We start from the raw sequence: 286,720 nt of genomic DNA, 5'->3' as shown, positions 1-286,720 counted from the left end.
GCTAAGTCTTGAGTCATATTTCTGACAACTCAACACATAATCAAGAAAAAATATGAACTGCATTTCGAAAAACGGGTGGAGCTGGGTACTAGATGACATTTTAATGTTCCACCATTCCCAGTCTTCAGAACGTAAATTCCCTAATGTTTTCACCTGAATTTCTACAATTTCACATTCCATCATGAAACATTTTAAACAGCAAAATTTGTAGTTGAAGAATTTGAAATACACTTTTCAACTCACCAGAGATATTCAGCTTTATAACAAACGTTTCTGCCTTTTCTGGTGTAGAATCAAGCAAGGCTTTCGTTTTAAACGTCTTCTGTGTGTCGCCATCCGCAAACGTTACATTTCCACTCACTGGAGACAAATCTGCTGATGCAGAACCATTGAGCACTTCCCAATACACAGCCACAGTTCCGTACGAGTCAACGCTTCGAACAATCTCAAACTCTGCCTCAGTGACAGGTCCTGTGCCGGGCTCCGAGATCGTTTTACTCAAGGAGGATGGCGCAAGATTAAACACACCATAAGCATCGTCATTAGCACGAATTACAACATCAAGTGTGGAAGGAGCTCCAATGGCTGTACCTTGAGAGTTTCGAGCTAAGCCAATTTGAAGAGTTTCATCACCTTCAGATAAACTGTCGTCTATTGCGTATATTGTGATGTCTTGTTTGCTTACTCCATCTGGAAACACCAGGGTTACTTCAGGACCAGTCCAACCTGTTATGTTGAAATCATCCCGCGTAGCAGAGTCTGGCACTACGAAATAGTTGACTTGAACTTGACCAAATGTTCCTTTATCACGTAACACGGAAAGGCTGTAGGGATTTGGGGACTCTGTGAGATACACCCTATTTAAAAAATAATAATTAGCATGTTCGAATTAACCTTAGAGAAAAGGAATCTTCCACATTAAATTGAGTAACTCAATAAATTAGTCCTGGGTAATACGTCCTTTGAAAATGCAGAATATCTCTTGGTGGCTCACATGAGCACATGAGCATTGCAATGTTGTCAAGGTCTTTCAAATGAAACCTGGCTATGAAACCAGGCAAAATTCAAAAGCACCTACACTTTCTTTTAGATGAATCATCTGCAAGGGGAAAACGTGAAACTTATTTTCCAAGATAAAAATTCCACATGAACAGTAACACACCCAGTCAGCTCGTGGGCGGAAGAAGCTACATTTATGTCACGGATGCCATACCAAAATGTAAAGTTTCAAGTTCAAAAATGTTCCATAATGTTTCGGTGTTCATGGTTGTCTATCTGAGTAAACTGTGGATAAAGGTTGCCTTCACTGCTCCTTTAAACAAAATGACTATACCGTGCTATACTCTGCTATACCGTGCTATAAGTCATTGTTCCTGAAAAGTCCCATTGGGCAGGTAAAAATAAAGTGTGCATGTATGTATAAAATACTCAAGATCGCATTAACGCGCACTTCTGTTCACAGTCTAGATCTAATTTTTTTAAGATTCTATAACTGATTTCCATCAATTTCTTTGCATTTCAAATGATGATGAATTTGGTGATATATCACCACATAATCTCCTAGTTGATGGTTGCCTCACTTGTCTGCTTGATGATCTATTGATGGGAATCGGACAGCTTATCCCTTTGTATTACCTTTCCTGTTGAAACCTGAACACTCCATTAGGATCATCATTGGGCAACAGCGTGATCTGAGAAACACGGTGTGTTCCCAAGCTGGGCGGAATGGTGTTACCCAGTTGTGAGGTATTCACCAACTCCACTCCTGTAATGTTCACTAAGAACACTTCACCGAGCTCTGGAGTGTCATCGTCTACGACCCAAACAGGAATGGAGCCAACATCTTCATTGTTGCCAATCACAATGCTTCTCTTGCCAGCGACAAAGTCAACTCCGGGCAAGGCCAATCCCTGGTCGGATTGTAGCGCTGTAATGTTGCCACGCACGGCTTCAAAATAAACTCTTATGGCACCTGACGGGTAAAATAACATCAACATAAGTTGAATTGGTATCATCAACAAACTGAGACCAGTTCCAAACCTTGGTTACAAACCCTTGTTAGGGTATCTGAATGAATCTCAATGTGAATAAAGGTTACTTAGCGAAAGTGTCACATAAGCATGGCAGTTTACACTGACATATCTGTTGAGCTTGATATAAATGAACTACATGTATTGTTATAGTACATTCAAAATGAGGCGTAATCGTTATCCTTGAACTCTGGATTGAAATAGAAGGGTTTGAGCCTGTGGCTGACGTGCGGCAAGACCACTCTTCCAGTAAGTCTATCTACCCAGGAATACAACTGGCTACCAGCAATTTTTGATGCAATTCCTGGGGGGGGGGGGGGGGGGGGGGAGCTGTAATGGACTAGCTTCTCAACCAGGGGGATCCCAAGTTATACTCCAAGAAGGACGCTTGATACAACTTAAACCAACAATTTCTGGTGTTAATTAGGAAGTCACTTTGGCACACGCATACACACATGGCATTACGTCATCTTGCCGTCATACTAAGAAGCCACGTCAATGAAGACTCTCTATGAAAGCCTATGCTTGGGTCAATTTTTGGAGGTAGGGATATAGCTGTAAACTGAAAACTGCTTGTTCTGCGGAATGTAAAAATTGTAGGCCGCAAAGTTACCACCTACCAATGTTTCCAAACAGCCTGGACACCGTCAGAGTAAAGTTCTTCTCATCTGCACGAGACACCAACCGTGATCCAGCTTCAAGTTCAACAACACCATGGGGTCTGTCATTAGCACTGATACTAATCGTTGCAGTTGTTTTTCCTGGAATGAAGCTGGCTTGGCCAGTCGACGCAATGTCGAAGGTTTGAATGTTGCTCAGCTGGACCACAAACACTTCATGAGTTTCTGGGGTGGAGTCATTCCGGATTGTTAGGTCTATGGCTTTATATGTTTCACCCTGGAAAAAATATAGCTGAGAATTACCCTGACTGTCTTCGCGGAATAACATCGCTCACGTCTAGAGCTGCAATAATAAGTGGAAGTTCACCCCCAATTCACTTCAATCTTTTGTAATGATACCAAAGAGAGACCTCCAATTTACTGAAAATAAGGATCAATATTCACGTGGACCAGCTCAAAATTAACGCCACGTAAAAGCTCCTTTCTTGAACGTCGAGAAAACAATAAAAATAAATTAACTTTGCAGTTCCAAAAATTTTCTCTGCATTTTTATTCATATACAAAGCATGAATATACCTACCTCATTCAAAGTAACAGTACCACTAATGACATCAAAATCTGATGAAGCATTTGCCCCGGACACATGCCAGTCAACTGAGACACGTCCGACTGACTGGGTTCTGTTAACAGTCAAGGAAACCTGGCTGCCTTCCTTGACAACAAGGGACCTGGACTGTTCATCAAATCCAACTTGTCCAGCGACACCGTCGTTTGCTTGGATGATGACAGTCACGTTGTTTCCCAGACCTGGTGCTACCGTTGCACCACCAGTTGGATTAACCAGCTTGATGACAATCTCCTCGTCGGCCTCTGGGATGTCATCACTTTTTATGCTTATGAAATAGCTCTTGCTACTGTTGTCTTTGTCGTTAAATGTAAATGTCGACCCACTCGCTATGAAGTCACTGTTGATAGTGGCACCATTTTGTTGTACCTCTACATCAACCGTCACACGACCAATGGTACCTACGTATTCACAAAATACACGACAATGTCTCAAAACTGCAATTAGAGTGAAGAATGAGGCTCAACGTGATTAACAGGCTTTTTACTAAGTAAACATCTTTGCACGAACCACTGTTTTGTTAATCTTTCCGATAGTTTTATACATGTAACAAAAGAAGCAAAATTAGGTCACAATATAACTTAAAAATGAAAATCACCTCCGCATACAAGACACCATTTTCGATGCGCATGTATCAAACTCCTTGTACCAAGTCTTTTGCGAAATGTGCGCATGTCCCAGCAAGAGAATTATTTTGTCAATGCAGTGACATGAAGCTTGAAAAAACTTAATCTTCTAGATCCACATCTTAATTCGACCACTAGAATGCTGTTCTAACTTTTAAGGGAGCTGTCACGATTTGCGCATATTGAAAAGTTAAGCCTAAATTTTGTTCGTTTGTAATCCGTTTTAACCTTTTCTATCTTTAACCATCCTTGTTTCTTTATGTTCTATTACTATCTCTTTGTGTTTTTCTATCTCAGGAAACTTTTATTTTCAGGTTTCCTTCCATTTAAAGGTAATTTTGTACGTGGCATGAAATCCTAGAGTGTGAACATTCGAACTATTGCATAGAACAGTTAATTTGAGTGGTGATGCTTGCTTGTCAGTATGTTTGAAAATGAAATTTGGAATTTTTTTAATTTTCAAATTGAATGTGAAAGCATTTTTCAAAAACAAGTTTGAAATCAATTATCCTTTGGAGAAATTCGTCATTACCTTTGAGTCTTTCAATAGCAAAGTGAACCAACAAGTTTTCAGTTTCATTTACTGTTTTGCGACTGCCATGACTCCCAGGATCTGGATCAACAGCTTTGATGACAATCAAACCATGTGCATCGTCACTGGTCACTATTGTCACTGCAGCCCTCTGGTTTCCACCAAGCTGAGGTGGAAGGGTAGGCGATGACTGTCCCACCAATTCCACATGTTCCAAAATCACATCAAATACTTCTCCCAGTTCAGGGTTGAGGTCATCAGGGATTGAAATAGTGATGTTTGCTGAGTCGTGTTCACTGGGGATCATTATAGAGCTGTTTGTTGTGGCATTGTAGTCTACGTTTGGCGCTGCTTGATTCCCTCCAACATGCTCCACAGTGCTGTGAAAGCCGCAAGCAACAAATTACTACAGTGCTACATGTACAACAAAAACGAATTTCTCCACAACTGTTTCAACGATTTTCAAGTAGCATACAATACGATCAAATGGCACGTGTATGTGTTCATCAACACAATTAAGTGTGGCTTTGTAGCCAAGAATATGAGCAAAAATAGAGATCACAGACTCCACAATGCGTTGCTTTTCAGACTGAAATTAATTATTGAGAAAACATCGGTCAAAAATTTGCAGGAAAATTTACATAACTTACAGATCACATCTCGTGTCTGAAAATTAAAAACAATATGTAAGCATGGCATTCTAGAATCATTTCAATCTGGGCCACTGTGTTCAATAATCGATCAAAGAGAACACTTTTTTTTTTGGCTCCTGAAAATCGTACTCAAGCAAAATGAGCGTCCACTTTCCGCGGCAGAGTGTAAGGAAGTATTACAATAAGCACAAACCTGTAGAATACTCTGATATCGCCTGCTGTACCAAACTGTCGTAAGACCAACAGGTACGTTGTACTTCCCTCAGAGGCATTGTAACTGGATTGTGCAAACTCCACCACCCCATGGGGAGCATCATTAGCTTCAATTCGCACGTTGGCAACTCGAGTTGCCTGATCTAGTGATGGGGTCCCCTCTGACAAAGATGTCACTGAGGTCAGGTTGAACTTGATTATCTAGAGTAAGAGGAAACATATTATGCCAAAGTCAAAACGGAGGTCATGTAAAGTAGTTCTGTAAAGTAGTCCATGAAAGCAGTTCTGACTTTTGAGTTTGTAAGTTCAATTCATGTAGTATCACCTATTTGTTAGTTATAATCTCTAAGTGAAAAATCTACGCAATTCTATCAAAGCTCTACCCGTACTTTGGCAGTGTTTAGGAGACAAAGGTTTAAAGAAGTAATTGCCACATCATGACATTTTGAGTTAAAAGGTGGAAAATCATAACTCTGAGTTTATCAATAATCTTATAATGGTTAATTATTAAAGGAGTGGCTACTTTCAATGTTAGTCACAATTATAATCTGTCTTCCGTGTCATCACTACTTGATACCAAAAGTTGATGCTATCAGTATCTGTGAAACTAGGTACATATTAATTTTCATGTTTATAAAAATTGTGTTATACACAACGCAAAAAATATGCAATGGTTTAGATATGTTTATTTTACTGCCCTAAGATATTCCTTATGGGTTGTGTTGACAGTTTAAATCATATAGTTCATATAAATGAAAATTATTCTTTTAGCATTTCCTCTTCTAGATGGTCCCAAAAATACAGTTTTATTCCTCGTTTAATTTTAGTTATTAGTTATTTTAGTTATTAGTTATTTAGTTTTATTAAAATATCAAAGTAATAGATTTTCTTTAAAGTTATTCTTCAAAGCTATTTATGTTTATCTCAGCATGCTTACGGTTACAGAACTGTTGTCCAAGGGCTGTTGAAGGTGATCAAAACAAAATAAAATAAAACAAAATAAACAAATGAAAACTAATAAAATAGTCAAAGTAGACTAAAATAAACAATGACGATCATTCATCAGCAAAAAACAAAATCTTTACCGGCCAGATCCTAGTTAATAGTAGGGAACTTTTATGGAGTCCAACAAAAAAAAAAAAAAAAACTCTAAAAGCCCGATCGTAGTTACAAGAGAGGAATGGTCATGGAGCCCAACAAAGTTCTTTGTGATATGATTTTGTACATTTATTTCGGCTTTGACTGCACTCATAACACAATAGCTTTTTAGCTGTTCGCTCCTCAAATTGTCTGAACATCTTGATCCACCATCATCCACCTTTCTTGGGTGAAAATGTTGCAACAGTTTGAACATCCGGTTGAGACATCTTGGAACACAAGTTTCATTCATGTTTAAACACCTTCCATTTCACTCGACGAAGCCATGTGGAACAAGCCACGTGCTAACCATTTTACATTCCTTTGGTTGGTCGAAAAAGAAACACAAAGAAGGCCCAACAATGATGGAAGATGTTGGATCAATATGCTGGGACCATTCAACCAGGGTTGAACAACCCGCTTCAAGTCAAATGATCACACTCCTCTTCATCTGAAAACTTATCCTAAGAGAAGACAAGTTAAGAACATATTATATTTTTAAATGATCACTTACTTCTAGAATCTCAGGTGTAGCATCTGGTTTAACATTAAAATTTATTGTCTTCGCGTCTTCTCCCTGAGCAAATACAAGATCGCCCTCGACTGGTTCAATATCGTCATTAGCTAACACCCCCTCCAACCGCGCCTCCCAGTGAATTCGGGATCCACCTCGAAGACCAAATCGCCGTTTTACTGTCAGCGTCTCTGGGCTGAGTGTGCTTCTCTCGACGACTGATTTCGACAATGAAGCATTGTCAAAGCCTAAAGCAAGAAAATCATGAGTGGAAGTTTGTCTGTTCACTCTGTTCACAACAACCAACGATACGCACACAAAATCTCTTTGTGCTTAGGTACAGGTAGCACATAGGACCATAAAAAAATATGATACAGTGGTGTAGTTAAAAATATGTACAGTGTCTCCATAAGCTAAGCATGGCACCTTAAACAGAAATTTGACTTGATTTTTCAAACGGATGCATTGCTTTCTCCTTTTCAGAGTTGAAAGAAAGTCCTGTCTGCTAACCATGGACTAAATAATTTTCCTCTCAGGTTGGCGGTATGTGTCCAGTCATTAGTTCAGATCTAGATTTTATACCAATGTAACCGTCTTACGTGAAATGAAATAACACTTCCCTTAAGAATCAGTAAAGTACTAATATGAAAGCCACCTGATCAAAATTAATGTTAGCATTAAGCAAAAGCTCAAAACACTCTGTTCATAAATCACATTCAAGTAGTAAAAAGACAGATAACTTTTCATCAGCAATGTTTGCTGTTACATCAAACCTCATTATCCGCGTTACTAAATATAGTTGTATGGTGGGATATTTTCTACCCCTTATGATGCCGTGGATCGGTGAAAGCCTAGAACATTCACTTGACTCTCACAGAAGTTGAAGACCTCACTCCAACGAACACTAGAGTAAAAATACTCAATGCAGGTGAACACTAACCTATTAAGCCATAAGGATAGTCATTTTCCAGTATAGTAACTGTACACTGCCGTTGAGAACCAAGCTCTGCACCACCAGCTACACTGGTCAATTTAATTTGAAAGATCTCGTCAAACTCTGGTGTCAAGTCGTGAACAATGTCTACAGGAACTCCGGCCTCTCGTTGTTTTTCAACTAAGGTGATGTTTGTTGACTGGATTCTGTAATCTGAGCCATTGGCGGACAATGCAACAACTTCAAATGATACATAAATCTGAAAAGAGAAAAACAATATATGGCGCATCACGGATGGAACCTATTACTACAAGAATCTGTACAACAAGCAAAGAGGACTTAGCCAAAAAAAAACAACAACAACAACACTAAACTAAACTAAACTTTAGTGGTGTTAGGACTGACAGGAAGATCTCCTATTTTAATTTGGGAAAGTCAACTTAATCTGTCTTTCATTAACTATACTGGTCAAAAAATTATGTTACCCTTTCCAACAAAAAAAAACATATATCTAGTGACTATATCAAAGCACAAATAGAACTTCGCTCTTAAGGTAATTCCTCTGAAATAAAAGTGACAATAGATTTTTGTTCAAACTTTGTCCACTGAATATTTGTCATATGATAACTTCAATTTTGAAATAAAAAAGGGGGGTGCCCATGCTCATTAAGGAGCAGTGAGGCATTGAAAATGCCCCATTTTGGCATTATTTAATGCTTATTATAAGAACGCATTCCCAGTAATTGTAACATCTTTGTAAGCCCGGACTCATAAGAACACGCATTAAACTACAGTCAATACATTGTGTCGGACACAAATAAACGTTTAAGTTTGATTCAGACAGAAAGCTAAATCCTTGATTAAAAATTTAAACCAAATTTCTTGACGTGGTTACCGACTGCAAAATAGAAAAGACCACAGTGTATCTGCTATTTTTCTTATTTATTCAATTTTCAGCAATAGAAATTAGATCAGTCTTTTCTCACAACAACAACAACTTTTATTATTATTATTATTATTATGACTCGCATATTTACAATTTTTACAGAAATAGATATACAGATTAAGTCAAAAAATGCTTGATAATAGCAACAGCGCGAACCCGCAGGTAGCCTGGGCTAATCTAGGCGGGCCACATCTATATTTATATTAAAAAATAAATAAATAAATAAATAAGATTGTTATGCAGCTACTTATAGAAGGATTTACAAAACCGTTTAATACAAGTACATTTACACATTTTGATTGACACTAGGAGCTATGATTTACTAGAGATAAACTCAACTATGGGTTAAAATTAATCAGGAACTAAATTTAACAACTTGAGTCAGGGTGTCGACTTCAACATAGTCATCTCACGCAAAGCTTATGATTAGTTGATTACAACGACTGGGAAAAAAATTGGGGTGCCCATGCTCGTTGGTGAGCTAGAGCTATTTTTCAACTGACAGAGCTCAATATCAAGGCAAATCCGTCATGTTTTCAATATGCGTGTGCACAAGCGCGCGCTAATGACGCCATAAATTATGCGCAGTAAGGATGCGCAATGCAAATGTGAGGAATGATCTTAAAGCACGAACAACGTTTTGTGTAACATCAGTAATTGAAATAGCAGTAATTTCTAAGCTGTATGATAGTAGTATGAAAAGGGTTCAGAATGACTTTAATGAACATCAAAAATCGCAAAATTTGGCATGTCCCATTAAATTACACCTTATTCCAAACTCATGTTCACTTACAGTGCCAAAATCCCCAGCTGTTCTTGTGACATTCACAACCGACCCAGTGTGTGGTTCATGGACGCTGACTGCACTTGCCGACAGCTGAACGATTCCATTAGCATTGTCGTTCTTGTTTATCACAACCTCTACCACACTTGATGCACCTATTCGAGGGGAATTGTCTGGTGCTGGTTTGTATGAAAGAAAAGAAAGCAATGAAGATTAATGTAAGAACACAAAAGTACAAAGTTCGTGTCAATAATCAGTCAGATCAAGTGACAAAGCGTACAAAAACTTGAAAGAAACAAAAAAAAATTACAAAATAGTTTCTTTTAGTGTCTCATGTACATGCATGTAGCGATTAGGTATCACAAATTTATCAACTGTTTTCCATTGTTTTACACGTGCAAGTAAATTACTGTGCTTTAATCCAAGTCCCATACCAAATATTTTCCGGATACTGAAATATTTAGAAACTGGCAATGACTTGAGCAATTTTTTTCAAGGAGTTTCTTCGCTTTTGTTGTATGAACCATCTAAAAACGATCCAAATAAGAAACATAACCTACCAGGAAACACTGGATGGCCTCCAACCAGCTGTACATTCGTTAAATTCACCATTATGGACTCTGCAGCTTCAGGTTTATCGTCATCCAGCACCATCAAACTAACAGTAGCATTTGTCTGTCCGTCGTTAAACACAACAGCTCCCATGAGGGGTACATAGTCCTCATTTGGCGAAGCATTTCCTCCTGTGCTACTGTAGTTCACTCTGACAACACCTTGACTCCCTGACATGCGTTTTATCGTCAAGTTCACAGTCATGTTGTTTTCAGTGACTGTGTGTTGAGAAGGAGAAAATACAAATACGCCATACGGATCATCACTAGCTAGAATGGTGATGTTGGACTGTGTTCCTTCATCTGCTAGGCGGCCTGCAGACACGTTCATCAGGTGAACCAGAAAACTCTCTGCAAGCTCGGGATCCTGGAAAACAGTTAAAAGTTCTCAACAGTGTTATTTATAATTTGACATGAAAGTACTGAGTCGTGATTTTAATGATACATTCTTTCAAAAAACAGTGTTTTTACGTGATATGAGGATCCTAGACGTTTTCTTGAACACCGGCGTATTCCTTCACCAATAAATAAAGTAAGTGAGGGAGGGAGGTAAGGTGAAACGGAAAGACAGATAGACGGACAGATCGACAGAGGAACAGGAAGCAGATGTACAGAGAGAAACATGGAGAGACGGGCGGCTACACAGACAGATGAACAGACAGACTGACAGCCACACAGACAGATTGACGGACGGAGGGAGGTATGGAGAAAGGGATAGTAAACAATTATCTAAAATAACATACAGCATCTTGTTTGATCCTGATAGCAATCTGCGTGGTGTTGCTGAATTCACTCAGCAAAACAAAGCCATCTGTGTTCTCCACATCGTGGGCACCTGGTCCTGACACTTGCCAGTAGACATTTGAAGGACCTAACAAACCACGTGTTCTTCGGACTGTCAATTGCACAGTACTGCCACTCCCTTCACTAACAACACGACTGAGAGAGTCTGGGGCAAAGCTGATGATACCAAAGGCATCATCACTTGGAAGAATTGTTACGTTCGCTGTCTTTGCGGCGGGATTTAATTCGGCTATAAAATAAAATTACCAATGCAATATTTAATATCAACTTTCATGTAGATCATTTGAATGCATGGGGCGAGACTACACGTACTTCTTAGCACCAGACAAAAAATACAATCGAGCTATAAAGTACCGCTCAAAAGTAATTTACCACTACTCGTCTCGTTTCTCTCGAGACGAAAATTTCATCTCGAGACACCAGATTCTTGTCTCTCGACACGAGATTCTCGACTCTTGACAAGAGAGTCTCGTTTCGCGAGAACCAGTGAAGCATGCATTTTGGAATAAATTACAAGCAGTTAACTTGCAAGGAAACGATTAATTTGGGTGCTCTCACTCTATTTTGAATCAGATCACACGACTTATTTCTTCTATACACAGCTAGGCTATTAAGGTTTTATAATGAAGCAGTATGTTATGGACTCCCACTAGTCTCAAGGCCAGCCCATACTTGATACACTGTATATCTGGCAAGGTGACATCAAAGTATAATGAATTGACTTAGAAAGCATACCTCCACCCTCAGCATTAAAAAGGTCCACTCTGAATGTCTTCTCACGCTCTGAGATGTTGTCATCAATGATTTTGATGTTAATTGTGCTATTGCGAGAACCAGATGCAAACTCTACAGCGCCTGTACTATCAATAAAATCCTCTGGTGACTTGGCTGTGCCTGCAACAGTCTTCCACTGGCACTTCACACTCCCTGAAAAAAAAAATGAAAATAAAGTTTTATGTAAGCAATTTCACTGCTAGAAATTCATGAGGCTACATACTGTTTGCTAAGGCCATCTGGTTGAGAACTGTGTCAGGAAGGACTGCTTTTAGAGACTACATGACATAGACAGTGGAGGCAATATACAAAAACTCTTGTGATGCCTGTTAGAGCTCGATAAAGCACAGAGGAAATTTTGGAACACAAGAAAAAATATAGAAAAATGAACTGCAGGCAAGTGCTTCTTACATCTCTAAAGAGTGTTTAAATAATGAAAATGTTTTACAGTTCAATCGAAGTATAATTATAATTACATAGCATAGCTTCGGCAACTTTACGTGACTTGAGAAATAAATTTAAGGTGCACAGAACAACAGAACAATACCTTTCTATGTTAACTCAATATCGTCAGTCAAAAAATCGCAAAACTGACCGCATCGTATTCTTTAATTAATATCTCAACAATTGTTTATAACATCATAGTCTACTGTCTCATTTGAAAGGGTACAAAAATACATTCTAGGAAAAAAAAAAACATTTGTCCAGATGGAAACTAGGAGTATTTTTTTTAAAAAATTTAAATGAAAAAAAAAAACCTCTGTTCTCTGCATGTACATACCTTTGACCTAGGGCAAAACAATTTTTCTCTGAACTCTGAAAATTAGTGGTTCCTACTAACCGAGGTGAGCCAGTGATGCATGTACTTCTTAAGTTACATTAAGGTGTTGCTATACATGTACGTGTGCATGGCATCTCACCTAGTGTTCCTTGTGCCCTGATCACATGGAGTGTGAGTGTCTGCGCACTTTCCCTGGTGTCAATTTTAAACTGGGAGGATGATGGTGAGATTGTTTCATTTGCAGCTGGTACATTTGACATGAACTGCAGCAATCCATTGGGATAGTCACTCTCTTCAATAGTGATGTTCACTTCTGTAAAGCCAGGTTTCAGGCTGGCAGCACTTGTGGCAGTACTACCATCCATTGGTGAAACTGATGTTAGATTTAGAGTAAAGTATTCAGCTACTTCAGGCAATGAGTCATCCTTCACTGGAATTGTTACAACCTAGAAAGGAAACACAGTCAGCAACTCAAAAGAAGTTTACTACATCAAATTTTTTATTGAGATTACTACATTTTGGTATATTTTGAATGATCTGGTTTGATCTCTAGAATGTTTCATTTCAAGGACTACAGGTATTCAAGGACTTTTCAAGGACAAATCACCAATCTTCAAGGACCTGTTTTCTTCTAGGTGGGGTGGGAGGGGACGGACGCACAAAATACAGAGTACTCTTGAAAACCCCACTGAAATCCAGAATAACTGTTAGACTTTTCACATAGTTGTGTCTTACCAAAATGACAACCTTGACACTAAAACTATTTTCTTCACTTACACTTTGTATATCTTTGTCCAGACAATATTTCTTTCAGAAAACATGTCTCTCTCTCTCTGCCTACCTTCTCATTTTCATTTTCTGCAAAGTCCACACTACCACTGGCCATTATGAAATCATCTGAAGCCAGTACAGAGGTCGAGACCTTAAACACGCTCCAGGAGACAGTCGCTGATCCAAACAGACCCTTTGATCGTTCAATAGTCACAGTGACATTGTTGGACTCCTTCTCTACTATTGGACTAACTGACTTCAAGCCAAACAGTCCATTGGCATTGTCACTCTTCAGGACTAAAAGATAACAAAAAATATATTTTGTTAAGTTGTTGTCATTGGTGTTATTTTTGCTTTTCTAATCAGGAGAAAAGATAGTCTTTTTCCCCTTACAGCACAAACGCTCAATGATGAGCCTTTTTCCTCTTTTTCCCTTTCCCCTTTTTTTCTCACTTTCACAGATTGAAGTAACCCAACACAACCAGGACTCAAATCAATGGTCAAAATATTTTTTTTGTTCCACATCTTTCCTTACTTTTCACAGAAGTAGTCAATCACCATCATGGCTCCAAATAACTTTCAAGACATTGTGACTTCATTGTACAAATCACGGTTTGTGCATCTTGAAAAGTTTAGCCTAAATTTTTCAAGTTCTTTGTTTGTAATCCGTAACAATCTTCTCCATTCTTGACCAATCTTGTTCCTTTATGGTTTATAATTATCTCTTTGGTGTTTTTCTATCTTAGTAAGTTATTATTTTCAGCTTTCCTTCTATTTAAAGGTAATTCTGAGCGTGGCCAAAGTAACTCAAAAAAGCTACCACATCTTCCACATTGTCTTAATATACTTATTTAAAAAGAAATAAGAATAAAGATGATAGCATTGTTATCAAGATACCTTCAAGTATCATTTTAAACTCAGCCGAGGTAGTGTCCAATCTAGCACCTCCCATGGGACTGTACAGCACTAAAGTATATGGTGTGTCATCCTCTGGGGTGTCATCATCAACTGCGCTTATCTCTATCTTTCTTTGTGTGACCTCAGGTTCAAATGTTAAATAGCCATTGATTGGTGTGAGCTCCTTGTTAGGCTTGGCCATTTCCTTGACTGAACTAAAAAGAAGATTCAACAGATAGTCACAGAGTGTAGCATGAGATTTATTATAGTTGGTTTCTTTTAAAGAATGATATCACCCCCTTAGCCTGTACTATCTAGATATGTTTACATGCATATGCCTTGGGCACAACATTTATACACATGTAAAGGTATATCTAATTAATCAAGCTCCAGGATATTGGCCCAAGATCTTGATAGTCGTCTGTGCTTAATTTGTACAAAAAAAGCGAGGGCCAGTAGTCTTGTAGAATTTTCCTGAGCAAGCTTGGTTAATAAGACATTTTCTTTACACAACTGAAATGTTCAGAAAAATGTCTACAATCACGGACTGGAAAAACATTGCAAACTTCAAGCATCCATTCTGATTGGAACGCAACTAGGCAAATCCTCACGTGTGATGTTAAACCAAAACAGAAGGGAAAGAGAGTGTGAAGAAAAAGAAAAGAAACATTTAAAGTGAAAGCAATATCTTTCAGAACCATGAGCCATAAAACTATCAGAAAATCTTCAAGAGTGATCATGCAATATCAAATTGGGGCAGTACCCAGTCCAATACTTATAGAATATTGGCCCAGCAATGGAGCAATTTGATTGGTCAATGTTAGTTAAATTGGCCCTCTGAACTAACTTGGTCAAGTAATAAGATGAGGAAGTACTCCACATCAAGAAAGTCAGTAGTCTCCTTTAGGTTGCAGCCTATCTGCCTTTAAGTCTTTGTTTTCTATTTTTTCTAGTGAAAATTCAGCTGGTGTTGAGCTCTCTTTCGGTTGGTGAACTTAGCTGGCAGCCATCGCTTAGCTACACCCCTGTCAGTCTGAAAGTGGACACAACTCTAAAGTAGGGTGCTGCGTTGGTACAATAGGCATACATGTAGAGTATGGAGACAATACAACTATTAAACCTGTGCATGTGTGAAGAATGTAAACACAGCGACAACTTACTCTGCAACCAATACTTCAGGATATACTGTAATGTCCTGAATGCATCCTGTAAACTGTGCCTCTGACATCTGTCCTTTTCCTACATGGTACACTCCACTAGGGCTAAATGATCCTGAGGGGATGGGCCTAAACACAGAGTATTCATTTAAAATATTGTGACAGTCTTGATACTTGTGAATTTATATACTTCCCTGTACTTGTCTTATGATCACAAATTTGATCACAGATCTGTCTGACAGGCAGCCAGTATGTTTTGGACTTTTTAGTTGTAAGCCAGTTGAAATATTGGAGGGTAGGTGCCTCAAAGGTAGCAGATCAGAAGAGGAGGGCAGTATCTCCTCTGCAGCAAGGTTACCATGGCAGCCCTGACACAGCCCACCTCGAGGCACCTGCCAACACAGCACTGTGAAAAGACTGTGTGTGTATAAGACAATTATACTGTACTTGCCCACATGTAGATAGGTTAGAGGGAGTGAAAAAACAAAAAAGCCGCCAGGTGCAAAAAGCATCAAAATTAGAATGTTCCTTACATCTTTTGATAGCAGTTTAAAGTCTTCAGAAAACACCTGGCTGTTGCAATGATGTTTAATAGCTTTGTAACATACTTTTGTACAGAGAGGTTTTCAATTGAGTGTTGATTGTAATCAAGCAATTATGTTGATTTTGGTTTTGGTTTTGGTTTGGTTTTGCTACCATTTAAGATTGGCTGAGTAGTAAAATTGGTAAGTAATTAGCTTGGATTTGGTTTTGGTTTTATGACACTCTGTTGAAAACCACTCTATACCCACTTGTACAAGTACTTTAAATCTACATGTACATGCATTCGAAAAGGAACATCCATGCATCCATGACTCACCATGCATACACATATAATAAGTCCCATGAATGCAGAGAGAAATCATGCAGAATTGTTTAATTTCAAACCCTTACCATGGATTGCCAGCTGGATCTCCATCCAAGTAAAACTGAACTTCATTGTTACCTGTAGGATCGACAGTAAAAACCACAAAATGCCAGCTGTTGTCAGCTATGTCCTTGCCAAAATTTACCTCAGTCTGAAAAAAGGGAGAAGTGCTTTTAGTCAATCATCTAAAAGGTCCACACATGACAATCATAAATACAGTAACCACACCATTTTGTTCTTTCCATGTTCCTTTGACGTTTTGGTCGAAATTTTGTGTATATTTTCAACAAATTGAAAAAAAAATGTTCAGAAACAGCAAAGTAGCTGCCATGCGCAACTGTTGTTAGTTAGACTTAGTGCCTCAGATTTGCACAAAAAGATGACATTAAGGCAAAAATGTACATACATATGATAAGTAAGAGCTGAAAAACACTGACTCATTTAAAAATCTTAAAATCCGTTATTCTGATAGCCACACTTGGCCTTTGATATTGAATGTGTTGCTAATTAATCACATTTCTACTCCCTAGGTCATCTGTGATTAATCAATAGACTATTTTCGATAATATTAAAATTCAGCTTGGCAGTGAGGCGTAGAGGACACAAACAAAGGAAATTGAATGACATGTTTATTAATTTCTCTTGTTTTTGTTCTCTAGGCCTCGCTATCAAGCTGAATTTTAATATATTGAAAGTGGCCTATTAATCAACAGAGCAGCTGTTTAAACACGGACTTCTCTACCCCCTTGGTAAGTATCTGGAATCTGGCATGGCATTGCTTTAGGCAGACGTATTAGTTATTCACTCACCTTGTTTGATGAGTAAAAGAAGTGTGCCATTGTGGAAGACCCAGATGTGTTAAGTGCCAAAGCAAAGTTCACTACATTCCCAGCCACGTTGGCTATCAGATAACCATACTTCCCTTTGGTAGCATTCACCCATAGTCTGAAAAGCATCAGTTATAAGAAAATTAGTTACACCTGTAAGAGCTACACATGATAGACATATGTGTACTCAGTACTCAGGACATTTTTCTGAAAATTAAATTGTGTAAACCAAGGAGATCTCAGGTTGTTGTACATGTAGATCTCTATTATGAGTGTCAGACTATCAAAATATTTCAGAAACAACAGTCCATTGGTACCAAAAAAGGAAAAAAGGAAATTGGATTTAAAAAAGCGAAAACTATGCAGAATGACTTGACATCCAAAGCCAAGCTATAAAATCAAGGTGCCCACCCCTGCACAAATCCCCCAGCCACCCTGTACACCACCCTGAGGGAGACTGCTGCCATCAATAATATTATTGTTTTGCATTTAATTAAGCCTAAATTGCATTTAGCCACATTCTAATATCATTACTAGTCTGAGTATGGTACTAACAGGACACAAGCCACAATGGAACTATAAAGACCTAACCCAGGTCAGGGCTTCATTGAATGTTACAATTACGGAAAATGTTTAGGTCAAATAGAGGAAAGGTATCTGGTATGTTTGTGTAAGGGAAAAAGGGGTTAAGCACATTCCCATATTAGAATGATGACTGAATAACTTCATTCTTACGTACAGTAATAAAGAAAACAATGCACTGCTTACCTCACACTAAATTTGGATTCCAGACCTGTTAAACCAGCAACCTCAACAAATGATTCTGTGAAAAATTAAGGCAGCACTTGAGTTACCAGTAACATCAGTGAAGACACATTTATGGCATGCAAATTGCTAATACACCTGCTATCAATCTATGTGGAACTGTCAATTAATTTTCATTTGCTATATGATAAATAAACCAGAATTATTTTTCAAGGGATGATTTCTCATGCTCTAAAAATTTTTACGGTGATTTCTTTTCACATAAATTACAAATTTCTATGTACAAAAATTTGTTTGGTCATTCATTCTGTGGGCATTCATTCATGTCATTAACTTCTTTGTACCATCGACTTCCAACTACATGTAACAAAATATCACATAAAGAATTTTCAAAGATGAAATTTTGTGTGATAAATTTTGGGATTGATTTTCATGTGCTGAATTTGTAAGAGTTGAACAAACATTGCATTTTCAAGCTTAATGCTAAACCTGGGGGGTACTCCCTTAACAAACTAAAGGGTATAGAGGTATGTGCAGCACTACAGGGTACAGATTTTAACCATTTCAATCAGGAAGTTTGAATCCCTTCTCAAACATTACTCATATAGAATCTATACCTGGTTAGCCAAAGTCATGTAATAGTGATATGCACTTATTTTAGATGTCTGAAGTGGGGTAACCCATAAGTGAACATATTTTGGTCTGAAAAGGGTAAGGGTCTCAAGATACATGTATGCAGGGGCCTGCACATTCCCTCTGGCAGTTTTGGGGAGTATTTCCTGTCCCCCTTGGAAGTTAACCAGCACATCTAGTCCACTGGCATCCAGTATGCATCTAGATCAGCTCACCATTATTAGTTCCATCAAAACAAAACACATAAGTCTCAGTGTTTGGCCTCCGCTGAGCAGGCACACTCTTAACTCCTGACATCACTGAGCCAAGAAGGAACAAATCATAAGCATTATCTGATCTGGCTAATGATGCTGCAGCTGTCTGAACTTCCCAAGCAACCTGCAAACAAAAATACAGCATGTGTTTAGAATAGATAATTAAGGTACCTTCAAACCAGTAATCACATCAGGCTTTTAGCAAAGATCTAACAAAAGAGGGACCAAAGTTTTAATGTTCCATCCTCTTATAGGGATGCGTGCCCAATACAACAGTTTACGTGTAAGATGTTGCAGAAAACAACTCTAAATGTCCACGATAGCATTAATAGCAGCATAGCAATATATATTTAAAAACCAGTGTACACAGCCCCTGCACAAGGCACTGCTCATCTGCCAGAACTGCAGTCATATCTACAAATTACAATTTGCACTGTGGCTACACAGTGCAAATTGTGATTTACAGATATGACCACAGTCCATAGACCAGGGGTTTCATTAGAAGCCGGCAACCAGCGAAAATTGCCACCTATTTTGTCAGAATTTACCTCTTACCACTGCCTACTTTGTCTGTATTTTCACTCAAATTATTAAAAAAAATTCATCAGTTTGCCGCCTACTTTAGTTAGCTCAGACGACTATTTCAAAACTTATTGAAAACCCTGATAGACCTTAACCCTTTACCCCCTAAGGCGAACGGCAGTTTTCCCAAATCGGCAAATAAAGACACTCTGCCTGTGTACAATATGCCATTTGAAAGCCACTAATCAGCTTATTTAAGAATTGACATCAGCAGCTATGAAAGAGGAAGACATTTTGAGAGAAATTGCTTTAAAATGGGAAAATGAACGACTTCAAAAATGTATCAGTCTTCTACTATATTAGGTATACCCCTAAACTATAGCTTATTTAGCAGCTCTTAGTGCATAGCTTGATATGAAACAAGTCTTGCATTCCATTTGCATCCCGAAAAAGGAACTAAAAACTTCTGGGGGTGGTCAACCATGTCTTGGATGGGAGGGGGTTAAAATTTTATGACTTCAATGAGCAGATCTTCACAAGACAATTTTCATGGCAAAAATTCATAGAAATCAATCAAATATTCACAAAGTTATGACCTTGTGTGCCAATTTGAACTCTTAGGGGGTAACAGGTTAAGTGGTCCATGGACCTTAAGTCCAAAGGATGCCTACATGTACACAGCTTTGTCACAAAAGAAATCATCTAGGTAAATTCATGCACATGTGTAGACACAACAAAATTGTATGTAAATTAAATTGCAACTTATAAACTGCGTTTGACTTACCCTGATAGTACCCCACGAGCCTTGATCCCTTAACACTGTCAAATTTTTGGTAGTAGTAGCTTCCATCCCAGGTTTGAAGTCTTCTGGAATGTCAACTGACCTTTCGGCAAACTTCAACAGTCCATTTGGATCATCATTGGCAGTAATTGTTAGAAAAGCTCTTGATGGGCTGCTAATGATCCCATCCAGACCCGTTTGGATTCCTGGTAATCATGAAGTTAAAATTTTTATGAACGTAAAAGGTCTCAGTGTATATTCTGTGGTTTATAAACATTTAAAGAGTGGTCTGACTACCTACAGTAATTAGTTATTTATTCCAACAGATAGATATACGTTCTATTACTGGGAACTGCACAAATAGTTTTTACCTGTTGCATTTATGAGATGAAGTTCAAATGATTCATCTAGCTCAGCAATACCATCTTGGACTGGTGTCAGTGTTATAGACTCAGATGATAAGCCATTGGTGAATGTAACAAAGTCAGCAACATTTGTAAACTCTTGGCCTGGTGACAGTTGTGTAACACTACCATTGGGAAATTTACGCACAACTTGCCAGTAAACCCTGACCTCGCCAAACTGGGCAAATTTTCTTTCAACACTATGAGAAAAATTAACATTAGCAGAAAATTCAAAATTATACATGAATAAAATTGTCACCTAACTATATAATAACACTAATCATATATTATTACCAAACTGAATGGCACATCCACTCTAACAGCACAAATTTTATCACATTATGCTGCCAAGTGCACCATTACTGCCTAACATGGGCAACTACATGTACATGAACTCCACTACAGGTAAATCACACAGGTGTTTCAATTTGTGTTTTTCAATTTGTGTGTACATTGTACACCTGTAAAAGAGATCAGGATGGCCACTTATCATTCAACTAGCATTGGGATCAAACCCTGGATATAAGAGAGAGTCAAATACAGTATTTATTCACCATCATCTTCCAAAATAATTTATCAAAAATACCCATGATGCTCACAGCCATTCAGCCATGGATACATGTAGTTTTCTCAATATCATTATCTCTTTCAGTAATCTTTTAAAATTTACATGTATCTTAGCCAATGCAGTTAGGGTACATAGGGTACATATAATGAAAACCTAACAATGCTTTTTCTACACCCAGAATTGACAATAAATCATAAAGTACATGTATCATAAAGTAAATGTATCTTACGTAAATTCTACAGTGGCACCCTCCTCTGTTGTCTTGTTTAGTGAATTGGAAGCAAACTGGAATTCCCCTGTTCCTTTGTCACTAGCCAAAATGGACACAGTAGCAGTAGTTTCATTATAGAGCACGGTGTCTCCAGTTGAATTTGTGAGAATGACTTTAAATGTTTCCACTCCCTCTGGGGAGCTATCATTGAACACCAACACAGAAATGCTCTTTTGGAACTCTCCGACATTAAAGGTCACTTTTCCTGACTTGGCCTGGTAGTCACCAGAGGAGGATTTTGCAGTACCATCCTCTGTTTTATAGAAAACATCAACAACATTGCTACCGTCGCCTCCACGTTGGATGGTGAAATTGGCATAATGCCCCTCTTTCACTTGTATTGACACAGGTAGAGCAAAATACACTGGGTCGTCATTCTTGGTTATGATAAGGGTAGCTTCACGCAACTGCTGAACAGCTAACTTTGCGATGCTTGAGATGTTGTTCAGGTGGACTGTGAATGATTTGTTTCCTTCAGGAATCTGTAAAAATATAAAGATCAATTTAAAAAAACCCTCACCCAAAATCCAAGATAAAGAAACTTGTCATTTAGAATTTATCTTTACCTTGAACTTGGCAAAAAAGTACCTCTATTCAAATAAAACTGACAAAAACTGAATTTAACAGTATACTGATTGTTCAGTAGCTATTTGACAGCTGTGTTGGTAAGTCGCAAGGATATAATAATATTAAAAAAAAACAATATAATAAACTAATACAAAAACAATAAACCATTTAGAGAGCTGGAGAGACATTCAGAAACCTTGCAAATCAATCACCTTCACCTCATGATTTACCACCTCTTCTAGTGTTCTTCCAATATTCATATATATGGTTCATTGGACCAATAGATAAAAAGTTCCATCTATACAGTATTGTAAACCAAACTTACATTAAATAATGTGGTACCTGCATTAAGCAGACAATGGGAGATGAAGGAAGTCAATTTGATAATAAGGGTTGCTGGCACTCTCCAACAATTAGCATTTTATTTAGTATAGTGGGCTGGCAATTGTCAGTTATTGTTGCAGCATTGCAAACAGATATCGCAGCTTATTGCACACTTACTATACATACAATTAAAAGCCTTCAAGTCTGGACAAGAGAAAGGGGTCAAACAGCAGATTGCCAATTTTTTTTTTTTTTACAATAAAATCTCACTTGTCATCATTTAAACGTCACAAGCACATCATATACCTAGACAGAATTGAATACTCACAGTATCTTGCAGAGAGCGAATGATTATGAACTTAGAGCTATCCCCAGCTGAGAGGGTAACCATGCCAGATACTGGAGAGACATCTAGAGATGGATCTGCACCATTATCAGCAGTGATATTCCAGAAAACAGACACAGTACCAAAGGTTCCTTTGTCACGGAAAACCTCAAAGCTGGCACTTTCTGTGTTGAGCTTGGATTCATCTGGATTGCCAAATACAGATGGTGGTATTTAACTCAAATCACAGAATAAAAAGTAACATACTGATAACATAATGCAGTGAAATGCAAATCCACTACGTAAGTTAACAACAAAAAACGGTATCCTTGCTGTCTAGTGGTCAGCAGTGTAAGCAGTTAAGCATGCTCCAAGGAGACCCTGTGCCTACATTTGTGCAGAGCTTCAGCTGTAGCATTTTGTTCATGCATATTGAGTTCTAGTTCTCTGATTTGCGCTTTTTGTTCATCATCTTATCCCCCTCTTTTTTCCACTGTCTGTTCAGTGTGATGGGTGCCACAAGGACTTGCACTGGAGCTACACTGTACATGTGTATGGCTGAGTTGTGGGGGTTGCCAGCCATGGGAGTCAGGTGCTTTATCATTAGGGACCACTGATTGAGCTCCTAGTGGAGGCACCTGGATTCCACCGATCACCCAATTCCCATGTAGCCATGCAGTTGTTAAAGGTAACTTGTCCAGGTAGATTGGTAGGTAGGGAGAAGGAAGGGAACGACATTTGGTTCACTCTTACATATATGTACATGGTAGTACTCATATAAATTTACCAATTGTTTTGATGATATTCGGAGACTTAAATCCAACCACTCCATATGGATCATCATTTTCAACAATAGTAACATTGACTGATATCTGGTCTCCAAGAACTCCCTTCTGTCCCGTAGGCCCTTCACTGTAAAGCTTCAATGTGAATGTCTCATCAATCTACGAAGAAAGAACAAATACACTGTACTAGCTGTCTAAATGATGAAAACTAGAAGGAATCTCCAAATAAATTCTGCTGATATTTAATTTGCTAAGACCTAATAACATTACTGGTTGTGGCCAAAATAGACAAAAATGACCAGATTTTTGTCTAAAACAGCATTTTCCAGATCCAGATTAAAGATAACAAGACTCCACACAAGCATTTGTATTGTACATGCATAGGGTGAAAATATTGTGGTGAATAACATATAAAAACCAAACAGCTCTTTGTCGACCAGCTCTGTTATACACATAAAATAAATAGATGTACTACCCAAAGTATGTTGAACAATTTAAAAAGATCTGTATTCACTAACTGCATTTACATCGCATGCACCATACCATTTTCCAACCCTGTTTGAAGAGAGTACAGCATTTTCAAGAGTTGTTAAGCTTGAAGCAATCTTGATTATAAAACTCAAAGCCAGCAAATAATAAATAAAATGTTTAACTGATAACAAAAAATTTAAAGACCGGTATATCTTTATTCCTGAGAACAAAATCCCATTGATACAGATTAGTTTTGCTTCCAATGTATACATACCTCTGGAACATCATCATTTATGGCAATCACTAAAACCGTCCTTTGTCGTTCACCAGGAAGGAATTTTTCAGAACTCACACTGCCATAAAATTCATTGACTCCTGAAATTAAGTGAGAATGTTTCAATCATGATATGTGAATTACAACAAATTTCAATCAGAATATTACAATATTTCAAGAGATGTTGTAAATAATCTGCAAATCTATCACTTTCATAGTTAATTCAATTTGTCTTAATGTACTTGTATCTTTCATCAATCCAGTCAGTACCAATAACAAACTCCAAAATTATAAGAACAGGTACATCCAAAATTTCTACTGTGCAGTTTATAACTAGAAAGAAACAAATGTTAGTAGGACACCTATCCATTTCATTGAGAAAAACCGTTTCAGCCTTGCTAGTGAAATAGTATTGTGAGCAAAGAATAACCCTTACCAGATGGAGTCATTCTAAAGGCTACCCAGCGGGTGTCCAATGCACTACCCAGTCGCTCGATAACAACATTAAAGGACTGGCCCTCCTACATAAAGAAGAAACGAATACATGATCTCATAAACTGTGTTTGACCATTTTATTACTTGAGCCTACATGTTAAGTCTATTAATGTGACTTCGTTTCTGTTAAACTGTGGAAAAAGAAATCACCCTTTGGTAAGTACATGTACTTAAGCTTCTCAGTAGTATGTTATTGTTGTGCAAAAAGTCATTACTTGCGATTTTTGATTTCAATTTTGGACTTTGGCCACTCCTGGGTCAAGTACAGTATTTCAATACATGTATATCCAAGTCATAGAATAACTTGTGTAAGTGGCACACACAAAACTTTATATACTGTACAACATCTTATAATAAGAAAACTACTAAAAAAACACAGTGCAAAAAAAAAATCCTGTTTACAATGAAAAATTGATAACAAAGATGATATCGCTATTCCTAGAAGTTTCTAGGGCTGTCCAGACTCTTGATTGATGAAGACATTGTTAATGAACTGCATTATCATGGCTGCCACAGCCATCAGGTTTCAAATTTCCCTTGCTTTTCAGACTTTTATGTAATAAATATGTAATTTCCCTGACCAGCTAAAAACATGTACAAAATGTCAGATTTAGCAGTGGCCTTTAGCCTCCCCTGATAACGATCCTTTCTGCACATTTCTGTAAGACTAATAAGTTTTCAAAAAATTCACCTTCTGTAGTTTGTTCTGTTATTAAGGAAAAACATTGTGAGATCAGAGTGACCTGAGATGTTTTTTCCAGCCTTCAACGGTATTAAATCAGTGGTATTATGAGTTCAAATTTCCCTGACATCTCTAACCCTAACTTTCCCTGACCTACTCAAACTCATTAATAATTCATCAAGTTTAAACCACAGAAATCATGACCATAACAGTGTTTGGATATCTGATCTTAATTAGCACAGATTTTTGCGATTTTATTTCCCCATTTTCTGCTTAGTTTAGGTTTTGATTAAGAACATGTATCAAACAATCAAGACAGTGTTTGACCAAATTTCCAAACACCTCGAAGTTCATCAAAAATACTCCACTGTACATCATATTTTCAGCTCTCTTCTCTGTGTTTGGAAATATGATCAAACATGATCTTTCTTGTTTGATATATTACTTGAGGAACATATGCTTTTTATTCCTTGATCATTTCCTGACCGTTGGCAACTCTGATTAAGCATTCTTGAGAACCCAAGGCCAAATTTACATTTCTTAAAACTCACCTGTATAGAAATTGCTGTGTCACTTTTGAATTGAAATGTTCCTCCAGGATTATCACTCTCTTCAATAGTCACCTGTGCACTGCTCTATGAACAAAAAAGCAATAATTGATGTGTGATGTAATCAGTAATGAAGACAGTATACATCAGTCTGTTTAGTTTGTTTATACACAATCCAGTTGATACAAATAACTTAATGGCTGCAATCAAAAAATGATTCGCTTTCCAGGCTTGTAAAAATAGATGTGGTTAGTACATTTATACACATTTATATGTACCTACATGTACAGTCACTACATCAGCAACAAGAAATTTATGAAGAAAATCGGGTTAATAAGAAAGTGAGACTGGGGGACATTAGACCTTGGAGGGGCCCTCAGAGGGGAATACTCATCAAGTGATACAATGGGTAGCTAAAGCAACTTGGAATGAAATTTTCACCAGTACTTTACAGTTGTCTGAGTTCAGTGAGAGGAAGGCTTCTTTTGTTCTATGAAGAGGCAGAGGGCCGACTTCAGAGACAACTTAAACTGAGATTCAATTAGTCCTGACCAGCAAATTTATTTGACTTTCCATAGGAGGAAGGCAAATTCCTAAAGATAAACATAAGACGAATTAATACAAATTACCAACCGAAGACGGCAGAAAACTAAGAGGAAAATACAAAACAGACTATAAACTAAACCGCTTACCAAAATGTGACCGTGAACGGGAAAACGTACCTTAACGCTTATCTGTTAGACGGGCAAAAGCGTTAAGCATCCGTTAGTCATCCGTTAGAACGTTTCTTAAAAACGTTAGAGGCGTTAGCCCAACCGTTAGACGTTAGCATCAGGCCGTTTGCACGGAGAGTGCAACCGTTAGCAAGAGACATGTATCCGTTAGCCGTTAGCATCAGACCGTTAGACGGGCCAGCATAACCGTTAGCAAAAACTCTGTATCCGTTAGCACGGCTAGAGAAGCCGTTAGGATCCGTTAGAATAAACTAGCATCCATTAAACGGGTAACGATTCCGTTAGAATGGCATGACATGCATTGAAGTAGAATGTGGTAGCCTAACATAGTGTGAAACGAGAGCAGCTCTTGGCTTCCATTTAGTTCAAAACAATCAGGAGAGATAACTATCTTTCGACGAGAAGTTTGGCGATTATTATTTTTTGATGCCCTGATTGATAAATACAACTCGAATGAAATTCAATAAAGCCTTCATGCTATAATTGTTATACACGATCCAAAACAAAACACGTTTGCCGCTTCCACAAACAGCCGGACGACATGTAAAATCCTAACTACGATCATCATTATATGAACTGTTTTATTTATTCGGCAAAGTCTGGTTGTTTCAAGAGCTTGTAATTTGTTACTGTAATTTGTGAACAAACGAAAGTTAAAAATACTTAACAAATGCCATAAACGGACGAAACAAACACGGAGAAAACTCGACCAAAATGGCCATGCGATGGATAAAGATGTTCTACGAAGTAAACACTGATCACGTGTCAATTCACAAAGTGCGCGGGTTCAAAAATTTGCATAAAGTTGTTTACATATTCTAAGATGTGAGAAACGGCTACGCTATTCGCTCGTTAGAAGTCCTTAGATGTAAACCGTTAGACAACCGTTAAACATCCTAAGATGTAAACCGTTAGACAACCATTAAACCTCTTTAGATGGAGACCATTAGACAACCGTTAAACGGCTCCAGTCATCCATTAGAACAAATTGCGCAACCGTTAGAACGGTTTCTTCATCCGTTAGGCATACTTAGTTAGCCGTTGGAACGTTAGGAGAGAGCGTTAGAACGCTTTGATCATCCGTTAGGCACACTTAGATAACCGTTAGACCGTTAGGACAAAACGTTAGAATGCTGTGAAGACCGTTAACTATCCGTTAGCTATCCGTCCATTAGCGCCCGTTTAACGGATAAGCGTTAAGGTACGTTTTCCCGTTCACGGTCACAAATGCTGGTAGCGGGGTTCTGAGAACCAAGAAGTTAGAAGTGTACCGGACGATAAACTAGCACTAAATGAACATGAAGGGATAACCCAAATATATACGCAACGAGATTTGCGTATGACGCGAGAAAAAAAGCATGCAGAATGGGAAAAAATACATTAACATACGGAACAAAAAAGGACACAAAGAAAACACGAAATATGGAAAACACAAAATAGCCGCAACATTTTATATTTTAATAATATTTGTTCATCACACATACTCCTGTGTGCATGTGGTCTGCTTTCCAATTTGAATATTGGGTCTCTAGAATTTGTCATTAGAATCTGACAGATTCTTAAGGCCACAGGTTTAGGGTTACGACTTAAAGCAAGAATCAGCTTATAGTAAAATAAATATGGTAATACAAGCCAGAATATAGATAGACTTACAGCTCCAATTTGAAGTCTGTCTAGGTCCGACACATTGACAAGGTTGACAGTGAAGACTTCAGCAACTTCAGGAGTATTATCTGGTTTTATTTCAATGGTAATGTTTACCTCATCATGACCTTCAAGATAAAATAAATTCATTAACATAGCACATACATGTACATGTATAACACATGAATCATGTTTACTGTGGGTAGTGTCAGCCCACACTATCAACTGACATATTGACTGACACTCTGTCAATACGTCAGCTGAGTATCAGTGAACACTCGGTCAATACACAGCCGATGTATTAGCTGAAAGTACAGCTGTAGGTCAAGTGTCAGTTGAGTATCAATCAACTGTCGGCCATATATTAGCCATGTATTGGCCAATTGTTGACCGATACACTGCCAATGTTCAGCTGACCTATCGATCAAGTGTTGGTTGATATGTTGGTTGACAGGGTCGGCCGACACCACTTACAGTGAACATGATCCAAACACATTACAGATGGACCTAAATTGCCAGTCAATAATGAAATTATAATAATTATTGTTTTTAAAGCAGCCAATTCAAGTGTTGGTAAACCTTTAAGCCTAACAGTATGGTAGGGGGTTCTAACTCAGGAGAAAAGGGGCAGGAAGGCTTGGTTTGGAAATACCAACTTGGCTTTCAATAACTGCCAGCATAAATACCTTCTTCAAACACAACTTCCCCTCTCTGTGGACCAGTGTCATTGGCATAAAATGTGGCGCTATCACTTGTGATGTTCCAGTGTACAACGACCCTGTCTGCAGTTCCTGTCCGTCTCACCGGCAGCTGCATAAACAAAGAAGAAGGACCAACTGGCTCCTGAACAGAAACAGACTGGTGTGCTGTGGAAAATCCAATTTCCCCATTGGCATCCTGGGCTGTTACGTTTAGGAATGCAATAGATCTATTTCCAATCTTTGGTGATGAGGGTGTCACTGAGTTTACTAAACCAGATGCTATTGAAAAAAATTGTATTGTTACCATCAATAAAATTTGTGATACCTGGTAAATGTAGATCATAATATTCTACCAACTGTATTGTAACTTCAAGACTAAACCCCAAGCAAAATTCAAAAAGTGTGAGGGCTTACACTGTATGTACTGTACAAGCATGTATTGCATGTTTTCCAGATCCCTCCTCTCTTTAAATAGATATACAATGTACACATGTATGTGTATTGATGCAAAGAATGCCAGAAATCTGATTTAGAGAAAATGTTTTCAAATCTGATTCCTTTAGAGACATTTTAGAAGTCAGTATGTACATTAGTGTCTTATTTAAAAATTTGATTATGAGCTCAAGATTTCTGGCATGAAGGCCATATCAACTATGTAGAAATCAAATGCAAAAAACCTATAAATATTATCTCTAAGTTAGTAGAATTCAAGCTAAAATTTACTTCAAATAATGGTGAGAATTTGTGGGTTGACATCAGGGGTTAAAATGATGAAGGCTTGCAAGTAAAAGCACACTATAGAGTCATGTACCTCCTCCCTGTAAACTGACAGCAGTCAGTTCAGCCTTAAAAGAAGCCCCAAGTTTGATGAATCCATCATCTGCAACCTCCACTGCCATAGAAATGCTACTTGAGCCAGCAGCTATTGAGACTGCGGGTGGATAAGTAAGACCAACTTCATTTGAAGGGCTATGGGTGCCAGGCAGGATGTAGACAACAGTAAGGTTAACTGTAACATCACCAACCAATCCACCCATCCTTGTGATGTTCAGGTGTAGTTTACGGGGAGCACTATCCTGTTTAGTGTAAGGAAAGAGAGGATTGAGCTTGAGCATAAACTGTACACTGCATAACAATCACTCAAAACCAATCTTACATGTATATCACTAGTTTAAGGGAAGGGGAAGGGTAAATAGAAGATGTGTTTTTCTTCTGTTTAATTCACTATTTAGTGATGCCAATTAGAAATTTCTATTCACTAATAAACTATTAATTTTTCTCGCACAAGCATGTACCTTCATCTACATTGTACACAGTATATTAATTGTTGAAAGACCATGATTGTTCAGTTACAAATTAAACACTATCCTAAGACAAAGCTTCACCTTGCATTTGTCTCCTTTCCCCCCAAATCAGTGTTTTTACTTTGATAAGTAACATGTGTATTGCCAATCAAATTTTGTTGCTCATTATATTAAGCATTAAACAACTGAACATTTAAAAGTCATTATTAATACTTCAAACCTTGACCAAATCAATAAAGCTGTACAGTCAAACCTACTGTAAGCAAACACCCTTGGAACTACAACTAGTGAGACAATCTCAGATAGTGCAGAGCACAATTGATAGTTCTGGCACGGTAGTCCCATAAGTACTCACCCCTGCTCAGTTCACTTCAGGTTTGTGTCTACCTTGGTAGTCTGCTAGGGCTTTTCCCCTTAGCAGTGTGTATGTTTCAAGGTTGTATTTTCATTCAAGGTCCAAAAACTACATACAAATTACTACTGGTGTTTTATGTTGATTTTCGTTCATTTTAAATTCAATAATATGTTGAAGCAGCAAACATGACAATTTAACTCTTCATGCCAACTCTGTAACTTGATACTTTTTGTTTTCCTCGCACAGGCATGTAACCTGAAACCCTTGTTTTCTCCAAAACACACGGAAGATGTGCTTGTTTTTCGGAGATAAATGAAACAAAAGTTAAATATCTGATGTAGTGATGAAGAAACGGAACAGAAACGATGTTCTACTAAAAATGCAAATTTTCCTATCACCAATGAACAAGAAATAATTTAATTATCAGATAGTCACAAAATACCACTTTCTTTTTCTGTTGCCACCTTTGTTGTTAATAAAACAATTCAAAATTAACACACAACAATATTGATGGCTGAGAAGTGTTTCAACGAAAAGTATTAAAGATAAACAGCGCTACTTGGCCGATATGAACAAGTCTCCTTAAAGACTGATTAAATTAATTTGCCCTTTCATTAGGTGCCACAGAGTCTGCATCAATATTTGAGCACTTTCCTGGTTTCCTTTGTCACAAATTTACAATTTGCGGAGTATTAAAGCCACTAACTTGGGAACTTTCTGGTCTGTCTTACAGACACAATTAAGGTAAGAAATAAACAAGTTGCTAAGGAGAAGCAACACATTTGAACCCTGACAAACACACTATTGTAGATTGAAAACAGCAGATGACATTTGTTGACCCGACCTGTGTGTAATTCTAAAAGTTACGCAGCCACAGTAACGTTTCTCTTTTGCAATAAAAAGGGACAATTGGCGCTACCTGAAAAATAACTGCCGGCCTTGGTCACATGACATGACATATAAAATACCACGTGGAAAGAAGTGAATAACACTAACGATGCTAGAACGCATGTGTCTTACATGTTGAGTTCTACCATAAGGAAAACCACTCAACATTTGTATGTGATTTCGTATGCAAAGTATTCTCCATCTACTATAGAAGCCACGAACGCTAACTAATCTACGCATGTGTTTAGAGCAAATTAGTTTTGTTCTAAAGAGAATGGTACCACAAGGAGAGCAAGGGGTTACCTGAAACAAATATATAGCTTTGCGATGTTCCTATCCAAGTGACGGCAATAGAACATGTTTTACGTAGAGTACACATGTACCTTTCCCACCCCACCCACACCACTTCCTTGCCTCTAGAATAATTTATTAATTGAAGTTAATTAATTAAACAAACATTAAAGTTTACACCTTAGCACCATAATGCCTTAGCACCATCGTGCCTTAGTGCTATAGTGCCATAGCCCTATAGCACCTTAGCGCCGTCACGCCTTAGTGCCTTAGCAGCAGGCTGCCCCCAAAACCATCCCAATAGTACACTCTGCACTAAAAAGTGATAACTTGGGAAAGGAGTCTGGAACAGCATTTGGGCATAGCTGGGTCCATGAATAAGCATCCACTCAAAAGAAATGTCCACCTACATGTACATGTAGGTACATGTACAATGTAGTCTCTAAGCAGACTTGAAACTCTAGTACCTTTACACATACTTACCATGTTTATTCTCTGCTCACTGTCTGCTGCAAATTCAAAGACTCCATAAACATTGTCACTATCACGAACAAAGAAATTAGCCCTTTGCGCTGACAGAGTGTTATCAAGCCTTGCACCTCCTGTAACATTATAAAGCTGTATAGTATACTCTTTACTCTCTTCTGGGATAGAGTCTGGGCGGACAGTGACTTGGAATGACAAAAGATTGTCTCCAGGGGAGAACCTTAACTCTCCAGATGTTGTCTCAAAAACAGAGCTTGCATCACTGCTGAGGATTTTCCAAGAAACTGCAACATCACCGAAAGTACCAGCACTGCGATTCACATTAAATGTACCAGTCCTTACACCAGTATCTTCATCTAAAATGCCCGGATATTGACCAAATGCGATGATTCCATGCTGATCATCATTTGGCGAGAGAACCACAGTAGCCATACCAGGTGGCTTAATGTAAGCATTTTGACTTGCATTTACCAAATGAACTGTAAAATTCTCCGCTTGTTCTGGTACTTTGTCATTAATCAATCGAACAGTGATCATCTTTTTTGTTTCACCAGCTTGAAAAGTTAATGTGCCCTTATCATCATGATAATCCTCTCCTGCAATGGCAGAACCTGCAGCAAGAAACCAGTCTACAGTTGTGATCTCATTGACAGGCCCAATTTCAGTGACACCATCAGTGCCAAGTCCCCTGGAAACTTCAACCTCAACAGAGGTTTGATTCTCAGGAACTGTAAGGTCATCAAGTGGAAACTCTAGCGGAGCATCATTGGCAGGTATTTTGACAATAATTTGCTTTGCACTTGGCTCCACTGTAGCTCCTCCACTTGCAGATTCCAGAGTCAAAGTGAATGATTCTTCATTTTCTGCTACCTACATGCACAAACACAAAGGTGCAGCGTGAATTGAAGTTACTGACATCAAAATCTAATTAATCATTCAAATCATTCTTTAGACACTTCACTGCAGAGCTTTAAACATAAAAATTTAGAAAACATCAAAATGAAGCATTATAATATTATTTATTATGTTTGTACAATTTATTGTACACTGAATGAAGTGGTAAAGTAATACAATTTGTATGAATACACTGCAATCTTACTTCTGAAATCTGTGACCTGCAAGGTCTGTGTACCTGCAAGGAAGTCTACAGTAACAGCATTTTTGGAACACTTTTGGGCGTGGATAGTAGGTGCATTTATGGTGATGGTCATGATATAACCTGTGATATCAACTGTGATTGGGTTTATTCACCCAGTATTTGGACTCTCATTATGAGTCTCATTATGTCTGTATGTGACTTTGAGTTACAGTTATGTAATGTATTGGTTACATGCAGATCAAGTTTGGCTGTGAAGCTGTAAGGAGTTTGCATGTACTGTACAATATGTGTACAACACCTCTTCTGCACACAGTGAGGGTTCAAAACTTTTGCTTATTTCTATTTAAATACTTCATCAGAAGGTGTTATATTTTAATTAATTAGTAAGTTCACTTCTCAGCAGACATAGTACATGACCTGTTAAATAGCTCTGCCATGTTTACACTGCCTTATTACCAGTGTGTAAGGGAAAAATGGAAATTAGCCACCAAAAACTAGGGGGTGTCAGGAGAGATGTCTTCATTCCCTTTATGCTCTTGCCCCCAAAAAAATCTATGGGCAGAGGCAGGTAACTACATGTACATGTCCATTTGGTTGTATGTGTTTCAGTCAACATAAAAAGTATCAAACTCTACTTACATTATCTGGCTTCACCTCAATGGCAAGATTTGCCATGTTCTGTCCATCTGAGAAGGCAACCACCCCACTGTTACTGATGAAGTCATCTAATCCATTGTTTGGTCCACTTGCAACCTATCAAACCATGATTATTGTCTGATTAGATACAGACATTTTATTTTCTGTTTTGAATTCACATAAAATCTGTACCTGTTATATGTTATTAATATTAAACAATCCTGTAAATTATACAGTACATTCATTTTGGTACCAAAAATAAAATCATACACTGTACTGTAAATTACTTATAAAATAACTGAGCTACTACGTGCACTCTCATTGGTCGATAGGTGTGCTAGGATGAGAGTATGTACACAATGTTGTGACGTCTTAGATTCGCGTGTATTCTCCCAACCCTCCTCACATTTAGATGAGGCTATCTAAACACGGAAAAAGTGCTCTATTGCATAAATTTACCAAATTAGATTACGAGCTCGAGATTTCTATCGTGTGATGATGAGGGTGCAGCCTCAGTCAACTATCACATATAGAAATCAAGAGCAAAATTAATAATCCAATGGTCTTAGTTAGCATAAATCTACCAGAACTTCTATTAAGTCCTCTTCACAGATACTTTGAAAACACAAAGAAGTGTCCGCCAGTTTGTAAGCATATCTAAAGTCGGATAACACTATTATCAAGGAAAATCGTTAAGTAAAATATGTATGTAGATAAGAATTGACAATATCTGTTTTCTTAATAATTCACTATGGTATCACTGTTAACTTCTGTAAACCAAACTTTATTCATTCTTCTGTAACTAAATCAATGAAAAAAAAATTGTAATCTTTGTTATTGTGGAAATAAATAAATAAAGGCAAAAAAACAAACAAAAAACAACAACAACAAAAAAGTTTGTAAGCAAGTGTACACTGCAAGGATCTACTAGGCTACTCACTATCTACAACAGAAGAGATATTGAGTAACGTAGCCAATAATAAAAGGGCATTCGTAATAGAATGCTAGTAGATTTATACAAATGTACTATAAATTATAGAAAACTTTGAAAAATGTACCAGTGCAGGATCATAAAAAATGTACTTACCTTCCAAGATACTTGCACCATACCAATCAGGCCAGCCTTACGAGTAAGCTTGATGTTTCTTGCATTAGCTTGACCTGTAAGTTCATCCACCACAAGTGGTCCAGTCTACAACGAAGGGAGATGAAATGGCTTTACAATCGTCTTTTATCGTAGACTTTGTATGTAAACATATTGATATAAATACATTGCATGTACACGTAATAGTGCTAATGTATTTTTATTTATGGAAAATAAGAATCAAAAACCGTTTGAAACTTTGAGAAACTAAATGATTTGTATGTTAGATGCCAAAGCTTAAGATTCGACATCATTTTTTCCACAAACTTTTCCAAAGCATTGAACCTGCTGTCACAATTTACATTGAAACATCAATGGTAGGTATATTTGGACTCCAATATACAAGATGTTACATGTACATGTGTATGACAAGCTTCTGCAACTTAGAACCTATTCACAGTTTTCAACATACCTCGTTAAAACCAATGATACCAAATGCGTCATCATTGGCTAGTATTGTTAGATATGCCACTGAGGGTGATACCACAATTCCAGATCCTGTCACAATCAGTTCTATAGCAAATGTTTCATTGGCTTCCGGGATTTCGTCATCTGTTATGGTAAATTTACACTCCCCAGAGGTGTCATTTGCTTGGAATTGTATGTTTTGTGAAGTGCCAATCACATCTGCATCTTGAGCAGAGGCATTCATCTAAAACAGCAAAACCAGATTCAATAAAATGATCAACCAGGGCTGTCATTAAGTTTTGATTCATCTGTAGCCCGTTATAAACTTCTTACTTTATGAGTAAATAAATGTTGTATGAGCAACTACAGACAAGTTAACTTGTAACATCAATGGCTGAACAAGAATACTCAGCCATAACAGGTGTTATGGGCTATAGCCCTTAATGACAGCCCTGATCAACCACGCAAAATAACTTCTAAAACACTTGAGACAGTATCAGGATTTAAACATTTACAAGGAAGTTACACCAAGGCCTAAATGACATTCAAGTTTATGACAAATTTCTGTGCATGATTAAGCAGCCACCTTTTATAACTAACCACCTCTCATTATGTACGTGTCTTAAGTGACAGCATGTAAAAATTACAGTGCATCTTCAAGTACTACAAAAAATTTAAGTCTGCCCCAAGCCATACAACTGCACAGTATATGTCTCACATGGCAAGACATTACATGTATCCTGATTTTGGCAGCAGGAAGTGACTACAGGAGCATTTCTACATGTATACTTGCCCTCTGGTCTGGATGGGATGCTAGTCCATCACAGTCCAACCCAGTGACTCAGACCAGGGCTCAAACTACATGTAGGTAGGTAAAGTTTGCATACAAGCCAAGTGGCCCGCCAGGCCAGAGCTCAACCCGGTTTCTGTAAAAAGACATGGCCAGGAGTATAAATTTCTACTCCCCCCGGTACCCGGTACCCATTTATACACCTGGGTGGAGAGAGGCACTGTGAGAGTAAGGTGTCTTGCCAAGAACATGATACAGTGTCCCTGGCCAGGGTTCAAACCCGGACCGCTCGATCCGAAGACAAGTGCACTAACCATGGCACCACTGCGCCTCCCTCTCAAAGTAGCACCACCTAATGTGAGGTCTAGTGAGCTGATTATTAGGCCACTGCATCTCCCACACATAACCTTATAGTACATGTACCAGCTGTACTATAAGTTGACCACCAAAGTGACCACCTTCTCGCAAGGTAGTCGCTATCTCAAGGTGTTTATTATTTCACTAAGATGTCCACGCCCCATTACACTCAAGACTCATCTCCTTTCTCTTGAGTGCAATGGAAGTACATTTTAATGAATATTTTAATGATACAACAAGGGAAATCCTCTTATGATTGACTGCTTTTGCCGTTGAGTAAATTAATGGGTGACACCAACCTTGCAAGTAACATCCACAGTGCCTGTTGTTGCCCCTGTCCGGGAAATGCCAAAAACTGCTTGGGTAAATGGTGCTTCTTCTACTTGAATATGCGTGTTTGTAAACCTAAAATTCCCATCACCAGCAGCGCTTGCCAGCAGCACTAACAGTGCTAAGGGATAGTACATTTCTGGAAAAAAATATAAAACACTACTTTGGATATCTACTTCAATTATTGCAGTACTTTGTAGTTAGCAATGATACAGATTCAACCCAATATATGGTACAAATAAAATGTAATTTTATGTTAGTTTGAAATAGAGCGATTTTCACTTGCACATCAAAAAGTATTGGGTACATTACATGCATTTAGACTACAAATGGTCCCTCTTTCGCTCAGTCCGTCATGCATGACGTGAAAGAAAACCGTGAGAAAAAAATGGCCATGCAAAATCATGGAGGCGAGGAGCGCGCGAAAGGAGGGACTACTGCCTAAGCCAAAGAGTTTGACCTTTCATGGCCGAGTGATTTTTCGGTGTAGGATTTCTCATCTTGACGTCCTCTTATTATCGCCTGTTGTCAATAACCTTGGGAGATCTGAATAAAATTGCTCTACTCTACTCTTCAAGTAGCAAGGCAAAACTTCTGCCATGAGAAGTATATCTTTGTTCAGTGTTCGTTCAGCAAAACTGCCAAAGAAGTTTTAAAAAGAAGATGGCAAATGAGGCATCTTGTAACGATTTTCACTGCGCCTGTAGGTGTAAATCTACAAGTTATTGCAAAAATTTCAAATGCAGAGTTTCAACAGGGAATTTACATTATGTATTTGACATGGGAGATCCTGCCGTGAAATGTTTGCCGATATCAGCGGAAAGTTTCAGGTGAATGTCCAGTTTCAAGTGAAAGTCCAGTTCAATCTTTCAAATGGACGGTAGAAAGGCCAAGCTCGGTGAATTCACATTCGCTGACTTGGACAATGCTGTTGAGTGGCAAAATCACTAACACGCTTGCAGTCAGGTTGGAGGGGGAAAGCTTTGCCAAACAAAACACTGGATAAATTTAAGTCTTTCCAAAGGCTATTGGCAGATCTGCAAGAACATCCCGGCTTGCAAAGCGTGATTCCAACGCTTCGATTTGCTCTGGTTCCAAAACATTCCCGCAAGACGTCACACGTATCTTGAATGTTGACAACACATTGTCAACGCTCCTAGCATAAGCCAATCATATTTTTGCGTTGCAAGAGCAACACATAACTCAAACTCCCTGGCTTAGGTGGTAGTCCCCCCTTTGGCACGCTCCTCACTCCCAGGATTTCGCGTGACCATTTTTTTCTCGCAGTTTTCTTTTTCATCATGCACGACAGACTAAGCCAAAGGGGGACTACTGATAGATTATGCATTACTACACCACACGATTGGGTTAAAAAAACTTGCCCAATATTTCCATCAATCATTAGGGACACATTTTCCCATGCTTCACGTCAGCTACATGTATTTACTTTAGGTTTTTATTGGATAGTCTGTGTCCTTCGTCATTGGCTAGAGTGATAACACATACAATGGTTTTGGTTTTACAACACTCATTTGAAATCTACTACTTGTATACTATATTAATTAATTTGTACATTAGAGTGGATACACATGACTGTAGTTAAAACTTAGTAATGTTTAGTATTGTAGATATAGAGGTATCACAATTTCTCAAACCCTCATTTTTTCAAACCTCCTGATACATGTAACTTGAACCAAAAGTAGTTTCCCTCTCCTCCGTCGAACACTGTAATTTTACCTCTGATTTCTCAAACTATCCGATATTTCAAACCAATTTTTGTCCCCCTGGGAATTGAAAAACTCGGGATTCTACTGTACATGTATACCTGTTAAGTATAACTCAGACAATAATTATTAGAAAATTGTTTTTCGTCACATTTTTCCCATAATTCATGCTTCTCCAATGAAAATTTTCCTGCACATATGTGTACAAGTTGTAAAAACTATGACAACTTCTCTCACACTTCTTTAAAGTTGATTACCTTAGTTTATTATGTGAATATAAGCTACACCACATTGCTCAGTTAGAAAATTCTTGGAGAGTGACATCACACTTGTATGAATTTAATAATTCAAACCAGCCAATTGGACACAACTGTCATTCTAACCTTCTAACCTCCTTCCTTAGTTACAATTATTCTAAAACCACAACAAGATTGCAACAAATTGAAAAATACGCATTTCGTACATGTACGATCAAATTAAACTGGAGCGTAAACCTAAAAAGTTGATTTCTTAAACCTAATGAGGTGGCAACAACGGAGAAGTTTTCATAACGAAAACACAGTACATAACACTTTTTCCCCACAAACTCAGCTAGTGTAGCTTGAACATTGCAAACACACACAAACATTGTTTTCGATGTTATTGTTCAACGAAGTGGTATATAAATGCACAGAGAAACTGTTCAAGCAACCTGAATTTGCAAAATCAAAACATAAAACAAGGACGGTTTATAAATATTAATCGATTCACAAGTGACAACCGAATATTATCGTCTCTAAAATTTCTCGATCTTGCATGTAAGCTTAATCAATATCATGGAATTGTTGAATCGCCTCAAAATTCAAGACATAAAAAGCAAAACTACACTATGCACATTTTCACTAAACCGGCTTTTTATAAGCTTCGTAACTCTTCAAACTGCCGAGACTCGAAGCTGGAGGTATAAATTTTGAAAAGTTTATCATGGCGTCCGTAGCTATGGACGCCATTAAAGAATTCGCTCGCAGTTAAAGCGCGCGGTTTGGAATGCATTGAAAGAAATGTTCTTGCATTTGAGACTTCACAATATTAGATATCCAACAAACAATAACTGGTGAAAACTACTTTAGAGATAGGGAATAAAGCATTATAGCAGAAAACGAAAATTAAACTCTAATAGACGTTTAAATTTGAAGACAGCTGCGACACATGCGGGTTACTATCGAGCTGTTAAATCGCGCGCAAGCAATTATCTTCCTTCGCTGCAAAATTCAACAGCAGCGACATGTACGACTGTTAGAATACACATATACTACGGAATTCTGTAAACAGTACAATTCTTATCTAAAGGTTAACGGAACAAAAGAGAGCTCTTGAAGTGTGTACGTTAAGACTGCCATGCATGATATTCATCGCTTCAAACAAACCTCTTATGTTTTCCAAGTTAAACCTTCACCGGCATAACACACTGAAAGAATGATAAATTTTACCTGTTGTATGTGCCAAAATATCGTCCAAACAGCCTGGATAAGTTTGTTTACAGCGATTTATTGCACCATTATTTCGCTGACTTCTGAGGAACGATGCGGTCGGCACGACTGAGCTATGCCAGCGTGAACCATGACGTCATGGCACGTTCTCTCACGGTGACTGGTTCCTCTCTGTTCAAGGCCTTAGAAGAAGTCGGTTGGGTTATAAACATAGATTTGAGGTTTTTCACAATCTAATTATAGCATTGAAGGCTTGCAGTAGAAGGCTTCCCTAACTTTGAATATATTTTTATTTGATTTTGTTTTGGTAAGTACAGAGTCACCTCTGCCTTCGACTTTACGGTAAAAGGTGACATCCACTGCTAGACTGCTGCTCCTGGCTGCGACACTCAAGAATGCAAAAGTACACTGTACTTAAGAATCAAAATCTCTAAAAACAAGATTTAAAATGGATTTTTTTTTTCTAAGTAGCAAAAACTTAAGTCAGTATCACTATGTTGAGAAAAGCAAAATCCATTCTTTTGCTCCTGGACGATGATCGGATTCGGGCCTACTGTGGAAATTAAACATGACAACCGACGCTGTGATCTACTGAAGGACGATTGTAACTGTATGGTCCACGAAACTTACTTTCGTATCCGTGATTTCTACTTTAATTTGGAAGATGAAAGTGTTCTCTGACAAATGTAAAAGATGGAAATGAGAGCGGCAACAATTTCGTTTAGTAAAAACCAAGCTTAATTCATTTAATGATATATTTAGCGATTGGAAGAATTGGACCGCTAAATTTGCGATAACTTTAATTTTCCGAATACTGACCATGACATGTACGTGAACGAATACGAAAGTTGTAAAGCAGAGTTAAAAAACAGATCGAAATGTATAGGTGAATTGAGATTGGGGAACGAAAATCTGACGAAATTACTCTTCAGGACTAGAGGAAAAAGACCATCACGGAACTAGCAATGGAAGACGATTCAATAACAAATGAAAAACTGATAATGAATGGAATAACGGATGAAATTTCAGTCTTAAACTGAGAAATTTGTAACGCGAAATCTTGATATGTGGAGAGAGAGGGATCTTACACTGTTTGGGAAAGTTATCATCAGATAAAATGTCTAGGTTTGTCACAACTAAAATACTCAGCCTCAATTCTTTTATACATTAAAATATCCCAGAAGAATAAGAGAGATAAAATCGAAAGAGTCGAGCTGTATATCAAGACCTTGAAAGGCGGAACACGTATGATTGATATCGAAATCATGATCATAGCTCTTAAGGATCCAGCTAGCCTAGGTTTCTAGACGCCTGTCTTCAGATCTAGAAAAAATTGGAAAACAGTTCCAGATTATATCCAGAAGACATGTCATGAAAGAACAACCTGCAGCGGAGAATTTTTGACAAACTTTGATCACAACTTCCTCAAATAAGGAGAAAACTGGGAAATAAATCATCGCATAAAAATCAAATTTTGTAAGAGCGTAGTAGCTGCGTGCTATATTATTTTCTCAAAAAATAGTAATGCGATTTCCCCTAACTTCCTGGTTCCATGATTCTGCTCATGCAGAGCTGCACAAACATAAGGCGTCTAGTTTCAGTCTTTCTTCCGTCAACAAATCAGGCCGATCTCTCTGAACTTTCATGGCAGGAGAACTATTATAATCAAAGAAAAGCGTTGAGAAGTTTTTGCCAGAACACTACCGATCACGAGAAGAACAACACACTGATTACGTCTTTTATATATCAGGCACACTCGACCGAATGAGAATAACTTCAAAACGACAAAAACTGTTAAATTGATCCTGTTAAATTGTGGAGAGCTTTAACTATCTAGGAGTTATACTGTCCTCTAATTTTACTTGGTCTGAACATGTTGGACATGTAATATCTAAGGTGAACCAAAGATTAGGTCTTCTACGCATTTACTACCATTTAGTACACGCCTTCTTTACATTCTCGTCCCCGGTGCTACTCGTCTTAAAATGTCGTTTCTCCGACCACGTGACCGAAAGAAACGGAGGCTCTGGAGACGAGAATGCCTTCTTTACTACGTACTAAAGCCTCGTCCTTCCTATCTTAGAGTCCTTAGACTACGCTGATATGGTACGGAGCGACAAGGATAGTGCTGCTCTAATGAACAACCTACAGTTGCTACAAAATAAGGCTGCTAAACCTACTTTACATAGACCCTTGTATTCTTCCAGTTCTTCGCAACGGGGGCACTTAGTCAACTCGGTTGGTTAAGTTTAGAACAACGGAGGCTCTTTTATCGTTGCGCATTTTGCCTCTTTGTTTATAAATGCATTAATGGAATAACTTCCCCACAGTTTAGAACTGCTAAGAAACAGCGGTGTACATAGTTACAGTACACACAACAAAGACGATCTTAGACTTCCATCTGTAAAACGAAATTGAGGATAGCAAAGAACTTCTTACCATGTCTTCAAAGATTGGAGCAATTTAGATAGAAATTTACTTTTGTGGGAAATTGTAATTGTTATGATTAATTGGTAACAGGACATCGTGTCGTCCAATTCAGTCTGTAATCATACTCGTAATTAACAAATCGGACTCCCGCTTCGCGGTCGTCCGATTTTGTCAATCACTCCTATGATTACAGACCGAATTGGACTCCACTCAGTCCTATTACCATTATTAATCATACTCGTGATAAACAAATCGGACTCCCGCTGCGCGGTCGTCTGATTTTGTTATCACTCGTATGATTACAGACCGGGTTGGACTCCACTCAGTCCTATAACCATTACTTACTGCGAGTTCCCGTCTGAAGACATGATTGATCATCGCAAACTTTATTTTTTATGCACACAACTTAAGCATACATGATCTCTCATATATTCACTTGTATCTTCATCATCTACCAGTATATTACGAACTCACAATGTGACCTGGGGCCCGCTTCTCAAAGGTCCCGAAAAGTTTTCGCACCCGGAAAGCCGTTGCAAAATCTCAAACCTCATGGTTACAGAGCTGTTTTATTCACATATTCTTAATATGAACAGAGGTTTCATTCCGTAGAAAAAGTTTCAGGCGTACACACCTCTCTGTCTTTAAATACCGATTAACTAAAAATGGCTTTACGGGCCCGAAAAGTTTCCGGGGCTTTCGAGAAACAGGCCCCAGCTCCCAGTTGGCATGATAGCTGAGTTTATTTTGGTAGAGTACAGGACCAGTATTGCAAAGTTTATGGGTTCGAATCTCGTTCAAGCCTGAAGATTTTTTAGGCTTTAATTTCACAGCTGCGATGATCAGTCATGCCTTCATATCTTTCTCCGCAATTAAACATTTTAATCGTAATTTTTAGCAAAGTTAAATTTAAATACACTACCCCACAAGCTTTTAGCTTTAATTATTATCGTGTTTAAATAAAGTTTATCTATCTATCTATCTATCTATCTATCTATCTATCTATCTTTCATATATTCACTTGTATGCGTCTCCGTATGTTGCTTATGTTCATGCACTTGTGAAGACCATCTACAAAGATAATATACAACATCGGAATAAAATATATTCTTTATATTATAATATATGATAATAATAATATCCTTTAAATTATGATATATTCTTTAAATTAGTGTCCGCCGAAACATTATGATTTCCTGCTTACAAGACTCTGCGGCGACAATATTTAAGGCTTAATGATTTGCCTTGAGGGATGTTTTACTAAGGAGCTTTTTAACGGAAAATTTAAATAAGGATTTCAAATTTGTTAATTTGACAAGCCCTCCCTGACCCCCCCATCCCCCTTTCCCCCAATCCGTCTTCCACAAGAGTCAAACACTGAAGTTAAACGATGGGTTACAAACTCTGTCGGTGATGTTTGAAACTATTGAATACCAGCATGTAATTAGTCTCCTCCGCAGCCGTTTCCCAAAAAACGACTGCGGAGGAGACTAGTATGTAATTAGCTTGGTGTATTCTCAGAAAAGGATTATTAAGCCCCCCGGGGGGACTTCTATATAAAAAGGACGGAGCTGCTCGTCGTCCCTTTTAGGGATTAAAAGAGCGGTTTTGGTGCTTCTTAGAATGTTCAGCCTCCAAGGTCCTCAGCGGGAGCTTTTGCAGTACTTTTGAGGGAATTGAGTGGAAAAAAATAAAAATATATACTGGTAGTAATCAAAGATTATGAGAGTGCGTTCGACGCGCGCTTTCGACGCCGTTACTTTAATATATATTCCTTAAATGATTTCACTAGCTGACTTTCTAGCTCTGCCTATTCCTAAAATCAGCAATTTTCATCAACAATCGAAGTTTTAGAGACAGATAATATTCTCACATTAACTGGTAATGTTTAAGCGTAAAAGCTAATTTGTAAAAGTATATATTTTACGTACATTATTCTCAACCTCGTTCCCAGGGTCTCTCATCTTACCGCCTCCAGGGAGCGGTAAGATGAGAGACCCTGGGAACGAGGTTGCACTATTCTAAGCTGGAAGTACAAATATATGCAAACAATTGTGCAATCGCGTGCTCGTTTATCGTAAACAAACTCCGTGCGACTGACCAGATTATTTCCCCTGATGAATAAACCAAAGCATACAGTATTTACATAATTTGCTGTTCCTTGGTTCAGGCTCACTCTTATGAATCGTGCCTTCAGAGACTTTAGAGTACTTTTCCACCGATTCCAAATACGACCGGATGAGCTATCTGTCGCGACTGGAACTAATCAACAAATGCAATCAAAATAAAGCTGTTGCCACGGTTAACATCCTTAAATTAAGGGAGTAAAACCAAGGCGATTCAAAGTCATGTTCGTTAACATATAAAATAAACAAGGACAATTCCCTCAGATTTCGATAAATGCTACCGTCGAAGCGTTTAAATTCACCAAAATCCTGAAAATCCAACGCTGAGAGCACAAAGTAGTATAGCCCACGGCGATCGCGACTGAATGGAAAGAAGTCAGTGAAATGTCCAGCGCAAAGACGAGCTCACATGCATGGCCTACTCACATGTTCGGCACATGTCTTATCACATGTCTTATCACATGTCTTAGTAGCGGTACCAGCTTACTGGCCGTGACATGCCCCTGCAACAATCAAGCGGGATGGCCATTTTGGTGTCCTTACAGCTAGAGGGTTCTTTTCAAAATTTCCGACGAGCACCCCCGTGTGTTTTATGTGAGAGTCTCCTCCCCCGGGGGGGATTAGTCTTGAAAGACTCATTTATCTATTGATCGGATCTCTCTTTCGTTAACTAGACTACAAATGACATTGTCTCAGTTTCGCCTAATTACCGGTTTCACGGTCTGTCGGAGAAAAAACTGAAAAGCACTGTAGAGTGCGGCTTTATATACGGAGGTTAAACTTTACAATTTGCAGAGCATACTGACGGCCAAAGTCAACGCTTTGACAAGCGTTCTGACTGTTAGCTGGCGCAGCGGGAACCGATCGACTTCAATCCACAGGCAAAAGGTATCCAGGTAGGTACAGAGTAAAACACCTTTATGCTAACTTGAAACATTACATTTAGTCAGATTATTTTCAAAGTTTACAAAGAACGTGGTCGGATTGATTTGTGATGCTATGAAACTGTCTTTTGCCTCTTTCTGCAGTTCAGTTGAGGAAGTTTTGAAAAGTTCAAAGTTTGATTATTTTTATGGTTCTTTGCTTGTAATTGTTAGAGAATTGCTCAAGCATTAACATGCCTGTTATATTTTAGCTTTATTACAGTAATCTAAACAAACTGACGATCATTCCGGCAAAATATGTTGAAGACTTTGAAAAATCATCGAATGGTTTTAGAAGACTTCCACGTAGCTTAGTGTTGCGACAGCGTTTTTTATCACTTGATTTGTTAATTTCCGGATCGAGCAGCTATTATATATAATATATATATCCTATAGCAGCATCTCTGTTCGCTATTGACATTAATGAAATTGTGTTGTTAATTTGTTCATCGAAAAAAACATAATTCCAGCTCAATCAACTTTAGAGTAATAACGCCAGAGAACTGAAATAAAGTCGGAGCGAGTTCAACTGAAGGTATGGACGGCTTTCTTTCGAATTCCCTGTTTCCGACGGAGGTCTGTTCTCGTGGCTTTCAGCGAATTTCCAACGTGAAAAAAAACAGTTATATTTCACTGAAGGGTGCCAGATCCAAGCAATGAAAACCATTAAACGTTTTCTCACATTACTCACATTTACGAGATAGGAATTTTAACCATCAGTTCAAGTGGCGATGCATCATTAGCGAAGGCCACGACATCAAGTCTATTGACCGGCCGGGAGACACAGTCTGTAAAGCAATTATTGACTGCCTCGAGGGGAATATGGCTAATTATCTTAAAAGAGTTTTTAGTTTGTTTTGCGTGTGGTGTTAATATTCTGCTATAACTATAAATTCTCCTCAGGGTTCCTGTACATTTTTTGTAATGTCAGTTCGGAGAATTTAGTTGCCAATCAAACCAATGTACTTACCTACGGGAGGATGTTATTAGATGTTGATCACATTAAAACAATTAAAGGGTTATTGCTGATTTTTTCGGTATTAAATAAGACATAATGACTGTGTCACAACTACGTAATGGGCGAGTGTTACCAGTTCATGTTTTGCGCGAATTGGCTCATGCAGGAGAGTTTATGAATTCATAGAAACCAGGATTGAGTTGTTCGAAAGCTCGTTAACGCTAACCCAGGATAAAAAGTTAATCTTCATTGCTTATGTTTTGGGTAGTCTGAGATTGTTCCCCGGATTGTTCAAACTCAAAACAGAAGGCAAAACAATAAAAACTAAAAACCGTACTGCAAAGTTACAAAACTCAAATCAAAAATAAATTTTCGCTAATCCTGGGCTAACTTAAACGGGCCTTGAACAACTCATCCCAGGTCAATGACTGTCCAACAAAGATGGGGTATCTTTCTAATTTTGGCATATCTGAGGCTTATATGCTGTATATAAACATGTGCATGAATCTGTTTCATTTGTCTAGAATAAGGTATTGATTTTTAAATGTCCGGAAGTTGTCAGTTTTAGTCTGGTGGAGAAAATAACTAGTTAACATATTGAAATTATGTTCAGTACCTGGTGTGAAGATTTTCGGCTAACAATAAGCACATTAAGTTCAAATCAACAAAACCATCAGTTTTTTAACGGAGTCTTTAAGCAATCAAGTCCCTTAAACGACGACAAATTAAGGCTCGTAGTTTATGGCAGGGCAACATTTCACTAAGTCGTCCATTAAGTCGCCCTATCTTTAAAATATTAAAATGCTAAACGCTCGTATTCTTAATACGAAGAGAAGTTCCCTTCATACAAGAAGTTTCAGGCGTATACACTTCTCCGTTTTTAGATACAGATGGACTAAAAATGGCTTTACGGACCCAAAAAGTTTCCGGGGCTTTCGAGAAACGGGCACCAGAGCCGGTTTAGTGGCACAGCCCAGTCGCTTTTCCAAAGATTTCACCCACCTCCCCCCACCGCCCCAACCCAAGGTGCAGTGGAACCCCGTTAATTATAATACGACCACATTCGGGCCATGGAAAATTGGTCGTAATAACGGGGTGGTCATGTTAAAGGGGTTCTTTAAATAGGAAAATGACTGACTGAGCTTTTTTTCGGGCCAGAATATATAAAGTGCCGTAATAACGAGGTCGTCGTAAGGCCGGGTTTCACTGTAGTGTGTCTCTGTCCTGTTACTGATGAGGAAATATCAGAATATCATTTTATCGGTTGAACAAGGTTTGTTCGCCACATTAGACTCCTTGCAGCCGTCATTTCAACACTATGTATTAGATAAGTTAAAGGACTACTTCAAATCTGATCCAACATGCAATATAGCTGTTTACAGGTCTTCATCAGGTTCCAGAATTTACTGCGAGTTGCAGAATGCAGGATTTAAAAACAGGGACCGGACTAAAATTTCATCACGTTTCTCAGGTTCCACAGTTCGAGCTTTAAGTTGCCTGTGATTTCCTGGCTTTTCCCACGTGAAGAGTGGACTTATTTCTAATGGAATTAAAGTAATAGTGGGGTTTGTGAACTGAAGTTACTCCCTGGCTACTGACTGAACCCTTAGTACGCACAATGTAGCATTTTCAAGGTCTCTTGTGTTCATGTAGAAAACTCAGAGGTGCGTGTAGGATGTTGCCATTGAAAAACTGTACTAAGGAAAAAGGAAGAAGATCTGAAATTTTAAGATATCTAATACCGACCTCGGGTAATTTGGGCTTACATAGCCGGACCAAGGGAGAGCGAGTTATAATTGATATAATGAAGATTAACAAGATTCCAAACAGCATGAGCAGTGTCATAACCCTAAGTCTTATAACATAGTAATCTGATTTCCCCGTGAGGGGTAACGACAAATTTTATAAGTTCTTTACCCAGAAGCAAGTTAAGTTTAAGTTTACTGTAACTCAAATCATCTATACTCACACTGTCGAGCACTCTTCCTGATTTATTGAGCTTCACATCATTAAAGTGTGTATTACTATAAAAATGTACAGAAAACAAAAGTTTTTGATCGAAAAAGGCCACTAGCGTTTTCTCGTTTGTCAGTCAAGGTTCAAGATTTACTTAACTGCCTAATAAGTGCTTTCCTGTGGAAAAAAAAATAGACAAGAAAAAGCCGGAAAGGGATTAAATTAACCAGGTTTTCGATTTTTAAATTCAACCTCTTGTGATCATGATATTAACTGCAAATCAGTCGTGCGTGCATGAGCTTTGGTTGCCGTGTTGAGCATTAAAGAGAGTCACCAGCACTGACACTTAAAGACAGAAACCATTGCTTGGGCTATGACTTGTGATCAGGTCTTCTCTGTTTCCCACAAAAAGCTTACAGGATATGTAGGATTCTGAGGCTCTCACAACCTCTGTGCTTTCTCCACTGATCTATGGGTTCTACAAATTTTGCGTGTTCTAGAGGAGGCTGTTTGCTTTCTACAGGGTATATATGCTGTGTAGGGTCTGCTGGGATTTGAAATATCTGGACTGACATTCTCCCAATTTAGCGGCGATTCAGTTTAGCGCCAGATTTCATCTATTGTCAGAATGATTTTGGAGATCTCAGCTGAAACTTCTCAGTTAGTATCTTAATGCAAGTGAACAAAGAAAAGGGTGCACAAACCACAGTTTCGCTAGTTATGATATCTTTACACTAGAATAGTTTGAATTTGTCACTACATGTCTCTTCACGAAAGTTAAAATTGTGATGCTGCTCTTCAAATTTTCCAAACTGAGTTGTTTTTAATAATAAAGTGTATTATCGTTTGTCTCACGATGTAGTCACTTGAGATGTAGATCACGACGTTTCGACTGCTTACTGCTAGTCTTCTTCAGGCGATAAGGTCGACTGATTGCACGGTATCATTTATATCACAAAGGTCGGCTGTGATTGGTGCATTTCGATCCTCCTATTGTTCCATTGTTCCGGCGAGTAGCTGTTCCCTCAGTGGTCCGCTGTTGTATCGTTGTTGTGTTGTTGTGTTTCTTGATCGTGGGTATCCATGCTTCAGGAATTTCAATTCCACTATCCCAGTTGATGTTGTTAGGGTGAAGTCTTATGTGAATAGCTTCCTTGACCCTACGTGGTACCAGTGTCTTACTTGCGCGGTTACTTGAGCGAACAAAAACCACAACTAGACGAAAACCAATCAGAGTACGGATCTCTGTAGCATGTCGTCATCAGCAGCAATTTTTCTGCTCGAACTGTCTCTTGGGGGGGGGGGGGGGGGTTGAATGAGCGTAGGGTTTTCTTTTTTTCTTTTTCTTTGCCTTTTTGTCGAGTGAACATCAAACATTTTACAATTTTATTTGTTACTCTGAAATGTCTTTATCTAGTTCTTGTCAAGGGTGTGTATGCAACAGGCCACCATGGTGTTTAAGATAAGCCCATGAGGGTACGGATGAAATTTAATAAGCAGATTCATTATGGCTATGTTTAACACAGAAGTCGTATTAGCAGCTCAAGGCTACATGTTATCAGCAGCTAGGGTGTGTTAAGCCTCTATGATACGCAAAACGCCTGCTATTCTAAATATAATATCAAATGCCTTGGCTGTAAAAACAACATTAATCGCCCGAGGCAACAATTTTTTTTGGTTAACTTATCTGAAGACACTGGTTATTTGAAGACTGTCATGGACTGTTGTTCGATGTTCTTACCAGTCGAGTGAAATCACAAAGCTGGCGACAAATTTCTTCATTAGATATGCTGAATTGACTCATTGTCTACATAACACAAAAGATACATAGTCACACAAATGAACGTTTAATAAAATAATATTCCATTAAACGGATGTTGCTAATCACGAAATCTAAACTAGAGGCTTATCAAGCAGTCATAGGCTTTTGTGTTCACTATTAGGTTGTCTAGCGTGTTTTTTCATTCACTCAACGCTTCACTGAATTGGCGACTAATATGTCGCTTTGTTAAAATACAAGTCGCAGTTTGTCCCTTGGTCACTACGCTTCAAGACTTACCCACATGCAGGTCTGAGGTAGGTGACTCTTTGCTCTCTAAAACAACTTTTTTCTAAAACGTTTCATTTAAGACCGACAGTTTTTTCTAGTTGCTCAGAAATCTTAACCTGTCTGTGCAGTGCTCTCGGGTCATCAGGCACAGTTGTTAGGCTTTTTGTAAACTCTTAATAGCTTTTATCGCCTTGCTAGCGCACACGAACACGCATATTTTTCTGCTATAATGAGTATTGCCTACCGTCACGTCCAAACCATTCAACACAATAAAGATGAAAGCTTAAAGGCAAACAATTTTCTTTTAACAGGAAAAGAAGTAAAATTGTATTGGCCTAATTCTCGACTCGCCCCAGTTTTCTTCGAACTTCTGTTCGACCTACCCAGAAAGCAACGCGAGCTGATAAATTTCTCGAGAGAATGACGTTGGCTCATTTTGTGATGAGCAAAGCTTTGAGCATATACTAGTGTACGTGCTTCTGATTTCGCTAATGTATTTAAGTATTGTTTAACTTCCTTGACAGCACATATTTGATCAAGGCTATCTTATCGTGAACAAACTCAGACAAAGACATCACATCAGTGCAGCATATTTGATATATAACTTCATTGCAACTTCACTCGAAGTCCTGTTTTGTCTAAGCTTGTCTACAAAACAGCAGGGTGTTTCATACTGTTGATACTGACTCATTGCACCTGAATTAAAGACGAGTGTATTTATATCCAAAAAGTACTTAGCTTAGTCAGGATCCTGAACTGTACAAGTAAACTGAGCCAGCCAGTATCTTGAATAGAGATCATGATTAAGATATAACCAGCACTTAGGAAATCCATACTGAACAAATTACAGCGTATATCGATTTCTCTTGGGAAAGAACATGCAAAATGGAGCGAGCTGACGTATATCGAAACGATAACAACATAGTGGGCACTTTGGAAAAAAATACAAGAAAAAGCAAGAAAAATTGATGCAGTCTTTTAACCTTAGCTTTGTAGGAGGGTGCACAAGCCTCGCAAGGTTTCGGTGCATGTTAACATTCCTATAGTGGTATTTCGAAAATGAGCAAAAGCCAAACTCGACAAACCGTAAATTAAATAACATTTTTGGCTGCTATTTGTTTAGGAAACCTCTCAATATTGGTTTGATTTGATAGTGAACAGTACTCGACTAGTAACAGGAAGCGAAAAAGGAGAATCGGCATTTAAAAAAACTCAGAAAAAATTAAATAAATGCTGATCAAGTTCCTAAGCTTGGGTCAAAATTATGCAAACATTTTTATTGTAATATAAAGAGCTTTCTTTTTATAGATAGTCAGTGGCTGACAAAAGAGAACGGTGATTCTGGCATTCTTAGGGGTGGAGACCTCGGAAGCTAAGGGAATACAATCCATGAGTTGTGGACAAACTCATGATAAATTCGGAAAAAATTCAATTAAAGGTCAGACGGGGTGCAGGTCTCGGGCAGTGAGGTGCCTTATGTCTTGAAAAGAAGCTCTTTTCGTATGTTTTCACGCAACTCTTTCGGAAGTGGTATATTGTTCGTTAAAAATAACCCAATCAACACCTCTCACTTCGCATTTTGTTTTTTTGCTTTAATGCTGTATTAGTCTTATCATGTTGGTAAGCTTTCCCTGGTAGCAGCACTGACATCCTCAGTTTTCACAGTAAGGCTCCAAATGTGTTAACGTGTGAGTGAAGATTTCATAGCACATCTTTTATTCATTGGTATAGTGCAATTAGCCCATCGTCTCAAACTAAGTCTGTCGACCGATGAAAATTAAAGTGTAAACAATTTTGTGGCTAAAAGGCCAAAGTCACAGGAAGTTACTTAAACTCCTTAAATCAGTGCATGCAATCATATTGGACTAATTATATGCATTCGTGAGTAAGAAGGTCTTAGAAGGACGCTTTAGAATCGCGTGATGTTGGACCCGCTGTACATGAAGAGGTGAAAAATACGCACGCGTTTATGAGTGATAAGTTTGTAGTCATTTTCGCTCACGACCAAGATGACAGAAAGTTGCGTTAATCCGGCCTTAAAGTTCATCTTTGTTTGAAGTTTTAATCCATCTAAGTTTAAACTGTTTAATCGTGTTAACAATGACGAAGCAAATGACACGCCTTAGCGATTGCTTACAAGATTGGCTTGCAGGCCAGAATTTTTCAATGGCGATTCGCGTGGAGATTGCTACATGTTGCAAAGGTAGATCATTGCAATAAAAGAACTATCTAGTGTAGCGTTGAAGTTCTTAGAATGTTTGACTTCCGAATTTCTAACAAAAAAATGCGTTAGCAATATGAAAAAAAGTCCTTTTGACCATGACACTGTAAATCGGATGTAGGTAAGTAATGCTTGGAATGTTCTGTTCCTTTTACTTGAAAACAAATAAATAAACAACTGTATTCTTTAAGTTCAATCAACAGCCTGTCTGTCTCTTTGCTTCTTCGTTAAGAAAACTGACGCCTAATCCAAACAAGTGAAGGAAAAAACTCTTGAAAAAGTAAAAATTAATTGAAACTACGATGTTTGACGTCAACATTCTTCGAAAATAGAATGCAAGGACTTACAATGGTCGGTTTGTTTGCAAAAACATTACATTGAAAAAATGTCTCAAACTCAGCTCTCCTTTGAAGGAAAGGACGCGATGGCAGATTTATAGGGTGTTTAGTTTCCCATATTTCAAGATTTGAAACTGGATACCACTCGCACAGCAAGACTCAAATTCTGGCTAATCAATATTTAGCTACAGTTGTCAATGAGTTTTGACTTGGCATCCTTCAGACTTTCAATGCGCAAACCATGCCGCCTTGCTTGCGTTAGCGCGTTACAAGTGGTTATGTCGAGATCAAAGGTACACACAGCACTCGCGTCTCACTATCTGAAGGTCGAATCTGTGGAGCGTGGAGATTTTTTTGCTATATTTTGATAATGTGCTTAAGTGAAAGATAAGTGTCGGGAACAACAACACAAGGCCAGCCGAGGCGTCCGGACAAGTAAGTAGAGATTGGGCCAGTCGTCTACGTGAAGCCACTTTCAAGCCTAAACCGCAATCCTTTTAATTCGCAACCTCTAATTGACAGTTGGGATGCAAATAATGGCATAGTTTTGAGGAAGGGTAAAGGAGACTCTACTACAGTTTTCACTTCCGAGAGGCGCAGAGCGCCGTGATGTAAAGAAACTTACCGAACCCGTTTTATCTCTTCCCAGATAGCCGCGTATGGCAGCCATGTTTTCAATCTGTACATTTGGAGTCTTCGCGGTTCTTGTCCAACTAGCCGGCACTCTAACCGTCGGAGACAAGCACCCAGGTGAATGAAATATAAGCAATCGTTTAACTCAAAGACTCAGATGAATGTTTTGAGACGCGCGCTTACTGTTGACGGCATTACTGTATAATTTATCATTTCGCGGCTAGCAGATTTTTAAGTAGTCTGTCTTCGACCGTCTCCTAATTGATTTTTCACTCGCTTCTTTTTTTCAGAGCGTTTTGCGAGAAACCACAAAGAATACCGGATAACCATTCCTTCAGTGCTCGACAGCAATGGTAACTTTGTATCGCACGTGGTTCGTAAATCACCTCACAACTCGCGCCTAGAACAGCAAGGTGACAGTGCGAAACGAAATACAAGCGACGGCGAAATTTTACACCTCGAAATACCGACATTTGAGGGGCAAAAACTGCAGCTTCGTCTGTCCAAAAACACAAAGTTCACAGCACCAGGGCTGGTGATCGAAGAAGGCGATGATGTTAGGCAACACAACCTCGACTGTCATTACACAGGACACATAACGGATCAGCCGAATTCTGCGGTATCGCTCAGCTTTTGTCAAGGTTTGGTACGTTAAGCATCTTCCCTTAGTCTTGCTTTCCGTGATAAAATAGTTCACCACCCCGCTAACCTGGACTTAATGTTACAGTAAACCAATGACCATCGACAAATGTGGTTTTATTGGTGATCCCCGCTTTATTTATTTCTAAATCTTTTTATTGTCTACACGTCACGCAGAGTTAAGTCGTATTACTTTGCGAACCACCACGATGTTTCTTTCCCTATAATTCACTCGGATTTTAGTTTCTAGGTCAGTCAGTTTACATTACATGGAAACCAATACAAACTGCGCAAACGGTCTTGCAGGATAGCAAAATGCCAGACAAAAAACCTCGCGCGGATTTGCATCTTTCATTCAGTGCCGCGCTCATAATCCTCACGATGGCAAAGAAAAATCGGAAATTCTGTAACTCATTAAAATTTCCCCCGCGTTTTGAACTTTTTTGTGGCTATACAAACCGCCCTCAACTGCACTTTCTATGCGGCTGCCTCAGCACATCTTTTTTTTATCCGGATGTTAGCTAAAAATACGTGACACAAAAGGAAATTTAAGACCAACATAAGCGGCTTCTTTTGGTGCTACAAGCACAAACACCTCATGTGGTGGGAAGGAGTTTATTTGGGTGAAATACAAGAAAGTTTGTTGCAATTCAACGAGAAGTATTGATTTCCGTGTGTATTGATGACGGATCTCTCTTCAACAACAAACGGCACGTTGTTTTGTTTCCCACGGTAAAACCTCGGTTTGTGCTTTTTTGTTGTCAGCGCAATCGTAAATCCTTCCTTTTCCGTTTATAGATGTACATGTAACGATTTTCTGTCTGTTTGCCAGTTTTGGCTTTTGTTTCAAAATCACAAGCGGGAAAATTGGAGAAAAAGTGGTCCACGCTCAAATCATGATATTTTTGAGTTCGGCTTCAGGAACAATTGGAGTTTTAGCAAACCACGCCGAAGACGCCAACGAGGACGTCACTAAACAAAAGGTTTAATGAGCAGAACAATGGCTCTGCACGTGCGTTTTGAATCTTGGTACATTTCTTTGCCGTCCTCTGCAAAACAGCAACGTGAAATTTTAAAGTCGTACGTATTTTGGAGAACGTGAGCCGTAATGGCAAATTTATCCCTTCTTCTTTTGGAATTAAACGGTGTCAATACATACTTAGCCTGAGCAAGTTTTAACACCGATAGGCCAAGTGAACGGATCTACACAGTTGCGGAATTTGAGGACAAAATATAATTACTTTTTAATTTTTACAAGGCGTCATCGTCGTCATCGCTAAAACTCCCTAAATTATACCAAATGAGTTACTGCAAGGTCTTACAGTGATCTAGGAAGAAATTTTTGCCAGGACTGAGTTTTGAAATATTTAATGTTGGTTGGCTAAAACTTAGAGAGTAAAGAAAAAAAACACAAAAGAGCTTGTGATTTTTCTAAGGTGCGTGATGGAGTGGAACTTAGCAAATAGATAATTTTTTTTTTCGCGCAGTCATAAAACTCAGTTAATCCCTTTCAAATGCTACGATGCAGACAAGTCCCTTTTGAGCTTTTGAAATTTCCTGTAGTCAAATTGAGGCAAGATTCTTGAACATCCAAGCGATTTGTCTCGGTTAGGTTTATGTTACCACGGAATGCGAACTCACAAGACGTTTTCTGGGCCAGATCATTCATGCTAGCCTGCAATGACGGAACCAGTTATTTCGGAACTGATTCGCTCGCGGTATTTCCTTTTTGCACATTTACCCTTACACAGGGTCAAAGATGCTTTCTCATCTATCAAAAAACTGTCATCTAGAGAAAGTGAATTTAGTCGCAAAATAACTGGCGAAAACAACACGAGCTGGCTTGTCAGCATCAAGCATAATGGAAGGATTTATGAAGCAACAAAATTTCGTGTTCTGATGGAAGTAACAGTTGTTCACATGTTTCGTCTTTTGCGCCATTCTTACAGAGTATTGTTTTTACTGTCTGGTGCGGTTTGAATTTCTTATCCAAAACACTCAGACATTTCAAGATATACTGATGGTTAAAGCGCATGTAAGCTCCAGCGAGGTTCTTCTTAAAACACCTCAAAACTAGTTTACAAGAAACAAATGTCCCTCTTTTGGAATGGCTTTTTCAGTTGTGTTTTCACGAAGTCCGTGCGAATTATCCAAACTTTCGCCACCATAAAACTTAATCAACATGCCCATAGATGAAATCTGATATTATGGAGCGTTAAAATAGCATTTTAATCGTTCGACAGTTCTTGAAGCAAAGAAACAACTGTTTGTCTAAAAGATAGCGCATTTCAAACACTGTTTACTCAATGCCAGACTCCTTCTTTGATCTAGTTGAAGAACACTATCACAAATGACAATTTTCCATATCTAACAAAAACAAATCGTTGGTCCCTCTTTGTAAACAGAATTACGTCGGAAGTACAGAATGGTATGAAAGCAGCATTCTCAATCTGTCATTAGAATCTAAAATCTTGATGTCAAATCTTTGAAAGCCGACGAATTTTTCGACAAAAAATCCCTGCGCGCGCACGGTTTCTCGCTACCGTGCCAACAACCAATTATTTAAATACCCCGCACGTGATTAACTGCAAACACTAATTGATTTGCCAAAATATGATAACTATTGATAATCAGATAATTTAATTAACTCGCGTCTTTATCATTTCATTAATCTATGATAAATGTTTTTCAAAGCCTTGCAAACACGCAGTCAAAACTATAGTGTAAAATGGATTGCAGCCGGTTCTTAGTTTGTTTAACCTTTTAATCCGTCTAGCGACACATTCAAAACTTTACAGCATGTTCAATTTGGAAGGTTACGAGAAAGACGTTTTTATCATAATCGCAGGAAAGAGAGCCTGATTTCAACTAAAATTCTCTCAAGTATAGCAACAGAAACTTTACCAAAAATAGTAAGGAGAATATGACACCGACCTTGACATTATTACAGAAAGGGTTGCATGGTCTGGAAAGTGAAAGCATTTTCTCGACAGTACGGGTCGCGGGAGTTCAATATTTTTTTTAACATAATCTCGGGGAGGTCAAGTTTATCCGCAACATGTGTATAGGTGTTGAAGATACAATTTCTTGTTACATGAGAAGTGAATGTCGACGAGCAAACATCGCGAATTCGTTTGTTTTTTCGTTTGCGTGCGATTCATTCCTTGCCGTCTAAAAAGAAACGAGAAAAAAAAAAATCCGAGACGACTGAATAAAAACAAAAATACCACAGTGAAGAGAACTATCTTTTGTTTATGAGCTGAAGTAATACAGTCCTCCCCATTTTCCTCAAAATACTTTTCATTTTTCTCCGACTAGTTATCGTTTTCATTCCATACATGATATATATACGTTTTGCCCTTTAGTCAGTCATCCAAGGACCCACTCGTAAATGACTTTAGTAACTAGAAAAGGCATAGTTGTTCTAATAAACTGAGGTAAGAGATTATTTTTCAAGAAACCAAAAACCATCCCGCGAGAATTAATATTCCCATTACGAGGGTATCCGTGTCGAAAAACCTGACCAATATACAGAAAAAAATCTGAAAAAAACATGCGTTCCTGTACTGAGTCAACAGGTCAAGAACTGCGCCCTGTTCTAAGCATTTTGTATGTTATTTAAGGTCTATTGGATTCAGTGTTGAAATACAGACATACTTAATTTGTCTCCCATTTTACTGACCGTCAACCGCATTTTGCCACTCTTCGTGTTGGCCAGAAGACAGCAGAATGTAAAACATTTCAAACTTTTTATCATCAAGTACTAACATCTGCAACAGGTTTACGTCCCAAGCGAAGGTCATTTCTTGAGAAACTAGCTTTCTAGTTCGGTTTGAAGAACTTCCTACATGAAAGTGCTGGCAGTGATTTAACGAAAATTGATAATTGACAGTGCTGTTGAATCAAGTTATCGCCACAAAAAATAACGTTTTGTTTCTCGTTGATGATCTTTCAATCGGTTGAAAATCACTTTGAAATAGGAAATGTTTCTCTTACTATATTTGTTTCGATATTCCGCCCTCAACAGCATCAACAGCATCAACAGCAACAGAAACATAAACAACAACAACATTCACTAAATTTAGGAACTAACCGTATCGATCTTTCAGTGAAGAAATTCATGCATCGGCATATGCAGTGCATGTGAATATTTTCAGTGATAAACATAAAACACCTGCAGTTGTTGTCATGTTGGTTATACATGCTTGTCTCCTTTCCATCGCATATTGTTGTCATATATTCTAAGACAAATTCTCACGTGAACCATAACTGGCACGTGCGATATACCTGAATCAGTGACAATCAAAACGTCAGTTGTTAAACGTACCTTAAGTCGCCATTGGCTCTACTATGTCGTTTATAACAACCAAGTCTGTTAAGTTACACATAATACGTTCTCGTTGTTTTCAATAAACCTCAGGAAGCAAGTTTTATAGAGATTGTTTACTTTCTGCTTTGGTAGGTCCGGGATCAAACACTAGCAAGTGTGCTTTCTGTAATGTTCTTGGGAGTAGATAAGGTCAAGCTGAGAATGTGAAATGTTAGGAAAACCTTATAAGATACAGGCGGGAGATGGGGGAACCTGTGATGAATTAGCGTTCTATCAGAGGGGAATAAAGATACTTTCTAGAGGCTTCATGGTACCAAAAATGAAATCTAGTGGCGACAGTTTTGCTCATCCGATCTGCAGTCTTGGAAAGGACTTAACACTGAAGTCCAAAAAAATCTCTCTTCAATTTTCTAGAAAGGACTTATCCAAACTGAAGATGGAACCCACTACCTAATTGAGCCTGTACGGGAGCAAAATTCTTCAAACGTGGACGATGAACATTCTCATGCTGTGTACAGGAGATCGTTTGATGATTCCTTGTTACCATGGAAACAACAAGGCACGGAGTTATGCTCTGACCAAGGTACAGATGTGTTCTCTGATGAAGTCGTCGCTTCTAATGTAAACCCTTATATTTCTATCGATCCTTTGATATCTTTGTGTTCACTTAGTATAACATAGCTCTTTCAAGCAAGCCTAAAACGTAAACTGAGAGAAGAAATGCCTTGTGGTTTTAGTTCAAAGTCATTTTGGCGTCACGATCATTTTCACTATCATGGAAAAATTGCCATGGTTATTTTACTCTCTCAGTTGTGAAAATTTACACTACCTTATGAGAATTGAGACATCTGGCTATTTAATAAATGAACCAAAATCTAGGTACATGTCACCCAAATTAATATTCTGGTTATATAATGTGGTAATAGTGAAGTGTAATTCTAAGTGATGCATCTACCCAATTTGCACCAACTGACCAGTGTCTTACGCGGGGACCAGACCTGTCTTAGGCATTTTCTCGACGCTTGTAAGGTTAAATTTAGAGAAAAAATTATTTTGATCTTTGTTCTCTTAGAACCGATTACTTTGAAACGTAGGCTTCGCTCGCCATACCTCGAGTTGAGAAATCGACAGAAAGGCCGTGAAAGACGTTCAGTTAGCATGGAGAAAAACGTGGAGATGCTGATGGTCGCTGACAAGACAATGTACGAGTTTTACAAGGGCGGATTAGAAGAATATCTCCTCACTATAGCCAATATGGTATGTTTTTACTGTTTTTGAGATGAACTTTCTTGCCAAACTTACTTATTTTGCATATTTTTTGTTAGCATTGCGAGAGATATGTACTAGAGTACTTTTGGGAGAAAATTTTTCGTTTGACTTCATCAGTGATTGTAAAATGGCAAATTCCCACAAACTCGTGTTAGAAGGAGAAGGTAAAAAAATGAATTTGTTCCAACACTTATATATAAACATTTGAAACAGCGTTTAAAGATTTCATTCAAACTTTTTGCACTTTTTTTCGTCAGGTGAGCAACATATTTCGGAACCCAAGTATCGGCACAGCGATCAACATTGTGCTGGTGCGAGTGATGATTCTAAAGGAAAATCCGGTAAGAAATCACAAGAGATCAGTCAAAAACACATCACCATTTCGTCGATAATTAACTGGGTTCGTTTGTTATGAGTGAAGTTATTGGCCAAATCCAAGAGAGGATGCCAAGGCTCATTTCGAAGCATACCTGAAACATTGACGACATTAGCGATTCTTATTGTCTAATCAGAGAGAACCTGAAGCCTGAAGCTTTCCTTGTGACGGGAGCTCGTCGTCACGTTCCTCTCGCTAAAACGGTGGGCTAATTCAAAGTCTGCTTGACAAGGTTTCGATCATGCACACTTCCCTGAATTATAATTGGATGCTTGAATCTAGCGACTATACACACATTAGTTCAAACGTGTACTTGTACGCAAATTTCTAAAGATTTTTACACTGTTTCTAATGCTTTTGTCTATCCTCAGAGTGCCCTAAAAGTCACACATCATGCCGGCCACACTCTTAAACACTTCTGTCGCTGGGCGACTCTCATTAATCCTAAATCAGAGGACCATCCTAATCATCATGACATCGCAGTCTTAATAACCAGGTTTGTCAGTTGATAACGTTGTATATTTTTTCAGGACGTTTTGCTATCAGGCTAAGTTCTCAAAGCGCATGGAACAAACCACACACACGAGTTAATGCACGGGATGAAACGCGAGATCACCCGCGGGATAACAGCGTCGAAACCGTCGTCACACTCTAGTTTCCAATATTTCTCTTCCCACCCGAGGACCTGAAAACAGAGTTGGAGGTCCAACGGGTGTCTCTGCATGTTTTATTTCTCATTTTGAGCCCTATTCGCATTTTGAGAGCCCCAGAATAGGTTACCTCCTGGTTCTTTCGTTCCTCTAAATTATATATGCAATACAAGTTGTCTAATCCAACTAAAACTTAGAAAGCTCCGCCAAGAAGATTACGGATTGACTCTTTGCCAAAATTCCGGAACTACCGGATTCCCTGTTAAACCCCTCCATTTCCCTGCGAGAAAAAAAAAATCGTCAATATGCTCTTGTACATTAGTTTTAAGGGATTGATGAATAAAATATTTTCCCGGCTAACAAGAACTAAGATCCACTTTCCGTTCATTTTATTTTTTGATAGGCATGACATATGCAGGGGAATCAACGAGCCCTGTGAGACATTAGGTTTGTAAAGATGGCCGTAACACGACTTCTCAAACACCATCATTAAGCTTAAACAAAAGAAATCATGACCGTGACGGTGTTTGATATCTGACCTTAAATAGCATAGATTTTTACAATTTTAATTCTCCATTTTCCCTAGTTTTAGTTTCGATTGAGAAGATATATCAAACACTCAAGACAGTGTAGAACCACATTTCCAAACACCTTGATATTCGTCGAAAACCGTCCTCGGTGTTTGGAAATGTGGTCAAACACGGTCTTTCGTGTTTGATATATTACTTATAATATCCTCGTAAAGCACTCACGGTAGAGATTTTTCGCTTGTTAAAAATGGCGGCGATAGTAACATAACGTAATCACCCTATGTCCAGTTTTTTTAAACCGGCTAAGATCTAATGCAGTTCCTTGTTGACTGTCATAGACCAAAGTTATCACTCTGGCCAGGCACCGTCAGAAAAACACAAAACACCAATAAACCAATCGAAACTCCGAGTAAAATCATGCAACTGGCATGGTGGCAAACGTGGGAAATTGAGCGAAAGCCAAGTCGTGAGCGGTTTGGATCTTTCTCTTGACTGAGTGAAATCCCCCACTGTCGTTCTGATTTGTTCGACTTCGTTACTTTGGCTAGACTTAGCACTGATTCATTGATTTCTTTATGTTTACCTGTTATACAGCATGTACCTATAACCATACAAGAAATACAGCTACATATCCAATCTGCTAACGATTACGACCTAAACCCGTAACGTCGTTGATTTTATTTTCAGGTCTTTCACAGGTGAACGGTCTTTGTACCAAAGACAAGAGTTGTAACGTGAATGAAGATAATGGCTTGAACCTGGCTTACACTATTGCCCACGAGATTGGACACAAGTAAGGAAACCTTCTACAGATTATTTCGCTCTCAGCTTTTCATGTAACGCCTTGTTATAGTCGCATTAAGTTTGCACCACCCGGGGGTCAAAGCATAAAGTAAAGTGAGTGGAGTCTGTGTTCTGTACTCCACACTTGGACATTTTGCAGATCTTTCGCTCGCTCTAAACGTATCAACATTGGAGGACTTTCGAGAATTTGAATCCTCCCTCTTTCCCTGTGACGTAATATTTATCTGACACCCTCACACCACCCTGGAACAGGAGACCAAACAAGTCGGCTCTCCATGACCCAAAATATTCTACTGATATTTACACGATAATGACCCTGAATATTTTATAGTTTTTATCTGTTTAGACACGCGCATTTTTTCAGGAGTTTTTAAGAACGAATAAAATGCAAATCTTGTTTATTTACAATTTAACTTTTGCTAACGAAGACCGACGTGTTTACAAAGAAAATATTGCTAAATTTTTTACGCGTAACCCTGTCTAATGAAGATTATAGGGCGGTGAAAATTCCAAATTTTCTTTTTCCGGTAGAATGTTTGTGTAGTTGAAAAAATGTGCATGATCACCTTAAAAAGGCTTAATGCATGAGTGATCGATTTGGGAAATATTTTTTCTTTAAATCTCTTTTGTTACGCACAAAAGTAAACATACCGTATCATTCAGCAATACTACCAGTCAGTTTGACTCGTGAATTCTGTCCGGTGTTTATCTTAACAGCAATTAATTTCCATCATTGCCTGGATAGATTTCTCGCGCCTTTTCGACGCCAGGTTCAAGAGAACACGCGCTATTATCAAGGTCTATATCTTAATTAATTAAGGACGAGACCGTTTTAATTTTTTGGCGGTAGATCGCAGATACCCAAAATATCTCATTAATCCAGAAAAGTTTTATCTTTGTATCTGTTCCTTGAGATATAAGAGCAGTCATTTTGGAGGCAATTCAAATATTAACGCATTGATCTGATTGCTTCGAGAACTGTTAATCTTTCAAATTCCAAATTTTATCGCTATCGGATTTTATCCATGCCATATTAATACGATGTTGAGCGACAGTTGACGAGAATAAAGAAAACCATTAACTATAGGATAAAGATTTGACGTACCTCCAGTCTCTTATCACTTAAAAAGATGATGTCAATGATTAGAGAGAATTTCTATTTCGAACTGGGAACAAAGCGTATTGCATATTTCAGTTTATGATGAAGGTCACATACAGTGATATACACAGACTTTGCGTCTGTGTCAAAAAATAACTGCTCAAAAAAAAAAACTGATGACACTAATTGATTAAATTTATCTTCATGGATTACAGGACATGTGTTATCACAGCAAAGATAAAATACCAGATTCACAAAGACCAGACAGTCGATATTTGGATTGTTTATCTTCTACTGCAGCGTTTTCAATGATTGTTACCAGTGTATCACTTATTTTGTCGGCGTTCCTTCAATCTAGATCCTGCTGGATACCGCAAGTTATCCAGATAACCTTTGTCACACGATAAGTTAATTCCTTGGCTTACAACACTGGTCAATCGAAGCCATCTTTTACGGCGAGTTACTCTGCAGGAAATTTGTTACTCTTAGGGCCTTTGAAATATTCAGGACGGAATTTTTTCTGCCTTATCATACAACAGAGGATGTAACTGTGAAGTAAACTAAACAGTTAAGTTACGAAAATAAAACATTGCCACAACATAAAGTTAGCCAAACATTTCTAACCGTATTAATAATTCTAGAAGAGAACCCTTGCGTGAAAGATTTATACTTCGTAGTCCAGTTGCTATACGTCTAGCAACTTTTGTTCCGCTATAACACAAATTATATAGTGTACTTAATGTCCATCCAAACTTTCGCCTTGGTTCTTCACATTGTTGTTTTTTTTTTTTCATCTTGAGGCTTTGGTGGAAATTGAACCGTGACTTTATGCACACATAAAAGTAGAAATAGATAATCATCAGTGAAAAAACTGTTAAGGTCTTTCAAACGCTTAACAATTTTTCACTGCCATAAGCACCTATCTACCTTAATCCGGTAAAAGCCAACTTCCGAACTCGTATTACAGGATAAGTTATTGTCACAAGATTAAAATGTAAAGGGCGCGGTGTTAGGCCTGAACTAATGTCTCACTTCTGGTGCCAAGAAATTGGAGGTGAGATAAAGTCCTCAACTTCCTCGACTTCCTCGCGGTTTTTGTTTGTGATAGATTGGAAAATTGGTCAAAAAACCACATCGGTAAATAATGTCAAAAAAGCTTTATTTTCTCTTACGAAGGATTTGGCGTCTCTCTCCGTGTGCGCACGTCCGGTTTATTGGTTTCGGTTCTAGAAATTATTTGCGAGCATAGGTCAGGTGTCAGTTGTTTTAAGGTTGGTCAATGCTATCTACCAGATATATCTCTAGCCAGCGGATAGGTGTCAGCAAAACCATCTACGCTTCCCACGTGGTAATGTTCCATCTGCTGGAATGCGTTACACATCCTTTAAAAAAGGGCATAAGTTTCAAAAAGAACTCAGTTGTTTTGCTTACCTACGAGAAGCAAACTGAGCAAATTCCTATTGTATTACGACTTAAGTTGTAACTCAGTTTCAAGTATTACCTGTATATTGCGTTTGTCGGGTGAACAAATTGACCAGCCTCGGAGGATACACAAAGTGTACTGCATCTCCCGAAAGACGGATAATTAACAGTTATTGGATTAAGTTGTGAACGATACTGAGAATTATCAAGACTGCGGTTTATATTATAAACCAAAGCGGTGGGTTGATACTGATTACTGAGCAAGATCGAACGTCCTAGAAAAGTAGAACTCTCCGAGCCATCATTTTGTCATAGACGCGAAGTACAAATCAAACCTGGGTGTTTGCTATACGACTGGAGCGTTTTGTGAATTCTAATTATACTCAAAAACACTATTTGTTTTTAGTGGGTTAACGGACCAGTGAGCCGTTTTGATCGTTACGTTTTTGCTGTTACTTGTATTATTTCGATTCACTAAACAGTTCCGTCGCGGGTGCCGGGGTGGAGCAAGAAATAATTTCCTCTCCGCAGATCTAAAACGCTATGGCTTCGTTTATAACCCCTTTGAATCAAAATTTCAGGTTACAGTTCTTTGTTATGGTAGAAATCGAGTCAGTTAGATAGATTGCGTTTTAGTAAAAGTTATAAAAATGTATATATAAGGGATTTTGAATTGATCTATCAGGAACAGTTTCCACTCGATACAAAGACTGTGTCATAAATTTCCTCTCTTCTCCACCATTAGTTTTGGAATGTTACACGATGGAAATGAAAATGACTGCAAGTGGAGTCAAGATAAACCATATCTGATGTCTCCTCAACTAGAAGCTTCAGGCCGACAACAACTGTGGTCTTCTTGCAGCAGAAATTATGTCAGGCGCTTCTTAAAGTGAGTCGTAGTCTACTGCTGAAGACCGCTCTTTCATTTACTCTGAAAAGAAATTCTGTGTTTCATTGGGTTCTGGGTTGGAGCTGGTGACAAACTCGGACAACACAATCTCACCAATCAGAATGAAAGAGCTGTCCGCTAAGCCAATCAGATTTGGCATGCACACATCCCGCGCTTTCCAGGCCTAACATGGTTTGCTTCGATCCCTCAGTGGATTACTCGTTTTATCCTGAAAACTCGGGTCGCATGTTTTCTCCGTTCTGATTGGTACATGACGCTATTTGCTACATCATTGTGTAGGTGGAGTCTGATGTCTGTTTTTCTTTTCAGTAAAGGCTGGGGCCGCTGTCTTGATGATGAGCCTGCAAAGCATGACTTCAAGTTTCCCACAATGTTACCAGGGATGATATACGACGCCGACCACCAATGCCGCTTGCAGTACGGCCTTGAGTCTTCTCACTGCACTGGTATGATGGTAAGTTGGAGCTGTTTTCAGAAAACCAGAACACCAATCCTTGCAAATGATGTAAATGTGCACAGTAAAGGTTGCATGCGTCGGGTATTTAATTTAGGCATCGTGTTTGCATTTGGACTTGTTAGTAGTTGGCATTGAGTCGCATGGTTGATGTTTTGAATGTTAGCTATTTGACATAGACAGTGGGTGAACACTTGAAAAGTCGGTTGTCTAAATTAACAACAGCGGTTGATTTACTTTATTGGCTTAATAAACAAACTGGAAAATGTCTACATATCGAATTCGCTTGTGTTTGATTTTATTTGTTGCTTTGTTTTGTAGGACATCTGTAACAGTTTGTGGTGTCGAGTTGGAAGATCATGTCACTCCAAAATGGAACCAGCAGCTGATGGAACAAAATGCGGTGACAACAAGGTGAAAACGAAAAGAGTTCGTCTCAACAGACGAATGATTGACATTCCTAGGCCCTAACCATTAACTAAGACACGAAATGCACCTACTTACGCTACTTTAGACTGACTGATCGCGAAAAATACCACCGACATTTTGAATCGGGCGCAGCCTGGCTTAGAACTTGCCACTGAACGAAACTTACTTACGTAAGGCCAGTCATACGCAAACTGGTACAGATGCGCGCCGTTTGACCCAAAGTTACAAATTCATAATAAACCTCTCAAATTCGATCTCTTAGTCTGTTCGCTCTTTCTGTAGTGGTGTTACAAAGGAAGCTGCATCGAGAGAGGAGAGATTCCAGAGAGCGTCGATGGCGGTTGGGGTCCCTGGAGAAACTACAGCCAGTGTTCACGAACCTGTGGCTCAGGAGTTTCATTCACGGAAAGACAGTGTGATAATCCCCGGTATGTCTATAAGATACTGATATACTATAGTGTAGAAGTGATATATACTCTTGAAGAAAATGTTTCTAAGTGTCTATAATGAACTGTTTTTCAGCTCGTATTACCGGTATGTTTGTTAGATGGATTGTTCAAGGGTACCAGACAAATCAAATACCACGGTTTTGGTTGTTTCAGTCGATCTCAAACAACACGTTATTGTTTTTATCTCAGCCCAGCTCATGGAGGAAAGTACTGCATCGGCGAGTGGAAGAAATATAAACTGTGTAATACACAGGTAGATAAGTTCAATTTTTTAAGCAATCTTTATACATGGAAAGAGTTTCGATTAATCTGTGCAATGGAATTTATGGTTTAACGTTTTTTTTTTTCAGCCATGCCCAGCTGGTAGTGTGAGTTTCCGCGAGCTACAATGTTCACAGTTTGATAATAAACGCATTAATAACAAACAGTGGAAATGGAAACCACGCTATTCACAAGGTATAGTTAATAATTACCTGATTTAAAACACTGGGTTGCATCAAAGTGATGGCAATTAACATCCGGCATGTAAACTATGACCCATGAGCATAACCACGAACACCTCAATCACGTTCCCAGGGCTTTTTCCTTGGCCCCTGCCAATTTCAAACGAAAACCCTGGAAACGAGGTGACGAAGACCTTAATCCAGGAAACACGGAAACAACCCTATCTAGGTCCGCACAGCATACATAGAGCTGCAGTTTCAGAATACCACCATTTTCGATGGGGTAAACTAAATAATTACTGACATTGTGATTTTCCTCTTTAGTCTCACCATGCGAGTTGCACTGCACACCTAAAGGATTGTTTGGTTTGTACTTCTCCAAGAAGTTGGCTGATCATGTGCATGATGGGACACCTTGTTTTCCTGGAAAGCGTAATGTCTGTATCAACGGCAAATGTGAGGTTTGTAAGATGGAATATGTCAGAATTCCACTTGTGGGAAAAGAGGATGTAACTAGCGGAAATTACAGGGGGTTCAACAGCGTAACTAATCAAAAATTTTAGCATTAAACATGACTGTAGACTGGATTGGATTGGACATTTATCATGTATAAGAATTCACTTCATTTTTTCTTTTGTGTTTTTTTAGCATGTTGGTTGTGATAACGTTCTCCATTCAAGCGCTAAAGAAGATAAATGCGGTGTTTGTCGTGGGGATGGGACAGCGTGTGAGACGGTCAAGTCCACTTTTGACCAGAGAACAGGAATAGGTATGACTGAAAAGAACTATTTTATCAAAAACAGTCGCACGTTTGAAAGGACCACTGTAACAAAACAGAAGTACTGGGCATGTCACTGTAGCTCTGAAGGACCTAATCAGCTATCATAGTATTATATTTTGCTTCCTCCACATTTTAATTTTACCTTGAATATTCTTTCCAAGACTCTGAAGAAGTAAGGCGGTGCCTTTCGAAACATTCGAATTGATAATACAGTTCCCAAATCGTTTGCGTTATGGTTTTTTGATGGTTCACTATTTTATAACCTGTTCGAGAAAGACTAAACATTTACTGGCTACATTATTCAAGTTCCTGTGCATGATCGCAATCCTTAAACCGAAGGAAGTAATCTTTGCTCCTGTTGTTTTCCTTGTAGGGTACGTAGAAACAAAAGTGATTCCAGCTGGAGCCAGGAATATACGCGTGGAAGAAGTGGCCAGTGCTCCCAACTACCTAGCGTTGCGATCGTCCAGCGGTAAATGGTATCTGAATGGTGATTGGTACATTCAACAGAGTGGTGAATACACCGCCGGCGGTACCACAGTGTTCTACAAACGAACACACAACAAGGAGACTTTCCAGGCCCTGGGGCCGACCACGGATGACTTACATATTATGGTATGTCATTAGTCAACCTCGTCCCCAGGGCTAGTTCAAATGCTTGATAATTCTCTGTGCATGTGCTGTGCAGTCGATACTGCAGGGCGAAATTTTATGTTGTCAATGCCTGGAGATTAAAGGAATTAAAAACCTGCCCTTCTCTGGTAATTTCTTTCTTACGAAGACGTGCCTCATACCCCAGGTGGACTAGGTGAGGTCTTTACTGCGAGAAGTGCTGTCTTCTTGTAATATTTTATATTTGTTAATTTTTCTTTCTTAGCTCCTGTTCCAAACAAAAAACCCAGGAATTAAATTCGAATACACAATCCCTAAGAACCAGACGATCACCCACAAACTGGTGTTCAAATGGAAATACAGCGAGTGGACACCATGCTCGGCTACATGTGGCGTAGGTGAGTATTGTAGCACCTTTGTAAAGTTTAAAGGTGTCATTTTGAGTTCAACGTTAACGGGGCTCAGTCACGGTATTTTGGCCACGTTATTTTGGAGTTACTTTGGCCACATACAAAATTACCTTTAAGTGGTAGGAAACCTGAAAATAACAGTTTAATAAGAGAGAAAAACAGCAAAGAGATAATGATAGACCATTAAGGAACAAGGATGACTAAGGATGGAGAAAATTAACACGGATTACCGGCAAACGACGAATTTGAAAAATTGAGGCTAAACTTTTCAATATGCGCAAACCGTGACTGAGCTCCTTTAATATCATTTTTTTTACAGATTGCCCCTTTTTATTTTTTATGTTTTATTTCTCTCATAACCCGAACTGCGTGCATTATCTTGCTACAGTAACTGGCAGAGATGATTTTTGAAATGTCTGTTTTCAAAGTCTGTCTGATTTTCTTAGCGGATATTAGAAGCGCGAGTATTAACCTATTGTTTTTAATAAACTTAACCCATCTGATAGGTTCCACACGTTCTGAAGTGGAGTGTATCGAGGAGAGTGGTACACCGGTGGATGACAAATATTGTAAGCCGCTACCAAGACCAGATGACAGACAGAAGACTTGTAATGAAGACCCGTGTCCACCCACGTGAGTAAACAGCGACCTTTTCGGGGGTCTTTGATGGGATAGAAAACCTTGTTCCTACCATGGCAAAACAAATTGAGGAGTATGGCTTGCTTACGTTTTTGTGGTGTTGATAATATGTTGAATAGATAAGACTTAGTAATTTCGAGGTTAATCAGTCCAGCTTGGGTGAGTTACTTTGTTCTCAATTGCGTTCAAAGGCAGCTATAGTTACTGAAGAACGCGCTATAAGTCGAGCATAAACATACGCTAAACTGAATTTTGACGTCTCCATTCAATGGAAATGTTAAATTTATTTCTGGATATAAACGCCATGTGTAACGATTTAAACAAATTTAGTTCGATATTCATATCTGATTATAAGCCATACCACAAATTCACTTGAACTTAGGTAAGCTCGTTTAATTTAAAACTCCCGAGCTAGGGCAAGGTGCATAATGTATTTTTCGCTGAATGTTGTCTCTATAGATGGTGGAAAGGACCATGGCAGAAATGTTCTAAAAGCTGCGGCAAAGGAATCTCAATTCGTTCAGTGATTTGCATCAGAAGTGCTGGAAATGACGAACAAGTTGCATTAAAAGACGAAGAATGTACAAAGATCAGAGAGAAGCCTGATGTTGTAAGGTCGTGCTTCAGGAAACCGTGTCCATTGGCGTGGGCTGTGGGCGCCTGGACAAAGGTACGAAGGGTTTTATAATGGTACCAAAGTCAAGTTCTTAGTGGTAGAGTCCTTTTCGTTTACACTTTTCATAATTAATTGTTTAGAAATACATGTTAAACTTGATCATCTTACTTGTCAGTGTTCGGTGTCCTGTGGCCAAGGAATCAAGAAACGAAGAGTAACTTGCCCAGCTGTAGACCCTAAACAGAAGTGCGACAGTAGAGCTGTACCTATCTCCTGGGCCTACTGTAACGACAGACCGTGTCCTAAGCTCACTCCACCGCCCCAAACTATGGTAAAGTATTGTATTTTTTTGGACAATCGATTTGACTCAAGGGGTCAGTTTTTGTAGGTAGCTAGGGAGGAACTCACGTTAAAGAAGCAAGTCGCAAACAGTAGGCAGAAACCTAGAGTATTCTTTGTTTAGCTGGTCAGTGTGCTGCTTAAGCGATTGAAGACAACAATCTCTATCAGTTGCTTTTATAAAATATTTCTCAAAACAAGACGCGCAAATCTAAAATGTCACAACCGTGTGTACATACTCTCATGAATCTAAACACAGCTTTCGACCAGTGAGAGCGCGCATAGCATCTCAGTTATTTTATAAATGTCTTTTCAAACAGGCTGTTATTCGAGGAAGTGATGCAGGAATCGAACCTGTGGCAGGATCTGTTACCAAGAAGAGCTGCACTGGACGGGACTGCCAGCAATGGACAGTGGGAGCGTGGAGTAAGGTACGATTTGTGCCTGTAGACAGTAAATCTTCAATTTGTTTAGTTGATAAAACAATGTAGTTAAGGCAGGAAGTCAAGAATTTTGAGACAGAGGATCAGCTGTACCATGTACGTTGAATTGAATTTTTTTTCGTTTCACTTGCAGTGTTCGGTAACTTGTGGTGAAGGGTATCAGTTCCGTCTTGTTCACTGCGCAGGCTCAGACATACACTGTAACAAGGACACTAAACCGCCAAAACAAAGGAAATGTTCCATGGCCTCCTGTGCGGAGTGGAATGTTGGTTTCTGGACGAAAGTAAGTGGCATTCAATACGCGCTAAATCTCCACATCATTATGTTGCCCATTGCGTCATTTAAGTTTACCTAATGTACAAGGCATTTGTACAAAATTTTACAATGTATATGGCTAGAAAACAAGCTACGAGGTGACACAAGTGACAGATAACAACAATCAAATTTCTAATTCATATTCAGTGTACAAAGCTGAAAGGCCTTTTCAACGCCAAGGATTTGGCAGTCAAGATTCTCCGCTATGACAAAATCATTGCGCGACATTATTGTTTCATTTAGCAAACACAATGCAAAAAAAAAAAAAAGTTAGCAAACACAGAGAACAAAGTGAAATATTGCATATCATTGAGCAAACTGCAGGCTTGACTATGAACTTAATCAGAAGGTTACTGAACGAATGAATGAAGGAGCAACGAACGAACCAGCGTACAAACTAACAAACTAACTAACCAAAGAACTGAAGAACGTACGTACGTACGAACGAGCGAACGAACGAACGAACGAACGGACCAACGGACCAACGGACCAACGGACCAACGGACCAACGGACCAACAAACGAACGAACGAACGAGCAAACAGACGAACGGACGGACGGATGGATGGATGGATCGATGGATGAATGAATGAACGATTGAATTTAAAAAAAAAAATCGTAAAGAAAATGTTCTCCTGGTTAGGTTTATTAATTTTACGCGCCAAAATTTATATCTGAGTATGCATTAAGAAACTATATATATCCAAGTATGCATTAGGAAACTAATTTTAAAACTTGCCTTTTTATCCAGTGCTCAACTTCTTGTGGGAGCGGAACACGCAAGCGCAGTGTGAAATGCATTGCTGTTAAAACTGGCTTGGCGTCGACACAATGTACCCTAGTTAACAAGCCAAACACTCACGAAGAGTGCAATAACAAGAAGTGTCCAAGTGAAAGAACAGGTAAGCTCTCTGAATATTTACGGCCCTGTCTCTTTGAGAACTGATTAAATTCAAGTGTCTGAGATAGAAGAGCAGGGAAATACTGAGATTCTAGTCAGAGCATTTTATTTCGCATGAAACAACCAATCAGAGAAGATACACCCCTTTAGAGGCACGTCGTCATCCAGACTTCTTGATTGAAGCAAAGATTTGTATTAGAATTTAGGATTAGCGTAACCCTTACTGTGTAAGAGTTAACGTAACAAATATATGGTTCAATATTTCCCTCTGAATTTATTTAAGCTGCATTCTTCACCATTTCTGCCATCCGCAAAATACAGTTTGCAGCCCTCGCTTGCGTATATTTTGTAAAAAAAGAACTAGACATTCTTTGTACATCTACAGAGGACACAGAAACCTGACAGAAAAATTTCTTCTTACAAGCGATATATTTTTTTTCTGTCTGTTTACAGTTCAGTCGCGCGGTCAACCAAATCCAAGCTGTGCTGAGAGTAGCAGAGATACTTACTTTTGCAAGTTGGTTGTACTTCACAAATTTTGCCGATTTAAACACTGGAAGGACAGATGTTGTAAAACATGCCTGACGTCGACGTCCTGACACAGACAAATAAAAGATTGGTGCTATTGCAAGGCAAAACCAATGCAATATCTTAGAATGAACGACACTACAACGAATGGTCATCGGAGATGGTCGGAATACGGATCGGTACCGTTCGGAAAGCACGAGCATGAAGATTAGGTACAAGGCTGATGTAAAGATTAGATGGGAACATACGGAAGAAACATCATGTTTTTTCACGTAAAGTTAAATTATTTACAGTTTGTCCTTACCATGGGACTTAAGATATTCTCAATTTTAAAGTTGCAAAATCGATTTCAAAGAAATTGATATTTTCTGTTTTCACTCCCGATTTCTATCGATAAGCAAAAGGAAAAGCAATTAGTTTAATATCATATTAATAATTAGAACAAAATATCCGGTATCTCGGAAAACCGGTGTGTGTATGTCCTTTAAAAGCTTTGAGAGTTGTGTTTAACAAACAAATTCTCCTTCTCTGCGTCCTTACCCTTGTTGCATTTTAAGTTGGGAGAATTTGATCAAAATATTTTCTCTCATCTTCCCGTCCTACCTGAGCCCGAGAGATGAGAGACCCTGGGGACGAGGTTGGTTAGTGTTTAGTACCAGGGAATTTACAGATTCTCTGCTAGTTTTCAGTGTCTATCATGATTTCATTATTGTATTAGTTAGAAAGCAATAGGCTTTTTGTACATGCTGCTTTCTTATCTATCTCGCCATTTAGTGAATAGCGCTTCACGGTTTAAGTTCAGTAGTTTTCAGACGAAATTTAGACGATACTTTTTAGACGATATTTATTAAGATGCACGCGATGACAGAAAATTCTAGAACAAATAAAGTAATAAAAGATTGTTCAAGTTTCTGGTAAGAATTCTTTATATAACTTCCGTGTCCCCGGTAGTCTTTTAAGCTTACGACAGCGGCTTCGTCAATTGCAAAAAGTGATTGTTACTAAAACAACTCTCAAATAGCGTAACTGAATGTCTGGCTCGAGACAATAATTAATTTCTTTAGACTGTTCATAGCCCTCTGTGTTCTCGTTCTTTAATTCGATCATTGGGTAGAATCGCGAGAGAACCTCGTGCTTCGCGCTCGCTCTTTCTTTCGCGTGCGTTGAAAAATGGAGAGGTTGTGATTTGTTTGAGCGAAGGGGAGACGCGCGAGACTGTAGCTTTTTTCCCTTCAGATACATTCGAAAAGTAAATTTGTAAGAGGCGGAGATGGAGGAAAAAATGCTACCAGGCGCGTGGGAAGAGAGAAAGGTATTCTTGTGCCCAGAGACCTCAAGCTTGGCTCAAGCTTGGGCTTCACCTGCTAAGAGATAAAACGAATTCCAGCGAGAATGGGAGAAGCATCGTTATTAGACTTCTCTGCATGTCACCCAACACGCGCGGGAAAATATCTCGGGGGAAAAGCGCCATGGAGACGTTTGGGGTTGAAGAAGTTTCGGTTTTAGCCCACGCCCTTCGTTGGCTCAAATATAACCTGCGTCGCCGACGCTAACAGACAGTTATTTGGACTACTTACGAGGAAATTTCCGTCTGCAACGTAGGCTACTCAAATACTCAAATAAAGCTAGCAATATAATGCAAATCCTCCTTTGATGGTAATAATAACTACTTATTAACTGAGAGTGAGGTCTTTACGGGAAAACTTCAAACCGACATCCTAGAATTAACCAATCAGAGTGCGCGTTATATCGACTACAAACACAAGCGATATAGCAAATGTCAATAAATGATGTGTAAAACCGTTCATATGAAAATGTATTTCCCCTAGAGGTTCGTTTTCTTTCAAATCAAACTCGTTTTCATGAGAAAGATTTTGCACGAAGACTCGTTTTGAAACAGGCACGAGCGAATATTCAGTTTCCTTTGTTTGGTGCTTGACACTTCTTTGACGGCAAAATAGTTCCCGGGCTAAGTTTGAGTTCGATTTCATTTATTTTCACTTATTTCGAACTAAGTTCTTCTAAAGCTTCCTTCCAAGTACTATTGATGGCCGCGACTACTTGAGGGTATGATTTTTAGTGTCACAGTCAAATGCAAATTAAACCTCAAGAATTCATTAGGGCCAAAAATGTTTGGCAATTACGCAATCTTTACCCCAAAACAAGGTCGTTTTGCATTTCCCTGGAAATTGGATAAAATGAAATAAATGCCGAAGTATTAAGTCGGTATTAATTTTTTAAGGTAAAGCGCTAACAGACAATATTTCGTGACTAATTACTGGTAGTGCGAGTTTTCAGTTTGGTATAGCTGTCTAGTTATTAGTTGCATAACTAATTTGAAGTGCCGTCCTTTGACGCACAAGTGGTTACAGAAATTAAATAAAGAGATGCATTTGCATAGCCTAGTTTTTAAATCAATACTCGGGCGAAATTTCCCTTGTGACTTTCTTAGATTGATCTAGGAATTACTTGCATAACTTTGATAGCCGATTGGGAAATGTTGATGACCGGAAATGAATTTGACCGGAAGTCTACGAAATGTTTACCTGTTGCTAAGGGGTGTTGCTACGGAAACCGGCATCCTGGCAACGTTGTTAGAAAAGTTTTTGTGCTCAACGAGAGGAAGGCAGAATCGCATCGGAATTTGCGGCGTCGAGATCTTTGTTACAATTTCGGCAACTTTTCTTAAAGACAATTCTCAGCCGTTCTAACCCTGAACCTAAAGAAACATGGCTACTGAAGAAGCGGGAGAACAAGCTGTACTGCAGATTGCAGCTAGAGAACGAGGTAAGTTCTGATGAGGACTTAGTTCAAAGCATGCTTCATCTTCTTTCATTCTCGGGTTTCATTGGAACATCGCAATCTAATTCAAACGTTTCAAAAAATCTAACACTCAACTGTTAGTTTATAGTCTGATAAAAATGTGAAGTTTGATGAGTAATTCAACGGATGGATTCTAAGCAAAGCGGTAGTAATTTAAAAGCTTCACACAAGCGCGCATTCATGTTCCAAGCCACGCGATTTGGCGAACTCGATCATTTCAACAACAGATGCTGGCTGGGTTAGAAAAATAATGACAAAATGTCTGAACTTATCACTTAGTTATTAACAGAAAAATGCTGCAGTCAGTTGAAGTTCAGTCGGATCTCTATTTCGCTACTTTTAATTACATGGCATTCCCGCACGGCTTCTACATCAATGCCATACATTATTCTCCGCTTCAGCGAAATTTTGATTCAAAATGATAATATACTCAATAGGGTATATCTTTTTCATGATCAATGGCGAGGGAAGTGCAATAAAACATTTCTTTGCTTTCCCTTGAACAAAAACAAACCATACGGAAGCTGTTGTCTACACAGCTGCTCTTTGGTGAATATTCACGGCCATTAGTAGCCTCTACTCGCTACTCCGTTAATTGATTTCACTGTCATTTCGATTTTATCAATTACCTTTCTCCCGTCACTTTTCTCTTGAATGTGAATGAAAAGTTTGATTAGGATCTGATCGATGTAAAACTGTTTGCTCGAATTGTGGCAATTTGGAAATATATTTGACATGGTTCTCCCATAGTTAGTAGGTTACGTTGATAAGACCATGTTTACAGTTTATCACAGTTCCGCTTGAGTCGCTAAGGAGGTATCTAATTTCGGTTGCTTTGTGTTTTCTTTCTTCGCAGGACCCGGACCTGGGCGATATGCTCTCCCTACAACGACTGGTTATCAGAAACACGACTTCACAAAGCGCTGTTATCCTGCATACTCGTTTGGAACGCGCTTGGATAATTCAAGTAAGCAATGCAAAGGGTGGAAAATTGTGATCGTGATGTTTTGAAATTAAGCCGCGTGGGGTTTTCCCTCACCAACATGTCAATAGAGTTCGATGATTTAATGTTTTTTGTTTCTATTTTCTCGACTTTTTAGTGTTTAGTTCCGACTGCAGCCCAGGGCCAGGATATAAGATTGACCCTAGAATAACGAGGGCGGGTGTTGATGGCACTCCTTCTTATTCGATGCTGGGAAGACAGCGAGACCAGCGTAAGTATATATACCATAGAATTCTTTAACACAGACATAAGGGGCTTTCTGAGTATAATTGAAGCCATTAAATGGTTTACTTGGGAAATGAACCAGGCTTTTGCAGAAGAAAGGATTTTCAAGTTACAAAGTATAGGAAATTTATGTAAACACCTGTCTGTTTGTATTATACTGGTGGATAAATTGAAATGCATCAAGTTCCTAAATATGCCGCGTTTATTATTGGAGCACAAAAGGTCTTCTTAAACTGTTGCTTAGTGCATGAAGTTATATTTAAAAAGAGATGTTTAAATCCAAAACAAAATTTCTGCATTTTGAATAATTAATGAGCAGTTTTAACAAATTCAGCTTCTAATTTTTTCAAGATATGTAAAACAGATATTAAATCTTAACCCTGAATATTCGATTCAAAGACACGTTAGTTATGTTCAGTATGGCTACTGCAGTGGTGTGAGTTTTATCACGTTTTAGTATCCGTCAGCAGTAATTTTTTATTGCAAATTGCAGGTGTTAAATTTAGCCTTCAAAACTGTAGATATTTCATTAATAAATAAAGGCTGGGTGCTAGCATCATTTGAATGTGTCCATCAGAGTTAATGAACCTTTTTCTATGCAACACTCACCCGTTAACAATATTCAATATAATTATTTTGAAGTGATATTTTATGAATTTCTACAACGTGAGGGTGAAAATGAGAAGGGGTGTTTTATATACATAATTATGCTTTTGATCAAAAGAGATTTGCTAAAGCAATGACATACAAGAATTATTAAATGATATAATACTCAACATTTCAGAGTCATCATGATGCCATTATCAAGAGAAAATGAGAATGAGAAAGTGAATATTTAAGTAGGCTATAGATGAAAATTAACATACTAATTAGATGGCTAAGCAAACACTTTAGCACAAATTGAGTCAGTTTGCACTTGAGTTTAGTTTTAAAAAGCATCTAATGAATGAGGCAATCAGATTTGCTGAATATAGTATTCTGGTCTATTGCGATTTTAACAGGCAGCACAAATACTAATGCATTACTTATCATGTTCTTGTTTATTTGCCTCCTAAAGTCACATTCAAGACGCCAGCACCAGGGGCATATTCACCAGAGAAGGTCCACCCTCAAGGAGAAAGGCACGCCCCTGTATACTCCATGGGCAAAAGGACAAGATACAGGAAACGTAAGAAGCTTTTTTAAACCTTATTCTTGAAGGTGCATTGCACTTGGTTGAGCTGTGCGTATCTTTTATCGAATTCCAGTAATAAAAACAATAATAATAAAAACATTTTAGGAAGATGCTTCCTTCATTTTGATTGGCTTATGTATGTAAGAATGACATGGTAAAGAAAAGTACACATTTTTAATGTGCTTTTTCTTCTTTTCTCTTAGGTGACGCTACTCCATCACCTAACTCGTACACCCTGCCAGCACTTCTTGGCCCCCGAGTTCCAAGCAAAAATTCATCTGCTTCCTACTCAATGACTGCACGAGCAAAAACTGGTGGATTTTCTGAGGATCTTGCCAAGACACCAGGGCCTGGGCGTTACCGTACTGTAGACCCATCTGTTACCAAACGAAAGGATCCTTGTTACTCAATGCTCACAAGAAACTTCATGCCTGGAGGTAGACTTAAAAATGTTCTTTTTGTTATTTTGTGGAGTTGAAAGATTATCTGGATTTAGTGTTAAAACTAAGATTGACTTGTCACATTCCATCCAAGATACTAATGTATCAATCAAGTAGAAGAAATCAACATCCCCCAGACATGCCCAAGGCATTTAACTTGTTGAGGCACCCAAGGGGGCTGGAATTTGACACTATATGGGAGGGGTGGGGGATTTGAATTCACCGAGAGACAATGTTACTGTTCTTTGTAAACAATCTGTATCAAAAACAATAGTCTGAAATAGGTTTGTACAGTGTTTGAGGTTAAAAACAGTCTCACTTTCGAAAATTTAGTTACTTCTGTAGAAGCTGAAAGCAGTTGTGCAAGAGTGACAATTTTTCTTTTGCACTACTTATTCAGTCTGACCTTTTTTTGAACATTTTACTCCCTAGGATGGGAATTTGTCCAACTCAAAAGTCAAAATGACTAATGCACGGGTTTGAGGGGTGAGGGAAAATTTGCCTGGGGTGATATTGAACTTTCAAATTGACTGACACAAAAACTAATTCTGGAGAGAAGTGAGGTGGATTGCAAAGAAGCATATCTTTTGATGTGCTATTCGTGATGTAGCTTCCTTTGCATTCATACAAATCACTTGTCTTCTCATTAGATTCTACTCAGAAGCCCGGACCAGGAGCACACAGCCCTGAGAAAGTCTACATCAACAAACCAAGCCCACCTAAATTCTCACTTGGAATTCGTCACAGTGAATTTATCACACCTCTCATCATTGATGTCCAGGACGATTAATAAATGTTCAAATCCATCCGCCTTTCATTTTTACTTTACTTTTCTTTTTGTTTTTTCATTTCTTTAATTTCAAGAGAGCAAAGTCAAAGATGTCATGCATGAAGTGAGTTTTGATTTTTTTCTTAAGAATTTTTTTTTTGTACTTTGAAAATCTTTTTTGTTGTACCCATTTTTTTTCTGTTAACAATGGCACAGTCAGAATCATTGCTTCTTATAATGGTGCTGCAAAAGAGTAATTTCATATTTAGAATAGAATTTGGAGAAAGCTCCTATTAAGTGCAATATCTTTTAAAGCAACAAGCATTTCTTTCTCATCAGTGTAATCACGTATCAACAACAAACTGATACTATAATGAACATACTGTCTGAATATTCATATTATTTATCTAACCAAGAGTGTTATAATGATCTTTTCATGGAATGTTGATGCCCAAAGAGGGAGCTATTAAAAGTGGAGCTATAGAAAATGATACTCTGTAAATTTGTACATTATTCTTAAATAAATACATTGCAATATTATTATACAATGTTATTGTTATTTTTTTGGTTCTGAGAGTTAAAAAATCCTTAAACTCCCCCTCCCCTCCCCACCCAAAAAAAAGATACTTCCAAGAGGAAAACTCTTAATTTCATTTTAACTTACATGAACAACTGCTCAATACATATAGCTTTTGTTTCAAGGCTTGGAACTACATGTATGTATATTAAAGGGGTCCACAGTCGAGTGTCAATCAATACCCTCCACTGACATCTCCATCGATGCTTTGTCAACACTTGATCAACATCTTGGTTGACATTTGGCCTTGAGTCGACTTATTTTTGCAGACACACCATTGAGTGTCGATCGATACATGTGAGTTGGTCGTCACCAGGCCAACTATTGACCAACTGTTGATTGAGTGTCAATCTAGTGTCGACCAAATATTTACGATAAACCACGAATGAACTGGCACATGAGTGCAAATGCTGGCTGATATTTGTGCTTCCAGCTTGGAATACTAGATGTAACACAAATGTAGTTTTAAAAATCAGCCTTTTATGCTTAAAATTACCAGTAAAAGTAAAAATGAGAATTTAGCATGAATTTTGAAGACAAATGTCCTACTAGTATTAAACTTGTGACTTACTGAAACTGGAGCCGTCACACAACGTGTCAACAATAAAGCAAGGAAATTAAAATACGGTCGAACTTCTATTAAGCGGCTAACTTTTATTTGGCAGCCAGTGGCCAAAATCCTGGAAAAAATGGTCAGCTATACACTGTAATAAAAACCTCTATTCAACGGCCACCTCTATTAAGCAGCCGGAGTCAGCTTCTTGCTGTCCCAAGGGTGATTTTGTTTTGTTTTGTACCCTATTAAGCAGCCAGTTGTCTCGTCCCTCAGAGTGGATGCTTAATAGAGGTTCGACTGTAATCTACAGAAAAATAGTGGACTTTGTCTTTATGTTACATCTGTCTGTAAAACTTCAGCTGTTCTAAAGATAATGATTTCAGCAACAGACAGCTATTTAAGTTATATCACAAGTGTAGAAGATGAACACACATATTATATTTCAAAATTGTACAGGGTGCAGATATTCAAGGAGTGGCACTTAATTTAGGGTTGGTGTTAAACCAAGAAAATATCACTACCTATATGTGGAATAGTCTGCTAGGCTTCCATTAGTTACAAAATAACTGGGATGAACGTCTTTGTACCCAGTGGGTTTAAATTAATTTGCCCCCATGTAGAAGGAGAAGAAAGCCCTGAGACTGCAATGGGTTCAATATGAAAAGATAGTATATTTCAACAGTACTTAAATATTTGAGATAAAAGTCAAATTGTTTAGTATCTATATACACACTACAAAGAAGCCCTCTTTGAGCAAAGTGGATTAGAATTTCTGCATTATAATTTACAATAATATTACACACTATAGGGAATTAAGCAACACATCTCAGAGTTGATATTATTGCAGATCTAATCCGTGATGTGTACTGTTCTATCATCAACTCTTTCTTAATAGAATTGTCTTGTTTTTCCTCTGTCATCTCACTATTTAGTAGGAAAAGACAATACCAACAAATTGGTTCCGACCTATCTTCGATACCTATACCTCTTAAAATGAAACCACAATTGGAAAATATTGTTTTGAAATTGGCAGCGAAAGCCATGACGATGAGAATACTCCCATTCACGGTTGACAATCTTGAAGGCAATATCCTGCAATTGATCAAATGGAAGTTAAAGGTGATGACAATGGAAAAATGAAAAGCAATGTAGCAAAATAATTTTCTTAATAGCAGCCCTATAACTTTTTTAAAAGTACAAGACATCTGACTTTAACCACACAAATCAACAAGTGAATAGTTTGCATAGCAGTGGTTTCATTCCAAGTACAAGAGTTGAGAAGAAGCAAAAAAATTGGAAGTGAGGTTTAGTCTTTCTTGGGAGAGTAGCTTTTCCCTCCTCTCATGTGTGTGAAGTAAACAATAGCTTTGCCATTGCAGTCTACAGGTGAATGCAAGAGAACCAATTAAGTCTGTACTCAAAAAGCTGGGGGCAAGGGTGGTAGATTGGTGTGAGTAAAGGATAAAGTGACCCTTTCCAGTTAGTTACGATTTTCATTACAGCTCCAATGTAATAATTTTTTGGACATAATTTCTACAGTTACGTAGTTTTACATAATATAATATACCTCATAAGGGGGTCCTGCATGAAATCTGAGGATAGCAAAGTCTTTTGAATCTCCAGGACTTTGTTCCTGGAAGAGAACAGCGAATAATGACATTTTCAACAAATGAAGCATTCCAACAGAATATTACTCTTAGTCCTGAATACTTGAATATGAAACTGAATTTAATATACTCATGTCACATTCAACCATGGCCATGGAAGGGGTTTACAGCAACCTTAAATTCTAGACAGGCAGCTCTGAAACCCTCCAAAGCTCACGTTTGAGTTATATGCACTAAAGTTAAATTAAGGGACAATGTTTTGAAACAGTTATAAAAATACTGTTGCTATCATGGTAACATGTTATGTCAAGGAAATGACCATAACTTGTTTGCCAATTATTGTGTTGTTTATTCCTCTATTGCACATTGCCTAATAAAGAATGGTACTACAGATCCATCAAACTACCAGCGTTAGAAAGTGCTGGAGACCATTACCAGGCATTTTGCCACAGTTACGTGTGAGAAATAGCAACATACCAAAAAATATTCCGGTGCTTCAGTTTTATCAATAAGATCAGGATAAAATATCTGCAAAACAAAGTTAATTATTTCACATGAAAACACAGGAGATAAGATAATCCAATTCTGCTAACCACCATGTTTCTCACTCTCGCAACCACTGATTATAATCATGCTATCAATTCCCCATGACATTCATTACAGAAATGGGAACTGCCTCAAAACAGTCTTATAATGACATGTCTCTTAGAAGCAAAACTATGAGAGGATTGTGATACTGAGTAAAAAACAACAACAACAACAACAGCAACAACAACACACAAACAAATAAGACTTATTTATGTTGTAATGTCCTAACAAATGGGCATAATTTATCAGAATGAGGGATAAAAAAGCAACTTACATTAAACTTGTATCCTTGTACTATTTTAGGTGGTGGATTGTCACTATCATAATGTGTCTGATTGTATTTATTCCACTCGTATCCCTACAAAAACACAGAGAAAAAAAGTAAATCTCCAGCAGCCTAAGGCCTATTTGGATCCTGTATGTATAGCATGCCAAGTTCACTATCAAAAAAGTACCCTTGGCACAGGCCAAAGGCTGTATTCATGAAAACTTTCAAAGTTGAATATTTAAGGTATTCATTGCTAAGAATCATTTTGCCTTGAAAGCACAAAGATCAGGGACCAATAAGATCACTCCCCATCTCTGTAAAGCATGCAGGATGCATATGGGCCTTTAAAATGCTTGAAGCGAACACCAGAAATAGAAGATCAAGTGTTGCTTTTAGACTACAACATAAAATGCTCAAAAGTCATAATTTAAAATGGTTCTGCATTTATTTAACATAATGCAAAAAAAGTCAAAAAAAAAAAAATACAAATAAACTTACTGTGTGCACTCTGTTAAAGAACCTTGGTTTTCTAGGTCTGTACTTGTCTGACCAGAGGTAAGTCTGTTGAAAAATAAGTGTGTACATTTTACAGTAATCCCTTTACACATGTAATGAGACATTCTTTGACCAGAACTTCAACAGAGAACAGCCAACTAAAGAGCAGTTTTCAGTTGACTACTGGAAAACCAAACCCAAAGTTATCACTATGACCAATCACAAATATGAACACAGGCAAATTACCCAGAGAACCAACCAAAACTGGATCCAAGTACCTATAGCCACCACAAAGTGTGGGAAAAAGTGCATGAGTGAGTTGCGATTGGCTTTGGTTTTATTTCTGATTGGATAAGAAAGTGGCGAGAGATTTTTAAACCAACCATAAAGCAAAGTAATGCAAAATCGAAGCAAATACAAATTATTTTTGACACTCAACTGAAAAGTGCTCTACATTTGATGGACGTCACAGTAAGCTGTATCATAATGTAACTCTGTCCCAGTGTGTGGCAGTTGTACCTATCAATGGACTTATGTCCAGGATTGAACACTAATGAGATGCTTGCTCTATGAGCAGCAACACAAAGTACCATTTTCATATTACTTCATACTTGACATTAGCATAATTTCCAGAGGTGAATATCTTTCTTCTCAGTCAGAGATTTACCAGTGACAATTCTATTTCACAGATTATTTTGAACTCTATGATAACGGTAAGAAGTTACAGTATCATCCACATTCATGCTCACAAAAAGGATAAAAGATCAATATTTTGAAAGATACCAGGAAGGGCCTGCATTATTGGATTAGTAACATAGTTTTGTAGAATCTCTTAACTGCTATTACTATTAACATTAATATCTAGATTTAGTACAATTTCCAGACGTGAATATAAGAATTTGACATTCTGATTGGTTGAAAAGCTCATCATATGATGCTATATTCACCCCACTAGAGCTTGGTTACTAAGCTCACCGTCTTTGCCATTTTGGCAAGTAAACATAGCAGTCAGTTGCTGAATCAAGTTTTCATTTATTTGAAAGACATCACTCCAAGTCCAGGATATTTGAAAGGATAGAGAATTTTCAAAATGATTGCTGTCGCCCTTGGACCAAAAATCTTTTCAAGAACTTATGTGTGTCTTGGTGACTTTTTTACAAATGAGGACACTTTGTGATGCTTATCATAAAGAGCATGCATCTCATTAGCGTGCATTCCTGGACATATCTGTATTAATGCAAGCTTGAGAGTACAAATTGCCTCTAACATTTCAATGAAACAAGATAGTGTAGTACTAACAATAAAGCAAACAGTTCTAGGAGGGGGCAGGATGGCAGGGGGAATAGACTAGAATCCCATTCAGCAAGATAGAGTAGATTGGAGCAAACCTCGGGGCAGTGCTAAAAAATGCTATGGAAAGCAGAGTTAAAAGTGAGCTGTATGGATCATAGGAGTTTGCAGACAGACATGACTTTCTGGGACTAAAAGGTCGGGCAGAACAGTTAGAGATCTCTAACCTTTTGTGTGACAGGAACAGGCACATTAAATGATTCCTCATCAGGCCCCATGCCTTTATTAGCTTCTGTTGCAACCATCCCAGCTGACACCAGACACTTGTCCTTTACATAAAGAGGGAAAATACTCAATCTCAGCTTCTAATAATTATATGTAGGTAATATTATTGAAGAAAACAATCCTGTCTGATATCATATTATATAGGCTTGACTTCCAGCACTCTTTCAAGCTAGGCATTGAAATAATGTGAAGGAAATTCTGTTCTGTTGGCTTCTGTGATTTTCTGGTTTGAACCCTCCTCCCATCCTACCAGTTTGGTATCATACTTTCCTTTAAACCTATGGCTTTCAAATCCCCCTCCCTCTTCGAATTTCCTTCCCCTTCAACTGGGTGAGTAGGGATATTTGCTTGAACTGGTCATTACCAGCCATTCATGATAAAAATTGTCACCCTTTTCTCCAGAATTTCTTTTACTTGGAATGCTGCATTTTAGCAAAATTTTCAGAGATCTTTCTTACCACTAACCAGGCCAGCCTATTTTCTCGTACATGTATACACAACAACAACTTAGTAGGCAATGTTTGGTAGGAATGAGGAGAGACATGTAAATAAAGTTATTATTACCATTATTATTATTATTATTATTATCATTATTATTATTATTATTATTATTATTATTATTACAGGAGGTCACTCCACTCACTAGCCTCAATATGCCTGGTCTTAGTGAGAAAAAATAGATGTTTTACAATCAGCATGAAGAATTGTACTGACAGTCATGTACTTGGATCTTGGAATTGGGAAGAACACTTGGGCCAAAATAAACTTACCACAGCTGCTGTTCCCCCACTTAACACTTCCTGCCGCAATATTTCCTACAAAACAATTTTAAAAGACATCAAAGTGCCCATAATGTCAAAATTTTTTTTTCGCTCATCTAATTCTACATTTCACCTAATGAACTTCTGCGAAAAATTTTTCGATTTGGATAACATGCAATTTTTTTATTAGTTTTTAAAGACGTTCAAATTTGCCGCCATTTTGGTGCACCATTCGCACCAGTCTCCCTTGGTTTGAAGTGAGTCGTGACGTAGGTTCAGGAACACGTGATTTGGGTCACGACTTATCTGACTTGAAAGCAAGTGGAAATTTTACTTTGGAGTTGTCTACATTTAGTTGAAAATGCTGGAAAGGTGTGTTGCCGCTCTTTGTAACAGCATTAATGATCCAGAAAACGACATCAGTCTTCATCGTAGGTTCCTGAACCTACGTCACAGGCATCAGTCACGTGGCCAGTTTGAGCTCATTATTCTTGTGATCAGTGGTAGGGGTCGACCGCAAGAAAATAGAATTTTGAACTTTGTAAAGATTCATAAAAAAATTGCGTTTCATCCAAATCGAAAAATTTTTTCACAGAAGCTCATTAGGTGAAATGTAAAATTAGATGAGCAAAATAAAGTTTTGACATTATGGGCACTTTAACTGCCATTAGCAATTCTACTGTTTTTCAGAAAGTACCTGAAATGGCTGACATTATTCAAAAGTCAATTTATTTTTCATTAACCACCCTTCAAGTGAGAAGCAGTAAATGAATTACTGAAAGATTACAGCAGCTCTCTATGTCAACTTTTGTAGTCAGAAAGATGATAATAATTTGAAATAATGTTCTGCAGCACATAACTCTCTCATTGCTGCTCTCTAGAAAAACTATGCTGGTTGCACAGTAAAAATACCTTTAAAAAAACTGGACTGAATAAATAAATAAATAAATAAATATTACATCAGAAGAATACTCACAAATTGTTCCCAATCCTCAGTTGGATCAACAACCATTCCCTACAAAGAATGACAAAAATGAGCTCAAGCTCTTCTCGAAAAAAGTACAATTCTGACTAACAGTTTTCAGCAATGTCAAAACCATGCTTATATCTACTGTACATCTACATTTGTAATCTACAAAGGGATAAACCCATCACCACAGATATAAAGGAAATAAATGTAACTAAATCACTTCTGGGATAAAAAAAGAGATGAGACTGACCCTAAACATCTCAACAGCTGGTTGGTCTATCACTTTAGCAGGAAGTGAGTTCCACTCTGGTATACTGAGTTTTTGCATGAAAGTTGAATTTGTAAATATTGCTTGCCGGAGCTAAATGTGTGAATTTCATGGGATGGTACTGCCTAGCTGTTCTCTGCTTGGGTTTAACATATTCAGAAATCTAGACGGCTGTCTTCCTATTGACAGCTTTATACATCATGCTGAGTCTGGCTTCCTTCTGACACAGTCCCAGGGAGGGCCACTGTAGCCCATTCAAGAGACTGGTCACAGACTTGGGTGGGAGATCAGAACAACCAGTGGCTTGTTGTTGCACACCTTCAATGTCATTGATTTGCTTTTCTGTATGTGGATCCCACAAACAGCTTGCATATTCAAGACAACCATGCAAGTTCCTTATAGCAAATCCAAGAGATCACTTGGTTAGCCTTGCTGGTAATGCAAGTAACATGAGTTACAAGCATTATATTGCAAAATATTTGTGACTTTATTTACAGGACAGAAAAAAAAAGTTATTCAATAACCTCTTCAACATCATTAAACTTCAACATTCTGGGACTGTACTTTCCAGCTTCATATGATGCATAACCTATAAGAGACGAAGCAGAGTCATTCATTAAAGTAAGTTTATACTAACAGGATCTTGAGGCAGGGTGTCGTTTTATTGTCATGAGTGATCAAAGAATAGTTTCTCATTTTTATGGTGACAAGAATTAGGTTACTCATAAACTAAGTACATGTGGGGTATATTGAGATTGATGTACGGCCAAATTCTCTTGACAATAGAAGAAATGCATTAAATTAGTTAGTTGGATTTAACACTATTCTATGTCACCTTCTTCTGTAAGATCCTGTTCTGTGTAAACACTAGCTTCTGTCTCCTCATTCTCGTCAGGCTTGATTTCATTCTGTTCTTCAGTTTCACTATCTTTAGCAGGACTTTCATTTGAGACAGATGGTGCTTCTCTAGTTTTTGATTTGTCTTCCTTAGTCTCACGCTCTGATTCAGGTTCTGATTCATCTGAAGACTGTTTAGCCATCTCTGATTTCTGGAGGGTGCATAAAATGTACTATATTATTAATTTTGTAAATTAGTTTTACAATCTCATTATGGAGGCATGTGTTTTTTAAGACAATTGAGTTAAGATCAAATGTTTTGTGCTTTGACAATCTTAACAAGTAGTCTTTCTGTTAAATAGCAAACATTACTTTATTGAAAACAAATAAATGTATCACGGACCCTAAATATTTCGTTAAACAGTTTTTTGACATTATGACTAGAGTAGCAGAGAGCCATAAACAGACTAGCAGATAGAAAAGGTAAGTAGTGGGAGATTTTGAGAGAAAAAACATTTAATTTTGCTCCCTACGTGTATTAATTTTATTCCCTAGCCTGTAAAAATATTAGCCTTACCTGCTTCTTCAGATCATCTAGTTTTTTCCTCAGCATTGTTTGGTGGAATTCTCTTAACCTGGCTTTAGCCATGTATGCTTTTAACTGATGTAATAATGTTTCCCAGTAACCTGAAAGAGATGACATTTTTTCTTAATTAATTTTGTTTTGAAATCTTGTACTCAAAAATATGTTGGACAGCCTCTTTCTTCTCAGTCAGAGATTTACCAGTGACAAATCTATTTCACAGATTATTTTGAATTCCATGATAATGATAAAAAGTTACAGTATCATCCGTACTCATGCTCACAAAAAGGATAAAAGATCAATATTTGAAAGGTACCAGGAAGGGCCTGCATTATTGGATTAGTAACACTGTTTTGCAGAATCTCTTAACTTCTATTACTATTGATATTAATATCTAGATATATTTAAAGTTTCTACTATGTTCTACACTCCTCCTATTGTTATTGTTGTTATTACTCAAATCCAAAGTGTGGTACATTTTTCATCAAAAAACACATATAGAATTGACTATATGTAAAATGATGTTTACCTATGTCCACTGCATCTCCACTTGCAATCTTCTGGTTGATCTGTTTATGCAGTTGTATAAGTTGACTGTAAGTTTTGGAATTAAAAATGCCTTCTACATCTTGATTCACAGATGCATTTATACTCTCCCGTCGATCCATTTGGTCTGCAATGAGAATGAGAAGGGTACTAAAATGAACAGCTAAATGTGCAACACCATAAACATAGACTGGGATTATTATATAGGCCTGTAAACATAATTATTTGCCAGATGTGGAGATCTGTCCATTCAATAGGTAAGGGGGACTTTTTAGTTTTACTGGGCATTACTTGAGACTAGCATTTTTCTTTGTGAGCCCTTGACATTTTGACTTCTTCAATTGCAAAACTTCAAAGTGTTTTAAATGCAAGCTTGAGACATTCAGATTCTAAGATGTTCAGACATCATTTATAAAAAAAACAAAACAAACAAACAAATCAGTACTTCAGACTCTCTTAGCCTTGCAAAAAATCAAGACTGCGAGACCCGTGAAATGCCACAAAAGTTTTGTGAGACCCATGGTTTTTGAAGGACCATTCAGCGCCCTTTGTACTTCAACCATGAAATTCACAACACTTGTTAAAAGCAGCTAATACCTAAACACATAGCAATGATTGCTACCCATTAAGTCTTAAAAACTAATTGCTAACTACATTTAAACTAATCATTAACCACTACAAAGCCACTGCTAATTACTTAAGCCTACATAGATCCCATAACTTGCACATGAAAAATATGTCAGCAATGTGTGTGTCATTATAATGTGTAATACCCTATAACTGATTGAAGTACAAAATATGTTACTGCTAATCTCTTTGCATCAAATAGAGCATGTGAATTCAGCTTACCACTGTATCTGGGGTCTTCTTTTTTCAATTTTCGAAGCTCATCTCTACAAACAGTTGTCATATCCTGCAAAGCATTACCAACACTGTCAGTAGTCTGCATTTAAGCTTGTGACCAAAGAAAGTCTGTCACTTCTATGCAAAGTACTGCACATTCTTAGTCAGAGAAAGCTCCAACAAGGTGAATGGCAAGAGCAGAGGAGCAAATGTATCAACAAGATTGTCAAGGTAACAGTAAGTACTGTACACTTGCCAATACATTACATAATTATAAAAGAGGAGATTGAGAAATCTCTTGCTCATAATATTTGTTTAGAATGGAAACAACATACGTTCATGAAACAAACACAATAGAAATTATTTCTATTTACAAGGGTTAGGTATAAAAAAGTTAAAAGTAAACAACCCAACAAAAACAACAAAACAGTGCTAAATGGATAAATGTATTTTAGAAACAACACAACAGTTTTTCAAAACATGTCATGTTTCCTTTTGTTCTTATAGTCAATTTGGATTTTGTGTAGACTATAATATTCAACTCTGTACTCTGTAATTTAAACTGAAGATGACAGAAGATTCTGTTGAAACATGTTTTTAAAAAACATTGTGTTGTTTCTTAAAATTTTAACATGTCTGCTACTATTCAGACCTTTTGGCAATAAAATTTAATGTACTTTTAAGCAAAAGTTCTACCACGTACAAACTCTTGAACTTAATATTTCTGTAGGAGTACTGTACAAACAACTGAGTAATCTATGACCTAGAGTCATAACAGCAAGTGTTTACCAGTTAATCATACAAGTGTATCTTTAGTTAAAGTACCTTCCAAAATTCAGCATTTTTCCCCTCTTCTAACTCCATGTAGACCTTGATGTCTACTAGTAGGTCTTCCAAGTCCTCTATCGTAAGTCCCTGTTTCAGAGAAAAAAAGAAATTACACTCACCCTCAAAACGGGGCTCAAAACATTGCATTCACAGCTGGGCAGTTTTCAAGTCAACAGCTCACTATAATAGCATTGTTATAAGCTAAGAATTAATTTTAAAAACCCTAATAATACACTGACACATTGGAAACAAACAGTACTTACTACTAATATCGTATATGGCTCATGCATTTGAATTTCCAAGTCATTATCATCTGAGCTGACGTACTGAGCAAGCAGATCAATGGGTTTTGCTAGAATAAGGACAAAAAAAAGAAAAAAAAAAGAGTTCTGCTGAACAAAAGTTCCTTCAAATGCTTTTGCTGTGAATACCCATAGCAGTCACACTATAACATAATAACAATAAAAATATGTTAAATGTAGATACCTCTGCCATCCTGAATTCGAATCTTTGATCGCAGCTTTGCCTGCTCCAAGTGAAACTGCAATGCAAAGAAAACAAAAAAAAGTAAGGCATCTGTCGAACGTTCCACTGAACAAAGTGGAAAAGTTTAAGGAACATGTACCTTATCCTCTTGATCTTCCCATTCTTTAAAAGAATTCGCTTCTTTCTCTCTTTGAAGAGTTTCCTAAAATGTGAAATCAAAACAAATAATTATCTCAGAGGTCAGAAGTTTACTTGCAAGAGATGAGAACCATGAATTCAATGAACTTGGTTTAGTCTGTTTGAATGCTACAAATAAAATGCCAAGAACATTATCAGTGTCATTTTTGTCAACGTTTAATAGCGGAGCTCCAGTGGCCCTTAAGCAGAGCCCCATACTCATATAGGAAAGAAAAGGAAACCTATGAATGGATTTTCTCATGGTCATCATGGCTAGCGGTATTGCTTGTGGGCACATATGACGACGGAGTTGCCCAACATGGCGGTCATACTCCAGCTAATAGGTTGACAGAGACATGCAACCTTGTTTTATAAGCGTCCTTCTTGGATATTGGACATCGACATTATGGTCAATTGACACCTGTCAAAATAAGGTATCCGCTGACCAGTGTCACTTGACCATATCATGGGCTCATGTTTAGGGCTCATAGAGGTCACATGCTTTTTTGAAGTTGACCGCTGACCAAGTGTTGATTTTTGATTGGATCGCGGGCTCATGTCAAGCCAACTTGCAAACAGCGCCAGGTTGTTCAGAAGGCAGTTAACACTAACCCAGGATTAAAAGTTAACTGAATAATAAATTTTTTTTGTATACAAATGTTTTTCACTGCTTTTGTTTTGTGTATTTTGAGATTATTCAAACTCAAAACAGAAGGCCAAACAATATACAGAAAACGTCACCGCAAAGTTACATACTCAAATCAAAATTGTTACTTATCCTGGGTTAGCTTAATTGCGCTTTAAATAACCCACACGGCCCAGGAGCTCCACGTTAGGCTTGGCTAAATCTATATATTACTGGTCTTCGTGACATAAAGCACACCAACAGGTTTACTACTTCTAAGGATGGGCAGTTAACACATTGCATGTATATTTTTTTCTGTCAGTGACAAAGGCATATGGAGTTGAACTTAGGACCTTCTGGTATCTAATCCTAATGCTTTACCACTGACCTACAGGAACTATGTTGAAGTTAAGGCCATTAAATGCACCTTAAATGTTTCATGGCCTTTGCTCTCACACAAGTCGCATATTACCGAGTGTAAAACACCTGGACTTCTAACCAGAATAATGAGATTACATAATTTGTATATATTAATATTTATCATACCCTTTCCTCTTCTCTCATTTGCTTTTCATGTTCTCTTTCCTGAAAAGTTAAATAAAAAACTATAAACTTATGGACAGGATTAACATTCAATATGGAATCTCCACAACAAAGACAGGAGAATTAATGCTGTCTCGACAAAAAGGAATCTTTCTCACTCGCTAGTGGTCAGCTCACTTTCATTTTGATGTTTGCTTTCATTAATATCATAACCATCATTTGGCAGCAGTGAACAAAGCAAGGGTTATTCACTCATCTGCTTCCCTAAGACAAAAAGCTTTCATGCCAAAGGTTTGAACTCCCTAAGCACTTGACTGACAGGATCAGGAAATATCTATTATACTCACAATCCTTCGCTTTTTCACTTTTTCTAATTCTCGCTGCAAAACAGAATGGACTTATGATAAGCATCATCACACAGCAAACATCTTGTTTACAAACTCTGTCTTTCTAACTTCAGCAAGGACACTGACACGTGTAGTCAAACCTTTCATCCTTAGCAGGATTGTTTTGTGACACGTTATTTTAAACTGTACTGTTATATCTCCTGTAACCCTTTCAGTTACCAGTTCAAACTGTTAATTCTTCATAAAGGAGCTCAGTCATGGTTTGCACATATTGAAAAGTTTAGCCTCAATTTTTCAAATTCGTCGTTTGTAATTTGTGTTAATCTTCTCCATCCTTAGCCACCCTTGTTCCTTTATGGTTTATCATTATCTCTTTGGTGTTTTTCTATCTTATTAAACTGTTATTTTCAGGTTTCCTACCATTTAAAGGTAATTTTGTGCGTAGCCAAAATAACTCAAAATACCGTGACTAAGCCCCTTTAAGTTAAATATAGTTAAATGGAATTTAACATAGTTAACAACTAGGAGCTAGTCTGGTCAGTAGCGTTTTTGTAGGTGGTTGTTAGCATCTTGGCTGTCTGTTAGCATTTGTTTAGCATTTGGTGCATTCTGTAGGGTTTGATATAGTTCAATGAAATTTTTCATAGTTTATGACTGAGAGCTAGTCTGGTCAGTAGTGTTTTTTGGTCGCGTTTTTTATTGTCTTGGCCATCTGTTAACGTTTGTTAAGGGTTTGGTGCGTTCTGTAGTGTTTGCAACTGCCATACGGCTGTGGGAACCCTGGGGCTGACATTGTCCAGCGGTATTCTTCATTAGCTCGTGCGTTGTTGTCCCATGTGCTTGCAGTGTGTTTGTTGCTCTGTTAGCGTGGCGTTGTGGGTTGAATGATAGTAGTTTAGCAGTTCTCGGCATTCTTCCTATCGCTTTGTTGGCTATCTCGGTCACTGTTCCAGTTAAAATAGAAGTTCTTCTATCGTCGACCATGACGTTTCTGTTCCTTCCCGTCTCCACCGTAGTGTTATAGTTCATCTTCCCTTCTCTCCTACCTGGTCTGATAGTGTGCTCGCCACTCAGTTAACATGGCATTTTGGCTGGCCTAGTGTAGCGGTTCCCAGTTGGGAAGAATTCCATCATTCGTCGACCATGGTTAATTCCTCGCCTGCTGTCGTGTTTCATCTTTAACTGTCATGGTTCATCTTAAACTCGCTTGTTGCTCTCTGGTACCTGGACCGATAGTCTGCTCGCCACTCCGATAGTCCCAGTTAAAATAGAAGTTCTTCTATCATCGACCATGACGTTTGTATTCCTTCCCGTCTCCACTGCAGTGTTATAGTTCATCTTCCCTCCTCTCCTACTTGGTCCGATAGTGTGCTGGCCGCTCAGTTAACGTGGCGTTTTGGCTGGCCTAGTGTAGCAGTTCCCAGTTGGGAAGAATTTCATCATTCGTCGACCGTGGTTAATTCCTCGCCTGTTGTCATGTTTCATCTTTAACTGTCGTGGTTCATCTCAAACCTGCTCGTCGCTCTCTCGTACCTGGACTGATAGTCTTCTCGCCACTCCGATAATGTGGCGTTTTCGCAGGCTTAGTGTAGCGGTTCCTACTTGGGGATAAAAAAGAATTTTGTCACTCATCCACCGTGGTTTCTCGCCCGCTGTCGTGTTTTTGGTTCATCCTTAACTCACTCGTCACTGGTTTTGTTTGATTGTAAATCATGCCTCATTCAACCAACAATAGCTTGTCTGCTGGACTTCGTTCGGAGGACTAACCTCTGTGTCTCCCACGCTGACAGTGGTTTCAATGGCTCCCTCTGGCTCTGTGGTGCCTTTGGCCATCGATTCGATCGTGGAGGCTGTTGTTCACGTGCTTGGAAGCACCCTTCCTACCATCATCTCTTCAATTCAAGGGAATGCCCCCTCCCCATTAAATTCCTCCATCCCTGGCGCTTCTCTTGGCGACGCTCCATCTAGCTCCTCCGGATCAACTGCTGTTTCTTGTGATAGCAACGTTTCGTCTGTGGCTGCTAGGGCATCATCAGGTACATTTACTTTGCCTGCTTTTGTTCCTACTTTTTCTCCCGTGTTGGCCATCACTGACTCGAGCTCGGCCCGTTTCATGGCCCCCATCACCTCTCTGTTCGTTAGTACCAGAGTAGCCAGTAGTCTGCCAAGCTTCAGTAATTCTGCATCAGTGCCCAAGTTTGACAAGGCTTTTATTGTCGGTCCAAGTCATGCACCAATCATGGCTAAATTGGCTGAGAAGATCATAGAGGACCAGTTTGTGGAGTTGGCTGATCTGCTTACGGTAAATCTTCGCGCTGTGGAATAGGAACCACAGACCTTCTTGGAGGATAAACTCCTTGTGTCCAACACCAAACGCAGGCAAGTTGAAATTAAGGATATTCTTACCTGGACCGAGGCCTTCACAATTTTCCAGCTGGTCCTGAGTGCCTCTTATCCCCTGCGTTGGTTGGACCTGATGAAGTATAAGCTCCTCATTATTCAAACAGCCCATAAATGTCAAGGTCTGGCTTGGCTTGAATATGATCTGGCCTTCAGAAGGGATGCGGCTGCCTTGGGCCTTAATGATTGCTCCAAAATGAATTTGGATCTGTATAATTTTCATTTGCGTTTGCCAACATCGTCCTAACTGCAACCAAAGCCATCCTCTCTTTCTGGGTTTCCTCAGTCTTCCTCAGGCAGCCCGGACTTCCGCCTACGTACACCATTCTGCCATTCCATTCTGCCATGGAATGAAGGGCAATGCCGGTGGCTGTTTGGGAAGTGCAGGTTCCGTTACAAATGCAGCAACTGCAAGGGAGAGCATACCAAGGCTAACTACCCCTTTCCCTGCTCAGCTGGACTTCGTTCCCGCTCCCCCTCCCCTGGGGGGAGAAGGGAACAGTACTGATGGGCCAGGTACACTCAGTGTTGTGTCTGTATACAGGTTAAATAATTTCATTGTGTTATCTAGCCAGTAGAATGGACTGCCTCAGCTGGCCAAATTGTTTTGCCCTGTTCCAGTTTTAGTTCCAGTTTCAGGTCCAGCTTTAGGTCCAGTTTCAGTTCCAGTTAAGCCCAGCATTACGGTTGTCTCTTTTACCCCATTATCTCCGGTTTCTAAGGTCTCACCATTACAGTTGGATCAGTTTCAAGTGGAATTGCACCATCATCCTGATGAATCAGCTGTAGCTTATGTGATTTCTGGCATACAGGATGGATTTCAGATAGGATTCGACCCCTCCTTGGTGTCACTTAAATCTGCATCTTTGAACATGCATAGCTCTTCTGAACACCCATCAATGATTGACTCCTACTTGACCAATGAAGTCTCTTCTGGCAGGGTGGCAGGTCCTTTTCCAGTGCCGCCACTTCCGTCTTTGCACATAAGTCGTTTCGGGGTGATCCCCAAAAATAATCAGCCTGGGAAGTGGCATCTCATTTTGGACCTCCCATCACCAGAGGGGCAAAGCATAAATGACAGCATCCCTAAGCTCACGTTTACAGTTCAGTATGTTTCAGTTGATGCTTTCATTGATGGCATAATGACTCTGGGTCAAGGAACATTAATGGCCAAGTTTGATGTGGCCATTGCATATCGGAATGTAGCAATCCACCCGGATGATCGCCCCCTTCTTGGCATGAAGTGGCGTGGGCAATATTTTGTGGATTTGGTGCTCCCATTTGGGCTGCGTTCAGCACCATTCATTTTTACCCCCATTGCATACCTGGTTGAATGGAATCTGGTTCAAAATTATGATGTCACATTCCTCCTTCATTACTTGGACGATTTCCTCACCTTGGGCCCACCAGCTTCCCCTGTCTACCACAACAACCTTCAAACCTGTGTTCAACTGTTTAAAAAACTTGGCCTACCCCTTCATCCAGACAAGCTGGAGGGACCTGCGACTCGTCTTACAATCCTTGGGATTGAACTTGACTCTGAAAAACTTCAGGCTCCCCTCCCCGCTGACAAGAGAGATAGGATTGTTACACTGTTAGATGAGTGGTCTGCAAAACATTTCTGTAAACGTCACGAGCTGGGATCCCTGGTCGAGCACCTCCATCATGCCTGCAAGGTCGCCACACAGGGTAGGATATTCCTTCGCCGGATGATCAACTTGCTTTATGCCTTTCACTGTGATGATCACCCCATTAGGCTTAACCAGGAATTTCAGCGGGATTTAACCTGGTGGCGGGAGCTGTTCCAAACTTGGGATGGCCTCAGTTTTTTTCTGTATGTCCACATGGGCCCCTCTCCTGGACATCCAGGTTTCGTCAGATGCAGCTGGCTCTTTGGGCTATGGAGCTATTTTTAAATCCCACTGGTTTTCCGGTGCCTGGTTAGTTGCACAAAGTTCAGTATCTATAGCGTATAAGGAAGTCTTCCCAATTGTGGTAGCAGTCTATCTGTGGGGCCCTTAGTGGGTGTCTCGGTGGGTCGAGTTCTTATGTGACAATGAGTCCATGGTGGCTGTCCTTAAGTCTGGCACCTCGCAGGACAAAAGCCTAATGGTGTTGCTGCATTATTTGACTGTGCTGGCCATCCGTTATTCATTTTCATTTAAAGCTTCATCAGTTCAAGGTAAAGCTAATCCAATTGCTGATGCACTCTCTCGATTCCAATTTCAGCGGTTCAGATGCCTGGACCCACATGTCGACCCGACCCCGTCCCAGATTCCTGCCTCCCTTCTGGCAGCGCTTCAGATGCCTTGATTCAGAAGTGTCAATTCCTACTTACCCGAGGTCTTGCACCTTCCACCCAACGAGTGTACTGTTCTGCCCAACATCGATTTATAGACTTTTGCCGCCAGGACGGTCATGCAAACCAGGATGGCTCCATTCCCCCAGCTAATGAGGAGACTCTCATGTCCTTTGCGTCTTTATTGGCAGACAACCTGAACCATTCCTCCATCAAGGTCTATCTTTCAGCAGTACACTCCCTTCACATTGACCAGATCCTTTAGTGAACTGTCTCTGTTTGCAGCATTTACTACGGGGCATTAAGTGGGCTCAGGGCCCAGCATTGCCCAGGCGCCTACCTATCACAGTAGATCATCTGATGGTCATTCAGCGCTCTTTGGACCTGTCTACTAGAGACCATGTGATGTTGTGGGCTGCGTGCTGCTTGGGATTTTTTGGTTTTTTGCTGGCCGGGGAGTTCACGGTCAACTCTATAATTGATCCTAACACCCATATGACTGTTAGTGACCTGCACGCGGACTCCTTGGTGAACCCCTCCTGTTTTAAAGTCTGTATCAGGTGCTCTAAGACAGACCCCTTCCGCATGGGTTGTGATGTCTACTTAGGGTGTGGCTTGGGCGCTGTGTGCCACATAACAGCTTTGGGCAGTTACTTGTCTCTGCACGGGTCTGCTCCAGGGCTACTGTTTATGTTTAGCAATGGTTGTCCTCTTACTCGGCAGCAGTTACCATCCTCTGTGCAGTCGATCCTAAATGAGGCAAGGTACTCTGGCTCATACTCTGGTCATAGCTTCTGTATTGGGGCAGTGACAACTGCAGGGAGTTCCAGATCACCTTATCAAGACCTTAGGACGTTAATCTAGCGACGCGTACCACATCTATATCCGGACTCCAGTTAGTTCCATTGTCCGTGTTTCCTACCAGTTGGTGGCTTAACAGGTAGTGGAGTACTCTGGGTACCAGTTGGGGGTGGGTGCCTTAGGCTGGGGTTGTTAGGGGCTGTGGCCTTGGTGCCCCAAGCCCCCTTGCTTTGGGTTCTTCCAACCCGGAGATCCCTTCGGCACGGCGCGGGGGGGGGGGGGGGGGGGGGAATCGTGGCTTGGTTGCAGGTTGGGCAGGCCAGTCGGGTGTTCTAGTGCCTTGGGGATGTGACTGCAGTTGCAGTCCCTGGCCTTTGTAGGCACCTTCCCTCCACTAGCGACATGGGCGTTAATGACAGTCATCAGATTGACAGTTCTTTGCATGCCAGTTCTGAGACGTTGACAACTAACTTAGTTGATGATTTTCTTTATTCCAATCAACTGTTTAATAATATACTGGTACTGAAATGGGAAATTAGAGTTTGATCTGTCCTGGGATTTAAAGGGCTAATAGCAATCTCTCCTCAACAACCAGGATTTCAAACTGTGCACCAATTCATTCACTTCATTGTTTGTACTCATGATGGAGACTCCTTTCTGTAAGACCAGTTAATTCTGTTCCAGCTAGGGTGGCTATTGTAGAGAGTTTCCAATGTATTCTACCTCTTTTAATTCACTTAAACCATGACTGCTTGCACCTACATGTTACACTAAATGCTATACAGTTATGCCTGCCCACAAATACCACATTGTTTTCTGTGTTGTTATTTTCCCCTTGTGTGCAGTTCTGTCCATGTTAACGATACAATATATATACACTATTAGCTGATCACTGACGAATAAAAATGCATGTAACATAAGAGAGTTTAAAAGAATGACCTTCACGCCAAGCAGCAAGAATTGCCTCTGATTTTGTTTTGTTTTCCACTAATCCTTAAATTATCAATTTAACTACAGGCGGCCGAATTTTTCTTTTTCTTTTCACTTTTATGTGAACATTCAGCGAAACATGACATATTCAGCCACCAGACTATAGCATAACAACCCAGTTTGAAATATGTGAAATGTGACTCTCGCCTTGCAGCATATGGAGGTGTCGTGTTACAACAGTTTGAATTTAAAAAGGTTTGTGTTGGAGAAAAATGGTTATCAACTTGGGCTGCCTGTGATTCAACAAAAAATTAAACAAAGTCTCCAATTCATGGAAAATGTAAATATTCTTACAAATTAATGGTTACAAATTAATGGTTAAATAAGGGTCAACAATTTAAGTTTAATTTTTGCTGTTTTGATCCTGTTGGCCATTAATGTCATTCTTTAAACCTCTCTATTTAATAAACACTTTTTACTTGACCCTTACTTTTGCTTCTTGCTGTCTAGCTTTTTCTCTTCTCCTCATTTCTTCTTCCTTTAAGTGCTGCTCTCCATCTTTTTCTCTCTTCTATGATAATTTGATAAGAAAGGAGTCTCAATTTCTACAAGAACGACTAGTTGCTTTGCAAACACTTACAATGTGCATGTGTACCAACTGAAGGGAACACAAACTTGAGGAGCCAACTAAAAGACAAATTAAAGTTTTTAACTGAGCAAAAAGTTCAATCACATTAGAGTCATTTTCTTAACGAAACTTGAAGAAAAAAAAAACCACTTCTGTTACCAGGCATCCTAGTAAGATGATCAGATTGTTTGGGCACATTCGTTGTCTTGAAAGTTAATGGGTTTCCATAGCAATAGATCCGGTATTGCTTTTCACAGTATTTATTACTTTTCATTCTAATGGAGGAGATATGACAGGGTATTCCAAGGACCTAGATACACATTTTGGCTTTCAAATACCTGCCTGTAGACACTACGCTGCTTGCAAAATAGAATTCAAAAGATTAAATTCTCATGGCAGTCTTACCTTCTGCCAGACAAAAGTTTCAAGCAAATGAGCATCGCCAAATGGATTGTCAGTGTTGGTATACTCCTGAGATACAAGAAAAATTAAAATAACACAGCTCAGAAAAACAAAATGATAAAAATTAACAGCTAAATTAACCTGACAACAACATGGCATGAAGAAAATCATACATGTACCATATAAACTGTCATGCATTATTATAGTGGAAACATTATATGATTGTTATAAGTTATAATCTCTTTAGTTACCAGGTACTCATCGTCCCATCCCATTTCTTTCCTTTTCTTTCTCTCCTTTGCTTCCTACAAGAACAAAACAGTTTATTAAGTTTAAACCAATACAACTTCTGGCAAATATATGAAGTAATGGTCTAGCCATATGCCGTGAACACATACATGTAGGACAGGATATAAAGCCATTATTAATTGAACCCAACACAGTTTGTAATTAATGACAACCAATAGCCAATCACAACAAACCCAAACAACACAAAATAGAAACTTAAGGCAAAACACTGTGGCCAGCATCAATCCAGGGGTTTTGTTAACATTTTCAGCAGGAGGACACCTGGTTTTCACAGGCAGGCAAAACTTTTTGAGCTAAACTTCTTTATAAGAAAAACTTTACTTTAAGTGGTCAAATCAGGTGGAATAAATCATGCTCACAGTTGGTCAATTTGCCTGGTGCCCGACCCTTAATGAAACTCCTGTAACCACAGGAGAAAATGAAAATCAGATGACTAATTGCAATATTGTGTATTGTAAGTAAGTAATAAATATGTCTTTTGGAAAATAAAGCTTGTAATATTGTTTTAACTGATGTTGCAACTGATTGGCTGAGTGCATGGTGCAACTATTTATTACAAATCACCAGAGTGCACAATTCAGGATCTTTTGAATCTCAGTTGACTTAATCATCATCATCATCATCATCTGGTCCTTTCAATCCCATGAGGGGCATAGGGCATCCACTGTTGCCTTCCACCTCTCTTGCTCTTGAGCCACTCTTTTGGCCTCACACCAACTTGAGATGACCTCTGTCTGAGATCTTGCTAAATACTTCTGTGTCATGTGATTCTCGGTCTGCCAAGCTTCTGTGTGGTTCATGGATTCCAATCCATGGTGCGGCGCACTGTTTTTCTCTCGACATGCCTTAGTGTATGACCAATCAATTTCCAGCATGTTGCTGACTTAATCACTCTCAACTAACATTAACCTTTAGCCTTATGGATACTGTATTTCCTAAACTCAAAATTATACAGTTGTTAAATTAATACCTTCTTAGCAAGTCTCCTCGCCCGTTTTTCCTCGGGTGTCTCTAATGCTTTCAATAATTCTTTTTCCTTCCTAAAAAAAGCAATTATGAAGTAGCACTTAAATTTGAAATTTAAACATTCAAAAACTTGCACAGAGAAAAATTCCTCTCAAACAAGGAAACAGCGAGAACATTAATGCAAGATGACATTTTGTACAAAGTGTTTCAACTGCATAATCATGTCCCTGACTGTGGGCCATTCCATTTTTTATCCATGCACTTCCCCCCCCCCCCCCCCCAAAACCTTAGAGCTGACATTTTGTGAGGGACTCACCCACAGACAATTATTTTTTATCAATTGAAAATGTTTATTTCTGAAGCTTGGGTAATAACAAGATTAAATTTCTGAGGAGTGGAGACAGTTGCATCATCAACAGGGATAGTGGAATAAATAGTCAAACCTCTGGTTGCAACCACTTCTCTTCGGCAACCAGAATTCCAATTTATCAAACGTTCCCAAGTCAAATTGCTATATTTGGAACCTCTTGTAAGCAACCACGACCACTTTTAGAGCTAAAGGTTGAAATTTTCTTCTCTTTTTTAAATTCCCTTAAGCAACCACTTGACAGATAATAGAGTGGAAAATGTGTGGTTCCAGAAAATATCCATACTCCCCCCACAGAAGGAATTGGAATTTCCTGGGGGTGGGGGATCTATGAGACCAAAAAATTTAAAGAAATATATGAAGCTTAACTGGAATTTCCAGAGGGGTGGGGAGGTGTTAGAAAAAATCCCTTCTGTGGGGGATGTATGGACATTTTCTGGAAATACACAATTGAATAATAAGGTGCTGTACATAACATTATTGCATTTCAGGGATGTAAGAGATGGAAATTTCTCAATGGGAAGTACCATGTTTTTTCTCAAAACTGACTTTTCATATGAAAAGAGAAAACTGAAAACTGAATGCGTGCTTCATTGGATTGCAGAGAGAGAAGGTACAGGCCTTACATTGTGAGTTCAGCAAGAAATATTGTGAGTAAATGCTACATTGTATTTTTGTGTGCAAATTTGATTCGTTTCTGAGGAGTGTTTTGTTGTCAAACTGGCCAAAGTTCCCTGCCTTGTCTCTTATTATAACACCGTAGGATAAATAAATCAAAATTCGCTCAAATCTCGTTTAAACTCTCCATGTTGAGAAAAAATGGCACTGTCGAATGTTCAAGAGTATTTATTCGGTAAATTACCTATACATTGATTGATTTTAATGTCATGTTCCAATCTCCTTGGTAACCTCGTCATGTTGGCAAACCAAGACTCGCAGGGGTACTAGACTGCAATTTGTCAACCAAATTTCTTGTAACACCCAGGGTCCCCTCAGGTTGAATTTACAATGCAAAATAAAAATCGTACAGAACACGTTTGCAAAATGGCTTCAAAACCAAAGAAACGTAAGATCAACGGCGAAAGCTCCGTAGAAACTGAGGAGATACAATCATTTTTGAAGTGCAAGTCATGGTAAGTTTTCAGGTTTATGCACCTTTGAGTTACGTGGTCCTCACCTCATCAATTTAACTTCATCTCCTCATAATTCGTTAAGAATTCTCCTGAGCAAAACAGAGCTCAATTTGCCAGCAGCACTTTCTTTCTCTTTGTATGCTCTGGACAAAATTTTGCTGGCTTCCATTACAGTTTCCTCACAATATTCATAATTCCACAATACCCTAAGATCAGCTTGGGAATATTTTATACAAACAAACCAAAGGTTTTTTTACAAACAAATTCAAAGTTTTCACGTTTATGCACCTTTTATTTATCCTATGGTGTTATAATAAGAGACAAGGCAGGGAACTTTGGCCAGTTTGACAACAAAACACTCCTCAGAAACAAATCAAATTTGCACACAAAAATACAATGTAGCATTTAGTCACAATATTTCTTGCTGAACTCACAATGTAAGGCCTGTACCTTCTCTCTCTGCAATCCAATGAAGCACGCATTCAGTTTTCAGTTTTCTCTTTTCATATGAAAAGTCAGTTTTGAGAAAAAACATGTACTTCCCATTGAGAAATTTCCATCTCTTACATCCCTGAAATGCGATAATGTTATGTACAGCACCTTATTATTCAATTGTGTATTTCCAGAAAATGTCCATACATCCCCCACAGAAGGGATTTTTTCTAACACCTCCCCACCCCTCTGGAAATTCCAGTTAAGCTTCATACATTTCTTTAAATTTTTTGGTCTCATAGATCCCCCACCCCCAGCTTAGGAATATTTTATACAAACAAATCAAAGGTTTTTTTACAAACAAATTCAAAGTTTTCATATTTATGCACCTTTAATTTGTTTGTATAAAATATTCTCAAGCTGATCTTAGGGTATTGTAGAATTATGAATATTGTCAGGAAGCTGTAACGGAAGCCAGCAAAATTTTGTCCAGAGCATACAAAGAGAAAGAAAATGCCACAGGCAAATTGGGCTCTGTTTTGCTCAGGAGAATTCTTAACGAATTATGAGGAGATGAAGTTAAATTGGTGAGGCGAGGACCACGTAACTCAAAGGTGCATAAACCTGAAAACTTGCCATGACTTCCACTTCAAAAATGATTGTATCTCCTCAGTTTCTACGGAGCTTTCGCCGTTGATCTTACGTTTCTTTGGTTTTTGAGCCATTTGGCAAAAGTGTTCTGTATGATTAATTTTTTATTTTGCATTGTAAATTCAACCTGAGGGGACCCCGGGTGTTACCAGAAATTTGGTTGACAAATTGCGGTCTAGTACCCCCAAGAGTCTTGGTTTGTCAACATGACGAGGTTACCAAGCTGATTTCAGCAGTCGTTGTGTCGCGGATCAAACAGACATGGAGCTCTTCCATTGTTTTATTGTTTCACTGGGGACACAAAGAGCCGCCTGGCGTCGCTCGCAGGGCTGCGATTGTGTGGCTAGAGAATTGAAATGAAAGCTCAACCTTTGCCCTTGAATTCTACAGTGGATTTGTGGCCGTGGGTACATTTTAGCCTGGGACTTTTGACTTCGTTCAGCAGGCTGTCCCGACTGAAGTGTTTCGCCTTGTCCTCTATTTATGAAGGGAAAACCGGAATTCAAAAAAGTCACTTAAATCAAGTTAAATTGGTAAAATAACCACACCAGGAGAAAACAATGCACGTATGGAATAAGGTAAGCCATTTTTATTGAGAATTTTCACTTTTAACTACCTCCATTGATATCTTGTAGAAAATCCCATATAAACCCTTATAATTCGATGCCATATTGTGTTGCTTGTGTGGTTCATAAAGAAAGCTTGGGCTGCCTGTGCTCATCCCAAATACAGTAATTAACATGCTACCAAACAAATAATTGCTTAACGTGGAGTAAACTTGAATGACCAAGACACTTACTTTCTTTTTCTTTTGTCCTCGTCACTATCGGGAATCTTTTTCTTTTCCATCGTTGGTTTTGATCGTGACACGGGAGAAGTTGAACGTGTATCTCGATGTTTACGTCGCGGAGAACGCGAACGCGAGCGACTCCTGCGTTTTCGACTCGGGGAATGAGAGCCACTTCTATGTCTGTGCTTTTTTCTGCCACTTCCAGGCATGTTTTTGACGCAACCAAAGGAAATAAGTCAGTAACGAGCTTTCATCCTGCAGATCCTACCGACGTCGACTAAGGTATTAATTTCCAATCTCCCGTTGCTCTTATGAGCCCACTGCAGCTCAGCAACTTCCCTAACTATAAGCATGCCCACATGAACTTTGTGGGTGAACTTTGAGTCATAGTACTCCAGTACAGCGGTATTACCAAATAATGTATGCGTGTTTTTTCCAAAATGGCGACTGCAGTGAGACTTCTCAGGTCAAGAAATATCTTCTTTTCAGGTATTTCCTTCTCTTTGTCGGAAGTTTTGTTACTGTTTGCGCTCATGGCTAAAGTAATGATAATATATGGGTATTCAGAATACTTATGTGCGCCACGTTAGAGGGTAAATACAAGGAAATCTTGGGCGTATGAAACTACTTGACGTCTCATGGTCCGCGAGCTCTATCGAAACGTTTCATTGCTTCCACTGGGGTATCGGTATCTCTCTGTGAGTTGTCGGGCACGACGCTGAACGGATGTTGTGACAGAGCTAGACATCAGCCATAGAGTTATGGAGAAATACCAAGTAAAATACAACAACAAGACCGCCTGTACGAATAGAAATTAACCGTGGGTTCAGGTATGGGAGTCTCAGGGAGAGGCACTGGCAAAGAAAGGGGAGGGGTGCAAGGGAATTTTTATGTCTCCGAGATCGGCCATTTTATTAGCCTGCGAGTTCTATAAAAGAAAAAACTGTGAACTGTGATCAGATACTCCATGAAACTGGATGGGACAAGACAAACCATGGACTCTTGGACCTTGGATGTCCCATGGACTCCATATTTTCTTACTCACAAAATAGTTATACATTGCAACTTTCGCAGGTAACTGAGCTGTTGTTGTGTTGTCAGTGGAGGGGACTCTCAATCAAAAATCACTTTACAGGGGTTCTTTGGCTAGAGGTCCAGGTTTTGTCCATTCCACCAGGATACATAGGGAGGCACGGTGGCCTCGTGGTTAGTGCGCTCATCCCTGAAGTGAGCAGTCTGGGTTCGAGCCCTGGCTGGGGACACGGTGTTGTGTTCTTGGGCAAGACACTTAACTCTCATGGTACCTCTCTCCACCCAGGAGTATAAATGGGTACCGGCGAATTGTTGGGGAAACCTAACAAATTGCAGGGGAGTGACCTGCGATGGACTACATCCTGTAGCATCCTGTCCAGGGGGAGTAGAAATACTCCTAGCCGCTTCATACTACAGGAACCGGGATAAGCTCCGGCAGCTATGAGCCTTCAGCTCCAAGGCTTCACACTCATTGCCAGGATACATACATGTACATTCTCCAGAATCATGAAAGCAAATTGTGAGTCATGAAATGCAAAATTAGGTTTCATAATTTTAGACAAGAACACCCCTGTTCAATCCCCCCTTGTTCCTCTTGGAAAAGGTACCTGTAGGAGCTACAGAATTGAATACCCAGAGGTTTTTAGTTTAAAAACAGGATCTAAACACTAAAGTGAAAAGTGAGTAGAAGTAGTAAGTGTTAGTGAACTCCTGTGTAAAGTGGGTGGCAAAATTACCAACTGCGGGCACATTTTGATGGGGCTGATCTCTACAATTTTTGCAGTTAGGGAGTATATACGATTTTTAGTGCAGTTGTGATCTTGCAGCTAAAGTTTGTAGATTAGTGCTATGTTTCAGGTCTTGTTAAATCTTGTTAAATCTCAGGTCTTGTTGATAAAAGCTGCTTATGTTATTCAATGTTACTCAGCTTCTTTACAAGGGGTAGCACAATTTTGTTTTTGCAATTTTTGTTTGCTTTAGATACTACAAGCCTGTTGCTAGAGAATGGATGTAAGGTTCAATTTTTCTTAAGAGACAAACCTGTTGTGGTAAGAGCACACAACTTTAAGGTTGTGCAAGAGGTTTGTGATGTAAATGTCCAAAATAGTGATTCTCTTTTTTTTTAATCCTAAATTGGACAGATATGAGCTCAATTTTGTTTTTGTTCTACTGTTATGCCTATACCAAATAGTTGGCATTTGCTATTCTTATGTCTTACCCCCCTCCCACCCACCCAACTGGACAATATGTTTTGTTAGCTATCCTTTTAATTTTATTATGTCCTTATAAGTGTAATGTTACACACAAAGGAAAATACTATTACGTAACCAAGAAACATTAATTTTATATCCATTCATACAGTGTTATGAGGTTTTACTCCATTGTCCAATAACATTACACAAGTAAATATGGCCAGGTCCCACATCTTATTTTTGAGATAATAAACAATGTACAGTGGAACCTGATATAACGAGAGGCCTAGGGACTGGCAAAATATGTTCCCTATAACAAGGTTTTGTTGTATCAAGGTTCTTGTCCATATGTTTTACTATTGCTGGGGCAAGGAAAATTGTTTGTTATACCAAAGACTTCATTATATAGAGGTTCGTTAAGGTGGCTTACTACAGTTTTTCTGAGACTCAGTAGCGTGGGCTACAATTGCCTGCCAGACATCAATATTAATTGAAGAAGCTAGTCATAAAAGGGGATAAGTGACGATTTTGGTTGCTTTTCTTTTTTCTTGCTCCAAATTAGCTGAATTTTTGCATGTGGTCTTCAATGTAATAGGAAAATGTGGTTCTGTATTTTTGTCGCTGGTTTTTGCTTTGTTTTCGAGTTAAAACGTAGGCAAAAAACTTGGCTTTTCCTAGCCATGTCTTTAGGAGTTTATTTGTTGAACAGCAAACAGGCAGACTGTTTATAGTGTATGAAGTCAAAACCAAATCCCACAGCATATAGAGCGGAAATCTGGGAACGGATTGTTTACACCGGTTATTGTGACGTGAACACAACACGTGAATCGATCGAGCGTCAAACGAAATGCCATCAAACAAAAAAGAGATGTGCCGTATTAGAGCTCTGTCAACTAATATCTTAAGCATTGTTTTAAAGTACCTTGTGTGCCTACCTGGTGGTTGAGAGGCATCATAAAGCCTCGATAAACCCGTAAGTCATCAGCACGTTTTAAAGAATCAAAATGTGTTCTGAAACTTCGAAGGCAGCTGATATACCGTAATTGTGTTATCGGCGTTCGAAGTCAGATCGAGCCAGGTAGCAAAGTCCAAGAGCAGTTCTTGCCCAAGAAAAATACCCTCTGGTGAGTTGTGGCCCATTTGCCAAGCGTTGCTAGCGTCAAAGTTTGGAAAGCGAGAACTGGTTTTTGAGTGATAAAATTTGTCTTGTATCGACCGCCATGTCTTCCCGCGCACGAGGTGTAAAGACCCTTCCCGGCATGCATTGCGATTACGTTCTGCGGACGTTTCTCGAACTGGTAACTAGATTTAAACATAATGGCCAGCAAGTGGCGATCGATTGTAACAGATCTGTGATCCAGTTTGCGTTGATTTTATTTCAAATCGGCATGATTTGTAGTGTTTTGAGCTTCTGGGATCAGGGGACATGCAGATGTATGGAGACCCGTACGTTGCGCAGAAGGGTTAGTCTGTTAATCTGTCAGCCCTATTTATAGAGCGTTTTCACGTGGAGTCGTCAAATTCTTAAATCCAAAACTAAACAGCCGCCAAAGTTGTTGTCCTCATCAGGCATAAGAGGTACCAGCGCATTTTGAACTTGGAAGTTATGGCGGTGCGTGACATAAAGCTACGATCGCGTTTGTCGAAAACTATATTTTATCTCGTGATTTTTTTAGCCATTGAAGACGTTGCCGTATTTGAAAAAGTGTTTATTGAAATGTTTATTTGTTTCATTTTATTTTTATTTACACCTTTTTTTGACCTGAAATCAGCATTTTTGAGCTTATACGTTGCGTGAAATTACCATTTTCAGGAGCCCAGCATGGGCTCCTACCATTTTGCTGTTTTCTAAGTGAAACCAACATCCTTGCCGTCACGCGTTAACGCGAAATCAACATTTTAACCTATTTAGACCTGAAATCAACATCATTGAGCTTATGCGCTGCGTGAAATTGACATTTTGCTGGTCTCTAAGTGAAACCAACATCCTTGCCGTCACGCGTTAACGTGAAATCAACATTTTAACCTATTTAGACCTGAAATCAACATCATTGAGCTTATGCGCTGCGTGAAATTGACATTTTGCTGGTTTCTAAGTGAAACCAACATCCTTGCCGTCACACGTTAACGTGAAATCAACATTTCAACCTATTTAGACCTGAAATCAACATCATTGAGCTTATGCGCTGCGTGAAATTGACATTTTGCTGATTTCTAAGTGAAACCAACATCCTTGCCGTCACGCGTTAACGTGAAATCAACATTTTAACCTATTTAGACCTGAAATCAACATCATTGAGCTTATGCGCTGCGTGAAATTGACATTTTGCTGGTTTCTAAGTGAAACCAACATCCTTGCCGTCACGCGTTAACGTGAAATCAACATTTTCACCTACTTAGGCCTGAAATCAACATCATTGAGCTTATGCGCTGCGTAAAATTGACATTTTGCTGGTTTCTAAGTGAAACCAACATCCTTGCCGTCACGCGTTAACGTGAAATCAACATTTAAACCTTTTTTGACCTGAAATCAACATTTTTGAGCTTATACGTTGCGTGGAATTGACATTTTGCTGGTTTCTAAGAGAAATCAACCTCCTTGCCGTCACGCGTTAACGTGAAATCAACATTTCAACCTATTTAGACCTGAAATCAACATCATTGAGCTTATGCGCTGCGTGAAATTGACATTTTGCTGGTCTCTAAGTGAAACCAACATCCTTGCCGTCACGCGTTAACGTGAAATCAACATTTCAACCTATTTAGACCTGAAATCAACATCATTGAGCTTATGCGCTGCGTGAAATTGACATTTTGCTGGTTTCTAAGTGAAACCAACATCCTTGCCGTCACGCGTTAACGTGAAATCAACATTTTCACCTACTTAGGCCTGAAATCAACATCATTGAGCTTATGCGCTGCGTAAAATTGACATTTTGCTGGTTTCTAAGTGAAACCAACATCGTTGCCGTCACGCGTTAACGTGAAATCAACATTTAAACCTTTTTTGACCTGAAATCAACATTTTTGAGCTTATACGTTGCGTGGAATTGACATTTTGCTCGTTTCTAAGAGAAATCAACCTCCTTGCCGTCACGCGTTAACGTGAAATCAACATTTCAACCTACTTAGACCTGAAATCAACATCATTGAGCTTATGCGCTGCGTAAAATTGACATTTTGCTGGTTTCTAAGTGAAACCAACATCCTTGCCGTCACGCGTTAACGTGAAATCAACATTTAAACCTTTTTTGACCTGAAATCAACATTTTTGAGCTTATACGTTGCGTGGAATTGACATTTTGCTGGTTTCTAAGAGAAATCAACCTCCTTGCCGTCACGCGTTAACGTGAAATCAACATTTCAACCTTTTTTGACCTGAAATCAACATTTTTGAGCTTATACGTTGCGTGGAATTGACATTTTGCTGGTTTCTAAGAGAAATCAACCTCCTTGCCGTCACGCGTTAACGTGAAATCAACATTTCAACCTACTTAGACCTGAAATCAACATCATTGAGCTTATGCGCTGCGTAAAATTGACATTTTGCTGGTTTCTAAGTGAAACCAACATCGTTGCCGTCACGCGTTAACGTGAAATCAACATTTAAACCTTTTTTGACCTAAAATCAACATTTTTGAGCTTATACGTTGCGTGAAATTGACATTTTGCTGCTTTCTAAGTGAGATCAAAGTCCCTGTGGTCGCGGCGGGCCGATCCTTTGTTATGATAAACCGAGGCGAGACTTCGACTTATAACAAAGGCTTGGCTTGGTTATTATAACAAAGGATCGGCTCTGTTTATCATAACAAAGGCCGGGCTTCGTTTATTTGCAGCCTCGGCGGGAAAAGGGCGTTAGGTATTTTAATCAAAAGTGAACTTTGTCGAAAACGCTCCAAATTTCGCATAGAGTTTTGTTTAGGTATGTTTAGCAATGTCCCGTAGTTTTTGCGCTAAACCTTGCTTCGTTTTCAGGATATTGCGTATGCAAAAAACCACTCGGTTTTCCTAGCGGCGTCTTTATAAAGCGAAGCAAAAACCAGCAGCAAAAATACAGGAACACGTTTTTCTATTACATTGAAGACCACATGCAAAAATTCAGCTAATTTGGAGCAAGAAAAAAGAAAAGCAACCAAAATCGTCACTTATCCCCTTTTATGACTAGCTTCTTCAATTGCGCATGCAAAAATGACATAAGTAAACCTAAGAAGAAACGAAAACCACTTCAGCACTTGAAAGGCATTAAATCTTGTTGTTATACGTAGCAATAGTTTCAAACTCTGTTCAAACATGTCTCTAAGCTTAGGGCCAAAAGAATATGACAAAAAAGCTCTATAAATAACTGGTAAAAGAGCTCTAATTTACTCTTGCTTTCTCGCACGTGATACATGGCGTCACATGAATGTGCGCTTAAATAAAGGGCATGCACAATTCAGTTCTCGTCCAAGGTTGTAAAAGCTAGTCTTTGATCGAGGATTGCTCAAAAACCTACCATGAAACCCATGATGAAATTTTCACAGTTGATTTGTTGGGGTGAATCACATTTAGAGCCAAAATTTTAAAAAAATCTGTAAGACTGAGCTATTTTTGACCTCACATTTTCTTAGTTTGCAAAAAATCTGTCATACAGATTTTTATTTTACTTTGCATGAATGTTAAATCAGAGCCAATTTCTTATTCCTGAAATTTTGAGGTGGGGTTATAAGGTAGATTTTGAGAAAAACGTAATTTAACCTACTAGTGCCCAGTCTCTCCTTAGGTACTCATTCGTTCATTTTTGGCCATTTGTTGACATTTAATTGTTCAAGTTTCAAATAGAATGGCAAAAGACTTAAGCAAACAGTAAATAGAGAAAGGAAAAACATCTGGAAACATTTTTGAAAAGAGTCAGAAGTTGGGCTGTTATAATTCATCAAAACTGTAGTAAGCCACCTTAAATCGCGTTTCTACTGTAGTGGGCTGCAATCCCTCCATGTTTACGTATTGATAGTTTGTCAAAGGTAAAAGTTTTAGTTTATTTTGATTTTCATAAACAGAGGAGGTTACATACTAGATGTATGAGCAGATCTGCTCTAATTGAGAAAACAAAGGAAGATGCAAGCATAACAGATGAGGACATAAGAAATGAACCAGTTGTTGATATAGGACAAGTTGATCCAGTGAGTATATTGATATATACATTGCAGGTAACTGTAGATCATAAACAACTGCATTGGTTGTTGGTCTCTAATTGTAAGTTGGGCGTCTATGATATGCGTCTAGGAGTTTCCTCTATTTACAGCCAGATCCTACTGTTGATAGAAACTGTTGGCTGGCACATCCTGGCATTTCCATCTTGAGCCTTCACATAAGGGAAAAGACAGGCACCTGTTGCTCTGATAAGATGGTCCAAAAAAGGATGGGTAGAAATAGAGAAGTCAAGGTTTGCAGGAACTTATTTAGACATCAAACAAAATGCCATCTACACCTTGAAACTCTGTTGACTCTGACTTTTTATGGAATACTGGCACATGATGCAATAAGTGCAAATATCAAGACTGATTGCGACGAAAATATTGAATGCTCTTTTTTTAAAGCTACTGTAGACCCTCAGGGGTGTCTCCCTGAAAAGCAAGCTGTAAAAAACATTTTGCATCCTGTGTACAGTTTGTTTCTCATAAAATACCTGTTGTAACTTGAGGCTGTCAATATTTTGATCAATAGATCAATTCATTTAACTGCTCTATAGAGAATTTATGTTTCCAGTTTATGACTTTGTCTTATAATATTTGTTAGGCTAGTCACACAGAGTCCAATATTGGCCAATTCTATACAGTACCAGAAGAAATTTCCACCAGAGTTCTTTCATATTTCTTCACAAAGAGATTTCAGTCAGAGGTAATGACTGTTTTGTCAAATGCATTAAGTAAATACAAATATTTTAATAATTACTCAACTGATAACTTAAATAGCAATAGTGACGCATTAACCATTTTTGTTTTAGTTTATTTATTATTTCTCTCAACCCCATTATTTACAATCTATTATTATATGGCTTTGGCTTGTGGCCGATATAATGCGCGCTCTGATTGGCTAAGAGCGAGATCTGAGCGGTCATTATGCAGCCGTAATGCCCACGGGCCGATTACGGATTATGCAAATTAGGAAGAGCCCGGCTCGGAAAATTCAAGCGCATTGAAACGATGAAAGCCGATTAAAAACAGTAAGAGAAGTAAATTTAATTCCGAGTAGCTGAAAGTTTAGGGATTTTTCCTTAATAAAATTTATATAGAAGTCGTTTTTGACTTACCAGTAACCTTGGCGAGCACTAGTGAAAAGCAATCAAAGTTTGCCAAGTGTTGAGTAAAGCTAAAATCGCTAACTGAAAAACACCATCGGCAGATGTGTCACGTATCCTGAGCAGAAAACCACGAAGAAACTTATAAGTTATCATCTTAGTCACAATAATTACCGAAATATTGAACTCCGTTTCAGTTCTCATCAAATAGATTCCCTCGCTTCAACACAAGCAAGTGAAAATCAGCTTCCAGGATCATCAGATGTAAACAATCGGGCGGTTTCTGTCGGTAGCGGTGTTTCTGATACCTGCAGGAAGTTTTAGACGCTCACTAGGCTTGAAAAGTTCATTCATAAGTCCCAGAATGAAGAAGGCCAAGATATGTTGTCGAAAACGAATGCGAAGATCGAGTTATTCTGAGCAGTGCATTCTGAAGCATTAGTATTTTCTTTCACCGAAAGACCGTTGGTTTGGACCAGTTTGAAGCACTTTCTGTCTTTTCTATATGCGTTGACGCTTCCCCACAAAAGTTGGAAAATCTCCCTCATCAAGTTGTGGCTCCACGATACTAAAATACCTTTTTGAGGGCTGTGACAATCATTTTTCCCGTAAAGAATTACAGTAGTGAAGTTCACTGACTGTGTAGTTTTGCCCTGGGTTTGAGACGATGAATGAATCAGTAAACACGCGCATCGTCGGATGTAAATTGACGACTTCCGCTTGAATAATTTTTTTCTTCTTCAATTCATGAGCCATATAATAAACAACTTAATAACCTCGACCGTTCGGTCGTTACAAGAAAATCTCAAACCTTGGCCTACTGTATTGACCTCGCTGTCGCTTGGTCAATACGGCAAGACCTCAGTTTGAGATTTTCCCATAACAACCTCACTCTCGGTTATTAAGTAGTTAGTAATTATCTACTTAACATTCATCTACTTACAATAAACTACACAGTGAACAATCAATAATTACTTGCTTTTAATTGTACCATAAATGACTGCTATTCCTTTCAACAATACAAAGAGCACTTCTGTAACATATTGGCATTAATTTCTTACACTTACATAATTACTGAATTCAAGAAGAAAACATTGCTTTGGATAACCTAGAATTACTTATCATTCAATAACTAAGAATTACTTTAATTATAATGAAAATTGTGAAACTAGCAAGAAAGTGGAGGAGACATCTTTGTTTCTCATATTATTTATGCTTCGATATGTTTGATTCTGCATTTAAGTGAGATTTTGTTTACAAAATCAACAAGTAAGATTGAATTAGTATGTAATTTGTTAGTGTAGATGTAGTATTTCATGAAAAGTAGCATGTAGCATCAGCCATGTTTCCTTTAGGTGGCTACTTGCCCATTTGTTACCTAAACAATTAAATGTGTCACCAAATTAAGAAGGTTGCAACTCTCACCTGTTATTAAAACCACGGTCTATGAGATTTCCATTTCATGTTTAATGTAATACTTAATCATGCTTTGACTACCAGTGTGCTTGTTTTCTATTCCAGTGTCAAATAACAGGAAGTACAAGTTTAATGATTAGAAAACCCACATTAGAGGTCTTACAGCACCTCAAAGGGTTGTCAGAAGATGCACGTCCACCCCGTAAATTTATTTTTTGTATCCTTTAAATCTTGTCAGTTTGTTGCTGTATTATCTGTTCAGCATCAGATCATTACCTCAGTTTTGAATTATTGTCTGAAATGTTGATTGCAAGAGACCAGCCTCAGGTTCTAGACCCCCCAATGCCCTTACTGCATGTTGCTATTTTCAGCAAAGCACCTGCCTTTCGTGCACACATTAATTTTATGGCTAGCTCCATCAACATTTATTATATGGCTACCCGAGCAGGTAAGATGGTGCTATCTTGCCTGCTCGGGATTACCCACTGTGTCCCACGAGACTGATAGTGTTATTTTTCCATATAATAAATGCTGTGTTGACCAAGCTTGTTTGGTCAAGATGGCTGTCCAGACAGTGGTCTCATTCTTTTTTGGCATGTTTATGGACTAAGTAAAAAGAACTTGGCCAATATCCAGCCATCTTGACCTCATCAATGACCCATTTATACTGCCTCTCCTCATTCAACATAATTAAACAAATACTGGAAGGTTGTTGGGTCAACCTGACACAATTCACACCCCTTGTTGAGATAAGTATCCCATTCAAGGGGGAGGGGGGGGGGGGGTGTCAGACAGGTACTGTACGTGTACATCGTAGTACTACTCTGAGTCACTTCATGTTATCAAATTATGGAGACCTACATGTAAGTGCTGCCAGTATGAACCTTTTAGCCTTTTGATAATTGAGTAACTGCTCTACTTAATTTGTGACCTGTTACTAAACACAGCAATGCAGTAAACTAAGCTCCATAGTAGAGCCAGTTTGTCTCTTGTTTAGTGTCTTGTAAAGTCATCCTGATGAAGCATCACAGATCTGCTACAGCCCTTCCTATCAAGAGTTTTTGAGCAGAAAACAATGAAAATGATTTTGATAACAAGAACATTGCCAGGACAATTATTTTACAAGATATTCAGTCGTTAAAACAATGTAAATCAAATTGCTCATGTTGTATGATTTGTGATGTCAGAAGCATATTGATGTGTAAAGGTCTGTTGGGGGGGTACTCAACAAAGTTTTTTATGGGGAGTCCGTACCCTTTTATATACCATTTGACAGAAAAGGTACAATTTTGTATACATTTTGTTGAAAAAAAGTACTCCTTTCACATACCTACTTTCAGGCAGAGCCTCCCCATATAGGCTATGATAGAAAGTCTCCCCCCTGGGGTAAAGGTAAGGTAATTGTCACAATTTTGTAGTTGTATGTGCATTCAAAATGAACCAGGCATGGTACACCTGACCTGTTAGGGGTTCTTTCCTTAACTGGAGGTGTAATCAGATGGTGATAATGGACATGGTAAATCTCTTTCACTTGCTCATGTTCTTCACTATTGTTATTCTGCTGGATGGTTTATTCTGCCTGTACCAAGTGGTAAGATTTCTAATAATCACTTCTTAGGTATTTCAAGACTGGGAAGAAACTGAATATGTGAGATATCATTACAATTTCGATTTTAATTGCAGTGTTTAGCTGGTGTCATGGAAAATCAGAGCTGCAGGTGTCAACACAACATGCAGATAGATTTGACCAACCAGAGCTGGCATCCGCATGGCTTCAAATGTGCCGTTCAATTAATAGCAAGTTCCTTACTGAGGTAAGGTTAATTAAAAGGAAATAGTAACATAAATCAGGTAATAATTACCCTGGACACCAGAGGTTTATTCTTGCTTATTCTGTGGGATGCTTCGGGTCAGCGGAGGGCCAGAAAAGGTGGCACCTGTATGCCTATAAGCCAAGTGCAGATGTCAGCATGCAGCTGATTGCACGTCCTGTACATACTATCTTGGATTGATTAGCTTTTGATTTCCACCCAGCAATCAAGTAAAACAGTTTTGTAGCACTCAACTGATGTATGTAACATGGCAAAAGTTAAAAAATGGGGTGATCTTATAAAGCCTTAGCAGAGTTGTGGAGAGGTGAAATGGTCAAATCCCGACCATTCAGTGCGTGTGAAGACAATAATATCAGTCGTAAAAGATACAGTCGAACCTCCCATAGGTGACCACTCAAAATGTCAAACCTATTTGGTCGCTTTTGGGATGTGGTCCCTAGATAGTCTCAGAGCTTAGACTATCTAGGGGCAAAATTTTGCCTCATTAGCATATGGTAACTGCAGTTACTTACCCCATGTTTTAAATGTTTTATTCATGTGAAAAGTCAATTTAGAGAAAAATAATCGTACTTCCCATTGAGAAATTTTTGCCTCTTGTACTATCCAGGAATGCCATAATGTTACAAGACCTTGTTATCCAATTGTCGCTCTATTATCTGTCAAGTGGTTGCTTATGGGACGTTAAAAGCAGAAGAAAATTTTAAACTTTTAGCTCTGAAAGTGGTCACAGCTGCTTACGAGAGATGGTCGCTTACAAGAAGTTCGAAATAATTATAGTGATTTGATGTGAAAACTTTTGGTATTTTGGAAAACTGGTCGCCGAGGAGAGGTTGTCGTAACCGGAGGTTCGACTGTACTCTAGTTTCTTTTTGATATCATTCAGGTCAAGACAAGCAAGCAATACCTCTTTGGTAAGCGAGACACCGCGAAAGAAGGAGAGCCATTAGGAAAAATCATAGATATGGTAACAATGGCATTATTACTTTATTTGTTGTTATGTTCATTTGGCTCAGTGACAAGAAATTAGCCAGTCCTTATCAAGTAACAGAAGTTTTCCACAAATAATACGCCAAACAAAGCTGAATGGTTTGCTAAATTATCGGTGATGGCAGAGAGAACACTGCCTTTTCCCACGATTGGCTTCAAGTTGGGCTGTGTGAGGGGATAGCTACTTAGCATGGTCAGCAGCCAAAGAAGTTACAAAGATGTATAAAGCTCGAGCAGAGACAGTACACTGATCGTTAAACTTTCAGCTGTCCTCTGGAAAGTGTCCTTGGCAAAAGCTGGACCATGGCAGTGCAGTCTATGTTTCTAAGCAGTTAATACAAATTACTTGCCGACTTAATGTTTTTTTTTATTATTATTTCAGGGTTTTAGAAGAGCTACCTATGCCACAGATGCTGTTGGCGTGTTGCTCAAGGAAATAAGAAATAATCCTAGGTTGGTAATGTTTTTCATATTAGCGTGCAAAGCTAAATTTGGAAATTCCTTAATAATCCCTCACAAATGTTGTACCAGGAGTCACCGGGTCGAAATTTTCGTTCCGATGAGAAAGTTCGCGCGAGTATTATGTAAATGATGCCGCAGTAGGTTACCTATTGAACTCCCTTCAGAAAGACAGTCCTTGTAAAAGATCATGATCAGGATTTATGATCCAAGATCGCACGCATCATTGTACATCAAAGAACCGATGAATGCATGCTCAGAGTGGATTCGACGGTTCCTTTAATTGTACCATGATCCGAGTGATCTTGAATCATAAACACAGATACAGATCCTCCCAAAGGAATGCGACCCAAACAAGGAATCGTACTTACGTAACACTTACATTTTTATCGCTTGTCGTGGTATGAAACTTCTGTTAGGCTGGAAGTTCGAAATGAAAGTTCGAAGTTCGAATCTACTTCCACATTGGAAGTAGGATAAGATAGACTGAAACCGTAAACATGTAAACGAGTTATGAGATCACGTGGTCATGCTGTCCACTTTCGTCAGGGCTTGTACTTTTCTCTCCATAACACACTTCGTTAGTATTTCCCGCTAAAAGTTTCCGCGTGCTTACGTTTGAGTTAATCTTTATTCTCTTCTAGTTTGCGAGTGTTGTATGCTGTGAACGAGTTCAATGGATTTTTCTTGAAAACCACATTCAAAGATGCCCAACAAAATTGGGTAAGGAAGTTTATCTCTTTATCTCCATCTTCAAACATACATGTACTGTCCTAATGTGGAACTGATGCAGTGTGGAAAGCACTCATGGCTCTTTACGGCTCTCTTTATGGTTCATTGTGGTACGAACACCTAGAGAGAGAAAATGATACGGCAAACAGTTTGAAATCCAACATGAAATTGTTTGTGTTTTTTTGTTTCAGATAAAGCCCAAGAGACTGAGTTTGGTCCATCACTTTACAAAACTCTTACATCCCGAAGATGGCCTGGTAAGGTGGCAATGAAAAAAAATGAGCTAACTGGACATTTGTGGTGGTCAGAGAGGAACATTATGCTGTTTATTTTGTTAGTTAGTTCCTTGTTGAAATGTTGACGTCACTATAATTTTCCGATAATTAGTCCTGGTTGTAGTTTTGTCCACAAAAGAGCTTTTCTATTCCACGGCCTTTTTGGGTGGAGACTCATTCCAAGGAAGTCACTCGTATGCCTTTCAAAATGGTTGTGCTTATATTTTGAAGAAATTTTGCACCTGAAGTTTTAACGAGTAAATAAGAAACGGCATAGTTACTGAAGTTCTTCTTTTTCAGTCTTGTGTGTGGGACTTTATGGAAATTTTTACGGTATTTTACTCTTGTTTTGTAGAAAAATGGAGCAATGGTGTTTGCGTTATCACGCACGGGAATGTTGAGAAGCTACATAGAATCTTATGAAGTTGCAGATTTACTGAGAGAGGTAAGAAGAAAATGTCTTTGTTGTTGTGACTTTGTAGTCTAATCAGTGAAGTTCAGAACATGTTTTTCTGGTCACGTCATGGTTTAGAGAAGAAGAAAGCATGTTCCTGTTATTTGTCGAGTACAGCTGCGCCTGACTTGTCCACAGCCGGTGGTGTCTTATTTGTCTGTCAATTAAGAGGGACGCTCAAGGGGAAGGTTGGAAAGGAAGAAGAGTTCTATCCTCCTCCTCTGCTGCCTTCCCGTCGTCTCCTCCATTGCGTACCACCCTTGACTCGTTCCTATCTATCTTGCGAAATGATACAACTGGGGACGAGGCGGCAGCTAAACCTCTCCGCAAAGAGACCATTGAGAAGTCAAGTGAATGGATCGGGGCACGTTCAGAAAGACAAATCCTAACCTGCTGAACAGGCGGATTAGCGGAGCAGACCGCGAAGCGTGCTACACCAGCGAGTTTCGCTCTCTGCCCCGCTAATCCGCTTGTTCTGCAGGCTAGACAAATCCAGACCGTCGTAGAGAGATGGACCTTAGTGAAGGTTTGTCTGTTTTCTCCTGTTTTCTCCCAAGATCAAGCAGTCGTTGTTGACCTCTATGTTAACGGAATCTTGTTAAAATGAATGAAAGGATACCCTTAATTTGTTCAACAGAGAGGTTTATCGGCAGTGCAGCCTTTCACAAACATCGAGGTACCCCGTTACTCTAAGGAAGAACTTGATGCGTGCCTTCAGTTTTTCAAAAAAAGAGGAGTGTTAACAAAAGGTAAAGTTGCCGAGTAAACGTTACACGGATAAATAACTAGACTTTCAGCGGTTTGCCAACAATTTCAGTTCAGCGTGGAATTCAGCTAATAAATAACGACACTTCGCTGTCTTCCGTAGAAAACTGCTTTCGGCGGAGAAACCAAGAATCCCGGAGCTGTCAAAATGTTGAATTTAAAATTGCTCAATTGGTCTTCTGCTACCGCTTTTGTATATGACAAAGTCATCATCATTTTGGGCAGCTCTTAATTTAGACGTATTTTTCTTCATTTCTTTTCAGATTTAAATTCCCAACTTACAAAGGAGATCGCCTTTCTTTCTGATTATGAGCCGCCGATTGTAAGTGCCTTGTGTAGGCGAAGTTAAAAGACTGCCGTCAGTGAATACCGCGAAAAAGATTGTAAATAAATTCCTTTTGAAACGTGAACTCTCTCTGGTATCGTTTTTGTCGTAAAAAGGAATTTGTTGGGCCACAGTAGGTTACCTGTTGAACTAGCCCTCAGATTGAAGACATTCCTTGTAGAAGATCATGATCAGGATTTATGATCCAAGATCACACGCATCATTGTACACCAAAGAATCGATGAATGCATGCCCAGAGTGGATTCGACGGTTCCTTTGATTGTATCATAAATACCGATACAGATCCTCCCAAAGGAATGCAGCCCAAGCAAGGAATCCTACTCACGTAACACGTACATTTTATCAATTTTTGAGGCTCAAAGGTTTTAACAACCCGCCATTTTGTTTTGTTCCGTCAAACTCGATACAACGGTGCCGAAAGACGACGACGAGCAAACGAAAAATTCATTTGAACGTTTGGCCCAGCCTAAAGACCGTAAACCCCTGGTGTAAACAGGATGATCATGAAACCACAGCCTAACCAGATCAGATGCGCTCTCCGTTGTCGAATGTAACTAATTCGACGCGAATGCTTTGCCATTCCAAATCACGTAGAATTTTCTGTCCAGTAGCTTCCAGTGTAAGATGTGACCAGCCAAAGACGAATCACAGACTGTGAAAAGCCAAATTCCACCCGAGGCTCTCTCTTCTCCTCTACGAGCAAGAAAGGCAAAGAGAGAGAGCCTGGCTTCGAAATTGAAAAAGCGCGCTCTGTCTTATCTTCTGTCGGAAGAGAAGTCGATAACGGAAGAGAGAGCGAATCGCTCTGTGTTTGTTTTGTGTTACGCTTGCTGTCTGTGGAATTTGTTTATCGTTATACTGTGATTTTTCGCGAGCAGTTACGTAATCATCCAGGTAGTTACGTAACTCACTTTAATCCAGTGGTTAATACGTTATATTCGAAGTGTTCCAAGATGTTTTGGATAGTTTCTGTAAGGTTTCTACCGTTAATAATTCTGGATTTTGTCTGGAGAGAAAAATGGCGATTGTAGAGAGGTGGCCGTTATGGGGAGGTATATGTGCAACGTAACACCCATTCTTTTCGGGGTGCAACATTTTCATTTAAAAAAAAAATGCTGATTGTAGCATATAAATATGTGACGCAATCAAGAGATATCAATAAACCAGAAACAGAGACCAACGACGCGCGGTAACGATCAACTTTCGTGACCTTTTCCAATAACAAAGTGTCGTTTTGTCGTCAGTCGTCGATTAACTGGCCGTTGTTGAGAGGTTTTGCCAGTTGGGACGAGTTCTAGTGGCCGTTGCCGTTGTGGAGAGGTTAAAATAAGAGCGAATGTATGAACTGTCCGGCGGGACATAAAAACTGACCGTCGTAGAGGAGTAGCCGTTAGTGGAGGTTCGACTGTATAAATGTTTTGTTCTCTATTACAGCTGAATAACGCTTCGAACATCAATATAGAGTTGTAATCGAGAATTTACTCGATTAAATAAACTTTTCACGCATTTTTATATTGTGTAACTTTCAACGCAACGTTTAGCTTCATCGCTCATCGCTCATCCGTGAAGGATAGGCGGAACTTGTTAGCGGAGCGTGGACTTGATGACAAACAAGTCCCTAAATATGTTGTGAGCAATTGTTATCAACAACAAGACCTGCAGCTAAGGTTGCTAACCATTGTAACAAAGAATGCAACGTCATCCCTGACTTATAATGCATTCAAGTTGAACTAAGAGTTATTATATTATTGATGATTGTCTGTTAATTAGAGCGGGCAACTTTGCACGTAACTTGTGAATGACACTTCGATTAGAGTTGAATCATTCCAAGAATAAAACAAAAGATACTTGCACTGTAAGGTCAAACACAATATCGTACACAGTTTTTGTGTTTTTTTGTATTTCACTTCAGTCACTTAAGTCGCCCTGAAGTTTTATTTGTTCAAGACTTTTGAAATGTATTGCTGTATTAAATATTCCGTTAGTCCGTTATGTTATTTCTCCTGCTCCGTTCGAAAAAGTGTAGAAAAACTAAATAGGATAATCATCGTGATTTTCTGCCCGAGCACGAAACATGTTCTGTGTTTATTCTTTATTTATAGTTATTTATCTTTTACCGAGCTGGGTGTAACGAACTTATACAATGGACTCCTCGCGCAGCTAGCGGGTGGTATCTTCTTTACGCACAAACATAACCATATATGATCTACATGTATGTATATATCACTGAAAGGTCTTCTTCGGAATGCAATCGTTTGACCTCTTCCGAGAGAAACAGCACCCTTATTTTTTATTACCACCTCGCGTGTTTGAGCTTTAACTTTGGAAACAAATTAATTCCACAAACTTCATCGCCCGATTTGCAGGTGGTAAAATTCTGTTTGCTTTTTTTCCGGCTTAAGCGAATCTTGATAATTACCTACCATGCTTTATAGAGACCTCACAACAACCTCATTGTGTAGATGGTTATCTCGATATTTATTATGCAAATGCAAGAAATAAGGCAATTGTTTTTCTTGTTTTTTTTTTTTTTCTGAAATGAGATTCAAAGAGGTTTGAACAGCTGTAAAGATAGTTTTTGTTTTGGTTTGGTTTTTTTCATTTTATTTTTGCAGAGGAGAACTTTTGAATTGGTTGAAAAGGTTCCGTTGAAAACAGTTCGCCATCTTTCTAAAAGTACTGTTTGTTATAATGTACCCTCGGAATTCTGCTTTTGTCATTCGAAAGATGACAACTGGACGCCATTGACTCGTCATATACTTAGTTTTAATTACATGGACCCTCAGCGATTCTTTTACATGTTAATAAGGCTGTGAAATAGTCCTCAGGGAAATTACAACTCGAGTTGGCCACGAGTTTAACAGTGCGGAAAACCCTGGTCTATTCTGACGAAAATAAAAGTGTTGATACATCACGAGAGGTGAATAAGCGTGTTGTCGGAAACAACACATGGTGAATATGGGCCCATTCAGGTGTGGAGCCAGACAGTTTACTTATAATGTTATGCATGTTAATTAAAGAGCGTCCTTGGTATCTCGAATCGATCAAAAAGCAATCTTCTGTTGACCATTGGTTATCAGCATACCTTATCAGGCCAGTGATCGCCAGACAAGTTTGTTGTTGGCGTTTTCGCAGAGAACGCAAAGACACACAGGCAAGTAGAAAGGGGCTTGCTTTGTCGTTTTTCTGTGGCAGACTTTTAAAACTGGCAGATCGCACAGACTTACCTCACTGATAAGCGTTTGCTTCCTCCATGCAGGTCTGTGAACAGCTGGACTTCGCGGAGAAACAAGTTCCTAAAACGATGCTACCCCACCATTTAAACGCAAGACGCTGTTGTCTGTCGATTGTGCCGCTCGTATTGACGTTAGTAGCGATGGACTACCGGGGTAAGTAACAGCTCAGACAGTTTTTCATGATACAATTCGAGACCCACGAGACGCTAAAATGTTAAAACATGCTGTGCAACAGTTGATAAATAGTTAGTGTTCTCGCCTGTCGCAGGTTTGCGGTTTTCATCGAATCTTACAGTGCCACCTTAATAGAGTTGAGAAATGCGGGAAGCGCGATTTTGTATCTGTCACGAAGAAGTTCAGTTCATCTGCTAAATGCGCTCGGAATACTAGTGTACTGTTTGTCATTTATTTAGATGAAGTTTGTAACAAGATTTTCCTTATACAGGTAACCGGCTCCTAATGTAATTTGTAGTCAGGTTTTGCCGTTGATTTATTTATCCCTACCGAAATTGAAAGAGCGTTTTGTAAGAACATAATTTGGCTCTTCCAAGTTTTACTAAAACAGGCCCTACTTGTAGGTAAATAAAGATAAGAGTTATCTCATCAAACTTGGAACTTTATCCATAGGCTGCTTACATTTTTTGTATTCTTATAGTTGTAGCTGTTCTTAGGCGCTTTAGCCTGTTTTAGCGTTGATATTGTAAAACGCTCGATGTGAGTTTCAGACTCGACTTAGAGAAGAGTGTTGGAACATGTTCGTGTGTGACAACAGAGGTGGCAAAATCGATGTCAGTTTGACACCATTGTTAAAGAGAGATTTGTTGATCATGCTATGCCTCACACTTATGGTACACCGCAAATGTGAACTGTTTCGGCAACCCGATCAAAACTTAACGTCTTGTTGCAATAGAAACGGGAAAATTGTGGTTTGAAACTTAACGACGGAGAACCAATACAGTTTTTTTTTTGTTAGCGTGTTGTGTTTATTGTACATTTCAAGCGTTGTTGTCATTTCAATGAGCAATTGTTAAAGCTGCACTTAGTTGTTATGCCACGGAAAATCGTATGGTTGTTACGCTCAGCGTAGATTGAGAACAATTCCTCTTTTGCTAGCCGTGTGGCGTTGTTTAAATATAATAACCTACCCTCGCTTCGTCTGAACAAGTAACTTGCTTAGTTTTACTTTAGATGGAAATTGCTCGGGGCTATAACTATTCTGAAAGAGAAACCGGTAATGTGTTATTGCCTTAAAGTGTATCGTCCTGTGTTGGTGGGTTTTTCTAATTGCCGCAGGTCCTTAAGGCAGAAGTTCTTTTTCCCCTACATTTTGAATATCTTTAATTTATAGGTTCGAACTTACGTTATAACCCAAATTCGTGTCACGTTTAATTTTTATCATTTGCCCGTTTATGTGCACAATGCAAACACATCTTCCAGTCGTACATTATCGTGCCTTTCGATGCTTTGTGAGAATACAAGTCAACCGAAGCTTTTCCCATCTGTTCTGACGTACAGAGCATGGTTGCTAGGATACTGGAATCTTCGAAGTATTTAGAGCTGGATTGTTTTTCATCTCATTCTGTGAACTTAATCAAAACCCAGCGAAATTAGCCTTGTGCCCGCTCTTTATAATGCAAATCGCCATATAAGCACATTGAAATTTTAAATGCTGTGATTTTCGATCACTAGATTAAATTTGGCTTTTTGGTTTGAATTTCTAAAGAAGATCAAGGTTAGATAGTGGACTAGGATTTGGTTCAACAACAAGATATGACTTGAGCATGTGCAATATTATTGAATTCAGAGGTCGAGCAAAATGTGAAATGGACATACTCATCTCTTTTCAACAACAATCGCAAAGTACAAATGTCTTACTACACTTGCGGTAAATGGTTTCTAGTATGTACTCGACAGCTATTGATGCGAAAAATTTTACTGATTTCTTGGCGTAAATTACGTCAGTAAACACTTATAAAGGCACCAACGAAAATATGAGTAGTTGAGTTATGGTTTTTTCTTTTTAGTGTTCTGTTAAAGGAAACCTTTGCAGTAATTGCGGTTGAAGAAGAAAAAATGTCGTGCTAATCTCCGAAATATTGCTTTAAAAAATTTTGTCATTCGCGTGTCTATAGTTCGCTATTGAAAGGCTGGTTTTAACAGTTTTTAGCCATGTCAACTGCAAAACGTTGCGAAACGTGTTCTCTCGAGGCACCTTTGGCAAAACCAAACCAATACGACCGTAAAGCAGTGTTAAGTGTTTGGATGTAATACTCTCTGACCAACTGTATAGGAAACCTAATTTTCAGATTGGAAATTAATTATAGGTTAGTTATCTACTTAGCGCTGCCATTACGATCCAGGCCTGCTGCTGAGATCACAGTTGGCGGACACCTTAGTATTTTCAGATCCCTGTTTGAGTCTAGTTCCAAACACAGTGGTCCCTTCCGGTAGTGGCTGAATGGGTGGCCGAAGTCAGAGTGTAGAAACCCCGTGCAGTGACAAAATTATAACGAAAGAAATGGTTTTAGAGATTCGTTAAGACTAGCGTGTTGCTTTTAAAATGGATGAAAACAGAAACTGTATGAGGACACTTCGTGCTAGAGCTGTTAGTTGTTAAGTACTATAGGACGAATTTACAGGGTTCTTTGGAAACCAATAGCAACAACAAGAAAAGCTATCATTTTACCCAAGAGTTAGAAGACAAATTACAATATTGTACCAAGAGTAAAAACAAACATTCGTAATGCTCCTATGAGTATGAACCGCAAGACTATTTTATCCAGTAGTTCTGAAAATACCGTAAACTGCCACTTAAGCCCTCCCGCTTATAAGCCCCTCCGGTTATAGGTCCATTTACCTGTAAACAAATTATTAGTTCCGATCATATGGCCCCCACCCCCTGGATATAACCCCCCTCTGGTTTAAAATGAAATGCATTCTATTTATTACGATAAATTTTAAAGTTTAATTAAAAACCAGTATGTGAAACACGTATGTCGATCAACACTGCTGTAGCTCATTTCGAAATGTTTTTTTTTTATTCCCCCGGATATAAGCTCCTCTGATTAAAAGCTCATCCAAAACCCCGTACGAAGTTGAATAAGCGCAAGGCTTATAAGTGGCAGTTTACGGTACCCTTGTCCTTCTAGTTTATTCGTATAGTGGTTCTGCTGTGAGTCTTGGTAGCCTTCACGCTTATTCAAAAGATTTTGCTTGTTTTTCCTTTTCAAGCGGATGGTTATTTCTCTGTTGGGTTCTGAAGAAAAATCTAGAGTACTTTAAAGCACTCTATCGATATAACCAATACATAAAATTAAAAAGAAATTTGGAGCCTTACAGGTTTATATATGATATTTTACCAATCAGTGATAAGACTTTCACTCAGGTTTTCATTGATTCTGATTCTGCTAAAAGGCCTCTTCAAAAACTTAAGTTTATTTATCAATTTCGTTAGGATATTTCGGGAACGAAAGTTATTAATCTTTCACAAGAATGCGTTTTTAAGTGAAAACGTATACTTTTTGATTCGTTTTCGCCTGCCGTTCACTCTAAAACGCTCTTCGTTTTCGTCACAATAGCATGCGAAAATGCCATCCAGCGTGGGACATGTTCGAACGGAGTCTTATCGTATACGCATGCCCAAACGATGATTGTGCTCTCTCATAGAGTATAGGCGTCGTAGTATGAACGACGAAAACGCTGTGAAAACGGTAGCGTGGACGTGGAAACGCATCGTTTTAGATACTCCTTAGTGTGGACGAGGCCTTGTTTAGACAGTTTTAAAAGCTGTTATTTTACTGCGTTAGTTTATCTACTACATTACAATCTCAGTCACTCGTTTTCGTGTCATTTTGTTTTCATTTTTCCATTGTAGGTTGTCATGCTCAGTTAAACCAGACAAAAATTGAACAAACTCTGATAAAGGCGTTATTTGCAAATTACGACTCTGAAGGAAGACCGGTTTTGAACCTGTCAAAACCCGTTCTGGTTAAGTTTGGACTGGCTTACAGCAATCTTCACAGTTTGGTATGTAAAAACCAAGTGGTACAATCACTTTTTCCTTTCCTCTTTGTTCTTCCTGATATCAAGATGCTGTGAGCCTTTGGTAAAGGAAAGTGCACCTTAATCAGCAAATCATCGAGTAGTGATGCCCTTGATTCCTCGTGTCACTTTACCCTGGCGGGTGCGGGGGGAGGGGGGAGGTACTTCCGGTACTTCCTAGTAGTAGGCTAATGGGGTTGGGGTATGATTTTCACGATTGGATTGACTATAATGGGGACGCATTTTTAATACAGTTACTAGAATAGGGTCGTGCATTTTCGGGATTTTGTAGGTAAGAAAATTCTGGCAAGTAGGGATTTAAAAATGGGAAGATTCGAGGGTGAAAAGTTGTTACAATTCAACATTCGGTCAAACAAATGTGTCACTTCATTTTAGGATGAACTAGTTAAAAAGCTTTATAAGGTAGATCAGGTGATATGCTTCTGGGTAGATGCGTAAACAGAAAGGGACTATGTTGGGCCGGATCGTGAAAATTACATCTTCCCAAAAGTGACTAAAATAGGGGTCTAAGATTGGCCATAAAATAGAGTCTAATCGGGTGGGAGCTCTGAGAGGCCAGTGGCACATACCCGTATCCAAGTGAAGTCCCCTCAACCCCCGCACCTTTTACTGATCGTATTTTCTGTTTCATCTATTAATAAGCGGACAGTTCTTCCTGATCCCAATCAAGGCTTTTGCTTATACCTTGCTTTTCAATTATCTTTTTTTGCCTTCTGTATGGCAGTATAGTACTACAATTACCTGTCAATTCTATAAATTTCAACTGCTTAACCTATTCAATTCAACGTTATAAAATCCGCCCAGGAAGGACATTTTTCAGTCAAATCTTTTTTTTCTTTTTTTTCCTGGGCTGTTTTGACGGAAACACTGGCTTATTTTTCAATTATTTAGCAACCAACTGCTGTGTTTATCGTCCCATTGCTAGTATCGTGCTGTTATATTTGTCATGCCGTTGTATTGTAGTTAATTGGGACATGAGCTCAATTTGGTTCATGATTTGATTCCAACACTGGACGTGATGTCGCCAACCGCCCTTGTTTCTGAAAATAACCCAGACGAGCTCTAAACAGCACTTACAAAGAAAATAATGCTTTTCGCAATAAAGGACGGATGATTGGTTCCAACTGTTAAAAATACAGGAATTTATCCTGCGTAGCTGGCGGAACGGCTTCTTTTTCCTCGCGGCGAAGTTCGGGAGCGGCGAAGCGGCGAGTGAAATTCAACTCGACTCCCGCGCGGCTTCGCGCGCGAAATCCTGGCAGCTACGCAGGCTAGCGGGAATTGTTTTGCTCAAATTTTTAAAGTAAAGCTATATAACCTTGTTGCTCCGGTTTTTTTACTAAAACGGTTGCTGTACTGCCATTACAATTTCTTTAAATGCGTTTTACTTACTAACTAGTTTGTAATCGCTCGCGCGGGAGTCACGTAACGCTCACCGTCCCTACGCGGACTACTCTATAACTAGCGTCGTCGCGTAATCTTCCTCCCCCAGGAACGAGGCTGCTCACTAACGGCCTCGAAGTGATTGTAGCTTAACTGAACAAATTGCGGCTTGCGTTATGATAATTCATTCAGTCTTTCCTGGGCATTCGTCGAGTTGTGGTCCCCACAGTCAAACAGACATTTTAAAAATTTCTTATGATCTGGATACGTTGTTTTGAGGTACTCGAAATAATGAGAAAGCGGCCCCCTTAAACGTTTTGTTACTCCTTTTTTTGGTGCTCTAGTCTGGTTTTTTCTGTAAGGAATTGTCATGCTCTTGGTTCTTTGTTTTGTAAGGTGGAGTGATACTCAAACTTAATCATTTCTGTTTTTCAGGATGAAAAGAATCAAGTTTTAACAAGTAACGTTTGGATAAGACAGGCATGTAAAATATCTTTACGGTGTTTACATCATTTATATGGGTTTTTTCTACCCCTAGTGAGGTATGTCTAGTACTGCTTGTGACAATTTTTTGCCGCAAAGCACCTGTTACGTTAATTCTACTGCGCCTAGCGCCCTTTACCTTTCCTTTTCTCCTGGTTTCGTCAGCTGAAAGTAAGAGTGTTATTTCAAAATGCTGGATCTTCTTTTAAAAGCAGTTTGTTGGTTTGCGTTACAGCAATGGCATGACCCGTGGCTAGTATGGAATCCTTCAAGTTACAGTGGTCTCAGCTCCATCAACATAAGTCCTAACCTAGTGTGGAAACCAGACATTGTCCTACACAACAAGTAAGTGTAGCCTCGCCCCTTAATGTCGTGCACTTACAAATTTCGCCATCCTACTGTAATCCCGATACTAACTGCTGTTTCTGTTGAGTAAACGGAACAATAGTCAGTTTATAAAGAGGCTCCAATGGGTAGTGGACGCAAATGAGAACACATTGTTTCACCGAGGTTATTCAATTTGAGCACGATGTATAGTGCTCGTCTAACGTGAGCCAAAAAAAGAATTCATAGAAGTACTCATGTGCACACCACGTCATGTATCCGTCGGCAGGTCCGTGTGAAAAGGTTTCAACAATCATTACCAAATTTCCTCTTGTCTGATTGCCTCTTCCTTCCTTTGCCCCCTCACCGTCCCTCTCTCCATTTCTCCTTCCTATACTCTATCCCTTTTCCTCTTTCACACTCTTTCTTCCCTTAATCTCTTTCCCTCCCACTCCCAACCTCCTGTCCCTTTTCTCTTCCTCTACATTCGTCTTTCCCTCCCTTAATCTTTCCTTCCCTCTCCCACACTCAACACCGCAATGGCTGCAGCTGACAGTTAATGATAAGTAGACCACTTATGTCATCAAGGCAGAGTTTCAGTCTCGTTTATCGTATACGCTGACACTTCATTGAGAAAAACAACTTGTTCACTCACATGGTTTTGTATTTCTATCCCAAGTGTTAACGAGGAAGGCGATCACGGTGAACAGTATCTGTTTGACACCAAGGTCATCATCAGCCATGACGGTACGGTCACGTGGCTGTCCCCCAACCTAATCAAGAGCTCTTGCAAAATAAACGTCAAGTATTTCCCTTGGGACATGCAGACTTGCCAGCTGAAGTTCGGCTCGTGGACGTTCAATGGATTCAAACTTGACCTTGCCTTCTACAACGACCTGCCAGGTGCAGACCTTAGCACTTTCACGAAAAATGGTGAATGGGATCTGTTGTCAGCCGATGCAACGAGGAACGAGGTGTTTTACGGGTGTTGTCCCGAGCCATACCCTGATCTAACTTTCGAAATAAGGATTAAGCGGCGCACCTTGTTCTATGTCAACAACTTGGTTGTCCCTTGCATTGTCCTGGCGCTTCTGACAGCCACGGCTTTTCTATTTCCGCCGGAAACGGGCGAGCGGATCTCTCTTATGATCACCATTCTGTTGGGTATGACTGTGTTTATGATTGTCGTGATTGAAGCCATACCGTCGACCTCAGAGGTGACTCCTCTCATCAGTACGTACTTCTCCGTGGTCATGATCGAGGTCTCGCTGGGTCTCCTCTGCACCTGTATCAGTCTCAATATCGAACATCATCATCCCAAAATGCAGCTCACTGGTTGGTTTCGTTATGTCCTGTTCGAGGTACTGGGGCCCATTTTGAGCTGTGGCTCTGTCAAGCGACTGAAAAGAAAACAGCTCAAAAATAAAGAAATGAAAACAGGAGATTACCACGTGAAACAAAACCAAGTCATGCCAGAGGAGGACAAAGTCACTGTGACGGACGTAACTTCCACGGGGGACGTTAGGAACTGTGCTAACACGGGAGAGAAGGAAATGAAAGTCGCGGGCATGGACAAAGTGTCCATGTTTATCGATCGAGCCTTGGCAGAAGACAAAAGGAAACTGGAGTGGCACGTTGCGGTGAACATTATTGATAACTTCTTCTTCGTTCTCTTTGTTGTAACTATCCTTATTTCCTCGCTGGTGATTCTAGTTCAACCGAAAGTAGAAGCTGAAAGCTGAAAGCTGATTGGTTATTTATCAGGCGGGTCTGGCAAATTGGCTGAATAAAGTGCATTGAGACACCGTGCGACAGTTAAGCACATCACCAGTATTACTTGGTTGTTGACTTGGTCGTGTTCATTTGAAACGTTTTCCGTTCACACGTTATTGCCCGCCGAAATGTCTCCCGCGTTTTCGCTGCGTGTTGTTGATTGGTTTGGATGCTGTTAACACGTCCTTTTTTTGGCTTTGTGTTTGCTTTTCACGTCAACACAACAAGCCGCCATTTTTGACAATCTCCTTCTTCCCCCAGCATTAGTGTAAGAAACCGCCTACCTTCACGTCGCCCCCAGGGGATTACTTCGCTCCTCCTCCTTCTCAAAGGAGAAAGGGCCTATCTTGAACGCCCCTACCCCATTCCCCTCCCTTTTAGAAGATTGTTACTTATAAGTACTGTTCCAAACTTCAAGGCCTCTGGATCTGCCAGCAGTGGCATATTGTATTAAAACTCTATTACAGTTTCAAATTGTAAATATAGCTTTGTAGGACTGTTGAATACCCGGAGTTTTAATATACTGTATCAGTGTATATCTTAATTATTTTCTGTATATCAATTGAACACGCATGGCGAGTTAGTCAAAAGTAAAAATTTAATGTTGCCAACACATATGGTTTCCAGGGCAACTAAATTATAAGAAAAAACTACAATATATCTTGGTAACCACTCGATAAGCACGGGTGTTATTTACACTCTGTGCTTCTAAGTTAATGTGTAAGGACGTTAGACTGAAAATTTATGTAGTCAAGTCATTTTTCTTTGGTTAGCGTAGAAATACTCGTTGCTTGCTACGTTTCTAACTTCTATCCTTGAGAGCTTTCGGAAGCAACAATTTCCTCACGTAATCAAGTCCTTCATTTTCAGTCAGTCCTCTCCTAGAAGGAATGATATTTTCACATGTCATCTCATTAATAAAGTCATAAATAAAGTACCTCAATTTAAAGACTTACAAGATTAGATAATAAAGAATGATGAATGATTCAAAATAAAGGTAATAAAAAGAAGTATATATGTTGCGCTATCTCTAAAACTTCGTAAAATAATATTAGTTATGTTGCGATCAAATAGAAAACTTGAAGATTTCCTTTAAATTGAAGGAAGTATTAAAGAGTTTGTTGGTAGATACGTAGGGTTGTAAACAGAGTGAGATCTGGGTTTGAGACTAGTAGGGTTGTCCACACACACTCTTTGGGCTTATCCTTATCATGTAATCTTCCTCCGAGATTGCGTGACGAACCCAAGGAAGAGGCGAAAATATAAGCGAGAGACAAAAATGGCCCTCCTCTTTTCCCTTAGTTAGTCCGGCGTAAAGCGAAGAAAAGGTTGAAGGAAAAATATCCGTGCGAACACAAGAGGATGCGAGTGGAAAGGGAAAATTCGGATCACAAAGGAAACCAATCAGGGGGTTTACGATATAAAAGGGGACCAAACGGCAATTTTGCGTGGCCATTTTGACACGTTCTTTAATTTTTGTAGGTATCATTTACAAGCTCCATTTCCCCCCTCCCAACCTCTGGGATGTATTAAAGTTCATAAACCCCAATGAGGAAGGTTTCCATAAACTATTGATCATAAAAGATGCTTACTGATTGGTCAATTAGCCGAACAATAGCCCATTAGCCCGGAAATCAGCCCTCTTTCATATAGCAGCTCCTGGGGACCCCAGTACAAGAGACCGGACGAGATAAAGGGAGCTCACTTGCAGGCTACAGGTTGTTATAAACACAGATTTCCGAAAGACATAGGAAATGGTTCACTCACTCACTCATCCTCTTCGCCCCTTCATGAGTGGAGCATAAGACCACATAGGGAATGGTTACTTTGTGTTTACTGGAGCTCCTGATGCAAAACCAGGTGATCCAAATGAAAGTTGCCCCTCTCGACCCATATGAACTACCCTGCGAGCAGAGGTCCCTTCGATCTTCGAAGGGGCCTCTACTCTGCTCGCAGGGTACGTAGACGGGTGCATCGAGCGCAAGATCCAGGTAAATATGTCATATATGTCCCCACGAAATGTCTTGACCGGTTTCAACATGGAGTCACGACACCTCTTTGCGCAGTTTCTTCTCTCCAGTTCAGTGGCAGTACTTTTGCTTGTTGCCCGCGTAAGTGCAACTGCATCACCTCCACACTTATTGTTTGTTGTAGTCGACGACTTAGGCTGGAGTGATGTTGGATTTCACGGCTCAAAAATCCAAACTCCAAACATTGACAAGCTGGCTTCGGAAGGAGTCGTGCTCGACAACTATTACGTTCTTCCGATTTGTACTCCTACAAGAAGCGCTTTGATGTCAGGAAGGTATCCCATCCATACTGGTGAGTTAAACATTGAACTGATTTGCATCTGTGAACTATATGACTGGCCATATATAAATTTAAATGCGATGCAAGTGCAGTCTATACATTCAGTCACCATGATTCAGGGGCCACTATCACAGAAAACAGATCCTTCTTGCCTCTCAGGCCCTGTGAATGAATGAATGACAACTTTATTTAAGTCTCAGTCTTAACAGCTGAGCACGAGTGCTCTACTAATTGGGGAGACTACGCTGGAGAAATTTGAAACGCAACAGTCACCGGTATTTTGGATTTGTGTTTAAGGAAAAGTCGAGCAGGGAAACTGATCACATGATTATCGTGACGTTTTCGGAAAGCTCCGTTTTAAAAATGTTTTCCTTCCTATTAAAACGCAAAGCCGCCGTTTTCAAATTCCTCCGGATAGTGCAGATGGGACCTCACTTAGCCAAAAGAAAAGGGTATCTGCATGCATTCATGTATACAGAAGTACATTTTTATTGCGCTCTTTTCAGCCACAAAATATTATGCAATAGACCTTTTTACCGATGTCACGCAATATCAACAATTTTCCTTATTTTTAACCCGGAGTTTTAGTATAGATCTACTAGCGTTCTATCACTAATGCCATTCTCTGATTGGCTACGCTGCATAACAGTGTGCCCTTGTTAACAAAATAACGGCCACTTCTTGGTGTTTTCACAGTGTCTGTGAAGAGGATTTAGATAAAGTTTTGAACAACTAGTAGATTTATATGAAAACAATTAGATTGTTCACTCTCCATTTCTATGCATGATGGTTGACTTGGGCTGCACCCTTGTCAACTATCATGTGATAGAAATCTCGAGCTCATAATTTAATTGTTTATTAGTGGTGGTGCAGATTATGCAAATGATATCCAAATCATGTCCTTCCATCATCTGTAAACTTTTTGGAGTAATTCTGCTGACCAGTAGATAAAGCTCCTGAAATCACTGTATTAGTCAATATTGCAGGCACGTGTATCGTTTTACATTACTAGGTCTAGCTGCGATTCTTTAACTAGAAATGGAAACTTGTTTTGATTAATTTCTGGGTATAGTTCATTTTACATTTCTATTACAATTCTAATCTTAAATTCACAGGAAACTCTAAATAAGACCAAATGTTTTTGGTGAAGTTGCTGGAAGCTGCTATTGTAAATTTCTGCTCTAAAGTTTGAAGTTTAGTTAAGATTGACAAGAGGCAATCCTCTCCTACATATCCATGATACTACTACTGGAGGGTTGGGCTCCTGAAATTAAATTTAGGAAATCACAGTGAACAGTTTCGTTGTGGCCACTGTAGCATTTGTCAAAAAAGTCGCTAGTAAAGAACACTTTGGTATTGCAAGCCTCTAAAAGGCTCATGATTACGCCAGATTATAAGTTTCAACCACGGGCGTGAAAGCCACCATGAGAAAATCCTGCTCAGTCTTAGGACAAACTCACATAAGTCGTATTGGAAGATGAATCTTGCATAGTGGGAGCGAGGAGAACTAGATAGAACTTCAAGATCTGAAATGCAATCTGAGCATTAAAATTTTGCCCACAGACAAAAATTTTTTGGGCTTGTTCAAGCTGATACACTTTTACACTTGAATAGGCTGATGAGCTATCATATTGCTCAGTCACACAACAGCTCTCATGAAAAGCTTTATATGTCTATAGTATATTTAATCATCGCAACAGTTTGATTTTAAATCATTTGAATCAACAAAAAATCGACTGGCGCTACAATAATAATATTGTACCGTGAATTTAACTGGAAAAAGGTCAAATAGGACTCCTCTGTTCCCTGTGTACTAGCCACACTAATGTGAAAAGCTTTATAATTATGTCTATTTATAGTACATTTAATCACCGCAACACGATCACATGTGTACAGTTTGATTTTGAGGTCGTTTAAATCAACAAAAAATTAATTTGCACTACAATTGTATGGTAAATTTAACTGGAAAAAAGGTCAAATAGGACTCCTCTGTTCCCTATGCACTAGCCACACTAAATGTCGGCATCTGAGAACTTTGCAGTTTAAGAGGTAGTAGGGTATTGGGGGTATTGGGGTATAAGGCTATTAGGGTATACAGGTATTATGGTATTAGGGTATTTGGGTATCAGGTTATTAGGGTATTAGGATATTAGGGTATCAGGGTTTTAGGGTATTGGTTTATTAGCATATTACGGTGTTAGGAGATTAGAGTGCTAGGGTGTAAGGGTGTGAGGGTATTAGGGTTTTAGGGTCTCAAAGTATTAGGGTATTAGTATGTTTTGGTAATAGGGTATTAGCCAGGGTATTAGCCAGGGCATTAGGGTATAAGGGTATTACCATATTGGAGTATTGGGGTATTAGGGTATTAGGGTATAATAGTATTAGGATATTAGGATGTTGGGGTGTAATGGTATTAGGGCGTTATGGTGATAGGGTCTTAGGGTATTTAGGTGTTAGGGTGTTAGAGTATTAGGGTTTTAAGGTATTAGAGTGTTAGGGCATTAGGGTATTAGGATAATAGACTATTAGGGTATTACGGTATTGGGGTATTGAGGTATTGGAATATTAGAATATAAGAGTAATTCCCCACTACCCTAATACCCTAATACCCCAATACATCAATACACCAATAGCCCAATAACCAAAAATCCTAATAACCCAATACCCTAATACACTTATATTCTAATACCCTACCCTAAATATAATCCAATACCCCAGTACCCCAGTACCCTAACACCCTAATGCCCCAATAACCTGATACCCTAATACCATAAGACCCTAATACACTAATACCCTAAAACCTTAATACCCTAATGCCCTAATACCGTAATACCCTTATACCCAAATACCCTAATACCCTACTACCCTAATACCCTAATACCCAATACCCTAATACCCTGATACCCTAATGCCCTAATACTGTAAAACCCTTATACCCTAGTACCCTGATACCCTAGTGCTCTAATACCCTATTACCCTAATACCCCAATACCATAATATCCTAATGCCCTAATACTGTAATACCCTTATACCCTAATACCCTAATACCCCAATACCCTAATACCCTAATACCCTAATACCCCAATACCCTAATACCCTAATACCCTAATACCCCAATACCCTAATACCCTAAAACTGTAATACCCCTAAACCCTAATACCCTGATACCCCAATACCCTAATACCCTAAAACTGTAATACCCTTATACCCTAATACCCTAATACCCAAATACCCCAATACCCTAATACCCTAAAACTGTAATACCCCTAAACCCGAATACCCTGATACCCCAATACCCTAATACCCTAAAACTGTAATACCCTTATGCCCTAATACCCTAATACCCCAATATCCTAATATCCTAATACCCTACTACCCTACTACCCTAATACCCTAACACCCTAATACCCTAACACCCTAATACCCCAATACCGTAATACCCTTGTACCCTACTAACCTACTACCCTGATACCCTAATGCCCCAATACCCTAATACTCTAATACTCTGATACCCCAACATCCTAATACCCTAATACCGTTCTACCCTTCTACCCCAATACCCTAATACTCTTATACCCTAATACCTTATCACCCTAATACCCTAATGCCCTAATACTCTTATACCCTTATAACCTAATGCCCTAATACCCTAATACTGTAATGCCCCTATACCCTAATACCGTAATACCGTAATACCCTAATACCCTAGTACCCTAATACCCCAATACCGTAATACCCCAATACCATAATACCCTAATACCCTCATACCCTAATACTCTAATACCCTACCACATTAATACCCTAATGCCCTAATGCCCTAATACCCTAATACCCTAATATCCTAATACCCTAATAACCTAATGCCCTAATACCCTAATACCCTAATGCCCTAATACTATAATACCCTTATACCCTAATACCCTAATACCCAATATCCTAATACCCTAATACTCTAATACTCTTATACTCTAATACTCTTATGCCCTAATACCCTAATACCCCAATACTCCAATACCCTTATACCCTAACACGCTAATACCCTAATAGTCTACTACCCTAATAGCCTACTACCCCAACACCCTAATACTCTAATACCCTAACCCTACTACCATAATACCCTAATGTCCTAATACCCTAATACTCCAATACCCCAATATCCCAATACCCTAATACCCTAATACACCCTAATACCTTAATACCCTAATACCTTAATACCCTAATATCGTAATACCCTTATACCTTAATACCATAACACCCTAATACCCTAATACCTCGATACCCTAATACCCTAACCCTAATAATATTCTAACACCCTAACCTTGTATACGGCTGGTGAGCCTGAAATTTGAATTAACAAATCAGTATTAAGCAGGCGGGAAAAATTGTACTGACTAGATTCGATGTATGTTAACAGGAAAAGCATTGAAGTCAGGCAATTTTTCTCACCAGAGACAGCATTAAATGTTTACAAAAAAGAATATTTAATTCCAAAAACCATATCAGACTGTAAAAAGTGAAAATTAGGAATCATTTTGTGTCTCTAAGCTTCTAAGTTGATGACTGCCAATTTTTTTTGCATTTCTGACACAAGTATCTCACTATTTGACTATCGTCTGGAAAATTTTTGCGCAATGGTTGTTAAGAGACTATATGTCGGATATTATTTAGCTAATTCGCATATTTGCTAGCCAATTTGAGATAAGGATGAAGTACTTTGTATCTTTCCCCCTTGAAGCAAGGTTTCTTACATGTTACTATGGTTAGCACCCATGTTTCAAACTAGTTTGCCTGAGTTAGATTCCAGGATTCTTTTTTTCCATTTGTTTGTTTTTTTTTAGCCGCTGGTCTTTTTCTTTTCTTGTTCAACCCTTTTTTTGGTGAAGGACATCCACAAGTAGCCACATGTACTTAGTTCAAGCTTTAAACCAATAAGGAGATGGTTTTTGACATTACACGACCTTGCTGTTTCACATACTCAACCTCAAATTGCATCTGATGGTTTAGATGTTGTGCATTTGTAATTCATAATAAAAAAAGTTGATTTCTCTGAAGATCTTTTGCAGCTACCCTGCAAGCAGAGTCACTTCGATCTTATTTGCAACCTATTCGCTTTCAATCTAATGGTGCTAAGTCCCATAAAGCAGGCTACGCTTTTGACTTCAGGCGAAAAGAAAAATATGTTGGGCAAGGCGACGAGAAGTTTACAAGGTAGAGTGGCTTAATTGAGAATGAGTAAATCCACAGGAGCAATGCAGCTTATGTAGTGGATGTTTGCCAGTTCTTCTACTTCATGTAGTATGCGCCAAAAATTATTCGGTTTTTTTTTTTTAAAAAGACTGCTGTTATAACAAGTATAGCCAGAAGTCAATATGGTAATTCAGATAACCAGAATAACCCATTAGTCACACATGTCAATCATCATCCACTGGGAAATTGACAGGTTTGCTCATAGAGCACTTTGTAAAAAAACACCTCTTTAAATCAATTTACCACGCCAAATTTAGTAAATATGCAAAGTTTCATGAATTAGAATCTGTTGCAAACTCATGAAATCTATGCCAAGGAGCAATGCTTTGCAGCAGATCATTATGAAACATTGAATATTAACTAAATTTTGGCAAGGTAAATCGAGCGGGAAGGCTTTTTCTTTGAATAAAAAATTTGGAACAGCGCAACATTGCTTAAAAGGTACATTACACCTGAATTTTTTAATGCAAATAAATTAAGATATGCTAATTTAAGAGGGCAGCTATGGCAAAACTGATGAAACCTGTATGATAAGTTAACAGAATTGTCAAATCTACTGTCAGGGTTACATTAACTTTCAATAACAATTTATTTAAGTTCTGATTGCATAACCCTTTCTCTTAGCTACAAATCACTGTCAGTGATTTAAACTGTTCATGTACCTGTTCATTTAGGTTTGCAGCATCAGGTGCTGACTCCAGAAAGCCCTTATGGATTACCGCTCAACTTTACCATTTTACCCCAGAAACTCAAAGAATCAGGTACGTGTGTTTACATGTGAATTAAGTATAGCAAACTATAATGCATAGATGTCTGGATTTATGAATTTAAAACTTAATACTTGCTTACGCCTAGAATTTCTCCTGGGGCATAGGCAACCTACAGTAGTCCTCCAGACATATCTGTCCTGGGCTTTCCACTAAAGCTGACTCCAGATCAGGCCCCAATCTCCTGATGTTCCCAACGCCATGAGTTTGGTGGTTGTCTTCTTTTCTTCTTGCCCTGGGGATGTATTTATGAAAACAGTGTTAGGAAAATCTCGCCCTGCTCAAGCATTTTTTTTTTCTCCAATTTAGATGATGTTGTTCCAGAAAGTATCCATACCCCTCCCATGGAAGGGTTTTTTTTGTTTTATCCCCCACTCGCTGGAAATTTCAGTTTAGCTTCATACTTTTCTTTTCCAAAAGCACAACCTTTTTAGGGTGGAGGAGGAAAATTGAGTGATCTTGGTATCTGTGTCATTAGGTTTTTTAATTTGATGGGTGTACATTCATCAATTGTACTTGGAATAGTATGTCACCTACTACAGTGACTTATGTTTATTATTTTGTGAACCACTTGTAGGACTCTCATCAATGGCCAGTTCATTTTAAGCTAAATATTTTGTTTCATTTGGAAGGTTATGTAACTCATATGGTGGGTAAATGGCACTTGGGTTATACCAAATGGGACTACACTCCTACATATCGTGGGTTTGATACATTTTATGGCTATTACAATGGAGCAGAAGACCACTACACTCATAAGGTACTGAAGATATTAGACTTTCGAGACAACAAGGAACCAGTAAGAGATCTGGATGGGGAATTTGGTACATTTGCTTTTGCAAAGGTATTTAGAATACATAATTTTTGTGCTCCTCTATTAGTGGATTCATGTACTTTTATTTGTATCCTGTAACTGCAGTGCAAGAGCTTGGGACAGTTAATCAAGAGGTTCCCTGCAACAAATCCTGTTGTACTGTAAAGTCATTGTTCCACTTTTCAAACCCACCTACCCCATGGTCCCCCAAAATAAATATGTTAAAATATTGCTATGTGGTAGAATGGATAGAAATCAACAGTGCAATGTGGGTAGGGATAGGGAGGTTAAGCCGAGGAAGTGTCCGGAGACACCTGTCTCAAACCTCCACAAAAAGCACTTCAAATCACTAGAAGAACTCAAAGAAGATCGAGCCACGATTAAGCTGCAATTTTTCATGTGAACCTGCACTTGTGAGTATGACTGCTGATCAGGACAGTCTCCTAAGCGAATGGTTTGTAAACTTAACTAGAATAATGCTCCTAATGTTTAAAGAGCTCTGAACAAGTTTACAAGTGGGAGGTTGTGAGTTCAAATTCTGAGGTTTTGAACACAAACTACAGTAGTTCTTTTTGATTTCTTAGTTGTAACCTTGTTTGCAAGTTTTCTTTGCAACACACACTGCAGTTCCAAGCCTAAAATCCTGATAACTAAAATGCCAGCTTTTGTATACAGCAGGGTTTAGTGTTAAGCTGTGTTTTCATACTTTCCAAAACTTTCTATTTTACAAGCATTGTGCATTTTCTTAATTTCAGCGAGCAAAGGACATCATTAAGACACACAATGTAACAAAACCCTTGTTCTTGTATATGGCATTCCAAAATGTCCATGGACCTGACCAAGCGCCCCAAAAGTATACAGACAAATACAGTTTTATTGAGGATAAAACTCGTAGAACATATGCTGGTATGGTAGATATCATGGATGAAGCTGTCGGCAACATCACAGAGGCCATGAAGGATGCTGGGTATGATACCTATGGTACCAGTAACTTGTCTTGAGTGCTTTGTGATGTACAGCAGAAATGTAATGAAAGCACATACTTCTGGACCTCAAAAAGTGAAGAGGAAGCTAGATTGTTGACATCCCCAATAGCAAGGAGTAGTACACGTAACTTTGCAAATAAATATATGAAAGACCATATATTTGAACTGCAGAGAAAGATATGGACTTAGATGATCATTGCAGTTATATGCACAACTTAAACAGTTGTGAAATTAAAGCCTGAAAAAAAATCTCTTTCAGGCCTGAATTTTTTTCAGGCTTTAATTTCACAACTGTTTAAGTTGTGTTTATAACTGCGATGATCATCTACGTCTTCATATCTTTCTCTGCAGTTCAAATATATGATCTTTCATATATTCATTTGCAGTCTTTACCATCTACGGGTGTATGATGTGACCAGCTCCCTGCAGTTGGCATGATCGCTCAGTTGGTATAGCACTGCATCGGTTTTGCAGAGGTCATGGGTTCGTATCCCTTTCAGGCCTCAATGTTTTTTCAGGGTTAATTAACAGCGATGATCAATCATGTCTTCATGAGTAGTAACTTTACAAGTAACTATGCAATAGTAACTATGCAACTATAAATTATACAAGCATTTGACCATACATTTGAACAATTTCAAACTTGGTTTTGTGACATTGCAGGCTGTGGGAGGACACCTTGATGGTTTTGACAACTGATAATGGAGGAGTGCATCGTTATGGGGGATACAACTTTCCTCTCCGTGGAGAGAAGCATACGTTATGGGAGGGAGGGGCGAGAGGCATCAGTTTTGTTCATGGGAACATGCTTGGTAGAAGAGGAGTCAAATGCAAAGAACTCCTGCATGTTACAGACTGGTATCCAACATTGGTGAAACTTGTAGGTACAGTGCATGTTTTACTGTTTTTGAATGTGTTTTGTATTCAAAACAACAAGCAACTTGGGCATATCTCTATTTGGGTGAACAAGATTGACCTGCATAGAGGAGAACATGAAATTTTTTGCAGCTCAGTGGCATGACCAGTTGCCATTGCTATTAAATCTAGTCTTGACAAGGCTGCTACTACTAGTTTCAAAAATGTTAATACACTTGGTGCAAAAAAATGGCTTTACTTACGTAAATGGATCGCAAATACCAAATTCGTCGTAGAATAACAATTAGCCTCCCTCTCCTCGATTCAGTGTTGTTCATCTAAGTTCTGTACTTGATTTTGCATGCCTAGCAACATTGGAAAAGGGGAGGGGGGGAGGGGGTCGGAGAAAAACTACACGCTATAGTGGAGTGAAGATTTGTCTCTCATTAAGGCAGGATGTCTCATCTACTTTTACTACTGGTTGTAGCACTCATACAGTGATATTTTATAGTTGTTTTAACGAGAAATTAGCCTTTGTAGCGGACTTTGATTTACTTTAGGCAGAAATTGAATTCAGGTGCAGGCACACAGCATAAGAGAAAATGAAGCATGATTGAGGGGATGAGAAGGGAATGCGTGCAATGTAAATTTTGGTAGAAGAAAATTTTAAACTTTTTGCTCTAAAAGTGATCGTGGTCGCTTACGAGAGGTTCCAAATATAGTGATTGGGCTTGGAAATGTTTGGTATTTTGGAAGACTGGTCACTGAGAAGAGGTGGTCGCAACTGGAGGTTCGACTGTATAATCAAGACCAATGATTTAGTACTGCTTTTTTCTTCCAAGCAGGTGGCAGTCAAGATCAGGCGCTACCACCACTAGATGGCATGGATGTATGGAACACCATTTCCCACGGTGAGCCTTCACCGAGAAAGGAAATACTTCTCAATATTGACTTGAAGAACACAACCAAAAGTGACTATTTAAGCGTTTCCACTTATGATGGAATTGCTTTGAGAACAAGCAAAAGTGGCGTTTTAAGCTTTCCTGAATTTCAAGGAATTGCTCTGAGAATGGGTGACATGAAGCTTCTTATGAATGTACCTTATGATACCTGGTATAAACCTCCAGAACTTGGAGGAAAGTCAGGGAAGGAGCAAGGCATACCACAAGAAGAACATGGGCAGTTGGATTGGTTAGGAACTGCAACCAAGGTATAGTATGTAGTAGACTGTCGCAGTCCTATAGTTAATTTATGAGGTGATATTTTTCTGCATCCAGATAACTCTGAGTTTGCATATTACACAAGTGACTTTGTTTATTTAACGTGGGTCATCTATGGGATCAAAAAAATGCTTAAGGAAGGACTTCACATTGTTGGACAGACTAGTCCGTTAAGCAATTAGTGTGCCCATAAATTTTGCTATGGCTGGTGTTGTGGTGATCATAGAGTGGTTTTCAATTGAGGGTTTTAAAACCAAAACCAAACTAATTACTTACCGATTAATCTACTCAGCCAATTTCAAACCTGCAGTAATACCACAACCAAAACTGAAGTAATTGCCTGATTACTTTTCACACTCAATTGAAAATGGCTGTAACTTAGTAGTTTTTTATAAGGTCAAAATTACAACTTTGGAACATTCCCTCATATTAACATGTAAACTTACACGCACAAAACAATGATCAATCTCTGAAAAATGTTTTTCATGTTACCCATCTTCTTTTGGTCTTTACATTATTTATAAGGTACATTTATTCATCAGGTCAAGGGACGCTCTATGGGTGTTGCTTTGTACAATATCACTGCTGACCCAACAGAACGTGAAGACCTCAGCGAGAAGCTTCCAGAGGTGGTCAAGGCATTACAAGAAAGAGTGGAGTACTACATGAAGGGAGCAGTGCCGCCACTGAACACGCCACCTGATCCTAAGGCTCGTCTTAAAGCAAAATCGGAAGGTGTCTGGACTCCTTGGCAAGATTAAAGGACCTTTTGGTTAAGATGTATGTTAAAAAGTTTTGACGGTGTTCAACTTTTAGGTACTGTGATATCTGTAGTTTAGACTTTAACAGTAGCACTCCATTAATGCAGTCACCAGCGGGCCATGAAAATTTGACATTATTAATAGGGTGGCCGTATTAACAAGGTAGGGTCAAATGTCATGATCTATTTTTATTGACGCCGGGCTTAAATACATATTACAATTGCACTTTTAAACAACAGTTCTTTAATAAGCATTCAATATTTATGCAGATATGATGTTAAAAAACATTGAAACTTCAATTCGCCATTACATACATTTATAATAATATATAGTTTTAGCAAAGTCTAACAGTGGAGCTACTGATAAATACAAAAAGTCAGTCTAGCTTGAGGCTGCAATCCAATCAAAAACCAGAACCTGGGAAGCTGTCAACTTCAAAAACACGCGACCTCGATGAACTCTAACACATTTTTTGGAATAGAAATGATGTTAGCAGCCATAGACTCACCCTCTCTGAAGGCTCACTGAGGATAAAATGCCCTTGGTGGCTCATGGGCCTTTTACAAGTGTCACTGAGGCACTATGCCACAGAGGAGTCTTATTTGATCGTAATTCCAGCTAAATCCAGCTCTGTCAAGCAGTGGTCTAGGTTGTAGAATAAGTTGGATCATAGATGGCTGTGGGGTATCTTATAACTCGGCCTCAGATGATGAAATAAGTTGACTGCTAGAGCGGTTTTCAATTGAGTGTCGAAGGTAATCAGGCAATTACTTTGGTTTTGGTTTTACTACAGTTTGAGATTGGCTGAGTAGTTAGTAATTGTTAAGTTATTGTTTTGGTTTTACGCCGGACACTCAATTGAAAACCGCTCTAATACTGGATTAGAGTGGTTTTCATTTGAGTGTTGACAGTAATTCGCATTTGCTGTAGTTTTGCATTACCGCGTTAAGCGATTGGCTTAAAAAAACTCGCCCCACATTCTCAACCAATCACGTAAAACCAAAACCAATCGTGAGTGGTTAACACACGTTTTCCCGCGCTTTGCATCGCTTACGTGCATTTGCTTTGAGTTTTGATTAATTAACTGGAGCTTCTGTGTAGTTTGTAATTGGCCAGAGTAATTCTTTTGGTTTTGGTTTTACGATACTCAGTCGAAAACAGCTCAGCTCTAGATGCTAATCAAACGTCCATTCCTCTTGTGAGTGTTAGGCGGCAGTCTGCATTTGGCGCTGACCGCATTTTTTCTTCTCATAGAAAAGTTGTGAGGAATTATTACGTCTAGATTGTTGGTAAAATCCTAGCTCATGAAGTCTAAGAACTAAAACGGTTCTATCCCTCACAAGTTTTCACCCAAGAACGACCTTTGAACATGATCATGCATATTTTAGATAACGTCCTACAAAAAGGCATTTCATAGACGGTTGAAAAGCTGTTTTCTTGTCTTTCGTTTTAGCTCCAGAAGAGTTTTAACAAAAAGAACAAGCATCATATCTGGTTTAGGAAAAGTAAGGAAACTAGCCAATGAAATTCACCTCTATTCAAACACAAATGATCAATCATGTCTTCATATCTTTCTCCCGCCGTTCAAATATATGATCTTTTATATGTTCACTTGTATTTTTATCATCTACGGGTATATTACGAACGAACTCACAACGTGACCAGCTCCCATTTGGCTTGATAGCTGAGTTGGTAGAGCATTGCACCGGTATGGCAGAGGTCATGGGTTCGAATGCCGTTCAAGCCTGAATTTTTTCAGGCTTAAATTGTACAACTGCTTAAGTTGTGTATATAACTGCGATGATCAATCATGTCTTCATATGTATTCAGACAGTTCAACACTTTGTCATAATCAGTCTCCTTGTGGCTTTCAGCTATTTTTTTCAGCTATTTCTTTATACAAGTTATAAAAGGGTAAGAAAGTCACAAATTGATGCCAGATGGGGACTTGTAGAAAAGTTGAATTAATGCAGCCGTTTGTTAAAGAACAAAAAAATGAATATTTTTAGAGAGAACCGTTGTTGGAAATCCTTGATGAAAAAAAAAAACATCAGACTTAACTTACCTCAAAGAGAACGTTGTTCATTAAGTGTTGTAGTTGGTGTTATTTTAATTGGAATGGTTATCTTCATTTGGGCTTAGTGTAATGACCAGGTGAATTGCTAAAATGTAGTTTTACCTGGCAATTTTTCTTGGAATAATTTATTGTTATTCAGTGTGTTTTGTTCTTAAAGTAAAGTTTTATTTTCTTCGATGTAAAAACACAGCAAACCTTTATTCTTTAGTGAAGAGTACAAATGGACAATTTTAGCTTGTACTAAATATCTCCTAGTAACACTCTGATTAAAACCCAAAGGTGTTAATCGCTGAAAACCGTTCAGAAGTTGGTTTCTTCAAAAGAACTTTGTAACACGTACGTTAGAACCTATGTGAATTGATTTCTGTAATTGATTAATGGATTAATTGATTAATGGATTTAAGGCGTAACCAGTAGGGCCGCCTTTCTTCTTCAATAAGTAAGCGGGAGTTGTTGTTCGATAACGGTTGCACAACAATCTTTGTTTTAGTTTTTCTATACATTGCTGTAACGTATATTTTAATTCAATTCTGTAAAAACCATTTTTGTGATTTTTATATTGCTCTCGTTGTTTTGTTTTGGTCAGACTCTCGTGGAATCATAAAGAAAATGTAAAATGAAAAAGATTTCGACTCTGGTATTCGGTCGAAGGAAAATATGGTAGTGACTCTCCTGCGCAAGCATGGTGCGGCTTAGCGTGCACTGCGCAAGTCCTTACGTAAGCCTAGATGTCAGTTTGATGCTTGATTGACAGTTTTGACCAGCTCAACATAAAAGAGCAAGAGCAGAAAATTAGGTTCGGAAGTCTAAGCCGTTAAGAGGTGTAAGAGCTTTAAGAGAGAACGTTACTTGCCACACCAGCTACCTGACCATCAAGCACCGCACTCCTTGTTTCAAGCTCTTCGCCGACCGCAATAGCGCCTGTCAACAGCGCATAGCAACAACGCATAGCAACAAGGCAAGGAATGCATTTCGTTTCAGTTTTTGAATTTAAACTTACATCAGTAAGAATTGAATCAGACAAAGGCCTTTGCATTCAGAAGTAGGCTCTAAGAGCTCTTTGATTAACCCCTAAAAGGTACGACGAGTACCCCTGTCCATTTTGTGCGTGAGTCCTCCACCCGGGGCAGCGATCTTGTGAATTCAACATGCCGTCCAAGGATTTTTGTGCGCTGTTACTTCTTAACAGTTTAATGGCTGTGCTTCTGCCTGTCGTGAATGGAGCCGCTTCACCTCCACACATACTTTTTGTTGTGGTTGATGATCTTGACTGGAGCGATATTGGATTTCACGGCTCAAAAATCCAAACTCCAAACATTGCCATGTTGGCTTCGGAAGGAGTCGTGCTCGACAACTATTATACGTTCTTCCGATTTGTACTCCTACGAGAAGTGCTTTGATGACAGGAAGGTATGCCATCCACACTTTCTTAGAGGCAAGCAATATTATTAATTAGGCACACTTATGTCTTAGGGCACTAGAAATCCTCTTCGTGTTGCTCTATACAACATCACCGCTGACCCCAAAAAAACAAAAAGACCTCAGTGAGAAGCTTCCAGAGGTGGTGAAGGCGTTACAAGAAAGAGTGCAGTACTGCACGAAGGGAGCAGTGCCGCCGCTGTACAAGCCACCTGACCATAACGCTATTCTTAAAGCAAAGTCAGAAGATGTCTGGACTCCCAAGAGGAGATAATACGTTACCCTAACGTATTATCTCAGGTAGCTCGAACTTCACAGTGAAGAACTCAACTGACTTCGCCTCCACCATCGCCAGTGAAGAGATCCAGGACCACGAGATCATGGTGTCCTTCGACGTAGAGTCACTGTTTACCAACGTACCGATCGAGGGCGCCGTACAAGCCGCGCTAGAAAAAATGGAGAACGACGCAGGCCTGACTGACCGCACGACACTTACACCAGTTCAAATCGCGGACCTCTTGAATTTCGTATTAAGATCTACGTACTTCCAGCACAACGGATCGATTTACGAACAACGAGACGGCACAGCCATGGGGAGCCCTGTATCCGCGGTTATTGCCAATCTCTACATGGAGATATTTGAAGAACAAGCAATAGAGTCCGCACCTTGCAAGCCCAAGATCTGCAAACGCTACGTAGATGATACTTTCACCATCCTGGATCGGGATAGAGTTGATGTCTTCCTACAACACTTGAACAGTCAACAACCATCAATCCGTTTCACCATGGAGATCGAGAACAACAACAAGATCGCCTTTCTCGACACGTCAGTTTACAGAGAACCTGATGGCCGCCTTACCATCAGTGTCTACAGGAAACCAACACATACTGATCAGTACCTAGCGTATGATTCACACCACCCTCAGTCATTAAAGCGCGGTATTGTGAAGTGTCTGTACGACCGGGCTAAACGTCTCGTCACCAAACCATCAGTAATCGCTGGAGAGAAGAAACACCTGTCATCTGTACTTGTTTCTAACGGATATCCCTCCTCTTTTGTACAGAAGATCACAAGGGCACGAACAACCCCAAGAAGAGAGCCTGTCGCGGAATTTAAATCCACCGCCGTTTTACCTTATGTCCAAGGAGTTTCGGAGTCTCTCCGCCGCTGCCTAGAACAACAAGGCATTCGCACCGTCTTTAAGTCCGACACGACACTTCGGTCACACTTAGTGCGACCAAAGGACACCGTCAACCCGGCTAAACGAGATGGTGTTGTCTACAGGATTCCCTGTGAGTGCGGCGAAGTCTACATCGGGGAAACAGGGAGATCTATGCAGGAGAGGATCAAAGAACACGACAGGGATATACGACTAGCCCGTACCCAGACCTCCGCCGTTTCTGAACACACCCACGAGACCGGCCACTATCCTATCTGGAATGAGGTCAAGTTTATTGATCGAGATCCTCACTGGTACACACGTAGGGTCAAGGAAGCTATTCACATAAGACTTCACCCTAACAACATCAACAGGGATAGTGGAATTGAAATTCCTGAAGCATGGATACCCACGATCAAGAAACACAACAACAGGAGAACGGTACAACAGAGGATCACTGAGGGAACAGCTACTCGCCGGAACAATGGAACAATAGGAGGATCGAAATGCACCAATCACAGCCGACCTTTGTGATATAAATGATACCGTGCAATCAGTCGACCTTATCGCCTGAAGAAGACTAGCAGTAAGCAGTCGAAACGTCGCGATCTACATCTCCAGTGACTACATCGTGAGACAAACGATAATACACTTTATTATTGCATCTACCACGATGAATAACAACAACCTTTTCCTCGACATTACTACGATTTTGTTTAACTTGCAGCCAGTGAAAATAAGGTGCTATGACATCAGTAGTTTTAGACTTAAAACAAGGTTTATTGGAATAGAAATGATGTTAGCATCTGTAGGGTCACCCTGCGATCTGGATACTCATGCTGGGTCAAAGGCTTTTCTACAAGGGTCGTCAAGTGACTATGCAGAATACGCGACTGGGAGCAGAGGAGTCTTTTTTGATCATAATTTCAGTTATATCCACCGTTCAATTGCATTGCAAATCCATTTTGTCGATTCCAATGATTGTACATGACCAAACTAATAATCTGATGTAGGCTGCAGTCTGCATTTTGGGCTGACCACATTTTTTCTTCTCAAAATAGAAACGTTGTGAGGAATTATTACGTCTAGATTGTTGGTAAAATCCTAGCTCATGAAGCCTAAGAACTGAAACAGTGTTATTCCTCGCAATGTTTCACATGAGAACAACCTTTGGAAATAACGATCTACAAAAAGACATTTCAAAAATGGTTGAAAAGCTGCTTTCTTGTCTTTTATGTTTGCCCCAAAATAGTTTTAACAAAAAGGCACCACACTGGTTGACGTAAAGTAACGAAACAAGTTGACCAATGAAATTCGCCTCTTTTCAAACAGTTCAACACTCTGTCTTAATCAGTATCCTTATGGCTTTCAGCTATTTTCTCAGCTATAACTTAATGTAAGAAGCAAGAAAGTGTCGGACGTACAAGATCTCGGGGGCATCAAAGAACAAATGGAATCTCGAACAGGTGTAATGGTTATTCCATGGTTGTTTAGGGCAGCTAGTACTCTCTTTATTTGTTGTAATTTGAATCGTTCATTAAGAATCCAGACCACGGCTGAAAATGGTCACATGGTGCTAGTCTCGAGCAGGTATGCGCCTGTGATCGGGCGCCTGGTGCGCGAATTAAAGATTGCGTGACAAACCCAAAGAAAGTTTGCGTAAGATTCGTGGGAGGGTTCAATCACAGTTTGTGAAAGAGAGTCATGACCTTATGGCGAAATAAGGTACCGTAGAGAATGCACCATCATGTATCATAGTCATGGGACTCCTTGTTATTTATATTAGGTCAGTAGTTCACTTTACAAGCAGTTTGCAAGCAGCTTCTGCAGTACAGAATTGCGAAGCGTTAACACCCTGAGCTTCTTTTCGACTGCCAGTAATCGGTCCTAATCGGGCCACTGCCACCGGCGAAATTGTTCCTAGGCCTCGCTATTATTTTGCTGCGCGCTCAATTTAAAATTTTGCAAATTCAACATGGCGCCTATGGGTTTTTGTGCGCTGTTACGTCTTAGCAGTTTAATGGCTGTGCTTCTGCCTGTCGTGAATGGAGCCGCTTCACCTCCACTCGTTCTGAGCCAATCACGGTATGCGACTATGTGACCTTGAAAGCCCTTCGTAAGAAAATCTATAACCCGAGAACGTGGGTACTAAAGCAAGCCTCAGCGATTTGAAACCCGTGCGACTCGCTATTTGAATCGTTCATTAAGAATCCAGACCACGGCTGAAAATGGTCACATGGTACTAGTCTCGAGCAGGTATGCGCCTGTGATCGGAGCCTGCCGCGCGAATTAAGGATTGCGTGACAAACCCAAAGAAAGTCTGCGTAGGATGCGTAGGAGGGTTCAATCGCAGTTTGTGAAAGAGAGTGACGACCTTATGGCCAAATAAGGTATCGTAGAGAATGCACCATCATACATCATAGTCATGGGACTCCTTGTTATTTATATTAGGTCAGTAGTTCACTTTACAAGCAGTTTGCAAGCAGCTTCTGCAGTACAGAATTGCGAAGCGTTAGCACCCTGAGCTTCTTTTCGACTGCCAGTAATCGGTCCTAATCGAGCCACTGCCACCGGCAAAATCGTTCCTAGGCCTCGCTATTATTTTGCTGCGCGCTCAATTTAAAATTTTGCAAATTCAACATGGCGCCTATGGGTTTTTGTGCGCTGTTACGTCTTAGCAGTTTAATGGCTGTGCTTCTGCCTGTCGTGAATGGAGCCGCTTCACCTCCACACATACTTTTTGTTGTTGCTGATGATCTTGGCTGGAGTGATGTTGGATTTCACGGCTCAAAAATCCAAACTCCAAACATTGACAAGCTGGCTTCGGAAGGAGTCGTGCTCGACAACTATTACGTTCTTCCGATTTGTACTCCTACAAGAAGCGCTTTGATGACTGGAAGGTATCCCATCCACACTGGTGAGTTGATATAGACTAAAAGAAGTAGAAGCCGATATACCTCCAGAACTGCAGCATGCTACAGCATGCTGTAAACGAGAGCGGCTCCGCCCCCGGTCCCTAGGGGGAAGTTCGCCGTCGATAATGTTTCTCTGATATTTGATTTGAGCTGATCAAACAACTCACCGGAAAAATTTCATATATCTCCAATACATTATATTTTATCGCATTCTCGACTCCAGACCCTTTACTTTCTTCAGTGGCGGATCTAGGGGAGGGTCCTGCCCCCCCCCCCCCACCCCTTATTTTGGGTAAAAAAAAGAAGAAATCACAGAAGGAAGAAAAGCTGGCAGGGCAAGCAAAACAAAACTGGGCCCTCCCCTTAGGTCCCGTAGCTCAAGGTCTGGATCCACCACTGTTCTTGATTGTCATGCGCAAAAGAGAAGAGCTCTGGGGTCAAGATTGATTTTATTGTACATGCGGAACGTTCAATTGTGCGTGCCTTCTATTGTCTTTAAAGAGAATGGTGAAATCCTAAGGTATTGAATAAAATTATACACTCATTTGATAATAGATCAGTTTTGTCATATAGCTGAAGCTTAGTTGCATCTACCCTGTGCTCTTATTGGTTGATTTATGGTCATGTAATAATGGCTGAATCTAAGTGTCATTGGGTGGGCAACAATTTGGCAATTGTCGCATGCTTTCCCACCAATCAGAGGTTGCTTTGACTTGAGGGTAATTCTTCTTGCCTTATTTCTTTGCACTAAACTTCACCTTTATAACAAAACACATAATTACTGGTCCCTTGGGAAACAGTTAATTTGTTTCCCTCAAATTTAGATGTTAATCCCTTGGGACCAGTAATTAAGTGTATACTATTTGCTATAAGAATAAATGAGGATTTCATTGCATACTGTTCTTTCATTACCCTTTTTTCCATCCCATGGCCCTTCTCTTCTCTCCTTTACTCCTGCTTATTGTGTCCAGACTCCTTGCACTTTTTCTTCCTGTGGTTTCTTTATTCCCGCAAGCCTTTAGCCCTTACCCTTGACTTCCTTCAAGATCACCTTTCTCTTGTAACTGCACTGCACTGCAACGTTCAGCTGGAAGTTACTCGTTGATAAGTTAATGTTATTTTTCCTAACTTGTCAACATGACAAAAAAATGTATAGATCTAGTGAGTTCCCTCATTGATATATCTTATATCAATAATTGGATATGTGCAGTTTGGGTGACAAAGCAATGATATATTCACCTACAAGATGTAGGTGGATTCTTCCTGCATGATCAACAAATTTAGCGCTGTTAAAAATCACAGTCATTGATGTAACAACACTTTTCTCCTTTCCTGTTCCTGTTCATTTAGGTTTGCAGCATTTAGTACTGTTTCCAGCAAGTCCTTATGGAATGCCACTTGACTTTACCATTTTACCCCAGAAGCTCAAAGAATCAGGTATGTACGTATATAAACAAGAGTTAATTGATGATACATGTAATATTATTACAGCCATCTCAGGCATGGATCAAGGATTGAAGTGGTGACCAATTTTCAAGCATTTGAGTGTGCAAGCTTCCAGAGGACTATGGAGGCATAGGTAAAGGTTAAGACTGTATATGGGCCAGGTGGCCCATCAGGCCGGAGCTTATCCCATTTTCTGTAGCATAAAGCAACTAGGGGTATTTCTACTCTCCCCTGGATGGGATGCTGGCCCATTACAGGGCTACCCACTACCATTAACTTCTCCAGTACCCATTTATACACCTGAGTGGAGAGAGGCCGTGTGAGAGTAAAGTATCTTGCCCAAGAACACAACACAATGTCCCTGGCCAGGGCTTGAACCCAGACTGCTCAGTTCGGAGTAGACTACACTAACCATGAGGCCACTATGCTTCCACGGCCAGGAGGCATGCTCCCGTGTGTATGTTTTGGATTTTTACTCCCAAAAGTCCTCTTTCTTAGCCTGGTTTCTGATTCAATCTGACTGATTTCTCAAGGATGGTGGAAACCTGGGGGAACTCTCATATAAAAAATACTGGGGTGCTTGGCGTACCTTTTAGGGGTTATAAAGGTGGCTTTGGAACCTCCTAGGGTGTTTAGCCTCAAAAGGTCCACAGCGGGAGCTTTTGTTGGTTAGTTGGTTGATTGATTGATTGTGGTACCTTTTAGGGTATAGAGTTGAAATACAATATAACAGGAGATAATGTGCTGTTTTAGAATTGTTACCTCTCCCTATTAGGGGTTCTTTCATAATTTCTGACGAGCACCTCCATTCTTTTTATATTGGAGTTCCCCTAGGGGGTGGAAACCAGTGTGGCTCCATGGCTACATCTATTAGAAGTGATTGGGCCATGTTTTTAAAAGCTTGATAGGGGTTATATGATTGAGAAGCTATTAATCAGCCATTAATTTGTTAATCAGTTACAATGCTATTATTAGTTTATCTCAGTTCAATAAAAAAATATAATTTTCATCTTCTTAAGTTGGATCCATGACAAATTTTGTCTAGAACATGACAAACTTTACATTCAACTAATGATGGCTTTAACACTTTATTACTAACTTACAAGCCTTTGAATGCACCATGAATGAGAAGCAACACAAGTGGAATGACTTGACTTCAACAGGATTACTGTAAATTCTCAGGGCCTCCTGAAAAATCATATGGCTGCCTGGCATCAAAAAAGAGAATCTGCTGACCAACAGCTGTGTACAGTCTAAATTACACTTTACACATCATGTGTACTAAAGGCATCTGCAGTCGGGTGTGGAATGATACTCTCAATAATTTTGATACTCTCAATTGATACCCTCGATTGACATCTTCATCAATACTCGAGGGACATACCGATCGATATTCAGTTGACACTCCATCGACACTTGATCAGCAGTCAGTCAATAGTCAGCCAAGTGTGGCAGCTGACTTATATTAATGAATCAAAAGTTAGGTGACTCTCAACCGACTGTCGACCAAGTTGTTGATGGAGTGTTGATTGCATGCGAACCAAGGTGTCGATGGAGTGTTGATGGAGTATTGGTGGGAGGTATCGATCAACACTCAACCGTGGATGCCTACGCAATGGTTATTCTGTTTTGTCTTTGCAATGGTTCCTTGCATAAGCTTCAAATGTGTTTGTTTCCTATGGAAGGTTATGCAACTCATATGGTTGGTAAATGGCACTTGGGCTATAACAAGTGGGACTACACTCCTACATATCGTGGGTTTGATTCATTTTATGGCTATTACAATGGAGCAGAAGATCACTACACTCATGAAGTCTATAATATAACAGACTTCCGAGACAATAAAGAACCAGTAAAAGATCTTGATGGAAAATTTGGCACATTTGCTTTTGCAGAGGTACATGTATTTTGAACTTGCCTTAAGACATGACTGTATTTGTAATGATCCATAATACATTTATAGTTGCTATAGTTTAAAAAGAATTTCAGGTCAAAATGATTTTTAACTCCTGGTACTTTGATAAGCATCTCTCATAATCCTCAAACAAAGAGAAGTACAAAATTAATCAAACTAGTCTGAAGTACTGTACATACAATATACTCTACATACAACATAGTACTTGTACCCCAGGACTTGCACATTGCAATTTCATATGCTGTTACCCAGGTTTTCTGAGATCCTGTCATATTTAACCAGTGAGTGAGCTTGATTAGTGGAAGTTTTAGTTCAACTTTAAATGGTCTTAAAGTAGTGGAAGGATAGAGAGCATATTCCCATGTTATGCCAAGGAGGTGAATTGTTTGTTTTCTTCATAACAATAAGGAAAAAAAAGTTCCAAGCTTAACATACTGATAAAGATATGCTATGTAGTATTCAGGTTGGTGTTTAGAGACCAAAACCCAGAAGTCCACATTTTATAAAATATTTCACAGTAGAGATCAACAATATTATTATGAATTTCATCTGTTCTGAAGTTCAGGTGTAGGGTTTTAAATGACATGTTTGGTGCTTTAAATGTGTAGAACTTTGGGGTAATTAGGGTTTGGAGCAATTTTCATCCATCTTAGGATACTTCCAAAAATGTCTGTATCACACCTTTATATTTTCCTAATTGTAGCGAGCTCAAGACATCATCAAGACACATAATGCATCAAAACCCTTGTTCTTGTATATGGCATTCCAAAATGTTCATGCGCCAGTCCAAGCGCCCCAAAAGTATACAGACAAATACAGTTTTATTGAGGATGAAACTCGTAGAACATATGCTGGTATGGTAGATATCATGGATGAAGCTGTCGGCAACATCACAGAGGCCATGAAGGAAGCTGGGTATGGTTTCAAATTTGGTATTCATTTCAGAGTTACAATATTACACCTTCAGTTTACAAGACACTGTTGGCTTGAATTTTATCTTTTATAAAGCACATGTATACAATGAGCAAAGAGCAATAACAATATTATGTATGCCTGTCTGCATGTACGTGTAACATTTTATTATCAGTGGATTATCAACAGGGCTCTGCATTATCATCATTAAAACACTTACTTGTATTTTCTGGCAACTTCATAACATCTCTCCTAAATCTTAATGGTATCAAGGAGTTCAAAGTTTCTTTGAAGTTGATTTTGCTTTATGCCCGGCTTCACATGCCCAGTATATGTATCCATATATGTAGCCTAACATGCAATAAGTTTAAAATTTATCATGTGACAGACCTGTCCTGGAATAAAAAGCATTCCTTGAGGAAGAACATACGTGGAAAGGTGTGAGTGAAGGTGCAAGTTTATGCCCCAGAAGTCCACTTTACAAGACACTGTCTTTAATTTTATCTTTTCAGGTCCAAAAAGTCCAAAAATACTACAAGTCCAAAAATACCAGATATCTATGACGTAAACATCCAAAAATATGCTAACTTTTAATCTGTAGGTAACAGTGGGGACCATGAATCCATAAGAGGTTAATGTTCTGTTTGACTTCCTTTGGTATCATGACTCAAAGATAATTTGATATTTCAGGCTGTGGGACAACACCTTAATGGTTTTCACAGCCGATAATGGTGGATGGCATAACTATGGTGGATTTAATTGGCCTCTCCGTGGAGAGAAGACTACATTGTGGGAGGGAGGGGTGAGAGGCGTCAGTTTTGTTCACGGGAACATGCTTGGTAGAAGAGGAGTCAAATGTAAAGAGCTCCTGCATGTTACAGACTGGTATCCAACTTTGGTCAACCTTGTAGGTACTGTTATGTTTTACTGTTTTTGAATATGTCTTGTGTTTACCTTGAAAGCTATATTTGGTGTAGAATTGGCAAACTGTACAGTTTTTAAGAAAACTGAATACAAGTTTGGGCTTAAGAAACAGTAAGTTCCACAAATAGTATAGAACAAGGCTATTTTTTAACTTTTAGTTTGGTCATTGAGGACATTTCTATGGTACCTGTATGTTAGTTAAGCTGTTTCACTACAGGTAGACAACTTAAACCAATAATAACATATTTTTTTCTGCTTGAAATGAAGTGGATTTTCTTTCCACACAGGTGGGACTTATGATCATTCACCAATACCCCTGGATGGTATGGATGTATGGAACACCATTTCTCACGGTGAGCCCTCGCCTAGGAAGGAAATACTTCTCAATATTGACTTAAACAATGCAACCAAAGAAGATGGGTTGGGCACCACCATCTATGAAGGAATTGCTTTGAGAATGGGTGACATGAAGCTTCTTATGAATGTACCGAATGTAACTTGGTATAAACCTCCAGAACTTGGAGGGGAACCTGTCAAAGAACAAGATGTAACTACAGCTAAGGTAAAGTACAATGTATAGATCTGTATAAAGGACTGTTCTGCTGACTGTGTAGCTATCTGTGTAGTTATCTCATCGTGCAGTATGTCTACTTTAAACTTCCTTAATAGAATTAAGGGTGTTTTAAACATAACTGTGTTTTAAACACTCACAAAGTGACTAGCTCCCAGTTGGCTTGATAGCTCAGTTGGTAGAGCACTGCACCAATATCACAGAGGTCATGGGTTCAAATCCCGTTCAGGCTTGAATTTTTTTCAGGCTTTAATTTCACAGCTGCTTAAGTTGTGTGTATAACTACGATGATCAATCATGTCTTCATATAATTTGTACTTCATTGCTATGGTAATCGGTTGCATCAAGTAAGTGACCATAAGTTGTTTATAAACGATATTTGGGACTTAAGTTGATGCGAATATGGCATCAACTGAAACAGAGTGGTAGTATTGCTTCATGAAGGAAGAATTGTTGAAAAATGCTGGAAACTGTTTTGAAGCACCTTCAGGTGCAGGTAGATTTTCAAATGCCATCAATAAGAGAGAGCTGATTGCATGTGCATGTCCTAGAGGGGTCTGTAGTAATAGCAAGCTGTTCACAAGGAAAGGGTTTGACTAAAATTTGAAAATGATTTAGGTTTGTTTATGTTAGGCAGTAAGCCTCTATGATGTCAATGAATGTGTCCATCAATCTTCCTATGGTTCTACCGTGGTGATTACAACATAATATCTCATTTTGTTAGTTTAAGTACTTTGAAATAACCCCCATGACCTTATCCACAGACTAAGTTGGCTGTTTGAAATTACATCAATAAGATCATCACGGGCAGATTTAGTGGGAGAGGATTGGGGCACAAGCCACCCCCTTTTTGGAGAAGCCCAGCGACCCCCTTTCTGGAGAAGCCCAAAATAATAATATAAAAAGAACAGATTGTGAATTTTTTGGTAGAATTGAAAGTAATCACTCTCTACAGGTACCTCATTCTAATTTCCACTTAAGGCCATTGCTAGTATCTCTGTTGTAACGGTTTCCAATTTGGTTATTCTCAAATTGCAACATTTTAGTGGGCATGCCCCATTGATTCTTCAACCCCAATGTACCCGCCACCTCCCCTTGAAAAGTCCTGGATCTGCGCCCGACCATGATCGATCTTTTAGTCACCTCCTTACACTCAACAATCTTAGAGCGGGGCAATAATTTATGGGACACGTTTGTTTACAGGGCACTACAAGTGTTCCAAATGTTGCTTTGTACAACATCACTGCTGACCCAACGGAACATGAAGACCTCAGCGAGAAGCTTCCAGAGGTGGTCAAGGCATTACAAGAAAGAGTGGAGTACTACATGAAGGGAGCAGTGCCGCCACTGAACAGGGCACTTGACCCCAGGGCATTTATTAAAGCAAAATTGGAAGGTGTCTGGACTCCCTGGCAAGATTGAAGGACCTTTGGCAAGGATATATTTTTATTTGTACCTAGACCTTGTTTTGGGCATAAGAATAGAGCAATTTTCAACTGAGAAGCTTTCAACCAAAACCAAACTAATCGCTGAAAAAGGAGTCATAATCTAGTGAACCAACCAAGACTTGAAGGAAACACAATTCATGCCTGTATAAAGCATGAAAATGTGCAAGGGAGGCACAATTGGATTTTCTTTTACTTCTAATTGGTTGATGAAGTGTTGGACATTCTTTAGGCTGATTGCTTGATGTGTTAATGCAAAACCAAAGCATACATAAATTACTCTTGATACTCAAGTGAAAACTGCTCTATACTTGTGATAAAGAACAATTATTAGTTTTCATTACGTGACAAAGAAATAGTTTTAGATTATATGATTGAAAATAATCCTAGTTTGTCACCCTTTTTGGTCATGTCAGTCAGTGTTTATTCTTGTTACATTATAAAGTAACTTGGTGAAATGGGGACGAGACATGCACCTCTTGTAATGTGGCTAAAAATGAAACAAGTCAAAAGACAGCTGATACAGTACAAAATATCGAATGGCAAGTGCCATTTCTAACTTGTAGCCTGTGGGAAAACGTCCTGTGGTATTCGTAGATAAGAATATAATTAGTCTATTGGAACATAAAATGATTGCAGCCTTGAATACCTGTGGACACGACAGTAGAACATAAGCCTTCTACTATGGTCTATCTGATTACACATGTATAACTCTAATTTAAATGCATTTTTTGTGTTGCTGTCTGACTTGTTTATAGTATACTTCTATATAGAGATGGAGGTATAAACCAACCAGTTTGGCCCAGGAGTTGTTTCTCTAACAGCCAGTTCACACACACACCGTAAACTTCAAGCCCGCAATTCTGATTGAAAACCGATCATATTGCTTTTACTGGTCTTTACTCTCGTCTGCTAGCTTTTGAAAAAAAGAAAGAAAATAGATTTTGAAGAAAAGGACAGTTTCACGTTGAAGTTAATGGTCGTTATTTCTTATAGAAAAGTTAAAGCTATTAAAAGAAAAGCCAGGAACGGTGCCCGGCCCAACACAAAATTTGGGCCAACAATAGAGCAATCGAAATCTGAGTATATGATTGACCATCGCAGCTTAAGCAGCTGTGAAATTAAAGCCTGAAAAAAATTCAAGCCTGAACGGGATTTGAACCCATGACCTCCGCGATATCAGTGGAGTGCTCTACCAACTAAGCTATCAAGCCAACTGGGAGCTGGTCATGTTGTGAGTTCGTAATATACCAGTGGATGGTGAAGAATACAAGTGAATATATGAAAGATCATATATTTGAACTGCGGAGAAAGATATGAAGACGTGATTGATCATCGCAGTTATACACACAGCAGTTGTGACTGGTTGACTGTAGTTATTGGCCCCCGGAGCTTTCTTAGCCGTGTCGTAAAACACATTGATGTGTCGATCCTAATGAGAGTTTTCAGAACTAAGTTTCAATAATGAAATTAAAACACTTGCGCGTTTCCTACGATGTCGGAAAAGCTCTTGCAATAGGTGCTCTGCATAGCAGTAGCCTGCATTGTAAATTACATCGGGTTGACAATGTTAACGGTTAATATACTGGTGGAAGGCCTTCAATGTTGAAGTTTTACTGTAAATCGTCAACATAATCATCCTCGGAGACCCAGGGGCTGCTAGTGGGGACGATGCGATATTTTCGGGCGAGCTAGCTCAGCCGAAAATATTGCATCGTCCCCACTAGCAGCCCCTGGGTCTCTGAGGATGCAACATAATCAGTATACAAGTGCAGGCTGTGAGAGTTTTGAGGTGATGCTTTAGTATTGCGCTTGTTATCGTTTTTTACGATAAGTGCAGAAATTCTCGCGCGCTCATTGGCTAATTTTTATTGTCAATAAACGGACAGACACATGAATTTATAATTTATGCGATACGTCAATGAGCGAGAGCGGACAATTTGACAATTTGTTATCGTAAAAAACAAATTGATGTCAGTTTTTAATGCGTCTGTCCTGTTATTGACAATGAACTTCGTCACAACCCTGTCAAAGTAGGCTATCGCCTCGTGGATCCAAAGCTACTTTGACAATGTTATGATGAAATGTATGATGAATAACAGGACAGACGCATGTAAAACTGACGTCAATTTGTTAAACTGCATATCAGTGGCTCGTGCAGTAAGAAAATGGAGCGTTTTTCTTTACAGCTGAGCTCACTAGTTTTCGTGAAAAAGAGTTTAGTGTCCTATCAGTTTTTCTCATGAGTCAAGCAATCATCTTTTTTCAATAAAATGAATAGATCGAGACGGATTTCTTTGGCAAAGGAATCTGATCACCTTATACCTTAAAAAATATCGCAAGACAAGAGAGGATGGAGGGTAAGAATATTTGTCCCCTCCCATGGTAATCCCAGTAGAGGGAGAGAGGCAGAAGATGGGTTTTGCCATGCACCTGGAATGAAGCTGTCACCGTTGCGAGAGACAGCAGATTGGAGGAGACAAGTCAAAGGGAGAGCTAGGAGCTTTGACGATGATGAATCCCACTCAAGTAATTTTTAGAGCCCTGCCAGTTTCTGAATTTCCAGAAGCGTCTAGAAATAGCCGATCCATTGACGCGGGTTCTGCTCACATGGATAGCGCAAGCGGCTAACAAGCATTTTCACATTCAACGAAAACATCCACGCGACGCTCATGGTAACATGGTCCGCGAAAGAACGTACCATGGTACCTTGCCTAAAAATAACTTGAGAGGAATTCTGAAATAGTCATTTTCACAATCCAGTACTCAAACTGCCTTTAACAAACTTGAGAAGGAACAAATTCAGGTCTTTTTTAATTTCCATCGTGGTTAGTTTCCCCCTCTCCCTCCCCTTTGAACGCCGGCCACACAGGCTTATTCACACCCACTATGCCCCACTTCCGCCGCCCTACGAACGAGATCAGCAATTCCTTGGGGGAATGAGTCCAGGAAAACATTGGACATTTGTAGGGGAGCCGAAGGGGAGAAGTGTTTTTCACGGAGAGCATCATAAAAAGCACTACAGGAAACTCTTCCGTCGGGGCATCTTCGGAGACCCAGACGCAGATGGTCGGGAGAGCTCTCTCAACCGTTCTCTTTAACTTTTAGGAGTAAAGAATGGTAAAATCCGAGACGGCGAGACCCTAGTTTAAATTGCGAGACCGAGACTTACCTACAGTTGAACCACCGGTTGCGATCACCTCTCGCAAGCGACCACCTCTCCTCGGCGACCAGTTTTCCAAAATACCAAAAGTTTAAGTCAAATCACTACATTTGGAACTTCTTGTAAGCGACCACCGCTTTTAAGCGATCGCGACCACCTTTAGAACGTAAGCGACCATTTGACAGATAACAAGGCAGAAATTGGATAATAAGATGTTGCAACATTATCGCATTCCTGGATAGTGGAGGAGACGGTAATTTCCCAATGGGAAGTACCAGATTTTTTTCAATATTGACGTTTCTCGTGAATAAAACTTTTAAAACATGGGGTAAGTCCGGCTCTGCAGTTACCATATGCTAATGAAGCAAAAGTTTGACCCAATATGATCCAAGCTCTCGTAACCGGCCTCCTCCCGTAAACAGCCACCAAGGCTTGACATTTTAGGTGGAAGCTTGCGGGAGGTTCGACTGTATTAGCTACTTTGGCACCCACCCCTTTCGGCCGTTTGACTTCCTTCTGCCCGACCAGCTTTGCCATCTCCGAAGATGCAAGCTAAATCGAATGTATGGACCAGTCCGTCGGGACAGAAAAAAATAGCTCTGGAGCAGGGTGTGGAAGTAGGTAAGTTTAGGTAGCTCACGGAGGTAGCCTCACATCGCAGATGCCTTTGAGACCTTTGAGCTGGTCACGCACAAATGGAGAAAATAGTACGTGACGGCAAGTCGCATGTCAGTTCCTACATGACGGTCACGAGGGTCATGAGTTCTTGAACAAATAATGCACGATCATAGTCACGACTTTCTATCACTAGCCGTTTTTTCAAAACTTTTGCAAGGCATTAGCACAAGCCAGCAGGCAGAATCGACCGCAAATTTATCGATACCACTATCGCCGTCAAGTTGCGTCAACCTAATTGGTTCCTAGTCTTTGCTGTTTAGCTGCGCGGTCAATTTAAAATGTGCAAGTGCAAATGCAACATGGCCACCTTGGTGTACATGTGGTCGCTTCTTTGCAGTTTAATGGCTGTGTTTTTGCTTGTTACAAGTGTGAATGGAGTCGCTTCACCTCCACACATACTTTTTGTTGTAGCTGATGACCTTGGCTGGAGTGATGTTGGATTTCACGGCTCAAAAATCCAAACTCCAAACCTTGACAAGCTGGCTTCGGAAGGAGTCGTGCTCGACAACTATTACGTTCTTCCGATTTGCACTCCTACGAGAAGCGCTTTGATGACTGGAAGGTATCCCATCCACACTGGTGAGTTAGACACCAAACAAGCTATATCTGCTGGTTATTACCGGCGCACTGTACTGAGTGACAAATGTAAGCTTATGCATGTAGGGTTTCGCCTCATGTACGTACTGAGCTTCTCTAAAACCGCTTTGCGCCTAGCTTTCCAGCGGTGCCGCCCCCTTTGTGGGGCAGTGCTTTGTCGTTGGACAGAATTTGTTTTAAAGTGGTCATCACCTTTAAACTCCTCAGCATATTTTCTAAATTGAGGTATGTATAGATATTCAGTGAGCAAATTGAAATTTGGCACTCCCTCCCTCCTTCCCTGCTAGCAGAGGCTCTTTTTCTTTTCCTGGTGCCCGTCAGCGAACACCAGGAAAAGAGCCTCTGCTAGCAGGGAACCTCCCTCCCCCACCCCCACCCCCCAACTTCGCAACAGTCCTAAAACTCTGACCACTAAATTGAATACATCAGTTTCGATATATTAAAATTCAGCTTGACAGTGAGGCCTGGAGGTTTGATCTGACGGTCCTTATATATTACTAAATGTGATTTTGAGATGGCATTGCCACTTTATATTGGCAGCTAGTCGGGAGAAGTATATTTAAGGATCGTGCCGGGAGGCGTGGTGGCCTCATGGTTAGTGTGCTCGTCTCCGGATCGAGCGGTCTGGGTTCAAGCCCTGGCCGGGGATATTGTGTTGTGTTCTTGGGCAAGACACTTTACTCTCACAGTGCCTCTCTCCACCCAGGTGTATAAATGGGTACTGGCGAACTTAATGCTGGGTATAACCCTGCGATGGACTAGCATCCCATCCAGGTGGGTGTAGAAATACTCCTAGTCGCTTCATGCTACAGAAACTGGGATAAGCTCTGGCCTGATGGGCCACTTGGCTCGCATGCAGACTCTACCTACCTTTTACCTACTAAATACAAAGGTTTTTGCACCAGGTCAGGACTACGCAGAAAAAGTAGATCTTTGCAAAGCAAAATGGGGGTAGCCAGGCATTTTTTCTGAGCTAATTAGCCTTGAGTCTCAACAAAATGCTGAGATCAGCATTTTTCTGAAAAAGAAGGAAAGGATATTTCTTCACAGATTTCCTTAGAATTCGCCTTTACATACGGAAAAGCAAACACATTTACAAAAATCTTAAGACTGCATAGTAAAGGGTAACTAGTGTGTGCGCTAGCAAAAGTAGGCACCATCCTTAATTGGCTCACTGTGATCTGTGGATTTTTCTTATGTTAGGGTTGCATTTATTTGTTTGGGACTTCAGTATTTACGACCCTTTTAGTTTATCAAAAGGGTTTCCCAAAACATTGTCACACAGGTTAGAACTCCACGGGATGCATGGGAAATTTCTGAACAAGTTCTTGTTAACTCCTTGGTGCTCTGTCGGTAAACAAATGACATATTTACATTTACAATTTACATATTTACATTTACGTACTCCATTTCAAGAAAGTTTATGCGGCTCTATATTTAAGCAAACTTTAAGCTTAAATCTGTTGTTAGTTGCTTTATTTCGTGGATTGAAATAATACCGATATCTTAATAATAATAATAATAGCAATGAGAAAACTCAGAAAATCTGAAGAAACCTATCTACAGCATTTTTTGTCTACATTTGCAATCATTCTGAACAAATCGGGTGCAATAATAAAACTTTCAGTACTCATACTTTATGCTCATACCGAAGTTTGGACATGCACCGAACAAAAAAACTATCCCTTTAATATAAACTATATTTATTTAATGAAAACAGTGGTGTTTCCCCTTTTATTTACATGTGTGTGTAGGTTTGCAGCATTTAGTACTGTTTCCAGAGAGCCCTTATGGAATGCCACTTGACTTTACCATTTTACCCCAGAAGTTCAAAGAATCAGGTATGTGCATACATATATAATTATTCACCTACTCAAAATTTTTGGGTGAACTCTGCCTATTGGTTCTAGAGTTTATTACTATTTTGTTCAATCTGTCTTTGAGAACTTCAAAGTGTTTAATTACCAATCAAATGTTTTGTTTCTTTTGGAAGGTTATGCAACTCATTTAGTTGGAAAATGGCACTTGGGCTATTACAAGTGGGCATACACACCTACATATCGTGGGTTTGATACATTTTATGGTTTTTACAATTATGGAGAAGATCACTTCGCTCATACAATGAAAGACATATTAGACTTCAGAGACAACAAGGAACCAGTAAGAGATCTGGATGGAAAATATGGTACTTTTGCCTTTGCAGAGGTAAATGACAATGTATATTTTTAAAATGATGCAGATGTGTATTATAATCCATTATAATTACAGTTGTACTAGTTTAAATGAATTTCAGGTTGAAATGATTGTTGTGTAGTTTGATTTTTAAAAGATGAAAAGGTTTGTTTTGTCATGAGTGTAGGACAAAGAGAAAAATCTGTTGTACAGTTCTGAACATCACTAAGATGCGTGACCTCCAAAAAAGTATTTGGGTGTGGTTGCCTCATGGCACACTCATCTCCAGATCGAGTGGTCCAGGTTTGAGCCCTGGCCGGGGTCATTGTGTTGTGTTCTTGGGCAAGACACTTTACTCTCACAGTGCCTCTCTCCATGCGGGTGTTAATAAATGGGTATGGGTGAACTTAATGCTGGGGGTAACCAGCTTCCCATCCGAGGGGGTGTAGAAATATTCCTAGTTGCTACATGCTACAGAAACTGGGATATGCTCATGGTGGGCCACTTGGCTCCTATCCAGACTTTGATCTTTGAGCTACAGAGAGACTCTTGTTGAGTTAGGCCATTTATTAATAGGAAGCTTTAGATTGGACTATGAGTACGAGTACGAGATTGAGTACAAGTACGATTTTCGATTTTCAAATCAGTGATGTTTCCAGAGCCCTAGTTCTTCATGCTGGTTTTAGGCAGAGAGGGTAGCTCATGGAATGAAATGGGTATGTGATGTGATAATGCGAAGCCTGAAAACTAGAATTGAAAAGCTGTTCTCGTACTCGATCTCGTACTCATACTCAAATCTAAAGTCCCTTAATGGTTCATATGGGACATGCATCCAGCATACTGCTATGTAATATATCAAACACAAAAACCCGTTTGACCCTATTTCCAAACACCACAAAGAGAGTTGAAAATACGACACGGCAGTAGCTAAGAAGGAAATGTTGTCAAACTCTGTCTTGAGTGACTGATATACTATTCTCAATTGAAACTAAAACTAAGGAGATAACAGAGAAATAAAGTTGAAAAATCTATGCTAATTAATATCAGATTATCCAAACACCATCACAGTCATGATATCCTTTGATGAATTATTAATAAGTTTGAAAAAGGTTGACATATCTTTTTTACTTCCAGATTTATTTCCATACTCCTAAACGAAGAGAAAAGCATACAAATAAAACTAGTTTAAGTAATTTTGGTTTGATATCCAATTGCAAACAACATCAGCACTGGTATATCATAGTTTCCCATGCTTTAATTACCAAGGCTAATGTCAAGATAACTTTGTTTGCTTTCTCATTTCATAAATGTAGCAAATGGGGAAAATACTTCAATGAATACTGATAATTATATGGCATGTACTTGTAAGCTTATTGGTAGATGTATTAAAATATGTATTTTAAAGAAAACATTTCTGGCCGAAAGAAGTCCAGAAATCCAAAAAATGTTGTGAAATTATGTTAAGATTGACAATGATTGTTTTTGAATCTCACAAATTCTGTGGTTCAGGTTTTGCATTTAATTGGCATTACTATTTAGATCCAGGAAAGGGTGTAAGGTTTTATATGTAAATATCTAAGGGGCCATCGACATGCAGTTGAACCCCTATTACTTCACATTCACTTTTGTCCACAATCCCCAGTGGGATAATGGGCTGAAAATCCCTACTAAGCTCTCACCTATTTTTTGGCCACCCTTTATCAAGGCACACTAAATGTTGACATTAACTAGCAGGGAACAACTGGACAAGTCATTGGCACCTTAAAGTTCTCATACTTTCAAAAACCACTGTATCACACTTTTACATTTCCTAATTGTAGCGAGCTCAAGACATCATCAAGACGCACAATGCATCAAAGCCCTTGTTCTTGTATATGGCATTCCAGAATGCCCACGAGCCAGTTCAAGCACCCCAAAAGTATACAGACAAATACAGTTTTATTGAGGATGAAACTCGTAGAACATATGCTGGTATGGTAGATATCATGGATGAAGCTGTTGGCAACATCACAGAGGCCATGAAGGAAGCTGGGTATGAAAATTTGCTTTGACTTCTGAAGTTACAAATTTGCCAGTTTATAACTCAGCATAAAACATGTGCAAAATATTCATCATAAGTATGTACTTCCATGAGGCGGAGGCGTGGTGGCCTCATGGTTAGTGCGCTCCTCTCCTAATCAAGCAGTTTGGGTTTGAGCCCTGGCTGGGGACATTGGTTGTGTTCTTGGGCATTACTACTCTCACAGTGCCTCTTTCCACCCAGGTGTATAAATGGGTAACGGTGAAGTTAATGCTAACCCTGTGATGGACTAGCATCCCATCCAAGGGGGAGAAGGAATACTCTTAGTCACTTCATGCTACAGAAACAGGGATAAGTCCGGCCTGATTGGCCACTTTGCTCGTACCTAGACTTTACCTCACCTTACATGTACTTCTATGAGCAAGGAACAATCATGTATGCCTAAATGTAACACGTCAGGTATTAACGTAAATATTCGCTTGTTTACGTTTTAAAAATTGTTGATCTAGACTTTAAAATTTTTAAATAACTTGCTAGCACTTTGTGACAACCTCATAACATCTCTTCAAAATCATAATTATGGTATGAGGGGTTTGCAATAAATTCTTTTGTTTTCTCCATTCTATTGACTGTGTTTTTTCATATTGATGTCTGACTTCATGTACTTAGCATATAAGGCATGACTATTATAATTTTACAGGACTGGTAAGCAAACATGTTTCTTATGACAGACCTTTACAGTCCTGGAACAATAGGGATTAGTTAAGAAAAAATACATGAGAGGGTTGAAAGAGGCTGGAAGTTAACACCCCAAAAGCCCCAAATTATATGCTTGGTATCCAAGTGTCCAAAACTGAATAGAGGATATTACACAGCAGTGCCGGGATTTAAATTTTATGTTTGGTAAAAACAAGTATTTTTTTTTTTATAATGGAGCATATACAACAAGTAAGTAAAATTACTGTTTTTAACACAAGAAGATATAATTCGTATCTTTAGCCACCACTTAATTTCCACCTTTTTTATGAGACTAATATATTTCTCACCCCTTTGATAATTTGCATAGACAGCTATGAAAAAGTCACTGGAAAATGGCACCATCATCTATATCCCCACAAGTGAGGATGTGGAAAATGTGCCACTCCAATGCTGGTCATAGCTTTGGACAAATTTTTCCAGTAAAACACTCTTGTCTATATGCCGTACACACCAGTGGATAAGCCGCACTCACAGATAAGCCGTACCCTGAGTTTGGCAACTCAAATTTTGGAAAAGAGGTTTTTGGAAGGAAAGTCTTGAGAAAGATGCTCTACATGTACATTTCTTGATTTATTGAATGTAAACCTGGGTAAACTCACTACTATTGAAACAGAGAATACTTCAAACTGAAACCATTACCTATAAATTTAACTCTATAATAGTATGGACATGATGTCTACTGACTTTGACATATGTTTGATCTTTCTCTGGTATTTTTCAACCAGTTTTTTTTTCCATTCTTGTTAGTTTTTCAATAGATGTTTACCTACTGAACAACAAGAAGGCTTTTGTACATTCATTTGTTTGGTTTATCTGCCGGTGTTTACGGTAATGAATAAGTATAAGTTTATACAGTTGAGACAGTTGGAACTGTGGGAACCATGTTTCCTAGCAGCAGCCGAAATGAAGACAATTTTCTACCTCATGCTTCTAATTTTTAAGGCTGTGGGACAACACCTTAATGATTTTCACGTCAGATAATGGTGGATGGCATGACTATGGTGGATTTAACTGGCCACTCCGTGGAGAGAAGACTACGCTGTGGGAGGGAGGGGTGAGAGGTGTCAGTTTTGTTCACGGGAACATGCTTGGTAGAAGAGGAGTCAAATGTAAAGAACTCCTGCATGTTACAGACTGGTATCCAACATTGGTGAAACTTGTAGGTACTGGTATTTTTTACTGTTTTTGAATGTCTTATTTCCCAAAGAGTTCTGTTTGGTAAAGACTGATCGATCAGTTATGAGAAGAGGATTTCAGGCACAGCATGGTTGAGGGGAGGGGATAAAATGCCTGCAAATATAACAATTCTCTTTTCGGAAATAATTTCAAGCAATATTTTTCTCAATGTTTGTCCTAAGAACCTGACATGTTCATCAAGGGAACTGGTGTTTCTCATTGTTTATGTTCGTATGATAGACCTTAAAATCCTGATTGGTTAGAATTTTATTCAGTGTCACATTGATGGATTGTTCTGACTGGTTAGTTCCTTTCATTGTTCCCGCAGAGTTTTGGTCCAGAGGCCAAAACCTGAGGAGGTATTCATAGTACCCCCACGTGTAAAGAAGTACATGTAATAGTATATTGCCTATAGTTTTGGTAGTATTTGTCTGTAGTATGGGAATCTAGCCCGATTTGAGAGAAAAACAACTCGGAAGGTATTGTAAGTAATTCTGAAGTATATCTCAAAATTAGAGCTGAGTGTTGCTTTGCTCATGTTCAGTTGCGACTAAATACCCTTCAATCACCAGTTTTACTTTTGACATCTTGCTTATTCTGATTGCTTATTTGTATTGAGTAATATTATGTGGCGTGGAGCTCATGTCACAGCTGGGTGACTTTACAGGATTCCAAATGTAAATGTTTTGTGCAGCATTTTTTTTGAGGACAAAAAGCTTGACCTTTTTTATCCAGGAAATACTTTTTGTGTCCTTTGAAATGAGATATGGTAAACTGCTCTGCTGTAAGTGCTTCCTGAGATAATATGTAAAGAATATCACCTGTTAAATTTGTACTTTAAAACTGTCTGGAATAGAATGAGTGAAGTAGAAAGTGTTGGTTTAGTTTACACTGTACTTAGTTGATTGTTTGGATCATATTCATGATAAGATGCCTGAGTTATAGTAACATTATGAGCGATATAGTTTACAAAAAAAGAAATAAAAGTTTTAGTTCATACAGTAATGTTCAATTGTTTTCTATCAACAGAAACAAAAGAAAGTGGGAGCAGCCTTAGTTATAACTATTACTAGTTTAATTTATTATGTAACAGTTAGTTCCAAACAATGCAAACAGAACTACTGTAGTTGGTGGCTTTTAGTTGGTCATATAACAACATCAACTAAGACTAAAAATTTATTGCTGTGTTTAGTAAGTTTATTTTACTTTTTCAAACCTGTAGGTGGGAATAATTATGATCAATCACCAACACCCCTGGATGGTATGGATGTATGGGACACCATTTCCCAGGGTGAGCCTTCACCGAGAAAGGAAATACTTCTCAACATTGACCTGAAGAACACAACCAAAGAAGATGAGTTGAGCGTCACTTTCGTTGAGGGAATAGCTTTCAGAATGGGTGACATGAAGCTTCTTATGAATGTACCCAATGCAACCTGGTATAAACCTCCAGAACTTGCTGGGGAACCTGTCAAGGAACAAGACACAACTAAAAGCAAGGTAAAGTATCATGAAAGAGACTACAGGTTACATTGTTTTGTTGTGTAGCTGTTGTGTCTACACTGTACATCTATCCCCATTTTACTTTAATTTACTTTTTTGAGCCTTAGTTAAAGTAGATAGGACAATAATGGGTGACCAGTACATTATTGTGGTCAAACATCTTCAATAAGGGTATACCAAATAGACTCACCTTGATGTGGTAGGTTTTGTGACTCAGAGAGCTTAGTTGGCAAAAGCTTACCTAAGCTCCTGGGAGGGTTACCATGCTGGAAAGGTCAATAGGTAGAAAACAGACAAAGGGGTCTCCTGGTCCACCTGTTAAGGGCTTATGCATCAGGCTAACAACCTGATCTTAGAAAACAACACGGTAAGTTGTTACTGATCAGAAACTACAGCAATTTTGACCACCTTTCTGGAGGAAGCTGCAGAGACCAGCATCTCGAATGAAGAAGGTAGTATGAACACCAGTGAAGATCAAGAACATCTTAGCATAAGGAAAAGAATGAGAGCTGGCAGGGGCATAGCTAGCCGTTAAGCTATTAAGTATGGGCTCAACAAGAATTTCTGTAAATAATTTTTTCTTTTAGTAGCCAAAAGGCCATATTTTCTTTTTCTTATTACTCAATAGTGAATCACCACTATATCAAGGATTTATTTTGAAAAACAAAATAATGACTTTCAATCTTATACATGAAAAAATGCTGAAAGGTTATTAACAAAGCAGAACTTTGAAATAGTTTTGTGCATGAAAATTTACTTGACTGTTGTTGTTGTTGTTTGGATGTTGGCAAAATTTGATGTATGACTTATGCTTTACAATGTGGGCTTAAATGGAAAAAATAGCTGGCTATGCCCTGGGATGGAAGAATTGGGAGAAGGTACACCAAGTAGCTGTGCCCAGGAGCCAGTGGCAAAGAATTTATGAAGCCCTGTGTGCATTGTAGGCATTGGTAGGTTAGATGATGAAACAGGGAAAGTTGAGTGTCTGTATTGATGAGATGTCTATATACAGACTGAGGTATCAGTGATGAGAGGTTGAACCTTAGTTGAAGGTGGCTTCACAGTTTTGAACACATTAAAACCCTTTGACATCTTTTGTTATTACATGGTTAACACTGCTTAAGACATGGTCAAGATGGACCAAATTAAATCCTGTGTTGTAATTGGCTTCTGAATTGGCAAGATACTGGACTGTCTTGCCTGCTTAGGATTATCCAGTATCTTCCAATCTTTACCACAAGAAAATGATTTCTCACCCATCTCCTTTTGCTCAACACTTTTAACTTAGTGGTAGACAATTATAATTAATCAGAGATTTATTTGTTTTCCAGGGCACTACAAGAGTTGCAAATGTTGCTTTGTACAACATCACTGCTGACCCAACAGAGCATGAAGACCTCAGTGAGAAGCTTCCAGAGGTGGTGAAGGCATTACAAGAAAGAGTGCGATACTACACGAAGGGAGCAGTGCCACCGCTGAATAAGCCAGCTGATCCTGAGGCACTCATTAAAGCGAAATCAGAGGGAGCCTGGACTCCCTGGCAAGATTAAAAGAACCCTTGGCAACTGTGTTACAGGTATTGCAATATTTGATCGAGAATAATAAGGTTTGAATTATACAATTGAGTATAATTAATAAGTTATGAATTATGCAATTGAGGATAACTAGGTTTGAATTGTACAATAATTGAGAAATAATAAGTTTTAAAATATTTGATTGAGAATGGTTTAATAAGATTACAGTGAAACCTGTATTAAGCGGACCCCATATTAAGTGGACACCCTCTATTAAGTGGACACTAGCTTGGGTAGCTAAATTTTCTTCCCATGTTTACTGTAAAATAAACCTGCATTCAGCAGACACTTCTGTTAAGCACATGCAGACACCAATAGTAAACCATTTTGGTGCACAAAACTTGCAATAAGCAGACACTTCAAGGGCTTTTTACTTCTAAAAGTTCAGGTGAGACTCCTTTAAGATTGTTCAGCGATGTCGTTTTAAAGCTAAGTGATTATTCCAGACTGATGCATTGATTGACTGGACATTGCACTATGAGCAGTCTTAGCTAGTCTTTGATCTTACACTGTGTTACAAAAAGGTTAATAATTAACTGTTATTGCACAACATGCAATGTATTAAAACCTGTTTTGAGTGAACACCGTATATTAAGCGGACACTAGTGAGGGTCCCAAGGGTGTCTGCTTAAAACAAGTTTCCTGTATGTGATTGAGAATAATTATAAGTTTTACCTTTCAATATAAACAAGGAAGGGGAGGTGGCCTATTGGTTAGTGTCCTATGTGTGACCCTGCAATGGACTAGCATCCCATCCAGGGGGGAGTGAAACTACTTTTAGTCACTTCATGCCATGGAAACTGGAGATATACAACATCCTGATGGGCCATAAGGCCGAGGCACAGACTTTATTCTACCTTATCTTTCTACATTATAAGGTGTGGTAATCTGCATTATGCCAAGTGATCCATTTCTGCTGGAGTTTTTCCCATTTTCTGTAACATTAGGCAATTGGGAGTATTTCTACATCCCCTTAAATGAGATGCTACAGTCTCTTCCAGGGTTATCCCTCAGCATTAGAATTTTCTGGTACCTACAGTATTTATACTCCTTAGTGGAAAGCTGCTCTATGAGAGTAAAGTGTCTTACCTTGGAACACAAACAAGTGAGCCGGGTCAGGGCTTTAAGCCACGCCACTCACAGCCCCTCCTGAAGTCAGCATGTTAACCATCTGGCCACTGCATCTCCTTTCCGATATCATGGTAGAGAGTAATATATTCTTCTTAAAGTTATTACACTGTAGGTGATGTGATGTGGAAAGTATGAAATAACAGGCTTGTCTCAAGTCACAATTTTATGTTTAGTCATGTTACCAGTACACTTTGCCCTTGAGGAAAGTAAAAGGCAGAGACGACATTGAAAGCAACAAACCCAAAAATAATAATGGCACAGAATTTCAGAAAGTCCTTTTAATTTTATTCATTTTCTTACTTACCTTAGTTATTTAGTTATTGCACTGAGATTAAACTGAAACACATACTGCTTGCCAGAATTTTTTAGTTCGTTGCTGAGGACTTGGGATTTTTGTCAGAGATAGTTTAAGTGTAGAGAAACTCAAAATGTCATCAGTACTGGTAAAAATGTAACTATTTTTGACAAATATTAAATAAGTGAATTGTTTCAAATGTTCTTGTTTGTCCTGTCACTCCCTTTTAAAATATTTAGCTTTGATGTTGAAGTTATAGAGCTTACATTTGTGTTGTACTTAGTATACATGCAAAGTTTAGATTGCCACAGGTAATATTGATTAATGACCCGTGACCCTTGGCCCTTGGAGTGAATGACCAAATCTTGATTGAGGTGGGTAGATGTGGAGCTGAATGTCCAAAGCAACCATCCTTCTCAGCTAATTACTCAGTTGTTGTTGGTTCTTGTGCAGGAAGTATTTAGTTGAAATAATATAGATTTGTGTTTCCTGTGCACCCTAGGTCTGCTGTGACTTCGTCTAGTGTCCGCAATCCTGTGTGGATGCAAATGTGTTATGTATATGTTAACCAGTTTTTACCTAGGACGTCTTTGGTTTTTAATGATCTTTATTGGCATTTTAGGACGTAAAGCACCATTGGCTTTCATTCGTGTTGAAAAGTGCATGAAACTAATTTATGTTTTGTTTTTCTCGTTATAAAAGCGTTAAGTTGAAATGAGTAGATTATTTGTGCAAAGTAGTTGCTATATCTCCACTTGCAAGTATATGGAAAACTGAATATGTTGCCAATAGTTTGTTCTTAGATATAAGAGAGTTTTAAGCAAACCACAAAAACGACAGCATTAAAAACAAAGGCTTTTTTGTGCACGTGCGTTAGAAATCTTTGTACATTTCTTAGCCGTCCTTTGCAAAATAACAACGTGATATGACAAAGTTTTGCTTTTTCTGGAGAACCTGAATCACGACGGTGAATTATCAATATTTCAATTTAGAACGCTGCCCATTTACTTATTGAGCTGAGGATAGTTTTAACCCCGATAGATTCTGAATAGATTTAGAGATACGTGATATTCTCAGGTAGAGTGCAAAAGGGGATTTCAGACCACGTGGCAATACTCTTGGTTGAGTGGTTCCGCAGTAAACTTTGACAACGTTATGACGAAATTTATCATCAATAAGAGAACAGACGCATAAAAAACTGACGTCAATTTGTTTGTTTACAATAACAAGACCCCAAAATGGTCAAATGCCGGGAATAAATGAGGGGAAAAGACGCCGTAAACTTGCCGTAAACAAAGATAAGTGAATTTTATACAAAATAACGCAAGTATTGTTGATAGCTTTTCTCGCTTTTTGATTGGCTACTTAAAAAAGTCCATAAAATCTCATTGGTTAAAAAGTTGACAGTTTGACAGCTGAAAGTTGAACTTGAAAGCTTTATCCGTCTGTAGTCTTATTGATGATAAAAATGAGCCAATCAGCGCGCGAGAAATTAGACAGTTATTGTAAAACAAACTTTTTCCGCATGCATAGGCCCCCCTTTTCAGCTGCTCTATTTTGTTCAATGCTCATAAATCCATTAAAATTCACGCCCGTTGACGGGCTTAAAATAACGTGATAGTGGAAAAAACGCTGTTCTATGAGTTGCAGACGTTTGCTGTCCTTGTTGCTTAGCTTAAACTCTCGTATTATTTCTTAATGTCCAGGTATTAATAACCGTCGAGGGCATTCGTTTTTGCAGTTTTAACTACAAGTAATGATTGTTTATATTTTAAAAAACAAGATGTTCTGCCATAAAAGGGCCATCGCCTCGCGCCTCGTGCATGGACATTTCGCACCTCACAGATGCGAAATGCAAATTCAGAGCTGTTCGAGTCACCACATAGAACTCGCTTGGTAATTTAATAAGAAAAAAAATTATGCAAAATTTACATTATATTTACGACAACTTTGGAAGTTCCAAAATACGCTGCGTTTATAGCGGAACTTGTTTATGCGTGGTTTGTTGTGCCGAACTAGAACATCTGTGTAACGTGTGATCAGTAATATATCGGTTATTCAGACTGTAACCTCAGACTAGTGGTATTCAAGTCGAATAGAGCTCTAGCGATTAATCATCTCATTGACTTACTTTCTAAGTAAAAGAACACAAAAATAAATGTAAATAAGGGAAGCTTGATGGAAAGCTTTCCATTATGGTTACAGTAATGATGAATAAAACTTTGTTATTACTAGTCGAGGAGCATTGTTTTCTTGTTTCACGTACTCGGCAATTTTACACATTCACGTACTAAGAAAAGCAAAGTTGAAAGAGATGCCTTCGAGTGGCTCTTGCATAACTTACAAATTCTTAAATAGCCTACTAGCCCCTTAGGGATTCACGCCTAAAATACTTCTGCAGTTAACACGAATCATACACAGTGAACATACTCCAGTGTAATTAGCGAAACGTTACAAAATATACCTTTAGACATCGTGTTCCACCATCTACCACTACCAATTTGCTCGAAAAACACTGCAGCTTTCTTATGTCTTATCCGCATGCGTATCTGGAAGAGGATCCATTGCCATCTACCACAAAGATAGAAAAGTCTATTGGGACTTTTCAGCTCCATAAGTCTATTGCGCATGCGTGTCTGTTAAAGGATACCTTCCGTTATCTACCATAAGGATGGACAAGTCTAAAAGGCATTTGTTATAGTCTTTTCACTTACTGCGCAAGCGTATTGTGAAAGGATCTTTGGCCATCTACCACTTGGGTAGAAAACTCTTCTTGGTATAGAAGTAATTGATTTCTTCTGGGGGGTGTTGGAGGGGGATGGTGGAGGATCTACCCCAGATTTTTTACTTTTTCAAGGATTGAACTTTTTCCTTTCAAGGTAGAGCCGAAAACCAGGGGTCTTTAATGTGGAAAAGCAACAACGCGCATGCGTACTATTAAACGTAGATGTCCCACAAGGATGATGAACTAGTGAGAATAGACACTAAATTGAAATGTTAGGGTGGTGGAGGGGGTTTGGGATGGACAAGGTTAAACTGTCCAAAAAAGGGTATTTTTTTTGTCCAAAAAGAGAATTTTTTTGGTAGTGTATAGAGTAAAAGATAATGTACAATGTATGATTGTACAATGTAATGTAACGCTACCCCCACCACCACGCCCAGGGAGAGCAATTTCCTATATAGTAATAAAGTGTCTTGTCTTTGTGGTTCACGTTTGCCAAAAGCGCATGCGCAATTTAAATACAGAATCAATAACACTGTTTCTTTGGGTGCATTACATCGACGACATTCTCCGGTTTCAAGTGACGAATTGAACAGTATTTTCCGGTATTTGACTTTTTCTTTTCTTTTCTTTACTTGACTTTTGTATTTCTTTTTCTATAAAAAGTATTTCGCTTTTTCTCCAAGATCTTCCTGAATTCTGGGTTGAATGGTTTGATTTTCGGAAATTCAACCGTTTCCGGATTTTCTGGAAACTTTTATGCAAGAGAGCACATCGTTATTTTGGGCTGAATTTCAACACCCACCCAAAAGGTTTCAATTACTTCCTTATCTACTAGAGCTTTCTATCCATATGGTAGATGCTGGAAGATACTTTCACAAATACGCAAGCGCAGTTAATAAAATCACTTAAAGAATTTTCAATCTTTATGGTAAATGAAGGCACATACTTTTGCAGCTACGCATGCGCATTACACATACGGACTCTGACTGAATTGTTAAAGAGAATTCAATCCAAATTTTCTTCATCCCTGGTAAAAATACACACAAGGTGTGCAACCTGCCCGTTGAAACTAGGATGGTATTTAGAGTTGAGACCCAATAACCCTAGCCCCGGTAACTCGAATCTAGCGCTAACTCGAACCAAAACAGATTTCCCTGCGTTTGCTTCTGACATTTCTTGCTATTTTACCCTTGGAAACAAGAACCCTCGGGCGCTTTCCATTCGACCAAATATTCCGGTGTTAATTTCCGGGTTTAATGGTTTAGAGGGCTTAATGAGTGGCACAATGGCTTTGCACGCGTTATAAATCTTTGTACATTTCAGGGTCAACCTATGCATATTTTATTTAATTGGAATTAAACGCTTTCTTGACAATTTAGCTGTCGCTATCATCTATTGACAGGCAAGTGGCAAGATTCTAAAGTAAAGTATTAATCCATTTTCGAATACGCGTCGCCGTCATCCTTGCGTGAGATGTCCAAAACGCTGACGTGATCGCGGCCAAAAGAACTAGCGCTGAATAGAAAATTGCCAATTTACCTGATTTCCGAAAAAGAGGACAACCTTCTGAGGTATGCCCAAATTTTCGAACATTTTTCCTGGAAATTTCCTTTCCATTTGATTTTCATCCCGGAATTTTCGGTTGAATAGTTCGCTTTTCGGAAATTCCAAAATTACTCGATTTTCTGGACATTTTCCCGGGAAATTCCCATACCATTTGACTCCGTATCGAAAATTTCGGAATTTTTAGTCGAATGGAAAGCGCTCCTCGATAACTCCAACATCTCAATAACTAAGAGATTTTTTTTATCAATTCGGGTCATTTTCTCAGTTATAAATTTATCCTCGTCCCTTCATTTCTGAATTACGATTTGCTATGTTGGCAATGTATTGTTCCAGTTTTACTCTTTCCCTGAAGTTTTACCTTTTCGGGAGTCATAGGAGTGGCATGCATTCGTTTTTTATAACGAATTCCCTTCTTATTGAGCTGATAATGCAAAGACACAACAAATTTCAGTGATTTAAAATCTTTAATTCAGCAACCTCAACACTGACATGTTTCTAGTCAATTGACCATTTTCTTCAGAATGTCTAATTTTCCTGGAAACCACGGTATTCTCAAGTGAGATGGCACTTTCCCGAGAAGACTACAGACTACAGACGAAGTTGTTTGAAGAAGATCATGATGAGAAGCTGTAAATCCTATCAAAGTATAAAAGAATTCCAGTTAGTAGAGGTTTTCTGAAACGCAGTTTTAAGTCAGTTGGCACTTCCTCGCCGATGGATAAATACTAGTAATTTATTTTAAGATGGTGCTACAGTAATGGTAAACTTGGTGGACAAGTCTTTCACAAGTCACCGTATCAAGGCTATAACCTGATAGAAACACCCCTAATTTAGCTTTAAGCGCTTATAAACTCCAAAACGAATCGGTGACCCCTCCATCCTATATTAAATAATTAGATTATTCGCTCTCGATTTCTATCGCGTGATGGTTGACGAAGGTGCAGCCCGAGTCAACTTTCAGGCATAGAAATCGACAGCCAATAATCTGATTGTTTTAATACAAATCTACTAGTCGTTCAAAACTATCTTCAAATTCTCTTCACAGACACCTCGAAAACGCAAAGAAGCGGCCGTCATTTTGTTAACAAGCGCACACTGTTATGCTACTCACTATCTACAAAAGAATAGATAGTGATTAGCGTAGCCAATCAAAGAATGGCATTCGTGATAGAACGCCAGTAGATTTATACTAAATATCGATTTGCGGAGCTTATCATTCAATGGAGTGTCAGTTGTTAACTTGTTAATTTGTGTCCTGTTTGGTTGATGATTCTCAAATCAGTTTGAAATAGTGTCGGAGACACCTTTTAGCTGCGATACAGTTGGCCGTGAGCTGTAGTGAGCTATACTTTGCTCGCTGCTGTGCCCTGAAACGGACTGGAACATTCGCATCGGAAAGCAAGGTTATGTGTTTATTTAAACTGATTTTAAGAAGCGGTTTTGATGTTTCATTCCAGACAATCACTGTGTTAACAATTATTTTGAGACTGAGAGTTCAATGTTTTAAATAAATTAATCTCATAAACATTTTGTTCATCGGGTTTGTTAAATTCGAGATAAAACAATGGTTCTCCGCTTACCAAGACTAATTTTGTGTTTGGTTTAGTCTCGCTCGACTGCCGACTGAGACTGCTCGAGTATTTTTTCTGTGTCATTTTCTAAAACAGAAACGGCTTTATCTTTCCTCTTCCTGCTAGACTATGCTTCTGGTAGCTGTCCAATGCCTGGACAAGACTTTCTTGTACCTTATCTTTTGCGCAGTCATGTAAAATATTATCTAAATTCTCAAAACTCTCCGCCATTTTAAACACAGAGGGAAAAACTTTGAAATGATGACGTCAATCGTGCATCTGTCCTCTAATAGATCATAGGCGAGAACCAATCAAAATGCGAGAATAACTTGAGTTATTATATAATAAGCAATTAGATTATGAGCTCGAGATTTCTATCGCGTGATAGTTGACGAGGGCGCAGCCCAAGTCAACTATCACGCATAGAAATCGAGAGCGAATGATCTAATTGTTTTAGTATAAATCTACTAGCCGTGCAAAACTTCATCTAAATCCTCTTCACAGACACTTCGAAAACGCCAAGAAACGGCCGTCATTTTGTTAACAAGGGCACACTGCTACGCTACTCACTGTCTATCACAGAATAACTAGTGAGTAACGTAGCCAATCAGAGAACGGCATTCGTGATAGAACGCTACTAGATTTATACCAAAACTTGATAGAAACACGGAACATGTTTACTATTTCTTAATTATAAAATAACTGAGCCACTACGCGCGCTCTCATTGGTCTAAAGGCGTGTTTAGATGAGAGTATGTAAACACAGTTGACGTTTTAGATTCGCGGGTATCGTATAATAGAAAGGTAAGCGCTACTTTTCGGTCAATACAAGCTGATGCGATCAACGGGACGCAATGGACTAGCGCAATTGCCATTCTGGACTAAAGTACTAAGAAGAACTGAAAATGATCCCCGTGTCATCCACCCTTTTTATAATCGAATTATACACTTGCTAAAAACAACTTTTCATTATAAGGCAAGATAGCCTTGAGGTAAATCCAACCATTCTGATTGCCTCTTTCTTGGTCAAGATTTTGCCATACGGACATGGACCGTGTATTTTTTGTTTCCGAAAGCCGGTCTTAGGTGCATCAACACCTACTTACTAACCTAGCTTGCTCGAGCCGTACTGGGGAATTTGCCCACGGTCGTTTTTGTACGGAACTCGCTGCGCTCGGCGGTCAACTGCCACGACCTCCGACCTCGGGCATTCAATACTTCCCCAGCCCTCGCGCTAGGTCAGTAAGAGGTTACTATTAACGTTTTGCAAAAACTGTGCATGTGACAAAAGAGGCAAACCCAAGACGTATGGATTATGTCAGGCCCGAGGGGGGGGGGGGGGGGAGGGGTTCTCTCATACATGGGCTATATAGGTATGTGCGGCCCCAACGGGTAGGGTTTTTCAGCCGTTTTGGTCATAAGTAGGGTATCGATTTTGGCCATTTTGGTCTTTAACAGGGCATTTCAAATGCTTCATCAGCAAGATGCAGCAAGAGATTCCAGTAGACGTACATTACATGTATCTGTATATTGCAATAACTACCAATATGAATATAATAGGATACATTGCGATGTTTAAAATTCATTAAGAAGGTAAGCTGACCTACCTGCAAACTTGGCACTTAAAACAGACCCACTGATCCAACACAACTGCACAACAATTATGTGGCCTGGTTCCATAGTCCTATAATGGATTTTGTGACAGTCAATGGTGACAAATAATTCACGGAATTTACATATAGAGATTTAAGGAGGCTGGCAACAGTTTCCAGCACTTTTCTAACAACTGATGCTACTAACAATACTGGTATATTTCAAATTTCGAATCATTGTTCAACAAGTTGTGGTCATCCTTTTCATATAACAGGTTACCATAGCAACAATATGACCTGCTAAAAACATCCTTAATCTTAGCTTTAAGCTCTTATAACTCAAAAACAAGCTCGATGACCCCCATTTTATATAATGGAATTGTGCTAAGCATGAAAAGATGCAACGTTTTGCAAAGTTTAAAAAAATTCTTTGAAGGGGACTTAAAGCCACCTTAAATTTTACTTTAAGTAATTTTGACCAATGATTGGGAATTTGTAATATACCATTATTACAAATTCTTTTACTACTTAACTATATTAAAAAATAATTCTATTGTTCATAACACTCTTTAAAATGACTTTAAAATAAAGTGGATAGCATACTATTATGCTCTCCATTGCCTTGTACTTTGCATCAATGGCTGAGAAATACTAGCCTACAATAGTTTTACTTTACTTTTCATGTCTGCCAGTCCTGCAGTCTACAATCTGTGGTCTGCAATCAGTATAATTTGGCTGTACACTAGTAGAAACACACCGTAGCAATGGTCATATTTACCTTTTCAACTGACCATATTACGACTAGTGTAGCCCATATCTTCCAAATGGAGCTTATGGAAATGGCCCAAGATAAGGTCAAGCCAGGTATGTGAATGGGTCTTGAAACTGTTCCAAATAAATATAACAAATAAATTATTACCACATTATTTCATATATATCTATCTCCATATAATTAATAAATGATGATCCTCCTTTCCATTGACTACTATATCTTGTGCTCTGAGTAATTACAGTTCACCTGTGATTACTCACAAGGGAAAATCCAGGTGCAGATTATATGTGTATTACTATGCCATAACCAGAAAATACAACGTTGCTCACAGAACTTGTACAACCTGAAGGAGTGATCCCAAGTTGTGTTCTCCACCTTCAGGGATGATCAATTTTATGGGTACAGATCAATGTTTCAATTTGTAGCAATGTCATGCCACAAAGCATGACCTAAGAAAACTTCACAGGCCTGGTTGGTACTCCAAATAACAAACAGGGATTATATTAACATTTAGAATTAAAATAATTGAACTTACCTTTGACTGGCTTCTCATCTGGTTTAAGTTTTTTCACAGGTCAGTTAGAACCTGTGGGGTGAAACCTCCTGTGATTACTCACAACAGAGCAAACCCATGGAACTAGCAATGACATGCCTCAACCAAACAACACAACATTTAAAAGTCAAACAACTTTTAAGACCTAAAGGAACACAACAGTCAGCTCCAGCTGTCTGAAGTGATTCCCATGTTGTGTTAGCCACCACCTCAGCTGACCTTATGGGTGGTGCTCTACATTTGGATTTCTGGCATTGTCAAGCCACCATGACCTCAGATAACTTTACAGGTCTGGTTGGTACTCCAAACGATGAACAACTATTTTATAGATAGACAGAATTACGATAAACTTACCTTTCATAAATTTCCCCTCTGGTTTTAGTTTTTCACAGGTCAGTTAGAACCCGTGCGGTGAAACCTCCTACGATAACTTGTAACAGAGAGAAACCATGCAGCTGACAATGACATGACCTGAAGGAACACAACATTCAGCTCCAGCTGTCTGAAGTGATTCCCATGTTATGTTAGCCACCACCTCAGATGACTTCATGGGTGGGGCTCTATGTCTGGATTGATGGCATTGTCAAACCACCATGACCTCAGATAACTTCACAGGTCTGATTGGTACTCCAAAAGAAAAACACGGATTATATTAACATTTAGAATTACAATAATTAAACTTACCTTTCACTGGCTTCTCATCAGGTTTAAGTTTTTTCACAGGTCATTTAGAACCTGCCGGGTGAAACCTCCTGCGATTACTTGCAACAGAGCAAAACTGTGAAGCTGACAATGGCATGCCTAAACCAAACAACACAATGTTTAAAGGTCAAAGTACATGTACTTATAAGACCTAAAGGAACACAACAGTCAGCTTCAGTTTCCTGAAGTGATTCCCATGTTCTGTTAGCCACCACCTCAGATGACCTCATGGGTGGGGCTCGACATTTGAATTTCTGGCATTGTCAAGCCACCATGACTTCAGATAACTTCACAGGTCTGGTTGGTACTCCAAATGATGAACAATCATTTTATTGTTAGTAAGAACTATGTACAACAAACCTCCCCTTTCACTGACTTACCCTCTGGTTTTAGTTTTTTCACAGGTCAGTTAGAACCTGTGGGGTGAAACCTCCTGCGATACCTCAGAACAGAGCAAAACCATGAAGCTGACAGTGGCATGCCTCAACCAAACAACACAATATTTAAAGGTCAAACTACTTATAAGACCTAAAGGAACACAACAGCAGCTCCAGCTGTCTGAAGTGATTCCCATGTTGTGTTAGCCACCACCTCAGATAACTTCATGGGTGGGGCTCTATGTTCAGATTTATGACACTGTCAAGCCAGCATGACCTCAGATAACATTAGAGGCCTGGCATGTACTTCTGGAGATAAACACTTTAATCACTGCTTAGAATTTTATAGAGTTACTGTCAATGACTTTCCCTTTGGTTTTTTTTCACAGGTCAGTTAGATCCTGTGGGGTAAAACCTCTTCCAATAATTTACTCGCAACAGAGGTAAACCACAACCTAGCTGTAATTTATCTCAACCAAACATTTAAAGGTCAACTTACTGCCCAACTACACATACAAATCTTTCCGTTTCCATTCCTTTTCCTTCATTTCTTCTAACTTCTAAATTTTCTTTTGCCTGCTGATCGAACACAAAAAAATCTTGTCATCTGTCAGGGGTGTTTTGATTCTTCCTCAAATAACCTACAGTACCGCTCAGAACTAAACAGACATTGAACGCGCGTTCTTAATGAACCCCTTACACGAAAAAATGGCCCACATATTTTTGCCAAAGAGTTAGGGCCACATGTTTTTGCCAACGTGTTAGCCTTTGTTATTCATAACCAATATTCCTTTTGTGATGTATTGTTATGGCGAACAAAGCACGACTTCAGTTCAAAACAAATGCATGATTTGTAAATCAAAATTCAAATCAAAACACAGCAAATAAACAAGTGCAGTTGAAAATTTTACTGCTCAAAGAAACCGCTTTGTACCGCTACCACCGAAATAAGGTGCCTTGATGTTGACAAGATGACAAACCATTGCAATTAGCCTGAAACTTTGAACTTGCTCATCCAAATGTGACAGCTAGTGTTGTGACATGCATATTATTTCAAAGTGTACACTTCTTTCACGTCTTCCGTTGAGTGTCCTGAGTATCACTGTAACTTACTTTGATACTAAATAATTTGAAAGGCATTACACTGCACAAGTTATCATGGCATTCATACTCAGCAAAAATTTCGCTGTATCAGATGGAAATAATGACATACAAGTACTAATTCAGGAATTATGCAAATCATGACAAAATGAACAACAGATTGAAAGCTAGACGATTTCAATTAACCCAGCGCCTGATATGAGACCTAACTGGGGAAAGTTGTAAGTCTGTAAATTACACGAGGAGGAAAAAACCTTCTTATGTTTTCGAAGGTAAACCACCAAAGAATAAAAGTTAAAGGCTATTAAATGGTGATCAGTTCCATTCAGTTCAAGCAATAAAAGTAGCCCATTGAATGAAAATTATGATGTCCATTGCAGTGTTTACATAGCATCTCTCGTAGATGTTAAGGCCAATGATTTTACATTTACAAGAGATATTTGATGCCTTGATATTTCCTTTTTCCACCAGAGTCACACAAAACAAAAGTTGCCTCAAATTTGAAGGGCTTTTTCGTTCCGAAAGGATGAAATATTTTATTTACGATGGAATGAATGAAAACAAATCGTGTATGTAATTATTCTAGTTTGTGTGAATATCGTGGACGTTGATAACAGCTGGAACGAGAGAAGTACACATTTGCCAGTCTCGTCAATTGTCTTTTCTAGCATCGAAACCGCAAAACATATTTTCGGGAATGAATGACTTAAAGCAACATTGTGTGAATTAAAACAAACATCGTGAAGTATATATGAAATAATTCATATTTGAACTGCTGTTGTAGATGAAAGTGAAGAATGATCATCGCAGTATATTTCCCAGTTTAAGCAATTGGGAAGAAGCCTGGAAAAAAAAAAAAATCAGGGCCTCAAAGGGATTTGAACCCATGACCTCCACGATACCGGTGCGATGCTCTACCAACTGAGCTATGAAGCCACATATTGGGAGCGAGGTCAATTAATTGAGTTCATATCTTCCCATAAGGAGTGAAATGATGTGAAGTATATATGAAATAATTCATATTTGAACTGCGGTTGTAGATGAAAGTGAAGAATGATCATCGCAGTAAATTTTCCAATTTAAGCAATTGGAAAGAAGCCTGAAAAAAATCAGGGCTTCAACAGGATTTGAACCCGTGACCTCCATGATACCGGTGCGATGCTCTACCAACTGTCAAGTTTTTTGAACAACCGTGCCCGTGAGTTAAGATTTTTATAGTATGCCAAAGCTGGGAGAATTCATCCACTACAAAACCAAAACATTATTTCGCTTGGTAAACAAATATCGAGTACTCTCAGAGGGGTTCAACTGTAATTTGTTTGGACTTAAGTCTATGAGAATTGGCTCCAGAGTCAAAGTACAGCAAGTGTCAAAACATCGAGATTTTATAGTAAGCCCAAGCTTGAAAATTTCTTCAATTACAAAGCCAAAATAATACTTGAAATTGCTTGACATTTCTAAACACTATTCTAAGAAGAATTGAATTAATTTTGTGTTGAAATTCTATAATAATTTCAGACTGCTGGGTATCTAGGTTTTTGAAAACACCTCCTGGCTCCCAGGTGGCTAGACATAACAACAATCTTCAGAAATAAAAAATTCCCGGTGTCATCTGTTGTCTTTTTCAGTGCCATTTGAAAGCTCCGTTATCTCTATAAAATTATGCTGATTTTTCGAAATGCAAATCATTTTATTCGTAAGTTGGATGAATCCAAACAGACAGAACAAACTGGTCTGTATGTAACAGCCATTATATTCAGCCAGTACGAAAGAATTAGAACTTGTCTGCTCCTTGAAAACACATCATATTCATATCGAATGTTATCTTCAGAAAGGTTGCTAACTTCCTTTCACACAGTAACAAAAGAAACGAACAATAACCAAACTCATACATACTAATACGTTCACTTTGACGCGCTGTAACACGAAGTCCAAACGCAGTCTCTAACACAGCAAAACGTGCACCTGCGTTTAACCCTTCGTGTTAAGAATACACATTCAATGTTTGCTTAGTTCTGAGCGGTACTGTATAACTCAAAAGATGAAGTGCCCACATAAGACAAGGAACAGAGCTGTCAATAAGGGCCATAACCCATAACACCTGTTAGTGCTGAGTATGTTTGATGGGGCCTTGATGTTAGGGGTGAACTGGCCTATAGTTGATACAATTCACCCATAAAGTGACAAGTTTGCAGTGGGTGTGAAGATCAAGGCTACACGTGAATTAAAACTTAATGACAGCCCTGAGGAAACCCTGCAACTAATATTATAGTTTATTGCAGTCATCATGCTCAAAATGTCAAGTCACAATACAGTCAACTATACAGTGATATATTTGATGTACAGCCACTGCAAACAACAAAAGGACTTGTTAGGAATTGCAAGCCTCCTTAGTCCTACCATTTGGGATTCTTAACAAGTTTAATTTCTGTCTGTAAAATTGCATGCAGTGTCCTCCATTAGCACAGGAATACTTAAATAACACAAAGCCACTAATGCTCAAGTTAAAATTTAATCTCAGGAACTTAATAAATCTGCTCCTGCAATACTTCAACTTCAGATCAATATGTCCATAAATAATTCTGTTGCAAATATAAACTGTCGGTTAGTCTCACAGAAACAAATTAATTTACAATGAGTGACAACATAAGAAAATGTCATTTTTTGCTGACCTCGAAGTTAACAGATGCTTCTTGGGTTCATCTTTCAGATCTTTATATTTCCGCTTCTCGCTCGCCTGTTATTGTCCGCCATCTTAGTCGAGTTGATGAATGGGCATGGTGACGAGGTCTTAGTTGTTAGGTACCAGGCTCCTGTGTTCACCCACATTACACGAGCTGACCTATGATAACATGCACCCATTGGAAACGTTTCTGGCCAAGAACTATCATTGACTGGACACAAAGATGAAGGCCAACATCTCTGATCTGACCACATTTATTTGTTATAATTTTATTCCATTTTAGTTGAGCTTTCCCTAATTATTTTTGTATTTAAATTTTGTTTATTTAATCTTGCACCCATGACACCGGGTAACTTTGCAAGAATCCATTGTAAAGATATATGTAAAAATGCTGTACCCTGCAAGATATAAAACACTTACTTCATTACAAAATTGTACAACTTAGCATTTCCTTGACAGAAACTTAGATAGGGTGGTGCCTCTCAAACTTGACACAGTGTCAGATATAACAGTCATAATAAGTGTTCATTTCCCTGTAATATACCCTGTTCACCGAAGACGTCATGACTCAGAGATCTATATAATCGAGTTACAACCAATCTGGAATTACTATAGGCAAAAAAAGTAATTCTTCCTCCCTAATCAAACCTTTGGCGAAAAAAAGCCACAAGTCAGAAACAGAAAGCGGCATAGCCTGCGAGCAGACGTCTACCATGTGAAACAGAAAATAGACTACCGCACACAGATGCTAAATACCTGGCAACAGGAGCTCCTGATCACCTGGGACCGTGTTGTTCGAAAGGTTGTTAACGCTAACACAAGATTAAAAGTTAACCGAAGAATTATTTTTTCTTGTATAAAAATGTTTTTCACTGATTATGTTCCGTGTAGTTTTAAATTATTCAAACTCAAAATTGAAGGACAAATAATATAAACAGAAAACCTCACCGAAAAGTTACAAAACTGCATCAAAATTATAGTTAATCCGGGCTTAGCTCGATTGGGCTTTGAACAACCCGGCTCCGGTGGTAAATAGTCAATCAGCAAAACCGTGAGATCTTTTCTTTGTGTTTCATATCATGAACCTTTAGCATATTACAGTCATGTTTGAAACGCAGCATACATAACAAGCCCTCGGTTACAACCTACTCTCCCACCCCAAATAAACCTGTCAGACGAAAGCTTTTTTTAATAGAAAACATCAAGGGTAAGTCTTAAACTTTTCAACATCCAACGAATTAAGAAACTGATACCAACTGATACCAACATCGCTCAACGGGAATTTTACGACACTTCAGTGTTCATTATTCATGACCACTGGGTCGAGAGCTTATAAAAGGGTAAGCGTTATTTCGTCTGCTTGGTGCATCCTACAGTTATGTTGACGCAGGAGTAATGCATCTGTTATAAACCTGTTTTAACCGAAGTACGCATCTTAAGAGACCTTAAAAGACGCGCACTTCGTTCGGTTTTAAGTTTTTAATGGGCATGACTTCTGTCGAAAATGTCAAAAGCCAAAAAACATTTTTACGTGAATGGAAATCTAAAACTGATGGCCCAATATTTCTATGAACCTTCACTTGTGCGTTCATGAATACTGTTAAGGTTACCGTATACCCTTACAGGTGTCTCACATCCAAGCGATGTAGCGCGTCCAGCTTGAACTGTAGATACCTAAAGCCCTATATCAAATTATAAGAGCTTATAGAGGTGGCTATCAACCTATATCGAGAATTTTAATATAAATTGAATTGTCGAAATTTTTATGACCTCTAAATTCGAGCGTCCGAATCTCCTTTTGAAAGCTACAAGTCAAAATTAATTTTGTTTTTCGCTCATCTAATTTGTCTCTCAGCAATTAACGCACCCAAAGGGCTAAAAAAAAACACGTGTTCACCATTTGCATATTCAATTTCAGTGAAAAGGAACATAAAATTTTCGAAATAGGATTAAAAAAACATGGAGTAATCCTTGAAAAAATCGCTATCGGAGAAAAAAATATTTGGGAAAAAATTCGCCGACACGGTCTTGATTTTTAGATATCAAACTAGCTACTGTTCAAATTTGAGGGCAAAGGAACAATTTCCCTTTGACATGTAGCTTTCAAAAGGGACCCAAAATATGATTTGGAAGCTCACATTTAGAACTCGTGAAAAATTTGAACAATTCATTTTATTTCAAAATTCTTGGTATAGTGTGTTAGCTAGCTCTATAAGCTTTAATTTGATATAAGGGTATAGCCATCTACAGTTTAAACCGGACGCGCTACATCGCTTAGACGCGAGACACCTGTGAAGGTGCCCTAAAGGTTTACGGTAACCTTAAGCAATTTGCAGTAACAGGTTTGTACTAAGAGAGACAAGACACGTTGTGACTTGTACAATTAGAGTTCTTGAGCTACAGAGCTAAGGTTATGTAAAACCTAACGGCCTAGCGAAGAAGATGTCTGATTTTAAATTTCATATTATTTTAAATTATAAAAGTATATTATGTGTTGTATTTTACTTTCAAGTTTGATTATGCATATTTCATCCACTTTAACTTGTGGGTTAATTAAGTATTAATTAGTTACACACGACCCCTCAAGCATGTAATGCTTTTAATCTCATCGTGTTTAAATAAAGGATCTTACTTACTTACATACTTACTTACTTACTCACTAATTTACATTTGAAAGACGAAAGTAGATATCAGTAATTTTAGCCATTTAAGGTCCGGTTGCAAGTCTGCGGAATTCTACCGGTATAATTAGTTAATCGTGTGTAAATAAAGATGGCGCCTTCTTTAATATAATTTAGCATTTCGACGAAGTTCCACTTCCACTTCTGGCCGTTATTTTCTTCTTAATTTTCCGTGCCAGCGAAGTTCTCTCAGTATGAAGTTCAGTGTCGTTTCAGGTAGCTAAGCGAAAAGTTGTATTTTTGCGACAGTTCTTCAATGCCTTTTGCCTGCTTTTTTCCACTTGTTTTGAAGGGACAAACGAGGTGTACCAAAGACTATGATAGCCCTCGCGGTCTTTGTACAGGGCAAATTTATGACTTTCCGAGAGTAACTGGTCTACTTCGAATTCAGGCTCGTCTTCACCGTCCGCCATGTTTTTTTTTTTTTATTTGCCGCGTTGCCGCGATTCACGACAACCAATCACAAGCGTTGAATTCAAATTTGTTGCGATACAAGTTGTAGCTTCAGGGGTAATACGAGCAGCAAAAATAAAATTTGTTGCAGAAAGTAGAACTCGAGTCTACTTTGCGCAACATGTTGCCTCAACTTGCAACACTGTATTTTGCTGCGAGACAAGTTGGTCACAAACGTGGTAATACGCGCAACAATGTGTTTCAACTTGCAATGCAACAATGTTGCGAGACAAGTTTAAGAAAAATGTTGCCCGTATTACGGGACCTTTAACAGAGGCAATGAATAAATCTGCCCTTGTCTATTTCTGTAGTGCTAGCCTTGCATTTTAAATTGATTTATTGAGAGAACTACTCTACTTCTGAAGATCCAGAATAGGAAGAAGAACCTTTAATTAGCTATTCGTTAGTCCTGTCCCTGTGGTCGGTAGAAAGGCTAATTCACTGCCACGCTAACAGGTAACAAGAATAAATAGAGTCAGTGGGAAAAATTCATAGATTACTGTGTGTCCAATTTAAGGCAAACTCACTTCCTATTGCCAATGGCTAAAACGTATTTTCGGGTAGACATCGCCAATGAAACGTGACCTATTCAGGCTAATTGCTGGCCGCGTGGTCCATGGAACCTTGTCCCAGGGGCCCAGAAGTGAACGGAAGCAAGGTCATGTGGATTGTCAATAACAGGAAATGAATCTTTTACTATTGAATTATCTTAGACCGCGGGAGTTACCTCTTTCTTGAGGGGGGGGGGGGGGGGGGGTTGGGGGGTTGGCTGGAGCGGGTACTCCCAGAAAAGTTGGGTGGGAAGCGCGGTCTGCTTCCCCACACCCTTACCCTATTTATGTCCAAAATCTGCGATTTTTGCTACCCTATTTAAGACCGTTGCGGCTGGCACAGTTGCCCTGTACATAAGTTATGAAGGGCTTTTGTTGACGGTCTTATTGATAATGCTGAAAAAGTAGCTTCTTCTAAGAAACACACCCAATTCAAGACTAGAGTGCTAAAACCATACCCTATTTATAACCAAAATGGCTGAATCGAAAAACCCTACCCTTTGGGGCCGTACATACCTATATGGCCATATAAGAGAGTACCCCCCCCCCGGCCCTCTCTCACTCGCAAGCTTAAAATTTCACTTATCTTTACTGTTCTCATCAACCATCCAAGGTACCATTCTTTATTCTTTCAATGTGTGTCCTTGACAATGCATTTACTTCTATTGGAAAAATCAGTTAAGAAGTGTTTATAAATCACAGAAATCACAGTTGAAATAATGAGAGTTCCTAGGTCAGAATGTACGGTGGATTAAGCTAGAAGAACAAGCCATTGTTAGTTAATTCTTTCAGTGTTCCGTATTCAAGCATGCCGCATTGATCACTTTTGCAATTGGAACAAATAGTCTGACCTTGGCAATGAGAGAAAGAGCCGCTTTTTTCCATTGTTTGTGTCTCACACTTGATTAGTTTCAATAGCGATAACAGTACTATCCGCTGATACAACACGCACACATTCCCGTTCGCATCCGTGCGTCGCGTAAACTTGGCATTGGGGCGCATCCCTGTCGCAAAACCAACAAGAATATGTTGCCGATAGATTCGACAGCCGATATCCTGCTTCTGGTACTCCCGGTACTTTCCTTTACTTTTTTTTGTTTTCTTATTTACGGAAGGGAAGGAAAACTGAATTATCCACCAGGGCCGTGGGGCCTTCCTATTCTTGGAAATCTACCTCAGCTTGGTTCTACGCCACACATTGCATTAACCGAGCTTGGCAAGGTCTACGGAGATATGTTTTCCGTGAGGCTTGGTTCACGGGAAGCAGTTGTTTTAAACAGCGGAGAGGTGGTTAGACAAGCCCTGTTACAAAACTCTCGACAATTCTCCGATCGACCACCGATGTCCGCGTCTGCAATACGAGAAGTTCGGAAATTCAGCATTGTCTTCGGAGAATACTGCCCCGCTCATGTTCTCAAGAAGAGGTGCGCCTTAAAAGCAATTCACCAAGTTGTGCTCAACAACATGGGACATTTCAACAAAATCGTTCACGATGCATTTCTGGATTTCAAAGCAGACCTGGTCAACAAAGAAGTGCAAACCTTCAAGCCGTCCATTCACCTTAAGTTAGCTGTTATAAAAATTATCTTTAACTTCACTTTCGGAGAGGGGCCTCGTAATCAGCAGCTCTCGAAGGAGCTGCAAAAACTTGTAGTCGACTCTGACGAATTTACCGAAAGCAGTGCTGCTAGCGGTCTAGTGGATTTTCTTCCTTGGGTTAAACCCTTTGTTCGGAAGCAGATTGCTACAGTGGAACACTCAGTGGAAGTGCTGATTGATTTCGTGGACAAGGTGTACACTTCCCGTAAACAGAAAGCTGCGAATGACTCTTGTATTGCATTTTGCGTCACGAAGCTCTGGGAAGAAAAGGCAAAGAGGAAACCTAACGAGGACGTAAACATGAATTTAGAGGTGGAAGAACCAAGCGATCTTTCCTATTCATCACCAAAAGGCAAACCAGTCGACAATGGCGACGAGGAAATTGTCAAAATGATATCAACTGACGTGTTTGGCGCTGGCCTGGAGACGGTTTCCAATGCCCTAAGCTGGGCCATGGCTTACATCGTAAACAGCCCGAAGATTCAGCAAAGCCTGCATCGAGAGTTGGATAGCGCTGTTGGGCGGCTCCGCCTTCCTACCATCCAAGATAAGCCAAAGATGCCTCTTCTACAAGCTACAGTGTTGGAGGTTCTTCGCATTACTTCCTTGGTACCACTTGCTTTGCCTCATCAAACCTCAGAGGAAACAAAACTATGTGGGTACACGATCCCAAAGGCCACACTAGTCATTGTCAATCTGTGGGCAGTGAATCATGACCCTCGCGTGTTTGAGAACCCACACGTGTTTAATCCTTACAGATTCTTGAATGAGGACGGAGAGCTCTGCCAAAAGAAGACCAAGTTCCAGCTGCCTTTTTCGATTGGAAGTCGTCGCTGTCTTGGAGGCACGTTGGCTAAAGCAGAGATCTTTTTGCTGCTAGCTTGTTTATTGCAGCACTTTGAGTTTTCCAGCGCCACTGGAGGTAGCGTTGATTTGGAAAGTCATTTTGGACTCACTTTACGTCCAAAACCTTTCAGTGCTTGCGCTCGTCTTCGCTGAAAAGGGGGACCTAGCAATGTTATGTCTCACGCTTCATTGCTCAGCTCTACGATTCAGAAGCACTGCTCAAATAAACCATCTATACTGTAAAATAGTGTCAGTTACCAAGGTTTTTTCTACTAGTCAAAAATGCGAGAAAGAGTCAGGACTGAGGCGTATACTATTTTATTATCACTGTTATTTACATAATAATATATTTCGCCACGGTGGTTTTTAGTAAAAAAAATATATAATTTTGCATTATCACATTCTCCAAGCCATGTAACTGTGGGTCAAGGTGACTATAGTTGAATGACATTTCAAACTGCATTTGCCGTGGTTTATAGTCACTGGAGCTTTCTATTTAAACTTAGGAAACTTAAATCTATAGAGTATAGCCAAACATGTTTATTTTTCTTCCTTGTATTCATAATAGGTACAACCAATCTTATGGATCAGTCTTGATGGCGATCTGTGACAGCGCTTCGGGCTAGGATCCAAGACAAAATCAACATCTGTGAGACGTGTAAAATCTATTTTACACTGGATAGGTAGTATCTGTAGTTGGTGATATTGTTAATTTTCTCACAGTTTTTCTGGTTCAAAGGAAACAAGGCGTCGAAGTACAATGGAAAAGATCACGAAAACGCGACAGTGTTGTATTATAAAAAATTTGGACCTCCATAGGAGGTGTGTCATTCACGCGTAAGCACGTCACAAACACTTGGAGTTGTTTGTCACCGATTTCAGTTGTCTCGGTCAAGGTGACTGGGCTTGCTTCACTGACTTTACATCGAGCATACTTGAAATAGTCTACAGAGGTTCGAACTCTCCAGCAAAATGTGGCGTAATAGATGAAGAGCAGTGAAATTGTTTTTCTTCAGTTTCGATACAAAGAAAAGGCATCTATTACAAAGAAAAATACAAACGTTGGCTGCGGCGAGAAGAAAGTGACAAAAACGAAAATCAATAATCAGGAAAAGCGATAGGTCTTAGCAACTAGATTACGTTGTGTTGGCCTTGAATTTAAGTTCTTAACAAACAAGATTTTCTCTTGACCTTAAAAACCTTAGGAAGAACGCTTTAATCGGGCTAGAAGTTTTTTTGTTATATTTTATTATATATTGTTATATTTTTGTTAACTCTCACTCTCATAGGAGTAAATAAGCACCAGTTATTTTTCGAACTAATGCAAAATAATTACCGAGTTAAAAAGCACCGATTATACGATCGATATTCCTTGACCTTGTTATTAACTTGTTATTGGTAGTCAGCTATTGTAACATTGTATTATTATAACAATAGAAGCAGCGAGGTACACCCTGTCTCATTCGATTGTGTGCAGATAACTAAATGCACAGTGCGCTTACTTAATGTATTTTCTTATAATCTGAAAAGCGACCTGAAGCGATGTGGAGCTTCTTACGGAAAGTACGCTTTGTCCATCGCGAACAAAACGAAGTCAGTTGAATCATTGTTACTTTAGAAAAGTATGCTCCTCCATAGCGGACTGTATCCATCCCATTCATTTGTGATCAACAAATGTCATCAAAAACAACACAATATTGATTGTATTATTTAAGTGGGACTCACAATTCAATAAACACTACATACTCTAGATTGCTAAACCACTTGGAAAGAGTGGAATAATTAACAGCGCTTCCAAACGGTTTTAAGTCTTTTAGCACTTTTTTGTTTAGGAGCTCTGCTTTACACGTGTTGAATTCGCCGATTGTTTTGATCGTCAAATATATTCTCGTCCCTTTCAACATTTCAACATTATGGACGCATATAATTGGGGACATGTATGCATTAGGGCGTTGGCAAATAGAAAGTCATTCTGACTCCTTCCTTTAATACGACTTGAATCGTACAGTTACGGCACAAAAACTAATAGAAGGCAGTAAATTGCCTAGTTATTACACTACATCATGTTCTTTGTCTTCGTTCTTTAAGCCCCAAACACCCTAATCTTCCTAATTTCAATCTCCAAGACAGGAGCAACTTGTTACACTGACGAGCTGTTGTTCTCAGAACATGTATCATGGACCATTTGTCAGTTAATTAATTTTGGACGTAATTTGTCAATTTTTATTTTCTTCCTTGAAAAGTTGAATTTATAATCGAAAAACCATTCTCATGGATCATGTTAGCGAAATCCGGACGCCTTCAGGTTGGAATTCAAGACTATATTAACATTTAAAAAACGTGTAAAATCTATTTCACGCATGAGTAAGTAACAAACACTTAGAGTTGTTTGTCACCGCGGATTTCAGTTTTCTCGGTCAAGGTGACTGGGCTTGCTTGACTGACTTTACATCGAGCATATTTGAAATAGTCTCCAGCAAAATGCAGCATAATAGATGAAGTGCAGTGAAAGTGATTTTACGATTTTATTTTACGTTTACTGTGGCGAAAAGAAAGTGACAAAAACGAAAATCAATCCTATAGCTACTAAATTATGTTGGCCTTGAATTTAAGCTCTTAACAAAAAAGATTTTAGCTCTTGGCGTTGAAAACCTTATGAATGAATGCTTTAATCGAGTTGAAAGTTGTCTTTTGTATTGGGTGGCCTATAACAATGCATAACATTATCCGATTTTCCACTTTCACACAGTAATAACTTTCGCCTGCTCTAAATCTCGGAAAAAAACGAACTCTTGTTTTCTCATAGGAGTAAATAAGCACCAGTTATTAACAGAACTAGGAAACATTTTTTCCATTCAAAACAATTACCGTGTTAAAAAGCACCGAATGTACGTCAATATACCTTGACCTTGTTCCTTACTTGTTTTGTGTAGTCAGCTATTGTAACATAGTATTATTATAACAATAGAAGCAGCGAGGTAACCCGTGTCTCATAACATTATGCACAGATAAATGCACAATGTGCTTACTTATGGATTTTCTTATAATCTGAAAAGCGACCTGAAGCGATGTGGAGTTTCTTATGAAAAGTACGCTTTGTCCATCGCGAACAACAAGGAGTGAAATCATTGTTACTTTATAAAAGTATGCTAGTCTATCCATCCCATTCATTCGTGAGATCAACAATTGTAATCAAAAACAAGAATGATTGTTTTATTTAAGTGGGACTCAGAATTCAATAAACAAAACATACTCTAGATTGCTGAACCACTTAAAAATAATGGAATAATTGACAGCGCTTCCATACAACTTTACGCTTTTGGTACAATGAGGCACAAGACATGCAAACATTTTCTGGAGTAAAGTTCTTTTTCATAAGTTGCCCTTGTTACATGTTTTGAATTCGCCAATTCAGTGTTACGATCGCCAATGTTTTTTGTCACTTTCTACATTTCAACAGTATGGACGCATATAATTGGGAACATGTATACATTAGGCGTTGGCAAATAGAAAGTCAACTTGACCTCCTCTTTTAATACGACTTGAATCATGTAGTTACCACGAAAGCTTGAGTTCGCGCCGGATCAGAGAGAATAAAGAGCAAAAAATCAGAAAAACATCTTGCTGACCTACTAATAAAAGGCAGTAAGTTGACCGGTTATTGCAGCATATCACGTCTTCCTCAGGCCCCAAACACCCTGATTTCATTCTCCAAGACTGGAGTAACATGTTCACTGACTCTAGAACAGCTGTATTACAAAGTATAATACAGTATAAAGAGGCTAGGGCAATCTCTCTCTTCATATCACTAACAAAAAGGATTGAAAGCTACCAGCTGTTTATGCAGAATATTTCAGTCGAGAACTGCACGAAAAATAGACAAAATTATCATAATTGCCTCACGTTTACAAGGATAAAGTCACGAAAGACTTGTTTACGAACGTTTACGCTGTATGCTCGTGTTAATTAGATACAAAGCGACACCAGGTGAATCGAGTTAAGGCCAGTCCGTCCAAGGGCAAGAGACGCGTTCCAGAACTAAAGATGTCTGTCTAAACAAAGTCACCCAGTCGGCGTCTTTCCAGCAAAAGCTATCCTACAGAAAGCCGACCATTGAAGCGAATTACAAAAGACAAGAGAGAGCCCCGTACCTTGTTATTGTAATCTCTGTAAGAATTTGAAATCGTCATTGCATGATTAGTTTGCTAGCGCCCAGTAGTCAAAGGGACCCTGATTTAGTGAGGTCTTGAGCGCTAGAGTACCACAAGACGAGTTGGGCGAGTGTTTTCTCCAATTCTCATTGAATATCATCAATGCGTTCAAACATGCAAACGTTGAGTATGTTAGATCTGACATCAAACGAGAAAATTTTTTCTAATAGAACTCCTTTATGATCTGGTAGTCGTAAGTTAGCCGAGCACTCAAGCAGATTGCGCTGTTTCATGGCGGACAGAATTGGTTTATGCAAGTGAAAATATGAAAGATAATGGTTTATATAACAAACAAATCAAGACTATTTTTCTCTGGTAATGAGCTTCCTCAACTCTCGAGATCTGCCAGGGATACTTGTCTGCAAGGTGAGCTACGCAATGGGAGATCTAACTTAAAACTCAAGCTCGAATGGTTGAAGTCGAAGCTTTGTTTTGAAGACTGTCTCATTCTCTTACCATCCAGCGTGGCGGTTTCTGCACCATGTGACCAATTAATACAAAGGGCTCACTGCAGGGTAAAAAAAGACATTATACACTTGAAGGCCATGTCCACAAGTACTAACGCCTTTTCTTTTGAAAACGCATGCTTTTGGATGCATTTCACCCACCGTCGACTCTGATACGATAGAAACTACTCATCGGTGTCCAGAGTGGAGACATCTGAACACGGAGTCAGTCCTACATTATCAATGAGGACAGCAAAAAAAGGAGGCTTTCGGGAACGCTGACATCACGTCACATGCACGAATGACGGTTGTGGAGTTTTCTCATAGCGTATCAGCGTTTATGAACGTTTTAGCGTGGAGAGAACATATTAACATGCTCTTCCATCGAGCCGTGTTTACTAAACTAATTAAATGATCTATCTGTACAGAATTGTTTTAAAAGCTTTTGAAAAAACTATCCTTTACTACTAATTAGTATCGTTACTAGTAAATTTAATCTCGATTATATAAATGATTTAAGAGAGCTAAGAGTTGGTTGTATCTTAGCGCTCAAAGGCAAACTGAGAGAACAGAACCGCGATATCGAAAGCTTCGTTTGCCTGCTTCAGTAATCGTTCTAGGAACGAAGAAGTTGCATTTCGAATTTCTTAGATTATGTGAGTGAACACTAGATGTAGACTTAAAGAGAATTACATGTATTCAAACTAGTCGGAGAAGGATTATGGAGAGCCTTAAACAAAATAATTGCCAGTTGCTTAGAACGCCTTCACTTCAAAGAATAATCCACTCACTCTTGGAACAGATGCTCAACAACTCCTGAAGTTCATAAATATTTATGTTGCTCAAACGTTAACAAGGAAACCGCGAATTCAAAACACCTACCAGTGACACCCGCTTGCCTTAATCTATTTTGACATAAACTGCATAATCCAGCCGCAAAGGATGTCAAAAGCCATACTCATGCAATAATCAGTTTGAAGAAGAAAACGTAAATTTACTGCCATGGCGAATTTGGAAAGCTGATACTTCGAGCGTTAGCACCTTCGTTGTTTGTAGTCGTTCTCCTGGTCATCACTGAGCGTCAAGTGAACTGTTAAAGTAAAGTCAACACTAAAAGACGCAAACCTTCGAAAAATAGACTTAACTTTCAAATCGGTGCCTTAGTCCTCTACGAAAGCCGCGCGTTCCACTGATTTACATGTTCGTGTCTCTCGTTACCGTCTTTCCTCCGTCAGTGTAGCTCCTTACTTCATGTTCGTGAAAGAAAGGCTAACTCGAGAATAAGATCCAGGCAGGCTCACCACTCAACAGGCAAGAGATATGGGAAGTGAGCCTCCTATTCACTTTTCCAGGGACGAGCCCGCTCACTGACTAGCTCTCGAAACATCAGCTTCCGCATGAAAGTCAACTAAGTGTTTAACGTAACACAATTTAGAAACTAACGTTTCTCCCACTAACAAGCCAATGTTCCATTGAAGATGTCTCTCAGAGTTCTGTGTCTAATCGGTCATTGTTCAAAGTCTTGAAATTCTTTGCCCCCTTCGTAGCGTGGAATCATCAGATAGAAAATGATCACAGATAGACAAATAGCCAGGCCAGAAAGGTAGAAGAAAAGCCTGTCAATCACGGACGCGGCAAAATGCCACTTCTCTTTGTTTCCCACGTCGTTGTTTTTGTCGGTCACCATACGGCCATGAATATCGCCGATTTTGTCCGTCATTTCGTCCAGGTGTTCCTCTAGACAGAGAGAGTCCTCTGCACAGATTTGCGTTACCTGCATTCTAGTGTCATTCAGGGATTTGGTACCACCTTCTCTACACCCTAGAAGCCGATGAAAAAACTCGCTCCTCATCTTAGACTTTGATCTCGACATGCTGCCGTTGTCTCGCGGCTCAACTGAATACGACTTCATCTTCATTCTCAAAAGCTTCGCCAAGCAGCCAAATATGAGCACTTTCACCCATGGCGTAATCTTTCTATCAGGTTCACTGTAGTGGTAAAGCCTTAGGGTAATCGACGTTCCCATCAAACAGAAGGCAACCTCAAACAGGATTACGATGAAAAACTTGCTGATCAGTGGCACAACTTCTGATGTTTGAGGAATGTTTTCCGTGAAGATCAGCATGTAGACAGTAAGGCCAAGCAAGAGAGTGATCACAAGAGCGATTCTTTCTCCAGAACCCGGAGGCAACGAGAAAGAGAACACTGTCAAAGTAGCCAGCAAAATACATGGTAGAATCAAATTCTGAACGTAAAACAACGGCCGTCGTCGAATGTGAACGCTAAAAGTTATGTCGACATAAGGATATTTGCAACAGCTGTATTTAACGACGTTTTTTGTGGCGTTGACGGAAACCAATGTCCACTGACCATTTCGGGTGTACTTTTTTAAGTCAGCGGTATTGCTCTTAAGAGCCAGATCCAAGTACTGACCGTTGTAGGTCCATGAACCGAACGTGAGTAAGCATGTTTGCTCGTCAAACGGAAAGAACGTTATGTCAATCTTGCAAATGGATTTTATTTCCGTCGGCGCAAACCATTCGTTTCGACCATCGTGATGCAAGATTACTTTGGTGTCGAAGTTGTACATCTCTCCTCCGACGCCGTTTATACTGAAAGAACACGAAAAAGCTTCAGAAAGAGTTCACGAGACACAAGTGCCTACTTTACAGGCTATCGTATAACACGAACGACGAAGTGACTGGGTGAGTGAGTGTTTTGACTGTATGAGTCTCACTGACAGACAGAGAGACAGATGTAAAGATAGCCAGCAAGACAGAGATTAGGTGATTGACTGCCTGACTGACTGTCTCGCAGGGGCTGGCTGACGGACGAACGCATGAACGAATGAACTGATCGATCGAATGACTGACAGACTAAGGTGGACTGAGTGATCGATTGACTGACTACCTGACCAAGTGACGACTATTCGACCAACCGGCTAATGGACTAACTAGTGAAGCACACAGACGACTAGACAGATAATTGATTGAGATGTTGAGAATGATTCGGTTAACAGAGTAGGCACTGCATCACTTGGTTGGAGACTGCTTTTGTCTGGGTCTGAAATTCGGACTGACTAACAGACAGACACAGACAGACAGACAGACAGACAGACAGACAGACAGACAGACTGACTGACTGACTGACTGACGGACGGATTGACCAAGTAACTGACTGACAGACAGACAGTCAGACAGAAGGACTGATTGGTTGATCGACTAACTGATGGATTAGCTTAGACTGGTCAACTGACTGATCAAGCCAAGTAGCTTACCAACAGACTGATTGATTGACCGACTGCCTAACGGACAAATTGTAGACTGGAGTGAAGATCAAGATTCTTCAGTGATGCGGATAAATGATTGAGTGGTCCCGATCGACCCTGATAAGACGATGATCAGTACGTTGCAGTAAAATATGATCTGCTCTGAACTTCAGGGTTCAGGATTTTCCTCCTGTGCGATCATCGTCTTACTTCTCCTTTGTAATGTTATAGGTTGAAAGGAACAAAGGTGAAAGAGAATATGAAAAATGATGCAAAGAGGGATGCTCTGTTGATTAAACACCAAATTGTCGAACCTAACTGACGACGAAATTTGGGACAGTAACTGTTTTAAGTGATAGTTTGAAAGATAGTGTTACACAGACCACAGATGGACGACAATACAGGTACATGAGTTGTGTAACTTACTTGTTGTAAAGAAGAATATCAGGCTTCCAAACAATCTTTGGACTGATGTTGATGATTTCGATTCCACCAAACTCAGCTGGATCCCAGGCAAGTCTGTAGTTCGTCCAAAACTAAATGAATAACATAAAACAAATTGGGCAATCAAATGGGAGAAAGGAGTATTAAAATAAAAACTGAAGCTTAAGATGAGGTGGGTTCAAGAGTTGGCTTCTTTAACAGGGGTACTTAAAAGAGAGAGGGTGGTGGCCTTACTAGAACTTTTACGGTACATATCAATTAGAAAAGATAGCAGTAGTTAAACAAACTTAATAGAAACAATACCTGTCTGACCCAAATGTTGCTCGTCATGATCTGGTCTTTGCTATCCTGTAAGAGATAAAGAAAACCTGTTGAAACCGTTATTAGCCAAAACGACACAGAAAGACAAATCCCGATTAGAATCAAGAAAGAAAGATTTATTTTTCTCAGTCTTGCGAAAAGTCGATATCATTACTTTAATACAGATCAGCTTTACGCCAAAAAATTCTTAGCGAAAAGGACGATTTCGATCGCTTTCGTTATTTGTTTTGTCAGTCGTAGTCTTGCAAATTAACTCGTAGTGAAAATGTCGGTGCACAATAAATGTTTTGGATGCAGCATAGGACATCAAGCTTACGTCTTCATCTGTCCTCATTGCCCCATGGGAAGTATAAGGCCTTGAGCTTACGTCACCGATGGGAAGAAATTAATATCAGTGGGAAAATGATGTCTTAATTGACTACTCCCCTAATGGGTAGGGTTATGCGGGCATAATTTTGGGCATAATGCTATATTCGGAACATCGAGCATAATGCTGGCATAATGGACATTTTTCATTTTTCACATGAAGTGAATAATAATAATAATACCACTAATAATAACAATAATTAAAAAAGATATTTCCATAACTGTAATGAGAAATTTTCACTTTCAAGTACTTTTAGTAAGGATTTTAAGGATTTTAGTAAGGATTTTAAGTTTTCCTACATGTAAATGACGCCACCCTGATATTTCGAAAACCTGAAGAACGAGCTTCCCAGATACATTGCGAGGGCAGATGGTATAGTCGATGACGTTGACCCCTTTGGATGGTGGAAGGCAAATGAAGCTGATCTCCCGTTTTGGTTTACAGCGGCTAAGTTGGCTTGTTCTACAGATGCAGCCTTCGTCGGACTTATCTGAGAGAGTCCTCCTATTTTGACCAAGAGATTTGGTCATTTGCAGCGGGATCTTCAATCCTATACTTGACCACGTTGAGCGCCCATTGATGCTCCAATTTAGTAAGAGATAGATTTACATTGCAGAATTCTGTGCCCACTAGCGAACTAATCAGAGCTAGAGTATACTAACGATGGAGAGTTCCGTTGAAATAAGACATTTTGGGTGCTTTTGAGCAATATTTGTTGTTTATTGCTTGTAAAGTTGTAATTGATGCAATAAAATCTTGTGTTTTTACTTATGGGGGTATGTTTTGTCTGCAGCGATGGAAAGGGACGTCAAATATAACCAAGATCAGTCGAGCATTATGCTACTTCTCGAGCATAATTTTAGGCATAATGCTCTTGTTTGAGGGTGACTGTTCAAATGTTCTAGCATAATGTATGTGGGGATTTTCAGAGCAAAAGGAAACAAACGATGAAACAATAATGTAAATGATCATAACATGGTTTAAATCCCAACTGGCAGGAGGCACACCAGTTGGCTATTTACAAACGTGACCGAGAAGCTGAACTCGAGATTACCGAGTACAGTACCAGTACTAGTGATCAAATCGGAAATGGAACAGATTTTAGTCCTTGTTCATTCTTCATTATTACAAAGGTTTTCAAAGTCGTTTTTCGAGTTCTCAAGATATGACTGAAAAGTCACAGCTTGAAAAAAGTGCCGTCCGGTCGTCTGACACAGGAAGATTTTCCTACCGGGCAGGTAACTCACTTTCATTTAAACTTTCCTGATGGTCAAGCGCCCAGACAATTTGTCCGGCTGCCGACTAAATTTTAAAAAAGGTAAACTAAGTCTTGCCCTCAGCTAGCAAAATTTGAGAGCTGCTTGTTTTAAGCCCTGAAAGTACGACTTCGAGAACCAGATATTTCATCATTTTAAAGGGGAACACACACCAATACCCTCCTAGAATGTAGGACCCCGCTTTGGTGAAACGTGTGCCCCTAGATTACCATCCCAGATCTGCTTCATTGGCGCGAACAGGTCGGTACAGGTTTAAACATCCGACCGGCTGAAACCACTGACCCTGCAAACCTCAAGCAATTATTTGGCATCCGCACAGTTCGACATGCTCTGTTTATTTTCCAAGATATTCTCTAGCTCCACTCAAACCAGGGTCAAGAACTAAACATATGCACAACCTTTAATGCTTTGATCGCATGCGCCGAACCAGACCGTAAATCTCTCTCAGATCATGACCTCGAATCATGGAGATGAACAACCAGTCCGCCCACTAGGACAAGAAGCACCTAAATGGTCTTTTTTCCAAAGTGTAGGGAAAAAGTACTCCAGTTGTCTTACTTTGATCTTGCTCGAGATATAAACAGCAAGTAATGTGATCGTGCTGACAAGTCCAACTGACGTTGTGTTTGAGCTTAAAGAGATTAGGTTTTGGTTTGTTTGTTGTTGTTTTCGTGGTTTTCCGAGTAAGCATCCCTCAAGGAGATTAAAATAACATAAACCACCGCAAAGTACACTGACCCGTCTGCTTTTTGGTGATAAATCTAAATGGAAAAGCAATTCGTCTGACGGCACTGCAAGCGATTCTCAATATGTTCAGTTTCTATTACGTAATTCACTAAAAACTCCTTATTCGTCAGTTCAAACTAAATCACACAGCTGACGCTATCTAACACATAATGAAAAATTCATTTACAATGACTTAGGACTTTCGATTTACAATATGAAAGACATACCTAATAGTTTAATTGCTGGCGGTTTATTATGTCATTCATTCCTTTCCTTTGAGATAAGCTCTGATGAACACATTTTGATACTCCACCACCCAGCAAAATGGATTGTTTACTAAACTGCTTAACTACTTATACTTGTTTATATACACACTGAGTTGTCTGGGACTTTGATAAATAGCACCGGAAACTCGAGTTCGCTAGGCGAGCTCGTCATGGTCACGAATCACACATGGATAACAGCAAAATACACGAATCTTGTTTTCAGAGGACGACATTTTATTCCCACTGAATACCACGTTCTTACACTCTCAGATGTTCACTTCAGCGGCCTGGAAGACCTGGAAGTGAAGGTAGGTGCGTTTTGTTTTCACTTATTTATTATAGGACAAGATTAATTTCTTTCTAAACTTATAATACGGAGAGCTGAGAGCAAGATACAGGATGAAAACAGAATGGTCTTGATTGCAATAGGCTTTGTTCGGCCATTGAAGCATTTTCTCAATGGAGCGTTTGAGGAATTTAAAATACTTGCAGTTTTGTCTCATTTCTCTCTGGGCATTCTGAGCGTTGGAAGTATTCTAAACGCGAGAATTTGAACATTGTACATCAGGAAATGTTAACGAGCAGAGCACGCAATATCGCAATTAAAGTGAATTGTTTCACCCTTTAATGTTCTCTGCTTAACACTAAAAAAAGAACTTTCTGTAAATATAGTTCACTGGTGTAATTGAAAACAGATTACCAGCTAATTTGCCCTTGTCTTCTTTTTTTATTTACTCGTTTAATCAATGGACTCATTGTTGATTTGCATTAATCTATAAAACAAAAACACACAATTTTAATACAAAGAAGCTCTACACCTGCAACATTTTTCCTCCTCAACGGACTGATTATTATAACGACAAATTAACTTTTAACTTTCGAATTATTATTATGATCTACAGAATTTTACATATTCATTCTGATGTTGTTAATAGATAAAATTTAATCATTCTAACGGCTGTAAGCAGTGTAAGATAAACCTAGTCAAAACAGAGAAAGAAATAATATTTGCATCACCTCAACTAAGCTTGTTTGTTCGAGATGCAGTTAAGACAACAGACTTCTAGTAAATGACATGTATGGTTTGAGTGCAGGTCCTTGTTAGCCCATCTACGGTGACAGCTGAGAACACTGACAAACATTCACCATAAACAGTGAGTATTTGAATATATAACTTCTTATGTATTGCTGTGTTATGACTTTGAAATGATGAAATGCTTCACTGTTGGTTTATAAGACTTATATGGAAAATGTAGCGAAAAGCTAGAAAAGTTAATTGACAGTTTGTTGAGATACTCTAGTTTCCACTTACTTCTCGATGTTATACAAACTAACATGTAAGCATTGAAAATCGAACCTGAAGAGAACTCAAGGGTGTTGTCATGACTTGAAACGGATTGCTGAACTCTACAGCAACGCAGAGCCAAAAAGCAGTGACACGATTAGAATGACCTCGCACGATCATCACCTTCTCATCTGGCCCTCACACCGCGTGCGAAGAGTTGCTTTCACTTACACAACCACGAAAAACCAACAAGCAATACAGAGTAGGTAACAATATATCACTGAATTACCCACAATTTACTGAACTCTCTCGTTCAATCAAAAGTATTGGGAAGATAATATTTGCTTCAATGTATAAAAAATTCTTGGTAATCGCAAAGTCTCCACCATGTTGGTGTCTCTCTTTTGTTCAGAAAGGAAACGAAAGGCAAAGCTTAATTTGCCATTGGTATCATCAGCTTTCAAGTCATAACTACAACGTTTGCATTTTAATGGTCAAGGAAAATATTTTGAGTGGCAATTTATTAACAAGCACATTAGTTCAAGTCATCGTGCATTTAAATTGTATTAGTTCCAAAGGCAAAACACGCTACTGACACGTATATTCAGGTAAAGGTCGTGTTAAAAACTTAAGTAAACGCTTCAAACATTAGGTTAGACTGCTTGTCTTGCTGATGACATGTGAAATCCATATAAAGCATCTATCCCACGTGATATATTCATGGGATATATATGCGACATTCCTGGCAGAACATTTGCGACGAAATATTGCGTCGTATGTTTGAAACAGTTAGGTGTGCACCTTTAGTTCGGACAACATCTAAGGGCTACTCTAGCAGAATAAAGAGCCGGTTGGTTGATTCAGCATCAATTTCGGTCTAATGAAAAGCATGTGACCTTACACAAGAACATAGACACCTCTTTGGGAAAATTCCATTAAGCAGTAATAGACCCAGGAGGTACGCTCTTGTAGACTGGAAATACTTTAGGTAAATCCCTCTCAGTTGAGGTACTTTGTTGCCAAAGAACTACTCTGTCATCAACAAATCTTAAATCTTACAGTAAATATTTAAAAATGTTTATTTATACAAATCTTGGCAAATCGTGTTTAAAGGATGTTGTGCAATTTTTTTTTTAGCGGAAAATGCTTTGAAAATAGGATATGCAGAATCTTGCTGTCTTAATTTAATTTTGGATTTGTTTTCCAGTGCGTAATTTTACAGAAGCAATCAGCCATCATTTCGCACTATTCAAAACATGTAAACGATTGTGGTACGATCTTGGCCGAACAAGGTTTAACAAATGGAAGTACAGTGATTTGAATTCAATAGGGTCGCGCCCCTTTCACCAGTTAGAAAAGCACTTATTACTTACAACGTGTAATTTACTGGAACAAGCATTTTAAGATAACAATAAAAAATCATGCAAAAAATCAGTCATAAGTTGAACAACGAAAGAGTCAAAGTCGGGCGTATCTTGGTCTTTGACTGTAATCACGTAAAAGACATGCATTTATAATTTAAGACCAGCGATCAAAACCCAAGATAACAATGGACAACCAGAACTAAACCGTCAAAACGTTTATCTCGAAAAACGCATTACTAAATCGCTTTCTTCTTTCCCGATTCTTTAAATCAGATCAACCTGATATCAGAACAACTGTTTCGCATTTTCGCAGAACACTGATTTGAGGACTCTCTTTCCCCTTGCAACTGATCATTTGTTTCACAGCAGGTGGAGCTTAGGGCAGGAATTTCAAACCATTGAGATGCCATTTAAGCATGTCTCCTAGAGCAGAAAAGCATTTGAGGTGGACTTTTCTAATTTTAGTTTGGTTTGGGCACGGAAAGGAAATTTTCTTATGGGCATTCGAATAGACTAAACGGCATATTAGTCAGCTTTCTTAAACAAGACTCTTAATAGTTCCCTTTTTTGTTCTTTTTAGACGAGACGAAATTAAGCAAAATACTTTGTATTACCGAGGCTTGTTTGTGCTTGTTTTTGTTTACATTAAAACTCCTGACAGCTAGGAGCGAAAACTGATGAGATAGACAGCTCCGTCGTCTTTCACAAAGTAGGGGAGGGGAGGGGAAAGGAAATGCCTGCTACGAAGGACGTCGACATGAACTTCTCAGAAATGCCTTTCAGAGGGATGAAAGTAAACACCACACAACTCTGCCGCTTCATGTCACGATAAAAACAGGATTTAGCTGCCCTGGGATAAGAGTAACCGGATAAATTTGCGGGAGGTTAAACAACCCCTTTGAAGTGAGCGTATCATGAAATCTTTTAAGAGTACAAAATACCGCAATGACGAAAGCATTAAGCCACAGCAATCGAAACCAGCGTTATGGACACCCTCTTAATACTTCTTTATAAAGATCAGCGCTTTTGGCCACCATCAGTTTATTTCAAATTGACCCATCGCTGTGGCCATTATTAACTGCGTCACTGCGGTTCGCCTTTCATCCTATTTATCTAATCCAATGCTTTTTTGTTTTTCATAATTAGGGGAACATTCAAGTTCATCCTATTTTATTTCATTGTAACGTAATGCATTTGAAATGTGTATTAGTTGCATTTATCTTTAGACGATAATCGAGTATATTGGACACTGCAAAATCTCGTCCTCCTCTACATTTATAGTATCCAAAGGAAAACAACAGTTTCTGCCATATACTTTGTGTACGAAAAACGTATTATCGGTAGGTTTTCACAGCAACCCAATTAAAAGATCGACAGCTGAAGAGGAGGCGGCATCCATCAATTGTTCACAAAGTGAATCAGACAGGAATTTCCTGGCCTTGCTGAATCCTTAGAACGGAATTTTTGCGGAACAAAATTTTTAAACACGAAAACGAAGGCAGCCTCCAAAACGAATCTATCAGAAGAGAGACTGCTTCGGCTACAAGTGATTATTACCAAGTGTGTCACACCTCCACTGAAAACATTGAGCACGGTATATTATCGCAGAGAAAAACAAATCATCGAGACAAAAATAACAAAATACGATTAATTATTTCCGCCATGCAGCTAGTAATAGAACAGTGTGGTAGGAGACCGCAAAAGGAAGTGGTTTGAACATGCGAGATAGATCAGTTACTTACCAAATCAACGAGTTGACTGAACGCCATGTCAAAGGTAACGATGACTGGCTTAGAGCCGTTTGGTGCCGGCAGAATTTGCTTTTCCTCTTGGTAGTTCATCATGAGTCGATGGACGAGTCTCACTTTGGCATCCTGTTGTTTTTCCTGAGCTGAAGTAATTTCAAGTGTTAATGAGTTTATTTAAGGATTATCACGGTAGGAAGGAAAACAAAAGAACAAAGAGTACGTGCGGTAATTTTGGAAGAACAAACATTTCATTCGACTGTAAGAACAGCGAGAAGGTAAAATAAGGTTTTCATCAAAACCTAGTAAAGTATTCTCATCCAAATACAGTAGAGCTCATACTAAGCTCATAGTACTTTTCTAAGCTCATAATAAGGTGTGAACACTTCAAGTCTACTGTATTAAATGCGTTATTCTCTTTCAGTTAATCCGTCTTCTCTGAATAGGTTTTCAAATGATGACTATTGGATGTATCAATCAGTTAAAAAACCTAAAAATCTGACGTTTCTTAGACAAAATTGAAATTACACTGTAATGAAGTCTCAAGTTATATTACATATTCACAGCTTAAAATTGTTCTTATTGAGAAAGACAAGAATGCATGCTTCTTGTCTCATATGGCGGGCAGATTTCCCTGCCGTGACCTTGTCTTTTCCCCAAAAATATATATTACCCACACAGTCGGTGCAATTCCAACAACGCACTAAACTCGACAAAAACTATTTAAACATTCGTGACTTCGCAGTTTAAGAGGGAGCACCATTTTGTCCCAATTACAAAGCACCGCAAAGGTGAGCGGCCATTTAACCGCGTAACATTATGCTGACTAAATAACATAGTTCACCATACCTAAGCAAACAGGATTCGACTTTAGTGGAGTTCCGAAGAAAAATACAATGAAGGCGAGGCGGCCGATCATTATGTCAGCAGAGACCGAAATGGACAAATTCACGTTGATTGAAAAACTTTTCTGTGGCTCGCTACTAGACTGGGCCGCTGCCGGGGGGTGCGACCCTAACAAAACAAGACAAAGCTAGAGAAAGCCAAGTTTCTGCTATTTTATCTATCGCGTGATCTTGTAATTGAATAAGAACCTGTAAAATGTTCTAAAGTGCACTTGGAGCCGAGTGGCGAGGCAACGTAATCCAAGACTTTTGCCAACATCTTGGCCGTGGTGATGACATCAGTCGATAATTAACAAGAAATGCTATCCGTTATATTATATTTGGCGTAGTTTCGAGAATGACATACTTCATATGAACTGTCGTAAGGGCTGCGGAGACAAGGCCATCGGGATTAAACTGGACAAATGTTTTGGAAGTGGTGGGATTGGCCTAGTAAAAGAATAAGGTAAAGGTGCTAGCTACTTTAATTCTCTTTAGAATGTGTGCTGGCGGCTACTACAGCAAAGCACAAAAATCAACTCGAAAGGGACCTAGTGAACATGATTAGACTCAAATACAAAAAAACCCAAGTTAAGTTCAGTGTAGAAGTCCTTAATAAAGGCTAGTAGCGTCTAGTTAGTTCCTTGTGGAGTTGCTTGACTCAGGCATCATGGAGAAAGCTTGATCAAAAACAAATAATGCCAGTGTGAAATTTGACCTAGGTTTCCGCATCCAAAGACAAGAAGAAAAAGCAATATTAGATTCAAGAATAGGCAAGGCTAAAGAAAGATTAACTGTGTCGCAGTGAAGAACATTTGGTTCTAGCGAAGACTATTTCTAGGTCATTTTTTGTTCTCTTTCTGTTCTAGTGTTCTTTTCTGAGTATACAAAAGTCGATTTACTTGAGGACCGATATTAAAGTTGGGGGAAATACGAGCGGTGTTATTTTAAGTAACACAAGGAATAGAGATTAGGCAATTACAATATTCTGTTCAATCCATCGACTTTTTTCACAAGTCAATTACAATTCATTACCCGCTAAATTTATTTGATTTCTGAACAGATAAATGTAGTAAGGGGAAAATCGCTCGCTTTCAAACACACGACTTTCTTTATAAGTGACGTCTGAAGTTCAACTTTCTTGAAGTTCATAGAGAGGAAGTTTGCTTCTGTACAAAGACTTACTTTAAACTTTGAAGAGTATGCGAAGATAACGGGTTAAATAGCTATTTCGCGCCCTGCTGATCACGGAGTTCGTTCGATGTATGTTTTCAGTTAGACATATTAAAATCAACATTCTTAAGGTAGAGATTTAGGATTTTCCATGCTGCTGTGGAACGCTAACATAACGATGAATTGTTCCAATTAACGTAGCGGTAGTACGTTTTTCCTTTGTCGGCTTAAGGTGGTATGTTCTTTCTTGGTCTCAAAAATTCAAAGGGTTAAGGGTTCAATCAACCAATTCCGATTAATATTAAATTGCTTCCCTCTCCGGTTTATTGGACAGCCCGCTGTGTGTCATTCATGCTTAATTTCTTTATTAGCCGTACCATCTGTGCCTTTTAAAACGTAAAATATATGTCACAAAGTAGGAATGGTCGATATTATCTACCACTTATTTTTTTTTTTTTGGTAGCCAAACTGTAATTATTCGATGTTCGGTGGTGAGCGGATAGCATAGGCATGTTACTACAATACCAAATATAAAATGCCAAAGTTCTCATAGATGGTGAGAGGCTAGCTGCTATACAAGCTAATACAGTGTTTATGGAAAATTAAGCCTTACGCATTGCGTTTTGATGTTGACCAGTGTTATAACAATACAAGCCGTTTTTTATATGGAGTAATTCCTTTTACGGAGACGAAACGTCCTCGCCCAAATTTCTACTGAATGCCTTGCCAAAATTAGATATTTTCGCGTTCCTTTTTCATCTTGATTATGTCCTGGGTTCAATTTTGCACTCCTTGTTAAATTAGTCCTAACATTTCATTGTTTTATTCTATCGTTCAAAACATGAAATTTTGAAATAAGAGTACTTTGTTTTCCATTGGAACAAGTGTTTTTTTTTTATTTATTTATTTAATGACGCCACGTCAATGACATATGGTTATTTACCAAGCGTGAGGTCCAGACACAGCGTTATGGCCTCAACCTGCATCGAATTATCTTTTAAAAATAACATTCCCCAACAGAAAATCCCCATATCAGACGATTATAACCCTGCAGATGTAAGTTGCTTCGCAACAAGTCAAGCAAACCGAAGATCTGGGTAAAGTTTGAAAAAAAAACCCAACTATTTTGAAAATTCCCGTTACGAAAGCACCCGCTAGAAGCCACACTTCTAGAACTCGACAAAAACACAAAACCAACACGAGCTATTAATGTATTGAAAACAAAGAGAATTTACATTTTGATAAATAAACGAGTGATTTTCCTTTCTTTTAGTCGCGATATTTTCTAAAACAAATAGGAAACACTTTCTTCGTGTTTCTATCGAATTACGAGTGGAGCTTTGGCAGAACGAGATATACTGGGGGAACACATTCAGCGCAAGCTGCAGGGGAGTTTTTCCGCAAGTTTTTCGAGTTCCCCAAAACTTCCACAAGTGTTTCTCTAACCCGATAGAAACAGGAATTTTTTTAAATTTCTTAAATACATCATCACATCAACTGGCAATTCAAATATACATTATCACACCCTCGCTATTGACCTGTTCCTAGCGACTTCGGTCTCAGCACAGTTGGTGGCTGGATAGCATCTAATCTGGTATCGCCTGGGTCATGGGCTGAAACAATCCAAAATCTACAGAGTTTTCCCGGCTTTTTTTCCCATATCCCAAGTTGCTAAACCTTTGACTAGGTACTTCACTTGCACTGCTCATTTGAGGTTTCAATATACAATTTATTTCTTGAGATACACAAATGCGTGCCGGAAAACACGAGTTTAATAGATGTTAGAACGATTCATATGTCATGTTATGACACTTGAAAGAAAGTAGTATAAAAAGAAGTATTCTGTTAAACAATTTTAAAATGCTTAGTAAGCTCGGGTCTTCCATGCTTATATCGCGGCAGCTACAGTACAAGTAATCGAATTCTCCAAACTAAGAAAAAAGCTGCAGAACAATTCCTGCATTGTAGGAAGAGCAAAGAGGAGCATAGTTGTACTCTAAAGACAGGGAAACATTCTTTCATCAACGAAATAATCTTAGAGCTGAGTCGGTGAGTAACATAATTACAGAAAAAAATTCAGTGAAACAATCTTGCAATCAGAGGCACAAGCATTTCATGGTACTTTAATGGAGGCAGTAAGTGAAATTCTTTAGAAAAGGTTTCTTGAGTTACTTACGGGCAAACAACTTCTCTGTCATCAATTTATAATAATAATAATAATAATCAATATTTAAACAGGGTGACCCCTTCAGTCGCAGGACTGGTATCAACGGGGGCCCTGTATAACGTAAAATAAAAAGAGCATGTATAAATAATATATATCTATAAAAAAAAAAAAAAAAAAAACTAACTACTTTAAAAGATACGCTGAAATGTTTAAAAAATTTAAAAGCTTAAAAAGGTAATAGCGTTCTCATAAAAATTGGATATCGAATTGAAAATGTTCTAAAAAATAACCTAAGAAAAAAAATCGGAGATAGCCTTGAAACGTTCCTTAGGTGGCAAAATCTTTATGTTCGTTGGAAGGCTATTAAATGTGCATGCACCATGATAATAAAAAGACTTTTTAGCGACATCTAAATGAAATTTGGGAAGAATAATGTCAGTGATTGACGATCTAGTGCATCTGTTAAAAACATGTTGGTTGTCGCTCTGGCAGCGTAACAGGAAATAGTCTTTAAAGTATAGAGGAACTTCTCCGACCAAGCACTTGTTAACTAACAGTGCACAGTGCTTTTCCATGGTTTTTGTAAGAGAGGACCAGCGTAGGTTCTCGAGTATTGTTTCCGTGGCTATGTCAGGTTTAAAACCGTATACGATTTTCGCAGCTCGTCGTTGCAGGCGTTCAAGAGTCTTTCTGTTAGTGCTTCCCAAAGGGCAAAAGCACGTATCACAATAGCTTAATATCGGTAGCACCGTGGACAAATAGATCTTATTTGCTGCTTCCGTGGTTAAACAACCTCGTAATCGTGACAGGAGGCCAAGTCTGCTAGCAACTTTTGACCTTAAATAGCTTATGTGATCGTTGAAAGATAAACACTCATCTAGCAAGACTCCTAGGTACTTGAACGACTTTACTTGGTTGACTTCCTTTCCTTCCATGCAAAGCGGACTATGAGATTCAGATCTGACTAGCCTTTGCCGAGTTCCAAATAAAACATACTCAGTTTTCTTTAGGTTGAGGAAAAGACCGTTCGCTGTTAACCAGTTAGAGACGTTATTGAGATCAAGGCTTAAGTTCAGCTGTAGTTGGTCAATGTTTGAAGCAGCAGTAAAAATAACGGTGTCGTCGGCATATAACATAACACTAGACAGACCAACGGCCAAAGGAAGATCGTTTATGTAAAGAATAAACAAGAGAGGCCCTAACACGGAACCTTGAGGTACTCCGCTACTGATGTTGGCGGCAGAAGAAAGGTGATTTTCAATGGACACTCTCTGAGTCCTGTTAGTGAGATAGCTCTCAAACCACGAGAGAGGCTGGTCTTGAATTCCATATCTGTACAACTTGTTTAAAAGACCGTCATGAGGAACAGTATCGAAAGCCTCTTTCAGGTCAATAAACACTGCCCCCGTCAATAGCCCTTTGTCCATATGACCACGAATTTTATCTGTAAGGAAGGTAACGGCCAACTGAGTTGAATGATTTGCGCGAAACCCCGATTGATAAGGCGAGAGAAGAGAGTTTTCTGATAGGTAGCTATGTAGCTGATGGAAGACAGCTTTCTCCAGAATTTTCGACAAGATCGGTAAAATTGATATAGGCCTGTAATTGTCCAGATCATCTTTGTTTCCAGCTTTGAACAAGGGTACAACCTTTGCTTGCTTCCATTCAGACGGAACTGCACCAGTTTCAATAGAAAGATTTATCAAATGTTTTACACAGTCAGCTATCACAACTGCGCTGTCCTTTAAAAGTCTAGCAGGTAGACCATCTAGACCTGTAGCTTTAAATTTTAAATTTATCGTGGATCTGAGCGAGTGAGATAATTCACGAAAACAATCCATCGGGTCACACCACTCAAAACCTGTAATGGATTGTTGTGTAATCTTACAGACTCTACAGGATTTCATTTCGGGAGCAACTAAGTAATAAAGGGCTCTTGTAAGACCAAAACCATGCTACGTGAGGGTATACCAAACTACTCTTTTATTGTCATTTGAAGAAGAGCACCCTTGAGCAAACAGGTACAGCACCTATTCTCTTAATTTTCAATATCAATAATACCTGTGAGTGAAGATACCGTCACAGTTCTATTGGCAATGATTCGCCTGCAAAAGTCAATCAGTTTCATACAGCTGTTTCGAGACGGGTTACAGAAGTATAAACGCGTGCGTGAGAATGCTGATAGGTGTTATGGGTAGCGGCAGTTTATCGCTGCCTGATCGAGGCTCAAGGTGTTTCAGAAGAATAGAAGAAAAGTCCTGAATACTTAGATTTTTGGTTTCTCCTTCCTTCGAGTTCGTCATCAAACACCGTCAACTTCAATCAAGCAAAATTGAACTAACAATCCCTATAATACCTTTCGGTATTGTCGCCTACGCTTTAACGCTCTTGAAGGACAGTCTTTCTCGAAACAGCTGTTTTCATGGACTTCACATAATAACAACGCCAAGTCAAGGGTTCTGACATGTTAATCTCGCGTTTGGTCATGGATTTTAATAACGTAAACGCACGTTGAACTCAAAAAACTTGCGATAACAAACCAAGATAACAACAAGTATAGACATTCTGTCTAGGGTCTCTTACGTTTAGCTATTCGGTTTTGTATTGCGGACCAGAACTAAACCATCAAAAATCTTTATCTTCACGAACGCTCTTCCAGAATTCGCCTTCTTCTTTCCCGATCGCGACTCAAATATCAACCGCATACTTCAAACAACTGTTTCGCATCAGTTTTGAATCCTCTCATCCTACAATTGATCATTTTGTTCACAGCAGGGAGAGCTTGCTGGTGAAATTTCAGACAACTGATACGTAATTCTCGTTGAGCTGAAGGGCAAAGTGTAAGTTTCCACTGAATTTCGACTTTCATTGGAGATGAAATGCGAATTTCTTTTAAACATCTAGATCTCAAATGCTTACCCACCCAGGGCTATAGGTCATGTGGGTCATTAAGAAATGATTTTTTTGGAGTTACTTTCCCGACAAGACGTTAATCACTAAATGTTTGTTTATGTAACATTTTAAAAGGAAATTCTTTTGTTTGTCAGCCAAGGTTGTAGGTAAGTTTATTGTAAAATTCAGATTTGCTTGTTCTTCCTCTCGACAAGGCGGGATGAGCTCAGGCATGTTTTTATAATAATAATAATAATAATAATAATAATAATAATATTAAAAAATAATAGAAATGTGTTTATTGTGACAAAAACTAGAGCTAAGCTTTACAATAATAATAATAATAATAATAATAATAATAATGATGATGATGATGATGATGATGACATTTCTAAAGCGCCCTTTTCCAAGGGTCCAAAGGCGCTATTTACAAGGTTAAAAATTCATATTACGAAAAGAAGTAAAAAGCTAGAAGATTGATTAAAATAAATAACTACAATAAAATTTTCAATTTAAAAAGGCACGCTTGAAAAAAACTGTTTTCAGCCCTCTTTTAAATGTCTAGCGATTCTGCATCCCTAACATGTTGTGGAAGACTGTTCCAAAGCAACGGCGCAGCAACAGAGAAAGCACGGCGGCCATAACTATTTAGTTTGAAACCAGGCACGGCGAGTAAATTTTTTTCTGCAGATCTTAGATAACGTCCCGGAAGGTAGCTGTCAAGGAGATCCTCAATATAACGGCTGTTGTCTGAATTCTTTTCATTGTTTATAGTACGGCACTCCAAGGCCATGAAATAGAATACAGAAATTAAAGCTGGAATTGTTCTAATCTACTCTTCCGAGTTCGCACTGATCGGCGGGAATTCGCTCGCCTGGTTTAAAAAGTTTACAGTTACGAAGGGGAGGAGGGCGAAGGAAGGGAACCGAAGGGGAAGGGGGAGGGAACTGGGAGGGAAGGGAACAGGAACGGGGAGAAAAACAACAACTATAAGATGGAAGAAAGTAGAGGAAATCTGTAATATTAGGCAAGATTGCGCAATAGCAATCTGAAGTGAGGAAGTGCCAGGATCTGCCAAGGAAGTGGGATGGTTAAGGGAAGCTGAAATTAAGAAAAGCCAAGGCTCATAGGACGGATACTGTATTTCTTTATAATACTTCGAGTGGAAAGACCAGAGTAAAACTTCAAACATACATGTGAACGAAGAATCTCGCAATGCAAAATACGAAGGAAATGTCGTACAAGGTAAGAGCTAGGTACATATAGATTAAATTTCATCACGTTTGTTCATGCCATAAGGTTCAAGAGTTCGTGTTTTATCTAAATTCTCTTGCTTTGTGGCCATGAGGTGAGTCACGTATTGAGGCACACGAGTGGACTTAGCTACTTATCAGTGCTGGAATGGTTACGATAAGAAAGAAAATGTTCGAATACCGTAACTGGGTTTTAGAGATTTGTCAAGTGAATGTCAGTTTGATGTAAATCTGTCTTTAAGACGTTGTCGAGTTTCAACTTTGTATTGTAAATGGAGTTCAACAGTGGTCAGCGTGTGGGGTAGGTATACCGGAATCTTTAGGTGTAAGTTCAAATTTGTCGGTTAAAGCCCTGAACGTTTCTAGTGTTATCAACCACACCAAATAGGCAAGATCTTTGCAAAACAAAATTGATATGTTTTTATTTTAAGAGCAATCCATCCCACGCATTATTTTTGCGTTTTTCCTTTTTTAAACAAGCAAGATAAACATTATTAAGCAGCCTGGCAACCATTTTAAATACTTCTGCTCGTAAATCACTACGACTCACTAGTGTAACACGGATGGTGCAATTCTAACAACGTATTTTAACTTGCCAAAAATACGAGTTCCCACGTTGCTGGGTGGTAACGAACGCTAATTTTTAAGGCAAGCTTACAGTAAATGGGCATTCAGCTTCCAACGTCGTGCTGATAAATTACAGAATTATTTGTCTCCAACCTCGCACAAACACGACTAAATTGCATGCCTTTCAAATTTGCAAAATAGGGTACCGACTGACCTCAAATACAGTGATGATGTCGCCTTCTTTCATTATATTGGCAAAAACTTTATGTGGTAGCTCAATGTTAAGTGAGCTGAACACTTGAACAAGCGATCTTCGCTACAACCCTGGCCGGGATCTTTGTGTTATGTTCTCTCACTCTGCCACTCTTCACAAAGGAGTAAAGATGGCTACGGGTGAACTGTTAGAGAAATGTGAAAAAAGAGCTGGGGTGGGGGGAGGTCTCTTCGATGGACTTGCAGCCTTCTGCGGGAGGGGGGGGGGGTAAGAGGGAAACAAAACTCCTAGTCACTTCAAGCTACGGAAATCGTAAGGATTTTTGCGTAAGTATCTTAAAAATCCGCTTAACATGAGCTAATTACGCACTTGGAGTGGTTGCCAAGAAACGCAAGCGGTGACAACATTTTGAACTAAATAAGCTGCAAAGCCGTGAACGAAGATCCTGCTTGATTGAACGTTGGATCTCACAGAAGATCTAATCGGTCAAACTTGAAAAGTAAAACGATGAGAAATCAAAGACTACCGCAGGGCTGACACAACGTCGTATATTTAAAACAATATTTCGGCTGGCCAGACCAGCCTTCTTCATGTTTAGATGTTACTAAATTATAAAAGTGAAATTACAATATTGTATAATGGTGGATGTCGTAATACATATTTAGTAGTGGCGAAAATGACAAACAAAACAAACTAAATAAAGTAACGATAAAACGGGTCTACGTAGGTAATAAGTTTTACGATTCATCGCGTCCATTCATACCGTCTCTGGCTTTTCTGATTGAATGGCATTTTGGGAGATGTGATGACATCATCCGATAGCTACTCCCATATTTGGCACAGTATATAATTCACGCCGACGGCGAAAAAACGGCTGCAGCGCGACAGATACTAAAAAGCCAGCAGACAATTAAAAGAGAGCAAGGACCGTGCAGTAGTGTTATCGGACCAATAACCAGCACAGTAAGTCAGCTGAGAATTATTACAATGCTCTTTAGAACATTATCACATGAAAAACCACAGCTTAAACAACAATCTCGGAAACTCTTCTCTCAGAATAGCTTGATTCATCTTCCCCTTCTGCTTGGCAGACGGGGCGTTTAGCGCGAGAAAGCCTTGATAAACTATCGTCTAGGTTGTTCCTTTTTAACGCCGGGCTTTCTTAGGGATGTGTGACTCACTGAGATCATCATAGAGAACATTCGATTACAATCAGACATCTTTCATTCCGGGATGCTCCGTTGACCTGCATTTTTTTTACATCACGAGAGGGTTTGACGAAACTCAACATCATGTATACTCACTCGGATAATTGAGCCAAGTCATTATATTGCCCACGCGATCTAGCCCATGATTCCCAGACATTCTCTCGCTTAGAAATACTACATTGACGCCGTTTTTTTTTTTTAAATTCAAACAGAATAACTTCATAAGGATACATTCGGAAACCATAAGAAACGGAACCTTTATCACACTAACCATAAGCCGCTACCGTGTTGATCGGATAATTGCTTGACCATAAGCCAAAATGGAGTCTGGTTTAAATACATAGCACCTTTGTCTATTTTATAAACTAGTCTCTTTTTCTGGGTGATTAAACTTTTTGTTTTTAGGTTTGCTGTAAGGTTAACGTTGAAAACTTGAGTTGTTTTGCGTCAGGTAGCATGAACAAGCGATTCCTTCCGACGCAGAGATAAAAGGTTAGAGACCGGTATTTACGTAGAACTGAAAAATAGGCATGATTAACACCAGGTTCGCTAGCGCTTCATTCAGTGCTCTTCGTTTTACTGAATTAATCATTGTAGGTTTCAGGTCACGTTTTAATTTGTTGTTGATTAAACGTCTGCTTTTGAATGATACGCAAACGTACTAGGTAATGAGAAATCTACTTTTCAACAAACACAGGTGGTCCAACAAGAATGGTTTAAGAAAGTTCAAAACAATTAAAACGCTCAAATTCTTGCAATTTGTATATCTTACGCTTGCTTCACCGATGGAAACGTAACATAAACCGACCAACGTATAACAGAGTAATTGAAGCGCAACAAATTCTCGGGTTATCGGAGTTTACTGTAGACACAATGAAAGGATCCAGACATCGCTACTCGTCTTGAGTTACCGATCGATATTTAAGGGTTAAGTAAACATTTACTAACGGTTTCCTGCCGTACTGTTTTGCTAACAAAAGACCTTTCATTTGTTATGAAGAGGGGATATCTGCTTTTCCAATAATGCAGCGGCGAGGCGCACGTCACTTCGTGGGCCGAGAGGAATGTTGGTACAAAATTATCAAAAGTCTCTCCATTCAACAGCTTTTAGTTTAATTGACCAATTCCGATTACGCAATTCCGACTTTAATCGACCAATTCCGATTACGCAAATGACAGATAGGTAAGTAACACATCCGTTGTTTTTATTGGATTGTTCTACAAGGCATTGTTTTAATTCCTTAAGTCTTCTTTCATTTGCTTTAACCTTATAACCCCTCATGCATATGCTGAAACCACCCCATTGCACATCTGAACTTGTTTGTCTAAAATGCCTATGAAATCCTATTTGTGAGCTGAAAATGAACAGAGAGCCGCAGCCTGAACAATTGCAGAAAAAGTCTGAAGAACTATTTGAGCCCTTAAATTAGCCTATAATGATTCTGATGTTATAGCTCTATACATACCGAGCTATGAAATCACTTGCAACATGTCTCGACTTGTTGTAAAACCGCTAATCGGTGATAAAAATACAACGAAGCTAGCATGTTAATAACTGAATTACAACATCAAAACGGCGCTGAAGAAAAGTAAGACCAAAATTTTACTCATTCGTTTTGCTGTTGTAATTTACTAATTAATATTCTAGATTCGTTGAATTTATATCACACCGATTAGTGACATTTTTCCAATTTTAAGCCATGTGTATTGAGTTTGCAAAATTGAAAATCACGGACACATTAACACGGATTCCGTCAGTTCAAAGTGCGAGCAATAAGTGCAAAAATTATTTACTTAAAATCTACTCATAGCTCGGTAACTTTTTGAATACTATTTAAAACATCTCAGACTCACAGTAATTCATTCATTTAGGTGACCCCGCGATTAAATTCTCAAGCATTCTCGAGAAAGTTAATGTCAAATCTGGTGAGAATGCTTAATGCCTGTGTTATTGTGTTTTCCACTAACGCAAAACGTCCGTTTTAATTGAAATATGGATAACTTCAAGTTCAATTTTCTTTTGCGGGGTCAGTTTGAGAGCTTAACTCTCGACAAGTTCTTCTTACCCTTAATCAAAATATTACCACGCTATGAGATTTTTTTGGTAAATTCATTTTTGCCATTATTGCTCGAATGTTCTGCGGTAATCATCTTAATTATTCTCAGGCTATAATAAGCTTACACTTATTTTTCAACATTGATGTTAATAAATGGTTTATGGAACTTTATAATATACACAAACCAATTTTAACCACGCTTCAATAAACTGTCTTTAACCTGTTTTAATAAGCTTTGAACGGGTATTATCAATGATATTCAATTAGTTAAGAGCATTTCTATCAGAGGTACGACCTTTACGCCGATGGAATTGCGAAATAATGCAGCACAATGTTCAATATCTCATATCGAATGGGCACAAAATAACTGACAAAACTCAGTGAACTGAATCTGGTGTAAAGTCAGACACTTACATCAGGGCATCTCAAAGACATTTTTAAAGCTTGTCAAGTTTACAGGTTTTGTCTCTTTCGTGCCATCTTGCAATACATAAAAGAGTGTTAAGTTCGCTCTTCGAATGCACGGCTACGATTTTAAAATTGCCAACAAAAAATTGGCCAGATCGATGCGACTTTAAAATGTCAATGCTTAGCGTGGATTCAGGGTCTCATAGTAAACAAACTCTACAGAGAAGTTGAAACTTAAAGATCATTCCAAGTGATTTCGTCAGCTGAAAACGCGTAAACCTGAACTTCCCGTTTAGAAATCCCAAATTTTCTCTTTAAGGGTAACTATAAAGACATGCACATTCTATATATAATACATTCTGGAACCACACAAAAACATTCTTTGTGGTTATAAATAATGGTAATTGCGACCTTATATTTGTAAATAACAAACGCTTGACGAGATATGACAGCGGACAGGATGAAAGGAATATCAGCATCGACTTCGTGAAAAATATTTTGCAATGAGCGGTATACGCTTCAAAATATAAAAAAATTTCCACCTTTCAGATGTTTCAAACAACTAAAGGGTCACTTACAACTTTGCAGCCAGATGAACCATTTATCTCCATAATCCCTAACTGCACACTTAGCTGGTAAAGGAAAGGAAGCTGTGGATTCACAGAGTCTTTTATTGAATATTGCTGCAAATCAGTCATGGAGGCTTCTAGTAAAGGGCCTGGCTGAAAATGTAAAGCACAAAACTATTTGTATTTATTCATCATCATCGACGTAGCTGCACTTAGATGATTTGCCCTAAGGCAAGCTTTTTACCTTCAGGACAATTAATATTGCAAATTAGTCGGCAAAAATACCTGATCTGATTAACGATTGATGTTCTTGCGTGCATCATCTAGTTACGATGCACGAAGGAAGTTTGGAGAACACATAAGAAGTAAAAGAGTTGCTCGAGGGGCTGCCAAGAGCGACTTTAGCTAACTAGATGATGCACAGCTAAAAGCATGAATCAACTGTTGAATCATTGCCAGTAGAAGCAGCGAACTACTGAAGTTAATTGTACTCGCCACGATAGAACATAGCACTTAAACATAGTAGCGCGATATATATATATTTCAAGGGCTCTCCAGATGCCACCATAAATTCAATTTTGACCTCAACGATCCCTTTGTGGGCATTTCACCACATAAACATTTGCCACAACGCCCATTACGAAAACCTTTTACCTGTTGATGTCCATCAAGTATAATCTTTATTACCGAAATTAAAAGTAAGGCATCAAATTTCAACTGTAATAAGCTTTCCTTTGAATACCTCGTACAAGTCGATACAAACAAAACGAGACTACGGAATCTGCCATTAGCCTCAGCGAAACTGCCATCATTTCTTCATCTCCAGATGTTTGCTTGCGAATAAAATATCAGAAAGCCGTATAAATCGCAGGAGGCTACAAACCAGATAGCTTGCTGAGGCGCACATCTGGTAGGACTTGTTAGACGTTTTTCTATGTAGCTGTTTCAGTTTCTACAAAGACGAGATATGAAAAAATCTCGATTGTATAATTTATTTCAATGATAACAACTGTAGATGTAAAACGAGTTCTGTTGCTGTTCCTTCATAGTGGTATACTTCGAAATGTGACCGTCGCAAAGTACGGATTTTAATCCTTCGAGCTTTTACAGTGGTTAAAAGTAAGCTTCTACAACGAATCAGAGCTAAGATGTTTTGTTCTCGACCAATCAGGTAAAAACAATCAGTCTAAGTTTGCCTTGCGCTATTTTTTCACCCCAGTTGGTATGTTCATATACAAATGGCGAAGTTCTAAATTCACTTGATTGCTTGTTATTGGTTTCCCCCGGCTAGCTCGATGTCGGTCATTTTTCACTGTTACAATGTAAGTATTTCCATGATGGACTTTCTCTTTTGGGTGACGAAAATTTCTCGTATAGCTTTGTTTTAGAAACAACTTGCTAATATTACTCCTGTTTAGCACACGGTTTACCACCATTTTGTTTTCTTGTCATGCAGCTGTATTTTAAGTCCTCATTTAGCGCTGTGGTAAAATATTCTGCCGTACATGATCAAATTGACTTCAAAACCAGACTCAGCACAAAATTCAGGAATCATTCCTGATGAAATTTTAAACGAGAAGCCACAAGCACGGATCATGTTGATCAAATCTGGTGTTTTGGACATTTGTTTATCAAACATCTTCACAATAAGGCAATACAAGGACAAAATAGCTATAAAATATAAATTCATAATAACCAACGCAGAGGACCTGTTTGTGAAACATTACTGCGACGACCAATAATCTTTTTGTTGTGTCCAGCTGACAGATAAGATAAACCTGACATAATTATAATATAAAGTGTTTTCGGAAATGAAGCGATATTTTAAACGTTTTCAGACAGTTTCTCGTTTACAATGTTAAAAAGTTGCCAGACACACCTGTTTGTGTCTACAGCGGACGACATGAACAAAGGTAAATTGTATGGTATGATCGAAGTTTTATGGTGTTTGATGAATCACGCCAATAGATTTTCGAGCTAAATTGCCGCACGTTAATAGCAGGTTGTCCATTATATTGTAATTATTTGCATCACCCAAAACTACGAGTGTCGGCAAACTCGCAATCCGATTAGCTTCGTAGACAATAATCGTAAAGAATGTGTTAGCACGCAAAGCAAAGTTTTCTAAGAACATTACTTATCAGTCGGATTCTTTCAGTGGTATAATTTTTTCCGTCTTAATGAATCGCGATAGCCAACTATAAGTCGATAAAAATGTGACCCCTATGTCTGAGTTTAACCGTTTCAAAATGTGAAATGAAGCTCAAATGCAGCTACCACACTTGAAATCACGACATACATCAGCAACACACGCCGCGTGCACAAGAAGCCCGTGCTTGCAATGTTGGTGTCATTTGCGCAGGCGCCCTACATGGCATCTCGCTAAGGAAGACTACAGATTGACAGACTATTTAGATTTTATGAATCCGGTATTTCAGGTTTTGACCTCTCAATCATCCATTTCTCCTCGATGAAAGCGGAAAACTCTAGAACGTTTAACAGAAACATGGAAAATTCACTCAATTTCCTTATCTCCTCAGTACGTAGATGAATCAGTGACTGATTTCTCGTAAACACTCGTTAACAATCACGCACACTGAGAATTACCGACAACAGCGGGTTTGCGAACATAAAGTTATGCAATATTGAGGGTTGATCATATTGTTATATCGCTCTGAAAGCAAAGATGGTGTACCGACTGCACTTGTAGAAATGACAGGGATGTAGTGACAGATAGCTGACTGTTTTTCAAACGTTATTTTACAGAGACAAATGACCTATATAGAGATACTGTATTTAGTTTCTAACTAAACTCTATTTTATCTGGCCAAAGATCCGCCACCCAAGCTGGTGCCAACGCGTACGACTACATAATTGCTACGTTCATCGCACAACCCCCAATGCTCTTTTATCAAAAAATGAGCTTCACCTTGCAGGATATGATACTGGTCTCAGTTTCTAAGCCAACCAGCCGACAGGGCCGGAGGACAAGGGGAAATAACGCGAACATATTAAAACATCGACAGGCGAATTCGTCCAACTAGTACCGAAAGTAATGCAAGGAATAAGTTAAAAACAATTCGTGTCCTCAACATCACGGCAAAAATGTAGAGTTGAATAATCAGAGGCTTTCATCTATCGTAGTCTAAATTCACTTCTTTTCTTCAAAGTCCACGCCAACTCAGAATACTTTCGATATAACCTCCACATAGGGGTTAATTCAATCGCGCTCATAGTGACCGAGGAGCGTTCGCTTGCCTTGCAGTGTTCTTTTAAAAACAACGAATGAACTTCATCCTGTAGGAGCTAGTGTCAGTCAGTGGCAGTAATGTGTCTGTTTCCAAGGCAACTAAGGTACTTTAGAGAAACAGAAGTGGAAATAATGACAGCACTAAGTCAACTTTGTGTAAATATTATCATACGAAATGCAAGAAAACCTTTTATGATAATTAATATTTTGACATCAGAGTCCAGACTCACGAGGGCCTTTTAGATTAAGATGTCTCGTAAGTATTGTTCGAATGAAGATACTTTTGTTAAAAAAGAATGTTTAGGATGCACCTTAATCTAGGAGAGCTTCGTAAATTCAGCCCCAGGACTTTAAATCTAAAGAATGTGCTAGTATCTCTCGCTTTTCAAAATCTGTTTTGTGTTTTCTTTTTTTTGTTGTTCACAGTAAGGTGAACTCTTCTAACAAGAACAGTTGCAAAAGCGATATATTACATATAATTATTAATAATTGGTGAATTAAAGTTATTTCTGAAGTACTGTCATAGATATCAATTATACTATCCGTGGTCTCTCTGCTTGTACCAAAATCCATTAAAAAGTACGTACAACTTCCGTAACCAGAAATACCAACGAAGACTAAACAGGGGAAAAGGAAGAAAACATATAACCTGCAATTTTGTCATGTATATTCCTCTTAAGATGTACTTTCGGCTGATACTGAAACGGCGTTAATCGGATTTGTGTTTTCATCGACAAACATTTACCTTCACTAAAGTTGTTCCAAGATTTTACTATTCACATGTGACTTCGTAATCCACAGCATCATGATTCAAACTTGAGTAAATATTTTATTTTTTCAATGGTAAAATATTTCAACATGTATTATTTCGTGCGTATAGTGCATCGTATGCCATTTGCTTGGAAACACGCATTTCTTGAGAAAAGTCCTCGTCAGAATTATTACGAATTCTATATTAACGAAACAGCTTTATGTATGTTTTAAACACAATTGCCACAGAAAATGAGAACTCCCGGGATATAACAATTATTGAATGATTAGACGTTTCATTTTGCAATTTCCATATTCACAGTAATTCTAGGAAAAATATTGAACTGGAATGATGCTATTGTAAGTTCAATTTCAGTTTGGCATACTATTCATCTGTAATTTCTCGTGACAGAGTGATGTCTTTTGTAGTTTCGTTTAGCGCCAAACGAAGCTTTTTGGATGTTTTGAGAGTGTAATAACCCAGTTTCGATTTCAAAACCACCGATATTTGCATGTTGTTTATCTATTGCGTGTTTTAATGAATAATCAGTGTAAACAAAATATTAAGTTATTTCAAGGAATAATTGCCATAAATTCAATCTACCAAACATTATACAATATCCGTACAATACCACTGCCGGGATATGAAAAGAAATAACAAACAAGTTCCATAATGCATAAGAATTTCCTTTCGAATTTTGATTTGCCAAAAGCAAACCTATACCAGCATTGCAAATTCCCAATTCAGTGCTCAAGTGACTTTTCGAAAACTGATTTCCAATATTCTCCCTTATCTTAACGATGTTTACGTCCAACACGTACAATACCCTATAGCTTATCGGGTATCTTTTTTCATTTTTGATATTTTTGCAATTAGGTTGCAAAAATTGTATCAGGATCATTGAGATAGTAGTAGCCATATTAGAGCAAACTTTCGAGACCTTTCTACTGCAAGATACGTGATTCCGGCCAACAGTATTTTGACAAGATAGATGTTAGATCGATTAATTCAAAGTTCAACTGACAGTTTTTATTTATTACACGGGTGGTTTTCACCAAATGTGCAAAATAGCCCTAGTAACCGATTATTAGCATTTTCACATGTTCCACTTAATGTTAAGTCCCCTGGCACACATACAGGCATTTGCACATTCGTAACTGTCGAATGGAGAATCACGATTCATTGTAAAGATGATTCCTCTTTAGTCAGGATTGTACTCTTTGCTCAATGATACTTCAACCTGACGGATTGAAATCCTGCAGTTCACTTCTGGTTTTCCTCGTATAATTAATTAAGGCACTTGAATAAGCTGGAGAGCGGAAAGCTGAATACTGAGTGTTTATACCAGATCAGAATAATCCCAGCCAGAAGGTTAGTATATCGGCAATTTGGTTTGTTGTTTAAAGTGATTTTTACAATTTCCCAACAGGAATGCGCTTCAACTTTTTTTCAGTAGCTTTCCCCATCGCATCACTTTGGAAGGGAACAATAACAAAATTCGACCGACTCCACATTACCTAAAAAACTAAAATTTAAGAAAAACTTCAGTCAAAATAAACGCTTTTCAGCCCTTCGGATGAAAACAATAATTTACAATGCTCGCGCTGAAATTGCCGTGGTGTTCAAGTTCAGTTAGTACAAAGAGATGCGAATGAACAGCGTGCGGTAACAAAGGCGGGGGAACATTCGATAAACTAAACCAATGTTGAAGCTACAATTTTATCAGTGCCAGCGGAACAACCAACATATTAGAAATACGTGATACAAATCAGCTTGTTGACTCTCAGTTTTATTCTTTAGTAGTATTTCTAGGTCCCACCAAACGAAAGAAGACTTGAATGCCCGTTTTCACCGAAATGTTGTCGCCAAAATTTGGCGCAATTAGATTAGCACAATATGGAAAAGTCAGAGTATTTGTGTTAATTTCGTATAATCTGAATTCGTCGGACAATTTCAATAGTAACAAATACATCTTTGAAAAATTCCAAATTTCTGAAATTATTTCATGAAATGCTACCATCCATGGACAGGTATCTTTATTTTTCGTTTTCAGCTCGTTCAATGCCACTAAACCAAACTTGTCTTTGAGTAAAAGAGGTAGCTGTAGATCTTTTTCGGCAAGTCGAGTGTTAAAGTATTTGCTAATGTGTGGGATGAATATCCGAGCAGCAATACATCCAGGTGCAAATTGCTGCTCGGGCTTTAAAATAAGATGTGCCTTCGAGGCGCGAAAAGAAAGACGACACTTAATCTAAAGAAGAGATATTTGCCCAGTAAGACGGTTGAGGAAGGTGCTTTGAACAGTCATTTCTGCGAAGTATTTACAAAGGTAAACGGTGTAAGACGTGTTAAGCTAGGCAAGATCATTTTCAGCTATGTCAGTACAGGAAGGCCTCAGACACAACACAAAATTGACTATTAATTACTTTTCTTTTAGCTCATGTTGTTTGTTTGCCAAGTAGATAGTGAGCAAAATAAGGATTTTGACATTTCTTTGTCGGTTTTATTACAAACTTTCCTACGACTTAGGCTAACTGAAGGCAAACAAAGGATGTTGCAAACGTGATTATTGCTTAGGGTGTATTTTTTCAATTGCGGAGTAAAAACAGTCCAGACGACTTTTGATTCTCTTTAGCACAACTTAACTCAGAAGATATTTCGTGACGAGATTTAATTCCTTTTAGTGTGTGTTTTTGTTATTTTGTTCTTTCCTCGTTGTATTGCTCAGATAAAATTCAAAACAGGTAGGTTCTGTTCTTTTATTAACCCGAAATTTCTACCCCATTCCTGAAACTTTCATAGATAAAATATGCACTAGATCATATCAAACACAAATGGCGTCGCAAGTCCTTCCTGCTCTACTGTATGACGAAAACGAAGAGCGTCAAACGAAAAATATGAAACACAATGTAAAAATCCTCAAATATGCACTGAGCGGCCTATCACAAAGGCTTATAGATTAACAGCTATCATTTAGTTCCAAGAGTTTACGTTGCTGCACGTCAGGTGGGTTGTGTGGTTGCCGGCAAAATAGTCATGAATTGTGTTCAGACTAGATTTTTTCACTCGTCGAAATTTCTAAGGATATATATTCAAAACGAATTTTTAGTGGAGCAAAATGTTAACAGCGCAAAATTGTTTGAAATACTGATTGAGCTTTCAACTAGCGGTAACTTCAGTCACCTTTTCACACCTTGGACTTTTCATTTTTTTCATGTAACAAATCTAATTGTCTCTTTGCAGGCTAGTTTACAGGAACGCGATTTAAAAAAATAGGTTTTTTGTGCGATTACGTAACATGCTCAAAATTCACCCCCAAGCCTCGTTTGCTCGACATTTTCTCAAACCTTCGTTTTCTTCGTGTTGTTTTCACGTGGGTATTCTTTTCATCATTGCTGCTTTGGGAATTAGTTCACGATAAAATCTAAAATTTGCACGCTCAAACCGAGGCTTGGTGGTGATTTTAGCTAGTCTGATGCCATTACGCATAAAGGCTATTCGAATCACTTGTTCGAAACACTGTAAACCACCAGCATCTCATTTGTCACTAAATCGTCGGCAGTTTTATGGGCGATTTTCAGATCATATTAAGGAAAAATTGTCGGTCTAAGCGGGCCTTAATGAGTTTTATAAGATCTCTACTTTGTACAATAGTACCATGAATAATGTTCCTTCTTGTGTACGTCTAAGCTGCGTCACCAAACGAGATCAAACGAGATCAAATTAATTCATTCATGAATTGCTTCACCGCAATTTAAAAGATGTCACAATGTAATCCTCCAAAAATGCAGGATTTATTGTCTGAACAAGAACTTTATAATTCCATTAACAACAATAGCAACAATTGCTATAAACAAAAGGGAAAGTTTAAGGGCGTTTCACTTTTAACATGCTGAAAGCTTTCAGGGTTCGTTTAAAAAAAGGCTGAAACTGATAACACTATCAAATCTTGCCGCAAAAGTTGCTCAGAGTGATTCTGGTAAGCTGAACCTTTGCATGATTTATGCTACTATTTTCGTGAATGTTCGCCAATGTTCCGCAATCCATGTAAACAGCCAAGAAATAAAAGCCGGGAACGCCGTTGAGAACAACTTTCGCGAACAAAGACTATTTTCGGCGGCTTTATAATTGACAAACGCACTGTTTAATTGTGCTCTTGCTAGCTTCTCGACCAATACTACCTCCGAGACCAATATGCATTCTCGCTTTAACCAGGCTTAACTCATGAAATCTTTGTTATTTACAATTAATTCAGCGAATCAGGCTGCAGCACAGAGTAAACTGTATTCCACCTCACCGAATGGTCCGTGCTATTTTCAACGCCGTGGAATTAACTAGTATATGTGAAAAGATTAGTCTTGTATAGTCACCACTTCAAAGGACAATTTAGAGCAACACTTTACATTCATGGGCAAATACAAACCTGCGCAGCGCTAGCTGTGATAAAATTTGCAGATTTTAATCTCTAAAATTAAGCGGAATTCTCGATAAGTTCGCTTCAATGTTTTGACTTCTTCAGCCGAAGATCACATCTTTCGGTAACCCATCATCTAGCAACGTTAATAACGGTGGTTGTAACTCATTTTCACGCCTTCCTTTATTAGAATAAAGCGAACCGTCGAAAATTCAGTTCCCTCCTTGTCAATTACCACACGCTTTTTAACGCAATCTACACTGGGAGGAGATTGCAAGTTACCAAATAAAAAAAACGTTTGGAAAAAAATAAGTAACTGAAGGCAAGGTATCTTCATGGCATGATATGATATGGTTTGTGAGCAAATTCTTTACCGAGAAATTCTTGTGACATTGATTCAACTAATTCTCGTTGCCTAAAGCGCTTGGCCAACCACGCATGACAGTTTCTAACGTGCCCTTGTAATTAAACTTTAACGCGTTCGCTTATTTGCAGCTGGCTCTGAAAAGAATTTGACAGTGGCTGAGGAATGGAACTCAACTTCAGAAGACTTTATCTTGGAGTTCTTATCATCGTGCAGGTCTTTGACAGTGGCTTCGCTCAAGGTAAACAAACTCTTTTTGTTATGCCACTTCGTTTTCTACACTACAGAGAATAGGCAGCTCGGTATTGTCCCTCTGTTTATGCACTACGGATGTTTACGTTTATTTTCAATTTAATCCGTTATAAACGTTCAACATCTGAACGCCTGAAACGAACCCTGATGCAGACGAAGACAGTGCCAAATAATGTATCATGGCAAGATTAGTGTATTTGATTTTGATTGAAAGACTGCTCATCTCGTTATATCAATCACTTCTTCTAAAGAAAGACGAAAGTTAAGCAACCGCAATTACCAAGCCTACCAAACAGTGTGGTAAGGCTCGAGGAAACTGCTATATCTGTGAAATTTCTTCTGATGCAAGCAATTCACATGGCCAGGGGAAAGAACAGCAGCAGAGCTTTAAAGTTGTTCCTTAAAAACCTGAATAGCTTGACTTCTACTTCGGTTCATTATGACTTAAAAGGTCCCCGTTGGAGATTGTTTACACTCATGCTGGTTTGTGGTGTTTACACTTAATCTTGTATCATGTGCCGGCCCAAGTCACGATGAGTTTAGAAATTTTTGAATTCAATTTTTTAGGTAGTCAGTTAGAGAAATTATTATTTCGTAAACCTACTGTTTAGATTCTGTACAACGACGAAGTTCGAAATATGACTTTTACGAACACACATTCTAGCATTAATGCGACGCCAACCAACTAGAAATTGTTTTGAACATTTCCAGAAAATTGAGACTCCCACTTTGAAATTTCAGAAGCATTCCAAGACTATCATTATTTTTTGCTACACCTAAAATTAACAACCACGCATGATTATTCACCGCAAGGAATAATCTAAAACTAATTTTCTTTTAGTGCAGGTGGTTTGTTAAGGTATCAGTAAGGGGAAAATTTGCAATTTTGCATAATTTTACTTTTTTAAGCGGTTGGATAAATCTTAAAGTAATCTTTAAGATAAAAAAAACTCCACGAAAAAATCTTATATCTGCCGCTAGTTATTGCGCGAGAAAGATTGTGTTGCATATTAATTACTTAATTGAGAGTTGACAAGTTCTGTCAAATGAATTAATTATCGAGGCAAGAAGTCACGTGACATCAAGATCATGCTGAGTTGACACACGATTCGCGCGCCATAATCAGTGCCGGATGTCTTCGAAGAAGACAGAGCGATCTTGCCTGTTTTCATCGGTTAAAGGAAGGCCAAAGAAGGCGAAAAACACTTTCAACAAAGAGTGGGCCGCTAAATTAGCGGAAAGCGGCAAAGGGTTCGTTTTACAATCAAGAAAAATTGCTGGATGAACGCGACAACGATCGCGATCACGAAGCCAGCGAGAAAGCCGAAATGAGCGCAAGCCGCGCTAAAATACTGTTGCAAGAAACTGTCGAAGCAGAGGAGATTGACGAAGAGAAGTGGACGAAATTGAAAGGCAGATCGATTGTACAAAATTAGAATCAGCAGTGCAACATTTTTTTTTTCTTACCCAGCTATTGTCATTTCTTCCAGTATCTTTGCCTTTGCATCAACATCAGTCGATGTAGTCCCGTTTACGGCGTCCTCTCCAACGTTTCCCTTTGTGCGCTTGCATTCTCTCGGGAACCTTCTACGCGCCTTCGGCATGTTAACGGTGACATGGTCATAATTTTGAAGATTAGTCAACCGATACGTAAAATTTCGAACGCTAATATAGTAAATCAAAAGATAATTTCACGTTTACTAACTTTGGAATTCTGACTTCACACATGAAAAAGCGGTTTATTCACTGGTGAATAATTTACCGCGCGCCGTCGCGGAAATTTGTACCTGTTCCATGTTAACTGTCACAGTCCTATTGTTATACAGAAAGTTGATTCCTCTGCGGTGTCTCCCTTGGTGTGATAATCTCATAACACTTGGATGCCGCCGAATTTTATTTTTTCTCTGTTTCTCGAAAGTAAAAAATAGGCGAGTTGTACGTGCATTTCGAGTTCCAGGTCGGCAGCCCCTGGACCAAATTGGCTGAAATTCGGAGAGAATGTTGTCAGAACGAACGCCGACAAAACCGTGTCTGCGAATTCTGATTACTCTTTTCATTAAAAAGTTATGCCTTTTTTTCGCGGGCAGTCCTATTTTTTTCCTTTTTCTAACTTTATCCTCTTGTAAAATAATAACAAACGCATGTGCCAAAAATCTGAGACACGGTTTTTGAGGTCGATGTGTGAAGAAACGGATGCCATGTTAATCGTTTTCTCCGACCTAAATTTAGCGGGCGTATACCTTGATTTATGGGTTCGTGAAGTTTTGTAAATATATTCACATTTTCGAAACACGGTAAATTTTTACCGTTTTAAACAGGTCAGGTCATAATCTGTAGTTATTAAGCTTCCAGTAAATATACGGTTTATATGGGTTTTTGTTAAAGCCACGAACGCTAGAGCGGACCGCGCGCGGATGGTCAAATGGGTTATACTGATACCTTAAGCATCCAGTCTGCTTTTTTTTAAGAAAACCTCCATCTTTTTGGAATTGTTCTAAATGGGAAGCTGGACATAGCAGCAAACACGAGATTTTTATCACCTCTTAGGTGGCGGTTTGAAAGTTCTTTACAAAACCAAGTTATGATGGTGGTCAGTTCATGGCTACCTTTTTCTGAATTCTTAACCCTGGGTTATTTCACGTCTAACTACACACTTGCTTTTGTTAGGTTCTCTTTAAGCTATCTCTCCTTTGAAAACAGCGCTGAATGTCACGTTGCTCTACTCTTGAAACTTTCTAAACCTGAGAACAAAGGGTACCTAAAGCTACCTCCCAGACGTGTGCTCCTATCAGGAAACATTTGTTTACGAACGTTTGTCAACATCGCTCGAGTTAATTTCCACGAGTATTCACTCATCATTCGTCAGAAATAATCAGCTCGATACATTATCGTCTTAAAATTTAACGAGTATGCAGAGAGCCATCGAGCTAAATAAACGACAGATTCCTTGTTTCATGGGATTCGCAAGAACGCATTCGAAAGCCGATAGTAGGATATATTTCATGAGCACTTAGCTTCAAGTGGAACGATCAACCTTGTAATTGTAACTGGACTATTATACAATCAAATATGTTGTTATCCAGTGGCAGGTTATGAATGTTGACATGTTTATGTGCACCTGTCTCACTTGCTAGTGTGGTCTGTGTGTATCATCGCTGCTTGAGTAACGCATTCACAATTACGTAAATCTTGAAGAACGAGGCAACAAAACAGCACGAGGTCTTAAAATACTGACATTAGCTATTGACTTGATTATTGGCATTCATAATACATCTATAAACGTTTGTCTGTAAAGCTGCCAGTCTACTTCAGATTGTATTTCTTTGATTTACTTTAACTCTTGTAAGCACGTGAAATTTTTAGTGGATCAATCTTTCGTGATCTCAACACTGTGCATTCATATTTCGTGAGATCATTGTGCACCCACCCATTTGATTACGTAAAAGCACAACAGGACAGACGCCGCTTCTTTATAACTGGGATTATGATTTCATAAAACTTACGGCTTATTAATGACTCAAGCTGCATTGTACAAACCTCATATTGACTTATTATAAAATTTGATATCTAGGAAGCCATGTCGACGATTTTGAGCACCGACTGATGCGAGACCTATTCAAGGACTACAACAAGGACTCCCGCCCAGTTTTCAACAAAAGCAAAGCAGTGGATGTTGAGTTAGACATAGCCTTTAGCCAGCTGGTTGAATTGGTAGGAGATTTTAAACAAAAATCTTTGTACATTAGGTTTTACAGCGCTATTTTAAAAAGTAACCACTCGACCAAAGTAGGCTTTTAACCAAATGAACAAGCTTTCTTTGATACATGCACATGAACAGGAATTTGTTATTGTTATCAAAGAATGGCCCTGAAGTCAGTGACTGTCGAATACTTTGCCCCCAACTGGGGGTTTTAAAAGCTTGAAAAAGAGATTGTCAATATATATTTATGCAATGATCATAATGGCATTCATATAATGTGCTAAAACAAAGCTATAGAACAGGTAAAAAAAAAAAACAATATCAATTATGTTTTAAAATGCAATGCGTAGTGGTTTCATTGTGGGAAATATCTACAAGGAATAATGGAAGCGTGATGATTAATTTATCAGCACGTGTATTAATAAGAACACGGAACATATTCTACTTCACATATAGTCGAACAAACATAGGCATAATCTTGAATGCAAACCTGAGTACGCCATTTGCCTTCATTTTTCACAAATGATTGTGTACACTGTTGATGAAGTAAGAGAAAGGTTGGCCATCTCATGGCACAATGTAATTTTAATGCAAAGTTACAAATTTAACATGTTTTGTTCCCATTGCTACCGTTTTGTTCTTGTAATTATTTAAAAGTTTGCTTTGTAGTTGACAAATGATTGATAACGTTCGAACCTCAGGCCGAGCTTTTCCAAAATATCCCACTAACGCGGTCACCGCAATGGCAATAAATGACTCTCTTATCTCAAAATCACATAATAAGATGGCGCTGAAACAGGACTTGACTGTGCATGTATCAAATTCAACAGCTATAGGAAATCACACGGATACAGTGATGAGGGAAGTAAAATTGGTTCCTTTCGTATTTCTCATCTTGCACGATATCAAACATGGATATCTATAGCATTACACGATTTATTGCGTTGGGTATATAAAACTAAGAGGTGTTGTCAGGACAGTATAGCTGTAAATCAGTATATCGGCAGCAAAAAAACGCAACGTCCACGTAATACTCGTCTGACGGAATTTATGATCAGAACCATACAAAGCACTAGATGTTCTGAAGGAAAGATGTCCTGTGCAAGGAACTGTAACGAACTATTGCATAGAGTATGGAAAAATGATCACTAACATTGTCGCGATAAGCGATTAATTCTCCTACCTAGAAGAATAAGTACTATCCGGAGAACACTTAGGAGAATTAACATTTACATTGGTAAAACAAAAGCAGTGAAAAGTGGACATTTTGAGAATGTGTTACAAATGAAATTGCATAATTCACAGGATGGCAAGGATCAAATTTTGTCAAGCAAGATATGGATTCGACAGGTAAGACACCTTCAATAAATTGAATAAAATATATAAAGGTTATCAAGAAAGAAGCTTATTTTAAGTGAAGACTGCCTTTGCCAGTCTGATGAGGTGTTCGTCACAGGAAGTCCCAGGACTATACTACAGGAAAGTCGTACTTTTCTGCTTTGTGAAAAGGGAAGACCGGAAGACCCTGGCAAGGCTCATTTCCGCCGCTCTCTCCAGTCGTCTCCATTCCTCCCAGAGAATATAGGGGCAGGAGCTCCGACTCCAGTTGTTGCAGTCAAATGACGTCACAGTAAAAATACACCAATTCATCATTCATATCATTTTGAACAAATTATCATTCATATTGCTGCCAAAAATGGTTATTTCACAGACAAATCTTGATGAAATTTGTACATACTACGCACTATTCTTTATAAAAGCGCACTAACTAATGGTAACCTTTTGTTTTCTTAATATTTCAGAAATGGGATAATCCTTTTCTTTCGTGGAAACCTGAAAATTACAACGGCATAAAGGTCATCAACGTGGATCCCAAGTCGGTCTGGAAGCCAGATCTTGTCTTGTACAACAAGTGAGTTCATAACCTTATTTCACTTTTAGCCAATAAGATTCTTACTGAAACCATTTGCATGCCATTTACATTCCTTTTGGCCAGACAGAAGTCAAAGTTTGGTCAATGTGACACCCTTGTGAAGTTTTACAATGCACAATCCTTCTGCTTCCGCTTTCCCTATCGGTTCTCTTTTCTCTCTTCGTGCAACAGTTTTGTCAAGCCTTCTTAAAAATATGAAAGATCCCAACTTTCTCTAGCAATACTCCCACTGGTCAAACTTCTTGTAAACGACTTGGCTTGATATAGTGTGTCGTTGTCAAGTTCGACTGTATTTAGATGCAATTCCAGCTGTTCTAGTTTTAAACCTGTTTGTGTGCGACAGAATCCGAAAACTTTACATATTTCCATTTCAAATAATCTGCTTGTTTCTTTCCTTAGTATTGGTATTGGACAAACGGGAGCAATATACAACTTCGACACAAAGGTTGTCATAGAATCCAACGGAAGACACTCCTGGTACGCGCCAACTGAGATAAAAAGCATTTGCAAAATTGACATCACCCACTTTCCATTTGATGAACAAAAATGCCCGCTTATCTTTGGTTCCTGGACATACACCGGAACTCATTTGAATCTCTCGAATAAAGCGCCGACCGCGGATCTGAGCAAGTACACGGTTAGCGGTGAATGGGAATTAATCGCTGTACCTTCCGCGCGGAATGTCGTTAAGTACAGCTGCTGCCCAGACCCCTATATTGACGTCACGTACACCATTCATGTTCGTCGCAAAGTCCTGTTCTACTTGACTAATTTGATTTTGCCGTGCGTTGTACTAGCGGTGCTAACTGTCTTCTCGTTTAACCTACCACCAGAGTCAGGCGAGAGGATTTCCCTGGTCATAACAATTCTCTTGGGTTTGACGGTGTTCATGCTAGTATTCACTGAAAATGTCCCTCGTACCTCGGAAGTCATTCCGCTGATTGTCAAGTACGCGTTCACAGTTATGTGCGAGGTTTCGTTTTCGCTGTTGATCACGTGTTTTGTTGTGAGGATTTACCATAAAGATCCCGCCAGACCCATGCCAGCGTTCTATCGCTACGTCACATACCGGATACTCGCTCCAGTCCTCATGATGCAACCTGTGCCGGCAGGTAAACGGGATCGGCACCTTTGTAAGCAGCACCTCGAGCGAACAAAGGAAAACCATTTCCGACGTAGCAGACCTTACCAATACGTAAGCAAGCTGTTCGGCAGCTACCCCAAGGAGAACAACTGTAAAATGGAAATGGAGAGGCAGGGGGACGAAATCACCGACATAAGTTCAGGAATTTCTAGGCAGTCAGACACTTTAAAGTGCCCTTCATTAGACAAACTAGAAGACATATCATTTAATTTGCGGGCCATCATTGACCACTTGACAGACGTCAAAGCAAACGAATTCAACAGGAACGACTGGCATTTCGCTGCGCGAGTGCTCGACACGTTTTTCTTTTGGGCCCTGGCCCTGGCATTTGTCATATCAACCACAATATTTTACTTCACGATTCCATAATCCAAGCGTTTAAAGCCAGAGACATGCTACAGCTAGGCAAACAAGACAAAATGCTAGAACCGCACGGCTTCCATTTTATAAGTAAGAAAATCAAGTAATGAGATTTATTAAGGAAAGGTGACAGAGAAAGAGCGTAACTTCTAGACGCTGAATAAGGGCAGTTTGGTCTCCGAAGTGGAAGGGCGTCAACCCTATCACAGAAAAAGAAAGAGAAAGTGAGCGAGTAATAATAAGTAGCCTCTCAAGGCTCGGTGACTCAACCTTCGGGAGTATCGTAGCCAGCATCAAGGCAGGAGTCCAAATGGGAAAATTAAGACCAAAAGAAATGCAACATGTGTGGGTTAAAGGTAAAAAATGGAAAAAGCTAATATATGCATGCAAATTATTGCATATTTGAACCACTTTATATCAATAGGTAACGTGTGGTACTTTTGTGATTTTAGCCACAATGTTACAACGAGGATTACGTTTTTCTCGATAAATATAATCTTTATTAAACCTGCCAGAAATTTTTATAAGACAAGGATGTCCTCGATAGGATATTTAGTATGTGTTAGATGATCTTAGTTACCAAAGAGGTCAGTCCACGTTAGTCTCGAAGGAAAGGCGTTGCTTTACCGTGTGTTGGAGACCATCAACTGCATGCGAACATCCAGAGAATGCGGCGTGATGAGATTGGCCAGTAGATTACAACAGCTAAATGGGAAAACGTGAAACCGTTTTGCAATGCTTACATTACAGTTAGACTTTTAGACTTTTCTGTTAAGTCTGCTATATACCGCTTATACACTAAATCTGAGATCAGTCTTTACAAACGAGTTAATAATAATAATAATAATAATAATAACGACGAGATTCAAAATTAATGGCTCACATGCCATATTTTTAATAGAATTGAATATCAAATAGTAAATAAAATTACTTTAAATGTCCTAAATAGTCCAATTTTCACCCTCAAGCAGCCTTATAACATCTCTTAATCCGTCTAGCCAATCATTTATAAAGACGTTTCTTTTTCGATGTATTAACTGTAAATGATTGGCGTGATGTTGTGCCATTTCGCTTCATTTCGCAAAGGGCATTCTAATGTACCGCCTCAGCAGATACACATCGTAATATTAGCTATTGGTTGCTCGCTGACTGCTTGACAATGGAGATATACACGGGTCATTGACGAAGTCAAGTAATGAGAAGGACATTGGCCAAGTACTTGTTTACGTCTTTAGGGAAAAAAAATACGAAGCCAATGTCTAGCCATCTTAACTGAACAAGCTTAGTCAATAAAGGATTTATTACATGAAACAAAGAACGCCATTTTTCTGGCGGGACACAGCGCGCAAGATGGCCCCTTCTGCCAAGGGTCGGATCTAGTTCATCTTGCCTCCTCAAGGAGGTATCAAGGAGGTAACCAAATAATAAAAGCATGTAATGCGACATTTCCTCTGAACTCCTGATATTTGACTTAAATATTGATACTATAAGTCAAAGGATTACACAAAAGCGCCAAAAGGCGAAACTTACCTTATGTTGGGCGGCCATTGCAGGGACCACTTTACTTTTCTCCCAAAAATGTCGAAAGGGGACCAGAAAGGTCCTAATCTACAGTGAAAAGAAATAAAAATAATTATGGCCGAACAGACCAGAAATCCAATGAAGCAGGGTGTCTCTACAGTCTATCCCTTCTTTACCCTTAGAGCAAAATCAGGAAAAAAAATATTTGAAGATTTAATGTCAGTGTACCACATGTAAAATCAGCACAAACCTAATGATATTTTTAAGTAACAAATTAAAAGGGAGACATGAATTTAGACGTAAATAACACTCGAGATAGGGGTGCGTGACGGTGTTTCGTCTGTATGGTATAAAAAGACCTCTAGCGCCCTTTTGCGACAACAGTAAATGGGATTTAATTAATTGAAACGTAATTGTTTAAAACCGTAGAAAAACATAAAACAAATGCTAAGCAGTCATCGGTGGGGCGTAGGGATGGTCAAAATTCGTCAAGATTGACGGATGAAGACTGTATTAAGCAAAGCTTGACTAAAACCAATCCTGAATTAAATACCAAACTTGGGTAGAGGCGTACACTGTACCGGAGCTTATTTCGGTTTCCGTAGCATAAAAAGACTATAGCTATAGACTATAGTGCTACTCCCCCCGGGATGAGAAGCTAGTCCATCGCAGACTAGCGTGCGATAACATTACGGCAGTACCCAATTTTACTCCTGAGAGAAGAAGATTAGCAATAACCACAACAACAACCTGGTCTTGCTTCTCTAAACTACTGTGAAAGAAGTTGTTACTTCACTTTCTGTTACTTCACTTTCTGAGACGATTGTTACGTGCGTGCGTTTGTTAATTTGCGATTGGAAAGGGAATAATCGTGATGTTTCCGGGTGGTCGCTACTTTAAGGGGCGTGTTCCTATCGAAATTGACACGCTACCGATATGCACAACAATCAGTCAGAGACGTTGGGCATTTCGCCATGATCTCTTATCTATAAGTGACCAGTGAAATTTCATATACGTTGACACAGTTATCAGTAAGCCACGATTCTGTAAGCCAATTGGCACGAAACAAACTAAAGTTTGCAACTGTTTACACAGATGTGTTCCAGCTTGCACGAAACGAGGTTAGCAATTACAAAAAATCCAAACTATTCAGTGACGATGGAATAGCAATTGTTTTGCAGGATGTGAATATTTAAGTTGATATGCTCCTTATCGTTCAAATAAACGAGCCTATCATCGATCTGTCAGCCACTACACCGCGAAATATAGAACTGCCAAGCTCCCTTATCTCGACTGTTTATAATACAGAGAAGAATCTCCTTCCCTACATTGGATTCACCCCGGGATTCACCTAGATGTTCTCGTTGTTTACGCTATCTGAAAGTGCAAAACGTTTATCTTGAAGTAGAACAGAACCGAATTATCTTTTCCCTCTGATGCAATGTTATTAATAGAAGACATCTGCTTGGCACTGCTTAAGATCAAGATAACATTTTGATACAAAAGAACGTGAACTTTCACTCTCTTGTTCAGCCGCATTATATGTATGTTGGAAAACAAGTGATCTACAGTAATACCATGGACTGTTGGTTCGTTATGGCCCGTCGCGATTTATGGCGATGTTATGTGGTCTTCGGGGCACTCCCAGCACTCTTGGGAGTCGTAACGTCACAAGGTAGACCAATCATTATGATAGTTATTGATCCTTTGTAGCTCATTTCCATTGTTCGTTTTAATACATGGGTTCGTCATTGCATTACATATTCACGATCGTTCAATTATCGAGGACTGTTTTGGAGTTACATTGTCTACTGATCATTCTAACAATGTTTTAACTTGATCGAAGTTTCGTTAGTGCTGACGGTTTGTTTTGGCAATAACACATCTTTGTCGCCCACAAAACAAACAGATATAATTCACACTTGCCCCATTTCTCGTGGCGCTAAAGAGAACCTTCACTACTTTTGCGACTGCTTACATCTGTAACTCTTTCAAGAGTCTTAAAACACCTCAGTTTGCTCCTATTCACGCATATATAATTCTTCGTGTTGCATGATTTTAATCTTTAATACTATTAAAATAAAGCATTACCGTTAAACATCATCTTTATCTGATCACGCAACATGTTGTAAGTGGCCATTGCATGTTTGTTGGTAAGGGTGTAGTGTTTTCTCGAGCCCGCTGGGAGTCAAAATATACAAATAACCACTACCAAATATGCAGTTCTAACAATAACAGTAACAGTAACAGTAATATTTATTGACTCGCGCTTACATAAATTACAGGAGAAGCATTATACACAATACAAATTGATTAAACCAAATAATAAGGAAATGAACGATTGTTAATTGGAGCTTAGAGGCTAAGGGAACCGCAAGGTTTTCGAGTTAGCCACTAATAGCTATTTAGAATTAATTTTAATGAAAAAGAGAACAGCAAAAAAAGAAAACCAGACTCGGTAATATTTATAAACAACGCTTACTGATGTTGTAGCGAGTGATTTGTTACCCATTGTTTTACTATGTTGAAAACCAGGCTTTGGACTTTCTTAGCGCGTCAGAAGGAATAATAGTAGTTTGGATAATCTGTTAAGTAATTCTTCTTTATACAAATATTGGAGGATATTTATACTTCTTCAGCAGGTTATTTTTACGTTACTAAGTGCAGCTTCATAATAAAAAGCTACTCAAGTTCAACCAGGTCGGTGAAAAAGACCCAGCTAGACATAGATACAAATCATAGACACCAAGATTGAAGTACGCTACATTGCTCATTCAACGTCGATAAAATTAACAGTCAAGTGGACTCTATATATAGACCCTATTATCCGTATCCTACGATACAATGGCCATGCAATGATATTCTCATAATGGTTATCCCAATAACCCAAATGATTCGCACTTTGTCTTTTATAGCACTTTGTTTCCCTTTGGGTATGCACCTGACTAATTATTTTCATATTTTTTTCATACTTAATTGTTTATAACAGGGTTCAAGAGGCATAGCTACCGGCTTTTGTAAAAGTGGTAGACTTACACGATACGAGACTTTTTAGTTATTTAGTTCCTCGACATGCATGTTCCCCTGAACATTCTGTTCAGTTTGCAAATGCCCCCTGGTCCACTTTGAAGTCATTTTTGATGCGCTTCGACAACTCCTTAGCCAGAAAGTTCTTTCAAGAGAACTAACTTATTTTTAATAATTCAGTATCATCTCGCATTCATGAAGTATTGAACATTAGCCTTAGCAGTTGGTCATGGCCGTTGACCAAAACATGTTTCACTTACCTATTGGTAGGTCAACACAGAGAAGATTTCGAGCACAAGCTGATTTATGACTTATTCAAGACTGGTTACAGCAAGGAAGCCCTACCTGTAATAAACAAATCAGAGGCCATTGAAATCATGTTTGATATGGCGTATAGTCAACTAATATATCTGGTAAGGAAACTTCGTTTACAGGGTTGTATTGTCACAAGGTAGAAATGGAAGACCCAAACCCAGTGTACAGTTAAACCTCCACTTAATTGACGTGGTTCAAACTTTCGAGTCTGTGGATGAAAAACAAGCAGTGCCGTTCAAAGATGCTTACAGCCTTTGGCCAAAATGTCTGACCATTCAAATAAAAGCCAAGAAGAATTAGTCTTTGGTGCTGCTTGCTTCTCAAGGCTTTGGAAAATTCATGTCTGTTAAAATGTTTGAAACTTTGAGGGAGGGGTGGCGGGGAAACATAGTGGATACACAAAGGTGAAGCAGATTTTCTGTGATTGTTACCGTTTCCCTTCGTAGCTACAAAATCTAATAACACTTGTAACTTGTTTTTAAGTCGCCGTTTTAGAAAAATGGAACGTAACACAAAATGTGTCAAACTGAGATTGAACATATATACCAGATATGAATGTAGAATTTATAGCTTAACGTAGAGGACGTATCTTGTTGCTGATTTTGCTATTTCAACAGGACAGCAAAAATCAAATACTTTCCAGTAAAGTGTGGCTACGACAGGTACAGTGTACTAACATGCATTGTAACAGAAAAACGTTTACTCTACTTTAGCATGTAACGCAAACAAACTACTACTTAGTTTTACAGAACTTCACAAGTCGGTGCTGTGAGTTGTAAGTGTTCATTAATTGTAATTCATTTTCGACCATTTTCATAATCATTGTTGGTGTTAAAGCTATTGTAGATTCAAGAGGCAAAGCCAAGAAGCCGTTTTCACGACATCTCAAAGCAACATTTTAAAGCGGAATATATCGAGAAAACATATTCTCCCTGATTGACAAAACAGAGTTCATTTTGCCCTGAGGTGCCAACAAGATCACTTCAATCACACGAATTATAATATCAGACATGTTCGTCCCATACAATGTCATTTTCATACCTCACAACATACATACACTTATAGAAACAAAATTAATTAAATGAGAATAGATAACTCAAATACTGTGTTATATAAAATGTAAGTGCCAAACTAAGTTAGTGCAGTTCATTATCTAACTTAAACCTTACCCAAAAGGTCATGTCCGGGGTATCACCCCCAGAGGAGTACTTGAGTGAAAAACATGTTTGGTCCCCAAACATTCCCATCACTTTTTCCTCAACACCCACCCCTTTGAACTCTACGAAAGTGTCCGAATATTCTTCAAGTGATAAAAATTTGTGGTTACTGTACATGACACCTTATTGATAAAATGTTCAATAAATAATGTTGACAAAACTGTACTTGACTAACATATAGCCATTGCTCTGTTTGTCCATTTTTTCCCTAGATGTGGACTAACCCATACCTTACATGGGATCCTACGAAATATGGTGGGATTAAACATATCAATATTGATCCAAAGTTAATTTGGAAACCAGACATCATCCTTTACAACAAGTAAGCTACGATAATTCCATCACTTGATCAAACCTCCCCACTAATTAGGCGTAATTGATATGCGCTTCAAGTTGTTTTCAAATGGGTATTCTTTTCATCTTTTTTCATCTTTGCAGCTTTGTAAAGATTAAAAAAACACGTTTGCAATTCGACAGCAGTTTTGCTGGTGAATTTAGCTGGGTCTGATGTATATTCTGACGTAAATGTCGATTCAAATAATGGTTGTTACAGTCAAAATGTTCAACTTGAACTCGATCGCCAGCGCTGATTTCCGTTTCGCAAACGGTCGATGCCATTTTTAACGGTCGATGCCATCATTGGTAACCAAGCCTTTCAGAATGAACGATGCCCTATCTGCATTAATATAGGCCTGGACAAGGTAGAAACTGGTTTTAATTTGTTGATTGAGTAAAACGCACTCGTCAAATGCTTGATTGTCCATATTCACACTGGTTTGCTTGCGGTTAACTTTTATTTGATGGTTGGGGCAACTCTGTCATTAATATTTAATAAAGTCACGTTTTATCATTAAATTTTGCGGAGATTTGGCGGAACAACCTGTCGCGAAATTGGCATCGACCGTTTACGAAACGGACAAGTGCATCGCCAGCTTCAGTATCTCTGTCAAACTTGAAACGCCAAAAGATCCTTTGAAAAGAAATATTACGGTTTCATCCCAAGAGGTTACCAGGCATATAAAGTCTGGTTCCTAGATTGACGACACCAAGACTTCATTAATTACTAGGAAAATTACAACAAGTACCATTGAGGGATATCGAGTTGTTCAGTGCTAATAACAAATATCTTTTCTTTGTTTTCAAGCATTGGCTATGGTGAAACCGGTGCAATATATACTTTTGACACAAAGGCAGTGTTGAAGTACGATGGATATACTGAGTGGTTTGCTCCAACAGAGATTCACAGCATCTGCAAGATTGACATTAACTATTTCCCCTTTGATGAGCAGAGTTGCCCCCTTCGATTTGGTTCCTGGACTTATACAGGTAAAAATGTAATGCTTTGGGATGAAAGTTATTTCCCATCTAGTAAGAAAACAATTTCAAGGCATTTGCGTTTACGAGCAGTTTCCAGAACTCCGTCTCAAATGTTACGTTTTACAGTATACCATGAAATAAAAGCTTTCGCCGCAAATAGCATGTTTCGATAAGCGACGTCAAGGAACAGCGGCTGAATATATGTGTGCGTCTGAATATGTGTGTCGGAAGCACCCGGTCGGAATGACAGTGACTGACAGTAAGTTCTTTTTCCAAAATCAGCAAACCAACCGAAAGTGATGCCGCTTACATTTATAATTTGGTTTTCGATCATTGATTTCCGTCGATGGAAGACTGAAAACTAAATGAAGAAATGCGCAAATGGAAAGGAAATTTCTCATATGCCGTTCAAAACAGAAAAGAGAAGTACCTCTGGAGGTTGTCCACAATTTCCGAAAGAATTTTCTGGAAATTTCCCGATCCAGTTGACTTTCGACCGAAACTAAATGATACATGAATCTGAACTCAACATCACATTTTCCGGTTTTCCCATTTCGTTTCATTTCATTTCGAGCTTCAGTGTACCGAAAATAACCCCCTTTCGCACACGCGCTGCCACTTAGGCTCCGAGCTATCCGCATTCTTTAATCAAAGTGAGTTAAGCTACGTTTGTCGTTTTTTAACCTTTTAGGTAACAAGCTGAACCTTACCAAAAAGCGTGACTCTGCAGATCTCCTCGACTACACAGTCAGCGGCGAGTGGGAATTGCTGGAGGCACCTGCGAAGCGCAATGTGCAGCTGTACAGCTGTTGCCCCCATCCCTTTATCGACATTACATACACAATCCATGTCAAACGCAGAGTGCTCTTCTACATGATGAACCTCATCATTCCGTGCATTGTCCTGGCTGTCTTGACGGTTTTCTCGTTCTATCTGCCGCCAGAGTCAGGTGAGCGCATGGGCCTGGTCATAACCATTCTCCTGGGTTTGACTGTGTTCATGATGGTTTTCACAGAGAACGTACCGCGCACCTCGGAGGTGACTCCACTCATTGGCAAATACACGGTGACAGTCCTGGTGCAGGTTACTGTAGCCCTACTCATCACGTGCTCTATTCTGAGAGTTTATCACCGTGATCCAGAAAGGAAGATGCCTGCCTGGTTCCGCAAGCTCATTCTGGATATCTTAGGCCCAATGCTGCTAGCCATACCGTCAGAGGAACGAGCCAAGATGAGAGAAGACGACAAGGACAAGAATATCTACATGAGGAAAGCGCAAGGACTTCCCTACGAAATCCACCCTAGTCAGAATCATATGGTAGTTTCCATGCCAAAGATCGCAAGCGCAAAGAAAAGTGACACGGAAACCGACAGCAAATGTTTCCACACGTCACCCTTGGGATCTAACATGTCACTCACACCATCGGACGAGCGAATGGAAGAAATCGTTTTTGGCATGCGCGCTATCGTTTCTCACTTGAAAGACACGCAAGAGTCAGATGCAAAGATCAATGACTGGCATCACGCAGCCGCAGTTCTGGACATCGCATTCTTCTGGATCACGGCCATCACTATCTTGGGATCCACACTGGCGTTCTACTTTATGATTCCAAAGTAACTACAAGGGGAAGCTCCTTGGCAAACCACTTTTTTTCCAAAGAGTTCTTGCCTTAAGGTGGCTCCCTACAGTATTAACAGTATCTACACCTGAAGAAAGATGAAGAGCTAAAAATGAATTATTTGACTGAACTTTGGGTTTAAGCTCCTGGCATTCGAAGTGAAGATTAGCAACAGACCAGGGATTTATTTTTCGTTCACATAAGCGTATCCCAGACTGTTGTCATGGCAACAACTAATCGTAAAGATAACCATTTTTTTGCTGTTTTCCACCTATTCGCTTCCCTTTCTAGATTTACCCTCGGTAAAATATTTTCATACTCGGCAGTCTAGTGAAAGCGATTTCGGACAATAGTTTAATTTGAAGAAATGAAAAGTTTATCTGGTAGATTCGTAAAAATCTTAAATTTTCTTATTTTTGATCAAACAAGAGAAAGCCCTAGATAAAATTTTGTCAAAAAATGATATTGTAAAGTAGGCATCTATATTATGAAGTATACAAACTTTCAAAAGATTTCACCAAATTAGCTACTTTGTGACGTCATAAAATCTCGAGACGACCACGCGCGCATGCGTATCAATGGCCCTCTGGCGTCATAGGCGCGTTTGAGAGGGAGAAGAATCATGTTAATCTCGTATGCCCTTTCCTACCTACCTTAAAGCTACTTTTGGCAATATCGCGACCCATTTTTGGATATGAAAATTTAGAATAAGGAATTCTCACCCTATAGATCGTATGGCCAGCATCTTGTAAATGAGCAAATTCGATTGTTGTATTGTTGTTTTGTTATTTCCTATTTCCGAAGCGTCAATTCGTGCTCCGCGAGCTCGTTACACGACTAAACTTGTTAGGGGAAAAACATCCTGACTCATTCCAGATTTAGCGGAATCCTGATCCCTCGTATCTTGGTTATTTGTGTCTGCTCCACAAACAACGTCAAGGACTGCAAATACATGTGGTAATATTCTACCTTGTTTTGCTCCTTGCGCTGATCGTGACAATCGAACAAATCAGTTTCTTTGGTTGAAACTCCTACATACCCCCTACATTTCTCTTTCAAATCAAGCAGAGAAAGGTAGGGTCTTCTATTCATACGATAAATGTTTTGAAACCAGAGCCGACCCACGCAACTTTTGCGATAAGCAAATTTTGAAAATTTGGACGCCATGTTTGTCGGCATGTTACTGCGCAATCTCGCGCGCAACTTTCGCGTTGAGTTTGAAAGCTCGCGTCATCGCACGTCTTTCGAAATCAGCTCGCGCTCGGTCAAAAAACTATAAGGAGCCACCTTAGGGTAAAAATTTTGGTTAACTGGCGTTCTACTCTATGATTCCCAACTAACTACGGTGGGGCCGGTGGTATGGACACTTTTTCATGATATTTCACTGAAAAGAAACGTTTTTCGAAAAAAGGGCTAGCCCTTGAAATAAAAAGCAACAAGCCTGGGAGTACTAGACATAATGTATACTAAAACGTTTACAATTTTGCACTGTTCAGTGCTGCATTTTACATGCTTAAAGTGCAGGTAAATAGATTGGGTACTGGCTTGTTATCGGCATGATGGAATGAAACATGTTTAGCCATGTTGTGACAAAGTCAAAAGTATCACTACGTGGTTACATGGCTTAACATGCTTGGTCTTCAAGAACTTAGAATCTTTGCATCATGCCGATATCCATGGTTGCTACCCAATCAGTACAATACTCCAAATTAAATATAATACCTCTTTCTTTTTTTGGTAAAGAGAGAGGTGGCATATAATTACTTTTTTTTTTTCCTTAAGAACAGAGATATTCTAACAGGGAACCCACGTCACATTTAAAAACCGCCAGTTTCCGCTTTATATTTTCAGTTGCCTATGGCTTTTTTCGGTGTATGGACGCGCCAAAAATTGCCACGCACTTCAAATTCCTACCCGGTGTGTTCAATCAACGAAATCCTCGCAATTTCCAATTGTAATTTTCAGTTAACAGGAGGCAGGAGCGATCTGCTCGCGGTATATCACATGATATGCACCAACGCATCAAAATGCTTCTATAAATAGGACCTAAAGTCACCAGCACTTTGTTTATGATTTCCTGATTACGGTCATTATGGTCAAACTCACTGGTATTAATAACTTTCAATAACAAATGCACGAGGACTAAAACAACAGCAGCTGAACCCAGGTGACGTATGCAAAAACGTCTATTGTGAGTCTATTCAATTAAATTTGTTTGGCTGAGTGATGCTGGCAAACTTGGACAATAGAGACATTCCACTGACGAAAAGGCTCCACTTAACAATTTTCTTCGCACAAAAGAACCTGTTCATTAAAGCTGTTTTGAACTTTTCATGAAGAATCTTAGAGCCGTGTTAATGTAATGGTTTGTAAATTTGCGAATAAACAAGACCTCTAGTGACCATGCCATGTTCCCTGGGGATATTCTTTTTGAAAACACGATGCGAAGCAGTGGCACAGAAAGCAAATGATTCAGTTAATTAATACATGTACGTTAACAGGGGTTCCAGCATTGTAAGGAAAAGTGTAGCATGTGGTAACACAATACTATGGAGTAAGCATTTTGACCACAACCATGTCTGTAGGGTTCAAAAAAGCAATTCGTTCAAAAGCAGTGTAACTTTGTAAACCTAAGTAAAAGGTGTAAAAAGCCAACAGTTCTGAATAAATAGTCAAGATAATACACAATAATACAAGTACGCTCACATCACATGAACAGTGCGACCTTTGATTACAAGCTCTGTTGGTAACAAAACCTGTCAAGAGTTGCTAATTTGTTTTATTTCATTAAATTCTTCTTTTTGGGCGTAAATCAAACGAAACCAAGTATTCCCGCTGACAGGGTATTCCACAATGCATCTCCTGTCGTCAGAAGAGCAAATTTACATACAAAAGAATGTGAATTGTCCCTGAGTCAAACTTCGACGCATTGGATATACGTTGAAGCACGATGCGCTCTGGGATCGTTATGGACGCTCCTGATTCACGGCGTTGTTTCATGATCCTCGTAACACTCATTGTTCTCTTATTAGAGGTTGTAAAATCACAAGGTAGGCACATCATTATCATCTATTCACAATCCCTAATTTTAGCTTGCTTTCTTCTTTGTGGTTTGCGGTTCGACTTGATGTTCGTGATTATCCACTGTTTAACTGAGACTGTTTTGGAGTGAAAGATCTGTTGTTCATTTGACCGTTGTTGTACATTCATCGTTAATTTGATCACTCTTTCGTTAATGCTAATGTTTTGTTTAGTTCAACAACAGACGTTTCTCGACCATTAAATAACAAACTAATAAACACAGATAACACCAAGTTTCACACGGCACTGAAGAAAAAAGCCATCCCTGACTTTTCGCTGCCATTTTGCACGTATAAACCATTCGTTTCCATGCAAACATTAGCTCGCTTATATGCAAACTCGCTAACACAGACATAACAAATACCACATTTGTATCTTTTCACAGGTAGCCTCATATTTTATTACATACTAAGTTATTAACACGCTAACAAGATGACAAAACAAGGCCATTCAACTTTCACTGACACAGCCAGAAGAATGCAAAACAATATTCGATCTCGCTCGAGGAGCTGTTGAGCATTTTCATTCCTAACAGGCATCTTGCATGAACAAGTTTAAAGATAGATTTAATCAGTTTAAATGCATCCTCAATACTAATGACTGTATTATACTTCAGAAATTCTTAACTGAATGTCATGTTCCAGATTCAAGCCGGTCAACCCGTCATGAGAGACTCAAATATGGATGTCACCACAGCATCCATACACCAATTGGAGAATTTAAAGAAAACTCGAATAACAAATTGCTAATTACTAATTTGCTTGGCGTGATTTATTGTTCGTTTTTTACAAATTCCCGACCATGGTTTGACAGTCCTTTGTAACTCATAGTCTTTTTCTAGGTTCACCAATAAGACGATATTTGTGAATTTTGTGAACAATAATCCACTTAAGTCACCAACTGTGATGCAGCAAGAAACCAAGAATAGAAGTACCAGCCGTAAGCCCTCGTGTTCTAATTTTAAAATCATTAAGTGGCACTGACCCATATTGAACCATGTTGAATGAGCTCAAATCGTTTATCACTCTTATTGACATTGTGCCAAGGCTCAGTTCCCGGCAATGAAAACTGTTTTTTTTTTTGCATCTCAGTAGACTGAACGTTTAGCCCGGCAGGGTTCTAAATCGTCTCAATCTTGCCCGAACTTAGCCATCCTTATTCTAGTTTGGTTTGATTATCTCTTTGGTGTCGGTCTATTGTAATTATATAACTATCATTTCCAAGTTTCCGTCTATTTCAAGGTAATTAAATGCGTTGCAAACAATGACTTTGTTGTAAGAAACATCCTTCAAATGGGGCACTGAGTGTCACCAAAACAGGTTTTAGCCGATTCTGTTCCATACGGAATAGTTTTTAAGTCAAATAAACCTCAAAAAAATGGGTCAACACGATAGAATAATAAAACAGAAATGGCAATGACGCATTTATAGAGATGTAGTCACAGTCGGGAAAGAAAAAACGATTTACAACAATCATAAGTAATTAGTTTCGACAGTCGGGCCGAGATAAATCGAGGTTCATTTTGTCTGTTTCTTATTCTCTGGAGCGATAATCGCCAATAAAAGTGAAAGACAAAGAAGCTTAGGTAAACTATCAAGATTTTAATCTTGTCCCAATAATAGCAATAAATAGACAGTTATTAGAAGCCGTGCGTTCTAAGAAACAATGGATCCCTTGATACTTCAAGCCATTTTGTTTCGCTACATGCACTCCAAAAAATTTTGCTTAAGACTAGAACCTCTCTTTTATCCCGCTTGAACAATGTACTATGCACACCTTAGTCTGTGAGATGCGTGTTAACTGTTTTCGCAAATATCTTAACCTCAACGTGCTAGCGCTCTTAACATACAAAGAGTATGTAAAGAAGAATGCACCGAACACTTACAATCAGAGTATCAACTGTGTTGAAGCCGAAACAAAAATGTACTACGAACAAAAGTCTGGATATATAAGTTTCATAAAAATGGGGCTTTGTTCATTTGTTGTATCTACGGTACTATGCAAAAGTACTGCAAACGAATTCCAACGAATTTCTGTCTTTGTTCTCCGCGAATTATCGCCGACATTTGCCGAATTCTCAGAACGAAAGGAAACGTCACAAACTTTTGCCAATACGAACGAAAATTCAGACCAAAGGAAAATACGACTTTCGGCGAATGTGAACAAATCCTGAAGTCCATGATGTTTTACTTTGTTCATTTTACCCACAGGTTATCACAGCGAAGATTTCGAACATAGGCTACTTCATGACTTATTCAGTGGCTACAGCAAAGAAGCCTTGCCCGTAAGGAACAAGTCAGAGGCGATTGAAGTCATGTTCGATATGGCGTATAGTCAACTTATATACCTGGTAAGGAAACTACGGACTCACATATTAACGAGATATCTTTTCAAAATGTGATCGTTAATTATGTAAGAACGTGTGAAAACCGAACGAAAAACCCCTGATATAGAGGCAAATCTTGACTTAAGAAATATGGTTCCAACTTTTGCGCTTACTGATCAAATCATACTATAATGTATAAGGTAAGGTAAGGTAAGGTAATTTATTTTACGTCAAGAACACGGGCAGTGGTTGCCCAAGTCTCCCGAGCCAAGGGTTCATGATAAAAGTGTTTGACATACATGTTAAAAAAAAGATTTAAAGACTATATATTAAAAAATACAAAATTATCATACTATTGATATCTTAAAAAATATGCGTTGAAAATACAACGGCAGGCCATGCACTGAGAATAATTATTTTTTACGAGGTACTTTTTACCGTGCTTAGTTAAGATAGCTGTAGTTAAGATGCATTTTTTATGATAAAAGAAATTACAATATAGGAAGTTAATTATGAAATGTTCAGCATATTGTGAGCATGTGACAAAGAAATACATGAAATATGAAAGAGTTTGCAGTTATATGAACTGAGATGGACCCTACACTTTTAAGTACAACACTTTTCAGTACAAATGCATCATGCATCAAGAATTATTGTACTTCCTTTTTTTCAACAGGATAGCAAAAATCAAATACTCTCCAGTAAAGTATGGTTAAGACAGGTACAGTGTACAGTGTACTTACACGTATTTTAAAAGCAGAAACAAATAAAACTCTTAAAAAGCTTTAAAGTTTGTACTGAAGAAATAATGTGATGCAAGGGTGCAAAAGAAACCACCATTATTACCCTGAAGAAAAGAACCAGAAAAACATAAACAAAAGGAACACCACTGTAATTTCATACCCCTTCAAAACTAAAACTAGCCTGTTTCTCATACATATACAATGTACATGTATAATTAAACAATATACAATGGTAAAGAAAATTTAAAATGTAAAAGCATTACATAAGGTTCACATTGATATATATCATAATATTATAATTGAAGGATTTCATGTAAAAAGGGCGTATATCACCCAAAAAGCGATACATGCCCTTTTTCATGAGAAGACATTTGCGAAATCCTTCAATTATATAATACAAGCTGTACATGTACATGTAATTGTAGTTGTTCTATCAGTTCAAAAACTGATAGCCAGAACATCATTCCCCTAAAAGACAATTAAGTGAGAAAATGATTGACACAAAAAAAACCTTTTAACACACCCATCCCTTTTCCTTGAGTGGCCAACCATCTTGTGCAGGTTAAACTAAGGTGATTAGGAAGTACTGTATTAACCTATCCTGCATGAAAAGACACTTTCAATTCAGTTACATGAAACACTTCTTTTTTCAATAAAACTTTGAAGAAACTGTAGAACTTTTAATAACACAGAGGTACATCGTATTGTTTACAGTTGTTTTTTCTCATTTCTTCCTAGATGTGGACTAACCCATACCTAAAATGGGATCCTAACAAATATGGTGGGATTGAACAGATCAATATTGACCCAAAACTGATTTGGAAACCAGATATCATCCTTTACAACAAGTAAGCTTAGAAGAGCTCCAGAAGTAGGCTTTATAAATGATTATCTCAATTGCTCAAAATTTACCATCAAGCCCTGAAATACTATGTAACTAGTATATGTTTTGACAAAGGTGTGCTTTTCATCTTTGCTGCTTTTGGAGTTCAAATAATAATTATTATCATGACAAATTGAAAATGTGCATGTTCATTCTTCAAAAGCAAGGATTGGAGATAAATTTAACTAGTCTGATGTAAATATGAATAAAGGCTGCTGTAGTTGAACATGAAACTTAAACTTGCCAGCTGTAAAATTCATATCAAATCCTTATTGTCATCACCAAACAGTATTCCTCGTGATCAACACAGATACAGGCATGATGAAAGTGAAAACAATTTTTCTTGCCAAAAAAATGGCAGTCAATCAAAAAATGGTATTAGAATGCTTATGTAACTCTTTATTAATAATTAATATAACTGGTACTTGGAACTGAATCTCTCACAGAGTATAGATCTATACGAGTATACACCAAAGCTAAAAATAAATCTATGATCAAAAGACACATCTCATTCAAATAATTGAAGCACAGTCATGATACCAATAACAAATTACTTACAAAACATCTGACTTGAAGTAAAACTATAATTTTTGTTTCGTATTTTGTTTCTATTTAATTTAGCTTTAATTTAGAGCATTAGTATCAATTAGTCATTGTCTGTTTTGCCTATAATATTTTGTTAGTTTTAATGTCCCATACTAATAAAATACATGTAACTCCCCTCATCAAATTTTCAATTTTTACTAATAATATTCTCCATCTTTACTTTGCTTTCAAGTATTGGTTTTGGTGAAACAGGTGCAATATATAATTTTGACACAAAGGCAGTGCTGAAATACAATGGTTATACCGAATGGTTTGCTCCGACAGAGATTCACAGTATCTGCAAGATTAATATTAATTATTTCCCATTTGATGAGCAGACCTGTCCACTTGTGTTTGGTTCCTGGACTTATACAGGTGAGGATAATGCAATACAACTTGTCTTAAGAAGACGACACTGAGGTTTTGAGAAACTCAAACCATGCACCATGCATCCTCTGCCACACTTTTTCGAGTGTTAGGATTAAATATCTATGTTTTCGCTTTGTTTTGTTTTGTACCTTGTTATGACCCTTACACATACTATCCTGTTTGTGATACAACCTAACAACACCATAATCAGCAATGTGATTATTCAAAACAAATCATTTGCATCTGTTTTTTTTTTTTTTATCTTAATGTAAAATACGTTATACCAAAGAACTCTTTGTTTCACAAACCAATAGCTCTCTCGTTGGCACATGAACAACTACAGTTGATATCACTAATATCTTCGCTATAGGAAATATTTCCGTGCCCTAAAACAGCACGTAACATGTAAGCTTACATGTTATGCCAAAAATTTACTTCCCTAGAAATCCCGAATGTTTGAGTGAGCGTTATCCTTAGATACGTTTGTCCGAAATAAAAAAAGTAACCATTATTGTCAAATCTCACTTCTGCAACTCAGTTCAGCTCACCTTTTATAGCGGCCATCTTGGTTTCATGCTATGTCCTTGGCTAACTGTTTCCCCTCCGTGCGATAACATGGCAGGCATTAAGTTTCTCTCCGTTCTATATGCAAAATTGATGAACAAAAGTTGTCCGTGGAGTTAGCTTCTTTGTTTCTCTTTCGAAATAACCAGGTCTCAGCAGCAATTTTAAATTTAGCGCGACCTTCGCGCTCGATGGGTCTTTTCGAAAGTGTTGGCCTGGAGCCGAAAACGTATACTCGCGAGCACTTATGGGATTGTGTGGGATTTTGTAGGGGAGGGGAGAGTGGGTGGCAGGTGGTTCTTGCAATTGCGAAAACAATTTTCCCAATTTGGCCAAGGTTTTACACAATAGCGTGAGAAAGAACTCTCGCACACGTTATTAAAATACGTAAAGATATTTTAAAAGAAATGCTAACGAATCAACATGACGCTCAGCGCTCCATTCCATCATATTTGTTGTGTCCCTCCCCTCCCTAAATAATCCATGAAACTTCGTCTGGCTTCAAAGTGAGCTAAATACCTGCCTCTACATCACAGTGTGATAAAAGCTTACACAAAAAATGCGACTTATTTTTTCTTTCTTTGCAAAATAGGTAACAAGCTAAACCTTACCAAAAAGCGTGACTCCGCAGATCTCTCAAAATACACTGTCAGCGGCGAGTGGGAATTACTAGATGCACCTCTGAAGCGCAATGAGGAACTCTACAGCTGTTGCCCCCATCCCTTTATCGACATCACATACACAATCCACGTCAAACGCAGAGTGCTCTTCTACATGATGAACCTCATCATTCCGTGCATTGTCTTGGCGGTCTTGACGGTTTTCTCGTTCTATCTGCCGCCAGAGTCAGGTGAGCGCATGGGCCTGGTCATAACCATTCTCCTGGGATTGACCGTGTTCATGATGGTTTTCACAGAGAACGTGCCGCGTACCTCGGAGGTGACTCCACTGATTGGTAAATACTCGGTTACAGTCCTGGTACAGGTCACGGTTGCCCTAGTTATCACGTGCTCTATTCTGAGAGTTTATCACCGTGATCCAGAGAGGAAGATGCCTGCCTGGTTCCGCAAGCTCATCTTTGATATCTTAGGCCCGATGCTGCTAGCCATGCCGTCAGAGGAACGAGCCAAGATGGCACGAGACGACAAGAGCAATAATTTCTACGTGACAAAAGTGCAGGGAAATCCTTACGAAATCCACCGCAGTCAGAATCATCTTGTAGTTTCCATGCCAAAGATAGCGAGCCCAAAGAAAGGCGAGACAGAAACTGACAGCAAATGTTTCCACACGTCACCTTTGGGATCTAACCTGTCACTCACACCATCGGACGAGCGAATGGAAGAAATCGTTTATGGCATGCGTGCTATCGTTTCTCATTTGAAAGACACGCAAGAGTCAGATGCAAAGATCAATGACTGGCATCACGCAGCCGCAGTTCTAGACATCGCGTTCTTTTGGATCACGGCCATTACCATCTTGGGATCCACACTGGCGTTTTACTTTATGATCCCAAAGTAGCTAGAAGGGGAACCTCCTTGACAGACAATTTTTTTTTCGAAAGAGTTCTAGCCATTGGTAAAACGCTATGAATGTTCAGTAAACAAAGGTGTAGCTGACATATGGAGCTGGAACGTCACTTAAACTTGCATGGCGTTTACAATGGCACCAGTTTACTATGACTGTATTACCCTGTATTTGACAGTATTGAATCTTGCGTGCTCCATTGAAAGCAAGAATGAATAATTATTTAAAATGTAACATTTCAAACGCGAGAGACAGAGTTTCATCGGGATATCCAAACACCAAGAATAGAGTTGAAAATATACGACTCGCAGCGAAGTATTTTTGAAGAGGTGTTGGGATAACCAAAGAAACACTGTCTCGAGTGTTTGATATATCTACTCAATCGAAAAAAAAAACACTAAGGAGTAAACGGAGAAAAAAAATCGTCAAAATGTATACTAATTAAGACCGGGTATCCAAACCTCCTTCACGGTTGGGATTTTCTTTGTTTTAACTTGATGAACTATTAATGAGTTTGACAACTATTTAACCACAACTTTTAAAAGCGTATAAAATATTGCAACGTTTTTGACAGATATCCCGCAAACAAAAGCAGCATAACTAGCACAAACTAACACTAAGTGTTGTCGCTGTCTCAGTATTGATTTAACTCTAGTTTTCTCTTCATGTTTACAGTCGTTTCGAAGTCGTTACTCGTAGTCTTCTTTTCAAATGTATTTTAATCATTTAGACAAACCCGTCTCTTGGAAAAACTGAGATACTTAGCTCCTATAGCCGTTGTTTGGCAATTATAATTGTAATAACAAAGTTTTTAACAAAGGTATTATTTTGACGGGAATGCAAATAAAATAAATTTCTTTGCAGACGTGAATCGAAAAAAGAGGGATGTGAGCGGGATATGGTTAAAGAGAGACTTAAGGCGGAAAGTCAGACAAACCACGATAAGAGAGAAAGAGGCGTGTTAAAAAATTCCTCAACTGAAAACAAAAAGGAATAGCGCGTAATAGCGTAAAAGAAATGAGTGGCGAGGAAGAGGATCTAAGTCCTATTAAAAATAACATTGTCACGACACGTCTGTCTCAGGTCAAGAACTTAGTCAGTCCGATCCTTCTCTGGAGCGAAACAGCTTCTGATTCCAACCTTACCCGTACCACGTTGAAGTAGCCTCCTACGTAGACGTTCTCTGGGCTTGGGCGGGGTGCATGACGAGCCCTATGAACATCTGCATAGGATGCTTCTGTCGAGGAAGATGTCTAGAAAGTGGGACTATTCTAAATAGTTCAGCTAAGTTGGTCTCTGCCCTCCTATAAATTACAAATTACGATGATATTTAACAATTATTCCACGAACGCGCGCTGGACATGAGATGGTAGATAGCCAACGAGGTGCGTAGCGCCGAGTTGGCTATAATCATCTCATATCCAACAAGGGCGAGTTGAATAACTGTTTATTAAAAACGCCTCCAAAATGTAGAAAACTGGAATAAAATAAAAAATAAAAATGCCCCCAAAAATCACGCGTACGCTTACCATATTGTAGAGCATGATATAATGGCTCATAACCCATGATGGCTAAGCCAATGAAAACTCTCGAAATGCATCATCCAATGACCTTGCTTTTGATAATATTATTTACTACATTTGAATGAGATGTTAGTTCTACTGAACGGAGAGACTGAGTGCTGTGGCAGCCTTCAGGGATCGAACTGATACTCGACCTTTCCCGGATCTGTCAATGCGAAAACTATAGCAGGCAATGTAACATCACAGGACAGACCCATTTATTCAAAACTGATGCGATCAAACGTCAATTTCTTCTCAGGATGATAACCCGTCCAGTTGTCAAGCACATATACATGTACTTACTGAGAATAAGGAAAATGGTTAATTGAAATACAATTTTAAAACTACTCGTTGAAAGTTTTTCTTTCTGATATATTCTTGTTAAGTTAACAAAATACATATTTCTTTCAGTTTTTGGAGACAAATATCGAAGGAACTCAGAGGTATCTTAAATTCACCAAAAAATAAAGTGGCCGCGAACTGGAAACAAAATTTGTCAAATCCTAAAATTGTCGGCTTTGCCATTTTTTTGAGGAGTAGTTTGAAGTTATCGAACTCGAACAAGGGTACATTTTACCACAATTGACGTTACCATGGAAATAGTTTCTGCCGTCATACGTATCTCATCCTATTTCCTTGGTACTGTTCACTGATGAATGTTTCACAGGTTTTCACCGAACAATTTTATTCAGCATCATTTCACAACTTGTGATTTTCATTGTGCGTCACTTAAATAAGATGTGGAGGATTGTAGAGTGTTGTTCCAGCCAACAGAAATGTTGTACCCAGCTAGTTTACTTAGCTCATATATTGCATAAATGTGATAAATAGGTTCAGAAAAAAAAAACCCTCAGTGTACCACCGAATACTTAACACTCTTGTAAACAATCACGTAATAAGTAAAGAAGATTGATTGTTTTGTCTATCTGATATTACTCTTTCTAGAAGGAAAATGAAATTTGTACTGCCTCGTCACAACAATTATGTGTTTATGCCTTTTGACTGATCACTTCTCGTGACTTGATCGACACTTCATTCATCTCGGCAGGGCACAAATGAATGCGGGATAATTTAATTAATCTTTATTTCTTGTTTGAGCATTTTTTCAGTTCTATCAATCAAGATATGTAGCTGGGGGAAACAAAAACACAAAAGGCTTTCCAAAGGGTTTTTGTTCGTGAAGGAACGCGCCAAACAAAGGAATGGCACAATCAATGACACAAAAGAAACTGATGCTTAACTGTTAATTGGTCGAGGACGGTATTCGACCCGCTGTTAAGGCGCTTAAAAATAACAATCAGTCGAAATTAAGGCCATTTTTATGCCAAACTGAGGTCATTTTGTATATGTAAGCTAACCGTTTGAAGGTTCTCTTCCTGTGAAACTATCATGACGCATAGCGGATTGTTATTCGTTTTGGTCATTGCGGCCTGTCACAAAGTCTTTCGAGGTACGTATACATTGCCATGTTATAAAAGGCGTATTTTGATACTCCTGCTTTGCTAAGTTGAGATTGTTTACAGTCTAAAGCCGTTAATTAGAAGAATTGTTTTGAACTTCGACTGCTGCTACAGGCCACTTGATTTTGAGTAGCCTGCAGCACATATGTGAGAGCAAAATGTAAGTGAAAACAGGTTCCAAACAGCATGCACTTCGTTCTCAACAACCAGAGTCTACTCAGCTACTTACCTTCAATTGCAATCGTCTTGCTACGTACCTTCAATTGCAATGGTCTTACTTGTATTACCCGTTATTGTGACTACTGCAACACAAATACTCATTATCTGACGGGTTGGTAACAAGTTATAGCAAATTTAAACTTATATCAGGCTTTATTTCAGCCCTGCGGAGTTAATAAGCCAGAACATGTAATGCTGTGGATGCCATATTGTTAACCATAATTTGAGAAAATTGTCGCATTTTACCTACCGAGTTTCACCACTATGCTGGACGGCACATAGCGTAAGCACAAAGCGTAGAACATTCCATGATTTTAGACTTTCTGCTACCTTTCCAAACAAGCTCAACACAGAAGAACACAAGCTGACCGAGCCATTACACTGTTATCATGTATGTGTTGATGGGTTATTCACTACTGGAAGGAGCCTACTTTACCAAAGAATTGTCACAAATTCAGTCACCAACCCGGTAGGCATTCGAGGAATACTGCAAAACCACGACACCACCTCTCAGTTAACTCACAACAAGCTTACTCGATCAACGGCAATGTGTATTTAGCAACAGTAAGTGAAAGTCATAGCCTTGTTGCAGTAAAAGACCGTCATTGCCATCAAGTTTAATTGAAGTTTAATGCTTGAAAACAAAACAGACATCAACCAACGCAAGCATTTTGAAGTATGAGCTCTGTTCAGTTTGGAAGTTGTTACGTAGTCGCTTATTATGTACAGTGTTAACCTTTGCACGAAAAAATAACAGCTCGTCTTTTTTAGAATAATTCCCAAATACACGTATTAATTTCGTTGCCTCTCTGCACAGCTGGAATGGAAAAGACAGTAGTTTCTTGGTTTTAACAACAATTCAAGTAAAGCCTTTGGCCAAATTTTCAGTATTTACCCTCGGTGACGCAAGTAAACTAATTTAGAAAGTTAAACATCCTCAAGATCTGTTGTGCCTAATTCTTATTTTGACAAGGTTTAAGATCAATCCTCTTTAAACTTTATAAACAACTGACAATAAACATAGCATTTAGAATGATAAACAGCGATTTGGTACAATATATATTGATAAGAGGTGTGAATGTATTTACGTTCCCATGCACTCACTTGAAACACGGTTTCTTCTGTTGTCTCATTTTGAGTATAGTAAATAGAAACGCAACTACAATTTGGCTGTTGAATACTTCAATGTTCTGTGGAGTTTAACGAGAGAAAAAGAACACCTTTGTTGACTTTGTTATATTGTTTCAAAAGTTTATTAAAAGTTTGCTTTTCAACAAAAGTAAATCACTTATTGTGACTACTCGGATTCTCTCCGTGCACGAACAGGCACCAAAACGATTCTAGATTGTTAGCATTAAATCTCTGTTCATTTTATTCGCACGCGTGTCGTTGATATAAGAACTTGACGTTAAGCAACCGCCGTGAGTGATGTTTATCAAAATAGTTTTCCTGCTGTTTGCTAGAAAGCTCTGCAGGTAGCCTGCTAACCGCGAACGCCCAAACTTCCAAAAAATGCTACATTTTTCAGTTCATGCTGCTTTAGTAAGCAACAAACAACAAAAAATAACAACGTAAATAATTAAAATTTTGATTGATTAAGCGTCATTTATAGTATTTGCTGTTGACCTTTCTGACTTGATATATGCTTTTTTTTTTTCAGTATTGAGACTAAGCTATGCCCATAACCCATGCAAAGACCATTCATTCTCACCCTGAAGTCCGGTTTCTCTTCTAGTTTCTGCCTAAAATGATCCATTGCAAAAAAAGCTTAGAGGTGGTGACAAGAGATACTAAGCAAAAAGTAATGCTAAAAAAAAAAAACAAAAAAATTCACGGTGAAGTTTAAGTGTTACACCTAGCCAGAAAATGAATGCAACAGACCAGAGTGTGACGAAAGAAGAACGTGTTGCATTTTGATTGGTTAAACGGTATACGCGTTGCACGAACGTTTTGGTCCAATTGGAAAGCTTAGCTGAGCAAAGTCATTCAGTCCATAAACGCTGTCGTGCTGAGTTTTAATTCTGTCTTGTATGTGTAGGTCAGCCGCATCTTGACTCAGAGCACCGCCTCATGAAGGATCTGTTTGCAAACTACAGCAGAGAAGTGAGACCGGTCATCGACAAAGAACAACCAATACCAGTCGATTTTGACATGATGTTCAGCCAACTAGTTGAACTGGTATGTATGGCGGGCAAGCACCTTTTTTATGGACGCGTGGCGCCCCATTTATCAAAAACCTTTAGCCTATTAGTATATTTTGTGATACTGTATATTTTGTGATTTCATCTATATCCTATTTCAGACCTGTTGTTTTAAAATTTGTTCCCTACCAAGAGATCATTCTCGTTATCCTATTCATATCTGAAGTGGAACTTGGTCACTTTTGATTAACGATTCAAATAACCTTTTCCTTGCTACTTGTTTTCTCTGGCGCGTTTGAATGCTTTATGATTTCCTTGAGCTTATCGCTAAAGATGTTTCAACTGAAACACTTAAACAGCTGATGGTGATTCAGGTCGGTGTTTGTTTTCTGTTGTCTGTATTGTGTAGAACGGACGAAGTCAGATTATGACGAGCAAAGTCTGGATCAGACAGGTAAGATTGAAGACCACGATTCGTTTTTTTTTCTAAGACATTGTCTTCTCTCTCTTTCCCGATTTATATTTCACAGCGAAAAACGAAACATTTGGCAAAGTATATCAGTTGTAATGCCTTAGTATAGTAAAGATAACGTTAGTGTTCACCTTCTGGACCTAGAGCAATGGACCTTTTCAGCGATACGGCGGCCATTTTGAATTATTTTGTTTTAAATAGCTATTATGGGATGCTCAGGAGGCAAACCTTTTTTTCGGCGAGCCTATCGTTTTGGCTATACAAATAAGATCATTTTGATATCTGATGTTATAAAGAATAGGGACAGTGATCTTTTCAAAAGAATCACAAGTGACACTGGCCATGTATTATATGACTTGCTCCCACCCAAACGTAACAGAGCTCTTAGATAAAGGGGCCATGACTTCATACTCGCTAAAGTAAAAACGGAACGATTCAAACGGGCTTTTGTAAATAGATGTCTTTTTAAATTTATTTCTTAAAATTTTTCTTGTAATACATGTGATAGGTTTTTTCTAGTTTAGCTTAGTTTGTTATTGATTGTAAAGCCACACGTATGTTGTGACTGATTTCTTAATAAAGACTTCTAACTAACTAACTAAATTAGCGAGTTGCCTCAGGCTTCTTCTCATTTCTAAAGTGGCAAATTACCAGTTGACTCTTCTGTTTTTGTTTCAGTCCTGGGAAAACCCCTTCTTAAGATGGAACCCAACTAAGTATGGCGGTGTAAAATTTATCAACATCGACCCGAAACTTGTTTGGAAACCCGACATTGTTCTTTACAACAGGTAAAAATGTTTCATCCGACATCCAGTATAGGAGGATGACAGAGGGAGCTCATGCTAGTTATTTGTTATTCGGTTATATTTAGCTCCATAGCCAGTAATAAACTATTTTTATCCGCTTTGCAACTCTGGGACTCGTACCTTATTCAGTAAGAATTTGAACTGAATCTTAAGGGGAAAACCTTTGGCAGATTGATAATTAGTTATGAAGATGATGCCCGGCAAGCGTCGAATGTCAAGTTGTAAAGATAACTGTCTGGCTTTGCTGGGGACTTCTTTCCCCACCTCATTTTCTAGCTCTTCATTGACTATTAGGTCTGCTCCTCTTTACAAAAACAGCTGTAAATTGTTGTTGTCGACGAGAACTCTTTATTTTAACGACACCCAAGATTTTATAACCATACATGAGACGATTATCGTCTTCTCTTGAAGAGAAGACGTTATAGGCTCGCACTGCGTGCAGACGACGGTGTTACAGACATGCAATGACATTTGATGTTTTGATAGACATGTAACCATTTGATATGTTGTTTTCTAATATTTTTATTAACTGTCTTTCCGTTACCGTCCAGCATTCAGAGCGACAGTGGTGAAATGTACAAGTTCAACACAAAAGTTGTTATAAACTACAATGGCTCGTGTCGATGGTATGCCCCGACCGAAGTAAAAACCGTCTGCAAAATCGACATCACGTACTTTCCTTTCGACGAGCAGCGCTGCACCATGGTGTTCGGCTCATGGACGTACACCAGCGGTTCTTTAAACCTAAAGCTCGCCCGAGAAGAAGTGGATCTATCGGGCTACATTGTCAGTGGTGAATGGGATCTGGTGAAAGCCGAGGCCGTGCGTAATGTGGTTAAGTACAGTTGCTGTCCAGATCCGTTTATAGACATCACTTACTCAATACTTCTGCGCAGAAGGGTGCTCTTTTACCTTAACAATTTGATCTTCCCCTGCGTTGCGCTCGCGATTTTGACGGTGTTTGCGTTCTTCTTGCCTCCCGAGTCCGGTGAGAGAATCTCGCTGATCATAACGATTCTCCTGGGCTTGACTGTATACACACTCATATTCACAGAAAACATACCACCCACTTCAGAAGTCACGCCGCTGTTGACTAAATATTCCACCGCCATAATGGCTTTGCTAGGTTGTTCACTGGTTGTCACATGCCTGGTTTTGTGGATTTATCATCGTGACACGTCAGTAAAGATGTCTACAACCTTCGAATTCTTCGTCTTCAAAGTTCTTGCTAAAATCCTTAGGGAAAATCCTGAATCGGAACAAACCCCAAAAGATCCACCAAAACGAAAATATACTCCGGTGACTTTGGTCGCAGACCGCTGGCCAACGTACTTTCCCGTACAGCGACGTAAAACATCAGAAAGCGGAAATTCAAGTCCGCAAAGCCGCTCGCCGAATGGTGCTCCCCAAGAATTCGTGTTTCCCGCGCAAATGGAGCGTAAAATGGATCAAGTTATCGCCAAGCTCGATGCAGTTGCGAACTCTTTGACAGTTGATCAAAGTGAAGAAGAAAAGAAAAAGAAATGGCAGGCAGCTGCCCAAATCATCGACAAAATTTTCTTCTGGTTTTTCACAATAGTAGTTATCACAGTGACTGTTGTAATGTACTTTATGATCCCTTCCTAAGAATTGAACTGGATTAGAACAACATGATTTAGAGGACTGTAGATCTATGAATCAAACCTCTTTCTATGAGAGCGACATTCAAGTGGAAGCTATTAAGATGAACTTTGAAGTGAAACTGTTTATTACGTTGTGCAAGGATGTTTTAACTTTTAGGTCTTTGAAACGAAACCTTCGCGTATAACCATTCAAATGAAAGTTATCCAGCAAAACTGTCACGCCGCATTTCTACTTAGCTCTGTATATTACGTAGTTCATAATGGCCCCAACTTCTGTAACTCTGTAGATGGAAAACTCAAGTGCCATCAGGAAATCTGAAGCTATTGACAAGTATTTTTATCAGGCACCGATTTTTTTCATTATCTATTTTTGTACAATTAAATTTGGTTTTTTTTTTTCTTGTTTATTGCTCTAAGCAATACAGGAATTAAAGAACAAAAAGACAATTTAGTGATCGATCTCAGAGGAACTTTGTAGCTAATCGAAAACCTAGATCCTCGTAGTACCAAGTACCACACCGATCATATTCAAATTGTATCGTTTCATATGTATACGACTGGATGTATGTAAACTGTAGCAATATTTTGCACCAAATGACCCATATAGACTATGATTTCACGACTCCCGTGGGCCTTGAAATCACTCCAAGCGATGGAAAAAAAAAGGAGAAGAGCAGGAAACGGAAGACAAGAGAGTGGAGGGAAAAAGACTGAAATTCCTATAAAATTTACGTCGCCTACTTTCTCTTTAACAATGTTTTCATACATTCGGACATGTATGTGGTATAGGGTATATAGTAAACGAATTTAAAATAGACTTTGAATCTACACTTTGATTCTCAAAATATCAGGATCAAATATCGAAGCCTGTTTTGTTACTTGATGAATCAAGAGGATATTATCCTGTCTGATAACGCAACTAAGGTCATTTCAAAACGCAAAGAGAATTTGGTTAAAAAAGATCCTGGTTTTTGAGATTATTCTGAGCGGTATGGAATTGAAGCCATAGAAATGTAATTTAGAACCGAATCGATAGATAATCAGGTAATGACTTAAATCCACTTCCTCATGTTTGGAATCAATACACATGCTAGACAACAGGCCAGATGCCATTTGATTGGACAGTTCTTGGGGTTCTCACGTGCGATAGATCGTGCGAGGTAGATCACTGGACAAAGTTCAAAGCTCAAACAAGAGTTGTTGATTAACTGAAATTTATTTCCGATGGTCAATAAATTGTGATTCTTCAGAGAAACCTACTACTACTGGAAAACCAGTCACAATAAATTTCACTAAACATGGGTCTCTGCACTATGTGAGGGAGTTCTTTGACAGGAAAAACTCGATCGCTAAGGTTACCGTCTTAAATTTAGTTCACATTCCTGCTTTTCATGGTTTTTGGCCACGTACAAAATTACCTTTATATTGGAGGAAACCCGAAAATAGTAGCTGACTAATACCCCATTCACACCAACTAAACTACAGTTTAACTAAATTAGGTTTAGGTTTTTCCAATTTGTCGATTACGCTTTGCTGTCATTTTGTGAAGACAAATTTCAAACCACCTTGCTACCATATTTTAATCAAACTTCAAAGGAGCTTAGTCATGTTTTTTGTTGCCACGGACAAAATTACCTTTATGTTGAAGAAAACCCGAAAATAGTAGCTGACTAATACTCCATTCACACCAACTAAACTAATTTAACTAAATGAGGTTTAGGTTCTCCAATTTGTCGATGACGCTTTACAGTCATTTTGAGAAGACAAATTTCAAACCACCTTGCTACCATATTTTAATCAAACAGGTTTTTACCTGGTTAAGTTATGGGGTGTGCACGGTATGAGCAACTAATTTTTGACCTTGTTTAGTTAAACCATTTTTAAACTTGCTTAACATGTTGGTGTGGACGGGGTATTAGAAAATCACCAATGAGATAATAATAAACCATAAAGGAACGAGGATGGTTAAGGAAAGAGAAGATTAACACGGATTATAAACGAAGAACTTGAAAAGTTTGGCCTAAACCTTTCAAGATGCGCAAATCGTGACGTAGCTCTTTTAAGGGTCTTCAAGTAGCCTGCGAATACAGCCGCCTCTCGTTCGTCCGCGTTTCGCACGCAGTAGCGGAAGCGAATGAGAGGCGGCTGTATTCGCAGGCTAGTCTTCAAGTAGATACCAGGCAAGATATAATGAAACACTGAATGCAATCTTCGAGGCTATCGTTTATCTGGGCTAAAACTACTTTTTTTTAAACTTGAAACGTTTTTTATGCTATGAAAAAGGATCATATATTTCTCTATCATTTCCCGGAGGGGGAGATAAAAGTCCTATGCAGCTATCATGAAAGAACTCAAATTTAAAACAATTAGCAGGAAAGAGAAGGCTCCAAACAATTCGGATCTCGCGTGAAATTTCCCCTCGGGCGTGAACCCAAAACAAGTTATCGAGATTTACCACTATAAGTCGCCTGAAATTAATCCTTCTTTGAATAATTGGATACGAACTGATGAAAGACGCTTCGTTACTTGAAGCATTTTTCCTTCAATCCAAAATGAAGATAAGAGCCAGGAAGTTGGGCGGAAAGACCTCCTTCATTTTCATGTATCTAAAAGTGCATGTAAAAGCTGTAAGTGCTGCCTAAAAATGGGATCAGATTAAATGATAATAGCCCTTTTCATGTTTAGGTTTTCTCATTTGCATTACAATGTAATCCAACGTGGATGCGAGGCAATGTCGCGCTAAAACTACGATAGCCCGAAATTGCCTCACATACAGGCTAGATTTCATTGCAATGCAAATAGACAAAAAGTGCTCTTATTCGACGGTCAGGCAAATTAACAAGATCGAATAGCCTGTGAAAGGAGACTACTTCCAATATTATAAGGAGAGTACGGTCTTCCCACACACTCAATAAGTACTTGAAATTTGCAATGGTTATTAGACAAACCTCAACGCGTGTGTAACTATTGTTGTAGATATTTTACATACACCATGAAGTGTTTCACTCGTCCTCTGACGTGTGACAACGGTATGTCTTTTTTCTTTTTCTTTTCTTTTCCTCATTTCGTTTCACACTGCATAATCTGAAATAGTACTACGATTTAGACAACTAAAGTCAACTTCTTTCTCTCTTCATTTGTTGTGTTATTTAAGTCCTCCCCTTGTTGTTTCATATTAACTCTCCTCCTGGTCTGGACGGCTTGAAGCTTTAGTCGACGTACTAGGAAAGCCTTCTTCCACCCGATATCTTCAGCAACCAAATGAATTTCAGGTGAAATCACTACAAAGTGCTTGGTATAGAGCCTTCTCCATAACATGTCGCTGGAAGAAGCATTATACAAAGCTCGACAAACCTGCAATATGGTGACGCGCAAAACTGAGAATCAGTCAAGACGTACAGTGGCTTGATATTGATAAGCAAGAGAATGGAAAATACTGATAACTACATGCAGGTATTAAATGATACAATGAAATTGTTATGACAATGTAGTAACCAGGAAAACTATAGGGTTGAGGAACATGCATCAGATTTGTAATTGTGTGTTCAGTAGCAGTCATCAAGGCAACTAACACTTACTTTTTTGCCGTTTGTTTGCCACCGTGACTATACCAATTCTGTCGAAATCGATAATCACAATTTCTTCTTAAAATGTAAATAATACGCCGGTCATTAAGACCGTATGTTAAAAACATAACAATCACTGCACTCGCAACACAAACATTGACAAAAGGTTGAATATACAATCGAGTAGGTTTGTCTCAATTTTTCCTGATATTTATTAAACTCAAGTTAAAAAAATTTTTGTTTTCTTTTTTTCCTCTTTCAGGATTACCAATATCATTGTTATATAATGCCCTATAATAGAGTGACAATATTAGTTTTTATAACCTTTTACGCAACATGACCACCAGTGTTGTTATATTGCACAAGCTCTTGAAAAGCACTATTTTGAGGCTTAAGTATTTTTAAATTTCATTTGTTCGCAAAGCAATAGTTGCAAAATGTATAAATGAAGTTGAAAAATAGTTCGGGTAACTGCTTTATATTATGGAGCTGGGATTATTTGTGGACTATTTTGGTAAACTAACACGATCAAATGACAAAAATCTGTTTCCTTGTATGGCCTACACTGACAAAGGATAAAATCTGAAACTTTTCATCAAAAAGAGTAGGTATGACAAAAAAAGACAATTTACCCAGACCTCTGTAGTACATATTGTAAGGAAGTTATTGAGAAAAGAAAATAATAATAAAATTTCAAGCAACCGGATGCTGCATCATATTGGTGTATTGTAGGTTTGGTACACCAACACGGAGGGCATAAAAATCCACAAAAATGAAGCTGATTGTTCTCTCAATATTCTAAACTTTCTCTCCGGAACTCTTCAAATATCCATTTTAATTGCTATCATACCTAAAAATTTGGAAACAGCTTTAAAATATTGGTTTTGAAACATTTAACAAAGACGTCACAGTTCTCACTCAAAATGCTTGAAAGAAAAGCACCAACAAGGGATATTGATATGGAATTAGCTAAGAGATCTCGTTACAGTTAAGATTACATTCACTTTCATTTGTGTTTTATGATAACTTGGACTTAGAACTTAGTGCACCTAGTGGGCTTAGAACGCCAAATACGTTAATTTAGAGTATTGCTAGTGTTAAGTCCTAATGAAGCTTGGAATAGTTTGTTATAATGTGGCTGACATATTTTGATTAATGAGATGCGTAAACTTGACGCAGATGTTGCAAATAAAGTACGCGTAACAATTTATTTCACAACTAAAAGATTTCGTTCATACTAACTCATACTGAAGGTTAAAGTGGTTCATGACCATCTGGGCGCGTGTCTTTGTTGTTTAGTTTTAAAAATAGAGCTGGAGAAACATTGAATTCAAAGCTGCCGTTCTATCGACTCATAACTAACAAACGTTTCCTCTTATCGTACTTGTCCGTGAGACTGAAAGATGTTTGAGTCGTTTCGTACATACAGTACGTACTCGAAATGTTTTATAGTTAAACCATCATAGTTATAAATTTATTGCAAACGATAAATCAAGTGAACTCATCTATACACGTCGATCTCACCAGCGAAACACGAAACTGAAAAAATTCTTTTCACATCATAATATCATTAAAAAATAAAAATGTCAATCAGAGTTTGTGCTGGTGAATCTTGAAATTCTCAAAATGTGATATGACAATGTAGCGCTGTGCTTGTTTTGGCTTGATTAAACACGTCCTAGCTAGTTGAAAAGAAATTTAGGTAACTGATCTACTGGGGTCGAAAAATACTGCCATAAAACAATGACGAAGGTCTAAATAATGCCTTTGGTAAGAATATTTGTTTATACTCATTACATACTCAAAATAGGAATGGCCTGCGGAGTTCTTTAAATTGTATTTCGATCTCGCAGGTGCAAATGGAGAATGATGTAAATGTATTTGATAAAAACATGCAGTACTTGAAAAATTATCATTAAGTATTTACTGACTTACAAACTGTATATTTCAAGTTGACAAAGGCTTGATACGACTCTATGTAACGGTGAAACAATTATCTTACCTGTGCAAGCCGCGCGATGTCAAGAAGATCAAGTCGAACAAGAATTTCGACCATGATGTCATTCTTCAAGTAGGGCAACCAGCTTTGTGTTACCACCGACAGGACATAATTCAAGGTGTCTGTTCCAAACACTCGTCGTATTTCACTCTGGAGTCTTTTGCCACTGGAGCTACCTTCGAAGTCTTGCCACGATTGAGTCGTTTCGCTTGGCAAGGACTTATTACTTCTCAATGTTATTTTCCATGTGCGCCATACAATAGAATCTTTCCTGACGATTAAAGAGAAGAAGTCTTTGCTCGGTGCTTGCCCCACACTGGAAGTTTCTAAAATTTTGTCGCTGTTGGCTGTTTTCATGACTTGACGCGGACTAAGAATTTTTTCAATAATCGAGCGTTTTGGAAGTGATGGGCATAAGCATCCAGAGAAAAACAGAAAGAAAGTTAAAATACTCAGCGAAAAAACGAAGGCGACATACTAACATTGATTTAGTAGGAATTAACTCAGACTGTAGGAACTCTCGTTCGGTGCGTTTAAAGTGGGATGTACGGATGGCACTTAATAACACTCATTTTCTTTGATTCGTTTGTGGTGTGATTAAAAAACAATGACAGGAAGCAATTAACATGTAATAATGCGATAGAAGTGTACAGGTTTTTAATTTTTTTGTGTGTTTTGTCACAAAATAAATTTCTCCACAATGTGAAATGACGCCTCATAACATTGTTTTGTATTTCTCTCTAATATTTTTCACCAGATCGATTTTATTTGGTTTCTATAACAAATAACTTATCAATAGTTAAAGATCCACTTTTTCAAATCATTTCACAACTACGATAATTTCATTTTAGTAAAATAAAATAAAATAGAGATAACTTTTCATTACATCTGATCTCTTCAAGTAAGAGTACAATTCCAATTAAATTATTGCAAAAAGATTCGTGCCTTCACGTCATGTTCAGATTTGTAATTTCAGTAGAGTAATTAGGTATCGATAAAGATCCATCTTCTTGAGAACATTTTCAATTTAGCTAATTAACATATCATGAATAGTTAGAAAAAAGCGAGCGTCCTCATTGGCTCAAAGGTTGCATGTTGTTATTTCCAACAAAGCTGGAGTCCGCACGAAGTAGTTGCAGGAACGTACTTTGTTTTTTTTTTCTTTTTGATAGAAATGTCTTGAATCAGCAGGCCCACGTATTTTGGAAATTAATTAGACACTTCTCTGTCGGTTGGGATTATGAGTACTTTTACCGTTTTGAAAGAAAAACTATAAACTAATTAACAATTAGATTAAGAGTTCGAGATTTCTCTGAGGATATAGTTGACGAGGTCGAAGGCCGAATCAGCTATCACCTCATAGAAATCGAAATTGCTTTCAAATTAGCGATTCCAATTATTTCTCTACATATAAAGTAATATTTATTTTCACACTTAAGCAAAATCGCATGCGAATTGAATTGTTCTTTGAAACTTGTAGCTGTTTGTACGTGCTCATCCGTTCATTGAAAATGTTGAGATTTTAAAGTCGCATGACGGTCAATTACCTTACTTTTAAAGTGTTCTTGGGAATCGAATTGTCCACTAATGTTTCTAAATCTTTCTCGAAACAGTAGAGAATCGAGAAAACGAGCCATTATGTTGACGACCTACAGCCACTGCAATCTAAGGCCTGGATGATATACAAATTGCTCAGCCAATCAGATTGCAGTATTTGCGTTATTCTACTAATGATCATTACACGCAACCCACAACTGTCATTTACATAACCTACAACCTTGGTCGCAAGGGTTGAAAAATTCATTCTATACGCATTTTTCCCCTCCCTACCCCTATGCGATGTTGACAAAACGCTTTCATCCTACACAAGTTCGCATTTTACCATTTTCCAACATTGAAAGGGGGAATGGGGATGCTGACACTTATTTTGAAGGTATTACGGTAATGATTTCATGTTTTTGCGTATTTTTCCAACACAATTTGTTCATGGTTGTAGAACTGTTAGTTAGCAAACTCGCAACACGTCTTTGTAGTCTCCTTCTATTGTATCGACTGATAGAAACCGTTCACAGCGGGCTGTGTGCTTTACAGCGGTTTTTGTGCATAATTGTCAAAAGGTAATAAACAAAACCATCAATGATACCCCGTAGAAAAATTATACACCTTACGAGCGGATTCCGCGTCAGTTTTTAGGAGAAAAATGACGCAGGCTTTTTCTTCCTGTTTTACATACATGGATATCGTGTTGGGTGCTACGAAAACTCGGGTGCAAACATGACTAGAGAGAGGTGGACGGTATTAACAGAAACCACACTCTTTCCTGCAAGCGTGTCGTGTCTAAATTTTGGACCTTTCCTAATTACAAGAGCCGTCCCTTGCTAATTGTCAGTACTGTTTTTTGACGTTTTCCCTAATACCAGAAAGCTGGTCCAACTTTCTAACGGCAGTGTTATTTTAGCTTATTTTCAATTTCTTAATAAGCCCGGCTCGCGGCTCAAAGGAATCACATGTTCCACTTTCTACTGATTGCAAGTTATAATCCGGCGATGATATGACCGCAAGGTAAACTTTTTCATTCAATAAAATGCGGAGGCATATCTTCCAAGTATAATTTCAGACAGCCCCTAATATAGACTAGGCTGGATATTCTTATTTTTTCCGGCAGCGGCTGAATATCCTACTTTTTCTGCTGATTGTAGGCTGAAAATATCCTTGTGAATATTCTTACATTATAGTGTATGACATTTGTGTTTTCGAATGTATTTGGTGTTTGGATGGTGTTAAAGTAATTTGCCTGCAGGCATTAAAGCCTGATATGAAGCACATACCTTCTTGCAGAAATGTTATCAGCATTGTTGCTTTTTGGCTAGTTTTGCCGTTTAGAGAAAGGAAGAAGTTTATATGGTTTGGTAAAAACAAATACTTGTATTTACAACATTAAATTCTTTTCCACAATTTCAGCCAGGGGTCTATTCTTAAAATATTCTCACTATTAAAATTTCGCAAATTTCAGCCTCGATATTCTTATAAAACATATTTTTGTAAAATATATTCTTATTAAAAAGACTGTAATTACAAACTGTAATCAATGACCCTGCAGACAATTCAAATAATGGTTGGTGGTAAAAAGCCAACTCGACGAAATCTTATGTTGATATCCACCAACGCGACGGCGATGACGTCATTTATAAACAAAAAAGAAATATGCAACGATGACTCGACAGAGAAACAAACAGTTGATTTAAGAAAAAAATGCTTCTTATCCAAAAATAATCCATAGGTGACTCATCTCCTAACAGAACCAATAATCACGCGTAATTTGAATATTTTCGTAATTACGAAGATGCACTCAACTGACAAAAAACAAACGAATGATCTTAAGGAAATAAGTTTATTACCAAAGAACGCTTATGTCATTCATGTACTCACCAAGAATTATCAACCCATGGTGAGGTCCTTAAATGTTTTCACAAAACATCTTACGGTGCATGCACTCGATAAACAACAACTGGCGAAACCATCAGAGCCTGCAAGTACATCAAGATATTTGGAAAGATTAAATTCCAAAAGTGAGTTCATTGACCTGGGTTTCTTATCAAATACTTTTAATATTAACATCATGAGGTGAAATCATGAGCGGACAAAAAAATATTTTCACGATTACCAGGATGTAATCAACAAAGTACCGGCCTTCACCCATCCCAAGAAATACTTATTTATGAGTGACTCATTCAATCGGAATACCTCCCATTTCACCAGCCAGGTTATCTTACTTACGCTTTTTAACGGTTGATTTAGTAGTGCTACAGATCAGAACCTTATAAGGTAAAAACCCATCAGATTCCTTCCTCAACAAAACACGGCAGTTGTTGATTTTCTAAATGTGGACGTCACTGGATTTAGGTGTTCATTGTCATTATCCCAGCCAGGATAAATGACTTGTGACGCAACATGGGGAGAATGTTCCGGTTTCCCGCCAAAAATTATCCGTGCTGCAAGTCACATGATGAACTCGTCCGTGTCAGCAGCCTTCTTCGTTAAAGCGTGACGTCGTAAACAGGAATGACGTAATCAACGAGCTGAATAGCGGAGCAATGAGATGAAGTGTCCCGGGAGGTTTGTGGTGAATAACCACTCAAACCACTTGGAACCATTCTTGTGTAACAAAAAAAAAAATCGTAAAGCGGTGATAAAAACGCCTTTGGGTTCCTAAGTAATGCTAAGAATTTGGAAAAGAATCCGAAATTCTACAGAGCAAACATTTTCCAACAAACTCACTGCTCCGTGATGCAGTGCAAATCTGACCTCTTACAATTGTATATATTGAATAACAATTAAATCAGCCCTTTTAACGTATTCAGTGATTAACGTATTTTTAAGTACCCTTGTACTACATAACAGTGGAGGTTATGAAAGCTATTTTCACTGACATTTTTCTTCCTTTTCCCTGCAGCCATGCAAAGAAACCTTTCTGAGTTTCATTACTTTATATAGTCTCAGCATAAACATTTCTGTACTGATCGAACACTTCATCCTCTTTTTCGTTTTGCTCGGTTGATTTTAGTAACCTTGTTTGTGTGTTTCTCAGCCGTTTCTCAGGCTGTATTCCTGACCAGCGACCACATAAATCGTTGGCGTTTTTCAAATATTTTGAAATGAAGCAAATACACTGGTAGATTTTTGTCGGAGATAGAACGTTCGGTCGAAAGCCCAAAGTGCTTTAAGATATATGGCTTTGAGCGGCACGTACACAGGATATATTTGAAGGCGATAACCTGTCACTGTACCACTATCAGCAAGATATTTGCTTTAAGCTCCCGTACAAAGCAATTTGTTGGTGCTTCATGATCGAGTGATTTCCTGCATCAAAACAGTTCCTTCATTTATTAGACCTGCTTCAACGAGTTCACGTGTGGTTGGCAATCCACACTTCACCGTTTCTTAAACGTCTCACGTAGTTTCCTGACTTTCTAGCAAAGCTAAAAACGGAAACTAACAATTTCTTCGTGTTTTGTTCGACCGTTTCAACCGGTCAAAACAACAGCTTTCACATTCAAAGTATACGTTTGATTGCTTTTGGTGAGAGCGGAATGTAGACGAAGTAATCCTCTAGATCTTATCCACAGATTGTCATCGAAATAAAATGAGCCTTAAATATATTTGGTTGCCATTCTTCATTGTTATCAATAATTTAAATTTTTATAATGCCAAGCTTCTTTCACAATTGTGTCCTTGAGTATGATCATTTCTGCGCGGTTTCCGTTGTTTCATGATCTGTTTGACTCTCGCCAAAATAAAGGTGCCAGAGTGAAACGCATGGCGCATGACCAAGTGCAATCCAAAATTGCAAATTACGTCACCGTTACCTGTTCGTGGAACGAAAACATGTAAAATACGACATGTATAAACTGTTATGGCGTTGCTTTTAATCCTCTCAACAAAATTGCCCCTGGTAGCGAGTTTCGTCCAAACGAACGTGGTAGAATCTGGGAGATGCGCGATTTATTAGGCTTATAGCGTAATCGTTTTCGTTTGAAACGTGGCTGAAGCGAGTGACGCGAAAGGATAATATTACTTGAAATAATACTGCGCTTTCCTAAGGTCAAGAAGATTACACAATCTTCTCACAATATACACACAGACTGTTATCAGCTTCCAATGTCTAACGAAAAAGTCTGTTGCTTTGACACGTAACTTTTTTTACGTTCAAATACGCTCAATAGAATGCTAATACTAGATTACATAATCTTTTATTCAATTGTGTGTGGTCATGCTTGCAAGACGTGACAGTAAAATCCGCAAAACAGGAGTATTATAAATAATAGCCAACTTGAGCTCCCCCTTTATTTTGCTTTCGCAATACTGCTCATAAATAAGCAAATTTGAGAAACTACGTAGATGTGTAGGATCGAGCTGATGACTGACCTTAGCGTCATAAAAACGGAAGATAATTTCTCGGGGTTATTTATTGAGTCAACGAAACTATTTTTCTTTCTTATGATCCTGTATCCTATATCATCGACTACCATAAATATAACAAACAATTGAGACAGTACAGTGAATTTATATTTAGAAAAATACTGGACACGCGCATGAGGAAACTGTTTGGAATTCGTTTCTGACGTGGCAGAATCCTGAGTAACTACTGTCACTAGAAAAATACCTTTTGCATTATCTCACGCAGTCTTCTGATTACACAATGTGTAAGGAGTGATAAAGCCCAACTATTCTTCAGATTATATGCTAAATGTGTTGAAACACAAAGGAAGCACTTCCTTAATTGTGCAAAAAAACCCGACGAAAAGCTTACAATAAACATGCGAAAAGAATCCCAGACAAAGAACACTTCGTTCGTCACGTAAATTATCGGTCGAATTTTCGTGAAATTGCTAATGAATAAACGATTATCGAAAATTGCCTAGAGGGTCAACCTCCATTAAACATGCTCTGTCGTCCAACCGTCATATTCTTCGTTCCCAAACGAAAACACCCCACAAACTAAGCCGAGTTTGTCGGCAACATCAAAGATATCCGGGCGTTTTGCTAATAAATACCAAGGCTATTGTGTAACAATCAGATTACAATCTCTACTACAACAATAACCGAATCTCTCAACACCGTGAATGGAATATCAATAAACAAGGACACGACCACCGGCCAATAATGTTACGCACGAGCTTTTAGTGCTCATTCACTCGAGAACATCGTTGATCCAAAACCCCATCTGAGAGTCAGGAGTTGGGTTGCGAGTCACGTTTTTCACTAGCGATTACGTATGCCCCCGTTCTTCCTTCTCGCTACCACTCAACACGTAAATATTCGTCGTCTCAGTTTCCATCTGCGCGGCTGAAAGCGTTGCTGCCCTCAACTGACCTCCTAAAGCCCTTGCGGTAAGACGCTATAAATAACTCTTTTGTCAATTGTGACAAGTATAAAGGGAAGTTCATCAACACAATACCGTTGTAGCCTCTGAGGAAAGCAACACACCAGCAAGAGACGCACAAGATAAACACAGAAACCATGGCTTTGGTACTCAATAACATCGCTGTTACTACCACGACGCCGTCTTTTACAAGACCTATTCCAAGTCCTGGTCCATTTTCGTTCACGAGTGGAAATCCAGCATACAGGTGCTCGGAAGATAGCATTTTTACCTACTCAAACGCGTACCCAATCCCGCACTGTGTTCACAGGAATGGAGAAAACGAGGTACAAAGTATGAACTTTTTCAACTCAAGCGACCCGAGATTTGACTCGGTTATTCTCGATGACGATGCCCTCACGTCTCTCATCCTTGAGATGGAACTGGACAAAATGAATGCGTTACCCGAACTACAAGTAGTCAATGCGGATTTGACAGACTGTAGCGTGTTACCGTCGAACAAGCCACAGCAAACTTCATGATTTTTAAAATGACACGAGGGCTAAAATTCGCTGAAAAGGACAGCGTTATTCAGTGTTGGAGGAAAATCACAAAGTTTTGTCTCTTCAGGGAACGAATTTATTCATATCCGTGAATTAACCACAAGAATTTGTCAAGTGAACTGCCTGGGTGAAGAACTCAGTAACGCTGTTAAATTTGAATGTTAAGTTGGATGGACAGATTGGAATATCCTTAGTGACTTGTCACAATTTTGACAATTTTGTAAATATAACATGTAAAATAAATGTAAAAAGCTTCATTGTTTTGACCTTGCATGTCTCCAAGATTTACTTGAGACTCAACTGTCACCACATGGCATATAAAACGCTAAAAGGAAGGCGAGAACAAGGAAATAAGCTGGAGGTCTGACTGGTTTAGTCTGGCTGTGTGCGTATCTGCTATTCTAATTATATTTTAGTGCATGTTCTTTGCTTGGCACTGCGTTCCGAATGACTACGATAAGAAACGTCTAGCATCGTAGCTTGGTAGATCGATATCAATCAAGCTGTGCTATGTTCCGGTGCGTCACTCTGTCCTTGAGTAGTAATTTATCCCGTGGACATCAAAGGTCAGTAAACAACTAGGACAAAAGATATCATTCAGTTTCACAATCAAGAGTTTAAATTTTGAAATTTCTCCCTTGTTTTGGACGAGATTAGTAAATTATGCTCGCACCTGTAGAGTATTCTCAGAATTCCCAAACTTTGTCTATAGCATTTCCGGTGTAGACTGGCTATTCCGCGTAAAAATAACGCGGGAAACACAAAGGCACTGCCTGTCAAAAAGCATGGTATCGTGAACGATTTTTTGGCACGTTTTTCGTTTGTCGTGAGCTGAGGCCTGTTTCCGTAATACAAAGAAAACAGGAATAACTAGACCGCAAGTAAAAAATACAGAAATAAATATCTCACATCACGAAACAGAAAGGTTCCCTCTGTAGTTTCCCGATTTAGCATTCTAATCGAGAATCCAGCGAATCGAATTACCGCTATCTCGACGAAGCCACTCAACTTACAGTTGGGTTCAAGAGTTAAATTTTATCAAAAAAATACAAAAAATTCCCAACCGCACTATTTATATAGTTGCCTCCCACAAGTTAACGACAGGAATTTTCTTCGACCTTTCAACGGAAGGGTCAAACATATTTTTCAAATTCAACTCATCATGGACGTTTCAACCTTGCTCTCTTTGACTCCACTGGTTCACTAAAAATTTCTCAAGGGTCCTAGAGGGAGGCTTAACTAATCCATGGAGTCTTTCTTCATCCGCCACTTTTCCTTAGACCAGAATATTCTCGACAGAAACAATGTTTAAGGTTTAGTGAGGTTTCTGTTTCGCAATCATCGCGGTAGCGGGGAATATTTGAGCGAGAGTTCGAAGCGCATCGTCGAATACTAAAGAGACCCCCCAATTGGAAATATACTGAGCGCGTGTAATTTGACTACGCAAATGTAAAATTCCTTTTGTTTTGTTTTGGTTTCTTTTGTTTCAGAACTAAAACGCAAAAGTCATAAAAGGGTTACAATTAGCTGTCAAGTCGAGCATTTTTTTCGAAACTATTAACCTGTTCTAAGACCTCTGCAAAACTCACGACGGAACTTTTTTAGAATAAAATAAAATGCACATTCCCCAGCGTGGGAACGTGAAGATACCGAAAGCTGCTTTATTTTCTCAAGATATCTGTCGAATGTCTAAAGCGTCTACAATAATTTCCTGTGAGGAAATGGTGAGTCTGAAGAAGCGTGTCTAAGCAAATCGAGATCTTTTAATACCAATCCAAGTTGATCCTTAGCATTAACAAATAAGGAGTTAATATGTACGCAAATGAAAACGAAATTCAAGGAACCTCAAGCTAGATTACAATGTACGCAATGCCGTCACAAGACATCTGCTCTGCCTGAGAAACCACATCAACAATAGGCGGAAGTTAACACTTATGCCAATAATTAGAAAAGCCACGCCACCATTACAAGAATAAACCAACAGGCAAGTTGGAAAGAACTTCGTGTCCCTGAAACAATTCTAGAAGTTTTTGTTCGGAAAGGAGTTTATAAGCCCTCGTGGGCTCAGTGATTTACGTCGGGCCATGTTGTTAACAAGGGTATACAGGGGTCACACATGGATATTTAGGGTTTACCGGGGTATTCATGATATGGGAATTATTCTAGGATATTTTCGAACTCTTAGGGGAGAACAAAGTTGTTCGAAGTAACAGGAGTTCGAAATATCCTATAGTGAATGACTGAAGGATAAATACAAGCAGGGAATGTTCTTTAGTTCAAAATAACGGGGAATTCGAATTAACCGGGTTCGAACCAGCGGTGTCCCCGGGGCGGAGTCCAACTGTCTTTGCCTCCTTCCACCTCCCCCCATACCCCGTCCCCCACCAACCCAAACAATCAGAAAGAAATGTTGCTCTTCGACCTCTTTATGCTGCTATGTTACATGGAAATATGCACAGGCGCCAGAGACAGGCGTTATAACTTCCTATACTGTAAACGGTGTCGTTAAACGCCTGGATCAGTTCAAGTGTCCTTTCAGAATCCAGCTATTTGACCAAATACAGTCATTTATGGGTCGGCGGCATTTCACCTTTTATCAAAATAATGCAATTAAGGAAGCTGTCATCAAGTCCGAGGCGCCAGAATTACCAGGGGATTACCATTGCAGTGTGCCACGACTGCCACGAAAGAGATATTAATAGTGGTGAACAATCCTGAATGTTTCCTTACAGTTCACCCTACAGTTACGGAGTATTTTATCATCTTCCCGGAAGATTTTGCGTACCATGCCTATAATAAACATGGTAGGGCGACGATCAAAGAGAGAAAAATATTTCCCTGCGAAAAGGTTCAATACTCATCGGGATTAAGATGGGGGTGGGGCGCCCAATTATTGAAAGCCAGACCATTTGATTTTTCATACTCTTTACAGACCTGACATTAAGTATAATATGTAGTTGCGTAAACCTGTTATCGACCCCGAACGCAAAAAGAAATATACAGCGTTCGCCCAGAAAAACTCGCACGCGGCAGGCTTGAATCTTTTCTGCTTGAGACCTGAGGGACCTGTGACCAGGGTACATTCGTTTACATTTGATTGCGCCAACGTTAACGGGCTTTAGCAAATACTGCCTTAAGTTTTTTTAGCATGCATCTCTCTCTTCGTGTCTCTGTATTTCCTTTGAAGTCTAAACTGGAAAACTAGTTGATCAAATTAAAATTTTGATGGATTTTATGATCGGACGCGGTCGGTCGATCAGGGCGTGAACACCTGCTGCGATCTAACGGTCAACGGTCACTTTCGAATCACGTATAGCCCGTGAACATCGCCCCCCTCCTCGATCTTTTTTGAGGCGAGGGGGCGGATGTACACAGGCCAGTGACATTACAGCTAAAGCGGAAAGTATTTTTAGAATGTGTAATTTCAGAAAGACAAAAATGGTAACCAAAACCAAAACCTTCTGCCTGCGATCAGGTTTTTTTTTTGTGGGGGGGGGGGGGGGGGGAGGGCGATCGTTTCTTTCTTTTCCCTTCCCCTGCTCGCACCCGCCCCTAAAAAAGAACGTATGATCTACCAAAGCTACTTGCAATACTCGGATTAAAGGCAACGTCTTTTGTTGCTACAAATGGGGACCGGACTACATGTACCTTGCTCCTCCGTCGAAATTCTCCTCTCTGCCTTGGAAAAGATTGCGGTGTCTGTGTCGTCATGACACCTCAATCTCTTTGATTTTTTGGATGGTGAGAGGACCGTTAGATAATTAATAACGCCATGACAGTCGTCTAGAGCCCTGGGGCCCGTTTCTCGAAAGCCCCGGAAACTGTTCGAGCCCGTAAAGCCATTTTTGGCTCATCTGTATCTTAAAAATGGAGAAGTGTATACACCTGAAACTTCTTGTATGAAGGGAACCTCCATCATATTAAGAATATGTAAATAAAACAGCTCTGTAATCATAAGGTTCGAGATTTTGCTACGGGCTTTCCGGGTGCGAAAACTTTTCGGGACCTTCGAGAAACGGGCCCCAGGGACCAGTTTCTCAAAAGCTCCGGAAACTTTTCGGGCCCGTAAAGCCCGGCCATTTTTAGTCCATCTGTATCCAAAAACGGAAAAGTGTATACGCCTGAAACTTCTTGTATGAAGGGAACTTCTCTTCATACTAAGAATTTGTAAATAAAACAGTTCTGTAATCGTAAGGTTTGAGATTTTGCTATGGCTTTACGGGCGGCGACCCGAAAAGTTTCCGGGGCTTTCGCGAAACGGGCCCCAGTTTATTGGAGCTACACAAGATATTTTAGGTCATCAATTGTTTCAAAGTGAAGGAAATCTGAAAATAAAAGTTTTCCACGGTATTAAAAAGGTAAGAACAAAAATAAATGAAAAACCAGGGTAGAATTATTCTTTTTCACCCAGTGCAGCGACAGATATCTGAACAACCTTACGGCAAAATGATGTTGAAGCCACTGACAAGACAACTCTAAATTGGAGTTCTCGAAGAATAATTTTTGAGGGGAAAAAAAAGGTTTTGAACCGAGTGGCTCTCTTAATCCAGCGAACATATGGCAGGAGCGCTGACCGTGACAGATGGTAAATTTTGAACCCAGCTTCAAAATTATTGCTGAACTCAAAGACAACTGAAGCAGTTTTGTACTCATGCAATTTGGACACAAAGACAACAATAGTTCCATAATGTAAAAAAGGTCATTTTGAGTAGTCCAAGCGACAAAGGATGACTCATTTTGTTTATCTTTTCCAACGCGAGAAACGGCCATTTTTGTGATACCACCTCTCCGCTCAAGGGGACAACTTATCATAACTTAGAAACTTACGCTTTCTCTCTGATCGTTATGAGTTGTACTCGGCAGATTTCCGATTACGGTCAAAGTCTAAGGACTCTAAGCGTAATTTAATTCAACCTGAGACTCGCCCAAATAACGGGAAAAAAACATAACATCTTTCATATCATTGACTATGGGCAGTCCGTATCCGTCTTCTCCCGAAGTGCCTTCAGAAAGAAAGGAAAAGAAATACAAAATAGGTACAAAAACTGAAAATGAACCCACACCCACAAAGCGGTGAGTCGAGTACCCGTGAGCGTTTCCGTCCAGCTGGGGCTCTAAACGGCTGCTATCGATAGACACACCCGTCCTCCTTCCCACCAAAGAATCAAAGCCGGATAATAGAGATCCAAGTGTCAGACAAACACGATTGTGATGCAGAAGCACTGCAACCCGGAGAGTTGGGAAGGGAAAGGTGCCTCATTGATAACGAGAGTTAGGCAAGCCAGTTAGGGAACCCCCAGTTCCAATTCGCAGAAGAAAAAACCATAAACGCTCTTTTTCTGCGGAGTATTGTCTATTGTGTTTTCATATTTCCAACTTGCGTTGCTGCAACTCCACTCAAGCAAAAATTGACACTTTTAGATCATGATATCAGTAATGCGGCTCTTTTAGTTCGAGAGTCTTTAATTGTTTCGTATTTTGAAACTCAGTGAATTCTGCAGGTTACTGTCTTTACATCACACGACATTTCCCACCGAATATTCTTCAGATTTTAAAGCCTGCGCTGGCCTCTACTCCACTTAATTGTAGTTTCTGTTTTAGTTACCCTTACTCTAGCTAGTCAGCAAACAATCACAACCTAAAAAATAAACTAGTATTGTGCCAAGGACTGCAAATAAATTTCCCATGGTCATTTCTTTACCGACAATATCAATATATTGCATGGGAATGCCGTTGTAAATTGTTGTCGTTGTTGTATCTGAATTATTCCACCTTTGGCAACGAATCAAACTTCTTATTTACCCGAAAAAAAAGACGAAAGGGAGTGGTGTCTAAAACGTAAAAGGTGGATGAACTGTAGCTAATTCCACTTGGTAGAAACATAAATCTATAAAGAAAGCAGAAACACAGCAGAACAGATGGTGGCAGAAGAAAAAAAAATAACCTCGGGGCAAAGCGGTTCCCGCGAGGCAAAGCGCGAAACAACAAACTCAAATCACAAAAGGCACCGGGCCGGAATCGATCGCGGACCAAATTGGTGGGTGGCGAGCGCTCTCTCCTCTGCGGCAGCCCCGCTCCCAAAACACTAAGGTCTGGGTGTCTTCGTAACCGATACAAAGCGCGAGGAAACACACTTTTCATCGCGACTTTCATCACAACAGTTTGGTTTTCCGACAGTTAAACGAAGTAAATACGTTTAGCATCTCGGAGAAGATTGGTACAAAATCAAGGAAACTACCGCGACAAGTG

The 286,720-nt window shown here is 38.9% G+C and overlaps 16 protein-coding genes, 3 long non-coding RNA genes, 1 other non-coding gene and 2 pseudogenes across 38 annotated transcripts in view; 16 read left to right on the top strand and 6 right to left on the bottom strand.

Moving 5' to 3' along the window:
- LOC110066769 (adhesion G protein-coupled receptor V1-like) overlaps nucleotides 1–40,291 on the bottom strand; it is a 76,642-nt gene extending 36,351 nt beyond the window's left edge. For both annotated transcript variants that reach the window (XM_020774012.2, XM_020774013.2), the window contains exons 1-37: nucleotides 40,173–40,291; nucleotides 36,949–37,118; nucleotides 35,507–35,746; nucleotides 35,038–35,142; nucleotides 33,954–34,067; nucleotides 32,213–33,085; nucleotides 29,703–29,967; nucleotides 28,877–29,170; nucleotides 28,200–28,318; nucleotides 25,816–25,899; nucleotides 24,524–24,608; nucleotides 24,088–24,188; nucleotides 23,345–23,501; nucleotides 22,561–22,763; nucleotides 21,300–21,823; nucleotides 20,470–20,702; nucleotides 20,102–20,304; nucleotides 18,757–18,919; nucleotides 17,912–17,966; nucleotides 17,126–17,261; nucleotides 16,343–16,467; nucleotides 15,413–15,538; nucleotides 14,253–14,467; nucleotides 13,426–13,652; nucleotides 12,724–13,030; nucleotides 11,765–11,956; nucleotides 10,969–11,258; nucleotides 10,175–10,592; nucleotides 9,624–9,793; nucleotides 7,891–8,143; nucleotides 6,951–7,198; nucleotides 5,280–5,500; nucleotides 4,434–4,813; nucleotides 3,231–3,676; nucleotides 2,651–2,927; nucleotides 1,636–1,972; nucleotides 244–857 (exon numbers count right to left, since the gene is read on the bottom strand). In XM_020774012.2, coding sequence (XP_020629671.2) covers nucleotides 244–857; nucleotides 1,636–1,972; nucleotides 2,651–2,927; nucleotides 3,231–3,676; nucleotides 4,434–4,813; nucleotides 5,280–5,500; nucleotides 6,951–7,198; nucleotides 7,891–8,143; nucleotides 9,624–9,793; nucleotides 10,175–10,592; nucleotides 10,969–11,258; nucleotides 11,765–11,956; nucleotides 12,724–13,030; nucleotides 13,426–13,652; nucleotides 14,253–14,467; nucleotides 15,413–15,538; nucleotides 16,343–16,467; nucleotides 17,126–17,261; nucleotides 17,912–17,966; nucleotides 18,757–18,919; nucleotides 20,102–20,304; nucleotides 20,470–20,702; nucleotides 21,300–21,823; nucleotides 22,561–22,763; nucleotides 23,345–23,501; nucleotides 24,088–24,188; nucleotides 24,524–24,608; nucleotides 25,816–25,899; nucleotides 28,200–28,318; nucleotides 28,877–29,170; nucleotides 29,703–29,967; nucleotides 32,213–33,085; nucleotides 33,954–34,067; nucleotides 35,038–35,142; nucleotides 35,507–35,746; nucleotides 36,949–37,116 — 8,968 coding nt within the window. In that variant the 5' untranslated portion in view covers nucleotides 37,117–37,118; nucleotides 40,173–40,291. The remainder of the gene's footprint in view (nucleotides 1–243; nucleotides 858–1,635; nucleotides 1,973–2,650; nucleotides 2,928–3,230; nucleotides 3,677–4,433; nucleotides 4,814–5,279; nucleotides 5,501–6,950; nucleotides 7,199–7,890; nucleotides 8,144–9,623; nucleotides 9,794–10,174; nucleotides 10,593–10,968; nucleotides 11,259–11,764; nucleotides 11,957–12,723; nucleotides 13,031–13,425; nucleotides 13,653–14,252; nucleotides 14,468–15,412; nucleotides 15,539–16,342; nucleotides 16,468–17,125; nucleotides 17,262–17,911; nucleotides 17,967–18,756; nucleotides 18,920–20,101; nucleotides 20,305–20,469; nucleotides 20,703–21,299; nucleotides 21,824–22,560; nucleotides 22,764–23,344; nucleotides 23,502–24,087; nucleotides 24,189–24,523; nucleotides 24,609–25,815; nucleotides 25,900–28,199; nucleotides 28,319–28,876; nucleotides 29,171–29,702; nucleotides 29,968–32,212; nucleotides 33,086–33,953; nucleotides 34,068–35,037; nucleotides 35,143–35,506; nucleotides 35,747–36,948; nucleotides 37,119–40,172) is intronic.
- Nucleotides 40,292–45,543: 5,252 nt separating this feature from the next.
- On the top strand, nucleotides 45,544–74,101 carry LOC110066664 (A disintegrin and metalloproteinase with thrombospondin motifs 7-like). 3 transcript variants are annotated; one of them, XM_020773899.2, is made up of 26 exons: nucleotides 45,544–45,624; nucleotides 53,824–53,924; nucleotides 54,098–54,453; nucleotides 59,191–59,359; nucleotides 59,849–60,033; nucleotides 60,303–60,386; nucleotides 60,793–60,917; nucleotides 61,475–61,518; nucleotides 62,289–62,394; nucleotides 65,672–65,815; nucleotides 66,146–66,290; nucleotides 66,612–66,704; nucleotides 67,002–67,147; nucleotides 67,358–67,421; nucleotides 67,519–67,624; nucleotides 67,936–68,072; nucleotides 68,260–68,380; nucleotides 68,766–69,007; nucleotides 69,270–69,402; nucleotides 69,921–70,047; nucleotides 70,513–70,723; nucleotides 70,845–71,000; nucleotides 71,329–71,439; nucleotides 71,585–71,734; nucleotides 72,517–72,667; nucleotides 73,120–74,101. In XM_020773899.2, the coding sequence occupies exons 2-26, from the start codon at nucleotides 53,834–53,836 to the stop codon at nucleotides 73,263–73,265; spliced, it is 3,543 nt and encodes a 1,180-aa protein (XP_020629558.2). In that variant the 5' UTR covers nucleotides 45,544–45,624; nucleotides 53,824–53,833; the 3' UTR covers nucleotides 73,266–74,101. The 3 variants fall into 3 exon arrangements, with proteins under 3 accessions (XP_020629558.2, XP_020629557.2, XP_020629556.2); XM_020773898.2 differs by lacking the exon at nucleotides 45,544–45,624 and adding an exon at nucleotides 53,249–53,609; XM_020773897.2 differs by lacking the exon at nucleotides 45,544–45,624 and adding an exon at nucleotides 53,593–53,731.
- A 1,692-nt stretch (nucleotides 74,102–75,793) lies between these two features.
- Nucleotides 75,794–80,176, top strand: LOC110066665 (ciliary microtubule associated protein 1A-like). The gene is made up of 6 exons (XM_020773903.2): nucleotides 75,794–75,981; nucleotides 76,874–76,984; nucleotides 77,118–77,231; nucleotides 78,303–78,413; nucleotides 78,623–78,856; nucleotides 79,510–80,176. The coding sequence occupies exons 1-6, from the start codon at nucleotides 75,924–75,926 to the stop codon at nucleotides 79,647–79,649; spliced, it is 768 nt and encodes a 255-aa protein (XP_020629562.1). The 5' UTR covers nucleotides 75,794–75,923; the 3' UTR covers nucleotides 79,650–80,176.
- A 1,236-nt stretch (nucleotides 80,177–81,412) lies between these two features.
- On the bottom strand, nucleotides 81,413–105,569 carry LOC110066749 (splicing factor Cactin-like). The gene is made up of 24 exons (XM_089295506.1): nucleotides 105,226–105,569; nucleotides 101,848–101,917; nucleotides 100,820–100,873; nucleotides 100,572–100,637; nucleotides 100,029–100,109; nucleotides 93,109–93,141; nucleotides 92,765–92,803; nucleotides 91,556–91,618; nucleotides 91,417–91,471; nucleotides 91,194–91,282; nucleotides 90,928–91,017; nucleotides 90,109–90,172; nucleotides 89,243–89,386; nucleotides 88,708–88,817; nucleotides 88,129–88,342; nucleotides 87,818–87,882; nucleotides 87,032–87,070; nucleotides 86,065–86,109; nucleotides 85,237–85,338; nucleotides 83,723–83,785; nucleotides 83,231–83,314; nucleotides 82,846–82,896; nucleotides 82,329–82,394; nucleotides 81,413–81,853 (listed from the first exon to the last, which is right to left on the bottom strand). The coding sequence occupies exons 1-24, from the start codon at nucleotides 105,423–105,425 to the stop codon at nucleotides 81,728–81,730; spliced, it is 2,013 nt and encodes a 670-aa protein (XP_089151632.1). The 5' UTR covers nucleotides 105,426–105,569; the 3' UTR covers nucleotides 81,413–81,727.
- Nucleotides 94,754–96,024, top strand: LOC149108472 (uncharacterized; annotated as a pseudogene).
- LOC149108471 (uncharacterized) lies at nucleotides 97,888–98,770 on the top strand (annotated as a pseudogene).
- Nucleotides 105,570–105,615: 46 nt separating the features above from the next.
- LOC110066683 (small ribosomal subunit protein mS29-like) lies at nucleotides 105,616–121,048 on the top strand. Of its 4 annotated transcripts, none has more exons than XM_020773920.2 (14): nucleotides 105,616–105,705; nucleotides 107,230–107,297; nucleotides 112,478–112,600; nucleotides 113,217–113,318; nucleotides 115,240–115,351; nucleotides 116,633–116,725; nucleotides 116,818–116,948; nucleotides 117,850–117,930; nucleotides 118,336–118,406; nucleotides 119,057–119,135; nucleotides 119,336–119,401; nucleotides 119,775–119,864; nucleotides 120,511–120,622; nucleotides 120,902–121,048. In XM_020773920.2, the coding sequence occupies exons 1-14, from the start codon at nucleotides 105,639–105,641 to the stop codon at nucleotides 120,985–120,987; spliced, it is 1,281 nt and encodes a 426-aa protein (XP_020629579.2). In that variant the 5' UTR covers nucleotides 105,616–105,638; the 3' UTR covers nucleotides 120,988–121,048. The 4 variants fall into 4 exon arrangements, with proteins under 4 accessions (XP_020629579.2, XP_089151634.1, XP_089151635.1 ...); XM_089295508.1 differs by having other exon boundaries at nucleotides 107,230–107,330; XM_089295507.1 differs by lacking the exons at nucleotides 105,616–105,705; nucleotides 107,230–107,297 and adding an exon at nucleotides 107,387–108,904.
- A 117-nt stretch (nucleotides 121,049–121,165) lies between these two features.
- Nucleotides 121,166–133,258, top strand: LOC110066680 (neuronal acetylcholine receptor subunit alpha-10-like). Its single transcript, XM_020773916.2, has 6 exons — nucleotides 121,166–124,138; nucleotides 124,244–124,373; nucleotides 128,095–128,246; nucleotides 130,101–130,145; nucleotides 130,384–130,493; nucleotides 131,152–133,258. Exons 1-6 carry the CDS (start codon nucleotides 123,983–123,985, stop codon nucleotides 132,212–132,214), a joined length of 1,656 nt encoding a protein of 551 aa, XP_020629575.2. The 5' UTR covers nucleotides 121,166–123,982; the 3' UTR covers nucleotides 132,215–133,258.
- LOC149108470 (uncharacterized) lies at nucleotides 132,826–134,187 on the bottom strand. Its single transcript, XR_016208992.1, has 2 exons — nucleotides 134,013–134,187; nucleotides 132,826–133,126 (listed from the first exon to the last, which is right to left on the bottom strand). It is a non-coding gene; the product is annotated as an uncharacterized LOC149108470 (long non-coding RNA).
- A 49-nt stretch (nucleotides 134,188–134,236) lies between these two features.
- Nucleotides 134,237–147,839, top strand: LOC110066681 (arylsulfatase B-like). Of its 2 annotated transcripts, none has more exons than XM_020773918.2 (7): nucleotides 134,237–134,567; nucleotides 140,477–140,563; nucleotides 141,202–141,413; nucleotides 142,139–142,350; nucleotides 143,033–143,253; nucleotides 144,070–144,434; nucleotides 144,987–147,839. In XM_020773918.2, the coding sequence occupies exons 1-7, from the start codon at nucleotides 134,243–134,245 to the stop codon at nucleotides 145,203–145,205; spliced, it is 1,641 nt and encodes a 546-aa protein (XP_020629577.2). In that variant the 5' UTR covers nucleotides 134,237–134,242; the 3' UTR covers nucleotides 145,206–147,839. The 2 variants fall into 2 exon arrangements, with proteins under 2 accessions (XP_020629577.2, XP_020629576.2); XM_020773917.2 differs by having other exon boundaries at nucleotides 144,067–144,434.
- Nucleotides 147,840–152,317: 4,478 nt separating this feature from the next.
- LOC110066686 (arylsulfatase B-like) lies at nucleotides 152,318–160,948 on the top strand. The gene is made up of 7 exons (XM_020773925.2): nucleotides 152,318–152,778; nucleotides 154,127–154,213; nucleotides 155,908–156,119; nucleotides 156,841–157,052; nucleotides 157,740–157,960; nucleotides 158,261–158,535; nucleotides 159,748–160,948. The coding sequence occupies exons 1-7, from the start codon at nucleotides 152,502–152,504 to the stop codon at nucleotides 159,964–159,966; spliced, it is 1,503 nt and encodes a 500-aa protein (XP_020629584.1). The 5' UTR covers nucleotides 152,318–152,501; the 3' UTR covers nucleotides 159,967–160,948.
- Nucleotides 158,705–158,777, top strand: Trnai-aau (transfer RNA isoleucine (anticodon AAU)). Its single transcript has one exon. It is a non-coding gene; the product is annotated as a tRNA-Ile (tRNA).
- Nucleotides 160,949–163,476: 2,528 nt separating the features above from the next.
- On the top strand, nucleotides 163,477–177,291 carry LOC110066685 (arylsulfatase B-like). The gene is made up of 7 exons (XM_020773924.2): nucleotides 163,477–164,409; nucleotides 166,182–166,268; nucleotides 166,421–166,632; nucleotides 168,420–168,631; nucleotides 170,321–170,541; nucleotides 171,777–172,054; nucleotides 173,389–177,291. The coding sequence occupies exons 1-7, from the start codon at nucleotides 164,109–164,111 to the stop codon at nucleotides 173,605–173,607; spliced, it is 1,530 nt and encodes a 509-aa protein (XP_020629583.2). The 5' UTR covers nucleotides 163,477–164,108; the 3' UTR covers nucleotides 173,608–177,291.
- A 2,502-nt stretch (nucleotides 177,292–179,793) lies between these two features.
- On the bottom strand, nucleotides 179,794–188,939 carry LOC110066790 (uncharacterized). 7 transcript variants are annotated; one of them, XR_016209064.1, is made up of 7 exons: nucleotides 188,689–188,931; nucleotides 185,415–185,491; nucleotides 184,521–184,637; nucleotides 183,819–184,307; nucleotides 183,290–183,396; nucleotides 182,527–182,603; nucleotides 179,794–179,984 (listed from the first exon to the last, which is right to left on the bottom strand). It is a non-coding gene; the product is annotated as an uncharacterized LOC110066790 (long non-coding RNA). The 7 variants fall into 7 exon arrangements; XR_016209065.1 differs by having other exon boundaries at nucleotides 183,819–183,869; nucleotides 188,689–188,815; XR_016209063.1 differs by having other exon boundaries at nucleotides 183,819–184,637; nucleotides 185,432–185,494; nucleotides 188,689–188,939.
- A 4,354-nt stretch (nucleotides 188,940–193,293) lies between these two features.
- Nucleotides 193,294–196,589, top strand: LOC110066745 (cytochrome P450 1A2-like). Its single transcript, XM_089296006.1, has one exon. It carries the CDS (start codon nucleotides 193,411–193,413, stop codon nucleotides 194,980–194,982), a length of 1,572 nt encoding a protein of 523 aa, XP_089152132.1. The 5' UTR covers nucleotides 193,294–193,410; the 3' UTR covers nucleotides 194,983–196,589.
- A 3,340-nt stretch (nucleotides 196,590–199,929) lies between these two features.
- LOC110066645 (neuronal acetylcholine receptor subunit alpha-10-like) lies at nucleotides 199,930–211,613 on the bottom strand. The gene is made up of 5 exons (XM_020773874.2): nucleotides 211,399–211,613; nucleotides 210,547–210,695; nucleotides 203,502–203,546; nucleotides 203,181–203,290; nucleotides 199,930–202,098 (listed from the first exon to the last, which is right to left on the bottom strand). The coding sequence occupies exons 1-5, from the start codon at nucleotides 211,466–211,468 to the stop codon at nucleotides 200,994–200,996; spliced, it is 1,479 nt and encodes a 492-aa protein (XP_020629533.2). The 5' UTR covers nucleotides 211,469–211,613; the 3' UTR covers nucleotides 199,930–200,993.
- A 195-nt stretch (nucleotides 211,614–211,808) lies between these two features.
- Nucleotides 211,809–241,552, top strand: LOC110066829 (neuronal acetylcholine receptor subunit alpha-10-like). 6 transcript variants are annotated; one of them, XM_089295325.1, is made up of 7 exons: nucleotides 220,535–220,662; nucleotides 221,313–221,399; nucleotides 232,852–232,961; nucleotides 236,544–236,683; nucleotides 237,978–238,022; nucleotides 238,475–238,584; nucleotides 239,005–241,552. In XM_089295325.1, the coding sequence occupies exons 3-7, from the start codon at nucleotides 232,886–232,888 to the stop codon at nucleotides 240,116–240,118; spliced, it is 1,485 nt and encodes a 494-aa protein (XP_089151451.1). In that variant the 5' UTR covers nucleotides 220,535–220,662; nucleotides 221,313–221,399; nucleotides 232,852–232,885; the 3' UTR covers nucleotides 240,119–241,552. The 6 variants fall into 6 exon arrangements, with proteins under 6 accessions (XP_020629741.1, XP_089151450.1, XP_089151452.1 ...); XM_020774082.2 differs by lacking the exons at nucleotides 220,535–220,662; nucleotides 221,313–221,399 and adding an exon at nucleotides 211,809–211,899; XM_089295324.1 differs by lacking the exons at nucleotides 220,535–220,662; nucleotides 221,313–221,399 and adding an exon at nucleotides 218,579–218,910.
- A 1,152-nt stretch (nucleotides 241,553–242,704) lies between these two features.
- LOC110066828 (neuronal acetylcholine receptor subunit alpha-10-like) lies at nucleotides 242,705–249,649 on the top strand. Its single transcript, XM_020774076.2, has 6 exons — nucleotides 242,705–243,305; nucleotides 244,928–245,070; nucleotides 245,590–245,634; nucleotides 246,402–246,511; nucleotides 247,334–247,515; nucleotides 248,198–249,649. The coding sequence occupies exons 1-6, from the start codon at nucleotides 243,173–243,175 to the stop codon at nucleotides 249,121–249,123; spliced, it is 1,539 nt and encodes a 512-aa protein (XP_020629735.2). The 5' UTR covers nucleotides 242,705–243,172; the 3' UTR covers nucleotides 249,124–249,649.
- A 391-nt stretch (nucleotides 249,650–250,040) lies between these two features.
- Nucleotides 250,041–260,270, top strand: LOC110066658 (neuronal acetylcholine receptor subunit alpha-10-like). The gene is made up of 6 exons (XM_020773890.2): nucleotides 250,041–252,174; nucleotides 254,416–254,555; nucleotides 255,208–255,252; nucleotides 256,013–256,122; nucleotides 256,936–257,117; nucleotides 258,268–260,270. The coding sequence occupies exons 1-6, from the start codon at nucleotides 252,075–252,077 to the stop codon at nucleotides 259,191–259,193; spliced, it is 1,503 nt and encodes a 500-aa protein (XP_020629549.2). The 5' UTR covers nucleotides 250,041–252,074; the 3' UTR covers nucleotides 259,194–260,270.
- Nucleotides 260,271–262,084: 1,814 nt separating this feature from the next.
- Nucleotides 262,085–268,792, top strand: LOC110066744 (neuronal acetylcholine receptor subunit alpha-3-like). The gene is made up of 5 exons (XM_089295488.1): nucleotides 262,085–262,211; nucleotides 264,479–264,618; nucleotides 264,991–265,035; nucleotides 265,732–265,841; nucleotides 266,411–268,792. Exons 1-5 carry the CDS (start codon nucleotides 262,151–262,153, stop codon nucleotides 267,483–267,485), a joined length of 1,431 nt encoding a protein of 476 aa, XP_089151614.1. The 5' UTR covers nucleotides 262,085–262,150; the 3' UTR covers nucleotides 267,486–268,792.
- LOC110066779 (F-box only protein 36-like) lies at nucleotides 268,679–273,679 on the bottom strand. The gene is made up of 2 exons (XM_020774021.2): nucleotides 273,050–273,679; nucleotides 268,679–270,835 (listed from the first exon to the last, which is right to left on the bottom strand). Exons 1-2 carry the CDS (start codon nucleotides 273,401–273,403, stop codon nucleotides 270,584–270,586), a joined length of 606 nt encoding a protein of 201 aa, XP_020629680.1. The 5' UTR covers nucleotides 273,404–273,679; the 3' UTR covers nucleotides 268,679–270,583.
- Nucleotides 270,466–272,642, top strand: LOC110066780 (uncharacterized). The gene is made up of 3 exons (XR_016208988.1): nucleotides 270,466–270,510; nucleotides 270,636–270,934; nucleotides 271,310–272,642. It is a non-coding gene; the product is annotated as an uncharacterized LOC110066780 (long non-coding RNA).
- Nucleotides 273,680–286,720: the final 13,041 nt, after the last annotated feature.

The sequence above is a fragment of the Orbicella faveolata genome, unplaced genomic scaffold (assembly GCF_042242905.1).
Source record: "Orbicella faveolata isolate gen_17 unplaced genomic scaffold, um_ofav_v1 contig_26, whole genome shotgun sequence".
Lineage (NCBI taxonomy): Eukaryota > Metazoa > Cnidaria > Anthozoa > Scleractinia > Merulinidae > Orbicella > Orbicella faveolata.
This window is presented reverse-complemented; position numbering and strand designations above follow the sequence as displayed.

Bases quoted from the DNA above. Each gene is read 5' to 3' on its own strand.
- LOC110066664 (XM_020773899.2), top strand. From the start codon at position 53,834: ATGGCAGCCATGTTTTCAATCTGTACATTTGGAGTCTTCGCGGTTCTT. The intron at 67,148-67,357 runs GTATGTCTATAA...TTTTTATCTCAG, and splicing joins AGACAGTGTGATAATCCCCG to CCCAGCTCATGGAGGAAAGT. The intron at 67,422-67,518 runs GTAGATAAGTTC...TTTTTTTTTCAG, and splicing joins ATAAACTGTGTAATACACAG to CCATGCCCAGCTGGTAGTGT.
- LOC110066665 (XM_020773903.2), top strand. From the start codon at position 75,924: ATGGCTACTGAAGAAGCGGGAGAACAAGCTGTACTGCAGATTGCAGCT. The intron at 76,985-77,117 runs GTAAGCAATGCA...TCGACTTTTTAG, and splicing joins AACGCGCTTGGATAATTCAA to TGTTTAGTTCCGACTGCAGC. The intron at 78,857-79,509 runs GTAGACTTAAAA...TCTTCTCATTAG, and splicing joins AAGAAACTTCATGCCTGGAG to ATTCTACTCAGAAGCCCGGA.
- LOC110066749 (XM_089295506.1), bottom strand. From the start codon at position 105,425: ATGCCTGGAAGTGGCAGAAAAAAGCACAGACATAGAAGTGGCTCTCAT. The intron at 87,071-87,817 runs GTTATTGAATAA...CATTCTTTGTAG, and splicing joins AGTTTAATGATGTTGAAGAG to GGAATGGTTGTTGATCCAAC. The intron at 83,786-85,236 runs GTTAGAGATCTC...ATTTTTCAACAG, and splicing joins CTGTTCCTGTCACACAAAAG to ACTTACCTCTGGTCAGACAA.
- LOC110066683 (XM_089295507.1), top strand. From the start codon at position 108,662: ATGTCTTCCCGCGCACGAGGTGTAAAGACCCTTCCCGGCATGCATTGC. The intron at 112,601-113,216 runs GTGAGTATATTG...AATATTTGTTAG, and splicing joins ATATAGGACAAGTTGATCCA to GCTAGTCACACAGAGTCCAA. The intron at 115,352-116,632 runs GTATCCTTTAAA...AGGTGTAATCAG, and splicing joins ACCCCGTAAATTTATTTTTT to ATGGTGATAATGGACATGGT.
- LOC110066680 (XM_020773916.2), top strand. From the start codon at position 123,983: ATGTTATGCATGTTAATTAAAGAGCGTCCTTGGTATCTCGAATCGATC. The intron at 124,139-124,243 runs GCAAGTAGAAAG...TCCTCCATGCAG, and splicing joins GAGAACGCAAAGACACACAG to GTCTGTGAACAGCTGGACTT. The intron at 130,494-131,151 runs GTAAGTGTAGCC...TTCTATCCCAAG, and splicing joins GACATTGTCCTACACAACAA to TGTTAACGAGGAAGGCGATC.
- LOC110066681 (XM_020773917.2), top strand. From the start codon at position 134,243: ATGTCATATATGTCCCCACGAAATGTCTTGACCGGTTTCAACATGGAG. The intron at 140,564-141,201 runs GTACGTGTGTTT...TTCATTTGGAAG, and splicing joins CCAGAAACTCAAAGAATCAG to GTTATGTAACTCATATGGTG. The intron at 144,435-144,986 runs GTATAGTATGTA...TTTATTCATCAG, and splicing joins GGTTAGGAACTGCAACCAAG to GTCAAGGGACGCTCTATGGG.
- LOC110066686 (XM_020773925.2), top strand. From the start codon at position 152,502: ATGGCGCCTATGGGTTTTTGTGCGCTGTTACGTCTTAGCAGTTTAATG. The intron at 154,214-155,907 runs GTATGTACGTAT...TTCCTATGGAAG, and splicing joins CCAGAAGCTCAAAGAATCAG to GTTATGCAACTCATATGGTT. The intron at 158,536-159,747 runs GTAAAGTACAAT...GTTTGTTTACAG, and splicing joins AAGATGTAACTACAGCTAAG to GGCACTACAAGTGTTCCAAA.
- LOC110066685 (XM_020773924.2), top strand. From the start codon at position 164,109: ATGTGCAAGTGCAAATGCAACATGGCCACCTTGGTGTACATGTGGTCG. The intron at 170,542-171,776 runs GTACTGGTATTT...TCAAACCTGTAG, and splicing joins AACATTGGTGAAACTTGTAG to GTGGGAATAATTATGATCAA. The intron at 172,055-173,388 runs GTAAAGTATCAT...TTTGTTTTCCAG, and splicing joins AAGACACAACTAAAAGCAAG to GGCACTACAAGAGTTGCAAA.
- LOC110066745 (XM_089296006.1), top strand. From the start codon at position 193,411: ATGTTGCCGATAGATTCGACAGCCGATATCCTGCTTCTGGTACTCCCG.
- LOC110066645 (XM_020773874.2), bottom strand. From the start codon at position 211,468: ATGATCGGCCGCCTCGCCTTCATTGTATTTTTCTTCGGAACTCCACTA. The intron at 203,547-210,546 runs GTAAGTAACTGA...TATCTCTTACAG, and splicing joins TCAGTCAACTCGTTGATTTG to GATAGCAAAGACCAGATCAT. The intron at 202,099-203,180 runs GTAAGTTACACA...GTGTTCTTTCAG, and splicing joins GATATTCTTCTTTACAACAA to TATAAACGGCGTCGGAGGAG.
- LOC110066829 (XM_020774082.2), top strand. From the start codon at position 232,886: ATGGAACTCAACTTCAGAAGACTTTATCTTGGAGTTCTTATCATCGTG. The intron at 232,962-236,543 runs GTAAACAAACTC...TTTGATATCTAG, and splicing joins TGACAGTGGCTTCGCTCAAG to GAAGCCATGTCGACGATTTT. The intron at 236,684-237,977 runs GTAGGAGATTTT...CATAATTCACAG, and splicing joins TTAGCCAGCTGGTTGAATTG to GATGGCAAGGATCAAATTTT.
- LOC110066828 (XM_020774076.2), top strand. From the start codon at position 243,173: ATGTATGTTGGAAAACAAGTGATCTACAGTAATACCATGGACTGTTGG. The intron at 243,306-244,927 runs GTAGACCAATCA...ACCTATTGGTAG, and splicing joins GGGAGTCGTAACGTCACAAG to GTCAACACAGAGAAGATTTC. The intron at 245,071-245,589 runs GTAAGGAAACTT...CTATTTCAACAG, and splicing joins ATAGTCAACTAATATATCTG to GACAGCAAAAATCAAATACT.
- LOC110066658 (XM_020773890.2), top strand. From the start codon at position 252,075: ATGCGCTCTGGGATCGTTATGGACGCTCCTGATTCACGGCGTTGTTTC. The intron at 252,175-254,415 runs GTAGGCACATCA...TTTTACCCACAG, and splicing joins AGAGGTTGTAAAATCACAAG to GTTATCACAGCGAAGATTTC. The intron at 255,253-256,012 runs GTACAGTGTACA...ATTTCTTCCTAG, and splicing joins GTAAAGTATGGTTAAGACAG to ATGTGGACTAACCCATACCT.
- LOC110066744 (XM_089295488.1), top strand. From the start codon at position 262,151: ATGACGCATAGCGGATTGTTATTCGTTTTGGTCATTGCGGCCTGTCAC. The intron at 262,212-264,478 runs GTACGTATACAT...TTGTATGTGTAG, and splicing joins CTGTCACAAAGTCTTTCGAG to GTCAGCCGCATCTTGACTCA. The intron at 265,842-266,410 runs GTAAAAATGTTT...GTTACCGTCCAG, and splicing joins GACATTGTTCTTTACAACAG to CATTCAGAGCGACAGTGGTG.
- LOC110066779 (XM_020774021.2), bottom strand. From the start codon at position 273,403: ATGAAAACAGCCAACAGCGACAAAATTTTAGAAACTTCCAGTGTGGGG. The intron at 270,836-273,049 runs GTAAGATAATTG...ACCATATTGCAG, and splicing joins ACATCGCGCGGCTTGCACAG to GTTTGTCGAGCTTTGTATAA.